The sequence below is a fragment of the Strongylocentrotus purpuratus genome, unplaced genomic scaffold, assembly GCF_000002235.5.
Source record: "Strongylocentrotus purpuratus isolate Spur 01 unplaced genomic scaffold, Spur_5.0 spur5_scaffold_19, whole genome shotgun sequence".
NCBI classification, from domain to species: Eukaryota; Metazoa; Echinodermata; class Echinoidea; order Camarodonta; family Strongylocentrotidae; genus Strongylocentrotus; species Strongylocentrotus purpuratus.
The window spans coordinates 9,723,339-10,000,838 of NW_022145604.1; the positions used below are offsets into that span (position 1 = coordinate 9,723,339).

General features: G+C 37.5%; 9 protein-coding genes across 21 annotated transcripts; 5 read left to right on the forward strand and 4 right to left on the reverse strand.

Moving 5' to 3' along the window:
• Window positions 1-39,652: 39,652 nt before the first annotated feature.
• On the forward strand, window positions 39,653-100,685 carry LOC586576 (RNA-binding motif, single-stranded-interacting protein 3). Of its 11 annotated transcripts, none has more exons than XM_011680256.2 (12): window positions 39,653-40,020; window positions 50,004-50,218; window positions 69,782-69,840; window positions 74,983-75,074; window positions 83,127-83,296; window positions 86,450-86,511; window positions 87,519-87,681; window positions 89,440-89,587; window positions 90,120-90,227; window positions 91,918-91,998; window positions 93,664-93,773; window positions 94,459-100,685. In XM_011680256.2, the coding sequence occupies exons 2-11, from the start codon at window positions 50,016-50,018 to the stop codon at window positions 93,730-93,732; spliced, it is 1,155 nt and encodes a 384-aa protein (XP_011678558.1). In that variant the 5' UTR covers window positions 39,653-40,020; window positions 50,004-50,015; the 3' UTR covers window positions 93,733-93,773; window positions 94,459-100,685. The 11 variants fall into 11 exon arrangements, with proteins under 11 accessions (XP_011678558.1, XP_030846124.1, XP_030846129.1 ...); XM_030990264.1 differs by lacking the exon at window positions 39,653-40,020 and adding an exon at window positions 40,281-41,724 and having other exon boundaries at window positions 91,921-91,998; XM_030990263.1 differs by lacking the exon at window positions 39,653-40,020 and adding an exon at window positions 40,284-41,724 and having other exon boundaries at window positions 90,123-90,227.
• Window positions 100,686-106,238: 5,553 nt separating this feature from the next.
• LOC586556 (coenzyme Q-binding protein COQ10 homolog B, mitochondrial) lies at window positions 106,239-113,379 on the reverse strand. Its single transcript, XM_003726279.3, has 5 exons — window positions 113,055-113,379; window positions 111,282-111,452; window positions 109,961-110,153; window positions 107,665-107,766; window positions 106,239-106,561 (listed from the first exon to the last, which is right to left on the reverse strand). The coding sequence occupies exons 1-5, from the start codon at window positions 113,147-113,149 to the stop codon at window positions 106,397-106,399; spliced, it is 726 nt and encodes a 241-aa protein (XP_003726327.2). The 5' UTR covers window positions 113,150-113,379; the 3' UTR covers window positions 106,239-106,396.
• A 7,139-nt stretch (window positions 113,380-120,518) lies between these two features.
• On the reverse strand, window positions 120,519-133,804 carry LOC586531 (3-oxoacyl-[acyl-carrier-protein] reductase FabG). The gene is made up of 9 exons (XM_030990276.1): window positions 133,643-133,804; window positions 130,719-130,858; window positions 129,165-129,257; window positions 128,368-128,509; window positions 127,619-127,659; window positions 126,701-126,770; window positions 126,348-126,384; window positions 122,385-122,448; window positions 120,519-120,727 (listed from the first exon to the last, which is right to left on the reverse strand). The coding sequence occupies exons 1-9, from the start codon at window positions 133,677-133,679 to the stop codon at window positions 120,578-120,580; spliced, it is 774 nt and encodes a 257-aa protein (XP_030846136.1). The 5' UTR covers window positions 133,680-133,804; the 3' UTR covers window positions 120,519-120,577.
• Window positions 133,805-133,843: 39 nt separating this feature from the next.
• Window positions 133,844-140,841, forward strand: LOC100891887 (3-oxoacyl-[acyl-carrier-protein] reductase FabG-like). The gene is made up of 9 exons (XM_030990274.1): window positions 133,844-134,040; window positions 134,602-134,741; window positions 135,382-135,474; window positions 135,813-135,954; window positions 136,472-136,512; window positions 137,177-137,246; window positions 138,003-138,039; window positions 139,126-139,189; window positions 139,851-140,841. The coding sequence occupies exons 1-9, from the start codon at window positions 133,959-133,961 to the stop codon at window positions 140,022-140,024; spliced, it is 843 nt and encodes a 280-aa protein (XP_030846134.1). The 5' UTR covers window positions 133,844-133,958; the 3' UTR covers window positions 140,025-140,841.
• A 2,225-nt stretch (window positions 140,842-143,066) lies between these two features.
• LOC586484 (3-oxoacyl-[acyl-carrier-protein] reductase FabG) lies at window positions 143,067-154,783 on the forward strand. The gene is made up of 9 exons (XM_030990275.1): window positions 143,067-143,163; window positions 145,642-145,781; window positions 146,703-146,795; window positions 147,658-147,799; window positions 148,682-148,722; window positions 149,084-149,153; window positions 151,572-151,608; window positions 152,745-152,808; window positions 153,396-154,783. Exons 1-9 carry the CDS (start codon window positions 143,127-143,129, stop codon window positions 153,558-153,560), a joined length of 789 nt encoding a protein of 262 aa, XP_030846135.1. The 5' UTR covers window positions 143,067-143,126; the 3' UTR covers window positions 153,561-154,783.
• Window positions 154,662-160,902, reverse strand: LOC586468 (esterase OVCA2). Its single transcript, XM_030990278.1, has 8 exons — window positions 160,737-160,902; window positions 160,088-160,110; window positions 159,763-159,833; window positions 158,697-158,888; window positions 158,302-158,367; window positions 157,774-157,914; window positions 157,297-157,356; window positions 154,662-155,637 (listed from the first exon to the last, which is right to left on the reverse strand). Exons 1-8 carry the CDS (start codon window positions 160,785-160,787, stop codon window positions 155,537-155,539), a joined length of 705 nt encoding a protein of 234 aa, XP_030846138.1. The 5' UTR covers window positions 160,788-160,902; the 3' UTR covers window positions 154,662-155,536.
• Window positions 160,903-160,963: 61 nt separating this feature from the next.
• Window positions 160,964-168,117, forward strand: LOC586451 (omega-amidase NIT2). 2 transcript variants are annotated; one of them, XM_030990272.1, is made up of 9 exons: window positions 160,964-161,154; window positions 162,249-162,370; window positions 163,072-163,192; window positions 164,102-164,190; window positions 164,378-164,471; window positions 165,404-165,478; window positions 165,991-166,069; window positions 166,650-166,748; window positions 167,297-168,117. In XM_030990272.1, the coding sequence occupies exons 1-9, from the start codon at window positions 161,136-161,138 to the stop codon at window positions 167,445-167,447; spliced, it is 849 nt and encodes a 282-aa protein (XP_030846132.1). In that variant the 5' UTR covers window positions 160,964-161,135; the 3' UTR covers window positions 167,448-168,117. The 2 variants fall into 2 exon arrangements, with proteins under 2 accessions (XP_030846132.1, XP_030846133.1); XM_030990273.1 differs by having other exon boundaries at window positions 162,252-162,370.
• An 18,590-nt stretch (window positions 168,118-186,707) lies between these two features.
• LOC763187 (leucine-rich repeat and immunoglobulin-like domain-containing nogo receptor-interacting protein 3) lies at window positions 186,708-203,604 on the reverse strand. The gene is made up of 2 exons (XM_001199084.4): window positions 203,372-203,604; window positions 186,708-190,072 (listed from the first exon to the last, which is right to left on the reverse strand). Exons 1-2 carry the CDS (start codon window positions 203,372-203,374, stop codon window positions 187,418-187,420), a joined length of 2,658 nt encoding a protein of 885 aa, XP_001199084.2. The 5' UTR covers window positions 203,375-203,604; the 3' UTR covers window positions 186,708-187,417.
• A 41,014-nt stretch (window positions 203,605-244,618) lies between these two features.
• On the forward strand, window positions 244,619-251,523 carry LOC115926025. Of its 2 annotated transcripts, none has more exons than XR_004064930.1 (2): window positions 244,619-250,965; window positions 251,448-251,523. XR_004064930.1 is itself a non-coding variant. In XM_030990279.1 (2 exons), exon 2 carries the CDS (start codon window positions 245,509-245,511, stop codon window positions 250,546-250,548), a length of 5,040 nt encoding a protein of 1,679 aa, XP_030846139.1. In that variant the 5' UTR covers window positions 244,619-244,904; window positions 245,387-245,508; the 3' UTR covers window positions 250,549-251,488. The 2 variants fall into 2 exon arrangements, 1 of the variants encoding a protein (XP_030846139.1); XM_030990279.1 differs by having other exon boundaries at window positions 244,619-244,904; window positions 245,387-251,488.
• The last annotated feature ends 25,977 nt before the right edge of the window (window positions 251,524-277,500 follow it).

Below are 277,500 nucleotides of genomic sequence, written 5' to 3' on the forward strand. Positions count from 1 at the left end.
TTTGGTGTTAATATGAATTAAGGTTATGGTGATAATTGAGCTGGTTGTAGAGGAAACTGTTGACAGATGATTTAGTTCAAGTTATAAACTAAAGTTCAGGGACATTTCTCAAACATGAAATTATTTTGTCAGTACGATATTTGAAAGGAAATATTGAAGTGTTATAACTATTGAAAAATAAATTTATTTTCAAAATGTCAAAGTTACCTTATTATGAAATGCAGTCAGAGAACGCGACCTTGACATGTTTTCTGTGTGAAAAAATGGTACTAGATTTCAAAATATCCTATAAACATTACGCGCAAGGACAATTCAATCTTTAAGAAAGTATGAATGCATGCTATTTTGATCTCGTTAAGTCCTTGTTTGCGGTGCTTAAATGCTTGGTAGTTGTTTGCTTTCTGGCTTACATTAATGTGCCTTGATCGCTCCCAAATTTTTTATTTTCTCAATTATGTGTGTGTTCATATCTCCAACCAAGCATTCCTTCGTTTGTTTGTTCGTTCGTGCATTCATTCGTGCATTCGTTGATTCAACTGTTTTCCCTAGCGTGAAGGTCAAGCACTCCAAATTACAATAATCCTATTTAGATTTCTGGTATTAAAAGGAACTCGGCAATTTTAAGAAAAGACGCCCCCCCCCCCCCTTCAGATTTCCTTGTTCGTATTTCCTTAATGACACCATTTTTAAATTCTTTGTTAATGGACTTTTGATGTGGAACTGAATGTAGAAAGGAAACGGTTGTGTTCAATGTTCCACATCCAGACTTTTAACAGATCAATTCTTTAAATTTGTATGCGGATTAAAACGAATCACATATTCCATGAATTGTCTTGTTATACACTATTGGAAAAAGAATAGTCGTGAGGTATACAGGCTTATATTTGGTAAAAAGATCCTTTTCTACATAATTCATTTGCCTATAGACCTACATTTTACTTTTTTAATTGACCTTAACATTGTATGTCTATCCCACGACTACTGAATTCTCTAATAGCAGTAGGTCTCATTACAGGGATTACCCAGTTCCCTTAAGCAATGGGGTAAAAAAAGTTTAAAATCAAAAGAAATGTTTGCTAGTATTCTTATCCTTCTTTTAATCAAATACAAGCGGATAAGCTGCCACCCAAAAATATCTGTTTCCTCCTTTGCACTATAATAAGTAATATACAGTCTTGTGTAAGCAATAAATAGGAAGAGACCTGTGATTGTTAAATGTTGACTGGGTTCAAAGTATCAAAATGTTTTGTCGAATAAATAATATGCAAGAGCTAAGAGGAATGTGAAATATGCCTTCCGCTAACTGAAGAACATAAGCCACAGATCAGTCTCTCTTCAGATCGATCAAAACATACTTCCATACCTCTCCCTTCACTTCAGTTTTGTATAGAGGCTTTTTAGAGCAGATAGCGATGGCTTCAATTGTATTGCTGTATTTTATTTATCCTCTCTTTTTTGTGTGATTGGGTCTTTCCAAAATCGGATCCACTGCTTCTTTTTTTCTCTCAGCTTGCCAAGTGATCCGAAAGGGAGCTATGCAAACTACAAAAGTCGATTTATGGCCCGCCGGGCAAGCACAATGCACAACTGGGCGGAGGGAGCGGGAGGAAGAGAAAGAGAGAGAGAGAGAGAGAGAAAGAGAGAAAGGGGGGAGGGGCAAAAAGGAGTGAAATATTTCCAGTCCCGGTAAATTCCTTCCATCCATGGCTTTGGCGTTGAGTCAAAATAGGAAAAGTCAGGATGAGGTATATATGTATTCATGAAGTGTATTGTAAAGGTGGAAGAGGCTCATGAATAGAGTATTGCAAGGAGTGTTTGTTGTATGTACACAAGGCTGTGAGTGTGTACATAGGTTTGGACTCCGGACAAAGTTGTGCTGAATGGGACAGTTGGTATACAGATAGGAGTCGGTGCGTTCAAGCTTGCCTATCTCTCTGTCTCTCTCTCCCCCTCTTTCTCTCTCTCTGTGCTCTGTTTGGATGGTCCTTTAAATGCACACATAGATAAGAGTCGTTGGAGCATTGGATTGGGGAGAAGTTTGGGTTAGATTGTGGTTATTTGATGAGCTCCGACCTCTATTCTCCCCTTTGAGGGTGTCTCTTTTCTCATGCTAATGCCAACTGCTGGGTAATGCCGCTAAGCATACCTAATAGGCTTCCTGGTGGACTTAGTGGCCTATATCTCCAGCCCCTGGTGGGACATTGTGATTAAAACACTTCTAACTCCTCACCCGCCCACTCCAGTCAGTTTGTTTGAGACCGGACCGTGGCGTAGCTAGCTAGAGAGGATTCTTACCAGCGACCGACCAACCGACCGACCGACAAACGCAGGCCCAGTGTTGGAGCAGCTGACCGTGAGTGTCATTGCAAACTAAAACAACAGGAGGAGGTGGTAGTACGTCGTCTAGCAGCCGCCACCGACACGTGAATTTTGATCTTTGCATCATATCAGCTCTCAGGTCTGTACCGGAGTGTATGCCTGCATTCGATCTGCCATTCAGTTACATTTCCTGGATTGAGAGATTAACTATTGTGGGTCATACCGGAGCCGTAGCAGCCAGCTAGCCAGGCAGGGTTATTAGAGTCTGTTGGATTTCTGACTCTTATTTCCTCCACCTCGTCGAGGAATATCACGGGCAATTACTCTGCAATTACCGCTACACCCTCGGATCGGACGCAGAGCGGGCTTAAATCGCAATTAGAAATGAACATATCGGTGTAATGAGCTTGCAAATATACCGGCAGAGCTAGCAATCGAGATCCCATTGCCAAGCAAGGAGTATTGACATTGAGTTGAGCTAGAGGTCTGCTCGGCCGCTTCAATATTGGACGACTCGCTGCCGAATGCGTGAGTGTGAAATTACAATAGCAGTCTCGGGCTCCAAGTGACACACGTGCTCACTATCGCCAGTGGATGACATAAGCAGAGATTATTAGTAATATACGGAGAGGTGCGGAAAAGCAACCGTGAAAAAGGATAGATAGGAAACCAACGCCGCTTAATTGAGGAGAGGATAAGAAAGATAAGACGAGCTGAAGGATTCGATACCACCAATTTTCATTAATGTTGCTAAATCCTGTGGATATTCTGAGGCAGAGTACGAGCGAGATTGCGTCTTCGGAGGATAGGTGCATGAACGTACTTCGACGCAAACAAAACAAGCTGATGCAGATGAACGCCGGTGAGATCCCTAGCCAGAGCGTTATCCGGGCCCACCTCGCTTTGAAGGGGTCGTATCCACAAGGCGGCAAACTGGCGATGAAGCAGTTCTACCAGTACAGCGTGAGTATTCAATACAGACCATCGATTAAGCCCTTCGCTCTCATCATTCATGATTCTTCCACTACCCCCATCCAATCCATCATAAATAAACTCTAACTCTAATACTAAACCCCTTTTCTATGATTTTATATTATTACTATTAAAGAAAACCTACTACTACTGTACAGCATGAATACATTGAATGGTTTAATCAAATGAATATATTTTTTGAACTCAATCACTGAATGTAAAACATCGTTGCAGTTGTATGATGTACACATAGTAAACCAAACATTGAGTGATTTTAAATGAATATATTGAATGATTTTCAACGAATACATAGAATGATTTCAAATGAATATAGTGTGTTTCTCAATCAACGAATATAACACATCATTTCAGTCATACGATGTACATATAGTAAACCAAACATTGAGAGATTTTAATATATTGAATGATTTTCAACAAATACATAGAATGATTTCAAATGAATATAGTGTGTTTCTCAATCATGGAATATAACAAATCATGGCAGTCATATGATGAACACATAATAAACCAAACATTGAGTGATTCTAAATGAATTTATTGAATGATTTTAAATGAATATAGTGTATTCCTCAATCACCATGGATAAAACATTAGTACAGTCGTATGACATCCGTGTAATAAACCATACATCGAGAAGTCTGACGCATAAACACAGGCGTGATAATCGCTGTCGAGGCAGGTGCTCCTTATGAAACCATCGCGTTACATTCCTCTTGTTTTCAATGTCATACAGCTAGCTTACAAGTTTCACTGGTCATGTAATCAAACGTGGGAGAAGTTGTGTATTCATATTTTTTCAGCAGGTCATGATAGTGCTAAAACAGTAATGCTATGAATGAAACATAATTGACAATGATCATTTAAACAGAGAAATGCTTGAGTAGTAATAACAATGCAAGTAGATTGCTTAAAGCTCATAATTAGGCTTAATTTGTAGAGTATTATTAAAGATAGTCATTACTTCATCATCTTCTGAAGATAGCCCATTCTTCTAATGGACTTTTTTTTTGGAGGGAGGGGAGATTAAATCTGTATTTATTGCTTTAGTTTTTCTTTGCTGCTTTTTGAAAGGCTTCTATTTTATTGTTTTGGGGAAATAAACCAAATCATATGATTTGAAAAACTGTAATGGTAGCAATAAAAAGCATAGTTATTGGAATTATAATGGAAACAAGTCTGTGTTTGTAATCATGCAAGTAGTAGGCTATTATACAAAATCAACCCCAACATATTATATTTATTCTACACAGCTAATAACGAATCAGATATATGGAAAATTCTCTCGCAATCAGTTTTCAATCTCTCCTTTCTCAAAATCGAGACATGAAGATATATGTGATTGATGGAGTAAGTACTCTCTTTAAAAAAAAGAATGAATTTTCACTCTATTTTCACTTTCTTGGGAGTGAAGTCCGTGCTCACTTGTTTAGGAGTGAAAATCAATTGATTTTAGAGTGCTCTCTAAGAAGAAAAGAGTGAATGTTCACTCTATTTTCACTACATTTTCACTCTCCAGAGGAGTGACGTCCGTGATCACTCGATTTTTTTTAGAGAGTAGTAAACAACACCACCCCCATCCCATCCATAAGCTTTCAAATCAAGTGAAAACTCACTTGACATTGCAACTCTCCATGTAAATTGAATTGAAATAGGAAACACATGAGATGGAGAATAACCCTGCTTATGAAAAGGAATCGAAATTGGCATAACTAGATATCTGTGACGTGCCAGGGCAGACAGCGTAAGATATCAGTATTGCCCTCGAGCGCTGGAGCTCAGTCCGTTTGTGTGTGTGTCGGGCGGGATGAATCCCCTACGGGTGAAAGACTGCGCCCCTCAACTGGAAGGTTAGACCCACCATCGCCACCCAGGCTATTGGGGGAGCAGCAGGGGGGCAGGATGGTGCGCATTCCACCCTTACTCAGGGTCAAGTTGAATAATATGAAGACTCCACTAGGGCCCAGGTGTAACCATAGAAACCACGGGTGGGGTGGGGGTCTCCCGGTTACCCATCAAAGGAAGAGCCCCATTGGTATTTTATTCGTTTTGGTTTGAGAGATCTTGTCAAAGACATTATCTTGGTGTGCATTGTAAAGTTTGACAGGACTGTCTCACAAAATTAGCTAATCAAGTATTCATTACCTTATGATATCTTATCTTATCATCTTCATTTTAAAATATGGATTATAATATATAGTCGATATTTACATGTGGACATCAATCAATCAATCAATCAATCAATAAATCCCAAATTCTACTCTAAAGTAAAGGGAATGTATTAATAGTTATATTCAATTTGGTTATTGCAGAATTCTAGTGGTAATCCAAATACAGTTGAAAATGAAAACCATTACAACTGACATTAATAAAAGAGCTTTAAATTACTCACAAAGATGTGCAAATTATTGTTCGGTTTTGCCTCAATTGATAAGTTAATAACAGAGATGCCAACCCTCCCGATTTTATCGGGAGGCTCCCGATAATTCACCCCAACTCCCGACCTTACGATCACCATCCTTATCCTCCCGATTTATTTAAAAAAAAAAAAAAAAAAAAATGATTTTTTTTTTTTTTTTTTTTTTTTTTTTTTTATTATGATTTTTTTTGGAGGGCGCTTATCAGTATATATATCTGTGAATTGAAAGAGAAATATCATCTGCTAACTTAAGCATGTAATAATTCCACTATGTTAAAAGACAAATTAAGAGTAGCGAAAGATTGTTTCAGCATATGGATCGCCGTAACCAATGCGTGGATATTGCCACAGAATCCAAATGGCGGAAAATCAGCAAAATAAGACCAGGAAATGGTCTCGGAAGTATAAGACCGAATACAGTATCAAGTACCTGTGTAATCGGAAGTCTGAAAGTAATTCATCATGCATTTTGTACAATTTTTATGTTATTTAAAAAAAAAGGGGGAATTATTTAACTAAATACACATGTAAAATGCTCCAAAATAAGGCTCAGATTGCACCAGAGAGCATCTAGAACCCCAGAGCTTCCAGGGCCCTAAGGCGGGCCCTGGACCCCGGCCGCATGTGTCGGGCGCTACGCGCTCGAGATGTGCGCTACGCGCACATTAATTGGTGTCGATTACAAATCCTCCCTATTTCTGATTTCCAAAAGTTGGCATCTCTGTAATAACCCAAGAAAATAAATAGATTGAATAGACTAGATAGAATCAATCCACTATGTAGCAATATCTCTTTAAGGAAAAACAGTAATGGTATTATTTCTAAATACAAAGGTACCTTCAAGATTTGAGACAATTGTTTGGCATCTTCATCCATAAGCCTACATAAGCCTACAGTCTGCAGATGTAGTGTGTATACCTCAAGTATTTCATTGATAAAGATGAATTGAAATATGCTTTTTCTGGGGCCTCTAGGGGTTTTCCCTTTTACATTTCATTTCATTACTTCTTGGATCCCAAATCTTACTTAGGTCGTGTTTTCGTGCCTCAATTACTCTGTTGATATGGTGAAAGCAATATTCCTTGTCACAATTATTTGCAATTCAGCATCATAATCTTGGCATTGTGACAACTCTGACTGAGAATCTGAAAGAAAACTAGAACAAAAAATATTTGTGGAAAGAAAAGAGTTTCCTTGTTATACGATGGCCAATTTGTAGCTTGTTACATCTCATTGGACAGTTTTGATTTCTTTCGAGAATTTGAAAGTGAAACTTGGAAAATTTAAGTTTTGTGTCTTCCCAATGGTACCCATTTCTGAGGTATCGTTGATAGGGAGACAGTTGAAGACAGTTTTCTTGGAGTAAAAGATGAGGATGCTTCGATCGATTTGAATTGAATCGAATTGAATTGAATTAAATTGGTTTGTTTAAAAGAACATGAGTTGCAGCCCAAGGCTTTCAAAATGTTTTACCAAATGTGGACTTATTAGAAAGATTTTAATGTGAAAAACACTAATGAAATTCTTTATTGCTGTGTCTTTGGACAAATGACTTGCTATATTGAATTAGGAGATTTTTATTCTCTATTTACTACAGGGAGAAAATATGAACATCATGTGATGGGTTTTTATCACCCTTTAAATTCTCTAAGTAAATGAATTACTTCTAAAAAGCAGTTTGGGGGCGATTACGGTCAACTAAAGAGTTCAAAATCTAGAGACCAAACTGTATAAATATTTACCTATACAAATAAACTGGCAAATTTGCATTCTTTCAGTCGATAATAAAACACTTTTATATGTAATAATTTGGTTCTATTCAGTTATAAAAGAGTACAATATCGAGGGTATCATGCATACAAAAGTCAAATATACTGGGAAACTTTTATTGCCTTATTTTCAAATACCCTCTATAAATTAAATGCTTTTAAAAAGTCCTATTTTATAGGTCAGTATTGAGGGTTGAAACTGTATTAAAATTTGCTTCTCCAATAATAAAATGGCAAAATGTTCATATCCATCTTTTAAACAAATGCCTTTTGTAAATTAGACACTTATTTATCCATTACTTTGATGATTAACATCAGCTAAACAACACATAAATATGTCAGAATATAAACTAATCATATGAAAAGCATGTATGAATAATATATAAACAACAGATAAATAAGCAAATTTACATTATTTTGATATTAAACTGTTCAGAACCAAACATTTCTAATTGTGATCTGTATTAAATCATATGATAACCATAGCACACATATGAATTAGAAACATATTGTTGGCACTTCAAGAATGCTGTTTTACAAGAACTATTTCTTTGGAGAAATGAGCTGTATTGGATATCTCTGATGTCCTGACAGTTTAGCGGCCCATCGTGACCTTGCCCATGACATCACGCAGTTACTGGCACCCTGGCCTCCATTTTGGAGGTCAAAGGTCATTTACAATGGCATGTGAACAAACATTCTCAAGCTCTCCTTCAATCATAAATGATAAAGACCAGATAAAAACCTCCATCCTTCATCTACCCGAATCAACAAATCCAGGCTAAAATTCAAGCCGTTTTGCACCGATTCGATTTGCTTCCATTATGTCCATCTTATCTCCTGTTTATTTATAGATGGGGCATATATTTTGCTCAACAATTCTATTCTTTTTAAATTTAGAAAAGATTCTTTGGTACTCAACACTTTATGGATGACCAGGGATAATGTTTTAATAATGACAATCTTGTGTAACACATGCATTATGTAATGATGGTGGGCATTAAGTTGGCTATTTTTAATAGCTTTGCCTTTTAATTAACTTGTGTAGCTCCAACCTGATTCCCACTCATGTTCCAACATTATTTTTAGAACAACTGATTCTAGGTAGATAAAATAAGAGTTTATGAATTTTGCTTAGAAAATCAAACTACCTGCTCGAAAGGTAGAACTCCTACTGAAATACACTCAAGAAACATACCAAACCAGCTTATCTAAGGTCTGTTTGCTAGACTATACCTCTTCTTCATAGTTTCCAAAGTATTCAATAAACCCCTGTATTCAGCCTACTTTGTTTAACTTTGGTTCAATAGCAGAGCTTAGCACACAGATTGTGGCATTTGTTTCATTCATTGAGGGCCCAGGGAGTTAAAGGGGGCTATTTGCACAGGGCTTTGTAGGTTGTGGGTTAACTTATTTGCTTCGGGATCTTCAAGTAATCTTAAAGGCCCCCAAAGAGATCCATTTCTTTTCTTTAAGTATGTCATCGTCTTCTTGGGGAGTACATGTGAGTGTAAGACACAAACTGTGATATCAATACATGTTTGTTAATTGTGCTTTGCTGCAAAGTGCAATTTAGCACATCCATAGTGCGTTTGCATGGTCAAACTTTGCATTTTAACAGGCTGGATCACTTCGTATTGAAAGGGAAGCATTGACTGCTTGTCATAGTTCTGCTACAATTACAGAAAAACTTGTAGTAAAGTTATACTAAATTATTGGTCTTCTAAGCGGATGTTTGGAACAGCAAATTAAGTATTTTAAAAAGAAGTCGTTGTCAATAATTTGATAAAAGAAATATCCATTGACACATTGATTTCTAAAGCAGATGAAGGGTTATACTAATAGTGAATAATGAATAATAAACATTTCTTGTATAGTGCATATCTCATTATGATATAATGCCCCTATGCCGTAGAAGTTTGGATATTATTACCCTAGCTTTAGCTCTGGCAGCCGTAATCAGTGCACAAGGAATGATCCTGCCAGGTACCCATTTAGCACATGGGTGGAGAATAGCAAATGTGGTTTAATGTCTTGCTAAAGACTTGAGTGCCAGGGTGGGATTCAAACCCTCAACCCTTGAATTGAGAATCAATTGAATGAACCACAATTAACACCTCCACATTTGTAAAATAATAATCCAAATAAGGTATTGTCATCGTTTTTGTAGTCGTAATTATCTTAATCCGGATTTCTAAACATTAAGAGTAGAGTATTGACCATTGAGTATTGTATAGAATTTGATGCCTTGTTGTTAAATACCTACCTACCTTAAATAATACCAGTGCCTCATCCTTTACCATTGACTAATTAGTTCCCTACTGAGCGACACACTCTAAACGAACTGCTCTCCCTCTCCACCGCTCGGCCTCAGCGGCGCTCTCTCCTCTGGCTGCCTGCGGCGGGGAATCAAGAGTGCATATCGCACAGTTTCACGCCGAATATTCATGAGAGCTCGCCCCGTGTGTTGCCAGATCGAGGGAGACAGAGATAACGAAAATAACCCGGACCATTACTCTTACGCAAATACCTCGCATTGTCCATTTCACATATTTTTGTTGTTTAACGTCTCGCATCCGTTTTTAGCTGAGGACTCCATCGCGGGTTCGAATTTATTCGCTGGCTTTGTTGCCGGGGGGGCTGGAGACTACTTACATTTAGTAGCTAAAAATAATGAATAAATGTAAGTTGTAATGTAAGATGATTCTTGGTTTTGTGATTAAATGCGGCTAGTTAAATGGATCATATGGGAAATGAGGGAGAGCAATGTTGGACAACTCTATTTTGATCTATGGTATCTATAATGGACTCTGTAATGAGTTAATTCTGATCATAAATTGGCTGAATTAGGCCACGATTGCCTGCAGGTACTTGACCGTCTTCGTGTGGTTCCATTGCTTATTTCTTGATAAAATTATAGGGTACTGTTTTCAAAACCATGGTCAATTTACTTGCCAGTTGTTTGTCCTTTTATTAAAAAAATAAAGGTTTCTGGGCAGGTTGATAAAAACAGTGCATTCAAATTTCCCATTTCATTAACTATATTAATAATAATAATAATAGTTTGTCCTTATATAGCGCATTTCAGGACCGCAGGCCCTCTCAATGCGCTTTACAGATATATATTATTTCCCCGTTTTGTTCCTCTTTAAAAAATGTCCCTGTTTTTATGTTGATGTTCATGTAAAGATGTAATTGCATTTTACTTCATATCCTGTACATTCAACATCAAGTATTGGATATCTATAGGATAATCATGATTGCTTATATCAGCAAAAACCCTGAGGAAAATGCTAAAAATGAGTAGTTCTCCAAAATTAGACCAGGGTAATAATACTAATTGTAGGTGCCTTAAGCATCTCCGGGGATGGCTACGGTACATGTGCAATATAAATGTAGCTATCATTATTATTATCTTTAACAAAAAGCCTAGGAAAATAATGCAAAATCAGTATACAGTAGTTTCCCGTATTAAATGGACTTTTAATGTTAGTTACCGGTATCTGTATTCTTAGCTTTTGTAACATTGAATGTTTAGATAATACTTGGAAAAAATACAAATGCTAAGGTTTTAAATTACCTTGTAAGTACTCACTAGTTCTTAAATGGGTATAGAAGTGTTTGTTTTACGTAGCATGATGCAAGTCATTGTTAAAAGTATTCTTTTTAATTCTATAGGCCTATTTTATAGATTCGTGACAAGAGCACAAGTAATTGTAATGTACGAGGCCTGTGAAGTATTTTGTTTATGAAAATGGGGGATTTGGGATTTAGAATCTTATGGCATTGATTTCGGTATAGTATTGATGTTGTTACTGCATGGTTGAATAAATAAAAACTGGCAGTGATTTTGGCTTCAATTCTGGCATTTTTCCATGCCATTCCTGAATAGGGAGTCAAACCATTGAGCCCCCTCCAAATCCCGTCAAGAATGCTATTATTGGGTCAGAAAGTTGCATTCCTGAAAAAAATGCACTTTTGGGTTGGTTCAAACAGGGAGATATCTCCCTGGTTCAAACAAACTTTACAGGTTGCTTCCATTCATTCTCTCTCTCTCTCTCTCTCTCTGTCTCTCTGTCTATCGATCTGCTTTTTCTTTCTCCTTCTTTCTCCTTCTCCAACTCTCTCTCTCTCTCTCTTTCTCTTTGTCTCTCTCTCTCTCTCTCTCTCTCTATCTCTATCTCTATCTCATCCAAGTAGCCAATCCATCTCTCTAAACTCGTACATTTCCCTTTTCTCCACTGCCCCCCCCCCCCCCCCACCCCACCCAAATCAATATTGATGATACTTTCAAAACTTAAAGTGCAAACTTTGGAACCTTTTGACGCTAATACATAACAGAAGGTTGTATAATCAACATATTTCTAGTTAATTTTAGCTGCTTTTCATCAACCCCTGGGAAAACTTATGAAAGTTTACCTTACATCCTAATGGTGCGACCTACATTTGGAATATGACAGGCGAAGGTTACTCCAATAATCACCCATTATGGTTGCGGACACAATTAATTACCTGCAATTTGGCAGAGAGAATACTACTCAATTACCAGGACAAAAAGGGAGAAGCTTTGTAAAAAAAAAAAAACCTGTATGCTTAAATTGAATAAAAAAGATGTGAATTTGTTTCTGCTCCGTAGTGGTCTCTCTCTCTTAGAGAAACTTGTTTTGCAGTTGCTTCTTTTCTTTCTTCCCCCACCCCCTTTCTTCAGGTGGGGTAGAGAACTTTGTTAATGTGTGGCAGATTGTTATCAAAGGTAGACAGCAAAGTCAATATGTTATTACTGTCTCTCTTGAAAAATGGCAGCCGCTCATTCTTGATATTGAGGAAGAACATCAGAAAAATATTGCTCCAACAAATATTTCATATTTTTCAAGAGTGCAGGGGGTACAGCTTTGTCAATGGTCAAGAATTTAGTAGTGGAAAACCAAAAGATATCAAAATTGAAATTCAATTCGCCCTAGCCCCATCCCCTTTCTTTAATGATGGATCGATTTACACTCTAAAGCATGAAAATATCTTTCTGTATTTACATCTAGGATGCAAGTTAAATGTTTTATTGATAAGAGGGTCAATTTGACCTATTACCATTTCATATCTTAGGAGCCAGAAGGACGTTAGCTAATAATTAATGCCCTTCTGGCTCTCGACAGAAGTCATCGTCCACTTATGCTGGTCAGTCTGGTCAAGCTTCATTAAATATGGATTTGACGTTCCCTTGGGGGCAATTTTTTTTGTGGAAAGAAAGGAAGAACTAGAAAGTAAGAAGAGAATATCATTTTAATTTTGCAATGGTCACTTCATTAATGATGCAGGATGGACAGATAAAGAGCGAGAAGAAGAAGATGACATGTTTCCGTCTTTCTGAGTGATTTATACCTGTAAGAGCTGTCAAATTGCAATGCATTATGCATACGCCTGTCACTGTTGTGCAGCTAGCGTAAGAGATGAAATTCCCAGAAATTGCCACTAAGAGAGTCGAAGACGGAGTCATGAAACTGTCAACAAATTCTTCAGCAGTTAAATACTTATAGTATTAGCAAGTTTTCAGTAGCAAAGAATAGATGATTTATAAGTGACTTTTTGTTTTGTTATTGCATCAAACATTTCATTTTTTCACCACATTTGTTTTTATAGATTTTGTTGTTGCATTATAAAATGTGATGTTATAGCTCCCTTTTTGCCACAAACGGACAATGTGTTGCCTCATTACATTACAAATGAGGTTGGCATTTTTCAAAGTCATATTTTGATACCGAGGTACCTGAATTATAGATGTGAAAGAACACTAAAACAAGATTGTATACATGTAATTCAACACATTTTCTATGGTCCATCAAGTATGTAAGTAATGCATGCAATTAGTTTTGGGGATCCCCTTTGGGATTTAAAAGCATTTTTTTTTAAAAGAAATTTGTAGCTATCTAGAATGGCCTAAAAATTCTGTGATGTTTTAAACTGACATTAAAGCACCTCTGAAGCGGACCAAAATTCATAACCAGAATGAGAGGGCCCCTATCTTTGGGGCACCTTAAAATGTTCACCCTTTTGTACAGTGAGATGGGGCACCTCTGAAATGCCCTTACTTTCAGTATGAAAGGGGTTTTCAAAGTTTTGAGTAATGGAAAAAAATTCATAGGTGATGACTTTCTGTCGGTTGGAACCTGAAAGAGGGAAGAAAAGTGGACATAATGGTAGGTGAAGAGGGGAAAGATGGATGCCCCATGTCATTTCTGCTGCAATTATTTGCTCGGCTGAGTATAGATGAGACCTAATGATGGACTACTCTGTCTCGCACACATCTATCTAAGTAGATGGGACTGACGATGAATGGCTTGGTCCCATGCATATAAATCATTGCTGTTTTGTAAATGGATACTATGTGTCTGTGTGATGGATCCTTGTTTTTTAATGGTGGCTGTGTCTCCTATAGTGTCTGTTTGGAGCCAGAAGGGTGTTAAACTCATATACTTTAACATAGACTTAATGCCTTTCTGGCTCTGCAGATGTTAAAATAGATTGAGAGCAAGGAACAGGGGTTCAAAGTTGAGGAAGGAATAAAATGTGAGATAAACAGGGACCAGCTACATAAAATAGAGAGAGGGGGGCATAGACGGGAGACACAGACAAAGAAATTGGTCTAGCAGATAGAGAGACGGGACTTAAAAGGATTAAATAAAGGGGAAATAAATCTACAGGGGGAAATAGAAGATGAATAGGGATTAATGAGATAAAAGAGGAATATATAGAGAGAGAGAAAAAAATACAAACTGACAATTGACCATGGTAAACATTAAGAAAGAAAGAAGTGAAATGTAATAGGAAACGGAAATAAAGTTATAAAAAACATGAACCAAAATTATTATCAAAATGTTTATATTTCGTCAGACATTTATACTTGGACAGAACTTACATTTACATTTGAGTATAGTTGAAGTAATTCCAAATAATGATATGTCAAAAATTTCATTTAAAGCGGCATGTAATGCTTTTCTTATTAAAGTTGAATTTTTTTTAATACATATAGGCTTATAATAACACTTTCAATCAGAGTGTTCCAAACTATATCTCCCCATCCAACCCCAGCAAAAAAAAGTGCAAAGACACAAGGAAAAACTTGATATAATTGATCGGAACGACCTTCAGTTGTGCAACCATGGACGCAAAATGTCAGGAAAGTTTGCGAACATGTCAGCTTCGATAACCAACTTGTCAAACGCAAAGGGTATCTGTATCCCTCCTAGTGTCGATTGAACAGTCTCAATGCCCAGTTTAGCCTTATAGTACAATCGTCAACGAACACAGCAGCAGCGAAGTCATGGAGTCAGGGAGCCGAAAACCAATCGCCCATTTTAATCTCAGCTCAGCCCATCTTGAAAAGAATGGAATTCCTAGCAGCATGAAAGCTCTATAGAATGGAAAAGCCGGCCTTTGATCCCCGGTAGTCCCACGCATTAACAAATATGTATGGGATCATGGCAGGAAGGCAAGCACCGTTAGTGTCTGTGGTGGTATTGTAACAGAATGGTGGAAGAAAAAAGTTATTCAGAGAAATGCTCTAGAGAGCTGGAGATATACTGTTGACTAAACTCTGCAAAGTTATGCCTTACCAGTACTTTAGGGAGACATTGCACTCATTGAGGTGTGTACATGTTAAGGAAATAGGTTTGAGAAGTTAATAGAGGCTATATGAAGAAATAGAAACGATTGATAGGGAAGCTTTGACGATTGTGCATTCTAGTATTTGTAGAGGATAATTGGTATATGGGGCAAGTTATAGACCCCAGCTTTGTTGATAGTTTTGGGCTTCAATCCTTCATCATTCTGGTGTCAGGTGGAAGATGAAAATTGTTGTTTACCGATGAGATACGAAAACAGGGGCATATGGTGTATGAAGTACGTACTTGCACTTGTCTCAAGCAGGTTGTTGTACTTTTATGAAAAATGGCTACAGATGGAAAGAGAGACAGAGAGAGAGACAGAGAGAGAGAGAGACAGAGAGAGAGAGAGAGAGAGAGGAGAAAGATAGAGAAGAGACAGAGAAACAGAGAGAATTAAATAAGTTTTGTTTATTTGTGTCACTTATAATTAGGTACCTTTTATTGTTCTGCAATAATAATATTATTTTCCATAAATCAACAGAAATGGTGGACATTGCTATGTAACATATGTTATGCCATACATACAGAGGATGATTACTAAATATACTTATACTCCAAGTATTGATCTATTAGGTAGTTTCGTTTAAGTAAAGAATAGGCATCAATTGAACAACAAAGCAAAGAAAAATGCCATATTGTTTACAACAAATTGCCTCCCCATAGTGCATTATGTCACAATAATGGATTGATTTGCACTTGTAATTGTGTTTCCACTCGTAAATTGTCTCTTCTATCGAGTACAACTTATCATGCATGTTGACGTATAGCGATAGTGTTAAAGGAAAGTAAAGTCAGCTTAGGAACGCTGGAGAGGAAGAGATAAAAATGTCCATTTATATTTCACGTCGGTAAAAATATTGTGCAATCACCTCTCCCTTTGTGTTTTATCATGCATAATTCATCCCATTTCGTGAGCGGACGATCCTAACAATAGGATTGTCGTTGGGTCGAATTGTTAACAGGATTAGGCCGGGGAAATATTTCATTTTATTTCAATTTCCAGGGCCGTGCGAGGTGAATGGAAAGAGAGAAGTAGAAATGAGTAGGCAGCGACGATGATAAATGGGTTTTTGACTCGGTGCAAGCACCCGGTATGACGAGGATACAATAGACCTATTACAAATACATCAGCATTTCTATCTCATGCAAAAATTTAATCACTTTGCAATGAATACAAGAGGGAAATATGTAAATGTATTCTTTTTATGCCATGGTGTAAGAACATATATATTTTGAAAAGGAATGATATTACTTTTCTTGCTCGATTTTGTAACACTTTATCCTGGATGTGTATTTTTAAAAGGGGGAATGTGATTTGTTTAATGGGTTTAAAAATTCATGGGACAGATTTTAATCTCCATCACTTTCTTTAGAAAGGGCATCCAAAAAAAAATCCTTGAATTTACAAGTAACTTAACTCACAATTTGATTTCCTTCCAATCAGCCACTTCTCTTTTCGTTTTAGAAAAAAGTTTGGAAGAAGTGATGACTTCTGTGGGCGATATGAATTGTGTAGTGAAATCACAATTGGTTGATTTCTTGAAAATCAGTCATTTTCTGTGTACAACAGCTTTACATAATTAAGCTCATCTGATATCTTGGGTTAATGAAAGCACACCTGTGGAAGCAATGCACATTGGATCAGCAATTAGCAGGTTATTTTTTTGTTACGGCTAGTGAAAACACACCTATAGAAGCATTTTACATCAACTCTGAATTGCATGGTGAAATTAATTGGATAATTCAGACTAGTGAAAACACACCTACTTAACCGAATGTACATTTCAAACTAACATTGACTGTTAGCTAGGAGGGATTTCCCCTTTCTAAGAAGTCTGTGGTCACTAGCTAGTTGAAGTAACAACCTCTAGGCATTACACTTCTAAGAATCCACACAATACCATTATGACATCATGGCAAGTGGAAATATACTTCACATGGACATTCGTAGAAAGACATCCCTTTTGCCCTACAGTGAAAAATCCAACATTTTCTGTACAGAAATATACTATTGCGGTTGCATTTCTGTTGGAAGAAAAACAATTGCAACAATTTTTTTTTGGAGACTGTCGATTCTCTCAGTGGTGTTATGATTAGGAAATGACCATGTTTTGGTTGCTCGCATGGTATATCCGCTTGTGAGTTTGGGATCGGCGTGTGGCGTATATAGGACGACCACGGTCTGTGAATATAACTGGCAAGGTTAGACAAGGGCAACGCACCAGGTCTTGTCTTGGGCACTTCCTTGAGTTGACTTCATCGGTGACAGCTATTATTATTGCCGATCCTAATCTTTGTCGCTTTGTCCTTTAGTTTTGTTGCTTTGAGAAGGAAGGTAAGCATCATTTGTTGCTTTCCTTTTCCTCTTATCCTTTTTCTCACTCTTTTCCTGTATTACATTAGTATGTTTTACATCTGTCTCTTTAGGTGCAGCAAAATTCCATGTTGAATTGTCGTTATTTTATCTGTGCCTTCCTTGATCTAGATACATGTGTTTGTACTATTGTAGGTTGTATATTTCTTTGTATATCTATGAGCGTGTTAATCCTTCTGTCTATTTCTTCTTTCTTCTTCTTCTTTGTATTTTACTTCTTCTCTTCCTCCTCCTCCTCCTCCTTCTTTTTCTTCTTCTTTTTCTTTTTCTTCTTCTTCTCCTCCTTCTCATTCTTAATTCTTCTCCTTTTCCCCTTCCTCTCCTCCTTCTTTTCCTTCTTCTTAAATCTTCTTCTTTTTCTTCATCTTCTTCTTCTTGTTCTTCTTCTTTTCCCCATTTTCCCTCTTTTCTTCATAAATGTTTAGGTCACTTCAGTCAATTTAAGCATTATAAAATTTGTAAATAATTTGTTCTAAAGATTTCATGTAAGGACCTGATCACAAAGAGATGTTTTGTTTATTATGTAGATAATCTAAACCAAGAGTGACCAAAATGAGCAATCTTGAAATGATCCGTTTCTGACTAATTCACAATTTACTATAAAATTTAAAAAAAACTTTAGTATCAAATGACATTAACATTACAAATTGGGTATTCAGCATAGCAACCATATCCCTATACAGTATTATCAACAAAGTGGATCATCTGTGCTCATAATAACGTAACCAGCGTATTCAGTGAACCTCACGCCAAATTTACCCCAAACTCTCCCGGTGTTGCATATACGATACAATTCCATCCTAAGTATCCGCGGCCGGAAATGTACACGCTGGCCCGTTCACCCAATCGTGTTGTTCGGGGGAACGCAGTCAATTTGCGTTCATTGCCAATTACCGTCAGCTGTCCGCCGAGCCGTGACCGACCAACGACCGACCGACCGCAGACCACCGAAAAGGTAAAAGCGACACTCTTATTGTTCGTGAATGGGCAATACTGGGGAGTTGAACCCCAGGGTTTGCATGTACTCTGTGGTTAAGTGGAATGTGCATTGACACGTAGCGAGCCGGAATCATAACATATGCACAGAGAGGTTATCACCTTTTTTATTTTTTCCACAGAAAGAGTCAGAATTGGATCGCATTCCTGATTTTATTTCAAGAGCACTTACTCGTTTGGATTAATGTGATTGTGTGAATAGTTTGTTGTTGTGGTAACTTCAGAAAACCTTGTACTGGTATGCGTATTTGGCATGTTTGAATACTGTCTTCATAGTATTACATTGAAACCAGTGACATTAATGGGGACATTAATACACTTTTTCTGTTTAATTGGCCCATTTACACACTATTCATCGTGATATTACAGGAAAACCTTTGTATGAAGACCACATTTATGAATATTTGTCAAGTCATCCTAGGTTTTGTAACCACTTTTCTCTTGAAGAAGAAGCATCAGGTTTGCGGCATTTGAAGATTTTTCTTTAGCTTGAGTTCTAGGCCATCATTTCAAGTGTTTTGATTTTCTTTTAGCTTTTCTTCTTTGTTAGTATTCATACTCCCCTGTCCACCTGAGTAGTTTGGATTAATCAATTAGATAGATGCCTTTACACCTAGGACTTTATTCTTTTGACTCGATATCTCTGGTTTATCCCTTTGGAGCCAGAAGGGTGTTAACTCATGATGATACTTCCCCACATCGTTAACGCCAGTCTGGCTTTCATAAAACGATATGCTCTGAAGACCCTCTAAGTCCCATTTAACTTAATGAACCACCACCCCTAAGCTCTCTTAATCTCTGTATCAGTCTTTATTTTGCATGCCTATTTCACTTCATTAGATTGATTTAAAAGGTACTCATGGATTTATCAGACCAAATTAAACTTTTATTTTTGCCTTAGAAAATGAAAGAAAAAGAGGGTGGAACCTGTATTCTTTTAAAGGGGAAGGGGCATAATTAAAAAAATGATTCTCTGACAATTAAAAAAGGGGTTCACATTATCAGATGCTTTTGAGCTCCTGAAATTTAAAAGGGGGCACAAGACCACCCTTAGGGTAGCATATTTGTTTCATGTACTCAAGCTATATATACCAGATTGGGCTTAATAGGGGCATGCATGGGCTGGTTGTGCCCCTCCCCCCAATCAGTCACTATAGAAACTTTGGAATTCAGTCTAGTTTTGTGACGGCCTCGCCTTGTCATATGCAGTCGATATTATTGATCGGCCATTAAAGGGAGAAGAATCTAAAACCGCACACCTTTGGTTCAAATTTTATGAGAAGCCTTTAGAAAGCTCAAAAAATTAAGTGACATCACGGAAAGCTTGTGAAGAGAAATGTTTTAGCCGCGAGCAATGCTGCAGTATCATAGCGGTGATTGTTGTATTATTGAGGTGATGTTCTTGAAGTCCTGAATAGGGAGATAACTTTTGTGTCATCCAGGCCTGCTTTAGGAGCGATGCACTAGATTTCATGCTCTGTGAATGGTCTTGATTTAGCTGTTTGGGATTTAATGGGTAATGTTATATTGGCAGTTTCTGATTTTTCTCTTAAGCTAGCTTCCCGAGTTGGAAAGATGGAGCATTTGAAATGTAGTACTTCAATAGAGGAGTCTTGTGTGGCACTCATGTCTGGTATATTGCCACTCACAGTGTTCCATTCTTATTACCCCCAACTTTAGCACAGCTGCCATTACACCACTCAAGAATTTTAAGGAATTAATTCCTGTCCGATACCTATTTACGTCTTCTATAGGTGGAGTGTGGCAAATGTAGATTAATGTCTTGCCAATTGACATTGGTTATGCGACAGGGATTTGAACCCTGTACCTTGTGGTTCACAGCCCAGAGACATATCCTCTAGACCACACCTTCCCTGTACTACTGTAAATGTTGGTGTGGCAGTTTGAGATATGCAATGTCCATTTTATCAATACTTTGTCATTGTGATTGTAGCGAGGAAAGTGGGTGTTATTGTTATTTTGAATATGAAAGGGAGTTTAAAGAGTTTTAAGAAATGGTCTTTCAGGCATCAATCCATAACAAAGTGGGTAGTGACAAACTCTGAGAAAAGGAGGGGCTAAATGTATATCATGCACTGATACAATCTTAGCTCTATTTTACAGCCTGAATTGTGCATCAGATGGAAGAAATCAGATTAATCCAGTCTTTATAAGTTGATGAATAGCGATTATGTGATTGCGGAGAGTGAAAGGGCTTTGGAGTGAATAGATAATTGGAGACATTTTAAACAGAAACTCTATTCATAGCTGCACACTCTAGCGGGCTTTAAATGGGGGTCCTTTGACAAACACTTCTTGCTTTGACCAAAGGGTCCAGAAACTAAATAGCCAGTGGCTCTTGGGGGGCTTTGAGGCTTGACCACTTGGTCTGAAAAGAAGAAAGAAAGGTTTGGCAGGAGTCGGACAATAGACCAGGACTCCTGAGATCCAGAATGCTTTTTTTGAATGGAGCTGGGACTATAAAAGGGACCAAAGTGAAAACACTAGACCAAGACCTGAATAGGGATTAGAGAGGTATAGCTTCCTCAACCAAATCAAAGACGAGATGAGGGCTGAAGAAGAAAAATGGGGGAATTAAAGGAAAATGAAGGACTGAGAATTATATATGAAGGGGACAGTTTGAGGGATAAAGAGAAAGAGACTCACATTCTCAAACATTTAAATTTTGTGTAACAATGATGAGAACATTTTCAATATTTCTGTAGACATGGCTCGCTATCTTTTATTCTTGACTTTTTCATTCACTTTGAGAGACCCCGTCTCTCTCTCTCTTCTCTCTCTTCTCTCTTTCCTTTCTTTCTCTCTCTCTCCATTCTCTCTCTCTCTCTCTTTTTCTCTCCCTCTCTCTCTCTCTCTTCCCCTTATCTTTCACACTCCCTAATTCTTGTTCTCTTTTTTTGTTCTCTTTTTTGTTGTTCTTTCTTTTATCTCTATCTCGTTATTTCTATGCTCCATCCCATTCTCTGTTGTTCCTTCTTTCTTCTCGCTCTTATTTCTCCCCTCCCCCCCCCCCCTCTCTCTCTCTCTCTCTCTCTCTCTCTCTCTCTCTCTTACCCTATTATCTATTTCTCTCTCCCTCTAATCTTTCATGCTTTTGTCAAGAGGAAAATAGAAGCTCCCTTCAAAATAGCTGACAAGTAACTAGCACGCTACCCCTACCTATAGTAGCTTTCAAATCTACATACCAGGCATACCAATCTATTGTTGTATTGTAACAGGAAGACTATTTAAATTGAATTCCTTATTATGCGCTCAGTCCTATTGAAGTTACACGTGACAATTGAGTGGTGCATTTACTGTGTGTTTGCAGTAACAAATTGACATGATTGTGTCCATGTACAATGACAACCAACAGTAAGAATATTTTCTGCCATATTTCCTTGTTGATCTATTTAGTATTCCTTTATTTGTTAAAACCTCTTGGATGGTTCTTTTGCAAGTCATCGACCAGATGCAAATTGTTTTGCTGAGTTACCTGAGCTTTTTTTGCATGCAAATAAAGATATATATTCACACTGTTAATACCTTCACACCCACCCCAGTTAAATTCTCCCCCCCCCCTCCCCATTTTTACTAAATGTTTATTCTTTTCTTTGAAATTGAAGCTAACTACCTTGACACAATGGTAGTATACACAGCCATACAAAGCCAACACAGGTGTGCCAAAACATGGGCCTCTGAAAAGACAAAAAAACAGTGGTTTTAAAAATAAGTCTAGGGCTTACAGAGCCGAAGAATGTTCGTTATTGACCTCACACCAACCTTCAAAACGAATCTGTTCACAGCTGAACTATACCTAATCCGCTTTGACTTTGTTTCGCAACAAGCTTTTATCCTCTGCGAAAATATTTCCCTCAGCTATTTAGTGCCTTGCTTTTTGAAAAGGATCCAGGCTACTTGTGGTAGCTTTCAACACCTGCTACTACTGATGTAAATTACACTCAACTATGTGAGGATTGATGTAAGTAACATGTACATGCCAGGGAGAGAGAGGGGGGCGTGGCAAGTGCCACACCCACCTTTTCAAAACACTTGTTAGTGATGTGTTACAAATGAATTCCATGTTGTAAATGTATGATTTTGACCGCTACTTTGGTGCTCCTTTGGTGCTCCTTTGGTGCTCCTTTGGTGCTCCTTTGTGATAAGTGATGATGATTGACAATCAATCGTTTGGTACAGTCTTTATTTCTTTAAAGCCCCTCTGCACTAGTTTTGCCAGGATGGATTAGACCTTTTTGCAAGGTCACTGACAGGTGGTTATCTCATCAAATCAGTTCTAATAAGAGAAAGGGGACCATGGGGGACCAATGGTCACCAATAAGGCATTGCTTGCTATATAGAGGGCGCAAGTAGCTTGTGCAGTGGGGCTTTAAAGATGTAAGGTTTTAAAGATGTAAGGTTAAGGTTAGGGTTAGGGGTCAAATAGAGTTGAGAATAGTTCAGGTTTAAAGTCAAAACAATTTTTAGTGTGAGGAATAGGTGAGGAGCAATCGTCAGAGGAACACATGTCAGGTGTGTCGTCGGAGAAGGGGGTTCAACTTGTACCCCATTTCTTCTGCAATCGGTGCTTTTGATCTAGCTCTACGCTTTCTTCACATTCTATATCATTAAGAAGAGATGGAATCAGATATCTGGGGATGAATTCTTTCAAGGGTTCATCAAGTTCATCATCAATTTCTCAAAACAGCTGCACGTATGACAGACTTTGTAATGGATTTATGGTATCATGTATACACTTGGGATAAGCGCAACATTTTTTTTGTTATTATCACCAAGATCACATGAACATAATTGCCAAGAGTTTGCCAAATGTATAGGGTCATGTGAAGTCCACATTTCTGCAGTTTCAAGGTTTATCGTAAGAATATTGCCAAACAATGAAAATTTGAAGAACAAATGAAGAACAAATTCTTATTTTTACTCTGTGTCGTACATATCATTGTACATATCATCAGCTCTTTGTTGAAAACTCAAATTTTACATGTGTTTCATTAAAATTATGGAAGAAAATTTTCCATCCTCCCTGATGTTATTCTTGGAAGCAAGTAGAATTCAGAAAAGCAGGAACAGTTCCACCGCTCCCATTTTATCGAGACCCAAGTTGAATTCAGAAAAGTAGGGTGGGGGTCCTCACCTCACCGGCGGCGACGGTGTAGCCCTGCCTTTTTTTTTTCTTCAAATCTCTCAGCTTCTTGTCTGTCCCCTTGTAATCCTTGAGATGTTGTTTCTCAACACTGTTTATCCTGACTTAGAACCCGAGCCTAATCCGTCTTTACACTTCACAAGCCCTCTCACTTTCACCCCCATCATGGGGTTGTCATGCCAAGTCTACATCCACGAACCCTTGTCGGTCGCAGGGTTGGCAAAGCGTCTGATCTGCGAGACTATGCAGACCCCACGGTCTACTCCACTCCACCAAAACAGTTCCTACACAGTCAGAGACTGACAGGGTTAGTCTTGGCTCAAGACTTAATGAAATAGAGATTAAGTGTCAAATTGGAGTCTGTGCCGGCAGACTAGCGTGTCATGCCAGCACTCCAAGGTGCTACCTCACCTTGACCTCTCATCATGCCTTGCTGGGGGTGAACTTGGGCTGTGTTACAACTGTGTTGTTTCAGCGTTCTCAGCTCGATTTTCTCTCTGTATTTCTATATTTGGGCGTGTTAGATGCTAATTCACAAACGTGGAGTACAGAGAGAGTCAAATATTGAAATAGTTTTATATCTTGTGGCTCCTCGAGCATCCCTCGGGATGGATGTGTGCGTGATAAAATTTGTAGCTGATTTCTGGTATTTTCTCGGGACTTCTAAAGTTGAGAGAGCCATGTATGAACTGAAAAGCTTTCTGCAATTCTGTGTCTATTTATTTCACTTTTTAGTTCTTTTTAACTATCTACATGTATATGTCTTTAACTTTTTTTCAGGTAATCTATATCTATATCAATGTATGAATGAATGAATGTATTCATACCATTTAAAAGTTATGCACAAAGAAAAATGTTTATACCAGGCTTTCAAACTTAATCTTAATTAAAATTAAGAGTGTTAACATATCCTAAGATAGCCACATATTACAATATACAGATAACGAGTGCGTTCAAACTGTAGGAAAGGTGACGTCGAAGAAGGCGTGATTGATATAGAAGCCTCTCAACACCTAAGCCAAGTTCATTGCTCGGAGGAGATAGAGCAGTAATGAACACTTGAACAGGTAGATTCCTCTCCTCGGCCAGACCAGGTCGGACGCGGACAGACGAGTTAACTGCCTCTTATAGAACATGTTCCTCTCGTCTCGTTGCATGGCTGCCTGACACATTCTCAGTCGCATTCATTTGTAATGTGAGAAGACGGAATGTACACTCACCATAGTCAAGTTCAGGCCGTCATGGGGGGGGGGTTTAAGGTTGAGGTCCGGTCTTAAGGTGACAAATAATTTGTGTGAGCTTTTTCATTATTTTTTATATGTCACTTTGGAAGAAAGTCATGAAATAATGAATATGAAGGTCCCATGAAAAGAATTGCTCTTCAAATGCATTCATATGCACTCAAATCATGAAATCAAATATTTTGAAGAGTTTGGACCAAACGCATATGCCACGTGTGTGCAGTCCATTATCATGTACGCATTCCTGATTGCAGCAAATGTGCTTTTTTATGAGTCAATTTCTTACAATTTGGTCATTCTGAAACCTCAAATTACACACACTAATTCCTAATCTATTACAAATTCCTTCCTTCCTTCCTTTGAGTTTCTTTCACAATCGTTTTGCGTGACCTGAACTCAACTTTATCTTTAAACAAAGGGTCATTGATTTGAAGTTGAAATTCATGTTTAAGAATTTTTGTAGTTATATAGGTCCGTCTTTTTATTCTTTACTGGTAATTGAATATCTGTTTTTATATCTACCAAGGCAAGGGATCAGCTCCTTCTACTCAGAATGGTTGGATTACGTTGTCCCAGAATAAAAGCTTCCTATTTAATAATATATCTTGCCTTCCAATTAAGTGCCTCTAACTAAAGCACTCACATTCCACTTTTTTTATTCTCCAGCTGCAAAATGCAAGCTTCCTTGGAAATTCTAATTTCCCCCCTAAGAAAATTAGTCCACGTAGCTGTACTGGCTTGAAATGTTATCCTTGAAATCGAAAAAAATAAACTATTGAAACGAGAACTCCTGTGTATTAACACGAAGGCCATATTAATCCTACCCATTGTACACATATATAAATATAAAATATCACAGCTTATAGCATACAAAGTTTGTACACTGCAAAGCATTGTTGGATAGTCAAAATAGCTAGAAGTAGGTGTCCCAACTTTGTTGGCTGAAAAAAAATATATAAAATGATAACTCTATCCAACAGAACTTGGATAAAATGCCCTTCGGTTGTACCCCAGGCAAAGGGGCATTTTACTAGATGAATACTTAGTAGTTTGTGTACTGAATTACCAGGAGTGCCAGTGCTAACATCTTTTTGCCAGGCACACTGAGGGTTTAATACCAGAAGCCCAAACTCTATAGGCTTGCTTGTTATCTCATTAAACTGATACCGTTTGAACAGATGATTGTGAGTTTATGGTCGGTTTATCAAAGGTGATGAGATGCTGTTATGTAATAATGGTATCTTCCTTCAGTGATATTTAGCTCCCTAATCTTTATACATTGTATATATATTTAGGAAGAGGAGTAGGGCCTATATGGTAGCTTGCTATTTAAAGTATTTACCATGTCTAAATAACAACTCAAATCTCCATATTCTACTTAGTCAGTTACTAAGTAAACCAACCCTGGATTTTAGATCTCTTTTAACAAAGGAGAACTTAGACCTTGGACTAACTTCCTTTTGTTAAACCTGATTTTGAACGAAAAGCCTTAGCCAATTGTTGGGTTTAAACCTTAGTAGAATATGGGCTGAAGTATTTAAGATATACAGAAACAGATAAAGCTCATTTAAAAGATGCAATTTGTGGATAATTTGAAGTCCTCCCTCAAAGTGCCTTTAGAAAAAAGTTTTCAGAATGTTAACGGAATAAATCCCTTAGCATGCATGTTTGATAGTATAAACATTCCTTTAGAATGTTAATATTTACTAGCTTATGGTAATCTTATGAAAATTCCCAGTCATAACAAAATTATGTCCTTCCATGGCCTTCCATTCATACATTTATTGTGTGTTTATTATTTACTGTTATGGAAAGTGAACTTTGTTGTGCTTTCTTATGCCCCACATTAAAGACCATTTTACTTTCCATCAAATTTGCAGAGCCTGTAGCCTTTGTATCAGACACCAACAAGTGAATTTGATAGTCTTTGTTTCTAAATTTTTCCTCAAATGTTTTTTTTAATGATGAAAGATTACATCGATTACAGGCAAGGAGAATTTATAATACTCATCAATTGAGACAAAGTTAGTATTTTGAAAACTTCTGTATCTATTGTTCAAAGTTAATCATTGTGGTTGTGCTGTATTGGAATGTACATGAATACTACTCAGTTTAAAATTACATCTGTATTAATTAAGTCCTATAAAACTGTTGATCTTTCTCATTATAAAGCATTGCTGGTGATAAAAGGGTTCAGATCAAAGCCTGTAAACTCATAAATCTTCCTCTACAGCCCAATAAAAGGCCATCAGAACATGAGTTGAGTCTGCATCTAGCTAGGTTCACCTGAGCGTCTGTATACTGTGACTTTAATATTCAAGGTTAAGTTGTAGTTAAGTTGTAATAAAGTTGTAGTTAGGGACCATATGGACTAAAAGCTAGGTTCACAGGAGTGTCTGTATACTGTGACTTTAATATTATCTTGTATTTAAGTTGTAGTTAAGTTTGCAGTTAAGTTGTAGTTATCTTGTAGTTAAGTTGTAGTTATCTTGTAGTTAAGTTGTAGTTAATTTGTAGTGAAGTTTTAGTTAAGTTGCAGTTAAGTTGCAGCTAAGTTGTAGTTAATTTCTAGTTATATTCTAGTAAAATTGTAGTTAAGTTGCAGCTAAGCTGTAGTTAAGTTGTAGCTAGGTTGTAGTTAAGTTGTAGTTGTGGACCTCATGGTTTTTTACACTTTAAGTCTACTCTAAGTTTTAAACCATGAGCAATCTTAGGATAGCCCCAAAACTATGAGCAGTGGGGTCTTATAGCTTAAAGTTATGTGCTGTGTGTGAACGCATATTACATTGAGGTTTTGCCAGCTGTTTGCACAGCTCGTAGTTTAAAACTTTGAACACTTGTTGTTGCAGTCTTGTGTAAACACTTGTCATTAATGTCATTGGGTTGTTGATTAAAACGTTGAGGTTCATTTACAGCTAAAAGCTATGATGATGCCATATGAACATAGCTTGTGTTTGCTCCCAGAGGGTTACCTGGAGGACACCATAGAGACATGAGGTTATATCATCCTACTGGCTTTTATGACTGGTGATAACATTCTCGGGTTATAAATTAGCCCTGGTGTATGGAATGCTACCTGATGGATTATATATTAACATGGTGATAACCAGTCTTTTCAAAGGACTAGAAAGAGACACTCATGGATTTATAGAACATGAAGCTTTGTTGATGCAGTTTATTTGCATTTTTTCGTTTGCGATAGCCCCATTCTCACTTGAGAAATGTCATGCGTATCACCTGATCAGAGCAAGAAGGGGCCAACTCTCAACATGATCCATTGCCCTTTTGGCTCCAAATAGATGATAATGATACATGGGGATTAATAAATGTTTTTTTATTGCCTATTCACAGGTAGGATATAGGTCTATCTGAATTTTCTTATCTCATCTTATATGCAAACACACAAATAATTGCATATATTCATTGAAATGAAACACCCCAAAAAGTTGAGATTTAGATATGAATAAAATATTTTTTATAGTATCTTAGATTTTGTATAAACCGGGAAATAACTTGAGATTGGAATTCATATTTATTTTATTGGTCTTTGTAAACGATGGTCACTGGAGCAGGTTTTGACTGTATACGCTTTGTAATTTTGATGATCTGTCTTCCATTTATATGAAAGCAATATGAAGAAAACAACAGGGCATTAATCTGCTGGGTCAGGAAAGACCTCAACTCTAATCCATCCGTATTCATCATCCGACCCACTGCCCCGGAGAGGGTGACCCGCTGTAGGAGCAGGAAAAAAAAGTAATTAGCTGTCATGGGATAATTACTGGGGCTTAAAACAAATTACATCCTGCCAAGGGTGATCTTGTGTCAAGCATCCATCCTCCTCCTTCTTCATCTTCCTCCTGTCTTCTCCCCATCTTCTCTTTCTTCCTCCCCCTCCCCACCTCCATCTTCAAAGCTCGTCTCGTCTCATCAAGCATGGATCCATATTTCATCTGTAATTGTGGCTAGCCCCATGCTCTGTCACTCCATCTATCTATCTCTTTCATCCTCCTGCTCTCTCTCTCTCTCTGTCTCTCCATCTCTCTTTCTCTGTCTCTCTCTCTTTCTCTGTCTCTGTGTGTCTCTTTCTCTCTCTGTCTCTCTCTCTCTCTCTCTGTCTCTCCATCTCTATCTCTTTCTCTCTCTATCTCTCTCTCTCCCTCTATCTATCTATCTTTCTCCCTCTCTCTCTCTCTCTCTCTTCTCTTCTCTCTCTCTCTCTCTCTCTCTCTCTCTCTCTCTCTCTCTCTCTCTCTCTCTCTCTCTCTATCCCCTCTCTCCCCTCTCCCCCTCTATCCCCTCTCTCCCCTCTCCCCCTCTCTCCCCTCTCCCCCTCTCCCTCCCGCATCTCCACCCCTCCCATTCCAATGCTGAGCTTATCTTGTCATCCTGCTCGCATCCATATTTCATCTCTTAGTATATTTATGGCTAGCTCCATCCCCAGCAAGTCCAAGCTATTTTTTCATATTACTGACCATGCACATCTAAGGTTATAGTACATATGATGATTACATTCATTTGCGAGCCCTAATCGAATTCAAATCAGACCAAAAAGCAAGTGCAATGATACTTGCCATGTCAAATTAACAAATTTACCAATTTACCAATTTACCAAATATTTAGGACTTGCTATGTTTCTAAAAATATGACTGATTTCTTGTCATAGGTCATTGTTTCATTCACCACTGCCCTGCTTCTTGCTAATGTGGCTATATATTTGGCTTCAAGGAATTAGCGATTAATAATTCAAAGATTGACTGAGTCATACCAGCGAGGGAGGGCGTCGGTGGGTGGACACGCATCGTCATTATTTGGTTTCCAGTCGTATGGGGTCTCCATCCCCCTCAGTGATTAACGATAAACGGCGTCCATCTCAATGGGATGGGGATTTAGTCTTCGAGAGCTCTTAGGTCAACTGCAGACTGGTGTGTTCAGATTGAAAATACCCAAAATAATGAGACATGTCCAACTCGTATACTATCCATCTAATAATTAGATGATAATTACAATGGCTTTTGAATATTACCATTTGTCGAATAGTGCATATGCATTGTTATATAACATCCCTATGCACCATGGTGTTTGGATATTCTTATACTAAGCCTAATTAGTGGTTAAGCACACACTGCTTTTAACTGAATTAATCCTGTCATGTATGCTCCTTCTACAAATGGGTAGAGAGAGGCAAATGAAGATTAAATGCCTTGTCTAATGACAGACACACTGGGCAATGTTAACATTTTTATCAAGAGTTAATTAAGTCAGATGAATCCCAATGCTCTGATACGGCTAAATGCACATCTTACGTTTTAGTGTGAGCTGTCTGCAAGGTGTTGCAAATCTTCCAGCCTTTTCTGGCAGTTTTAACCTTACTTTGGGCTGTCACATATCTTTGGGTTGTTAATGTTTGTATTGCAATTGCATGCTTTGAAAGTAAGACTAGCGTTGCCATGGAGACGGGATGTTCTCCACCTGGAATGATGGTGGTAGACAGACCAAGTTTGATACAGGACGTTGTATTGGTTTAATATAATGCGAATTTCATCCCATCCCGTAGCTATGTCTGGTAGACTGGAGACGGACGGGCGAGGCATCGCCATGGTGATAATGCGTTGGTCTGTGACAGACAGACTGGACGGTCATGGTTCAATGAACCTTGGAAGTGGAACCATGCTTCAAGTAGATCAGATATTGTAACCTCATAAAGCTGGCGAAGACCGGTGGAGCGAAACAGGGAAATGGGAGAATGGGAATTAGATGGGGGGTGTGGGATGCGGAGGAGGGGAGGATGGGGAGGAGGGAGGAGGGGGAGGATGGAGGTTAGGAAGGAGGGGGATATGGGAGGAAGGGATGGGGCGGGACAGTTCTTGATCGAGACGTCTAGAAAACAGAGATGCAATCTGTTCAGATTAGGGAAGAGCCAGAGGAGAGGTCATGGGGCAAATGGTGGAGATTAAAGGGTAATTCAGGATGAAAGGAAAAGGGGTAGAGATTAGAAAGGAGAAGGGATTAGAACAATGATGGGCAAAAATGGAGGAATGATATCAGAAAAGGATTACGAAGAATGGATTAGGGCTGGAATGTAAGGATCTTTGGGGCATCAGATATTCAGACATGAACAGTTACAAGAAATTCTGAAAATACTTACAGTTATGTGAATTTTTATTACATTGCATACCTTCTCTGTCAATACCATTCCATGTTAATGAAAGTGAGTCAAAGAATATATTGATGCGTCCCTTTAATATTTCTAATATTGCTAGAATTTGATCAGTGGAGCCTGCACTGCATAGCTGATTGACCTCTAGATCAGAAGTAATCTTTAATGAGGATTGTCAGTGAAGGGTGACCGGAGACAATTGACTGTCCAGAATGGTGTAAGCCATTGCCCTGTGGCATGCTAATGTGGTCTGAATTGTGCTCAGAATGTAAATTGTAACACTAAACAGGATTTGCTGTGAAGTCAAATTTTGACCTCTCGCTTTATCAAGGCATCGCGGAGCATAAATAATGTTTGTAGATAGAAAATGTATGTATTGTAGGCTTATATATATTTGATCATCATCAGCATAACCATTGTATACTTCTTCACAAGTGCGATTGGGACCCTTAGGGCCGCATAACGAGGGGGGAGCTTGGCAGACTACATGATACTTTAAAATTATGAAATTTGCCCTGAACATAAGTTTACTCTCCAATATCCCTTGGATGTATATGAATATCACAATGCTATTCATGCTTTTAACAAAATAAGAAATTAGATACCATTGTAAAATTGTTTGACAGATATCAAAATATATAGGCCTATTGAAAACCATGGATAGTGTCACTGGCTAATTAGTCAGGGCTACGTACCTCTCATACAGATATATTCAACTCTATCCAATGCATTGGAGTTGCCAATTTGAGTGCGGAGCATCACTTTGAGACAGGAGGAATAAATATATCAATATTTTCTGTTGAAAGCTTCTATTCCTCCCTGACTTGGCAGCACCAAAAGTTGCACCAGCAGTAAAAAATGAGAGTATAAATTGGTCTGTTTAAGAAAGACTAGCAGAGAAACGCTATGATAATAAGACCCCCTGTATCATAGCAGGGGGTTGAAATAATTCCATATTTAGATGCTTATAATCATTCTAAATCACAGGGAGAAAATTTTACTATGTTTATTCCATCTTTTTTATATTCTCTTTTTAACTCGCATACATTCCGACAAGCGGTCGACTCTCATGGGTACGCCTCTCAATTTGTTGCCGATTTGCATTCTCCGGAGACAGGGCAAAATGACTGACTTCATTACAGCGGTATGCGCAGCGCTGGAAATACTTGTCAGTGCTTTGTAAATTAAACACATATTTCAAAAAGCAGAACTGGACGTCGTTTCAGTCTAAGATTTTGATACTAATTATAGGGTTATTAATGATCCGTGGTTATTGGAGTTATTTTTAGATTTTAGACTTTAAGATTCTTTAATCAAGTCAAGCCTTAGCGGATGGATGAAGAGCCTATATTGATGTCTATTTGGTAATCTGATCATATTACCAAACTGGAAAGTCTGTCAATCACATCTTCAGTCATTGTTAACTTGTGTACCTCTTTTGCCATAAACATACAGTCAAATCAAATGAACATGTCAACAAAAAATGAAAATATAAAGTAACTGATATTATCAACAATTTATACCCAAAAATGTTTAACTTCGCAATTTTTGTGAAATTTTTGTGAAATGAAAATGAGAATTGTAAAGAAGAAAAAAAAAGAAGTAGAAACTAAAAAGGTAGAGGAGACCAGCTTATTTTCCACATGAAAGACTTCAAATATGTTTCTCCAAAAAATATGACAGTTATGTCTTACATATTTTATTTGATAGATAGAGCTCACTAAAAAACAAGATTCTTTTCAACTCAAAAGTTGTAAAGATGCATGTATGCACTTCATCAACCCAAAAGTTGTAAGGGTTTGCATTTCATTGCAGAAAAATTGTGTGAAATCACCTTAAAAAAAGACTCTTTGGTAAATTTTATTATGGTGACATTTGTACGCTATTGTGCTTTCAAAAAATGCTTATTGTGCATGTAAATAGAACACTTTAAAACCAGTGCCTGGTATTCTGACATCACAATCTCTCATACCTTCAATCAATTAAGTAAAGAAGAAAAAATACTGGGTACTGTCAAAAGTGTCTCAAAACAGGTAATCAACCATAAGTCATTTGATGAATGCTTACGTGCAATATGCATAATGGATGAAATGTACACTTGTAAATGGCTGTAGTTTGTTACTTGATAAATGCATTCTTGAAATATAGGTGATGGGTTTCTATAGATAAGTACACTTGTAAGTGACACATTGGCATTGCAAATATGCGAGGATGAGAAATTGAAATTCTTTATTCATCTGATTGATTGTTGATATTAGGATTTGCACAATTTGAAAAGAGGGAATTGTATTGTTAAAAAAATGTATTTAGATTTTGGGAAAAGAAGAGGAGATATTTTACTGTCACAACTGAATCTTTAATACTTTTATAATAGCAACAACAAAAAACACCAAGTAGTAGAAACTCATCTGTCCATTGCAATTCATTCTATTTTACTCAATCTTTTACAGGCTGTATATTGAATATCAGTAGTTTGAGAATATTAACAGTTTCAAATCTACCTTTCTAATTTTTTAATTTAAATGTATAGAATGTTTGTTTTTGTCCATTCCATTATGTCTCTCTGAAGTCTCAACTCTATAATGATTGCACCGGTTAAGTTTAAATTCGTCCAACTAAGAAATTTTTAGTACTCTCTATGAAAAAAATCCTGTATATCCTCTTTTGTCAAAGCACAGTTAGCTCACCGATTTATGCAAATCACTTTGGTGTTGACTCCCTGGTATGTAAAGTTCTTGAGCAAACTTTGAAGTTTCATGCACTTCAACCAAAGAAAAGAAGTGGAAGAAAAGTAGGGGAGTATTTATTTCTGGAATGCCTCTTTGGTCAACAAAAAATAGAAATCTTTCCAGCAAGTTGTTTGATAACGATATACCTCAAGGATAATTTATCATGCCATTTTCAAATGATTAAGATGTCATTTTTTTACAAAAAAATAGAAATGCGCTTTTTCGGAGAAGAAATCGATATTTGAAACAACTTTTTGGCTCTAGATAAATTCCATATTCTTCTACTCCTACTACTTATAGGCCACTATCCTGCTAAAATTTCAACCAACTGAACAATGATGAGTAGAATATGGGCCATTATCTTCAAAGGAAAATGCGAAAAAGGGGCTATTTATGGGGAGGGGGGCGGACGATATTCATGTGAAACATATAATTATAAAGATCAACACATTCACATTAAGTTCATACTTTTTTGCTAATTCTATTTACAACAAACTTTGTTAAATATCGCCTTGGTGACACCATAAACTATATCATGTGGGTGTAGATATCCAGCCTAATACTGTTTACCTCTTGTTATCTTCCACGTAGATATGTGTGTCAAGAGTTTAGGTAAGTTTGACGAAGATAAAAAAAAGAAAAAAGACATATATAAACAAGACCTGAAACGCATGAGCATATTCAGAGGTAGCGCATTATCTTTGCACATACATACAACGCATATATATGGGTTGCTCTTTAATGTGGTTCATATATCACACATGCTTTATACAAGTCGTATTGCATTGGAGCGTGTGTGTATAACTGCTTGTGGAAAATAGACGTGTCTCAAAGAATATATATATGATTATGCCAAGTATATCCTCACTTTAGCGTTGTCCCATATAGTTCTATATCCCACACTGAACAATATATTGACATATATAATAACACCCATTTACCAGTGTTCGTAATAATTTCAACAAACATACGTATATATGAATATGCAGATATATTTTAGATACTAGTGTACAAATTCATGCATATGGGTATGTTTATAGCTTTTGCCCAGGTTTTATGATCTATATAGTATTTACCAATGTTATTTCCATGTGAGGGCTGCAGTATATGGTGCTAGATAGTGAAATATATTAAAAGCATCTGCAATATATTAGCACATCATCATCCAATTATATGTTTAAGGATTTCTGTGGCTATGCATGACTTTAAATTATGATTATAGTTTTCAAAAGTTGGTGGTGTATACCAAGTTATCAAACTTTTATTTTTGGTGTTTATTTATTTATTTGTTTATTTTGAAATCATTGTGTATAGTTGTTGTTATCCCTAATGTATAACCCAGCCTCCATTTAAAGGTATAAACCCCCATTATATGCATGAAAACTTTTAAAAAATTGTCATTACTCAATCTTTTCTACTCGATTAATATTTTCAAACTCCAAAAATACTGGTACAATATATAGAAGATTAGTATTCTTAACACTTATGATTTCATGGTGTGTAATTTATATGCGTCATTAGATTCAATATCCAAGCAGAATTACATTGTGTGTTCATATATTGAATCGGATCTCAAATAGCCTCTCATTGTATGTGTAAATAATACTTTTTTCCTTGTCATAAGCACAACTAATGAATAGAGTAAACAAAGCACTTACATCGCTTTTAAAAGTGTTTATTTAATCAACATGTATACAATCATTCAGATTTGTTTTCTGTTATCTTTTGTTCTCCGAAGCAAAACAAAAATTAGTTTTTCTTTTATGTTGGTGTTGATCATTGCTTGTGGATGGAAGAGCTTATTCCTTATGTGTCTGCAAACGCTGGATGTTTCATCATCTTTTAAAGTCTTTGAAACGATAATTAACAATATGAGCTTCTGCCATAGTTTCTCTTAAACCACCATATGGTTGTGCCAATGGCACTGCAATATTACCCAATTTTGTGTCAACCATTCAAGTCTGCCATGCTACATTTTTCAAGGGGCCTTAATAAGTTACAAATTCATTTCTTTAAAAGCCTCAACTCTTTACTGTAACTCAACCTTTTGGGTGAAGTTTTTACCCTAATCCCTTATGATAAATGAATAGGAAATGACAAGTCAAATGATTACAAACTATCATTTTTATTGCATTTTTATTGCAGTACATAGGGAATAAATGAATGAATGAATGAATAAATGAATAAATAAATATATCAATATATCAATCATTCAATAACTGAATTTTGCAAAATAAAAATATACTTGCATTGCAATTTCTTAAGAACTAAATATATCAGTTTAATGTATGTGCTTGTAATGCTGTATGAAATGGTTGTTTAACTGAACAAGCTAGTAGCCCAAATGAAAAAGACTAAACTGCTGCAGCTGTTTATTTTTATTTCCAATATCATTTTCAAAATAATGAAGCTGGGACGTTATCTATCTTTGTAGTCTCTCCCTCCCTCCTCCTCAAAGTCATTCATCATCATGATCATCTTGTTTATCACCATCATCTTTCTCTCTCATCCTTCTGTTTGTCTGATGCCATCCTCCACCCTCCATCTCATCAAGAATTTACGCTAGAAGTTTATTGAGACCTATTCAACAGTTGCTCGACTATCATCCGGCATTTACTCCTGCAACATTTGCTTGAGGGCCTTATCTTTCACTTTATAAAGCAAGAGGGTTCTGGCTTGTTAAAGTCGCAATTGGATTTGAATGTTTTGAAGGTTTAGGACTGGGGTTAGCTTTAGTTTGAGACGTATTGAAGTTAGGAATTTGATTAGTAAATAGACCAAGGAGCGATCGCCAGAGCACGTGTTCATTGTGTTGTACAATTCTATCACATATATGTCCAAGATATTTACATCTCCTGTAGATCCTAACATTTACTGCAATCCTTTTAAAATATTTCTCAAACTGAAGATTTACAGCTAATCAGAATTATATTAGTTTGCTAAGCCTTATCTTGGGGTCAGTAGGAACAATTTGGACTTTGATAAAGAGATGAGAATACAATATATCTATTAAATATGCCTGAATTCTCTCAAAGGAGGGTGGCAAATTTGAAGTCTTATTCATGTATAAATAATGAAACACTTTGTACTAGTGCGAGATCACAATTCACAGTTAATATTGTATGACATATTGTGGTGTCTTTCATCTTATTTTAAACAGGCTTATATGTAATTTGAACATGCTGATATATAATTCTGTCATTGAAGTTGAGTCAGATATGCAGTCAGTCACAAAAGTAAAATTTGAGTATATACACTCCCTCTTCATACTACCCAAAATTATCATTTGGCTTAACCAAAGCATGTAGCTGTATGATTATTCAATAATCATATTATAGTCATTACTTTTTCTACTCTGAACATCGTAAAACACAATGTTGTTGTACAAAATGCTGTTTATTTATAGTGAAATGCATGTTTAATCGTCATTTCAAATGAAAACTCAATGAAGAATTTGGGTCCATTCTCATCTCAAAGTTGTATCGTATGAAAATTGTGTATCTGAATGGGGCTTCAAAACTAGTTTTGTTATATGACGTTTCTTTTAAACGATGTTGATATTCAGTGTGGACATCCCTTTTGCCAAGAGATTGTTCTTCATACATTTCTTTATACGAGTTCCCTATAGATATAGTGCAGTCTGAACAGGCCGATAGTTTATGGATCTGCCCTGGAATGCACATATTTTTATGGGAGGGGTTCAAAGTGTATCAAGTCGTAAATCAAGCAAGTATCATAAACCAGAAATATGGAACGACTTCTTTTTGAGTTGCAATCACTTAGATTTGGCCATCAATCGTGGAGGCATTAGCAGAAGATTGGATGATTGTGAAATCGGAGATTAACTTTGTCCACCCAATTTGTTGGAAAGCGAGAACAAGAAGGGCTTTAACTTATTCTTGACCTTGTTTTGTTCATTTTGAGGGGAACTCTCTATCCCACATTTTTGACAGCTTTCCTTTTTTCTTTTTTTCTTCTTCTTCAAAATCACTATTGAAATGAAGTTTTAAAAATGAACCCGAGGAGAATAAATTAACAAAAATGGTTCCATCTCTTAAGAGCCATAAGGGCGTTCACACATATACTTTAAGATTAAGTTAATGCCCTTCTAGCTCTGATTTGGTATGTGTAAGTTTACTTGTCTTTAGCCTCTGAAGTGCATTGATGAGTGAATGTTTATAAAGAAGATTTTATAAGTGCAGGGCAAATTTCAAATATTAAATAACACAGACCATCTTCCCTTATCAATTTCAAGTAATCTGGATGAACAACTAGGAATTAATCTTAAAGCCTATCTGCACTAGTTTGGCCATGAGGGATTAGACCACCCTGCATGGTCACTGACAGGTGGTTATCTCATCAAATCAGCTCTCAATTAACACAAGAAAAAGGGGACCATGGGGACCAATGATTGCCGCTTAGGAATTGTTTGCTATATAGAGGGCGCAAGTAGCTACAAGTAGTGCTGTGGGGCTTTAAGTGACCTAAGGTATAAGAGGTCAATAACTTCATACCAGTATTCATCATTGCTATAATATATAACGAAATTGCTCTATCTTGGGGGCAGTGTACTTAGCAAAGTTTGCAAGCATCCACCTCACCAATCATATTTCTTATTTATTGTGGTATGGTTTCTACATCATGATTTAACGTGACATTCCTGACTCCCATCTGTTTTCTATTCACTAATTGTTTGCTTCTTTTTTCTTTTCCTTTTTTTTTTGCGGGGCATTTAGATTAAGTAGAGTGGAAACAATATCCCTTACAAACAAGGGAGTGCCTGATAGAGCATACTAAACCATGTCAAAGGCCTTTTTATCTGTGTGAATAATATGATTATTATCCTTTATACTATATCCAAAATAGTTATCACACCTTGCATAAACTGCACTGCCCTTAGTTTCATTTTCATCTCCTGGCTTCGGCTCATAGGCCTGTTGTTATGTAGAAGGCTCTATTAATTTGTTGCCAACGTGTAGCGTCAAGTAATTTTGTTTTTGTTGCCCTATTTTTAAACAAATTATTTATGTTCAGGTGATAGATTTAGGCCTTTCTGTATCACTGCATCATATTTGTTCATTAACTTCTGTATTATTTTACACAACAGTTATAAGAATTAATCAGTTGCCCATATTATATTCTTACGAACTCTAATGTAAGTTAGCCAAATTGCCCAAGATTTTAGTGGTTTGGGTTAATTACAAGAGATTTAAAAGTTAATTTGATAGTTAAACATATATTCTTGATGGTTTAGCTAAAGTACCGGTATACTCCAGTTACAGAAAATAGATAGATGTCCAGATGGATTTGAAGTGGTTTTGATAATACCTCAAAAGTGATCATTTGGAGCTGTATTTCTAATGCTACAAGAAGTACCAGTAAAAAGTTGAAGAATTGTCACATGTCATACAGACTGGCTCATCTTCAACTGCCACTTGTTTGGGCATGTCCCTTTTTATGTGTGAGCAAAACAAAAGGTCATTTTTATTTGACCCCAGCTCCTCACCAACCCCAAACTACAATGTCACCCAACCCAGGCCATGTGACAAGCTAAAAAGTGCCCCTCCCATTTTTCTTTCTGGACATTATACACCCAACCAATGACAAGGGTCGGTGTGTGTCTGTGCACCACCATACCAATGTGTGTAAACACACTGGGCATGTGTGTGTGTAGTACCAGTATAGACATCGATCAGCTGTGCTTTGTGTGTGTGTCAAATGATTCAGTGGTAGTAGTGCTACAGCTGTGTGTGTAAAATCAGTGGAGTTTCCCAATACAAGCTTTGCTTCATTCATTCATTCATTGGTTGTCTCTTCTTCTCCCTGATAAACACTGCACAAGTTATTAGAAAGGGGCAGGGCCATTGAGCACAGCAGGCATCCAAGATTCTTCTCTATTGTGTAACATTTTCATTTTGTTTTGGGGGCATATTAGAAGTGCTACCCCAAGGAAGGAGTCTTCATTTTCTGTGATTAGTGCAAGCTTATGATATTCTGTCAATTGTGTGATTAGAGTACAGGTGACTTGAAGTGCTGTTGGTGGTATTGCGCAATTGCAAGAATCAGCTGATTTGCTAATTGAAGCGGATCCAGGCAAGGAAAATATTTGTGCAAGGCTTGCTTGTGAGAGGCTGGAATACCGAATAGCGCCATCGGTGGAATCGAGAGAGAGAAGTCAACCGGTGCTGAGATAATTACCAGGTGAAAGCTTATTACCCGGCGGAGTATCGTCGCTCCATCATTCTCCATCTCTCCTAGCTACTCCATCTCTCGGCAGGCATCACTGGCGGCACTGGTCGTTAGGGGGATGCTAATAAGCCGTCGGGGGTTCCGCAGTCTCTCACCAACCTCCCAAGCCTGACACGGTTTGTGGAGAAACCAGCCCCTCCTGAGGCTTTCGGCTCGGGCTTGAGAAATCCACCACTCTCCCCTCTCTCGGCTCAGCTCCGGCATCTGACATTTTACGCCGCTGACTGACTTGACTCGGCTTTCATCGTCCAAACAATTGGAACCTTCTTTTCCCCCTGTTCTCCCCCCAAACTATGAAAGCAGGACGCGACACGGAAAGGGAATAACCCCCTAGATAAACAGATTGATGCCACTTTCGTTTTTTCTCACTCTGTGACCAACACCCCACCCCCTCCCAAATACTCTCACTTTTTCTCAGAGTCAAAGTCAACCTGCTCCAATTGCCAGCTATCTATACCTCGGGCTTGTGTATCTCAACATTCCGAGTTCCCCCGTTTTTCTGGTACATTTCCAACATTCCAACGACAGACCTCTCCTGACCCCTCTCAGCAAATCACAGAGGATTGTATTTACAACCAATAAGCCACTCCGGCTAGTTTCACACACATTTTATCCCAGGCTCTCCCTCTCTCTCCCTCTCTCCTCTATCATCTCTCCCCAACCCCATCCACCCGCAAAGCCGGCTATAGGGAGTACGAGCAAAAGCGGCGTTGCTAGAAATCATCAATTACCCTCCTAAGTCTTCTTACTGCTGGGGGAACCACTGCCTATTTTTTTACCAACTGTATTCAACTTCAATAAACACAGGGTCGGGAGTATTGCGTCGCTTCTCACTCCGTGCCCAGGGCTAACATCTGTGATAGGAGCACCAGACGGACTCCTCCTCAAAGTTTGCCAACGATTCTCATCTTTTGGTTTGACGTTTCCTTCCATCAAGCCACCTGTGCGCTGAGCTGAGCTTTGACGCTTGTCAGCGTGGTTTGTCTCATCTGTACGTCCCCTTGTGCTATACGAACGGACGGACAGTTAGGCAATGCTAACGTTCTCGTCGGGGAAAGGATTCAGAACGGCTGGGGATTTGACAGCTCTGCCTGGGCTTTTTCTGCTGCAATCCCGTGGCCTTTAGGACTAAATCTACGGCTAGAATCAGTTACTCTTTTGCCGCTCTTAAAGGGAAGCGAGACCCATGAGAACTTACAACTTTTGAGTCACATACAATCACAGTGGAGGAAATTTTGTCATCCCTCTTATCTTGGTGTCTTTGTTTAATTGTAACACCTAGATGTTCATAACAAATATTTTGATGCTGGCATCATTTATCCTCCTTTGAACCTCTGGATCATTGTGTTCTCTGCTTTGTTTTGAAGACGAAAAAAAGCTGCAAGATCAAAGGTCATAGCTCGTGATAGTGCTTATTCTATTGGATACATGGATACAGGAATACTCTCCTCCAATTAGTACACTCTCCAGAGCATCTTGAGAAAGGGGTGTAACTCTTTTTGAAAATTGATATTAATATTTGGAGTGGAACCGAGCGAAACCAAGTCAGCGCCTCCGATCTTTTATTCTGTTTGGAAACTTGAGATGAAGACTCTTGCTCAATCTCCGTATATCATTCCTTCACAGCAGCAGCCAACAGCGGTTTGGGTTTATTCGGTAGGAGCCAAATCTATTTTAGTTCTCAAAGATCATGAAAATGTTGCTTGAAAAAAAGAAATCTGCTCCTTGGGTCATTCAGGCAGAGACGGTTGTTTCCATAGCAACTAAAGTTTATAGATACACATTGCATTGTATGTGTGAAATTGTCTACCTAAATATGTCGAGAGCTACTACTAAATTGTTTCACTACATGTCTTCCTGCTTTTTGATTGTGGAGCTGGAGTGGTTGCACTTTTGTTATTTTTTTAATCTTTATTCTTTATTCATGCATAGGTGTTGATAATGATCTGTGGATAGTAGTATGTGATGGAATTTTCTAAACCACTTCTGAATATAGGCCTATTTTAGCACTCGTAATATTACTGTCATCTTTATCAGATAATTTCTATAATCTGTATTTATTTGTCTTCTGGTTTACATTCTATTCTCGCTCTGTAAAGCATTTTGCAAGTATGTTATGCATATTAGCTTTATTAATGGACATAATTATAATCTGCAGTAATTTCTTCTAGGCATATTATTTCATGAGTAATCAGTGTGGTCTCATTATATCTTGTATTTCTCCAGCTTTCATTTTCAAATGATTCTTCTTCCCTTATGCTTCCTTGGGATGTTTAGAAATGTGGTTTATAATCTTCCAACAACCAGTGTGTCATTTCCTCATTTCTTTTATCTGTACTTCACTTCCCACTCCATGTGAGTCTGTTGACTTAATTAATCTTTTAGAGATCTGTACTGGTACATGGACAATTGACACTTTGATCTGTGATTAAATCCTGTGCAATTTCCTTGTGGCTTGTGTTCCCCAAAGTATGTAGTCTTTCTCTAATCTCATCACCTCTACCGGTATGTGCCCCGCCCCCCTTCTCGTCAGCTTACAAATACAATGTACATATTGTCTGTTTGGAGACAGAAGGTCGTTAACTTGATTACTGTTACACAAAGTTTAAGCCCTTCTGGCTTTAAACAGATGGTACATGCCTCCTTCCTTATTTCCCCTCCTTCCTACCTACCCCCCCCCCCTCCCCTCCTCTTTCTACCCACTCCCCCATTATGTCATTATCTGTCACATGATTTTGATTGGAAATGAATCAAACTAAATTTCTGGTCGAAACCATTCTTGTGGTCAATACCACAATACTTGTTTCTACTGGAAAGGGGGAGCATGGAAATCCTCATGAAATTACTTGAGATTTACCTTGAAATGGAATTCCATGAATTCCTTCAGAAATACCTAATATGCTTTTCACACTGGCAATATTTTCCTTAACCCCGTACTATAGGTGGGGTTAAGGGGGGGTCTTAACCCCACCTATAGTACGGGGTTAAGCCTATTCCACTTTCTGTTCACACTGGCTTTTACCAAAGTGGGCTAAAGTTGGCTAACCCCACCTATAGTACGGGGTTAACTAACCCTGCAAAATAGCAGGGCTAACTCCGCAATTGTGGTGCTAACTCCTGTTAACCCCGCAATTGCGGTGCTAAGCAAACGAATGAGAACAGAAACGAAAAATAGTCCGGTACTACGCAATGGAGCGTATCGCAGGAGGCCAGATGCGAAGTATGTCCTATCATAACATACACGATATCCGGGGTTAACTAAATGCAGTGAGAACAGCGGGAATTTTCTTATTCCGGAATAGGCGCTAGTACGGGACTAAAAACAGCGAGTGTGAAAAGCCAAAAAAATAGTCCGGGGTTAAGGATAGTACGGGGCTAAGCAAAGTACGGGGTTAAGCAAAACCAGTGTGAAAAGAGTATAAATCTCCCTTCAAATTTGAGGGATTTTTGTATGTAGTATTATCAAGGTCTGGTAACTGTCTGGTAACCGTCTTCTGCTCCACATTTCAGTTCAATGTACACATTTATGATCATGAAGTTTGAGCATGATTTGAGAGGCTAAATGGTGTCCTAGTCTAGAGCTCAAAAAATAGATCACTTGTAGTTTAGTATTTTTCGAAGGACTTCATGTTCTACAGTATATGAAAGAGTTTTGGTTTTGTCAGTTGTGGTATACTCAATACAAGGCTGTGCTTACACTTGAAACAGTGTAGTTTTAAAATGTCTCCAAACATACCTTTAAAATGTCTCCAAACATACCTTTAAAAAATCATAAGCATCTTACAATAGTAATGTTGAGAATCTGAATCAGTTTTTAAACCATACTATAGGCCTAAATCTGGTAATATTTTGAACATGTTTTGACAACTTATTCATGGGAAAGGCTGTGAAAAAATGTGTACATGTATGTCAAATTAAGTGATTTTTTAGGAACTCCTTCTTGCATCAAATTGCTCATTGATTTCTCAGTTTATCAGCCTATCGATCTATCAATCCATCCTTCCACCCCTCCCTCCTCCGTCCGCATTTGTGCCTGGTCTGCATATTTCATTCACAAAGCCACATGACCTTATAAGAATGTGTTACATGCTTCTTGAGCTGGGGAAGTTAACATTGGGGCATTCTTTTCACCCCCAATGTTTGTTTGTATTGTAAACATGCTATGTGTGTGGGAGGGGCTTTCAGCAGAGCGGCTAGTTCACACATAAATATCAGAGTTTGAAAACCAGTACCAAGCAGTAGTCTTTAAATAAAGACAGTGTTCAGGAACAGTTTTTGGTATTTCGTAAACCAAGTAGTGAATCTTGTGTTACTTCTTTAAGCAGCTAGATCACAAAGATTTACCCTACAATTTCATGTACACTACATCTATAGGCCAACAGGATAATTCATTTGAATACCTAGACAAATTTTCATGAAAAATTTCCTTATTGATTTTGACGATGAACTAACATCATTTCTGTAACATGTTATAGTGACAAAGTTCACCAAAAAGGAAATGTTGCGTATCCAAATGCCTATCTTAAACATGTCAAAGAGGGCACCTTTGCATCAATCTCTGCCTCCCATCTCATCCCGACTTACATACTAACCCAATATTCCACATGTCACATTTCCAAAGGGACAAAACCATTGTCGCTTTCCAACGAAACGCTCCCGGTCAAATTATTCCAGTTCACGACATACCCCAATTAGAATGGTTACCGTTTATAGATGCAGGCTCGACTTCTCTCCCCCTGTCACGTTTCGACCAAGTCGTGTCAAGTACTCTCCTTACGAGCAGGGGATGGCGGCCGACACCGCGGCCTTTTCTCTAGCGCTAATCGTGTTAGCAGAGTAAACGAGGGTGTAATCGACGGCCGGTGGACAGAGCCGTGGAACCCGATCAGGGGCTAATTTAATGTCAAGCCCCGTTGTAAGCCTGGGGGAGATTGGAATTATTTTCTTTTTCGGGAGGAGAAGGTGGGTTGGTGGAATGCTGGCTTTTATCTCGGTGGACAAGCGAGAATTGGAGGTTTGATGGGAATACCAACACGTGGTCTAATATGTGGGGCTAGGGTTGTGTACCTGGTACTACCTGTACAGAAGTAAAGGATGCAGTATTGCAAATTGAACCATCAAAAGTGAAACTGGTATTTAATGGAAACAAGCACCTTACCTTGCTATTCTTATTTTATTTCCAATATATTGGTCCTTCATGTGTCTAGAAAGAATTGATATTTGAAAATCTCAACTGTTACTGTTAGTGCTACATATACATAATGTAGTCTACCTTGAGCTTTGGTTTCTCTTGCATAAATATAAATATTTTTAAAGGGACAAGTCATACAATCATGATATCATGTGCATGGTCAGTGCTGTCATATATTCTATAACACTACTATGTAGTGTGCAAAACGTAGAGTGCAATGTAACCTTATGATACCAAATTTTCTGTTGTATAGCTGGTGGTTGTGATAATGGTGGTGGGAAGGAGACAGTCTGCACACACAAACTCGAATTTAACACCACTATTCCTAAAGCCTTGAGCAGAGCCTAGATCTGTCAGTTTCTGGCTGTGTCCAGGAGCAGCTATTACAGAGCCTACATGTAGTCTCATAGTGCAGACACTGTTACTTGAAGACTTACAAGGTTTGTGTCCGCAAACTAGGAAAGGGGGTGGGGTCGGGGTTGCAGGTGGTGCCAATGTATCAAAATCTAAAAGCTTCTGTAATCTTTCCTCAAATAAATGATATTAGGCAAACTTTTAGGAGGGATTTGAGAAAGAATAACAGTCACTGAAAAAAGTCTCCTCACCACCTCACCATACCTTGCCTAAAGCAAAGTCAAGAAAAATAAGAATGGGGGAGGGGTGAGATCAGCGAGGGAAAATATAAAATGGGGGAAAAATGAAATCCGATCAAGGCCAGCAAGCCCAAGTCCACATTCCATCCCTCGTGACCTCTGACCCTAGTCTGGGAGCGGTAAAACTTTTGGGAGGTAAGAAACTTGGACAATTGCCCCCCTACTGTGTGATTGGTCAGTTAAAGTTGTAATACCAGGGGGCAGAAGGTTGGGCGGTTTAAAGGGAAGGTATACTTTTTGTGAGAGTTATTGATTGGAGTGAAAATACCTTGTAATGTGCTTTTTTTAATTATTCTTTGCCACATTGTTTGATCTCTTTCTCTTTCCTCTTTATTTTCACATCGCATCTTCTTTCTTTGTAAAAGATGAGCAAGTTGAGTTTGATTACTTACAGTTATCGTTTGTGGACGGTGGAGTTTTTTAGTTTCATTTGTGTATTGACAGCAACCAAGTCTTAAATTTTCTACATGATGTACTTGTAGGTTGATTTTTTTTTGATAATTCAGTTTTCATTCCTTAAACAGGGTAGGATGGTCATTCTATAATAATATAAATTGACCCCCCCCCCTTCCACAATCTATACTTTCCTTCCTGCCTCCCACCTCCCTGCATCCCTTCCACTACTATCCCACATCTCCCCCCCCCCCCCCTCCCCCACCGGCCCCACCTGGCCCCGCCCGACCCATCTCCAGCTTGTCCTCTGTCAGATGATCATGTCAAGTACCATGCATGCTCGCCCAGCTAATGTCAGGTGCGGCCAACGAGCACAGCTGCTCGTTTGTGACCAGCTAGCTTAGAGTGCTTTTTCTTCACTCTATGGTGTTTCTAATCTATTTTGAGTGTAATAGCATAACTGTGGCCAGCAGGCCTGGCTGGCGTACAGACTGTAATAGGATTACATGTATATGGTGCTCAGGGCAGACTTAAAGGGATAGAGCAGCAGCTAAGTTGATATACTTGTGGGCATATCCAGTCAGATTTTGTTTTTTAATCAAGCTTGGAAGAAGGCACGAAAAAAGATTATTCTCTAACTAAATTACTTTGATTTGTAATCTTATTTCTAATCTTATTTCTGGGAATCAAATTATAGTCCTATTGTATATTCTGACACTGAAAGCTAAAATGATGTTTAGATCTGTATGAAATCAAAGAGCCTTCAAAAGGCCTTTTAACATGTGATTTAAAACCCTTCAAGCTCTTTGATAGCAGACATTATTTTATGGAGGCTATATTTTCTTTCTATAGTTATGTATACTCTTGTTTGGGTTGAAACTGATGGAACAGTTCATTTAAAGACCGATTATGTTATCAGTATGAAATAGAACTGTTGAAATGAAAATGTATCGTTTTTAACTTATCCCTTTAACTCTCAACAAGCACAAGTAGAATTATAAATGCAAATTACATAACCAGGCAAATGATTTAACTCATTTATATTCGTCAGCTTATGCTTAGGGAATACTAATCGGAGGTACAACAATGTAGAGACAGAAGACACATGACGAAGCCGTTGGCTGCCCACAAGGCACAAGTCGGCCATTACTGCCATCGACAATACATAGCTATTCCAGCTAACGAAGCGAATTTTTTTCTGATGAATTACCCACAGTCATTAAGAAGTAGGAACCAAGAACATAAACCTAATATATCTCAGCGGATGGCTTAATGAGTTTGAGGGATTCTTCGCCTATTTATCCCGTAATGGCGTTTTAGGGATCTAGTTTTATTGCCAATTTGGCAATCTGAATAGCATCGTGGGTGCTTGTGTAATTGCATGTTTGTCTATGCAGGGATAAAATATGCTCTTAGTATGAGTGGAGGAACAGATGTCCCGTCTGTATTGGGGTGCAAATTTGCATATTTATGCGTCAGCTTATTATATATTCATTGACTAAGCCATATAGTGGATGAAGCAGGTTGCGTTTAAAGGCTGTTCTTAATCCTAAGGCATGTTACTAGTAAAATTCTGTTTCTGATGAAAAAATATCAAATATTGATTATTTGACAAATAATTTAATATTAAATATATTCTAGTTATTCTAGTTATAATGAGACAAATGTAAAATATATTCACTGTATTTAGGTTTTTTTTTTTAAATACAGTCTAAAAGATAAATGCATAACTGCAGAGGATGATATAGAATAAGTACAAAAAAGTCCAAACTTCAGAAATGAAAGTCAAAATGGAAGAATTACAAGAGGTCGGACACTGCATGAGCACGATAATACAAATATTTTGCAATGCACTTGGAACTGACCGCAATTCTACCACGGACATGTCACTAATTTAGCAAGTTTCAACAAACTTGAACCAAGGAAGGTTTCTGTTTTAGGTTAACCACTGTCCCCAGTATGTGATCCCAAACAGTGAAGCGAAAATGAAAATACCAGAAGAATTTGGTACTACATTCCATCCCTGACCTCTCCCGTCACCTCATTGGTACAGGCCAAAGAACCATTACTCTCTATGAGAAAAAGTGTTCTTTGGACCATCCCATTTTCCAGAAAAGGGGTGTACTCTCTGGTTGATGATGTGAAAGAGAGAGGGTGAGGGGTGGGGGTACAGAGGCAGGGTTCTGTTTAAAACATTGATAAATATGTGTACCTGGCTTGAATATTATGTTTGAAGAAGGATGCAGACTTGTGATTCAATCTTTATATCTGAAGAAAAAGATGGTGTTATGAATATGAATCTTTAAAATGGGGAGGGGGTGGGGCACTTTCAGCCATCAGAAAACACAGAATAGTGCACACCGTATCATTCGCAGAAATGGGAGGTTTTAAACTCATCATTATACCTGTTTTAAACTTTTACAGTGTATTTATTTAAATTTATTGAAAGAAATATCTGATAAATGTTGGTTACGAAGCTACATGTATATTGGGATAAGGTATACATTTACATGCCCCTTATCATGGAATTTAGTGACATGAATGGTGGATACATTTACCTCATAGTATCAGAGTTTGTTAATCAAAATATTTTGTCTATAAACTGTATCAGTTCATTTTGGGGGATTTGACCTGGGTCTGTTTTATCAAAGGGCAGATTTTTAAGAGAAAATTTATATTGGCCCTTTGGGAACATGTTCAATACAATTTTTTTCAGTTTTCACAGTTTAAAAAAGAAACCTCTTCTTAATAGCTTTCCCCCCCCCCCCCCAATGTTTCAATGCCCCAGCTTTTGCATGAATACTTCTACTTCTAGGGAGAAACTGAAAGGAAGCCGCATTTTAATTTTGTTTTGCCCTCGGCTTGTTTGGAAAGTCTGAAAATAGCATCCAAAGCTTGTTTATAAAGGCTAATCCCTTCAAAAGCTTCCCCCTCTCTGTAATGATAAAGAGTCTCTTGCCCTTTGTCTAGGGGATTAAGAAGGGGGTGGAGGTCCCCCTTCTGAATCCATTGAAAGGGATTAGCGCCAGTATGTCTTCTCTTGGCTTCTGGGTTGACCTGTTATTGATGCTATAAGGACATAGAGATTTATCCTTCAAAGTTGATAGTTTTATGTATTTATTTAGACAGGAGAAGTAGAGCTGAGATATAGCATTAGTATGATGAAAATAGGAACATGTAGTTGTTATCAATGCAATTGTGTTGCATATGAGAATAAGGTATGAGATTGTGTATTAATGATCGTTTATGGATGAGCCTACCCCGATTGATTGATGCCAGTGATGATAATGAGAATGGTGGTGGTGATGGTGATGATGATGGTGATGGTTATGGTGGTGATGATGGTGATGGTGATGGTGGTGGTGATGATGGTGATGGTGATGGTGATGATGATGATGGTGGTGGCGTTGATGATGGTGATGATGAAAATGTTGGTGGTGGTGATGATGGTGGTGAACTGGTGATGGTCTGGACTATGCCTAACAAGTGTTTTGCAAATGTGTTTGTCATGTCAGTTATTCATTAATCACACCTAATTTTACAATGTATATATATATTATTGTCATTGTTGTTTTGTATGATTGAGAACCAGGGTGGGTACAGCCCATAAGATTGAGTCATGCACTTCTCTCATCTTGTGAAACCATGGTGAAACCAAACAATTACCAATCTTTCCATTTCTCTTCCTCCTCCTACAGACATACCCCACCATGAGAGGCATGCCCGGGCCCCACAGTTCAGGCAGTGGGGGGTCAGCGGGGTCGTCCACCCCCTCCTCACAGCTACCATCACCACATTCCCCTTCGTCACAGAGTAGCAATAGTGGCAACGAGCAGCTCAGCAAAACCAACCTCTACATCCGGGGCCTTCCAGCCAACACCACAGACCTAGACCTGGTCAACCTATGTAAACAGTGAGTATCTATCTATCGGGCGGGGCAGGGCGGGGCAGGGTGGGGCAAGATGGTAGTAGCAGTAGTAGTTGATTGTTTTGTTGCAGATTGAAAGTAGGAGCATTTCTCCGTCTTTTTGGATTTGACCTGCGTGTCAAACAGCTTGGCGAAGCTTTATGACTTAATGGATGAGACAACACTTTCTTTAAAGCCCCACTGCACTACTTGTAGCTACTTGCGCCCTCTATTTGGCAAACAATGCCTAAGTGGCAATCATTGGTCCCCCATTATCCCCTTTTTCTTATGTTAATTGAGAGCTGATTTGATGAGATAACCACCTGTCAGTGACCATGCAGGGAGGTCTAATCCCTCCTGGCCAAACTAGTGCAGATAGGCTTTAAAAAAAGGCAACCCTTGGCTTTATGAACATTCTCTGGATAGAAATATGAACCCCCCAAACTCTATAAAATGAGCATCTACATGCACATCTATCTCAGGGCAAAATAATGAGCATTCCTTCATGTAACTAGTCACTAGCATGATTTACAGCAGACAGACTTCCTATTGAACTGACATTATGAACAATTGATTTGCATATCATAAAGGGTTTCGGTAGTGTAAAACACTCCAAATGCTTCAAGTCTTTTTTTCCTCCTTAATCTGTTTTCCCTTTCTTTGCTTGAAGTGAAGAGCAAATGATGAATGTTTGCTCAGAAAAACAACAAACCTAAAGTAGAGGAAAATTTAAACTGCTGACTGGTTTTTCAGTGCATCTCTCATAGGGTGGTAATGAATAAATATTGCAGTTTATTCATAGACAACATACATGAGGCTGAGGGCAAATTTCCACAAATTGTGCTTCCCTTGAGGGGGGGGGGGGGCTGAATCCTGTAAAACCCATTATAATTATTCTGCAACTACATACAGAGGCGAACATTCTGACTAAAACCATTATATTGTATTCTTACTGAAACCATTGCCTTGCATCAGTGCTTCATGATGTTCTTGGCACAGTTTCGAACTGAGCCTGAAGGTTTATGAAATGAAAAAAAATTCGCTTTGAAGCCTCCGCGGTCCACTTCAGCATATGTAAAGTTTACTTCCATGTTGGCTATGTAAATAATGTTGTCAATCTCGTCAGCTTAGATCAAAGCCGTATGAAGAATGTATGTGTGTGCTCAGTGTCACTGTTAGGAATGTTGAAGAGAAAAATACTTTTTTGAAGAGAGAAAACACATTGTACATTTCTCTAAGTGGTAGACCTATATAAGTTGTTTCTTCTTGCGATACTATTTGCCCACATGCAGTTTCCATTCTTTTCACTATTGAATGGTGACAGTATAATATTTGATGTCATGCCAACTATGTAGTTATGAATACATTTTGTGAGTATCCAAATTAGCAAATGTTTCTGAAGTAGATTTTATCCAAATCAAAATAGCCACAACCAATGTGACAAAATATGTTATGAACATTTTTTTTAAAGATAGAAAAAAAAGATTACTTGAAGTATTAAATTGACTTTGCGCTCTAAACTTATCCAAATTTTTAGATTTGAAGGCCCACTGCACTACTTGTAGCTACTTGCGCCCTCTATATAACAAACAATGCCTAATCGGTGACCATTGGTCCCCCATGATCCTCTTTTTCTTATGTTAACTGAGAGCTGAGTTGATGAGATAACCACCTGTCCAGTGACCTTGCAGGGCGATCTAATCCCTCCTGTAAACTATGGCAGATAAGCTTTAAAAAAAGTACAAGCATTAGAATATTTATTTTTTTAATGTAATTAGTACAAATGAATGAAAGACTAGACAAGATGCAGGCCTAACCATAGTAACCAAGGAGATATCACCGTAATCTTAATTGGTATCTCTTTGGCCTAATATAACCAACCACAGCAAAGAGATAATGCCGCATAAATCTCGACAGTGACTCCAAACAGAAAGGAAGTACCACAAGCTAGTGGCCTGTATCATCTCACCCACAATCACTGCTCTTTCTCTCCCTCACCTCCCTATTCAAGACGGGACAACAGGGGGCGTTCCCCTATTGTCCGCCATTGGCATTGATATCGATCCCACCGCTGACATCATATAACAAAGGAAAGAATTTGGAGGGTGCTGTTAATACCTCCATTACACCCCTTTTGTGTGGCCACCCCAAGAGACTGTTCTGCCACCGCTGCCGATTACTCATTGTAGTACCAATGAAGGAGGGGGTGGGGGGCAGGGTATTCATGAGGTGCTCTTTCAGTACCCCTGGTATATGGGCCTATATTGTGTATTGTTGTAGAGGTAGCCCTTTCAAAATATTTCTTTTTACAATAGTTTGGAGGCCTATTTGACTTCATGGCTGTTTATTCTATTTCTATCCAACTTCTCATCACAATGATAAAAACCGGGCCTCAGTCAAAGGAGTCGATGTTCCATATCATACACTGACATTTACATCTTTAGGCCTACATATTACACTGGGTGTTTGTAAATAGTTCACTGGCTTTATAAAACATACTTTGTAAACAACATGTAAAGATAAACAGTTGTAATACAAGAATTCAGGTCAAATACATTCTAACATTTACCAACTTGTATGTTTATCAGCTCATAATATTTTCGAATGAAGAAGAATATGTAGGCTATTGTTTTCCAACATTACACAGATAAACTAAAAACAAGGAACTCCACTTGAATGCTATCTTGAAAAAAGAATGAAAGATAATTTGTGATTAAAAATCTTAATTGAAATTCGGTTCGGATAGATTGGATAGAGGAAATGAACTCAAATCATTTAAAAGGTTTGCATGCTTCAGCCGTTCGCCCTTCATGAAATATGGAAATGTTTTGGAGTGGCTGCTGGGGCTTGAGCAGTCTCATCAAACTTTCAGGAGTCCAATTTCGATGTCGGTATTCTTCTGCCAGCTATCGATCTCTCCGTCCTTCAGCTCTGACTTTATGCATTCTCTTGAGAAATGGACAATAATATCAAGGATATGATGAAGTCCCTGTGAAGAGGGAGGAAAGCAGCGTTTGTAATTATTACCGCTGCTCAAGCGTGAATCACATTCAGGAGATGGGGAGGGTTTGTGCTTTTTAGTGAACTATCATCATAATTGGATGAGGATAGGATATGTAAAAGATCTTTCCAAGCCCTTGGAGCTCTGTTATGAAAATGAGATTTCCTTGTTGCTGTTTTCATATATTTTATAGCTTATTTATGAGAACTGTTGTCAAGTATACTTGATCTCTTTAAAATCTTCCTGATATATAATTCCTTTTATAATAATAATAATATATATATAATAATAAACTGTTATATAATTTCCCTTCCCTTCCTGTCCCCCTTCCCTTTCCCTCTTCCATCTTCCGACTTCCTTCTCCCCACTCCCTCCCTCTTCCCTCTTCCCTCGTCCCCCTCCCTCATCCCCCTCCCTCGTCCCCCTCCCTCTTCCCCTTCCCTCTTCCCCTCCCCTCTCCCCCTCTCCCCCTCCCTCTTCCCCTTCCCTCTTCGCCTCCCCTCTCCCCCTCTCCCCCTCCCTCTTCCCCTTCCCTCTTCCCCTCCCCTCTCCCCCTCTCCCCCTCTCCTCTTTCCCCTCACCCCCTCCCCCACCCCGGGGAATAACTTAGTTACGAGGACAAAGAACAATGAAATATTCACGAGCATTTTGGGGACCCATCTGATAGCAAACGACTGATATGCTCTTACAAAAAAATATATACAGATGGTGTAACTGAAAATAAATCAATAAATCATTATATGCATTTTAAAGCCCTATAAGGACAAAGCTCGCAGGAGGGGGGGGGGGGGGAGGGGGTCGATGAGCTTGTCTTGACAGATATAGACCTGAGAATCTGTGACCCAGGGGTGTCTGTACTGTGGGTCAAACAGGGGTCACGTCAGACAAATATGAACTGATGGACAATTATAACTTTTGAAACTGGAGATATCGTATTTCAAGTCAGATATCAGCAACTATCGTATCAATTCAATGACGCATGTGATTTAAAACGATTCTAGTCTAGGTCTATATTCATCTATTGATTTTGATATCACATGTATTCACCAAGTGTCTGGGTAATTTTAATTTAGAATGGAATATTAAAGCAGGATTCCCCGCTCGCTATCAATCTCCCAGTATCCTTGTTTCATCAATGTGTTTTTAATCTGACGAAAGCTCAATACCCAAGACTGCTACTTTTCTCACCCCTGTAAAGCCAAGAAGAAGAAATAAAGTTGGAGGGATTAAATCTGACGTTTCTAGAACACCACCCACCTAGGGTAGTTAAGGAGAAGCATGAGTTCTAGTAGAGGCGATGAATAGTCTAATCTGTACGCTTTCTTGTGTTTTTTTCAGTCAGTGTGGAATAAAGCTACCATATATTGGAAATTTCCCCCTGAAAAGGGTTTGTGCTTGAAATGTCCTCATATTCGAAATGTCCTCATATTCGAAATAAATTAAGAAGAGAAATAGCTAATATTAATCTGGACCATCCTTTCATATTGAATGTGTGAGTAGTACCATGTACACATTTGTGTGTGCACTGCAAGTGACTTTCAGCAAAATTTCGTAAATTTAATTTCATTTTGTTCATTCAAAGACCCCAAAGTGCAGTGTGCACATAGATTCTTCTATACTTCGCAATCAACCTTTTCAAAAATAATTGTAACCTAATCTATCCATGAATACCCTATACCCTCCCATTTCCATTTTTGCTCCACAAAGTGGATGCTGTTTAAATGTTAATCAATATTTCTACATTACCAGAACCTCTGTTATCCCCAGCCCAATGCCTGACACAGTGTACCCCCCCCCTCCCCAAAGCTCATCTAGACTCTATTGCTGACCTCTTTCTGCAAAGCAATTTTATTACAAATTTAGGGGGAAAGTCCCAATTCAAGACAGATCCATCAAGGGTAACGATTGATGTCCTAATGAATTTCTTGTAATTGCCCAAGCTGGTAAAGAATGTCAAAGCACGCCTACAACTTTAAAAGGAGAGCTACATCTGTTAATTTAGTATTTTCTCTCTTTTACATCACAAGTAAGACCTCCATTTTGGGGTTTAATGGCTCAATATTTCTAAGAATCTTCAACAATAGATTCATCATTATCCTAAAGATATCTGAACACAATTATCCGACTCCAAAGAAGCCCTCATCAATAAGAAATACAATTTTTTAACTTGTCAACAACTTTTCGCTTCCAAACTTTCTTCCGGGCAATCGCCCATCGTTGGAAGCCCCCTCCGATTCCGTCATCAAATCCAATCTTACTAATTCACCTTGTTTGCTACCTCCCATCCCGGTGAATTTTTCAGGACGCGGCGGCGGCGCTGTCAGCGTCCATTCCTAACATCAATACTTAATCATTTGATTCCAGTCAGGTGGTATGAAAGAACCATCTATAATTCATTTCTCTTCCTTGCGCTCTTATCTCTTATTGAAAAACGATAAGTCTCTTGTCGTTTCGGCAGTACATCCTAGTCAAGTAATTCTAGAGGTTGCGTGAAACGCGTTAACTGGAGCGTAGAGACAAACGGCGGAGGAAAGGTTGAGCGACCAGCGATGATTATTTCATAACCTGTCTGAATTTGGTGAACAAGTTGCAAGATTCTTCTTTCTTTAACTTTTGTCTCTTAAGCTTTTAGGATTCTACTTTTAATTACCCGGTAAAAGAACTGGTTAAACCAACTAAGAGGAAATAGAGATACATGGTCAAACCTTGACTATTGCATCCTTCATTTAATGAAACGTTCTCATTAATAGAATTCATACAGAGCTTCATTCATATTGAAATGAAATATTTGGTGAATTGAATAGCAAAGATTTAACGAATACTTTAAAAATCATGTGTCACATCAATATTCTTGGAGAAATGTCTTTCCCAATAATTTACCTGAAATTATATTACAAATCTGATGTTTTGGCCTCGATTAAATGTCCATTAATAAATTTGTTATTAGATTGGAAATGAAATTGAGTAGCTCTAATACCTACGAGTCATAAAATTTGATTAATTGTTCAGGTCTTGGAAGGTAATATATCATTTCAGTGTAATATCCTCAATGCATTAATTCATAAAGATCAATCGTCCTGTAAACATCTACATGTGTGAGAAGATAAATTTAGTTTGAAATTACATTTCATTGAGTCATTCTCAAGTCATTGACCAACATGTATTATGAATTATAAGGCAGGTAATTCTTGATGTCATTTGATAGGAGACAATTAACATAGCGCTGTTGATTAATAGATTAATAAATTGGTTTCCCCCTTATTGTCGATCTTTGAATCTCTCTCTCTCACTCTCTTCATAGATCGGTATATATATTTTTCACTGTCTTATGTCAGTAGAAAAAAGCATTATGTTTGTATCGATCTGCCCCTTTTTATTTTTTATTTTGTTTATTAATGAATTATGCACCAACTTTCCCCTGTAATTTTTCATTCCATTGAGCTGAAATTTAAATTGCAAATCACCGCAACTCCCCGCAACTCCCCCCCCCCCCCTCCCCCCTCATTCAGGGGCTCTTTGATATTTAATATGGTGGTCAAATTGTCACGGTACCATCAAGTAGGGCAAGAGTGTCACCCTGGTCAGCCTCAGAGTGACCGCTTCATGAGGTCAACTGCTCGTTCTGTAATCCAGTCACACCGATGAAATTGACAAAAAACAGTCAGCGGTCGACAGAACAAAGACTTGCATTAAAATATATCCTGAACAGCCAGGATTGTCTAAATTTTAAGATGATTTGAGACAGTGTGACCGTGACATGGGTATGTTCACTAAATGACACCAAACCGACGCTAAGCCAACCAATTCTTGGCCTCATAGGCTAATTTTGTAAAGTTTGTTGTCGGTCTGGCATCGTCCTCTCAGATATGACTGGGGCATTACCAAGAAGGAGTAGAGCAGTTCTACATTGACTTTGTTAAAATTGATGGATTATTTTCCATAACATCATGAATATCATATGATACCTGTCGAAGGAGTGAAAACAGAAGGAAAAAACAACCTTTGAAGTAAATTTTAGCTGTGACCCTTCATTTCTATTCATGAAGACATCACATATTCAATCTTCAGCGAGAGCAGTCTCTTTCCCATGGTTTACTTAAAGGTAAAGACCAGTTTTGGAAACGCCCCCCTCTCAAAAAAAATGAAATGGAAGCTCTTATTACCAACCATGTGAAAGAATATGTTTTGACTAAGACGTGATCATACAAATTTCACCGAGAAATAGCCTACTAATTGATATATTTGGTAAATTATTATATCTATTTGTTCCTGATTGATATAACGCACGTGTCGTGCAAGTGTGGGGGTAGTCCCATATACATCTTTCTGTGTACAGTGTTTGTAGCTTTATCAAGACTGGGCCAAATTTCTTATCATTTTGATGATTCCAGAACCTTGCAGTACACACCAATACTTATATGCTAGATGATCAACCTTTTCTGATCGATTCCACAACGTTTCTTTCACAATGCAATCGCATGACCATGACTGGTCTTTATCTTTAATATTAAGATGATTATGTGTTTTGTTCAGCAGAGAGCGAGCCCAAGAGCTCTTCATTTATTTTGCAATACCCAAATGTTACCCTACCTTTCAAGAAAGTAGTTATCCATTGAAAGGAGCTAAAATTGAAGCAAATGATATAAACAAAAAGTGGCAAGTGTTTTGATTGCAATATATGCCAGAAGTGAGATTGAATTTCAATTACATCATAAATTGATCTGTGGGGGAAAATAATGTACTTGTAGCCGATAATCTTCTGAGCGAATCTCATTATTTGCGACAGCAACTCCTTAGGGCTTCTGCATTGTGATATTTAGGAAGGAGGGGGGGGGGGGTAATAAAAAAAAAAAGGGCTTATAAATGTAATTAGAATCATATTCTCTCTCTCTTGTTATGAATTTGTGTAAGTAAATCCTGCCTGTATTCCGTTACTCATTTTATTTTCTAATGAGATCAGGCTTACCTCTCTCCTTCCAAAACACATCCCGAATTTCGACCCACTTCAAGGTACGGGTATCAACATCAAAATAAATGAATATTGATCGAAGAGTCCCCATTTATTTATGGCAAAACGAGATGTGATGCTCAAGCTTTGGAATACATCTTTGCAAAGTAATTTGAATTTCTAATGCTTCATATAACACGTCGGGGAAAAAAAATAGGTTGCAAGGAGAAGTAGTCTTCCCTCAAGGCTTCGTCACTTAATTTGAAATTTAGATGACAACAATATCGGTTTCTGACATGTCGGAAATGGAGATGTGATAAGTAGCTACTTAACTGTTTCCATAAGTGAGAAAGATTAGTATACTAGTGTACTATGAGGCCCCCTTTCAAATTTCCTGTGTATTTTCTAGTATTCGGTTAATTTTCTTCTACGAAAATGGAAACATGCAAATCATTTAATCCACACGTTCTTACTCCTGCCTCTCAAACTATAGACCTGTCAGAGAAGATAGAGCATGTAAGCATAATATGAATACTTTGAAAGTAATTTAGAAGTGTAAAATGCTAAACCTGACATTTACAATCCTAAACTCAAGTCATCGGCTGTCTAAAGCTATTGTGAAAAGGATATCTTACTAACCACATTTTATTTAGGCCTACAGAAAAAAATACAGAATATTTGATAACATCGACCAACAACTAGATAACGTTATGTGCACTGTTCACAGAAATATGTACGGGACTACACAAAAATGTGGCATGTGCCATGTTGTCCACAACTGTTCAGCTGTTGCTCTTCACATTTCAAATATGTGGGCATTTGAAGATCCATCACTTTTTTTTTAATTTATGATACTCTTCCACCTTACCATAAAAGGAGTGGGGGAAAAAAATCACAAATTATATTTCACCTTTCCCAGAACTTGACCTTCTCTTTAAAGATACTATGTCCCTTTTGCAGCCAACATAAAATTCTGTAGAACTTTGCAGTCGATTTGACAAGTAATGGTTGTAATTTTCCCACTAAAAGCCATTTTCAAGCCCTTTTGTTTTGAGGGAAGTTCTAAATTAGTATTGTCTTCCAAATGCTGTTGGAATTTAACCTTTTCTTTTTTCTGGCCTGCAAATGGGACATAGTAGCTTTAAGTTGAAAAAAAAGTTGAGGGGAGAGAAAAAAATGACAGGGATAAATGTAATCAGCTGGTCCTCGTCAACCCTGGACTTGTCAAACCTTGTGGGATACTGACAGGGTAATGGCTCCCCCTCAGGCCCCCTTTAGGGGGGACCACCAACCCGCCCCTGTCGCCTCATGCACAGGTGCAAACCTTCTACCACAAGGCTCGCCTCCCCCCCCCCCCCCCCTCCCACTCTCTCTCCCTCTTTCTCTTACTCTTTCTCTATGTATCTCTCTGTATCTCTCTGTCTCTCTAGCTCTCTCTATTTATATATATCTCTTTTTTCTCTCTGTTTCTTCCTCACTCTCTCTTTCTCTATGTATCTCGCTCTCTCTCTCTTTCTCTCTCTATCTCTTATCTTCCACTTATCAGCTCTATATTCTCTTCTTCTTCATCTTTCGTCTCACTTCAAGATACGGTTTTGTCATTTGTCATCTTTGATATTCATGATTTTCCCCCACATCTTCTCCAGAACATAAACATTTATGAAGCAGATGGAATATACAAACTTTTGCGGTTGTTTTTCTCATCAGTTTCAATTACGTGTCTATACTTCATCCCTCTCTTTATACCATGATATTCTTTTAAGAATTGTCTTCTTTGCTCAGAAAGTAAGGGGGTGATTATGGCTCGGAAACCGGGGCCAGAGTTGATGTGATCTTTTTTCTTGCTGTTTCCTTATTTCCTTCTCTTTGGTTCAGTACTATCCTTCCTTTTCTTCTTTTTTTCCGTTTACTTGCTGTTTGATATTTCCTTGTTCCCTTCCTGCTGCCCGCCCCCTCCTTTCATTTCCTGGTCTGCGCTTTCAAACAATGGCCGACAAAAGTATCTCCAACAGCCAGATATTAAACCATCCCTCCTTTCCCCGGTCAAACAAAATGGATCAAGCATTTGTAACAATGAAGTTTCTGAAAAGCCGTTATTAATCGTCACTAGGGCACGTTTGGGTCTCTGTTATATATATAATTGTCCTTTTCGAACTTCATATTGTATTTGACTATTTTGCTGTTTAGAGTCGAAGGGGTGTGAATTCATACGTTTTAACAGTTTAACACAGAGTTAAATACTCCTGGCTCTGAGCAGAGAATATGAAACTCAATATTTGTGTTTCTCTTTTTAAGCTCATGCTGCAAAATTAGTTCAACCATATGATCTATCTGGTTCTATCTGGTTATTAGAAAATTATATTACTCCTTGTTCACATACAAATCGCAATATTGTATCCTTCCCCATTCATTCAGGTTATGTATCTATCGCTATTTCTCTGAGGGAGTATTCGATGTCTGATCATTATCACTACTTTCGCGAGGTGTCGTTCAAAATTGATATATATCTGAATAAAAATTGAGCGACGATACCTTACACTGCCTGCTTCCAGCTTCAAAGAGCCGCCTTATGGTAATGCAAGCAGCTCAGATAGAAACGTTCAATCAGATAAATCTGGTTAACATGCAGTGCACATCTTTCGCTCAAGTTTTGGTTAGGAAAACCTTTGAAATAAAACAAAATGGAGGTTCCGAGCTTTTTATCTTTTTATGTAGACATATTTTTTTTGAAGGGGCAGAGAATGATTAACAGCCAGTCCTATATGAAATGTTCATTGCAAATGATTGCTTGCTTCTGTTGGCTAGTGTATCTAAAGTTTGCCAAGCTCAGTCAAGTTAAATATTGATCTGGATCCAGTATTTAAAAGGATTTGGGTAAACAGACTATTCATGTGAAGTATGTGTTCTTCAGCCCTCCTTTGACACACACCTTTATACCCCTTCTGATAGTCCTATGTTGGAACGCAAGGAGGAGGTTTGATATGTGGTGGGTAGGGTGTAATGGTGGATCCAGGGGCATGAGTAGACCCTCCCCCTCCCTTCTTGAATACCCAAACTCGCAGCCCCCATTTTCCCGAGACCTGCTACTTCCTCTCCCCATCACATATTCCCCTCCTATCTCGAAAAGCCAAGAGATGGGTACCCACTTCCCATACAAATGTGAATAAAAATACAATACTTTTGTTTTTCAAATTGCTTGCTTGTGCTAAAGCTTTACAAATGCTATACTTTTGTCTTTCAGATGGCTTGTTTATACACATTTGCTTCCAAGTCTTTAATAGAATTTACCATTTACCTTGTTGATTTTAGTTTTCTGTGCTGTTTTCTTTCCAATGTATTCTGGGAGTGTTGAGCCTGTAAGCTTCTTGCATATAAATTGCTTTTTTCAAGTGAACAAATGGCCCCACTGGCTTTGCAGAAGGGAAGTTTGCATTGGAAGTTTAAAAATGTTGTGTGCCTGTCAAGAATTTCTTCCAATTCTGGAGTGCCTGTGAATTCACAGTGCATTCTTTCAAAACAATGCCAGGTTTACAGTGACCAAATATTGATAAAACGTAACCGTTTCCTTTGATGTAGTGTAACTACTTTTGAGAGAAATCTTATTGTTATAAGATTGGGGGGCAAGTTTGTATCTCAATCTCAAGTACATGTAAATCCATTGTGCATTCTTTAAAAACAAAACCAGACTTAAATTGAGCAAATATTGATGAAAAGTGACTGTTTCCCTTCCTTCTTTATGTAACTACTTTTAAGATAAATGATATTTATTTTTTCGGGCAAGTTTTGTGTTTGGAATGGTGTATATAACGAGGTTGTGCGTGATCACAATGTGAACCCCGTTCTACTTCTACTTATATGGGAGGTGAAATGGTATTTAAAGTCCTGTGGTCAATTTCATGGCCCAAGTACAAATATTTAATTGTCGGTTGCCGCAAACAGATGTAAAGGGTGAACCCTTACTCTATATATATATTCGAGAGGTTAGTTTGGCATCCAGGCTTAGGGTTTTATTAGCCTGTGCTCTGAATTGTACTGATTAGATTTATTATATGCCAATACAAACTTACTAACCTCATGTGCATATCTTGCTCAGTAGTAGTAGTAGTAGTATTAGAAGTAGCAGTTGCAGCAGAAGCAGCAGCAGCAGCAGACCCCAATTAAAGTCCAGATTCCCCCCAAAATTTTGAGGTTTTTCTATAGGGCACATGCTTATATACAGACTCTAAATAGTTTGATCCTATTCCTGACCCTTACAAAAAGTTAGCGTGCAGCCCTGGTTTAGGGTTAGGGTTAGGGTTGAATAGTGTTAGAGTTTGCTCCGAGGGTCACTTGAGGTTAGGAATTTGGTAGGCGTAGAAAATGTAGCAATCATTGCAGTAGCTTGTGTAGTACAGTACAACCATTTTAGTCTCTACAGTACGGCTACATGATGATGATGGTACGAAGATATAAACTTCTGTGACCTGACCTCAAACAAATAAGAATTAAGGGGGGGGAGGAAATGAAATTATATTTACTGCTAAGGACTTTGCTTTATGATATTTGCGCTGTCAACACTTGTTGAGTAAAGACCAATGACCGCAGATTTCAGGGTGTACAGAAGATTTCAAGTCAAAGTTGTAGTTGTAGGAATGGCTCAAAGAATTTTGATAACTGCGGTATACCTGGATGCCACCCAAGTTTATTTCATAGCCCCGGCAATGGATCAGCTGACTCGCAGTAAACATTGCAAAATTTGACAAACGAAAGAAAGAAATAGAGACGATGTACTTGAACAAAATTTAGGCCTACATGGCTTTTTAAACCATGTAGATCTATGTGGTAGAGCTTTATGCTCATAAAGTATGCTCATAAAAAGAATGACAGTCTAAAAAATCATATACTGAAGAAGAAAATAAACAATATTCACTTGTGGGAAATTGTATTACCCTCATTTTCATTTATTCATGATATTTCAGAATTGTTTAAATATTATTTTCTATGAATTCAAGTACATCTCAGTATCCATTCACACATTGTCTAATTATGATGCAATTTATGTTTTTGTTACGACAAGACCCAAATATTAGAACGGATTTTGCCTTTTGTACCATTCAGAAGGCTCTTTCACATTTTCTTCACTTTTAAATTTGCTTTTAATATATTTCATTGTTACATAGTGAGTGTGGACAGACCTTGTTGGAGTGGCAAAGGTGAAAGCTCAATTCAGTTTAGAATAGTTGAGATCCATTTATTTCATATTAAATGAAATAGTATGATGATTTATGCATCTGAGTGCACCTCTCTCAAATTTTCCCTCATATTTTTATCTTTCTCTGATTTTTTTATGATGCAAACAATACAGATCATAATCTATGCATGTGGTGGAATCTAGTATTACACGGTCGTAAAGCTTGGACAAGTTCACACTATGAGCCTGCAAACTTAATATAAAAACTATAAGCCATGGGTGGGTGGGGGGGGGGGCGGGGGCTTGCAGATGCAACGAAATATGTTTTCTTGCCTTGTAGTTTAACTTTAAAACCTTGAATACTCATTGTTTGGATTCTGTGTGAACCTTTGTGATTGTTTAGTGGGGCGTAGTTTGAATGTTTGTAATGGTCCTATGTGAACATGGTATCGAGAAGTTGAAAACTTTCAGGGCTGCCATCATTTTCCAAAACCCTCATGATATCATCTGAAAGCTAGAAGGACATTAAATCCTATCCTTTTCAACAGAGTTTGCGCCCTTTTGGCTCTCAGCGGATAGTATATGGACTAATAAAGCACAAGCTTTTAAAGTAATTCAGTTTGACAGGTAGTTTTAATGAGCTGAGACTTCAATTACATGAAGCCTATATTTTGGGATTAATTTCAAGCTATTTATATCTCGTGTTAAGCCTTGATGAATATTTGGATAGACGTAATAAATTGCTTTCCTAAATCATGATATTTCAGCTATATTTTTGGTATAATTTTGTTTAATGACATTGTTCTTTTAACATATGTATCCTGTTTCGAAGTCCAAAAGAAGCATTTTGATAAAAAGTGGATTTTCAAAAAATAATACTAAAACCAGAATTGTGTGATATTTCTCTGAAAATTAACTTATAAGTAAAGATTTTCCTGCACAATGTTCTGTGTGATTAGTGTGAACAATTCTACTTCTGCGTTGTTTGTAGGCCTATTCTTTCATCGAATATTTCATTTTGCATTCCCACCCAAAACCTGTCCTTTGCATCTATACAAGCCTATCTTTCCATTTCTGATGCATACCACATTCTCATTTCTGTATTTATAGTAATCATTGTTGTCTGTATTTTCAGCAACATTTCGGCAGACCCTCGATATCGATCTTGCTTCATCAAAAGTCTGAGAAAAAGACATCAATTCGTCATTGTTCACCTTTTTCAATTAAATTAATAATTACAAGAGTATTTTCTTTCCAATGTCATCTTTTATCCCCTCGAAATCGCTTTTGATTGAATACATCATAACGGACTTCACAAGCACGTTCACTTGTTGAGCTGCGCATCAATTACCCCGCTGACAGCATAAGCCCATCCCATACCGAATACCTGAATTTACGATGGAAAATAAATTACGAAATTGATACTGCCGTTTTGATCGGTCAAATTTGGAAAATAATCCATCAGTACTCGACTTCACTTACAAGAAGAATAGAAAGATTTTTCGGAGGATGGAAAGATAAAATAGCATTCCACGGATGAAATTTATTACCAGGGTTAACCGTGAACGGTTATCTTCCCTTTTTATCATTCAAAAGGGCTCCCTCTAACTTTCTATTAATAGCGTCCAACACAGATATTTCATGATGATGTGATAACCAATGTATAAATATAGCCATTGTTTGCTGTCGTTTCACGTCTAATTGGTTTGTTTCCCTTCATTGTAAATTGATCTTCTGGATAGATTGGATTCTGTTTTTATGTATTTGCCATTTTCTTTTTCCATTTGAAGCATTAATTCATCCGTTAGATGACACCATTAAAGGGTAGAGTGGTAATTGGGGGAGTGAATGATGTTTATTTAGTGATATTGATGTTTTTTATTTCCAGTTTTAAGGTATAATCATGATATGTGTGGGAGAAGGCAGCTCGTTGAGATGAGATAAGTTAGTGCGGAGTCCTCCGGTAAATTTTAATTTCAAGGTGTTTTTTTCTTCATCTTCAGTAAAATGTCTTTGAAAAGTGGTTTTCAATGTATAAATGCATAATCTTTCCTCTGAAAATGAAGCCTTGCATCTGGAAAGCACTTCTATCCTAACCAAAAGCATTAGATGTAGATTGTGGATGGCATCCCCAAATTGACCACACTACTCTACCAGTCATGCACATCTCTCTCTCCTTTTCCACACTAGTTGACCACTGCTTCCTATATCAAACCACAAATGAGAAATGATACCAGTCTTCTTTCACATCACATCACTCCAAGCCTCTCCCTCCAAATTTTTTCACCAGCACGTCTCTCGTTTCACATCAAATCAGCGCATCATCAATCATTCCGCGAAATTTTCCTTGCCGAAAAAATGAGGAGAAAGGGAGAAAATAAAGCGCAAGACGGGAGAAAGATGTGGTTTCTGACCTTCGTGAATCAAATTAAACCTAATGCCAGGCGACCTTTGCTCTCCTGTTAGATTCTCATTACCCAAAATGCCATTTAAAGTAGAATCGGAAATTTGATACATGGCGAAGAAGATGAGTAGGGAATTTGCTTTATATTCCATCCCTGGCCGAGAAAAAGCAGGGAGCAGGGAATTAGTCGTTGTTTTTTGTAAGTGCATCCGTAAACCAGAAGCTCCCAGAAGCAGACATGATCGAAGTTTCGGTTTTGGTAGAATGTCAAATGTATGAAATCATTCGTTCACAGCCAAATGGACGCTGACTATACTATGTGCATATCAGTCAATGCCTTTCTGGCTTCCTGAAACATGTATAATGTTCAAATCTTGCAAAATCATAAAGTGTTAAAATTATGCTCTTTCATGGTTAAAAGAAGTAGGTCTGTCTGTCGCGGTTGAGGGGGGGGGGTTCATGAATGTCTAACGTTCTGTGGGAGACTTACTTTCTGAGTGGATCTCGTTGGTGATCAGGTTTCTCAGTTTGCCACGTTTTCCTTTATTCCTTAGCTTAAAAGTAGATGGACCTACTTCTTCTTTTGCTGGTTTTTGAGAGAGGATTGTCTTCTAAGTGAGCATTGATATATGAGTGGAAGTGGAATAATGGTCACATCCAATTTCAAAATGGTAATGTGAGCTCAAGATATTTTTTTTAAAACTCAGTTGTTGGTTTGTATCAGTGAAAAATACATTGGCCTACTTGAACAGAGTTATTCACTGGGAAACTCAAAAGGGAATCTGGACAAATAAGGGGAAAAAATTCTTATATAAAATAAAACGGTAAGATATATACAATCACTGTGATAAAAACTCACTTTTTTAATTGAAAATTGAAGAAAAAGTATTCTCTGGCTCAAATGGTACTGCATTCTGTTCCCAACCTGATAGATCATCCCTTCCTTTATGGGTTTCAATTCCCTTGATAAATCATCTCTATCTTGACATCAAAGAGGACACTTGTTCTATTCCCCTCAAAGCTATAAGGAAAACATGTGTACAGTCTAGTATACCTTCCAAGATTAGCTTCCATAATAATAAAATAAACCTTTGAAAGCTTCAGGATCCCCCATTTTGGTCTACCCAAGACCCTCGTGTTTTCATAACCCCAAGACCTGGTTTAACCGATACCCAGAATGCATCAGCTGATGACACCATGAAGGGCTAGCCAGAAAACAGCTTGTGTCTCAAATCACAGTCTCATATTTTTGAGGAAAATCTACTCCAATATTTGAGAATGTCCCCTCCTCCCTCCCCCTATATTTGTTTGGGTTAAACTTTAGAAGTATATTGTCAGAGGTATTTTTGCCATGCATGGAACTATGCCTATGGTAGCTTATCCCAGTCTTGAAATACATATCTCAACATAAAACATAAAAGGCAATCATTTCCATTTATGAAATAATTTCCTAGATTGTGGGATATACTCCTTTATTTGATACAGGAGTAATAATAATAATGGGTTCTTGTATAGCGCTCATGTCAGTCAGATTTGACCCTCCTGGCGCTCCCGATCATTACCCTGGCTTTAGCATGGCTGCCATAATACGGCGCTCTAGCATTTCAAGGAATAAATTCCTATCAGGTATCCCACAATGTATAATGAAATTCACATTAGCATTCATTGAGAAAATGGGCTGAATTACTAATCTGCCTCTTGATAACCAGTACCTCAATTTTAAAAAAATGGAACACATTAATATTTCAGCTTGATCTCAGAAGGAGGGCCCTTGCAGACTGCTTGAAGCCCTGAAGAATATTACAAAGTAAAAAGCATGGACTAACAGACGACTGAGAGACAGTATCGCTGCACAGATGATTTTGAGATTAGTGGAAGAATTTTCTGGATGGATTTATGAGGACTTTTGTTTCTGGATCATGGAAATAGAACGCTGTTCTGGGTAGAGGGTGCCCCCTTGTATTTAGCAAAGCCCTCTTCCCATCTGTTCAAGATTTTGTGTGGTCTGCGATTTTTATACCCTGGATATATGAAAGTACAAAGTAATGACCAATTTGTTTGTTTGAAAACTCCCATATCTCCCAGCTCTCTCTCCCTCTCTCCCTCTCCCTCTTTCCCCTTCTCCCCCTCTCTCCCTGTTTCAATATACTTTACCTTCTCCTCTCCTTCTTTATGTTCTTTCTTTTTCATTCCACCCCTTTCTCTCTCTCTCTCTCTCTCTCTCTCTCTCTCTCCCCCTCTTACTTTCACCTTTTCTCTGTCATTTTGCCTTCTCTTTCCTCACTCCATCTCTCTCTTCCCATCTCTCTGTCTCTCATGCCCTCCTTCTTAGATTTGTCTAATCTCTATACCTCTCTTCCTGTACCGTCACACTCATCCTCGTATCATTTTTGACACTTTTCCTCATCATCTATGAGCAGTAGATATATTAATAATCATCCGTGTGGTCACAAGTGGTCAAGCCGGAGATATCTCCAGAAAAACAGAAAATAAAATTCATCTCCCTCTGGTGTTGTTGGCATGCCATGCATTTGGCGTCTCTCAAGGACTTCTTCAGAAGTAGTGGCACTATGGTCCTCCAGAAATTATGCGGGAGAGACAAGAAGAGTGGTAGATTAAACTTCAATATGCATCTTAACGCAAAACTAAAGACACGACACAGATCGAGAAATGACGCGACGGGGCAATATTGATAGGATAGTACATCGGCGGTGAATTTTTTTTTTGAATCATGGAAATTGGAAAACGGGAGGGAAAAAAAGAGAAAAAGCTGGTTAAAGTTGGTCAACAGGAAGTAATGACTGCGGCTTCGGAGGTGCCAAGTGCGGTGGTGCGTGATGGGATACTTGGCTTTTCAATTGCGACAAATTCATCTCGTCTGAGTGATATCTAGTCTTCAGGGAGGGGGGCGCTAGCTGTGGTCGATGGCCAAGAGGGAGGGAAACCGATAGATGGATTTGCTCCCTCCCCTCTCTTTTCGGGTGAAGTCCAAGCTTCTTCAAGCCACAGCCTAATTAACCTGCTGAATTCTGAATTGTTTAATTCCCATAGGCTTAATACAGGAGCCAACAGGATCCAGGAGTCAATAGATTAATAAACTCATTGCATTGTTACATGACACAAGCTCCTGTGACATACAATATCTCCACTGTTGGTTGCCCTACACTAGCCCAAATCATTTGCTTCAACCCTGGAACAAACACTAAACCTAAACCTCAACATAAATTATAATCCCAGATGCCTTGCCATCCTAACCATTACCCTATGAAAATAAAACTGGAACAATCATCACAAGTGCTTATATTTGACCACCCATTTCCTATGAGAAATGCCTGTACTAGTATGCTTATGAAGTTATGAGACAGAGACAATACAGTAGTAACAAGGATTAGGCCTCAATCCTGGAGATGAAAATGGTTAGAGTTCTGTTCACCCTCCTAAATCATCAATTTACTTAATTTTTGCGTTTAATTTGCTGTTCGTCATCCCAAAACACGCCATCCCAGTCATATTTCATTTAGTTTCACTGATTCGATTGACTAGCATAGCAGACAGCCTTATCCCTCACCATATGAAATTGAATCAAATTGTCAGCATAACTTTGCCTGGCAGGAGTTGATAGATGTTAGTTTAATCTTATTAGCCCAAAATTTAGTGACTATAAATGAATTTGTGTTGTGTAACATCCAAGGGGAAACCCCCCCCCCCCTGTAGATTATATAATCCATCTGTTAATTCAGTTAAAGAATTCCTTGAGAAATATGTACTTGACTTTTGTTATTAAAGGAATAAAATGTGTCATTTTCTTCCTTCATCAATCATTTTGTTTAATATGATACTCTTTGCATGAGAAATATTGTTGTTTATCGTGATAAAGGGACATTTTGATAAGATAGTCCAAGTAAGCGGATTATCAGTTGTAATCAAAATGTCAACATTTCTATCAAATTTCTCTGAAATGAAGTAACAAAGTTATTTTTTTTAAATATAATTACGATGTATTTTTTTCTTTCTTTTCTTTTCTTTTCTTTCTCTTTTCTCTACAGATATGGAAACATTGTATCCACTAAGGCAATACTTGATAAGGAAACAAAGCAATGTAAAGGTAAGTCATCGGTTGCTATGACAACCAAAGGGGATTTTTATCCCATCTTCTGTTTTTCTCTTGATTGCCAGCTTTATCCCTTTTGCCTTTCCCATATGTATGTGGATTATATTGGCAATAATTATAGCTGTGTGTTTTCATACTGTATTGCCTTGATGTTCAGTCTTTCACCACTTTCATCTTCTCAATGCTTTAATTTCCTCCATTTTGCCACTTTCATCTTTGCCTGAGGCTTGCCTGGTATGACACCATCCACCAGTGTGCCATTCAAGAGACAATTGACTTTACAATAGGAGAGTTTTGATCGAGTAGGCTCTATTCATTTTGCCCATGTTTTTCTCTTTTTAGTAGTTACAGTAGGTAGTATGAAAAAGTTGAATAATCAGTGAATACCGGTAAGGATTGATTAAAGATGTTTTGGGATATGTTATAATTCCACAAATAAAAAGTAGTTGGACATCTAATGAATTTCAGTTCTACTTCTTGGAATTTATCATTTCAATGATATGAAATTTTTTCAAATGGCATCCTCCTTTATGACCAAGAATTCCAACGTAAGGCCTTTAACTATTGCATGAATGGTATATGTGCAATTTGAAATGATTTCTTTTCATACATTTCAAGTTTTGTTGTCCCCCTACTTACCATCAAATCTGAATATTTGGGGTAGCCAGCCCTTAAGGGTTCCGTTGGGTCTGATTGAGACAGCAGAAAGGAAAAATTTACACTGTCAAGCTTTAAAGAGAAGGTTGAGTTCTGGTAAAGTTTTTAAAATATTTTGTGAGCTCTGTTAATCTGTTTCTCATACTTTGTATGTCAGTTTGGAAGAACATCATAGCAGAAAGGTATCCTATAAAGGGATTGCTCTTAAAAATGCTGCATTGTTTGAAATATGACAAGAAATAGCTGAAAAATGTGGACTGATCATATCACGTTTGTGTGTAGTCCCATTCACTCATTTCTGTGACTGTGTGTCCTGCATTTGGTTGTCAATGAGGTTGAGTCAATCATTATCTTATCATTTTGATGTTTCCAAAATTGGTACATTTATACCAATTCTCATTGGCCTATACTACGAAATTAACCTTTCAGAACTGTTTCCGGACAAATTCCTTCCCATTGCAATGGCATGACCAATAGTCTACTCTATCTTTAACAAATCCATGGGGTACGATTTAGACTGAAGCAAGGAAGATTTTGCCATTGACCTTTAAGATGACACTTGTAAATCACCAAGCTGTTTCTATTGATGGGGAAGATGGTGGAATTTTGACTGCCAATTATGAACAAGATATCCAGATGTTGGAGGGTATCCTTATAGTTTTGATTAAAGGGAATGATCAGCTACATTATTATTGTGGTTGTGTAATATGACAGTCAAAGATTTAAGTTTGTTTTGATTCTGAGTTTGTTAGAAGAAATGAATATTCCTCAAGCCATATTTGCAACCTGCTTGGCAAATATAGATTCTTAAATATTTAGTGATTTTACCTTCACTCAGAATTACAAATATTGTCATATTTCAATCATTTGGACCAAGAGTTGATTAAATCCTGACTTGATTTGGGTAGTATCACAACTTCTGTGTTAAAGTGTTATCCAAGCTCACAAGACATTATTCTCGTTATCAAAATGTAAAATATTCGATCTAACTTGTTTTTAATGTAATTTTACAGTTATTAGTAGTAAAATGTATTCTATTCCAGATAATGCAACTATATTAATACAGATCTCATATTAATATCTCAAAAAAACAAGGTGGCAGGTGGTTTACATGTAGTTCCACAAAAATGATGGAAACTCTCAAACTGCTCCAATTATTTTGAGACCGATATTTCAGGAATAATGATCCTATTATAATCAATGTAAAGTCTGAAACATTCCCCTTTTCAGAGAATTGTAGACAGGCATGCCTCTCAAAAGAAATACCATCATGACAGTATGTTTATGACATGGGATAGGGTTGACCTGCAGAAGGTCACATCTCAAGGGGTCAAGGGTTTTGAGGACGTTGACACTGCCAATGGTAAAAAGCCGTTAGATCACTTGCAAGTTTACGGATCCGCCTGGATCTGCCTGTCCCTGCCCTTCGTAGCTGGTTGGATCATTTTCCTGAAAATTGCCTCCAAAAAGCTAGCACCCTGTTTACAAGAAATTGAATTGTTAGTTTTAAATTGGATGAAAATTGGGAGCTGCAGAAGGGAAATTGATGTATCCCAGTCCCACCCCATTATGGTATTTGTTGTGCGGCTCTGGGGAACATAAAACCAAATAGTAATTCAATATGGTTAACTGAAATTGAATTTCCTTCCGTGTTCCGAGAATAAAAAACGAAAATGGAAAAACCTGCGTAAACTATCTTAACAATTTTGTTCAATATTTGATGTGATGAACGGTTGCCAGGGTGACTCATTTCTTCTTCCAGTGGTGTCTATATGATACCACACTCGATCATTATTCGTCCTCTATCAGTCTGTCTGTATGTCTGTCTCTGTTTCTCTCTCCACACCCCCTCCCTCTCTCTCTCTCTCTCTCTCTCTCCTCTCTTCTCTCTCTCTCTCTCTCTCTTCTCTCTGTCTCTCTTCTCTCTGTCTCTCTTCTCTCTGTCTCTCTCTCTCTCTACCTCTCTCTCTCTCTTCCTCCCTCTCTCTCTCTCTCTCTCTCCTCCCTCTCTCTCTCTCTCTCTACCTCTCTACCTCTACCTCTACCTCTACCTCTACCTCTTCCCCTCCCTGTCTCTTCTACATTAACATCACCCTCTTTTCCTTCTGTTTCTTTTTCATTCATTCTCCTTGTTTCTCACGTTCTCTCCTTCCAAACACTCATTCTATCCAAGTTGCACTTCTTCCTCTATTAGCCAAGAGACATTCTTAAGAGTACTTCTTCACACTTTCTTCTCCCATTATACCTTCCCCCTCTCCAAGAATAACCCCAATCATGTGATCGACAAACATCCTGAAAAAAAGTTTATGAGAACTATAATGAGGAACATTAACAGCTCAAACAAGCTGTTTTTATGAGTCCCTCTTTCTCAAATTTATTTCCAATTCTTAATGATACAAAGCAAAATGTAGCCAGCCTAAAAGAACATGATATTAAGTATAATCATGGGTGTATTAAGAAGAAAGTGCAGAGCAATAATAAAGTGGATGGAGGGAGCAGAGCGTCTTCATTTAGTTAATGGTGCGATACTGATAGATTCGACAGACTTGCGACGGAAGCGTAGAAGAAGAAGAAGACACTCATGAGGAGATGCCATGACATTTGCGAGAAAGAGCTTTCATTTTTTTTTCATCCACCGAATGTGAGACATTTAATGGAAGAGTGTGCTCCTAATCATGATACCTTTAAATTGATGTGAGTGGAAAGAAAGAGACAGAGAGAGAGAGAGAGGAAGGAGAGAGAGAGAGAGAGAGAGAGGGAGGGAGACAGACACACAGACAGACAGACAGTCAGACACACAGACACACAGACAGACAGAAGACAGAGAGGGGAGGGGGAGGCAGGAGAGAGAGAGGGTTTATATGGGGAAGATCTAGGTGTGAGATGAAAGACTATTTAAAGGCGAAATGCAATCTTCTGTTGAGAAACAAATGCATAAATAAATCCAATCATGCTGATTTTTCTCCACAAGAATGCTAAACATTAAACAAAAAATTGTATTAAAATATATATAAAAGTTATATTTCATAGCTTCAGCTATATATGGTGCTACATCATAGCTGCATACTTGGGGTTTTTATTGCATCTTTAAGTTTCATTTAACATTTTTAAAGACCTCACTGCAAGTTGAAACTTTGTGTTTCCATTAAATACTTTGAGTATACCACAAACCTTTCCGTCTCCAGCCTTCGGTTGCTCTAAAAAAGCAAGAAAAAATGCAAATTTGGATAAATCACCATGGACTATATTTTAGTGTAAAATGCTGCATTGCCCCCTGTGCCCTTCCTTCCTTTCATCATCTTATCATTTATAAATTAATTAGACGCTTTCATCTGAGAAGCGAACGACCTTTTTTCCAACACTTCTTCCGCCCGAGAATTCTCTATTATTAATCTCCTCATTACCCTACCTATGTGGCAACATCCAGAGCTGTGAAAATGTTCTCTTTTTTTTTCTCTCTCTGTATTCTCATCCGATGAGAGTCTGAAACCTGAAAGGTGTTAATTGCATGTTTAAATGTAGGACTTAACACCACTCTGGTTCTCATTGAGTTTGCCCCACATGGAAACTCATTTTCGGAAGATTAAATTTTGAATGAATGTTGCGGGTCGCTGGTGTCGTATTATGTGCAAAGGTGTGACGCTTGATGTACAATGCCCTTTAGGGATCATTGATTGTTACAACAATCTTGTATAAGAATCGTCAAATAATGTTTTGCCCTGCATGCTGTGATCCAAAGCCGATGTTAGACACGGATGAAGGCGAGACAATTTTTTTTGTCCTGTTTTTTCTTTTGTTTCCCAAACCCTCGTTCACAAACACACATACTTGAGCTAACTTCTCTCCATTTTATGCCAACATTTTATGCGCCTTTGACCAATACCTTCCCTTGAGATTTGTAAATAAAGCATGAGCTATTGAAAGGGTGAAGAAATGTGCCTATATATATTCTGTTGAGAACTGCAAAGATTTTTTTTTCTCGGGTAAAACTTTATAATCTATTTATTATTTCTATTTATTGTGTATCTTTGATTGTTGATAAGGGATGTTGAATTCCATCATGACCCTAGTCCATGCCCTAAACAAGTACCCATTGATAATCATTTTAATATTTCAATGTACATTTGTATATTTTTATATGTTTGTTTACATGTACATGTAGCGCTTAATTCTATTGAATGAGATTTGAATTTGGTATATCCTGTATTTTCAATCTATGACTGTATACAATCAAACATGTCTTTAGTGACCACTCAAGGAAAACAAACTCTTTGTAGACAGGTTCCTTTAGTGCATGTTTCAATGAGAAACCTTTTCAAGGGAAACAAAAAATGTGGTCTTTGTAGACCGGTGGTTACTAAAGCAGGTTTGACTTGCAACCAGAGTTATCTCACTTTCAAATGTATAAATACAAGAAGATCCCATGAACTTGTAACTTTTGTAACTTTTTTAAAATCTCCATCATCTCTCTCTATCCAGGTTATGGCTTCGTTGACTTTGATAACGCCCTCTCAGCCCAGAAAGCAACCAAGGACTTACAAGAAAAGAACATCCTGGCACAAATGGCAAAGGTAAGTTTATAACAATCATAGAACCGTGCCCCCCCCCCCCAAAAAAAAGGAAGAAGAAGAAATAAAGAATATAAAGAGAAAAATAGATGAGCCCCCTGTAGACGAAGAAGAATGAATTCTTTGAAAGAAACCACTGTGCCACTGCATGCATTCATCCTCTCCTTTCACTATGGTCTAGGGATTTTCAATCTTTCATCATTATGAGATCAAATACATGCCCTCATAATTGAAATCAGTACCAAAATTACATTTATGTTAGTTTTATTGCAGAAATTAGTTATTTTTGTCAGATTTACGCGATAAGAAAATAATGTTGTAATTTAAGGGATTGGTAATCAATTTTGAAAACATCAAATTGCAACTTAGCCTTCTATTCTTTTCTTGTATTCTTCCTGTTTAACTTAAAGACATACCCATTACCCATATATACTGCTTTAGAGGAGTTGCAGCTCCCTAACCAAGCCAAAGATTTGCATCTTGTACATACCGGTACTTGTATATTCGGTCATAGTTGCGATGTTGATACAAAGTGGGAAAACCATGCAGTCAGACTTCCAACCTTACAGACATATTTCAGTGCAGCAGTAGAAGTTTCTTGTTCAGCGCGGTATCAATTCCTATCAAAATATTGTTTACGCTAGCTGGCAGGTATTTTTGCAGGCCCTTGTTCCAATTCCAGTCTCCCTTTTTCGCGACAAGCAGGACAAAAAGTTAGAGAGTGAGAAGTACTTTCAACCGCTCAGACTTTGTAATAGTTCCATTTACTGACCACTGCCGCTATTTCCCATAGAGAAGAAAAGCCATAGGGTATCCTATGTATATTCAACTTAATGCACAGGGTGAAAGTTCAACAGGATTTACACTATTTAATCCTCTTTTGTTTAAAAGAGTTTTAGTTACTGGATATTGTTGGTCGCAAAGTTTGCTGGAACTTCTTATCCAGATCATCATGTAGATCGTTGCTTCATCGAGTCAACAGATTTTATGATTTGGGGGCATTTGATTTGTTCAATGTGAACTTTTTTTATTGCACAAGAACATACCGGGGATGCCTTATACATTATAGATTGTAGGTTTATATGTTGAATACTGATGAGGTGTAAGGTACTATCAAGATGTACTTAGCTCTGACACAAAATCAATTGGAAATGCTATTTGCATCAAAATTGAAGAGAAAATGTACAGAAAGTGAAGGATCTTTCCCTCTTTCCCATAAAAATTGTTAGATTGTGACTTCGGTACCTTTTATGTTTTTGCTACATGCACATAGAAGTGGAGAAAAATATAACATCTCATTCAACACACTGTTAAAGAGAAGGTTCATTGATTTAAAAAACTAACTTTAATGTCATCATTGCAAAGGTGACACTTTGATTGGCCAAGGTTATCAAAAGCCAGTGCTTGGAAACATTCGAAGTAATGATTATTAACAATTACAAAATGCTTAGATACAGCCCCGACATAGCACCTGAAAAGCTCCCCGGTCGCTGCTGAGATATGACGTCACATGTTGAACATGATGTGCACAAGCAGACGATGCCCCATGACATCTCACACAATTTCAGTGCCTGTTTTGTTATCTTTTCTTCAGTTATTTCTCTTACTTCAATACCTTCAGGCAAAATGTTTAATCTATTGCCTCACTCTTAACCCCGTGCATGGTATTATTTTGATGAAAAAATGCAAGGATTAAAAAAAAGGAATCCGTCGCTTGTAAACAAAATAAGACGCCATTGTATTTTCAGCTGCATAGACCGCGGCAGGTTCGGCGTTTCAAGAGGGAACAATAATGACGTCCAGCTATCATTCCGGAGGTTTTTTAATTTGAAAGTGTGGTTTCTTTGATCGTTCATTAACCCATATCCTGTGTATTTACAAACAAAAGAATTAAGTTATCAGAATGGGGGTCATATCCCTTTTTGAATGGTGTAAAATTCCATCACATTTATATACACTAAACTCATTATAATTTGAGAAATATAAGCATTGCAATTATGTTCATTCTTTATGGGATGTCGTCTGCTTGGGCAGGGTTGGTTCATATTGTGACGGCATGAAAACTTTTTTTTTTTCCGGCGAATCTCTCGCATATCCCAGATGCTATGGAGGTTGTTTTATTTGTATTTTTATAAACCACCCGATATGTAGTTGACCTAAAACTTGCATAATAGTCATCTAATAGCTTACCAGTTTCTAGTAATACTCTATATGCCGTATTTCTGATTTTCTATGAACCCGCACTTTAATCATCGTTAATCATCTCGTACAAGTCGACCAAAACTTTGAAAGTTCAAAGAGCACATTTGAGTCACTTGTCTCATCCTGGTGTCACTCATTCGTAATTTTAAGTATTTTCATATATTTTCAAGTTTCATGTCTTGGTGGAACTGTCATGTTACATTTATCTGGTCCTCTCCATATATGTGAGGTATCACTGAAATCTGATACCCCTACAGAGCATGGAGTGATCTAGTCCAGAATCTGGCCGATTTAATTTTGATCTCCACCACACCAACGCAATGCGACCTCCCCCTCCTTACTTGCTGCCAGCCGAAGATGGCGTGATCCTTAAATTAGGACGCCCGGCGAAAGCTGTGCCATAGGGCTGGTGAGCGTATGAGTTTGTTGATAAAGCCATCTTCGGTGGTTTGAATCAATTGTAGGAAATATAGAAAACCGGTCAGATTCTGGACTAGGAGTGATCTGAAATCCTCTCTTACATTATGAATTAACACCCTTCTGGCTCCAAACAGATATCTTCTATGAGAAGAATTGAACGGGGTAAGTTTCTTACTGGTAATAATAGGGGCATCTTCAGCAATATGAACGAAAGTTTTCTGTCTGAGGATTAGATATTCTTGTGGGGAAAAATACAGTAGGTAGTAATGATTAATCTGTTAATGTGCTTAAGATGTCTCATTGTTAACATTGGAGCAAGAATAAGTCATGGATAATTTAATGAGGAATAAAATAGTTTTGTAAAGGAAGTAATGATCATTCAATTTAGATGCTTCGGAAATGCAGAAGTCAGTTTTGTTCGATACTTGCAACTGGTTGTTATTTAGGGTATCGACTGGGAGGATAGAGCAAGTCATGCGTATTAATACTGGTCAACATAAGCTGCCATGTATAGCATGTGCATTGACAGGGAAGGATTCTATCCAATTATGTTCTTATTAAAGGGTTTGTTCATCAGGGTGGTTCATCAGGATTAGGTTTGGTGGGCAGGTTTCATTTGTTGCTTTGTTAATTATGAAGGTAATTCTCATGGAAGGTCTGTGGCCTATGGAGACAATTTCTTTTATTGGCTTCCAGTCTCTGTCTCTTTTCTGTCTGTCTCTTTTCTGTCTGTCTCTCTCTATCTCTCTCTGTCTCTCTCTGTCTCTCTCTGTCTCTCTCTGTCTCACTCTCCTCTGTCTGTCTCTGTTTTTTTCAATTACTCACGCTCTGTCTCTCTCTGTCTCACTCTCCTCTGTCTGTCTCTGTTTTTTTTCAATTGCTCACGCTCTCTCTCTCTCTCTGTCTCACTCTCCTCTGTCTGTCTCTGTCTCTCTTCCTCTCTCTCTTTCTCTCTCTCTCTCTCTCTCTCTCTCTCTCTTCCTATCACTTCTGCTGTCTGTTTCTCTATCTTTCACTTTCACTACCTTTTATATCTCTTTTATTCAGTCTGCTTCTCTGCCCCTCTTCCTCAGACTTTCTGTCTGTCTCGCTTTCTTGCTCTGCCCCCCCTCTCTCTCTCTCTCTCTCTCTCTCTCTCTCTCTCTTCTCTCTCTCTCTCTCTCTCTCTCTCTCTCTCTCTCTCTCTCTTTCTCTCTCTTTCTGTATCCATCTGTCTGTCTACCCCCCCCCCCATATCTCCCTCTTTACATCGTACAATTTTGTTTTCCTTCTTGTTTCACCTTTTGACGTTTCGATCATCCGGCGAGACTGTCAAACACATTCACTGCTTTCTGGACACACATTTCTATCTATCTCTGTGCTTTCAACATGTGAAGCTCCAAACTTGTAGCCCCATGACTCACCAAAGGAGTTATTGCAGATCGAGCCATCTCAAAACAAACTCAACACAACTGGCGAACACCTGTCGGACAATTCTTTTTGAAAATTATCAAAAGATGAGATTCTTCTGCCAGTATCTCCCCATGGATAAAAACGATCCCTGCTGGGCACCTAAGCATTGCTGGTCTTACAAAGACCCTCAAAGACAACCTGGCCTGCCCACCCGCTGGAAGCGGCACAGAAGATGCCTCGGGGTTGCCATGGTTACGCACGTAACAGAAAACTTCCTGCTTGGAAAGGAAGTGCGGCTCTCCACCAGGGGTCGCTGACTCAAAACTATTTGATTATCGTGAAATTCTTCCTCCTGGTATTGATTTCCTTCCCCTTTTATTTTGTGATGCGCTAAGAAAGATCTGTTCATTTTGGTCTTCTTTATGTCATCTGTTTGTTTAACGATACTCCAAAGTTGCCTCCGTCATCAGATCGGTGTTCCGGGATGGAAGTGGGTCGTTCACCTTCCTGTATCATCTGGAGAATACCCACCTGAGCAGGCACTTGTTGATATGGGCTGTACCTTTGTGATAGATTAATAGATTGAAATGGATAGTTTAGGTCAAATCAATAAGTCTATTGTCAAGTGATTCAGTATCACTCGATATTGGCCTAAATTGAAGCAATCACTCAAAACATATTTTGGTTTTCATGTTAGGGCTCCCATGTCGATATACTGCATTCAAAATATGAACTTCAAATATTACTTTTTAAAAAGATATAATGCGCAGAAGAAGTCTACTCGCAAGTTGTTGTTACTTCATTTAGATTTTTTCTTCAATTTAGACCAAAAACTTGCAACACACATGAGAACTATTTGAAGCTGATACTCTGATATTATAGTAGGCATATACTGGCATGGAACCCAAAACATTTGCTGTTGAATTGGACACCTTTAAATATAAAATCATAATTTCAGTTACCAGTAATCCCTTTAACTCTCAGGCTCCCATTGATCTCCTACCCTGTGTTTCTCTTATTCTCTCACCTTTGAACCCGAAGGGGGTATAAAGTGAGCCTGTCTTTCTCCAAGACGGGGCTGTCTTCACCGTAAATTAGCTCCGAGACCCCCAAGGCTCGGCACCAGGGGGGTTGTTGTCTTATCCAAACTTGGTAATTGAAGTTATTTTAAGCTTCATGTTCAATTGTAATTCCAGAATTCAATTGCTGCAAGGGTTGGTTGGTTGGTTGGAAAGAGAGAGAGAGAGAGAGGGAGAAAGGAGGATGATGATCAAGACTGCAGATGGTCTGAAAGATGCTTACTTTCATATAAAAATTAGGGAAACCCCTTCTTGCTCAAGATCAATCTTGTCTTGAATATTTTATTCATTGTAATGACAATTCATTGCAGTAACACTAACATTTTGTCGTAGGGAGACAGGATATTAGTCTCCTTAACCAGTCACTTTACCGCTCTCCGTGGAGCAGATACAAGTCAAGCCAATACACACACATCAACAAAAATCTATGAAATATAATTTTCGCCATTCATAAATATCTATATGGATTGGGCAATACACGTCTTACATTTTGAAAATTGAAATAAAGTTTTATCTCCCTCCTAAACTTAATAGGCCACAGTTAATCACTCGAAACAACTTTTAAAGAAAAGCTCATTGTCTTGTAGGAGGCCTAAAGGGAACAAACCAATTTGAACTTGAAAGAAGACAATTGACCCCTATGCTATGAACACAGAAACTAGTTTTCTTGCTCTCTCTCTCTCTCTCTCTCTCTCTCTCTCTCTCTCTCTCTCTCTGTCAAAGCTTCCCCCCTCGTTCCCAAACTTCTGAGAGGAAAGAAACTAAAGACACAAAGTAGGTCAGAGCATGAGCCTCGTGATAGGGGATTGTTCGGCAGGCATTAGAAAGGGAGTTGATCAATGGTCGTGCCACTGGCTACCTTAGGACGAAACCGGGACTTTTGCAACTGTTTCTTCGTTTTGTTTTTCCCCTGATAGTCCGACTTCAGACCCTTTAGGTATTTAAAATAGTGTCCTCCCATCTTGGAAGTTTGGAACTTTTGCTATGTTTGTGTATTTAAATTTTTCTCTCAATTAGTCATACATAAAAAGGCTATTATGCCCCTTCTCTCTCTCTCTCTCTCTCTCTCTCTCTCTCTCTGTTTCTTATGTCATAATTTGGCAATTCTAAAGGCTAGTTTTGACCAAAACACAAGAGTCCTGTAGTTGACTTTTCCATTACGACTGTTTCTCCAGAGAATCTTCTCTAAAAAATAGTTAGGCATGTTTTTCTTCCAGTGTTTGTACTAGATTTATAACGTTAACAGTTCAACTATTTGAATGTTTTGTAGACCCAACCAAAGGTAGTCTCCCATGAATCTACAATCCAATTTCATTGCAATAATAGTTTTGGAAAGAAAGTTGTCCCAGAATCATCCCAGCTTAGATGCAGATGTCGATGAGATGTCAGTGGTAGCATTGCTGAGTGACGAGGAGAGTATAAAATAACCCTCAGGCGGGCTTGAGATCAGACTACCTTGCGCACACATTTCTCACAGCCAGTGCCAGAAGAAACAAAGTTTGTGTTTTTAATGGAATCCAGAGCGGGTCATCTTTCTTGACCGAGATAATAAAAAGAAGAAAAAAAGAAATGTGGGCTAATGGATTTAGGCCTGATAGATTGGGAGCCTGATGAGGGTGGACACTTCGTTTTGACGACAACCCGATAGAGATGTCAGAGATAAAAGATGGCCAAGTTTGTTGCAAGATACGCCTGGGTTAGATTGCACAATTTGGCATCAAATTGCAAGATGGTTTCATATTCAGAAAGCCACATTTTATCAGACTTGATCCCGTTTTGTCCACTCCTTGAAATCCAAGTTCCATTGTATACTCTGTGTTGATTGAAAATGACACCTCCTTCTCAATACTGCTTCAGTATTCATTGTAGAAGTGTAAAATGGCTATATTGGTTATGACAATACAAAGTTTGTATAAAGTTGTGGAACAAAGATTTTACACTGGTCACGAGTGGCCATAGATGGCAGTAGACCTATATATGACATGGGGTCATAATTGGTCTTTGGAAGTCTGCTGCTGTTTATGACATCTGTGACTGGTACTATTTATTGATCATAATTTTTGCTAAATTGGGTGAAATTTGGTTCTAGTTTTGCCATGTTAAATCCTCATGATAGCATACTAGGCTCTGTTGCATAAAACTTACCATTGATGGTAACTTTGCCATCAATGGTAACTACCATGGTTACAGGGCTTAAAGGTACTATGTCCCATTTGCAGGCCAAAAAAATGAAAAATTTAAATTCCAACTGCATTTGAAAGATAATACTAATTTAGAACTTCCCTGAAAAAGGTGGGGCTTGAAAATGTCTTCAAGTGGGAAAATAATGACTATTAGTTGTCAAATCGACTTTAGGGCTATAGAGCCCAAAAGTAATAGTCTTGATTTTCAGACATTTGTACCGAATGGTCATACGTTTTATGCTGCGCAAAGATTCAATCAGTTTAATCTTGGCCAAGAAGTGGGTTATTGATGTAGACAAATGCTCATGTACCCTTTACAACTCTTTTCATGTATGTTACCAAACCAAAGAAAAAAAAAAGCCAGTCAGTCACTCAATAGTGTCTGATAGTGAAGTCTAGCAAGTAAACGGGTTTCCTTGCATAATTTGAATACGAGGACACTGCTAACATTTAAATTTCACAGATAGGACATACATGACATATTCATAATTCCTGCAAAGTTCTACAGCATTTGAGGTTGGCTGCAAAAGGGACATAGTACCTTTAACAGCCAATCACAATCAAGGTTTCCATGGTAGTTACCATTGATGGCAAAGTAACTATCAATGGTAAGTTTTTACCAACGGGCCCAGATGTTCATATGTACAAAATCAACCTTTCTTGAGAAGTTCATTTTCACAATGCATGCAATAATATGACTGTTTAATAAATATTCAACATGGTTTTTATTTGTCTCTCTTTTTTAATTTTTTCCTCTCTCTTTTTCTTTCGTTCTTCTGGAGCTACAGCAACAAGAGCAGGATCCAACCAATCTGTATATATCGAATCTGCCTCACAATATCGATGAGAAAGCTTTGGAGAGTATGCTATCACCCATCGGTCATGTAATCAGTACTAGGATATTGAGGGATACCACCACGCACGACAGCCGAGGCGTAGGCTTTGCAAGGTAAGCTACCACCACGCCCTTTTAGTCCCGCCCATTTTGTCCCTTTCGTATCTATAGTCATTGCCTGTCACCCCCAGTGATCAAATTTCATTGAGGCTCATTTTGTCAAAATTATTTAAAGATATTGAGGTATACCCATTACGTATAATAGCAGGGGTGTAGACATTGCAAGGTACCCGGTAAGTTCTTTTCTTTTCCTCCTTCTCTCCTTCCTTCCTTCCTTCCTTCTCTCTTACCTTCATTTGTTGCATTCTAGATTAATGCCCCTATAAGTATGCAAGCATGCAAACAGCGGCGGTAGCGGCTGAGGCCCTAGTGCCGTTTTCTCACTGTCCCCCTAAAACCTCTTACTATCCCTACCTCCCATAATCCTTCTCTCTCTTTCTTTCTGTCCTGCTTTCATTCTCTCCATATCTCTCTGCCTTGTCGTCTCTCTATCTGAAAGAATGTATCTTTGTCTCTATGTCCCTCTCTCCCTTTTTTTCTTTATCTCTTGCTCTCAATCTTTACTCATTTTACCCCATTTTCTCTTTCTTTTAAATCCCTTTCGAAAGGTCATCTCTATTTTGAGTCTGAATTTGATGAACATGTTTTGTTAATTTTGAATTTTTCTGTAAATGCTCAGTTCAAGAAGAGCTAGAGCACAACATAAATAATCATGAGAAGGTAAAAGGAAAGTAAACGGAAAGGAAATATATTCAGCAGAGCATTTCAGCGGGCAAAAACAGTTGATTGACCAAGCAAAAAGAGTCAAGAATGTCCATGCGCATCTTAAATGCTTGATGAATTCACCCCCAGCTTCTTCTATTGGAAGCTTTCAACTGTGATCAAGTTGGGGATGACTTTGCACGCTTTAATTCGTTGCATTTATCAGACTCTGCTCCAATTGATGTGTTTGTCCTGCTTTTTATACACACCCTTGACACCCCCAGTAGTGGTGGGTCTAGAAGGGGGTTTCAAGGGCTCAAACACCCCCCCCCCCCCCCCAAAAAAAAAAAAAAAAAAAAAATTATAAATATATATATACAAATAAAATACTAATAATAATAAGCACCCCCTCAAAATCATTATGATATAGGAATTCCAGTGAAGCTCATGTAGAAAATGAATGCAGGATTCACAACCCCTCAATATCCCCCCCCCCCTCCCTCACCAGAATGATTTGACTATGGCCATATAGACCCTCACCCCTTCTCTCGTCTCCCCTCTACCCTCTCTCTCAAATGGAACAGTTTAATTTAGAAGTCATGTCATGGTATGCAGACATGCTCTGAATGACAGAAACCGAATCGCGACAAGCTCTTGCCTTGGGTTACCAGAGACTTACAATATCGATGGGAGAAGATACCCACAGAAGAAAAAAGTGGAGAAATGGCTGGGCTGAGGACCTTAGGGATGGGGAGAGGGGGAGGAGAGGGAGAGAGAAAGGAGGGGAGGAAGAGAGAGTTAGGGTAAGAGAGAGGGGGCTGACAGATAAACACAGACCAACAGATAGAGGGAGAAAGACAGACAGACAGACAGAAGCGACAAGAAGGGGGAACAGTGAAAGAAAGAAATGTAGTAAGATAAGATGAGATGGAGAGAGAGAGATGAGATGGAGAGAGAGAGAGAGAGAGAGAGAGAGAGTGAGAGAGTGAGAGAGAGAAGGAGTGAGAGAGAGAGAGAGAGAGATAAGACAAGGAGAGAACAAAATTGATAAATGAAAGGGAGGCAGTCAAACTGAGAAAAATTGAATAATTATTGAGTGTTTTTTCATGAAAGCACATTAACTTTGAAAGGAGGAAGAACTTAGTAAAGAGTTGTAACAAAAATAGCTGCACATAGACACAAAGTGGGAAAGGAGGAAAAAACATAAAAAGGAAACAGAAATATCTGCAAAAATAAGTCGCTTCCAAATAAAAACACACCTAGTTGGAAACAAGGAAGAAATTGTACAAGTAAGCTTTAACCAGAAGTGGCACAGCTGAGGAGAAAAATGACAGTGATAGAGTAGGAATAGAGATCGAGGTAGAGAGGGAGAGGGAGAGGCATACCTGAAAGGCAAAAGAAGATTGCTCCGAAGAGGATACAAAGTCTACATTCCTCTGGTATTTACATTCATCATCACATTCCACAGCCCGGACCTTTTGATGTGCAAATATCGCTAACGATTGCCGCGCCACTCGCGTTACTCAGACAGGTTCATTAGCAGTGGCATCCCAAATGCAGCGCTACGCCCTTCGTGGGTAAACCAAAGTTTCTCTTTCTAAACCACCTGCCCCGGCCCTAGTTCGCATCGCCTCCCAGAAACATTTCATTTGTAAATTTGCAGCGCACATCTGACGTGAAGTTACACAGAGAAATCAATCTCGTTGAAATTCTCTCCGAGTTTATAACTAACTCGGTGACATCGTGGAGAAAGTCAGAGTCAGATTCTCGGCCGTCATTCGATAGCGGCGTAGATTAGCGTCAAATGGTTTTTATTGGGCGGCCGGGTCGGGTTCCAGCACTGGAAGGGGTTGCCAGTGGCCCGATGAAGTGAAATTCCAGAGAAAAATCATGCAGGAGATTTGTTGTTTTCTTTATTTATTCAAATCCTGTCCCATTTTGACACAATGATCATCTTACATATCCAGGGATTAAGTCTTAGGAGGAAAAGTGAGGGGATGAAGACATATCTGGAAGCTTTTGCTCAAATTTCTGACGTTCCAGGATGTTTTTCCACCACTTTTTTCATGGAATTTCTCGACCTGTACTTGTAGGCATGTAATGGATACTTTCTGTAAGCAAGATATTGATTAGTATGAGTGGTATCAATGTATTTTGTTTCATTTAGATTTATTAAATTGTGACCAATATCGTCACATTCATGAAAAATAATAGGCAAGGAGCTGGGATATTAACATTTAATACAAAGATAAAAAAAAGAATTATCTAAAATTATTAATAAACACAGAATAATGAAAAAATCAGATTGTTTAAACCACAAGTTGCAAAGTGATTTGAAATTTGTATCTTTAAAATTACCATATCCCATTTTGCAAAAATGAGTAACAATATATCATTGATGTCTATCTTAGTCATTTCAAATTCATTTCATTTGAAATATAAATACTATCCTTATGTGCAATTTATTTTTAAATGGTTCTCTTTCTTCCTTTTATTTTTTCCCAGGATGGAATCAAAAGAGAAGTGTGAAGAAGTCATCCGGCGATTTAACGGGGTCACATTAGATCGTAAGTATGACTGCTAAATCCTCACTCGTTGAATTTCACTTGCTTAACGATAAAGACCAGTTATGGTCATGCGATTGCATTGTGAAAGAAACGTTGTGGAATCGATCAGAAAAGGTTGATAATCTAGCAGATAAGTTGGTGTGTCCTGCAAGGTTCTGAAATCATCAAAATGATAATAAATTTGACCCAGTCTTGGTAAAGTTACAAGCACTGTACACAGAAAGATGTATATGGGACTGCGACACATGCGTTATATCTATCAGGTCCAAATAGATATAATAATTTACCAAATATATCAATTAGTAAGCGGTTTCTCGGCAAAATTTGTATGATCACGTATTAGTCAAAACATATTCTTTCACATGATTGGTAATAAGAGCTTCCATTTCATTTTTTGAGAGGGGGGGCATTTCGAAAACTGGTCTTTACCTTGAAACGTATGTGTGTGTGCTTGACTGAAAGGAGTCCATGGAGTACATTTCTTGAATCACATATTTCAAAGTTAGGAAGTTCTCTGGCAGTATCTTTGTTTCATGCACATTGCTGTCCATACGGTGTACAAATCGTTAAACATTGATAAATATAACACTCTTTATTTTTTGTTAAGCCTTTCATAACATACCTAAAAACACAAAAGTTTTATAAAAAAATGCATGTGTCCTTCTTCTTGGCAATTCATGGTAATTCCAAATTTGACTGCACAAAGATTCAGTATCAATTTGCAAATGGTAGACTCACATGTGCTCCTTGGTATTACTCTCTCATAAGTAATTTACAATTGCATATTGCTTACTTGCATTATTATGATTCTATATACCAGTAGTATATTTTTTAATCAAGTCAATACTTTTGTAAAAATATTGTTCAACTCAGCCCCTGGGCCGCAATGCATATTTGTTTTTTATTCCTGTATGATCATGTCAATGTGTGATTCTTTTCCATGATTCAAATCTTGATTTCAACTTTCATCTTTATAACAACTCTTTGTGTTCTCTTCTCCCATACAGCCAGCCAACAAGAACCTCTACTATGCAAATTCGCTGACGGTGGCGTCAAAAAGCGAAACCAGATTAACAAGCAGGGCCGCGGGCCGCAGTCGGCCACGAACTGGATGGGCCGGCCGACCGAAGCAGGCGCACTCACGTACGAGAGCCTATACGCTCGCAATGGGTGAGTCGACATGTTCACAACAACAGGATGAATATATATTTCTCCCTCCCCCCCCCCCCTCAAAAAAAAAAAAAAATGATAATAATGATTAGAGTTTGATGGAATTTCGGAATGTTAATCAATAGTCACGTTTGGGGATATTTTTTCTCTTTTTCTTTTTTTGGTAGATGAAATAAATAGATTTGAATGTGGCATAAAGGAGATATGTAAAGCCTATCTGCACTAGTTTGGCCAAGAGGGATAGGTTCTCCTTGCATGGTCACTGACAGGTGGTTATCTCATCAAATCAGCTCTCAATTCATTACCGGTAAAGAAAAGGGGATCATGGGGGACCAATGGTCACTGCTTAAGCATTGTTTGATATATAGAGGGTGCAAGTAGCTATAATTAGTGCAGTGGGGCTTTAAAGGTTGGAGGGTGGAAGATAAAATTCCATTTTGGAGAACTTCTTCTGAGCCAAATAAGCCCTTGATATTCTTTTTTGTGAATTTTGTACATAAATTGTACATCAAAATATGAACAACATATTGAGAGAAAGCATAGATACTGTTTTTTCTTCTCCAGACCTCAAAACCATGTCAATATATTAAATCAACATGAACCCTAGCTAGTGCAGCACAATATATTATTTCGATCCCAAGGGGTCATTGTCGAGACATAGCTTTTCAGAAAGTCATTTAGGTCAGGGAAGCGTTAGAGCATGTTACAGCACGGCCCAGAAGTCGCCTGATTTGCGGACCTCAGAGGGCGGTATATAAATGTTTAAACAGAGACACTATATCAGAGGAAATAGAGCTTGGCTTTGTTTATTATTCAGCATGAGAACGGAGGGATGGAATACGAATTCGATGAATACTTAGTCCAATATGCACTCAATCTACTGTGGTCTTTATACTATTGTTCTGAAATTCAAATGAGTTGTGGTTGGGGTTTTTTTCTTTGCACATAAGTGGAAATTTTAGTGTTCCATTTCCGTTGGCATCTTATAAAATTACAACTTGAGAAACTACATGTAGATGCCGTCTAGTTTATAAACTAACATTTCTCATAAGATGACATCTGTTGAGAGGATGAAGGTTGTCAAATTAAAGCATTTTCATAAAAGTTAACGCTCTTCAAGCTTTTAGCAGATGATATTAATTCAGAACTTGTGTTAGTTTCACATGTATGAAACTCACAGGTATTCAAAATTCCCTGTGGCGGTACAGTTAATGGCAACATGTCTATCAAATTCACAAACTTTTTAAAATGTCTGTTTTTATATTTTTGAACCCCCCCCCCCCCCCCAATCCTCAATCTTTTAAATGGAATTTTTGAATTTTTTTCTTTCTGCTTTTCAACTAAAGGTAGTTGTGGTATTCATAGAAAGAAGAATGCAACAGAATCAAATATACTTGATGCTGGATATGTAAAACCACACAGGGATGTTGGTGATTTAAATGCTAGAATTCAAAATTGAACTCTAAAATAATTTGTTCAATAGCTGAGAGCCAGAAGGATATTAACAAAGTATTTTGAGCTAACGTTGTACAGTCAAACCTGCTTTAGCAACCATCTGTATATAAAGACCACCTGTCTATAGAGATCACGTTTTTTGTTTCCCTTGGAAATGGTTTCTCCTTGAAACATGTAGCCTACTAAAAAAACCTGTACATAAAGACAACCTGCCTCTAAAGACCACTTTTCTTGTCTCCGTTGGGTGGTTGTACAATGACAATGTTCCTAAATGTTTCCTTCTTTTTGTCCTCCCCTCTGCAGGGTACCCATGATGCCTCACCAGCTGAGCGCAGCAGCGTACAATCTAGGGGGCGGTGTCACGTATGCAAGTCTACCGGCTGCCAGCACTCCACAATGGATACAGCAAACGTCACCTTACATTGTTCAGCCACAAATCACGTCTGCCCAGGTATGTTCACAGACTTTCATTCATAGACGGCCATTTTGGAAACAACATTTGAACAAGATTTTTAAGCCCAATACTCAATCAGACATTGGTCCACTTCTGAAACTGCACTATCATAAGATATAACAAATTGAATGTGTTAAGTCTTCTTGTTTCAGGTTCTCCATCGTTGTTGTCTTATCAGTAAACTACAGAATGAATCAAAAAACCACATTGACCATACGAGTGCATGTTGTTGCCAACTTTGATTCTATCGTTCAAGGGATAAAAAGGGGAAGGGGGAGAGGGAGGTCATCACTGACACACTTTTAAAGAGTTATGATTGATCAAAAAATCAATCGTAAGTCCTCTAATCAACTGGCAAGTCCTATGATCAATCGCAAGTTTGCAATCTCCTATCTCTTATATACATAGTTGCGATTGATATCGACTCTTTAAAAGACGAGATAAACCCCAGGTAAACTTTTGGACCTTAACTACAGTATGCTAGTTGCCAAATTTCTCAACCTTTTTTCGCTCTCTCTCTTTCACACAGCAGCAGTCTGTATACGGAGAACCCAGTATGGCCGGTATGGCTAGCGGTCATCCCATGGTCCCTACTGGTCTCTCGACACAACTCGGTCAACTACAACTAGCATCCTCAGTAAGTTCACCCTAGATTCTTAAATTTTCTTCTTTCACTTTTTCTTTGATGACATTGCTCTGTCCAAAATCGCTCCAGTAATACTTGTTCTGGGCCTCATTTAATGAAGGACATAGCATTATGTTTAGGGTTAGGGTTGCAATTGGGTTTTAATGTATGCGTAGGATTAGGGTGGCGTTTAGAGTTTGGGTGGGTATGATATAGTCTTTGGTCCATACGCAACCCAACTCAAATCAACTATAGCTAGTGGAGAGGGGAGGAGGGGTGAGAGTTTGATAAATTTTTTGAGCCAGGGTTGAAACTTGGTTAGTGAAGGTTACTGCAGCATTTGTCATTCAGATAGCTGTAGGGATATCCTACATGTACTTAAAAATTATGTACAATGCACATACTGTATCATGTTTGAGGAATGTGCTATGTTAAGTTCATCACTAACTTAAATCCAAGGTTGGGCTGTTTATCAGTTATCACATTCACAGTTAGCAATTTTCTCGTGCTTTCGCTGTAAATATTCATTACGGATGTTGTGGAGATCTAACAAATGGCATTGTCTGGGAATTACATGGTTTTGAAGTAGATGTAATTGCAGTATTTCTGGTCAAGTCTGATCATTTGCATCAAAAGGTTTCAAGCAATTTTCTTTATTTATTTTTATTGGTATGTTTACATTGGATATCTTTTATATTTTGTTTGGTTTTGCACAAAATTGTGCCGTGCTCTTTTGTGGTAAACTTTGGCATTTAAAAGTCTATATCTCTGAGGTGTTATGGCATTAATCTTACATCGCTGCGCCATAAACCATATAAAATGATAATGTAAACCATATACAGTTATTGATCTCATATGCCATATATTTCTGTGGCATTAAAGTACGGTACATTACTTGCCAGAGTATGTAATATATCTCTGTGATGCGAACCTTAACCCTTACTGTACTGGGCTATTTTGAGCACCCACTGACTGGGGGGGGGGGGGGGGGCCTGGGAGGCCCCCCCCCCCTATGATCTCGGCCGTCGATTGTCCGATGAACACGAAAATTTGCATGTTTGTAGATATTTACGTAAGGAACAAGATGGTATAATTATTTTTTCCGAATATGCAAATTTTTGTCGTTAGCCTAATTAATTATGCAAAATGCGCTAAATTTATGCATTTTACAGAAAACGTGTCAAACTCCACTTTTTGAATGTTGAAACTCATTATTCATATGAAACTACTTTTTTAACACAAAAAAGTTATTTTAATGTAATGTAATGTAATTAATAATGATAATTTATGCAAATTTTGATGCGATTTTCATTTTTTTTTTCTTTTTTTTTAATGACATGAGCATACTAATTGTTATGTAACGCCTTACAGGTATATCCGATTTCGACGAAAATGGTATCAAAATGTGCGTAAGACTTGAGGGAAAAAAGTCATGAAACGACAATTCAAAATTCCAAGCGGTTGCGGCGCAATCTCCGAAAATGTCGAGGGGGGGGGCCTCCCAGGCCCCCCCCCCCCCAGTACAGTAAGGGTTAAGTATCTTTATTATGTAATCATTGATTTTTATTCACCTCTTCCCAATATCAGCCGATAACAATAACGACACCACTTTTCTTTTCCCGGTTTTCAGACTTGTATTTCTTCACCATCTCTCTGTTTCAATACTCATTTTATTTTTATTTTTGTTTTTTAACCTCTACAGCAGTATATCCAACAAACCAACCCATACGCACACCTAGGACATGCATACCAGACTCAACTATTACATCCGGTAACAGTCGATGTATGTGTGTTTCCCTGTCGTGTGACTAACTCAATCAATCGTGCCCCCAAAACTTTTCATCTGTTTGAAGCCAAAAGGATGTTGACTCGTATAACACAGAGACAATGCCCTCCTGGCTCTGAAAAGATGATCTTATATTTCTGAGTATGAACAACAAAACTATTTTATTTTCTGGCATTTCCACTCCAAAAGAGTTATGTAGACCAAAATACATGATAAAAGCAGATTCATAGTATGAAATTTGGAAACATTTAAAGAATTTTCACTCGAAAGCTTCCTATATTTCATCACAATTGCAGTTTTGCTCTGTCAAATGATCAATCCTATGAAAAAAAATAATGCAATTTGCTGTTTATATGCTATGTTAGCTACCTGTTTCTGTGTACAAAAACAGAAATCCAGTTTTCATATTGCTTTGTAAGATAATGATCGCAACTTGTTGACTTTTGGCATTATGTGTGCCACAATGGGCATATTTGGGTTAGTCACATTCTTGTCTAGTCAAGTGCTTGTATTGTATTATTATGTATTTCTGTGCCGTTGTATTGTATTATTATATATTTCTGTACCATTGTATTGTATTATTATGTATCTCTGTGCCGATGTTCTTGTGTACCGGTCCCAAACTCATTGTCCATTGTCTATTTTATGAGCTTGCCTCAGGTTCGCATGTACCGGTAATGGTTTAGACATTGGGTTTCTTGTTGTCATTTTTTCTTCAGTGTTCTATTGTTGCCCGTTTGTTTCTGAGCCTCGCTTTTTTCTTTTCCTTGTTACCTCTTTCTCTTTCTGCCTCTCCCCCAATATTTCTCTCTCTCTCTCTCTTTCTCTCTCTCTTTCTCTCTTTCTCTCTCCCTCTATCATCCATTTTTATTATTTTCTTGGTAGCCTATATGTGCACTAATGTATCTATCTCTTTTCGTTTGTCTTCTCCCATTTTGCAAAACATGTTTGTTCCATCTCTCTGAGATATAGAATCTTTGTTTTTGTATAATTCATGTTACTGTTACGTAGCAATTACGGTATGAGAGCTAGCAGTATTACATTTGAAGAGTAATCAAACCCGATAAGAAATGCTAGGTCGACTCACATTTTGTGACAATTATGATAGTTAATAAGATTAATAATCCTGAAAGCCTGGGAAGTATTCTTGAGCATAAAAAGAATTTTGTATTTGCTTTGAGATTAGATAGGATAATTTAAACTATTGGTCCCATGTATTTTCATTCTGGGTTCAAATGTCACACTCAGACACATAAAATCAGAGATGTCAATTGATCATACCAGGCGTAAATCATGATGAGCAATGATATTGATGGCATATTTCTATCACTACAATCCAAGCCAATCTAAAATCCATCATTATCCTTCGTAACTCTCATATGTACATGTATATGTTGAATGTTAATACTCAATATTATAAACATGAATACCGACATTTCAACATAAAAAGAACATATGAGCATAAGGTACATTGAATTAAAGTAAAATATAAGATTGAAAAGAAGGAAAAGGATCATCTCTATAAAGCCCGTTTGATCTTATAGGTCTCAGCTCTCTGAAAGTAACTGTATTTAAGAATTTGGCTTTTTGCCTTCTCAATGGTATTCTTTTACATTTTCGTCAATTTGAATGTATTTTTTCTTTTTGTTGCCAATTTGACAGGACCAAGTAGAAGAGCAGCAAACGATGAGCGCCGCCCAGCAGTATTATGCCTCAGCCGGAGCCAAGTGATGAGTGTTACCCCACCCCCTTCAGCCTCAACACTGTCATTGGTAAGCTTGTATTTACACCCCCCCCCCCCCCCCCCCCCCCCTCTGCCCACTTGGGACCCGTTTCACAAAGCCTTTTTTCAATGACAAATGACAAAAATCAGTGATAAATCTGCTGATAACCAATCAGAAGCAAGGATTTCAGTAGCTTATAACAACAACTGTCATTTGTCACTGATGACAAGTTTTGTGAAACGGGTCCCAGGTTGGACTGTCTGAAACCTCCTCAGAAGAAGAAGGAAAACAAAAAATTATCAAAATGCCTATCTTTTTTATGGGATTTTCCAGTAATAGTAGTATAAATGATAGTTCTAAAAGAAACTTAGTTTTCAAATTTTTGTTCTGCAATGTAAATAAGCCTATACATAATTTGTTCACAAAAAAAATTGTTTAGGGTTCAACAATGGTAATGTATGTTTTCCAGCTGTAAATATATATATATATACAGTCAAACCTCCTTTAGTGACCACCTGTATAGAAAGACCACCTGTCTACAAATTCCACAATTTTTTGTTTCCCTTGAAAATGGTTTCTCATTGAAACATGTACTAAAGGAACCTGTACATAAAGACCACCTGCCTATAAAGACCAGTTTTCTTGTCTCCCTTGTGTGGTCTTTCTAGACAGGTTTCATCGTATTGCCTCTGTGCAGTAATAACATGTTCTTTCTCTCTATTCAATTTTACAGTGATTGGTAGATTATCCTAAAGTGAACCTATGTGTGGCAGATTAACAAGATTACCTCGTAGGGGAGAAATAGAAAAAGAAATAAAAACGACAAGCAGCCCGGCAAGTCCAACACCCTCATCTAGCAGCTCATCGTCATGGAAACGTGTAGATTTCAGCATCCCTCCCAGAAAATAAGTAGAGACGCCATGTGATGCGAGATGAAACATGAAAAAGCGGAGTCCAAGAAGCGTATTTTTGTACAATGTGTATTGATCACCATTTCTAGACTCCACAAGAAATGCACGGTTCTTGTATCAGTCCTGGAAAGAGACAGAGAATTCAATAGTCAACGGGTTACGTTCTTGATACGACAAAAACCGTGAGCACAAACAGAGAGAGCTCTTGTAACTTGAGAAATGCGCTTTCAAATTGTGATGACATTCAAAAGCATGTTAGGAGCAAGAAAGGAGCTATTTTAAAGGAAGATGTTCAAATCTTTTAAAAGCAATTTTGAAAATATTCTGTGTGCGTATGAGATGCTGTAAATAGAGTTCTGCGGTGAACGCGAGGAATTTTATTCCAGTTTTGAATGTTGTGTGGAACTCTTTCTTATCTTGCCCTAACCCGTTAGTCTGCGAAAGTCCTCCATTAGGTACTGGAACTCTTTTAATCATGCCAAAAGCATTTTTAACCAATTTAATATTTGATCATCTTTTAATGCTGAATGAATGCAACATTTTATCAATTTTAAATGAGATTGCAATTCATGAAATAATCAATTTCTTATTATTTCTGCAAGTGAAGATACAGAAAACAGTTGTGAAATGAACTTGAAATGTCAAAGCCATTGGACTGACTGAATTTTTAAAGTAGAAAAAAGTATAGTTCCTGTTTTTATTCATGCGTGAGAAGATGGCTGCTAAGGTTTTTAGAAATTTGCCGTCGTTTTATCCCTCGATTATGAACATTTTAGAGTAGGGTGCTAGATTTTGTGTAGGATGAGAATCTTGTTTTGAAACCATGCCCCATTTTAGTGTCTACCTATGTTTTGTACGTGTTTGGGGAGTTTATTCTGAGAGGCAATAAATATAACTATTATGGATTTCTGATGATTGTCAATGAATTTTAAACATCATGAAGAAACAAAAATACAAAAGAATGAAATGAATATTGAGGTTTATCTGAATGTATTTATAAACAATGAATTTTGAATATCTCATGACGATGATTGTAAGATGAGGTAGCAACTCGTGAGTTTAAAATAATCATCTCCTTTTCGTTGTTGCAAATGAAATGTTTGCATTTGTTTGAGATGAGTTATTCTTTGCTGTCACGATGCGACAGGAAGTCGATTTTGCATTGTAGTAAGATAATGCATACCAAAATATACCTCTTATGCGGAGAAGGGAGTATGCTCAAACTAAATGTGTTGAACGTTTTTTCAAGTTGAGCAGACGTTATACTAGCTATTGTTGTCGAGAAATCTTCAAGCTGCCGAAATTTATGTGAAATGTTGTAGCGTATGTAAGTTTCATTGTGTAGTTCGAGTAGGTATGTAGATAAGATCGATTGTGTTTGGATGAAAATTTGTAAATGTGAAGTACATGTATGTTTCTATTTTGGCATTCTTTTTTTTTCCTCGTAGATTTCATAAGAATTTTTGTTGTTGTTGTTGTATATATGGTAGATGTTTCCACGACGGGGGAATCCCGGTGAGATTTTTTGTACATGTGTTTCTGTACGGGGACAAATTTGAAATTGGAGGTGCGAGATTCAGGGTTTGATGACAGAAAGAGTATGATGGATACTCGATATAGAAGTCAATGATTTGATAATGGAGAATGAATTTGTGAAGAATATAGATGAAAGTCTAGATTATGCAAGATAGAACGTATGAGCATGTAACATGTTATATGTGTACTGCTCATTACATTGCAGCTTAATATATCTATGAATATTGACAAATGTATAGGCAGTGATTGAGATTCACTTGGCAGAAGGCGGATGAATTGTTTTTTGCTGCATTGTGTAGTAGCAATAAAAAGTGGGAGGTAAATTGGCAACATAGTTGCCAATTTGAAGAGAGCTGCAATGCTTTGGTAAGATGTGATTACGATGGGTAGCTCAGGGACTTAGTGAAGAGATATGAGAGAAGACGGCATTATACGCCGTGAAAACATGGAGATGTGTGAACGATAGCAAGGATTGGATATTGAAAGAAACGGAAATAAAAATAGAATGGCGATGACTTTAAATGATTATGTATGTATGTTGATGTGAAATTTGGTTGTACTTTCTGCGAGATTTAAGATCTTATTCGTTCCACAGACATCTTTACGTTGACCTTTTTTTTGGTTCATCTTTTGTCCTTATTTTTCTTCGGTATGACTTCTAAGCACTCATGAATTCCAGCACTTACATGTATGTTTGTTGTTTGTGTCTTTTTTTGTTTGTTTTTCTTTGGTTAATTTGTTATTTGAAAAAGAGGAAAAAGATAGATAGCACTCGTGTCTTTTCAAAGTTTTAAAAAATTACAAAATTTTCTTCAGGCTATGCCAGTTTCTATGTGCCTTCCAAAATAAAGTTCTATTTATTGAATAGCATAAGAAGAAGAAGAAGAAAAAAACACAATTGTTTGTAATCACAACTCGTATTACATTTGTGGAATCTTTATGTGTAGAGCACCTATGCAGAGAAAACATTCTTTTCATCGTTGAATGAGGTTCATGTTGCGTTGCCAAGACCTGTGATAATCTACCGTAAGCTTTGCATGCTTTGTTAAAGAGCGAGATGCAAGTTCGGTGAAATACTAACTGCTATTGGATATTTGTTACAGTGATGTTTTACAAGAAGAGTTTAACAAAATGACAGAGAGAGTTTATCTTTGGGATATGAGGTGTACATGTGGAGCAGGTTTAGACTTGTTGATCGTAAACGTTTACCTCGGTCTATAACCAGTGTAATTGGACTTGTGCGGGGATAAAGTATATCGAGGAGGAGAACGCTTCTAATCCATGTACCTTGCCATTATCCAAACATTTCTGTTTTTCATCGTAATAAGAAGCTCTTAAACATAGGTTTATATTATCATTACATTATTTACATTGATACCCGACAATTGTGAAACCAATTTATTATTCCGTCACCTAAGTAATATGAAAGTAATGCTTTCCCGCAGTTGGTGAACCAAAAGTTTACCTCAGTTTGACAATGCATAATTGAAGGGCTAAAATGGTTTTATAAACTGTGTTATCTTCCCCTCCTCCTCCCCCCCCCCCCCCCCCTCTCTCTATTCTTGGTAGATTAAAATACAAAGGCATAATAATAAAGTGAATTCAAGTATTTTATGTCAAACGAGATACTCTATTAAAAACCTTCCCTGTATCTTCACATGCATGTTTGCTTCATGTACCCAAGATTTAAAACAAAAGATGAGAGTTCATTAGTTTTTATTACCCCCATGTTGTAAAAAAGACCATGGACAATAATGCCCCCTTCCCATGCTTCTTGTTTATCTTTAATATACATTCATATTTAAGTCTTGTCTGTCGGAGAGGAAAGTAGTTGTTTTATTCTCGTGATAGTTGTCTGTTATCGTACGTGATGGTTATATTTTTCACTGAAGCTGACAAAATAAAAGAACTGTGTGTGTGAGCTCTTATATCTACAAGATTTTTTGTTAAATATGTGGAGACTCGATCTATTGGTGAATATAAAAAAATACTTGCAGACATATTTCCTCTTAGATTGTCTCTTTACAAGTACCTTAGAGAAACATTGTCTAGATATTTCAAGATATGAAACTGCAGTTGATGGAGCGTAGTATTTTGTACGTAAAAAATTATCCCACCTACTGACTTTCGGGACTTGTGATAAAAACTTGTGACTCGTTGATTAATTTTGTTATACCCTGCAAATTGGCAGTATGCTTTACTTTGTCGTTGTTTGTGTTTTTTTTCTTGTAAATGGAGATGTGATATATAATTTGTTTTATTTTTTTCCTGTCTTCCTTCGAAAATTGTGTTTGGGTAGGTCATGAAAGCACACGATGAAACTGTATTCATGAATTTTGTTTAGTTTTGTGTTGTGCCTGTGTGGTTTTCTTTGTCATTTTCTAATGGTAGATCTGTCGAGTAATGTAACAATAGCATGCTTAACTGCTGCTGTCGTAAAAGTTAAATCTCAACTTTGCATTGGAGATCGTTCTTCTAGTCGGCGTCTTGAGTTGTGGAATGAAATGTTCGTTATTCGTGAGAAAATCTCTCAGATTCTAAGGACCATGTTGTACATATGACAGTGAACGAAGTTTTTCCACGTGATCAAGTTCCGATTCGATTTAGCTCATATGTTGCGCTGAAACGAGTGTGATTTTTTTCCTTCTCTTTATGATGATTTTGAAGCATTTTGATTTGTCTGTGTACAGCTAATTTTTAATTTGTCTCATTTTTGTTCTTTCTCTCAGTTGTTTTCACGTGTCGTCGTAAGTTTGCTACGAGAAGACAGAATTTCTGACATTGTAGATTTGATCTAACACTATGAGTTGTATGTTAAGTGCTGCTGTATATATATAGCCTAGGCTTTAAGAATATTTCGTTTTTTTGTTTTGGTAGTTATCTAGAAGATTTGATTGTCATCTTATTTCTTTTGTCCTCTCTCCACATGTTCCGTTTCATGCTTTTTTTCTAAGAAAATATTGTAAGATTGATGGATTTTGTGGAGAACAAGTCAGATCCATTTTAGTGTTATTAGAGATAATGAGATACACGTAGGTACGCTTTAGACACAATTGTGAAGATAGATTTTAATGAATTTTATGATGAAATGGTAGCGAGGAGACATGCCTTTCAAGGGATGACGTCTGTAAATTATATAAGATTTTTTTATGAGTAGCAGATTAGATGTGTAGTCCTAGTGAGAATCCGAAATGTGTGATTTTTACTTCTTTGTTTTAAAAGCAAAAAAAATGATAAAAATGTTGAAAGGTTTTGAGAGAGAAATGCAGTCAAGTTGTACAGATGAGATGAAGGGGTCAATATTTGAGAGAAGATGTATGATTTCTTTTTTTTTTACCTGGACTGTTGTTTGTGCTTGCTTTTGCTACGATAGGTGACATTTTAGATTTGAATGTCAATGATGTGATCTGCCAGTGTTCAAGGATGGGTAGCATACGAGATTGAAGTCTCGTGTTTTGAAAGAACGTAGTTTTTCGTTACACTTTTCTTCCCGTTACACACTGGGAACTCATCGATTCTTCCCCCAACCAAAACTGAATATTTAAAAAAGAGCAAACAGCAAACAGTAAATTTTGGACGAATCTGTCTGAGGTATTGTACAATTGATTCATTGCAAATTGATGACTCCGAATCTGAATATATGAAACGATTCGTTATGAGGTTTCTGCTTATATGTACAGATACAGCAAGTAAAACTCTTCCCATACCGGTTTTGAACGACTTCTGTACAATTGTATATTGTGTACATTACAAGGGCTTCACAAAGAAATTTATTGTTGAAATCGATATTGCTCTATACTTCCATCTGAGTGAGAAAAAAAAAGTTGCTTCAGAAATTCTATGAAAAATGTTTTTTTTTTTATTTAAATGTGTATTGCATCTAAATTTGTTTCATTACCGTAAGGTGTGCGCACCTCAGTCAAATCAATATTGAATCAGCTGACAATATCAGAAGCATTTTTACTGCGAAAAGAACGAAAAAACATAAGAGAATTGATACGGGTTCATAAAGCACCATTGGCTGCTTACACTCAGAGAGTGCCAATGTGCATCAGGCGAGAAAATGTTATTTACAAAAATGAGAAAAGGAGGCTGACACTCGTAGGGTGCTCTGACCAAATGAATTCTCCTTAACCTGTTCAATTCCACAACCGAGAAATCTCATTAATATACATTGGCTTAAAAGCTGGTGGATGAAAAACAGTTAAGGTAGACTATGTAGTTTTAACAAGAGAGTATTAGACTTCATGGAGGTATGTTTATGTTGTAGATTGGTTTTGTAATTGTCGGTGATGAGGGGGAAGGTTTTCTTTTTTCTTACGTTTGCTTTTTTCAAGACTTTTAAGATATTTCTTCTGTGAATTAAAAAAAAGTAATAAAAATGAAGAAAAAAAAAAGTAGAGAAATTAATAAGTAAAAGAGAGAGTTTGTAGGGTGAAATAGACCATGGTTGAATGGAGATTTGTGTGCCATGGTCAAAGTCTGAATTAAAAATTGAATCACTAAGAATGGACATATTTCAGTTTTATTCTTGTTTTTGTTCTTGTGTACTGGTAATTTTGTGGACGAGATGGTGATAGTGGTGATGATATGTTAGAAGTGGTGGTGGGTTTGGTGGTTGTGGTTGTTGTGACGGTGGTGGCGATAGAAGTGATGATGATCGTGGTGGTTGTGGTGTAGAGGATGGTGATGGTGACAACGATTGTGACAACGATTGTGACAATGATGGTGGTGATGACAGTTGTGTTGTTGATTGCATTGATGTACAATTGTACACGTATGACCCAACTTTTTGAAAATATGTTTTGAACATTTTGGGGGGACAACTTGGTACCCAACTGTTCAGAAACAACTACAGCTATGCGATCCTTGAAAACATGCAACTTGCACATTTATTTCAATACTGGATTACAACAATTTAACAAGTCCTAAAAATTATATTCTTACGACCCCTTGCCATTTAGGGACACTCGGTGTGAGAAAAGTAAGTTTCCGGTATTTGAATATTTGCACTTTTTGCCCCAAAAGTGATGGTTTTCAAATTTTTACAAAATTTGCCCATATGCCCCTTTCAAAGCCAGATGGGGGTCATTATCAATCTCATGGCAGTTAGGGACATTCATCGGAAGGATATGAGGCTATTTTAATATTTGCACTTTTTTCACAAAAACGCTGAACTGACCCCTTGCCATTTTGGCCAAAAAGTGATGTTTTTTAATTGTTACAAATTTGCCCCTATGGACCTTTCGTAGCCAATTGGGGGTCATTATCCATTTCATGGCAAGTAGGGACATTTGTTTTGAGGATAATAGGCTATTCTAATGTTTTCACTTTTTTCACAAAAATGCTGAACTAACCCCTTTATGTAGGCCAAAAAGAGGTTTTTTTTTACGTTTTTCATATTATTGTCCTCTTGTTTCTTGTATTATTGTAATGCCGGTGGGAAGCATATTTCCACATTGTGGACAAAATAAATCAATATCAATATGTCAATATGGCATTTAGGGACATTCATTGTGAGAATATTAGGCTACCAGTAATTGAATATTTTCACTTTTTTTCACAAAAATGCTGAAGTAACCCCTTGCCATTATGGCGTAAAAAGTTCTAGTTTTCGAATTTTTATTTAATTTGCCCCTATGCCCCTTTTTGCCGAATGAGTTATGACCCATCTCACGGCAAGTAGGGACATTCATTTTTAGAAAAGTAGGCTTTTCTAATATTTCACTTTTTTTCACAAAAATGCTGCACCTTTGCCATTTTGGCCAAAAAGTTCTGTTTTGGGAATTTTTTATTTAATTTGCCGCTACGCCCCTTTCGTAGCCAGATGGGGGTCATTATCCATCTCATGGCATATATGACATTCATTGTGAGAAAAGTAGGCTATTTAAATATTTTCACTTTTTTTAAAAAACTGCTGAACTAACCCCTTACCATTTAGGCCAAAAAGTGGCGTTTCAATTTTTTTTACTAAATTTCCCCCTATGCCCCTTTTGTAACCGAACCGGACATGACCCATCTCATGGCATATAGGAACGTTCATTGTGAGGATACTAGGCTATTTGAATATTTTCACTATTTTTCCACAAAAATGCTCTACTTGCACCTTGCCACTTTGACAAAAAAGTGACTCTTTTTTCTTCTTTATTTTTACTTCAAAATCCAAATGAGTCAGCATTCATTTCATGGCATAAGGGACATTCATTTTGAGGATAATAGACTATTCTAATATTTTCACTTTTTTGCACAAAAATTCTGAAAAAAGCCCTTACCGTTTGGGCCAAAAGTGATGTTTTTCTAGTTTGTGTTTAATTTGACCCTATTGTAGCCAGATGGGGGTCACGACCCATCTTATAGCAAGTAGGGACACCCTATTTTTCCCCGGTGCATTTCTTCACAATATCTTAAGCATAAGGTCCTTGAATGTAAAGCAGCACACAACAGAATTCAAACAAAAATTAAAACACAAACAAATGTCATATTCATAAATACCACACATGATTTAATATCTGGGTAATATTAAAGAATATACTCCTATAATCTCTCTTATATACATAACATGTCCAATATAAGCAGCTAAAACAGGATGAAAACATTTCTAGCTCATGTCGTGCAAAATGATACAGCAACAGCAGCATTAAAAGAAAAACAAAATCTACAACAACTGTATAAAGTGAAATCAACCACTTGTAGAGATGCTGTTCATCTAATTGGCCACTATAGATAATGATAATGTGCTTGTAGAATAATAACTGGTCTTTTTTGGTACACATATTATATTTCTGATAGTTTTGGAAGCTTGTATAACATGTTTTTGGAATTCATGGGATAGATATCAGCAAATAAACGGAGCTCAAGGCCATGAAAAATCTGGCAGACTTTTGCTAGTCCAGAGTTATCATTGTTTAACACTAAACAGATATGAAAGTATGAATCAAATTGTCAACTTGTTAATTCATACCACATGATTTTCTTTCAAATAGAGTGAAGATAAAACTCAAATTTGTCCAAATGCAATACACAAAGAGACCTGATGGCTAATATAATGCATACTTTTTGAAGAATTTATGTTTGTTCATGACTCAATATCTTTCCATAGACTTGCCTGACATGGCAACGACTATTGTTTGCAAAGTGAATTCCATCTAAAGAGATTCCATTATGCATAACAAGTAAAGGAATTTGTTGATAACCAAGGGGTTGGAAGAAACACATGCATACAGTATAAATTGAATATACATCAGTAAACGGGTCCATTGCTCAAGTTTCCATTGAAATAGCAATGCACGATCCCTTACACAACCAAGTATAGCACTACAACAGCTGCAAAAGACTATAACACATCATTTCCCTTGTAGAGTTGAACAAGTTCAAGTCGACAAGACGCACTTATTTTCACATTGCGTAATAGTTTGCAGCTTCTAAATATTCATCAATAATTTCAAACGGCTGTTGCAAACAATAATTGCTTTCTGTTTTTTCATTTGTGAATCACACATTTGCATGGTGTTGCTAAGTTGGGAAAAGCTCAGAAAACGATTTGAGGTGTCAAACGCAAACATTTTCTAAGGCATGGAATGAAATTCTAAATTTATGCCTACTTTTTGTAACAAAAGTTTCTCTTGACAAAAGCTTGCCAGAGGATTGCCAGATAAGGCAACAACTAATTTATGCAAGGTAAATGAAATACTTAGTTACCAAGGATTAGGTATAGAAACATGCATAAATTAAGATAAATTATTAGTTACATGTCTGACGCAACATTTGTGTCATTTCGCCAACTAAAAATAGGTCGACAATATATGGGCTCTAAGATTTTTTCATTAATACTAGCTAGTATACCAGCGTTATACATGTAGAACGTTGTAGTTGTGGGTTCGAATCTCAGTATTTATTCAGTTCTATTTTTTGCCCTTAAAAAAAAGTGAGGAAAAGCAATAAATAATCAAAGTCTGATTGTCTGTGAGGTAGGCACAGGTAGTTATACTCTTTGCGAGCCGTAAAAAATGTGACCTTTACTGTGAATTCACTAATAATAAACAAATCTTGGAGCTCATATAGCGTCAACCCTACAAATACAGGGTGGCTACAGGTTGGCCTACATGCACGTTTTGTATTGTATACAGTATATGTATAGACCAGTTTATATTTAGCTTTGGTACAAATAACCCCCAAATAGCCACACATCTTTTAAAACATAGAGACGTCCCACTTTGAGCACTTAAGAGTAATCAATGCCAAAATCATGAGGTGCTTCACGAATACCTTTATTAAAGTAGTATATTGAAGCGATTTATGCCTAGTGTCTATTAAAATGGAGCCTTTAGACTTCACACACAATAAGAGAGTACAGAATGAAGGAGGATTCTCCCGACTGCATATAGCTGAAAATAAGCCAAAATAAGTAGCGCTCTATATTTACTAGCAAATTTTCCAGGATTTTGCAGTCACATGAACGTCCGGTCAAAACGAGCCACACAGTATTGGACTCGCACTTCACTGTCAATCGGACCAAGCATGAGAAAATGTAGTTTTGCCAAAGTCTATAATGATGTAAATCTATCAAGAATGTAGACCTTCGGTATATTCAAATATGCGACTCTGCTGTGTAGTACTGCAAATTCTTAAAAATTACTGACAATAGCGTACAATCATGGCTTGGGAAAAGAAGCCACTTGTGTTGTAGCATGCCATGTTTTTGGAGGAGATTTTCTCCAAGCGGTTGCGTTTTGCCAATACTGGTATATTACTTTAAACTAATAAATATGCTTACTGCTTGTGTTTTCTTTTAATTTGTCACTATCGAGCAAGATTAAAAATAGCAGATAATGAATTATTAGCTTAAAAGTAGAGCAGAATACGTGTTTTAGAATCACCGGAATTTGTGTGCAAAGTCGCTCAGGCATCGGATGTGCAGTGCATTATGGGAATATATATTGCTATATGCAGTAGAGAGAATTGAGGTTCACTAAAACATGAACAATTATCATATACCTAATACTTCCTGATAATAAAATTTATTGAAGGGTATCATGCATTTAAAAAAATACTATGAAAATATTCCATTAAAAATGTAATATTATGGAAATATTCCATTAAAAATGTACATAATATAACGGTGAGGCATGTTATTGTCACCAACTCTTTTAAGGAAGAAAAATAAAGAAGGTTGAGTTCTGGGAAGAGGTGAAAAATAATTTGTGAGCGTTATCATTCTTATTATGCAAGTGTGGAAGAACATCAGATAAGACATGTTCCCTGAAAAGCATGGCTCTTCAAATGCCTTCATATTCTAAATATGTCGTGTAACATTGTAAAAATCCAGGGTAGGATTTTTACACCCGTGTTCGTGTAGTCCCATATACATCTTTCTGTGTACAGTGTTTGTAACTTTAACAAGACTTGGCCAAATTTCTTATCATTTTGATGATTCCAGAACCTTGCAATACATGTACACACAAATTCTTATATGCTAGATGATCAACCTTTTCTGGTCAATTCCACACCGTTTCTTTCACAATGCAATCGCATGACCAGAACTCAACTTTAGCTTTAATATCGAGGTAAGTGACCATAATTGTATATCTTTTTGTCCAATACATTACGAACCATATCTAAAATTTTAGTATGTGTCAAAATGATTTTGAGGAACTTAAACTCTACAAGCTATGCTTTTTATTAAGTTCCTTTTTTCACATGTAATTTTGAAATTATCTAGTGTAAATGGAAAACAAACTTATGCTGTGTAGATGTCTTTTTTGTTCATGAATATCAATTTTGTTTTTAGTATAGCTCGAATCGGGCCAATCATCAAGTAATCCCAGAATACTTGGAAACTTCTAGCACACCAAAAGACCAAACATTAGGACATCTCCATCACAATGGCCCGAATTCACAAAGGAGGTTTGTCGACAAACCTTGGTTTTCGTACGTCATATGACGCGTTTTACGCGTGTTTTACAAACCTGGTTTGTAAAGAACAAAAGGAGGTTTGGCGAAACAAAAGGAGGTTTGAGCTCAAACCTTGGTCTGAGCTCAAACCTTGCTTTGTGAATTCGGGCCAAAGTGTTCTTATTTTTGTTTTAATGTAATTGTTGCCACATGTAAGGAGTTCCATATTCCTTGCAAAGAGATAGTGACAACAGCTGCTCATAATAAAACGGCCTAACTACACAATACATGACAAGATTACTAAAAAAACATCTAACTAAGTTTGGGTCTTCGTCAAGAGTGGGTATCGGGGAAGAGAGCAGACCGCGATACATTCGTCTGTGGGCCATACATCTTTTCTGCTCTCATCTCAAACGCCTTCACCATTTTCTTCACGACCTCATCAAAGAAGAGGTGGGATAGATGCGAATGGAGCACCGATCGGAACTCAAACGAGACCTGTGATAATGTACAAGAGGGAAATAAGAGCATAGGAAATTTACATTATAAACATGGTCTCGTTTCAAAAGTAGGTAATGTTTGCACTGCCCAGGACGCAGCCGAGGAAGCAGGTTTGAAACTGTGTCACGTCTTTTGGATGGTGAAGTTTAAAGGTCGGTCCCTAGACGTAAATAATCATATCTGATTGATACATGTCTGTAAAAACCCAATACACTGCCAACTATATTGCTATTAAATCATGTTTAGACATTGATCTATCAAACAATGTCTTATTCTTATTATATGAGCACAGGGCTTGTAGGGGAGGGTTGATTCAACTGGCATTAGCTTATGGGCAATGAGAAATAATGAAACTTGACAAATCATAAGCATTATAAGACCTTTATTATAAAAATAAAAGGGAATCCCTTAAAAGACAAGCCAATGACATACATATTGGAGAATTAACAAATTCATAGTCATTCAATCATACATATAGGAATTCATAAATCTGGCTTAAAAGAACATGGTATCAAAGGACATGCAAGACTATCACAGGTGATTCGCAGAAGGGACTTGCCCCCCCCCCCCCTCCCTCTCTTTCTTTTTTCAATGAGGATTATAAGCGTATCTTCATTATGAGGACGTTTGAATATAATTTCCAATTCAAGTGTAAAAAAAATAAGGGCAGGACGATGATAACAGTTTTCTAACTCCTTTCTGCCTTCAATCAATTTTCTTTTACATAATAATAACATTGGATCTTTCTATAGCGCACATATCCACCATGTAAGGTGCTCAAGGTGCTCCAATATTATAACAGCTCTGCTAGGCTACTGTATCAGCGCTCATAGCATTCAAGCAATTCCTTTCTACCGGTACAAATTTAAGACATGGATGGAGAGTGACAAATGTAGATTAATGTCTTGCCAAAGGACATTAGTGCCGCAACGGGACTTGAACCATGGACCCTGTGATCCTCAGTCCGACTATATAAACTATATAAACTAGAGTAGACCACAGCACCTCTACATATCACTCTTCATCTTTGATTTCTTCACCCCATCTCATTCTTATACAAATATATATATCCTCTCTTTGTCCTTTTGAGGGATACTTACCGAGAAGTCAACCATACACGTGTCTGGTTTTCCTTTCGGTCCTGGACCAAATCTCCACGTTGTTATCAGATGATTAAATAATCTTCCATCAGTACATACAGCCTTGATTGAGAGAAAATGCAAATATTTATATATTTATAAAACTGTATTTAAGCACGTCTCAAAATTAATCATCATCATCATCATCATCTATACGGGAGTGTAGGATATCCTGTAGGTTTCCCGGTCAGATCATTTGGTACATTAGTAAAAGTCTATATCAGTGCATGCGTGGATGTCAGACTATGCTATAACAAAGGGTTTGTCTAACCAAAAAGAATCCAAGCTGTGTTTAAATGAGTTGATGCTGGTAGCAGTTACTAGAGACTCTGGTAATGGTGGGTAGGATTTTATTGACAGAATAAAATCCTGCCCCATAGGCCATAAATGATAAAAAATAATAAAGACATTTATAATGTGTAACATATCCACCCAGAGGGTGCTCAAGGCACTTACAATGAACTACATATAAACTATACTAAGATACAAAATGACCTTGGACTTTTGCTGGTACATCGCACATTAAACATCAAAGTATACAAAGTGTCCTGCCTGTTATGTGTGCTAGCATATAATAAGGAGGAATCTGTCTTAATTCTAGCTGAAGAGCTCACGATGTATATTTTGATTAATTTCATTAATAATGATAATATTCAAGATTTGTAAGGCGCCAAATCTATTGAAACCAAATGCTCATGGCGCACATGTGCATTATAAATTTTGTTTTCAAAACCAGGAGTTAGATAGAAAATACCAAAATGGTAGAGAACAATTTATATGCCGAATCAAATAGATATGTCTCAAAGCCCCACTGCACTACGTATAGTTACTTGCGCCCTCTATATATAGCAAACAAGGCATAATCGGTGACCATTGGTCCCCCATGATCCACTTTTTCTGATGTTAATTGAGAGCTGATTTGATGAGATTACCGCCTGCTGGTGACCATGCAGGGAGGTCAAATCCCTCCTGGCCAAACTAGTGCAGATTAAACTTTTTAAACTAGATGGAATTTTGACTGCGCGCAGTCGAAAATGATGCCTCCGCCATAGAGCAATTTAAACAAGTTTGGAGTTTAAATCTCCAGTGGTTCTTGAGATATCATGATAACAATCTCAATGTATGGAATTTCATAAGTTGACCTCTGTGACCCTTGACCTTTGACCTACGTGCTCCAAAATCTAATCAGATTGTCTTCCTATGGTGAAACACACTATCATTAAGTTTGAAGTTTAAATCTCCAGTGGTTCTTGAGATATTATGATAACAATCTCAATGTATGGAATTTCATAAGTTGACCTCTGTGACCCTTGACCTTTGACCTACGTGCTCCAAAATCTAATCAGATCGTCCTCCTATGGTGATACATACTATCCTTAAGTTTGAAGTTTTTACATCTCCAGTGGTTCTTGAGATATCATGATAACAATCTCAATGTATGGAATTTCATAAGTTGACCTCTATGACCCTTGACCTTTGACCTACGTGCTCCAAAATGTAATCAGATTGTTTTCCTATAGTGATACACACTATCACTAAGTTTGAAGTTTAAATCTCCAGTGGTTCTTGAGATATCATGATAACAATCTCAATGTATGTAATTTCATAAGTTGACCTCTGTGACCCTTGACCTTTGACATACGTGCTCCAAAATCTAATCAGATCGTCTTCCTATGGTGATACATACTATCCTTAAGTTTGAAGTTTAAATCTCAAATGGTTCTTGAGATATCGCGCTAACAAACTCAATACAAGGAATTTCATAAGTTGATCTCTGTGACCTGTGACCTTTGACCTACGTACTCCAAAATCTAATCAGATCGTCTTCCTATGGTGATAAATACTATTCCCGAGTCTTAAGTTTAAATCTTAAATGGTTCTTGAGATATTGTGATAACGGTCAAACGGGACGGACGTACGGACGTACAGACGTACGGACGGACAACCCGAAAACATGATGCCTCCGGCACGACCGTCGGTGGCGGAGGCATAAAAAGCAGAAACACAAAGTTGCAAACCATCCAGAGACTCCTAATAAATTGCGTTACTGATTAGTTAATTATATTGTTACAAATCTTTATCCTCATGTTTTCTTATGTATAACTGATTTTCTTATAAAATTAAAGATATTGCGTATATATTCAATACTGAATGAACGCCATTAAACTATTACCTACAACAACAACAACTAGTGCAGAGTGGCTTTAAGATTTTCCAAAATAAGCTACTGATATCGCAGGGCAAACAGCATACGTACCCTGACTAGATGAGGTTTAGCGACAGTGACGGTTGACATGTATCTCTCTACCAAGGGCGGGAAGCCGATCTCTAGCTGTGCCCTGAAGTGGCCTGCCTTCCTGGCTACGATGGTAGACTTGGTGCACCAGGGGACAAAGTTCTTGTAGTCTTCGACATTTGCCACCACCTCATACATGTCTGACATAGAATATCTGTTTGGAGATATATAGGAGTGGTGAGAAAAACTGTTAGTGTTTGAGTAGCGAACTTCAGTTTTAAAACACATGCTCTGATAAAATTTGTTTCATGGTCAATTTAATACACTCAATTACTCATTTCTACCTTGAACCAAAAACTAAACGTAGGTACCTAATCCTAACCTACACGTTAATCTACAAAAGTTAAACAAATTCATTAGTTCACCTCCTTGTGCGATTGCATATAGTGAAAGAAACGTTGTGGAATCGATCAGAAAAGGTTGATCATCTAGCATATACCGGTAAGTATTGGTCAGTACTTCAAGGTTCTGGAATCATCAAAATGATAAGAAATTTGGCCCAGTCTTGGTTAAGTTACAAGCACTGACACAGAAATATGTATATGGGACTACACTAACATGTGGCATACAAATCTGTCATGATTTTTATGCTGTTAAAGATGAAGTTGAGTTCTGGTCATGCGATTGCATTGTGAAAGAAACGGTGTGAAATCGACCAGAAAAGGTTAATCATCTAGCATATAAGAATTTGTGTGTATTGCAAGGTTCTGGAATCATCAAAATGATAAGAAATTTGGCCAAGTCTTGGTAAAGTTACAAACACTGTACACAGAAAGATGTATATGGGACTACACGAACACGTGGCGTAAAAAACCTACCCCCGAGTTTTACGAGTTACATGACATATTTAAAATATAAAGGCATTTGAAGAGCCATGCTTTTCAGGGAATATGTCTTATCTGATGTTCTTCCACACTTGCATAATAAGAATGATAACGCTCACAAATTATTTTTCTCCTATTCCCAAAACTCAACATTCTCTTTAAGTGTCATATTTACAATATTAAGGCAATTGATGAGCCATGCTTTTCAGCCTTTTTTCAAGAAACATTTTTTATCTCATGTTCTTCCACACTTGCATAATAACAATAACGCTCACAAATTATTTGTCACCTCTTCCCAGAACTCAACCTTCTCTTTAAGAAGCCCTGTTCATATCCGTACATGTAGATACCACCTGTACTAAAGATTGTAGTAAAATATGTGGGGGTTTTTGCAGACAGGTGGCGGGCTGGCTGACGTGAACATGGCTACCCTATGTTCATAATGCAAAGATACTTACCCTATGATTTTTCTCTCTGAATATTCCTTCTTTTTACCTCCAAAGTTGAGTGGAGACTGAATGGAGATAAATGTTCTTGTTGGCACTTGCAAAGATGGTGTTCGACTAGGGCGATGAGAAGTTTGAATGTCCCACGCGGGGTTCCCAGCGAATGGACAGCAACATATATGCCTGAAAATTTGAAGGAAGAAAATCAAATTAGTAATTTACAAGTTTGAAGAGTGGAGTCTTGACTGTCACAGTCCTAGGTACAAGATAAATATTTTTCAATGTAACCTTGTTGTACTGATAAACTTATTCAGTCACAGATTTACTCACTTTCTGAATTGAAATATTCTATATTTTCAAATAAAAAGGGGCTAGACTAGATCTAGATCTAGACTTATATGGTGGTTTTGGAATCCACTCGTTCATCAACACGCACATGCTTGTGTGTACCGGTACTGTAGAGTCTATGGAGTGGGAAAAGGGAAAACGATGTAGACCTATGTGACAAAATGAAGCACTACTGGGCTGGGTGGAGTGAAAGGTGGTTTCCCCAATTCATTCAGGTTCAAGCACCACTCATTTTAACAGGATCACCTCTCAGCTCTCAGTTCCGTACAATGATGCCGATGATAATGCCAAGAAAGGTAATAGTTAGGGACTAGACCACATTCATACGTGTAGACCTAACTGCGTGATTTTGACTGAGACTGAGTGAAAGAACGAAACATGCAGTTTTCATCATCTTTAAATTAATATTAATATTGGATCATGTCAATATTCATACAAAATTGATTAAGAATATTGCCTAGAAATTCTTGACTTGCATATAGACTAGGCCTATGGTAACCTGAATGGGTGTGTGCAGACATGGGATTATCATTAAGAACAATGACAGTTGATGATCATCAGAACATGATCATCATGGCCACCTTTCTTTCTTGTGAAAAGAATGTTCTTGATCAAATTTTGGTAGGCCTAGATCTACACTTATGGTGGTGTGACCAAAGTTCGCGCGTGACCTAAGTTCGCTATCTCAAAAAATCAGTAAGATTACGAAAATCTGATATCACCAATGGAAAGAGGAACATAAAATTACCCAGAAGTGAAATTTTCTTTGGAATTGGGTACGAAATTGTGAAAATATTGACAAAAGATCGGCAAATTTTGCAATATTTTGCGTCCGTTCCGAAAAATGATCAACTTACCGATAAGGGTCTGAAAATCTTCAATTTGAGAGCAGATTTCCTCAAAATTGTAAGTAAAGAGTGGTACTAACTGATTGTATGATATCTTGCCTTGCAAATTATGATATTACCTTATTTTTATGGATCACACTTTTTGATAAATCAACTGTAAACCTTCATGCGTGAAGTTAGGTCTCGTTGTTTTTTATGACTTTTTTAGATGCAGCGCGCACGAACGATCGGACATCGAATTTTTAGATCGCGATATCTCCGAAATCCTTCGACGATAAAATTTTCTAGTTGAACTAATCTGTAGTTAAAAACTTCGCCGTCCCTTTGGTTATAATTGAAATCAATAAATTTGTGTAGAATATGAGAAATCGTAGTTCGAATATCACATTTTGTAATAGGCCTAAAGTTAGACTTCTATGTTCTAAAATGTCCGCGAACTTTGGTCACCTGCACCCCTTCATACATCATGACCATGATGACCCATCATACCGACACTCAAATGACAGCCGAATCTCCATTACTCTAATTATTGTGACTAGACTGCAATTTAAATAAATTTTACAGAAAACAAACCAAATTTGAGACAAACCTTGTTGACAATCTCTTCGTTTCTGCCATCCATATTCGGAGCGAAGTCTTCTGCGACTGTGATAATAATATTCTGGAAACAGTTCTTAATGCCATTTTCTGGTGCACTCTATAAGCGAAAATATCAATGATCTATGGTCGGTGGAAAGAATGTTTTGAAGCAAAATCAAATGCATCGACGATCAATCAGAGCAAATTTACTACATCTCAAAAAGTTACAGTGAAGCCATCCACTGCACTAGCTAGCTGTGGAGTGTAAGTGTAGCTACGCAATATCTATGAGCGAGTCGCGCCGGTACATGCAGGGCATGCATAATTCCGTAGCTGCCGGTGGGTCAGGGTCGCGTCGATCGCGACCGCTAGCGCTTGGCTCGATTGCCGATTAATGTCAAACTAATGATTTACATAAGTTTAATGATTTTAAAGTTTTTATAAGCAACAAGAAAAATATTAAGTATAAATTTAAATTATGTTTAAATAAAAATGCTTAAAATATTTTATATCATTAAATTAAAAACACAGAAATGACTAGGAATAAGTTTGGTTGTCATTATTCAAGCGTTAAATTGGTAAATGATGTAAGTGCACGCAAACTAGGTCACGTAAGAAAGGTCACACTTTTCACAAGGAGGTTTTTGAAAGGTCACCGGCTTGTGTTGTCATCGTAGCGCTTTGTTGCGTCACGTACTGTTCCAACATCGGGGAGGAATGATATAAGAGGCTTGCGCTTGAACGAATTTCAAAAAGATTCGAGTCTTTGAAGTTTGAGGCTACTGTAATATGACAAATATAAACCAAAGAGGCATCCTGCAGCTTTCTGTCATGAGCGCGTACAAGGTGCAGGAAAGGGTTGATCGATGATTTTTTTTTTTTTTTCCCTTGGGGGGGGGGGGGGGGGTGGGTATACAACCTCGGTCCGAGAAGTAACCTATATTCGAGCAGCTGTCATAATATTTAGCAAGTGAAATATTTTTTGTGATTTTCTTTGTTGTCGAAATAACATGATGCACTATGAAAAATAAAATTGCCCTGCAGATATAAAACATCATTTTTACCGCGGAAATTTTACCTCGATCTGACATATTCATTATGACAATTCCCTGAACATCTTAGTGTGTTTAACTCGTTTGTAAATCATTCCAAGTCAGAAGTGAACTTACCTTCACCCAGTTTATATTTTGAATAAAGTTTGTGTGTTCATTCTTATTTCTAAATTATTTGTTTTATATTATCAATTATTGAATGATAAATTGCCGCAGTCCCTATTCAGTATTGCTGGCTCATATAGAGTAAAAAATATGAGACTAGATAAAGAGAAAGTAAGAAGTCGAGTACATGTGCCTAAAGTAAGGAGTTGAGTGTACCCAAAGTAAGGACTATAAGCAGGGTAAATGCTCAATGTCAGAGGCACATGCTTTTGGAATGACCTACCCTTATTATGTGCGGGAGAAAGCGGCAGTGTCTTGCTTTCGTATAGAGTTCTAATATCACAAATGCTAATACATGTATAAAATAATCATGAACTTTGAACCGAGGTTCTTGCCTTTTTTATAAACATTATGTTATGTAATCTTTTTATATATATATATATATATATATTTAGAGTAAAATACCAAAACTTTGTATTTAATCACAGAACATATATTTTAGCCTGTATATAATGTAGAATAGCCTGTAGCTTAAGTATATGTATTCAATAGTTATTCATATTTATTCATTACATTCTCATTTGTGATACTTAGTTTTGTGTTAGTGGTACCAGACACGACAAGCATTTGATGCTATTTTCTGGTCCCATTTTCCCTTTCAATATGTTAAACATTTACATTTAATTGTTTTATTGATGTACTTTTTGTTTGGATAATAAACTTCAAACTTCAAACATTGGCTGAAATGAGTATTAAATAATGCTGTTCTTAAAGTGATTTTTTTTGTACTGGGCAAGTCTTGTTCTGGAACGTATTGATTTATTGTATCTGTAAACTGGCTGATTGCTTGATTACTATTGTTATTGTGTAAGAACTTTATAGCGAAATCAAGAAAGATGTTGAGGTGAAATATGAAAGGAGAAACACATAGCAAGTGTGATTAGCAAGAGTGATTAGATTAGCAAGTGTGATTAGCAAGAGTGATTAGATTAGCAAGTGTGCGCTTGTAAAAATGATGCACTGGCTGGATTGCTCCCCAGGGAGTGGAGAATGTGCATATTGTGTGCGGGTAAGCCTGAATCCGATGACCGGGGTAACAATATGATTGCAGGGCCCTCAGGGAGAACAGTATGAAAACTAATAATGGCTACCCTGGGTAAAGAAGACATGTTATTATTATTATTATAGCATGATGTTGACTTCACATGGTCAAATGTTTAAAAATATGTCTCTGTCATTTCCATCATTATCGAATATTTTCAAAGCTATATGATGACAGATAAACAATATTTCAATTGATCGGTGTTGTTTATTTGAGGGCCCTCTTCCACGCATCCTAAACTTAATTTTAATCTTTTGATCTTTTCAATTATTATACATGCAGTTTGGACTCGTGTAAATCTTATTTCAAAGAACAGGAGAATTACGCAAAAGAATAAGAATTATTCTACATAAACTATGCGGGTAAAATGTTCAAAGTTGCTGAGGTTTTCATCAGGGTAAAATCATTTTTAAAGGGAGTGAGAGGGGATTAAGAAAAAGGAGTGCAGTGATTGCCACCACGGGCACCATTAGCTAATCTTGAGCTCTGGTATGGGCAGGCGCAGATCCAAGATTTCCTAATGGGGGGAGGCCAAAATTTAAAATCAATTTGAAATTTAGTGTGCTGAAATGTGAAAATCGTGCCGGCCGATATTTCGCTAAGTCGTGAGAATGTGGCTAATAATTCTGGATTGTTTATCCTGCAGTAGATTGATTGATTGAACCACTAAAATAAAAACTTGCTGTAAATCAAATCGTCTTCTCTCATTCTCACATAGTGACCTGTGTTCATCAATCATCATGGTGTCGGGCCTTGTATTACCTTGATTTCCTTATCTTTTCCATGCTCATTAAGTACAGCATCTATACATTTCCTACCAAAATCGTTGGCACATTTATTTATAATCTTGAAATTCAGTGTAAGTTTTGTTGGAATCTATGAGAATTTATTTTCTATCATTTCCAGAAGCTTATCTTAAAAGAAAGAAAGAATACAATCTATGAACAAAATAGGATTTTCCGGTCTGCCCCCCCCCCCCTCAAAAAAAGAAGAAGATAAAGTTAAGAAAAGAAAGAAAAACACGAGTGAATCAACAAGCTACATCAGGATCAGGAATTATTGGATAAGGGAACGAGCGTCACAAAATTGAAAGAGTGAAATATGAAGTCTCTATTCAAAACACAAGTGAAATAAAGCAATATAAGCATAGGTAGGTCTCTGTCATCTGATGTGTCCTTAGTTTACATCATTCTTTACAAAACAATTGCCCCTTTTTTATACAAAATGCCCTTTCTAAAAGAAAAGCAAAAATGGTAAGGTGCCCCTCCTGAGCTAAAAGATTGCCCTTAGTTTCTTCATACAAATTTATAATTCATTAAGTTATAAATCATTGAGTCCATATCCCTTTCTTTCAAAGTCAAGATATCCCTTACAAACAAGGGGTTATTATGCTTAACTCTTTGTTTACAAAGCTGCAGCAGATACATGATTTTTCAGAGGGGGTGGGGGAGGCGAAGCCAACGTGTGAGCGAGTCCAGTGACGCTCTCGAGTATTAGCAATTATGAACCTTCAAGACAGCTGTGTGAGCGGTATAAGCACACATCCTCATCTTACTACTATTTAAGGGTTGTCTTGGGAACCACTTCTATATTTACGGATGGAGTCCAGGGGTCCGTTGTATAGGGCTCATGTGGGTGCAGGGGCAGTGCCTTTCCCGGGGGGTGGGGATCTTCAGTTCTTGAGTTTTTTTAAACAATTTAGAACCTTCAAAATGGCCGTCACGAACGATATAAATTGTAATCTTCTTGAAATTCACAAAGCAAGCCGCTGTCATTTTAGAAATATCTCTTCTCTCTAAAAGACGATTTCATAGATTTTTTGTTCCCCTTTTGTTTCGTACTGACATTCATCTCTTTTTCCTCTTTCCATCAATCTTTTTCTCTTTCGCCATTTTTCCTTCCTCAACAAAAAGAGAAGGAAGGGCGCGGGCGATCTGCCCCTCCCAATCTGCCATTAATATATACTTATGTATGCGGAACAGCTCGCGGTGGTGTTTCCATCCCATCCAATATGTTAACGAACCCCTTTTGTCATTTCTATTCTTTCTCTTTCGCTCTCTTTCCGACTTTTACCTTCTTTTCTTTCTTTTTCCCCTTTCTCTTCCGTCTCTCTCCCCCTCCCCCCTTTCTTAAGTGACAGCCAAAATGTGTGTGTGGGGGGGGGGGGGGGGGGGCGCAGCTGTTAAGGTCCCCACCTGAATCTGTCACTACAAAATATACCACTTCTGCTCCTCATAATATAGTGCCCCTTTTGAGGTGAAATGGCCATTTGTTTGTCAAAGTCAACCTTACTTTAGGCCCTTCCCCTTCATAATTGACCTCAAAGAGAACGCAATACTGATGAGCTACCATGGGTAAACAAGACATTTTATAATTATTACTACTAATAATTATTATCATTATTTAAAATCATTATGATTATTATCATCAGTATCATCTTCATCATCAACATCATCATCATCATTTTTGTCATATATTTTGCGGCCATTTCATATATTTCATATATTTTATCCCTGACATAAACCCATATACCCTTTAGCAATATTCTATCTACAATGCCTCTCTCGACCAAGGTGCATAGGTGTGTAGCTGTTAGGATATGCATGCAGTGGAAGCAGAACACTACTAATTAGTTATTACAGAAGGAAAAAACACCTGGATATTAAAAATATATATTAATTATATTAAATGTGTTGGTATTCGGGTGAATTCCTAACATTAAAAGATAAGTACATGAGCTCACCATTAACTTGATGAATGACTCCTCATTCGAACTGCAAGAATAGTAGCAAATGTGGGAATCCAACAGAATAACTCATCTGGAGCCCGGAGGCATGATGTCCATATAATTATAAGGAATTAAATATACGGTATACACACAAATTTCCTTCCATAAGTGTCAAAACGCTTAATGGAAATGAAGCGACCCCATCAGCGAGGCCCTGACGAAACGCATCAAAACAAAAATGTGTTTGAAAATTAAAACTCCTCCTCGGATAGCCCAAACGATGAATGTTTTTACAACGCGAGATGATATCCGATGGATTAAATCTATACGAGTCACAGTTGTATGTGACTAGCAGAAAAACCTTGCAAATGGAATGAATCTAGAAAAATGTGTCATGTGCTTTTTTCCAGACCGTCTCTTGATTGGCCAGGTGTTGCCATGATACAAAAACATCTACTAGGGTACGGTAGTGAAGGTATTTCAACAACAGGTGAGCTTGCCTGATTTATATTCTATTGAGTCACAATGTTGAATAGGCTGCATGACCAGCAGTGAAGAAAAGAAACGATTTCAAAAGGAATTGCTGGTCTCTTGATTATGAAAGGCAATTGATGGTTGTGTATAGCACAATCAGCTGACAATTGTAAACAAACTGATTTAATGAAAAGTGTTTTTAGAATTGACGATAAAATTTCGCTACACATGTATCCCATTATGACAGAAAAGGACCAAGTCCTCTCTATATACTGTATACTTGAATATACAAATTGTTTGAAAAATAAGATTTTTTTTCGAAGAAACTTAGTTTTATGCATACGCTTTTGCCCCGCCCCCCCCCCCCCACTCGGTGTTATTTAGGGCACGCATATGCATGTTCCCTCCTTTTGAAAACACCCCCCTAAGTTCGGTGTGTAAAGTCGATACGGGCCGGATTTTTGTGTACTACGAGCCATTTTTGGTAACACGCATGGTATCCCTCCATTCACGGAGTGGGGGGGGGGGGGGTGGGGCTTTTGCTTTAAACTTGCTCAACAAAGCAGTTTTGATAATCACCACATTGTACCCACCTAGAACCGGGTTGGCCAAACTGTATGCTGATAACTCTGCATATATCCTTGATAGGCTATTTTTCTGGGTAGGATGTATGTACAGATGCACATTTATCCAAGGGGGGGGGGGGGGAGGGGCATTTCACAAAGATCCTAAGTTGAACTCATCTTTAAGTTGGACTTAACAATTATGGAATTAAGTGGTTAGCAGCTTTATAAATAGATTCTAAAAGTTATTTGAAAAGGCATAAAATGTTGATTCAAATCAATCATATTTTCTATTATCAAGGAAATTTCATGTTCATGATGTGGAATTTATGAAAAGTCCAAAATAATTTTTGCTTTTGAATTTATTTTATTTTGAGGCTACAAATGGCTCTCCATAATTTGTAAGTCCAACTTAAAGTCAAGTCTGACTTAGGTTCTTTGTGAAACACCGCCAGGTACTGAAGTACTGATATGAATGACAAAAGAATAGGCGATCTTTCAAATATATTCCAAAATACTGTTTTATTTGATGTTGCCATCAATGTTGCGAAAACAAATTGATTACATAAAATATTATGACATCACAAATAAGACTAATGTTTAATTACATTGAATCACAATAAATTGTCTAACGGTTAGTAATTTGGGATATTTATCCAAACTGACAACAAAATGTTCAACAAATTACAAAATCATCTCTTTTAAAGGTATTACAAAGTTTTAGGACATTTTGAAAAATGGGTGGATAGTGAATCTTTACAATTTTGATATATTTGGATGCCCCTGTGGATGTATTAAAAGCACTAGAAATTTTAACCCTTAAAACACTTCTGCTTTCGAGAAAAATTGAATATTAAGATTTACCGGTGCTCCTGGTAAATTTTGATGAATTTTAAATAGCTCCTACGGCCGTACAATGGTAGCTGCGACCATGAAAATCTCAGAATATGTAGTTGTGGTATATAATTTCCGAATGGGAATAGCTTATCGGTTGATTTCAGTCAAGAAACATTGTTTTATAGCTTAATTCATATATTGACCTTGAGAGGGAGCTATACAACATAAAGTGGTTATTATTTACAATTTCATAACTTTAGAGTCGATTTCGACCGCGACAATGATCAGTGAATATTGTAGGATTGCATGTGCTTCCAATATGTTCATTTGAACCAAATTCACGACCCCATACCAAAAATTTGTATTACCTTTAACTCAGAACTCAAACATATATTTCAGCAAGTACATGTTATGACAGTTGATAAATGAGATTTGGAACATTATTTTTATAAAATATATAAAAGGTGAATTACATTTTCATAATTTGATTCCTTGTAGAATGAAAAACGAATTGCATTTACAAAAACAATAGCTTCAATCCAATTTCAATTTTGAACATGTACCTCAAAATATGATACCTACACCCATTTTGAATTTTGTATATTTTTACCGGTAAGTCAAAATATTCAAGACTTAAAAGAATCAATGAGTCAAATGGTGTTGAAAATCGAATTATCGTGCACATGCGACGTGTCTGCCGCCATCTATAGACAGGGTTTCTCCAGTGATGAAGGATGCTGCGTTGGATGCAAGGAACTTGATGGCAGGTGCCACCTCGTTCGTTTCTCCTGCTCTGCCCATTGGGTGAGTCTTACTTGCTCGCTGCAAAAACAAAAGACGGAGGAAAGTGTCACAAATCTTATGAATATTCATGAATATGTTAATGTGTGATCATATTCATGAATATGTTAATGTGCGATCATATTCATGAATATCTTAATGTGCGATCATACCCATTAATATGTTAATGATGATCATATTCATGAATATCTTAATGTGTAATCATATTCATGAATATGTTAATTTGTGATCGTATTCATGAATATGTTAATATGTGATCATATTCGTGAATATGTTAATGTGTGATCACATGCAGAGAATTTGGTGAACGGGAGTGAAATCAAGTACACTAAGCATGAAAAGAGATCACAGATTTTGTATTAAATTTCACATTTTTGAGTTGTTGTTTCAGGTGGTGTTTCACAAAGTCTAAGATTGACTTTAAGTTGGACTTAACTACGGCAGGCTGTTCATGCCACTGTTTTCTCTCATCGTTTTCTGGCATTGGTCTCTCAAGGGACGTACAAATCATGGTAAAAAAATCTACAGAATTTTAATTTTATGACAATTCATTATTGAAGGAAAAAAATATTATCTAAAGATCATAATGGTGAGAGCAAACTGTGGTAGTCCAACTTAAAGTCGATCTTAGTCTTTGTGAAACTCCCCCCTGGTCTGTTTGGTGAGAGGGGGAATAGATAATAGCTGGGAAGGGGCATATTTTGATGATGCAGGAGTTAATTGACCGCTAAGTGAACTTTCAGATACCAATTTGGAGGTCTATTGGCACTCGATTCACTCAAGGCACTAATTGGAAAGTCACCGTAAGTGAGCTTTCAGACAACAACCCCGCTCATGATGGTGGTCTCCTGCATTCTAAATTACCTCTCTAATTTATTGACAAATATTTACTATATATTTCTTATCTTATTTGTATGCTTCGTACATGTTTATTGTATGATATAATTGTACATGATTTTCTATTTAATTACTTTGGAAACATTTTATTCATTGTACCATATTTGTTATTGTTCAAATTTTTGTACTTTGAATTTGATATTGTATCTTTTTTAATGCAGAAATATAATCATTAAAACAAACAAACATGAAGAACAGAATATTTGTTGCTGATTGGTGAACTTTAACCCCATAGGCAATGGAAACAGGAGCGCTCCTCTACAGGTGTTAGAGAATTCAGTGGTCCACTGGTTGGTTAACCCATCAACAATGGTAACAGGGAGGCTCCTGTATTAAAGGTAAAGACCAGTTCTGCTCATGCGATTGCATTGTGAAAGAAACGTTGTGGAATCGATCAGAAAAGGTTGATCATCTAGCACATAAGTAACGGTGTGTACTACAAGGTTCTGGAATCATCAAAATGATAATAAATTTGGCCCAGTCTTGGTGAAGTTACACGCACTGTACACAGAAAGATGTATATGGGACTATATTATATCTACCAGGTCCAAATAGATGTAATAATTTACCAAATACATCAATTAGTAGGCGGTTTCTCGGCAAAATTTGTATCATCACGTATTAGTAGGAACATATTCTTTCGCATGATTGGTAATAAGAGCTTCCATTTCTTTTTTTGAGAGGGGGGGGGGGGGGGTGTTTCCAAAACTGATCTTTACCTTTAACCCATTGGCTATGGGAACGAGAGAATCAGTAGACAATTAACAGGTTATAAACTCACCTCACGAATTTGCTCGTCTGAATGGCCATACATGAACTGAATAGGGGTCATGATAGTACCAGGGCTGTAAAAGATGAATGAAATTACAATTACAAAACAAAGCAAAAACAAAAAGCATAACCATTGATTTAATATCATTGTCATGATAAGAAGAAGAATAATTCTGTTCTTATATGGCACACAAATCTGCCTGAAATAGGCACTCTTATGTATTAGAAATAATGAATTATGAAAAATAATGAATTATAAATCAATACAAGTGTAGAGCTATATTTTGAACATAATATTGTACTGTGGCATGTATGAAAGCATCCTTTCTTCCGATATGTCTATTTGCATTTTTCTATCATCTAACTCCATTTTGCTCTTTCCATCACATTCAATCACCGTCACCATTCCCTCTACATGCTCTCGTGCTATGTTCACTCTTCCCAACTTTTATTACTCCTTACAAGTTTATTCTTTCATGTTCATCCTTTGGTTTATTGTTTTTTTTACAGTATTGTAGTGTTCCATACACCCAGTTATTGTGGGGTTAACAAACTTTCAGAAATTGCAAGATATCAGCATTTCCTTCCTTCATTTATATCGGCACTTCCTTTTTGTCTTGTAAATTACGTGCATATTTTAAGTAACCTCGCACCTGCAATAGGACATTCGTGGTCTCCATGTTTGTTTTTTTTTAAGCGCCAATCACGGCGTTTCATAGTCTCGTGTTTTTGGCTAGCAGCGTGATTTTCGCCACTCTTCCGTATTGTAGTCATCAGAGATACACGTGTTCACGGGTTAGTCATTCGTCAGTGCATCACTTCGTACTTCCTTACTTCATACATAGCGTACGACTTTTGCGACTTTGTATTCTCGGCTTATTTAATCGTCCACGTTTGTATTTTCTTCTTCGCTGGATTGGCCACGAGTCTTTATTTGTTTAATTCGCCAAGTAGGCTATTCTCTCATTTTCTTCAGTTCACGCTTGGGCTAGCCAGAGGCAGCCATTTTGTTTCTGGACACATCTTGTTGTTGTATATATATTTCTGGTAGTTTCGCGTTTCGTCAAAGCCTCCGACAAGATTTAGTATTGCCTTGTTGAATTGAAAGAGTATTTTCGTCGACGAGACAACATAGTTAATTCGTCGAGAAGACAACTTCTAGTTTGGATCACTTCCAGTTTTCAAATTACAATACCACTTTCTTTTCTCACGTCTTTTTAGTTGAACCTGCACTTGGGTTCTACAGTATGATTGGTTAAGCTTTATTGAATATTCATAGAAGCTCATTGATATGCACGGAATTCTATGGATATTCATGTGCCTCCTTTTATTTACAAGCTCTGTTATTTGCATATTTATTAGTTACAGTTGTCATACAATGTACATGTAAATCCATGTAGATATATGCAAATAAACCCCCGAGGTTGCAAAAGCATGCATAATCCCAGGCAGTTCCTCGCATGGAAGCATGGAGTGAAGATGGAACGAAGCACATGTGTGCAAAGGGTATCTGCATTAGATTGATTTCTACATCATTTTCTTCGACACACTGCACGTTTTGGCATTTGTCAAACCGGATTCATGAACCAGAGACAAACTCTTCCCTTATCTTGCAAAAGAGACACTGTAAACGGCTTTCGTATTTCATGTTAAAAGTTTTTCTTCTTTATGTTGTTGTTGTTCGTGTATTTTGTATGTTGCAGCAGGGCTTCATTGTAAAGCAGTGTTTTAACTGAATGACCTACCCTGCTTTAATTGTAAAGAAGACATGAATAAACAAAATAAATACTAGCATTTCTGGTGACAGTTATATCAAACATACCCCTTTAAATCTTTATATGCCACACAAATAATCCTGCAGTGCCATATCGTGTGTATCATGGGATAGATTCAACAAAGACCTCAACATTATAATAATAATAATAATATTGGATATATATAGCGCACATATCCACCTTGCAGGGTGCTCAAAGTGCTCCAATATTACCCCGGCTCTGCTAGGCTACCGATTTCGATGCTCACAGCATTCAAGGAATTCCTTCCTACCGGTCCCCATTTACTTCACCTGGGTGGAGTGTAGCAAATGTAGATTAATGTCTTGCCAAAGGACATTTGTTTCTACTGCAAGATTAATCTATACCAATGTTAAAAGGGTTGTCATGGAGCTAATCACGACTGGAAATTGATAATCTTGCAAGGCGGATGTATAACATATTATAACTGTGTTAACTTATTATGGGCGTTCCCAACTCAAGCTACGCTTTTCGGGTTTTCGCCTCCTTCCGTATCTGAATTATTTACTGTATACTCTATGTTGAAATAATTGTTACGTACATGTATATAATTTATATATACATTGTGTTTCATATTGTACGGTTGAGAAGGAAATAAATACAAATACAATACAAAATAACACAAAGCAATCCTTTGTCAATTGATGCCTAGTGTTCTGTGCAAAATTGCATGTGTGGCAAACTATCGACTGTGCAGAGAGGCGAAGAAAGCAACTAAAGCGTCATTGAATGGCAACTGTGTGCAACAAAGGTCCGACCATGCATATTCGTTGAGGTCAGTGTTGTAAGATACAAAATAAGTGAAGCGTATTGCGCTTACATCTTTTTTTTTTCTTCTTAACATTAAAGGAAATCAAAACCTTCATACTAAGTTACTTTTATTGTAAAGTTTAAGATATTTGAAAAATGTCAGTGAAAATTTGAACAAAATCGGGCAAGGAATAAGGAAGTAAGAGCTTTTTAAAATTACTAGTCACTAGAGGGCGGTATTCAATTTGATGACATCATCTGTGGACAACTCTCCATGCCTTTTGTACATCAAATTTCATGTTTTTCCTTCTTTCTTGTGATTGAGATAATGTACTCCCCTGAAAGCAAGATATAGAATGCAAAATGATATTCTACTTCACATGTTATGAAGTCGGATCAAGAACACAAATAAATACGAAGAAAACAACAAAATTGTGAAATTTTATGTACAAAAGGCATGGAGAGTTGTTCACAGATGATGTCATCAAATTGAATACTGCCCTCTAGTGACTAGTCATTTCAAAAAGCTTTAACTTTCTTATTCCTTGCCCGATTTTGTTCAAATTTTCACTGATTTTATTCAAATCTTTTAAACTTTACAATAAAAGTAACTTAGTATGAAGGTTTTGGTTTCCTTTAATTACCTCGTATCTGAACGAGACTTTAGAATAATCTGAGTAAGATCAAGAGGAATGATGATTTGCTGGATGATTTCCTTTGAGAAAGGTTAATAGTTTTCAGACGATTGTTTTATATCTAACAGAAATGTGACTACTTACGAGACTCTTCAATTAAATCTTTTCCACCTACCAATGTTAAATTATGACTTCTCAAGAACAACACTTATTTATGCCTGGACCAATTTATGGAACAAATTGCCTCAAGAACTTGAAATATGCCCAACAGTGTCAATTTTCAAAAGAAAGCTTAAGAAATATCTTGTAAATGAATATGTATAACTAGGATTAATGCCCTTTCTGTTTTTGTTTTTTGTAATGAATTTGTCTGTTTTAATTCTATATGTTGATGTTTTGTGTCATTTTAATCTTTGTATTTCTATCTATCTATGTTTTTTTAATATATTTAAGAAACTTTTTATGTAAATGTTATTATCTTTGAGAATAACCTTGATAGGCCATTGACCTCTGTTTTTCCCACCACATTATGATTTCAATTGATCATGTTTCATTTTAATGCTTATTATTGTATATATGCATGTAAGTTGTACTTTTAACATGATCAGATGTGGAAATAAACTTGAACTCAAACATGTCATTTGCATTTGCAGTGAGGGGGAAAACCATAGAAGCTTTAGTGATCAAATGGACTAACAAGTCTGTCGACAGGTACTGAAGAAGAAGAAGAAAAAGAAGAAGAAGAAGAAGAAGTTTATTTTCCCCTCCCAGGCACAGGTAATGCCAAATACTTACTTTACTGCATTCACTCGAACTCCCTTGGAAGCCAATTCTAAGAAGAAAAAAGAAAAAGAGAAAACTTTATCCAACATAAAACGCCATCAGTTTTAGATCAAGCCTCATATAAGCAAGTGAGAGAAGAAGAAAGTAAGCAGATTCATTTCATGTTTTGATAATTATTTGAAACAAGAGAATCCGAGATTTTTTTCTTTCATTTTCTCCCTTTTAAATTTGTTGTTGTTGTTGGCTACCCAATGTAAAATTGCAGAAAATATGCCGCTATTTAGAGGGTATTTAATGTAGGAGGCTAAGGGTATTTGTCAGGGGCAAATAGGATACACAGGAGCAGGGAGCCAACAATTACTTACCTAAAGCAGCGCATCTAGTGAGCTGGTCAACGGCAGCCTTTGCCATGTTGTAAGGTAACATATTGGCCATCTGAAATTCAAACAAAATTATTTTAAGCTGCCACTTAGTATTCGTAATTTAACTACCCTTCATGCCTTCAAAGTTGCTCTAAAAAACGATCTCTTTCTAAACAATGCTATTTAATCATGTCAATGTAGCATAATAATTTGTGTTGTTTTAGTTTACTTTATTTTAGTTAAGAAAGTTATATTTTTGTGATAGTAATACATGTATGTACAGCGCCATGAGCATCAGAGCCTGGCGGATACCGGCGCTATATAAATATCCATATTATTATTATTATTATTATAAAAATCCTCAATAATGAAGTTTATCTCACCACATAACTAGAAAAGAAACGTATACTACGGGAAACTTAAAAATGACAGATAAAAGCCGACTTTGAATTATAACCATGTCAACGAGGTACAAATTCACATAATTGTGGGACATTGTCTTCGTACACTCATTTTTATTTACCTTCATGCTATATTTTGCAGGTCTTCTGGGTGCACCAGTAGGTCGGGAAGAGGGATCATTATGGTTACATCGATTAAGTTTGCTTTCCTCTTCCCTGGCAGCCAACTGATGCACTCAGAGGACCGAATAAATAATTACAACAAAAAAATTTGGTCCCCTTGAGTGATGTCACAATTCTTCGTAGCACTCGGGAGAGCTCTAGAAGTGTGAAGGTGGGGCTATATTTTACCAATTTAAACTACACGATAATTGTTACTTTGAATGTTTCCCAGCAGAGTGTTTTGATAATCTTGTTAGATCTAGTCATCCCTTATGCAATTACATCAATATTTAAAATCAAAGCACCTCTACTTTAATACTGGTACTTATAATTAAATGTATAATATCTTACTACATACCACTCTTATTCCACAAACACTGGAAACATTCACCACATTTCCTGAAAAGAAAAAAGTTGATCAGACAATAAAACTATCATTGATATAATAGTAATAAAGTAGTGAGCTGCATGAAAACAATCATTATTACCTCTGCTTCTATTATTCATTTATTTAACTAATAAATAACTTCAAAGTTCAAGTCGGTTTTGATGATTTACATGTAAGTAGAAAATGAGAGAAACAGATCAGTGAAAAAGCAGAAAGCAAGAAACTGTGTAAATAATCACTTGGCTTGAGAAAAAAAGCTTGCCTACTAAATTTCATGGTTGGTAGAAGCTTAAACCAGTTAGATCAGTGAAAATTTGAGCAAAATCAGATTGAAATTACAGAGTTCTTAATTTTTTTAGTTGCTATCAATCAAATATCGACTGCTTTTGACAATCAATCAAATATTGCTTCTATCGACTCAAACATTCATGCTTATGATAGTTGGCCTCCGCGTTTATCTTGATTCTTTGACTTTAATGATTACCTCCAACTTTTAAGTTTTCAGTTATATATATTTACATGCATTTTTATGTGTGTATATTTCAGCTATCACTCTTTATGTAATAATAATAATTATACTCAGTTTTTATATAGCGCTTATTACAATCACTAAGCGTTTCCAAACTAGGAGATTATTACTATTGTTGTTTGGTTTTGTATTTGATTTATCATTAAATGCAGAAACATCTGCAATTTTTTTTTAAATAGAATAGACAAACCTTTGGATGCTATCAAATGAGGAGTCGCTAGGTTGGTAAGTTGGATGACAGACCTTACATTGAGCCTCACATCCCGATCATAATTCTCCATTAAGTTTTCACTTGTCAGGGAACATGGACTCGCTCCTCCGGCATTATTGACCTTTATGAAATGGGTTCAAGAATGTAGCCAATGAGAAGCGTCAAAATGGATCACATGACCAACATTATGTTTTTATATATGCACCGTACCATCTGCATGGGGTGCATTTTGGTGATAACATCCGTGGATGAAGGTTGCAGGGAGACATCTAATGGCCTTGCTTAGTAAGATTGTCGACCCATTTAAAAACAACAAATTATACACAAGTTTTCATTTGTGTCGTTATGGCCATATGCATGCAGCGCTATCTGGGTATTCACAATGGCACAAAATACACTCGGCTACACATCATGAATTTTATTGCAAATAGTGAATACCCTCATGCGCTGCATCGACTATAACGCACTCATCACCAGGTATTTTTAAGTTTGAAAAAGGAACAGGGGTGGGGTAGAAATTCAAACAAAGGCCACTGGCAGTCTGGCACGTTGACTTGGTTTCAAACCCAGGACCCTACTCCTGGTTATGAGACCACTGCTCTACCACTTAGCCATCTCGCAACTGGGTCTTTGGTTAGGTTTGGAGTTAAGGTAAGAGCTAGATAGAGCGTTTGGTCCAGCATTGAAATGAAAAATTTAGTGAGAGTAGGATATTGACACAGAGATTGTGAGATTGATTTGCTCTACTGACTGTTGGAATATAAAACAAGACTCACCAAGACATCCAGTTTACCAAAGTGTGTGATAGTTGATTCCATGATCCTCTTCACATCGTCTTCCACACACATGTCTGCCTTGATTGTTAGAACCTGTCAAAATAGAAGAGTTATTTTGAGTTATGTTACAAGCTCTTATGAGTCGGACTGTAGTCACATAGTCTATGGTATGTTTGCTTAGCTCTACATCAAAACTGAGTCATTAGCTTGCAAATACCCTTAATTTTATTAAACAAATAATATATAAAACATAAATCGTGGTTCAAGACATGTATATGTATCACCTCCAAATTTATAATTCCCCTCGTGCATCTACATGTACATCGGCCTGCCATTTCGGTGAAGTATAATATCACTTGGGAAATTCTAAGTTTGACAGTTCATATATTTTGTTGTATCAAACACCGGAGCATATTCAAGATTTCTCTTCTAGGTTTCTCAATTCAGGGTCTCTTCATACTATACTCTTCAAGAAATTCAAGGTTTTCCCCTGGTGGGGTCACTCCCCCGTAGAGGGTGACACATATGACCGTTACCACAAACGCAAATAACCCCCTTTTGCGGTCAAATTCAAGGACATTTTGTGAAATTTAACCCCCTTTTTTACGTCAAAACAAAGACAAAATCGTACTTTGGAATACCCCTATTTTATAAGATTGTAAGGACACTTTCACAAATTTACCCCTATTTTACCATATTTCAAGGACAAGACTCGGCTCCGAGAATGTTTCTTCCCGGTTTTCTCTTTTCCTGACCCCTATTTATCAATTTCGAGGACACCTGTGCACCCCTTTTTTTCTATATTTTTGAGTAATATTTTGTCTGCGGACATTGCTTGAAATTGACCCCTTTTCCCACGATTTTGGTAACAGTCATGCGGTCCGGAAGTCACATTGAGTGACCCCACCGGGGGTTTTCCAAGTTGAAAAAACAAAAGTTTAAACGAAAATTATTTTCCCTTCCTCCTATTCATTTAAATGTATCTAATTAGGATGATTTTCATTCAGTGGCAGTCCATCGTTAATGAATGATGATGGCATGATAAAACTTATCAAAGTTTTTTAGCATGGCTCCACAGTCCAATACTATAGACTAGTTTACTAAGTTATATTCAAATTTTGGGATGTTTTTTCATGGGGACCTAGTGACAAGGCATTCCATTAACCTGTTATTTCCAAATGAACCTCAATACTTGGAATCCAGTCTGCATTATGTACGTGTTGCCATGACGGGCAAACATTGGGAAAGCTTTCAGGTTTTCAAGAACAACCTTTCTTTAAACAGTATTATGCTTAAAATTTGAATATGTTAGTAAACTGGTATTCTGCTGGCACATTCACCCATGCCTTCCCCCTTAAAACCCAAATAGAAAATCTTTTAAAGTACATAACGCAAAGAATGTGCCCCGCCCCTTTTACAGGCAACGACTTTTCACTTTCGCTTGTCACAACTTTTTAAATTAATATTGTGCCCCCTCATTTACAAAATCCTGAATCACTGCCCCCAATCCCCTGTGTAATATAATATACATGTAATATGCATAGTAATTTTCACCTTATCCTTTGCAAGGCCTTTAGCCAGGCAATCCTGTGCAGTCTTCTCTAGTCTCCCTTCATCACGACCCACTAAAGCAAGACCTGCTCCTTCTGCAGCAAAGTGGAGAGCTGTCTCAGCTCCAATTCCTGAACTCGCTCCTGTCATGAAAATATTAAAGAATATTACAGAATTAAATGATAGTGATGATGGTATTGGTGAAAATGGTACACATCATCTACACCATATTATATACCTCTCTTTAGAAATCTAGCCATCTGATTGGTTGAAATTGAAGTCGTGATTTTAGCCATTCCGTAAAGAATCCGGGAACCGGAAAAATGGTAAAATTTTGCTGCGATCCCTATTGGAGAACGTGTTAAAACTTCGTTTGTGCGAGCGCGGATACCATACATGTACAGTAATTTTCTTTCTGCGATTCCCAAATGATTGTAACATTTAGTCATCTTTCCACTGTCACTCTATTGCTGGTTAACATGTAAATTTCAACAGAATATAAAGAAACAACATCATCAACAACAAGGCAACTTTGCTGTCCCTGCCAAAGTGTTACCACCAGGGCTCAAATTAATTTTTTGTCCACGGGGGCTCTTCCCCCGAAAAAAGGGGCTCTTTTATTACTGACGGGGGCTCTTTTTTATACAAATATCCATTGAATTGGTACCTATGATACTCCTCAATTATTTGCTATTTCATCATTATCATTTCAATCAGCATTTTCCCTCTTACAAATTTACAAGCTACATAGCTGTTACTGGCCTGTGTATATAATATATACGCATACAACACTGATCTTTATGATGTCTTTAACGTGACATATCTTCTTCTCCCCTTGCAAACGAAAAAGAAAACATGGTCATTAAAAGGGATTTGTTTGAATAAGCACTGCTATTCACCCGAATCTTCTTTGTAAAAACAACTTTTACAAATCTCAGCCATGCTTACTGAGTTGAGACGTTCCATTCAATTTAAAATACCCATTACATAATACACTTCTCCTAATCTCAAAGTGATCTTACAGCACAGTGGCAGAATTGCATGGCTGAGATTTGTAAAAGTCGTTTTTACGAAGAAGATTCTGGTGAAAAGCATTGCTTATTCAAAAAAATCCTTGCATCAATTTGAATCACAATGATTATTTGTCGCATGGTCCTTTTATTAAATAACCTTGTTTTATGTTTTGTTTGCAGAGGGAGAAGAAGCTATGTCACATTAAGAAATCATCAAGATCAGTTGTATTATGCGTATATACATATGATACCAGAACAAATGTTGATTATCAGAATGTCATTTTGGAATACCTCTATACAAATACCACATTGTCTTTAGCCCGTATCAGTATTAGTATGATCCAATATAAAGCTATTATTCTTTATTTAATTCAGTATAATGCTTTTCCTCAAAAATAATTTTGCTATTTTTTTAGGGTTGAGACGCTAAGAAATGGTTTCAAATGTACATTACACGAACCCAGAACCATTGCAAAATGATGGTGGTTCTCTCTCTCTCTCTCTCTCTCTCTCTTTATTTTAATCATGCATTATCAACTACATATAAAGCAGCAACCAAAAACTTAGGGTTATCTGAGATAGGTGAAAGTAAGAGTTAAAAAGAAAGTCATGCTAAAACGGCGCTTCACTTCCCCCCGCCCCCTGAAAAAAATAAAATAGATTAGTAGTCCTCCTCTCCAGAATCCCCCACCCCCCCCCCCCCCCCCCCCCCCCCGCCGTAGATCTGCCCATGTTACCATATCATTCCACGACATTTTGGTCTTCCTCTTCTCCTCAAAAGGGACTTTTAGATTTGCGTGGACGTGGACGTGTTGCGTCCTTTTAAGTCACTGGCAATCACATCCTTTTAAGCACTGGCAGTGCCTTAAAAGGAGGTCACACTTTGCAGTCCACGTTCTCATCGTGCAAATCTAAAAGTCCCTAATATTGATTTACTGGTGGAGGTTCATTATTTGCTGACAACGAAAAACTTCTCCTGGCCATGACCATGTTTCTGCCCTTGCCCGATCGCCTCCAGCTCCAGCAGACATGGCGCGGCAGCGTGCACACGCACCGCTACTAACGGCGCAGTAGGCCTATAACCACTGCTGACGGCGGCACTGCACTGCTGATTGAAATTTGAAACTCAATATTGTGTTAAAGTTATAACAGAAAAGATTATCTTTATTTTATAATTCCACCGGGGCGATTTTTAATTTTGCAATCGCCCTCGTGAGCAACCTGACGGGGGCGATTTTGTAGCTCACGGGGGCGAATCACCCACCACCCCCGTGTATTTTGAGCGCTGGTTACCACTCTGTGTACGATCGAGGTCAGACCAATTTGTTTTGTGTGTGAATCATAATAGACTCTAGATCTAATTAAAAAAATTATCATACAAAAAGAATACGGTTAAATTTTTAAACTTAAAGGCCCGAATTCACAAAGCAAGGTTTGAGCTCAGACCAAGGTTTGACCTCAAACCTCCTTTTGTTTCGCCAAACCTCCTTTTGTTATTTACAAACCTGGTTTGTAAATTTCAAAGGGAGGTTTGGCGAAACAAAAGGAGGTTTGAGCTCAAACCTTGGTCTGAGCTCAAACCTTGCTTTGTGAATTCGGGCCGATGTGTATAACTTTGCTTAACTTTTTAAGATACAAGTATTCTTCATTTACATTTGCTGCAAAGGGATTATCTCAGGCCTCATCCAGAATTGAAATTTCGCTCTTGTCATCGACATCGAGTTGGAACACACACACACACCTGCCTGTAAGGAGCCTCCATACTGACCATATACTATAGGCCTTCGACATTAGATCTAGTCTTTATTTACACGCAAGTAACGCAGATAACCGCAGCTTACAAAGTGAATGAGCAGTGGCTTATTACACGAGAATGCATAGGCCATTGTTGAATAATTATGATCAAGAACTTACCAGTGATTAGAACCACTTTCCCAGTGAATTCTCCCATTTTTGGCTCAGTTTCGGAGGGCTAGGGTCAGAGTCACACTCACAGCACAGGACAAGATAAAATGTGTGACACGTTATGCTTATAAGAGATTGATTAGTTTCAAAGTTTGCGTAGCGTACTGTCGGACGCTACGCGTACGTTGTCAAAAAGTAACACATCTGTTATAGTACGATCTTTGATCGACCTAGCTTATACATTTCTAAATAGATCGAGACGATTTATATTTTGTCAATAGTGGAAAACTCTAACCAGGGACTTGGAAGACAACACACCACCAAGATGGCCACGACAAGGTACTGGTGTGGAACAAATGCCCTTTGCAATATGGGGGAGTTTGTTGATAGAGTGATTTTAATAACTGGTAAGTCATCAAACTGCTGTAAATGGTGTAATAATTAGTCAAAATGTTTCAATTCTAGCGGAATAACTGTTGTTAGCTAGGACTTGAAAAAACTGGCTCGCTCAAATCAGACTAGCGGTCGCTGTCCGTGGTGAGCTGATCGGGGTAATATCCAGGGACCGCTAGCTCCAACTTACGAGTGAATAGAGCTGGTGGGAGGCGCTGTATGTGCGTGTACGTTTAATTATGCATGGGCGTGGCTGGAGCTGACTGAAATGAAGCCACATTAAAAAAAAAGGGGGGGGGGCATTGTATTTGTAGGGGGTTATGTTACGCCCAGCTAAAATTTCACTCTTACTTAACCACCACTGCTATATTTAGATCTAAATGTGTTTTGTTTTGTGTTTTTATATGGTTTTGTTTTGTTATGTGTGAGTAGAATATAGCCCTTCCCATATGGTGGTGGTGATGAAAATTTCACGAAAACCCATGAAAATGAATTTGCAATATTTCGATGGGATTTCGAAAACATGAAAACTAATATGATTCCAGCTATTTTTTTATTTTTTATTTTTTGAATAGGAGCCAGTTCAGGAATTGGAGCTGAGACGGCTCTCCACTTTGCTGCAGAAGGAGCAGGTCTTGCTTTAGTGGGTCGTGATGAAGGGAGACTAGAGAAGACTGCACAGGATTGCCTGGCAAAAGGCCTAGCAAAGGATAAGGTATAATAGGATGTCTTTGTTTTATAACTTGCAATTATTGTCTGATCATTAAACCCCGTAACGATAATGGAGTTTTATGATTACTTCTGCTATGTACTACTACTTTAAGAAATAATAATAATGATAATGTTGATGGTGATAATAATGGTATTAATAATAATAATGATGATGATGATGATGATGATGATGATGATGATGATGATGATGATGATAATGATGGTGATATGATGATGATGATGATGATGATGATGGTGATATGATAATAATAATGATGATGGTGATGGTGATGTTGATGATGATGGTGATGATGATGATAATGATGATGGTGATATAATAATAATGATGATGGTGATGGTGATGTTGATGATGATGATGATAATGATGGGGATATGATGATGATGGTGATATGATAAAAGTAATAATGATGATGGTGATGATGATGATGATGATGATTATTATTGTGATGATTGTGATGAGAAGATAAATTAGAAGAAGTAGTTGAAGAAGAGAAAAGAAGATGAAAAAGAATAACAGTGATAATGGTAATGATAATACGAATGATGATTGTGATTATAACAACAAACAAACAAACAAACTACAAGTACCTGAAAACATTTAATTTCTTCATGTGTTTTGACAGGTACTTACAATCAAGGCAGACATGTGTGTAGAAGAAGGTGTGAAGAGGATCATGGAATCAACTATCACACACTTTGGTAGACTGGATGTCTTGGTGAGTTGTTCAACAGCAGTTTTAGGAATCTCTGGTTGGGTGGGTGGATGGAGCATACAAAAACAAAATTAATGGCATTTTCTATATTCTCTGTGCAGTCTCTCTCCTGACAAGCAAAAAATGAATGATGAAAGGATGAAAATCAAAAAAAGAAAATACACTTCAAGTGCCTTTTGGATATGAAATTGCTGCCAGAATTATTTGGGAGAATTCCCCTCCCCCCATATAGTATTAAAACTGATGAGGCTATACTCTGGGTAAACAAGACATATAATTATCATTATCATCCTGGATTATTATTAGATCTCAAATGTTTTTTCTTAAAATATCTTCAAAAGGTGAACAATGCTGGAATATCCTTATTTGATACCCTCACAAGTGAAGCACTACTGGAGAACTATGACCACACAACGAAGGTTAATGTAAGATCCATCATCCAACTGACGAACCTAGCGACACCTCATCTTATCGAATCTAAAGGTAGGTGGCTCCCTTCCTACAGGTAAATGGAAATTTAAAAATTTACCTGATAATAATGATTTTTCTGGATTTATGTAGAGCCATATCTACATCCTCAGTTTCTCTAACATTTTAGGAGAAATCTGTGCAATGTGTCTCAAATGACATTATAGGTTTTTTTCATTTCTTTCCTCTATGAATTAGAAATGTCTAGTTACTTGCATGACCATTAAAGACCTTATCTGATTAAAGTACAAGTTTATATCAATTGAAATCTGAATAAACGTAGAATATAAATATAAAGAACAATTATTTCCCTTTTCAGTTTTCCAAAAAAGCAAATTAAAACCTCATTTTCCACACCCCTCCACATTAAGGGTCAACAAGGGTCAAATTTGCTGCAGTTATCTTCAGCCTGTATAGCTGAAGCGATGAGCTGTGCTAAATTAAACCAAAGTCATATTATAAAAACATTTAAACATCTTTATCTTCCAGAAAACTTCCTAATTTAGTAATACTATCAACATTTCCTTTCCAGGTTCTGTCGTTAATGTATCAAGCATCTGCGGAAAGAGGGTGGTAAGTATTGACTAGATATAGATACAAATATTCCAGAATCATTTTATCTGTAGCCTGTATAATTGCTATAGCCCCCTCATTTCATTTCTGCAATTTTGCATCAGACAAGCAAGAAATGTGTGGGGAAGACGCCACATTTGTAGCTTGTTAATTGAATTCAAGTATTTGAACTATGGTCTATAACATATATATGACACTTCAACATTTGATATTTGTACAAACTTGCCGTGCTTGCATGACCATTAATTGAACCTGTAGCAGTTCAAGGGATTTTTCTTATTTTCTAAATTAATCAAGTTTCCCCTCCTCAAATTGGCCATAACCTATCCTATTTTCCATTGTTTATAAAAATATAAATGTTTACCAATAAGAAAGAAAATTCCCAAAGTTGACCTAAAGATTGCCAATTTGTACACCTAAAAAGTGATTTTATATTTTACACTACTTACCAATTTAGAGACCTCAACAGTTAGTTGCTGCTCGTACTTAAAAAAGGCACAACGTACTGCATTAGAAATAGACTAAACCTTATTTGGGGGGGATATCGCTCTTTCAGCTAATGTAGTATTTCTGGATAAGAAAAATAATGGAGAATCATCACTATACATTAAATGTACTGCAATTATATAAAAATGAAGAAAAAAAATTGTGGTTGAATTTGCAGGTGCGGAATTACTTGTCCTACAACATTACAAAGGCTGTCATTGACCAGTTTACAAGATGTACTGCTGTGGGTAGGTATTCTTTGCTATGTGACAATCATTATAAATTTTTTGCTTTATTTTTGCAATTTCTGTAATCAGACCTTCTAACAGTTCAATGAATGTGCCCATCCAAATGTGAAATTTCAAAACTTGATCTTAACTGGTGTTGGTAGAGTATAATATTTAAAAAAATAATAATAATAATGAAAGTTATTTGTATAGCGCATATCACTAACACAAAGAAAGTCCCTATGCGCTTAGAAAAGAGGGAAAAGGGCGGAAAAGAAATGAACATTTATGCCTCATACATTAAAATAATTAATTACAACAACAATAATGATACACAATTCCTATTTAGCTTACATGGGGTAATTTAGGGTAATTTAGGGTAATTTAGGTAATACAAATTTAAACATAAAAATATTACCTTAATTTGTTATATATTGTATTATATTTTATTGATGGTTTATATGAACATTATGAATAATAAAGAGTATCCACTTCCTTTTTTGGTGATTGTATAAGGATAACCTTTGATGTTTTCGTCAAATCGTTAGAGATTAGGGACCCATTTCACAAAACTTGACAGTTTTTGTTATAAGCTAGTAAAATCCTTGCTTCTGATTGTATATCAGCAGATTTGTCACTGATTTTTGTCATTTTTCATTGAAAAAAAGGCTTTTTGAAACAGCTACCTGATCTACTTTCACTGCTCGGTACTGTCAAAAATTTGATATTTTTATTATAAAGTGGGAGGATATTTTCTTTCTCTTTTTTTCTACTTAGATCTGGCTTCCAAAGGTGTTCGAGTCAATGCAGTAAAGTGAGTCATGCTATCAGCAATATTTCATGTTTGCAATATTTTTAGAATAGTTAATATCCAGTGTTGATTGGGGTGGGAGGAAGAGCAAGATGAGGGATAGAGGGTATATTGGGAGACGGAGAGGGTGTGGTGGATTGGGAGGAGATAGAGAAGAGATTTGATTGTGGGTTTAAAAAAAAAAATTTCCTTGATATTTTGAATTTCCTTCCATCTTTTCACAATCTTCTCTTTTTAGGGGGTTACATTTTGCAATTTTCTTTCACATTGGTTCATTTATTAAAGATTATTTTTTTCAAACTATGAAGAAGTGGAAAATGATATTAATTGTTGCCAATTTGAGAAGGGAAAGCAGATTAATTTAGAAAGTTCGAAAACTCTGAATGGCTATTGGTTAAAAAAAAACTATAAAGGAGTGGAAAATAATATTAATTGTTGCCATTTTAAGATGGGAAAGCAGATTAATTTAGGAAGTGAGAAAACCCTGAATGGCTATTGGTTTTAAAAAACTATAAAGGAGTGAAAAATTAGATCAATTGTTGCCAATTTGAGAAGGGAAAGCAGATTAATTTAGGAAGTGAAAAAACTCTGAACAGCTATGGGTTTAAAGGTATAGACCATTTTTGGAAACGCCCCCTCTCAAAAAATGAAATGGAAGCTCGTATTACCAATTATATGTGAAAGAATATGTGTTGACTATATATTACATGATCATACAAATTTTGCCGAGAAACCGCCTACTAATTGATATATTTGGTAAATCTATTTGGACCTGATAGATATAACGCATGTGTCGCACACGTGTGCGTAGTCCCATATATATCTTTCTGTGTACAGTGCTTGTAACTTTACCAAGACTGGGCAAGATTTCTTATCATTTTGATGATTCCAGACCCTTGCACTACACACCAATACTTATATGCTAGATGATCAACCTTTTCTGATCGATTCCACAATGTTTCTTTCACAATGCAATCGCATGACTATAACTAGTCTTTATCTTTAATATAACATATCTTTCAAAACATGCTTAAATTTATTGCAAATGCGATGACCTCTAATGTTTCCATTTTTCATCCTATATTGCAGCCCAGGGACCATAATGACCCCAATTTTTTCCAACCATGGACTTTCTGAAGAAGAACTTAGAGAGGTAACCAGGGGCCGTTTTTTTAAACCTCCATTATTCTAACTTCTGGGATATACCGTTATAGAATAATTAAGCCAGTTCGTAGAGTGACTATCTGAGCATGCAAGGTTTTAGATAAAGGCCAATTAATTATACCAAGAATGCAAAATCCTCCAAGACGAATGCTGGGTACGTGCTGCAAGTTTAAAAGATCTGTGGATATTTGGGGTCATTTGTATCATGTGCTAACCATGAACTGCAGTGCAAAAATACACAGGGGCGAATTAGCCCCCGAAATGCTAAAAAAGAGCCCCCGAAAGTCATAAAAGAGCCTACAAAAATTTGCATAGAATTCAATGCAAAACAAATTAAAGAGTGTAATTTTATGCAAACAAGCTTTAAAAGTAGCCCCCAGAATTTTTAAAGTATTTTTTTCGCTGATGAACTGGTCTATTAATATGCAGGACGGGAATTTTTATGGGGAAAAATCATGCTAACTTCTTTTGTTAAACCCAATGTTGAACAGAGCCTGTCAAGTTAAAATTTTCTGCTCGTGCTTGTGCTATATTTTGAGGCTCAGAATGAAATTTACAAAAAGGGACACAATTCTCAGAACACAGACTTTTGAAGCTCAAACAAATCAGGACTAATTTTTTTTCTATCTTTTTTCCCTTTTTCCATTCAGCAACTAGGCAAGGAGCATCCACTGGGTAGGGTAGGAGAACCGTCCGATGTGGCATCGGTCATCAAGTTTCTTGCGTCCAACGCAGCAACTTTTGTCACTGGAGAAACACTGTCAATAGATGGCGGCAGACAATGCTCCTGTGCTGAGGGTTACCCATTTACTTTCGGGGAGTAAAAATCGCCTAGCATAACGAGAAATTGCTCTAAAAACAATATTTTGTAACAATAAAAACCTTCAAATGTTTCGGACAATGAGATGTGATAATTTTGATTCCCAATTTTTATGGGAATGAAAGGGTTGGCTGTCAACAATGAATGCTATACATGTATTTTTAATTATGATGGACCAATTAAGTGCAAAGTGCAATATGATGTGGGATATGGGGAAAGTATTTTTTTCTTTTAGGTACCTTTTGGGTGTAAAATTTCAGGTGGGGGGGGGGGCACGTTTAATGTGCTGAAAAGATGGATGTTGAGTCCTGGTAAAGATTAACATATAATCTGTGAGCTACCCGTTCGTTTTATGTCAGTTCGGAAGATATGTATCTCCTGAAAAGAAGCTTCAAATGCCCTCAAATTATAAATATGATAAAGTATAGCTAGCTGAAAATTTTGAACCAAATTTTAGGCCACGTATACGTCTCCTGAGTGCAGAATATGTGTCTGTCAGTAAGATTGAGTTAATGGAAGGCTGAAATTTGTGTTTGTAGCCTAAGAAAGCTTACTATATAATTGTTATCCATCAATGTCTTTTCATATGATCATTCTAAAACCTCACGATGTCGATTCTTATATTCTACATAATCAACGTTCCCAATTTCTTTCAGACAGTTTTTTTTTTCACAATGTGATCACGTGACCTGTATTTAAATTTGTCTTGCCATGGGTGCAGACCAGCAATAAAAGGTACAACCTAGTGAATTTCCAATGCCAATGGGATGGCAAACGAGTTGTTTTCAACATTACCTTAGTGTTAGATCACATTATTGCAATATCTAAAATATAAAATGTGTGGTATATAGCTGTTGAATTTGTATTTACGGTATCCTGTTTTACAGGGGCACTGTAGTTACATATATTTAATGTCTATATACATGTATATATCTGCATGCCAGGCGCGGATCCAGGATTTCTTAGGGGTGGGGGCCCAAATTTGAAATCAATTTGAAATTTAGTGTGCTGAAATATGAAAATCATGCCGGCCAATATTTTGCTCAGTGGGGGGGGAGTGAGCACTAATTTTTTTTTTTTTTTTTGCTCCCCAAAATTGCGCCGCCCCCCCGGGTCCCCCCTGGATCCGCCACTGCTGCATGCATTTTAGATCATGTCAGTCACTAATGAATTCATACCTAAAGTTTTGACCAATCATAGTCATAGAATTATTGATATGTGTATCCAGGGGCCGCGGCGCCAGGGTATTTTGATAGGGGTGGCAAGCACTGTGGTGGATTAAGGGAAATATTAAGGGCCGGCTCATCTAGCCGCTATAAGTGGAGGGGGGGGGGGGGTACTTTGTGGGGGGTAAGAGGTACTTCTTTTTTTTTCCAAATTCGTGAGAATTTTGTTGCTGTACTGTGGTTTGTTCAGCATTATGTGTATATATATATATATATATATATATATAACAAGTGCCTGGACAGAATGCTCCCCAGGGAGTGGAGAATATGCATACATTGTTTTGTGGCAAGCCTGTATCCAACGACTATAATAAAATAAGATATTTGTATTTTTTAAACTGGAAATATTATAGATATATTGAAATAAATCATATATCAGTCAATAAAATTGAACATCAATATGAAATATATACATGTATACTTGTACTTCATTTTTAACAGTCTCCTATTTTATATTGTATGTTTTAGAGTCCTCCAGTTCTATCAGGGCACCTTAAAAACACCGGAGGGAAGCAAATTAAGAAGTGAATTACCAGTTTTTCAAGCAAGGTGCATCTTGTAAAACTTTTATAATCAAATCAGATTATTCTTCTGACCTAGTGCTGTATTATGACCGAGAGCTCTCGATACTCATTTTTGCTCAGGCGTGAGTGTTTTGCGCACACTGCTAAAGTTTGCATACAAAAATAATAACTCTTGTGTGCCAAGATTTCCTTTATGTAAAGCCAAATTGATATCAATGCAAGAAAGACAAATAGGGGGGGCAGGTAATTATGGAAATAAATTCAGAGATCTGAAGGAGGGAGGGAGAGGGGAAGCACAATGTCAAGAAGGAGTGTAATTAATTAGAGAAGAACTTCTGGAAAGAAATAGAGTACTGGAGAAGAGAGAGGGAGTAAAATATACAATAAGAGAGCCAGAGAGAGAGGGGGGGGGGGGACCAGAACTCATTGAAAGAAAAGGAGGGGAGGGGCAAGAGGTCGGGAGAGAGCTGGGGTTGAGCAGGAACCCCTGGAAAAAATAAATGGACTGGGAGAGGGAGCAAAAGATAGAGAGAGGAGGAAGAAGGAGTAGCAAGGAGTAAATATGTTCTGTGCTTAAATACATGCAAAGCTTTGGTATTTTACACTAAATAAAAGATGAAGAATGATATAACATAATATTTACAAAAAGGCAAGACATTAAACAAGGTATTGGGAGATGGAGAGAGAGAGAGAGGGAGGGGAGGGAATGAGAGACTCTGCTTAAAAGTTAAAAGGAGGGAGAGAGCATAGACGCCGGAAGTGGGGGGGGGGGGCAAAACGCTTTTTTGCCCCCCCCCCCCCCCAAAAAAAAAAAAGGAGTAAAGGAGTAAAGATGGTTTGTATTTTTAACCCAAAAGAACATAACAATAATAAAAACCTGAGTTAAATGACGTATAAAATTCCATTCAAAGAAAAGGGAAGTTAACAGGAATTAAATTTCCTAAACATTGCGCATGCTAGCTTTATTTATCAATGGAGGTTTTTATAATAGCGATACGCGCATATCGTGGAGAGAATAAGCGTGTCAGTTTTTTGTCGTTGCGATTTTTTGGGGATCTAAAAAAAAAAAAAAAAAAAAGTGTCCTAGCTCTTACCCATCCCAAACTGCTTCCGGCGCGCCTGCCTACCTTACCCTATTCAAATATACAAGTAATTTCTTTGAAAGCGTAAAGCAAAAACTGCTTAAAAGCTCATCAGCCCACGATTCTTCTTTTCTCTCCCCCCCCCCCCCTCTTATTATGTCACGCAGTCTAGTCTAGAGATTCTAAATTAATTCTAATCATTAGTAGCGTTCCATACCGTACGTACGTATAGAACGCCACTATAAATAATTTATAATCTCTAGACGATTGGATAATGGGGGAATTTGTCGGTAAAGTGGTCCTAATCACTGGTAAGATTTTATCAGTATACTTCTTCCGAGCTCATTAATTTATGGTGTTGTCAAATTGTCTGTGAATTTGAATAGTGCATGATATGTAGAGGTATTTGCTGCGAACATCCGGAACATATTTCTGTGCGCGGAGCCTTAACGGCATCGGCTGGACGAGTCACCCCGACAGTTGGGCGGAGACGGGTGTGAGTAGTCCGATGCCATGTTTGTGCGATTTCGCCCATGGACCGAGTATCTGTAGACCTATTGTTGATTAACATAAGCTGTATCTGTATCTGTATCTGTCAGCGACATACAATCACCAGCATCAAGTTTTTACGTACGTAGAGTTTGCGGATCTTATCTTATCTTATCAATACCGACACAGATTCATGAGACCCAGCTCCAACTCTGGTCTGACAGCTACAGGCAAAGTTTCGGCGCTAGTGAATGTAGTTCCCTATCCATTTTTTTAGCAGTTTAATATCCATTCTTAGCAAATGAATTTTAGCCCAATTTTTTACTATTTTAAATCATAATCATATATTGCAGTTTCCACCTGAATTTGGATCACATCCGACATCGGGAAACTTCCGTTTATAGTCTATATCGTTTAGGGCTTCGAGTTCGATGTCGTCGTCGTTGCTCAGTACCGTCTCTACACTGTAGTCCTGCACCTCAAACTGAAGCTATTAGCTATAAGTCCAAAATTATGCAGACTTCTCGTATGCGCGATACCATAAACTATACGAGAAGTCTGCATAATTTTGTACTGATAGCTTCAGTTTGAGGTGCAGTACTAAAGCGTAGAGACGGTACTGAGCGACGACATCGACATCAAAAGTTTCCTGATCTCAGATGTGATCCAAACTCAGGTGGAAAATGCAATATATGATTATGATTAAAATTAGTAAACAATTGGGCTAAAATTCTTTTACTAAGAATGGATATTCCTTTGCTAAGAATGGATATTAAACTGCGAAAAAAAATGGATACGGAACTACACTAGCCCCAAAGTTTCTTCCCAAGAACACTCCGGGGCTGGGATGAGCTCCCTACCAACTTCATTGAACTGCCCTCTGTGGAGAAGTTCAAGGGAGCCATCAGTGCCTAAATAGGAGGAACTGTTTTTACTCGCACAACTTGTATATACGCACTATGCACTAATCAATCTAGCCTGACCAGACGCCGTGCGTAGCACGGCGTCTGACCTCCTCCCATACCGCCAGTACAGTGAACGGCCAATTCTAGAATTTCTACATTTAAAAAAAAACATTTTAAATTAACGCAATTAATTATTTTGGAACTATACTCACATTTGGCTATGCCACGTTGCTGTGCGCATCCATTGTCATCTTTCTTGATATCTGATAGTGAGGTTTTACTGATTTAATGCAACAAATTAACCTAAAACTTGGTCCTTGGTGATCGCACTAAAATTCCAAAATAGTAGCTTCACGAAACATACGTATTGCGCATGCGCAACCGGAAGTGCAGTTTCTACGTACGCTGAATAATTTCTGCCTGAATCATGAATGAATCTGGGCGATTACGCTATAAATTTACATTGCACACAGTATAGACGTCGCGTCGTCTGCTACAGCAGTTGCTTCCGCGCGTGCTACTCGGGCGATCTCGTCACGTGACTTGACCTTCACAGAGTTGCGATTACCTTCCGGTTCATATACAGCGATTACATGAGATCGAGCCCCATAGGACTGCACACAACTTTGTTCGCTGTGTGAAGGACTTTACTGATAAAAAGGCAGGATTAGGTGAGTTTTTAACATTTTTATTTAAAAATAAATAGAGCTGCATGAAGCTCATGTAATACCGAACACCCAGAACACACTCCCAAGGTGATAAAGGTTATGATAGAATAGATATTCGTGTCGTCGGCAAATGTGTAGGGGGCTCAGCGGCTTTTTGGAGCAAGCGGGGTACATCCCCGAGCTTCGCTCGGGGATGTGTATATTTATAATCAATCATGACCACTATGAGAGACACCACACCACAATATCCTCATTTAGTTGCTGAAAAGGCTTTTGACGAGTACCAGCATAGACATAGATTATAACCATTAAGTTTAATTATACCATATTGAAATGCTCAATATGTTGTCATGTTCAGTGCCAGTGTCGGTGCTTTTGATCAGCAGAATAGGTTCTCTAGTGACTGGTGTTAAGTATTAACATACATTTATAATTAGAAATGCTCATCAAGAGACATGACATGCCACGACCACATGGGCATGACTTCGTGCTTCATTTATGTCATTAATTTGGGCTTTGGCTTGTTCTGCCATTAGCTCAAATTGAAATATATAATCTTCCATCCATCATGTCTGTGAAAGTGTTATATAGACCCTAGTCTAGTCTGGAGTGTCAGGGGTGTCAAATCTGACAGACATGAGCGCTATACAAGAACCCACTATTATTATTTATTAGCCATAGAGTTGAAAGTATGATCCTAGCATTTTTTTCTGATATTTTTTGGTAGGAGCGAGCTCAGGAATTGGAGCTGAGACGGCTGTCCACTTTGCTGCAGAAGGAGCAGGTCTTGCTTTAGTGGGTCGTGATGAAGGGAGACTAGAGAAGACTGCACAGGATTGCATGGCAAAAGGCCTAGCAAAGGATAAGGTTTGTGTGTGCATTATTCTAGCTGGTGACCTTAAAGCTTGATAGTAAAACTGGTCAGCATTTCATAAAATTGTCATAGGTTCAAGTTCACCGACAACCTGACAACCCACTGAAACATGTGTTAATTCTATGGGATGTCTCGAACTTGTACTTAAGTGTCGTTGTCGAGTGGTTTAAGGCGCTTGACTGGAGATGCGAAGGTTGAGGTTTCGGATCCCGACACAGCACTAATATCCTTTGGCAAGATATTAACCTGCACTTGCTACTCTCCACCCAGGTGTTAAACGGTACCCAGTAGGGTGCGACTGTCATTGTTGGTCAAACAGTTTTTGAGCGTCAAGTAATGCCCGGCTGGAATGCTTCCCAGGGAGTGGAGATTGTGCACACAGTTTTAGTGGGCAAGCACTCAATCTAATGACCGAGGTAATAGTATATTTGTAAAGCGCTTAGAGACATTGTATTAAGTGCTATATAAGAGCTAAATATTATTATTATGGTTACATGAAACGCTGACCTGGTTACAATTTCAATTCCAAAATTTTGTATAACAAATTTCAAGATCAAGTGATGTCTAGTGCCTACAAGAAAGGTGGATATCCTTAGGTTTGAATAGGTCATCTGTTTTCTTTTACCCTTGCAGTCTTTTAGTTATATTCTTGATTTTAAAGAAAATTTGACCCACCAATTACAGTTGCCTTTTTTGTAATTTGTTACAATTCGGGCAAACACACTTTCAAGGTATGATGTTATAAGTATTAGCTAGAAACAATCTGAATTATATCTACATCTACTTTCAACTCAGCCTTTGAGTAAAAAAACAGATCAAATGCTAATTACTGATAGTATAACTGTGGGCAGACGAGATCTTCTCATTTTAGCTAATGTAATAATGGAATCATCTCTTCTTTTTCATCGGGATAGGTTCTTACAATCAAGGCAGACATGTGTGTAGAAGAAGATGTGAAGAGGATTGTGGAGTCAACTATCACATACTTTGGTAGACTGGATGTCTTGGTGAGTTCTGATTACCTACCTGTCGTACCCTTTAAATAGTGTTTACAATGGTCATCTGGGGGGTGTTTCACAAAACTTGTCATCAGTGACAAATGACAGTTTGTGTTTTAAGCTACTGAAATCCTTGCTTCTGATTGGTTATCGGCAGTTTTGTCACTGATTTTTGTCATTCGTCATTGAAAAAAGGCTTTGTGAAACGGGCCCCTGCATAGCGTACTGAGAGAGATAGTTGTGACACATGCATAAGTACAAAGGTCAATTTGTGGGGCCACAATTAGTTCCCTCCCAGAGAGATGTTATGTGGGGAAAGAATTATTTGGAGCTCCATGAATTGAATCTTTGATCGCGTTTGTGTGCGTGTCACAACTATCTTTCCTAATACACGCTATCGTCATCTCTCTAATAACTGTAACCTGTGACTGACTGGAGATATAAGGAAGTTATATATTTTTGTTCTGTTGCTATCTAACATTGTGACATTTTTTTCATAAGCATTCTTTTACGAGTTTTATCCAATACTTCTATTTAGAGGTATGTAAATGTACATATTTCAGTTGATTTGTAGAGATGTGAGAGGAATGGGGCTTCATTTAGTGAATCCCCCCCCCCCCCCCCCCCCTGCGGTTATAACCAAATGTTTATGAAACCAATCTCTTCAATATGTAGTAACTGTAGTAATCTTTGCAGAGGTTTGTGTCTTACGTTTATTTTAATGAAGTTTTTTATCTTATTTATATTTTTATCTCAGTCTATCATTTTCGCTTTGTCCGTCTCCCACTTCGTCTTTCTCTGCCCGTCTTTCTCTTTCTCCTGCTCTCTCTTTTTCTTTTTCCCTTTGCCATTGCTCATCAATGTATTTTAGGTAAACAATGCAGGACAAGCCAAACTTGACCTCCTCAGAAGTGAAACTGTTATGGAGAACTTTGACGATTTGCTCAAGCTTAATGTAAGATCTGTTGTCCAACTCACCAACCTAGCAGTACCTCATCTTATTACTTCTAAAGGTAAGTTATTAATCTTGTTACTGTGATGCAGTGGTGTACATACAGGGGACAAGGGGGATGCGCCCCCCCCCCCCCCACCCCATCCAATTGAGTGGAGAAAAAGAAAGAAAAAATAGAGAAAGGGAAAGGATAAAAGGGAAAAAAGGATGAGAAAAGATGACTGAACCACTTCCCGCAACTTTCTTCTAATCAGTAGCCCTGTATTATCGTATTCATTTTACAAGTTATTCTGACACCCCCCTCCCCCTTTCCCCTCAATTCCAGTGCGGTGGCTGCTTGAGAATTTGTCATGTCAAATGTAATATCAAGTTAGCATTTTACCCCAACATGTCTCAAGTGACGATTAGTTTGAAAATAAAAAAGTTGGTTATCAAATTTCTAAGGTCAAATCTTGAGACATAAACCTCTTTCCAGGAAACTCTAGATAAGGAGAGGATTCCAAATTCCAATTAAACTCAGTTAGAGCATTCCAATTTTGGATATTGAACTAACTGACATGCTTAGCAAAATTGCCAATTCTCACAAACCTAAAAAACTTTTGTTCCAATCTCTGATCTCGGGTAGAAAAAGTACAGTTGTAAAATCCATCGATATGAAAAGTGGATTGTTCATATGAAACAACTATTTAGAAAGTGATAATTATGAATAGTAGGTATGCAATTTTTCAACCCCTATATTGGTGCCAGAAAGTTTGGAAACAGAGTGCCCTTTTTCACTCTTTCAAAATGTCTACTTTACACTTTCCTGAATTGGGTTAAATTTCAAGAAGAAAAAAATAATAATCATACATCAAATTTTAGGTCAGTTTATTGCATTGATTTGAGTAATTTCATTATGTAATTGGATAAGTTATGAAGCTAACTATCAACTATTGTCTTTCAGGCTCCGTGGTGAATGTATCCAGCCTAGCAGGAAAAAGAGTGGTAGGTAACTTGACACAAACAAATCTCAGTTCAAACACGGCAGGCATGTGAATCTGCCTTTAATAAGAAAGTGTTGTGGTACAATTATAACCCTTGTAAACGGAGCTGTGATCAACGAGGGCCTCTTTGCATACTTATTCTTGTGTGTGTTATGAATATGTGAAATGAACTATGCTTACATTATTTTATTTTTCTACTGCACTTGATTCCATAGGCTTTTTGACATGCCATAATTCTCCATAATTAATGGATACTTAAATAATAAACTATTTTAACTGTTCATATCATTATGTCATGTGCCAAATTTTGCCTGAACTATGATTTCTTTCTGAAAATAATTTTTTTTCCCCTTCAATTTCAGGCCCACATGTCATTTTCGTACAATATTTTAAGGGCTGCCACTGACCAATTCACAAGATGTTGTGCTGTTGGTAAGTATTCTCGTCATAGTTTAACTTTTTATTAATCCAAAGTGCTGACTGATATGCTCATACAGTTTATAATCTCAAAATAAGTCTACTACCCATTTGGTCCACTGATCATTTAGTCTAATTCCCGGTTTTTATAATGCCCATTTGGTATAATCATCATTTATAGTATTATATCCTGCATCAAAAATGTATTGGTTTGTGATTGGTTGTGAGCACGTCACATGACCAGAAATATTTCAACCATTTTAACGTGCTCTGAAAAAGTATTATTTGGGAGTGCTATTCAAGAATTGAAATTCCTTTTTGAATATTTTTTTTTAACTAATTTTTTTTCTTTTTCAAATCTTAATTCAATAAATTTGTCTTATTTTCAATTCTCTTTTGATGAAAATTGTGATTTTTAAATTCTAAATTGCGCCCCTCAGCAAATAGTACTATTGGGATCACCTCTAGCGCATAAAGGTAGTTTTAACCAGAACCTCTCAAGGCAGTGTATATTTGTATAATAATCATCAAATGATGATTAGACCTTACGGATAGTTGACGAAATGGGCATTAGACAAACTGGTCAGTAGACAAATTGGTTGTAGACCAAATTGCAATTCAGCTGCTCATACATTTATAGACATTCCATAGGTGCAGACCAATACAAACATTAGGTACCATGTTTCTATAATTTCTTTATTTGTAACCTGAAGTAAACAGGATGTTTCTTAAATGCATTTTGTTAATGATGCAAGGTGAAATGTACTGTGAAAAAAAATATTGTAAAAAATGCACAATTCACCATTCGGCTGCAATGCATCGTTAAAATTGTATTGTGCAATCCAAAAGCTTTGTATAGTAATACGATTTCTTGTCCGGCGTGAAAGTGCCTGGATGGACGAGATCAACAACAAAACAAAACAAGCTTTTTAGACTGCACTGCCTTTTCCTCAGTTTTATCTTATTCTTTTAATGCAACCTTTCTTAAAATTGTGATGATTGTTAAATGTTACCGGTATGTTGAATTGTAATTATTTTGTCTGTATTTATATTTAGGTACATATATAGCACCTTTAAATGTCCGAAGGCAAATTTTATGTATTTTTTACAAACCCCAAATTATCAATAACACACAAATCTGTTAGACATTCTGGCCCGGACATTTGGAATGATTTACCCGACAACATAAAGTCTTGTTCAACCATCTACTCCTTCAAAACTACACTTAAACGACAAATAATACAATCATATGCTCCCCTCTCTTTGAATAGACCAGTTCACGGTTAGCACATTACTGCAATGACCCCGAATATCCACAGATCTTTAAAACATGAAGAGGTCCCACTTTGTACATATTTAAATAATCACTCCTATAGCGATGGAGGTGCTACATCAATAGCCTTTGTTCCCCCTTTTCAAAGAATACTTCCACCTGTGTATCATGGAGTGCATAAATGAATAATGATTACATAACTTTCATGAGCACGTATACAGTATTTCGTCTCCGTGTATTTCAAAATTTGTTCTGCAATGACCTTTATCTGCTCATGCTCAGACTGCAACCGTGAACTGGCTTATTAGTATAACAAAACCGTGACTTATTTATTCTTTATCATGCAACTGCTCACTGCACCTGCACTTGCACCGCACCCTCTTGATCACTCAGTTTTTCGAAGAGAGTTATGTCGCCAATTCTTTTTACGAGGCCGCCATCCATCTCCAGCCTAACCGCTCACGATGGTGGTCTCCTGCGTTCCAAATTACCTCTCTAATTTATTGAAAATATTTAATATTTCTTATGTTATTGTATGCTTCGTACATGTTTATCGAATGATATAATTGTACATGATTTTTCATTCAATTACTTTTGTAAACATTGTATTCATTGTATTTGTTATTGTTCAAAATTTTGTACTTTGACTTTGAATTTGTATATTTTTGAACGCAGAAATAAAATCAATCAAACAAACAAACAAACAAACAATAAATTATCTTGAATCTTGAATCTTGAATCTTCTTATTTTTCTTATGTAGTAGTTTGATTGGTACTAGAAATTTGAAACAAACTAAAAGCCATTCATAAAATAACTTATAATAATATAAATACAAATGTGGCACTGGTTTATAAATTGTGTGGTGCATGAGCAGTAAAATAACATTCTGTTCACCAAACTATCATACAACACCTTGTGTGCTTATAAAGAGCTCTGGAAGTCATAACCGAAGGTATAGTTCCGGCAACCGTTATCAGCACAAGTACATGTACCTACATAGTAAACCTACCTAGGTGGAAAGTAGCAAATTTAGACTGATATCTTGCCAAAGGCCAAGAGTGCTTATGATGGTGAAATCATTATCATTGCAGTTGATGTGTGACCAAACTTTAAATCTTAATATTTTCTTGCATCCCGTTAATTTCATTAATTTCCCTAGATTTGGCTCCCAAAAGTGTCCGAGTTAATGCTGTGAAGTAAGTACCAGGGCCCGTATTTAATTCAATACTTGAGAACAAAATTTAAAGATAAAGACCAGTCATGGTCATGCGATTGCATTGTGAAAGAAACGTTGTGAAATCGATCAGAAAAGGTTGATCATCTAGCATAGATGTACTGCAAGGTTCTGGAATCATCAAAATGATAAGAAATTTGGCCCAGTCTTCATAAAGTTACAAGCACTGTACACAGAAAGATGTATATGGGAAAATTTTTATCATCATGTATTATTCAAAATGTATTCCTTCACGTGATTGGTAATAAGAGCTTCCATTTCATTTTTTGAAATTGGGGCGTTTCCAATACTGGTCTTTACCTTTAAACTTTTTACTTAGTATTTGGCTTAGATAAAATACTTAGCCAATTTTGGTATTCAATTCACACTTTTGGCTAAGTATTTTACCTTAAATCTAAGCCAACTCCATACCAGACTTAAGCCAATTATTTGGAGGCCTTGATTGGCAGGCATATGGTTTTCTTATGCAGTATTATAACCTGCGCACAATTATATCAGCGCGCATTTATTGCAATGCATCAATTGCGCATTACTTTTGATTGACTGTGTGACATCACAATGCTTATCAGCAAGTTTTTTACTTAGATTTTGTCTTGCGTAAGTACAAGTCTAAAATGCGATTTGAATACGAGATAGGTAAATTACTTAACTTAGCCACTTACTTATGCTAAGTATTGAATTGAATACCAGTCCAGATATTCATTTTAAAGCCCCACTGCAATACTGGTAGTTTGGCCAGGAGGGATAAGACCTCCCTGTATTGTCATTGACAGGTGGTCATCACATCAAATCAGCCCTCAATTAACATAAGAAAAAGGGGATCATGGGGGACCAATGGTCACGGATTAGACATTGTTTTCTATATAGAGGGAGCAAGTAGCTACAAGTAGTACAGTGGGGATTCAAAACAATTATTTTTGCAGTGTGAATAACATTAGAATAGGAAGTGAATGTGTAAGAGTGCTTTCTGTCTACCAATCTTTTAAATCTTGTAGACTTTGTAATATTTTTGACTGGTTGTGATCTTTCTTTCTTTCTAGTTTGTGCATTTCATTATTAAAAGCAAATTCTGAATTTATTCTTCCTTTCCTATCACAGCCCAGGAGCAATCAAGACGCCCCTTTTGACAGGATTTGGAATACCTGCAGAACAAATCGAAGAGGTGAGCTTCACCATCCTTAAAAGGAAAAATTCCACCCTGATATTAGATATTTGTATAATAACAGCATAAAAACAGTGGTTTGTGGTCCTTCCATTCAATTGCTTTTCAAGGGGGGGGGGGGGTGTAATCGTCGTGCCCCCTTAAATCCATGCTTGGGCGTCAGAACTACGACAGGATCTCGAGGTTTCGGCAGATTTGCCATTATGGGAGTTCGATTCCAAAACAAATGATCATGTATTCAGGTACTGACATTTAACTCCTTGGGGGGGGGGGAGTATGACAGTTGTAGCCCTTTAAATCTATGCTTAGCCGTCTGGGGTTTTATTCTCATATTCTTCACACTTTTCAGCTATGTTTTTACTTGAGAAAAGGGCATGAAAGTAAAACCCCTGTCTAAATCCATGCTTAGGTGTCATAACCAAGTGAGCCTGGAGTTTTAACCTCGCATTTCTCACATTGTTCAGCCATCTTTTTTACTTTAGAAGGGGGCATGACAGTTGTACCTTCTCTAAATCTATGCTTGGGTGTAAGAATCAATGCTTCACAGATTTATGAAGACATCTGGATGAATTTTATTCATTATGCAGGTATGCGCAAAGATGCATCCATTGGGCAGGATAGGACAACCAACAGATGTAGCGTCGGCCATCAAGTTTCTTGCATCCAACGCAGCGTCCTTTATCACTGGAGAAACACTGTCAATAGATGGTGGCAGACATGCTTACTGTGCACGAGAGTTGGGTACAATATGAAACCCAAACAATTTGTAGTATTACAGTTGATTGATATAACCTCCTTCAATAAAAGCTGGGAAAAAATAATCTTGAACCAACTACCGTATTTGCCGGCAATAAGGCCGCAGCTCCGCATAGGCCCACCCTCAACATTTTGTAGGGGAAAAAAAAACTAAAGGAAAAAAACCTAAACAGACCAAACTCGTAGAACAATATTTTTCCTACAAACCGATACCCAAATTACTTATTCTTATTTGTAAAAATTTACAGGAAGTTTACCTAAAAATGATCGTAATTAGCAAATCTTCATCGATTTTTAAGCTAGTACTGTATTGCAGGCAGATTTGGTATCCTACATGTACCCCTACCACGATGTGCGGTGTAATACAAAATTGCGACTTCGGCTAGATGTGCAGTTAAGTTAAGCGGCGGCTAGCTCCGTAACGGTTCCTTCTTTTACTTTTTAGCGATGCAATGGTACAACTCAGATCTAGATCTACCGGTAGATTTTGTTAGAAAAATAACTTTGTTATTTTGGTCTTTATGTCAACAATGTAACATAAAATTGTCGGTAAGATGTGTGAAGTTATTCTAGAAATGTCCTGTACCATTCTATAATCATTGTAGTCCCATACGTACGAATGGACGTGCTGTTTTGACCGCTGAATTTGTAGTTGTTGCGCATTGGCTGCACCCAGACTTTTTGTTGCTTTCTCTTCCGAAAATACTGCGGCCTTTACGCCGGCAAATACGGTACAATGTAGTCAATGTCTTCACATTTTTGTTTATACTCGGTTTACAAACGTTTCATTTGTGATATATTCTACACTTCAGCTTTTAGCCAAGATAGATTTTATCTCCAAATATCTTTCTACATTTGTATATGTATGTTTATATAATGGAACAAAATCATGATAATGAATTGTAAGCATCAATGTATGAAATCATTTGGTGATTGGGTAATTTTAATTAATAAAGATGGGTGGATGGTATATTCATGTTACGTAGTTTCTAAACCAAATTATGTTTGATTAGACATGAACAATGTCATGGATGAGGCTGGGATTTGTGAGGCTGACACACTTACTCTGAAATAAATCTATCATGAAATGCAGATAATGTGATGGAAATCATTTTAATAGTACAATATATATTTTTGAACTTTTGTATAAAAATTTGCCATGATGAAGTCAATCAAATTGAACATTATTTTTCAAATAAAATACAATATTTTTTACTCACTTCTGTTATTTCTACCATTGTGTTATTATGTGTGCAGACTGCTACAACAGTTCTCTTTTGTTGTGTAGCTGGGGACAACCAAATTACTATGACACTGGCAGTGCGATATAAAAAAAACCTATATTTTAAATCTAGGGCACAAGTGTGGAAGAAAAAAAGCAATTCTGTAGCACTCTGTTCTTGAATACACTATTCAAATTCATAGATGCTTCTAATTGAAGAGATTGCAAATTAACTACATTGCTTTCAGCTGCCAAAAGTTATGGTATTTCAACAGCGAGAAAACAGGTTGTGAACATTAGTTGTTGATATGTCAGGCAAACTACTAATACTGGGGCACTGGCAGTGCGATATATTGGGGCTGTCAATAGTTACCATTCACAAACATTTTGAGCAATCTTTCAAGCTACACATTAAAGATGCCCTCACGAAACAGATATAAGACAAAGAAAATTCCATGTTACACCTACAGACGCTGAAACGTGTTGACAGACCACTCAAGGCAGACCAGAAAATAAATTTAGTAATAGCCAGGCAGTGTTTATATACAGGATCCTCTTGAAAAGGTTTCAGTGAGAAACACTTTTCAAGTGGTCAGTAAAGCCACTTTCGACTTTGTGTACAGTCTTATATGCAGCCAACCGGGTACTAGTATTGCAGATGGATATAATAAATTAGTTTGGAGAGGTCCTCGATATTCACAGCAATTATAGAAAGCACATTTTGCTCTTCATAGAGTGTGTTCATCGTCGTCATGAATTTGTTTCTGACTCTTCTTTCTTTCTCTTGACCTGGGCCTCTAAGAAAGGGATGTACACTTTCTTCTCCGCTGATGTTGCTGGTACATAGTGACCTAAAATAAAGAAGAAACAAAAATGACTGAATACATCCACATCAAAATTGAACAGATAATGTAGAGTTTGGAATATATCTGTATGTAAAGTTGGTCTTCTATGGTATTTACATTGTAGTTCTAACAATTCGAGGAATGATAAATTCCAAACTTAAACTATTTGTAGCATTTTAGAAGATAGTCCAGTAGACGGTACCATATTATACCATGTACATGACCTGGAAAAGTACAAGTTTTTTTTTGTTGATTTGTGTTCTAGATGGGTATTGAAGTAAATTCAGCTTGGTTGCCAGCTTGGCAACCTTGAGCAACTTTTTTAAAAGCCATATTAGCATAATCATCTAATTAGCATATGTGCAATATGAAAACGTGGAAAATATGACTTTTCAAGGGTTTTCTATGATGAGGAAGTCATTTATGACACCAGTTTTTGATTCCAAGTAATGCCATTGTCTTAAATAGCACAATGAGCATAAAGAGCTAATAAGCAGGCGTACAATATATGGACTTCATTGTCATTGTTTATCTATACAACTTTTCAAGGGTTTTCTATGACAAGGAATTCATTTATGACACCAATTTTAATTTTAAAGTAATACAATTGTCTTAAATAGCATAATTAGCATAATATGTACAATATATGGACTTCATTGTCATTGTTTATCTATAAAGCCTAAAAATGGTGCAATGCAACATTGTAAATCACTTTTTAAAGACTAATCATTAATTCATGAGAAGATATTCCATATAGATGTAGTATAATTAGCCTAATTAGCATAATAATCTAATTAGCATATATGTGCAATATGTAATAATGTTGTTAATCTTAATCCAGGAAGCCTGAAAACATGGATAATATGACTTTTCCAAGAATTCTGCCACAAGCTTGAGCAACGTCAGGCTTGTACTCTCAATGGTTCTAGCTTTGGTAAACCTAGATAGATCATAGTTCGCACTGTTGTATTCAACATCCCTGGCCTACGTACGTAGAAAACCCATAAAAAGTCCTATTATCCATATTTTCAGGCTTCCTGGATTGAGATTAGCAACATTATTACATATTGCACATATGCTAATAAGATGATTATGCTAATATGGCTTTTAAAAAAGTTGCTCAAGGTTGCCAAGCTGGCAACCAAGCTGAATTTACTTCAATACCCATCTAGAACACAAATCAACAAAAAAACTTGTACTTATCAACTTTTCCAGGTCTGAAAAACTTCTACAGGACTAAGAGAGGAATATACATATTGGAGATAGAGAAAGATAAAGATTAAGCTAGAGAGCTAGTCAAATAGAGAGGAAGAGAAGGAGAGAGAGAGAAAAAAAAAACAACAAGATAATGGTGTATTTGTATTCCTGAATTACTATCATCCCAATAACTATCCTAACAAAGTCTATTTGGATGCAAAAGTAATAATTTAGGTTTTGATCAGCATGTGTGCCCCTGTAATATACCAACCTCCCCCAAGAACCACCAATGAGATCTAACATTTAAAAAAAAAAAATACATATACCTCTGTAGCATTTATTTTTACATTTGTCTCTGCAGAGTGCCCTTGTAATATACTGTTTTGTTAGAATTCCCCCTCTCCCCCCCCCCCCCCCTCCCACTCTTATGAATTTTCCATGAGACCAAACGTAATGCAAAATTTGTACCTCCTGTGTGATGTAGAACTACTGGCTCTGTGAAGTATTGTAACATTTCCTCACTGGACTCTGTGGAAGAAATAAATGGGGAAATCAGCCATTGTTATATTTTCTGAAGGAAAATGCAAAGATATAGTCTTTGTCGATAGGTTCAATGTTGGCAGAACAGAACTTTCGATTCCTACTTTAAAAAAGAGAAATTTAAATGTTTTAAAAAGCAATTAGTTTTTGCAACAAAAAAAAAACATTTAAAAAATAAGCTGAAAAAAACAAACAAGTATGAACTTTCATCCTTTACTCCAAAGAAAAACATTACAAAATAAAAATCTTAAAACATTGACCACTAATCCATCCAACCCCCCCCCCCCTAAGATTAGCAATTGATCCTAAGACTGGGATAATAATAATTACAATGTAAAGCGCTTAGAAACGTAGTATTAAATGCTTTACAAATGTGACCATTACTATTATTATTATCATACTTACCTTTTGGAATGACTTGGTCTGTGTCACCAAACACATGAAGTGTTGGAAAGGTGATTTTCTCTCTGAAGCAATTATCGTGTCCTGAACTCAGGCTCCTGAAGCCTGCCACTAAAATGGCAAAATTGAATTGGAATCTGGTATCTGTGGGGGGAGAAAAACAAAAAAAAGACAATAATTAGCATTCTTTCCACTCCTTTATCAAAACGAAATCTGAGTACCGGTAGTGCAAACGAAGGAAACTGAAGTTCTTACATATGACAAATAAATGTTATCTATCACAAGAAATTGGTAAAAAATGTATAATTATGTAGCTGAGTAATGAACAATGAATGACACGAAAAAAACTGGTAATTCAGTTCAAACTTTTCCCTTTTCTCTCTTTAAGAAAAAATGTTGTGCAAAAATAGCGTGCATGGGCCATGGCCCCCTCCCCCCCCCCCCCCTCCCAAGCTCCACTACTGAATATCGGATTCTTAACTCAGAACATGTCATACTATTACACCTCTTTATACTATGAGTTCTACTTACCACCTTGTTCCTTTAGACCACATATCAAGGCAAGCATGGCAGCTCCTTGACTGAATGCAAGGACACCTACGGGTACAAAGCAAAACAAACAAAAACAATAGCATGGTGCCGCGTACTTACAGGTACATGTTACTTGTTTAAAAAAACAAAAATAAACAAAACAAACGAAAAGCACTTTCGATCATTACTAACTTGAAATACAAAAAATTATCATCTGACATTAACATTCTGGGGGGGGGGGGGCACTAATCTTATTCGGTTGGTGAAATGCAAAAAGGCAACTGGATACAGTGAGGGGACGGAAGGAGCTCCTTTCTTCTTTTTCTTCATGTTTTTTTCCTTCTCCATCCTCCCCCCTGTCTTTTTTTCCTGCCTCAATATCGAAAAAATATTACCATCAAAAGGACCCTGTTCTTTCAGAGCTTCAGCGATAGTCTCCACGGACTCATTGTAGCCTGGGTTGACCTCTGTTTTCTCTGCTGCACGGAAACCGCCCTCAGAGTCAGAAAACCACCAGCCTCTCTCCTCATTGGTTGCGGCACTCTCATCACTTTTACTTTTGATTAGATTGGGTGCGTCCATGTAAACTGAAGAAAGTAAAAACAATTAATCCTATTGATAACAAATGTGTTTACAAAACATTAAATTTGTCAGGTTCAAGTAAAAGTATTGTGGTATTTTGGTAAATTTCCTAAAGTCAATGTACAAGCATTATATTTTTAATTACTGGTATTGAATTTATTTCATAAGGTTAATGTGCATTGTGCAAGCATAATATTTTCAAGTATTTAACTACTGCATGGCATTGATGTAAAGAATAGGCTTCATATGGAATATGTACATCTTTTATAAAGTGTATCAATGGAGGGGTTTATTTACTTGACTGGAGATGCGAACTTGAGAGTTTGAGCCCAGGCATGGCACTATTATGTCCTGTAGCAAAGGGTTTAACTTATTCTTGTCAAGTACATATGGTACTACTCAGACACGTACGCAGGGGGGGGGGGGGGGGGGGGGGGGGGGGGGGGGGGGGGGGGGGGTTGGGGTTAACCCCCCCCCCCCCCTTGAGTATTTTTATGTGTATGTTTTTTGGGAACCCCCCCCCCCCCCTTTGAGTGTTTTTTGTTTTTTGTTTTTATTACAAAAAAAAAAAAAAATCCTAATGGATTACCTAAAAAAGATGACCTTACCCCCCCCCCCCCCCCCCCCCCCCCCGATGGAACGGAATGTCGATCAGTCAAAATTTCAAATTTCGGGACCAAAAAAAAATAAAAAATGTCCTCTTACCCCACTCCTCCGCTTATTCATATTCAGCGGCTGGCTGAGTCGTTGCAAAATTTTTTGGACCCAAAAAAATAATAATATGTCCTCTTACCCCCCACCCCCCCCCCCCCATGCTTATTCAGCGGCTGGATGAAACGTTGAAAAAATCCTCTGTTCGCCACTGGTACTACTACTTACCAAACTCTGCATGTTTTTTTAGAGCCTTTCTCAAAGATCCAGTCTTCTCCCGGAAAGTTTTACCAGTCTGCCTGGTGGGGGAAAGAACAGAACCATAATCTGTCTTTTAACATTTTTAATTTAAAGGTAAATGTATCATTAAACTGTATTTCAAGTTACAACTACATTGCTACAACTTACAATTCACACTTTTAAAATACTTAGAAATATGCTTAACAACTAGTTCTCTAAATACAAGAATTGGGTCTACATTTGAAACTTTGAAATTTACACCCCCCCCCCCTCTCCCAAGTGATAAACAAAGATAAATATGGGGATTTCTTACCTGTAACCATGGATACACAGGATCTGGGTTTGGATAACAGAGAAAAATGCACAATTCAATAAACGGGGCATTAATCAGGATCTAGCCTATAGATCTAGGCCTACTGTCTAAAATCAACAAAATTTCATATTAAAGTTTTTTACACAAATAAAACAATAATATCAACATTTTTACAATAAAAGAATAAACAAAATTCATAGACAAAGAGAAAATTGAAATAGAGTTTAGTTTATAGCCTCATATTTTCATAGATCTAGATCTAGACCTCTAGTTTAAAATTAAATGTAAAAGTAAAATAAAACATTATCAGTGTCACTCATCACCATGTCCATGGGCCATTTTTATTCAATTAATTCAAAACGATGGAAACAGCTATGAGTTTATTATTATTTATTGATCTATTATTTTTTCTAATGCTATACATTCTCATGAAACCCCATTCTAGGACCGCGAACAGAGGCTGGTGGCTTACCCGTGGAGCGTTGGCTCACCCGTCCGCTAGGGCCTGCACCTGGCATGGCTAGGGCGGTGGCGCTGGCTGGTCCGACCCTTTTGTGTAATGTGTGAGCTTAGAGTTAGACTACACCAGATTCAACTAATGGGACACACGTTATAATATTTACATATTTTTAGTTACTTTTGATCTCACCTTCAATAAAACCGCTGATGCTTTGTCAGTCATTTTGTCAGTCGACGCCATTACAGATATAATGACAACTAAATATTAGCTGACAAATTGATTTTCAAGTTTCAAAGAAAGAGTGACCGTCTTGGGACCGGGTCTCCTGCTCGCACGCCAGAGTCCAGGGGGAGGGGCATCATATGTGAACGATGTTTTATTTTGAATACTGCACTAGCACTGCACGCTCAAAAAACTGCACGCCAAACATCAAAGAACTGCACTGTAGCTGCATATGAGCTGAGACTAGATCGACCTAGAAATACACTGTACATTTACAGCCAGGATCAGGAGGGACTTTAATTAAGCAGATTTGTAGTTAGTTGACATTACAATCGCCCGAAGTAAAGTTCTGAAATTTTATTGGATATGTCTTCTTCAAAATCAGGTAAACCTCTAGATCTAGGAGTAGGACTAGGCTAGATGATTACACACTGCTGAAATTGAAAACATTGAGATCGAACTGTGAATTTTGAATGTGATATTAATGAATGATTTTGTTGTTGTTGATGTACACTAGTCTAGATCTATATTGATAATAATCGGATGATTCATGATAGGGTAATAATTTATGTGTTTTCAGCACTGTGGCCTGTGGAGATCTAACTGTTAAAGGGGGTGTAGCATGGCATGGTTAACGCCATCTACGACTTCTTTTGGACAATTACTGCACGTAACAAATGGACTTGAGTAACGGTCAGCGCGCGCTAGCATTCACGAAACAGACCGAAGTTCTCCTCACGCTTCTTGCAGTTTCTCGTATGTTGCACGCACCTGAATACTGCGGTCGCATTGTCCGCAATCAAACCCGATTGGGCCCCGAGTCAGGCGACGGGAACGTAGTCTAGTCATGCTTCACCCCCTTTAATATTTTATAATAGTCATAGACGTTGGACCCCCTTTTCTTCTTCTAAGTTCTTCTTCGCTATAACTAAGTAGGCCTACAGCCTAGTACTACAGGACGGACAGCGCAGTTAAGCACTTTTATTTTCAATGAAGGGGAGCCCTATAATTTGAACAAAAGAACCTTGTACCCGTAAGGCCTAACTGCCTGAGACTTGATCTCGTCTTATTCGTCACATTCTAGAGAGTATTAGAATATGCAGAAAATGTCATCATTTTCACAAGAAAAGGCAGTGGTGTCATTTTGACAATGCAAAAACAAAGGTTCCTATGTCTATCCATTTATTCACTTAACTAAGTAAGAATAGTCTATCAAGGCTTGTGATTAAAATTACACAAATTAGAAATGTTCACCATTGAGTTTGTACTTGTTTTTTTTTATGAATAAATACTTATTGCTATAATAGAGACTGACATTTTGTTTTTGGTTGCATGTTTTGTTTTGTCAGAATCGTGTTAGCACAGACATGGGTGCTCTAGCCATATACCGAAGTTTTCCTCATTATTTCATCTGTCCGAGTATCTGTGTAAATCATTATTATCTCCCACTTTCTTTACACCTTGCACTTTTCTAACAAGCAGTATTGAAGCTGGCCCTTGTGCAGATGGCCGTATCTGCCAACAAGAGTGAGAACCTGAGTCGAGCTGTGAGGATGATCGGTGAGGCTGCCCAGGCCGGAGCTAAGATCGTTACCCTCCCTGTAAGTACTGACCAATCACGTTTTAAAACCCTTTCGATTTCACAGAGTTCTCTAATGCTCACTGCAACTAAGAGACAATTTTTTTAAATCAATGTTTTTTTTTTTCTTCATGGTTAATGGTTAATCTTGATAATGTGAGTGGCCCATACAAACAGTGATGCATTGTTTTTTCCAGGTTTAATTCATAGGCATTTAGTCAAGGATAAAGGGTTAAAGTTAAGTTGTAAATGAGGTTTAGTCAGGTTTAGGAGTAATTATGTTAGATTTAGGATTAGAGTTATGGTGAGGTATGTCCTGTTTGGTACTACATCACATTGCCAAAAAGTGGCCATATATGTTTATTTATCCACTTTCTAATATGGATAGTTTCATAATCAACTTATGGAACTATCCAATGTGTGAGTAGTAGATCTTGACATGAATCAAAATTGGTGTGAATTTCTTTCAGTAGACCAAAAGTGATTCTTGTGATATGGAATGGAATGTAGCCACTAAGAATTCCCCTGATATGACCATATTTAAACTAATTGTTGATTAAAATAAAAAGTAAACCCTGAACTAGCACATGGTATTGCTTGATGGCCTGCATGTCAATAACCACTGCAACTTCTTCAAGATGTTATTTTGCAATCGACCATACATGACAAACAGAAAAATGCTAACCTTACCGACCATTTTTTAATTGAAATCTTATATTTCAGGAATGTTTCAACTGTCCTTACGGCACCCAGTTCTTCCGGGAATATGCAGAGAACATCCCAGGCAACTCCAGTCAAACACTAGCTGCAGCTGCCAAAGAACACAAGATATTTGTGGTAGGAGGTATGTATCAAATCAACATATCTCTGTTTCATTGGTTCAGTATACATTCCATCTGTCTCATGTCCTGCAAGGACCAAAAGAATATAGGGCCCAAACTCTAAAGTACATACAGTAACATCTTTTTAAGGAGATACGTATCAAGGTATTTGGCATAAGATCAAGGTCTCATTGCATAAAACTTACCATTAATGGTAACTTTGCTATCAAAGGTAACTACATGGCAACATCACTCGACAGCCAATCAAGTCAAGGTTTCCATGGAAGTTCTTATTCTTCTTCTTCTTCAAGATAATCTGCCTCCTTCAATACTGAAGATTCTTGCAGATGCTGTATACTCGGCCTGGTTGGGGTATGCAGATGGACCATTACACCAGGGTTTCCCCCTACTCGTATACGAATCCTGCAATGGCTTCTTAACGTGCAAGTTACCATCGTAATTTTTATGCAACGGGTGCCCTGTTTCATTGGTTATTACCATTTATTTTAAAGGAACAATTGGATATAGGACCAAAGGCCCAAACGACTCATGAAACATATGCAGACATTTTGTGAGGAAGCACATAGACATGCGTACATGTACTGACCATCCATACTACAATGGAGTATAGGAAGGTGCATAATAGTATTGAAACTGATGATTATACTCTCATGCACTTATAATTACAATCTCACTATTAAAGCATTTACATTTATTTGTTACACATTTTCCCACTTTTTGAAAATTTAGATAAAGGGGGGGGGGGGGGATATCAAAAGATTGAAAATGGTACAGCACTTGCCCCCCCCCCCCAGACCCCCTTGCTATGCATATATATGCTTGTGTCTGTTGTTCTCCTTTTCTATTTACTTTCTGCTTCATATTTGTCATTCCTTAAAGATCTTCATAATTTTCTTACTTTTTCCTAACAGGTTCCATACCGGAGGAATCTGATGGTAAGGTCTACAACACGTGCACTGTCTTCGATCCAACAGGAACCTGCATTGCTAAACACAGAAAGGTAAGAGAGTCTAGTCCATTTGAATGTTCCACACATTTCATTAAAAATATCTAAAAATATCATGTTCCTTGATTCTTCCGTATAATGTATTTGGAGCCAAAAGGGCATCAACTCTGCGTTGAAGTATATATATTAACCCCCTTTTTAATTTATAGTAACTGTTTCTTTATTGTCTATTCCTCAACAGATCCATCTCTTTGACATCGATGTGCCAGGAGGTATTACGTTCAAAGAATCGGATGTTCTCAGTCCGGGATCAGACTTGACGACTTTCACTGCAGGTATAATGGAGTTTAGTGATTTCTTTTGTTGTGTTCACATTGCCAACAGATATGTATGTGGTATTTCCTGATTAGACTAGCCACCCAAATAGGAATGTTGTTGAAAGTTTTTCAATATCAGGGTGTGAAAGATTCCTGATTTATGAGGCATGAAAGCCAATCACTGTGTTAAAAAAATGAATCACCATTTTTCCCCCCTCAATATTCTGACATCTACAGATCGTATTGATATTTCCCTAACTTTCTTCATTTCTCCTTCTCTCTCTCTCACTCTCTCTCTCTCTCTCTCTCTCCCTTTCTCATTTCCTCCTTCTATCCCTCTGTCTTACTCTCTCCTCTTTCTATGCTCTCTTTGGATTTTCTTTATTGCATGTTACATGTATTTCATAGTAATTGCAATGATGTCTATAGATGGTATTGATATTTCCCTAACTTTCTTCCTATCTCCTCTCTCTCTCTCTCTCTCTCTCTCTCTCTCTCTCTTTCTTCCCCTTTCTCATTAATTAATCATTATCATTGTTTTAGCAATAACTCTCTCATTTAATCACATATTTGTTGAATATTATCTCTTTCTTTTATTCACACTTCTTGATGTTTTTTACTTCTTGTTTCTTTTCTTCATTTTCTATTTTCTTCTTATCTTTCACTTTGTTTCTTAAAGGCCCACTGCACTACTTGTAGCTACTTGCGCCCTCTATATAACAACCAAAGCCTAATCGGTGACCATTGGTCCCCCATGATCCTCTTTTTCTTATGTTAACTGAGAGCTGAGTTGATGAGATAACCACCTGTCCAGTGACCTTGCAGAGCACTCTAATCCCTCCTGTAAACTATGGCAGATAAGCTTGAACTTTGTTTTACCTAAAACATTTTTTAATGCTCTGAAATTGAACATGTCATGACAAAGTGCTTTCATCTTTTTATTGTTGCAGAAAATGTAAAAGTTGGTGTTGGAATCTGCTACGACATGAGATTTGCAGAGTTGGCTCAACTGTATTGCAAGAGAGGTAAAACGAAACAGCGCTGAAACTTATATTTTTAATGATGCAAAATCCTGCACAATAACAACAGCTCCGGGGTGAATTCGACCAGAAAGCATTGTATTATAGAGTTTGTCTTCAAACTAAGGCTCTCTCTTTATTGATTTTTTTAAATTACACTGCTGTTCATCTATATGTTTTATGTGTCACTGAATTTCTACTTAGAAATATTTTTACTTTTATGCAACATAACTTATATTGTCAAAACATTCTATTTGTTCAAATTGTAGTGCTTATATTCTACTGACAGAAATCAAAGAATCAAAGCTGGCATTTGGTTTGGAGTTAGGCTCAAGCTTAGTCCAAAGTCTGCAAAAGTGGAGTGAAAAAAAAAAAGTCAGTAGGCATAGTATGCTATCTTTAAAATTTCATGTAATGTGAACAATATTACTCTTACTCTGAATGAGTGGTAAAGATCCTACTCCTTATTTGACCTTTTCGGTAATAATTCTTTTACTTTTAACCTTTGACCTCTCTAGGCTGCCACCTACTGCTATATCCAGGAGCCTTCAATATGACAACGGGCCCCGCCCATTGGGAACTCCTCCAACGAGCAAGGTAAGACCATGTTCGCCCCCTTTCTATAGTAAATTTATCTGATTATACAACACATGCGCATGCTTCACAACAATGTTTCTTTTTCCACTGTCACTTTCCAGCATAGACCACTTGCCCTTCCTCGACCCTGGACCAACCACTACGTTTAACCCTAACTCTAAAACTTATTTAAAACCCAATTGCATCCCTCTCTTTGATAAAATAATACCTGCAGTAATTATTGCCAGCGCATTCACATGTAGTATGAAGGATCATCGATTAAATAATAATTACTGTGCTTATATAGCGCCTAACACTTAATTTGTGAGAAGTCTCTAAGCGCTCTACAATAATGCAGCATAATTACCCTGGCTTTAGCATTGCAGCTGTTACGCGCGCTGCGTTTCAAGGAATAAATTCCTACCAGGTACCCATTTACTTCCCCTGGGTGGAGTGTGGCAAATATAGATCAATGTCTTGCCAAAGGACATTAGTGCAGCGGCGGGACTCGAACCGCGGACCTTGTGATCGACAGTCCGGCGACGTATCCACTCGACCACAACACCTCATTAGTCCATCTCATTTCTTTGCTTTTACTCAGGGCCCTTGACAATGAACTCTACGTTGCTACCGCATCCCCCGCCAGAGACGAAGGTGCAGGCTACGTGGCCTGGGGACACAGCACAGCGGTCAACCCATGGTGAGTCTCGTAGAAAATCTGAGGGATTTCTCACACTGCCGACCGACGACCTATAGACCTTGTAGGAAGTGAAATAGATGAATTAAATATCAATGGAAAGCTTAGAAGCCATAGACTACTATGATATCAATTTATGCTATTTTAGTGTCTGTCAGAGGAGAAACGGCTCGTTTAAAACTTGAAATCTAAAGCTTTGAAAATCGGAAGTTAATTGTCGCCCTAAAAGCTGGCAATCGACTTGATGACATCATCTTATGTGAAGTACCCATATTCACAATGACTTTGCATTAATTCTCGCTATCGCCATGCCTCCATTTCAAATGCACCCTGGGATAGCTTGGTGACTTGGTTGCTTCCGGTTCATTTCGTGCTGCTGTACCGTGTCGTCCAGCAGAAAGTTGCTCCGGGAGCAAGATAAGTCTGAAATTACTGCACGATCACGACTCTGTTCACAACATTTTGACAAAAAACAATTACAAAATGATGGATTTCCCCTTTAATGCTCTTTTCTATCCAACAAATTCTTTCCACACTTTTCAACCTTCCAGGGGAGAACCGATAGGAAAGGCAGGAGCAGGGGAGGAGATCGTCTACGCAGATATCGACATTAACGCCGTTGAGAAGATGCGTACCCAGATACCCGTCATGCATCAGAAAAGACCAGATCTCTATGAAGTTAAGGATGTGAGCGAGAAGTAAATTGGCAACAAGTGTTCACAAATCTATCAAAATTTATTTCGGATATGATATCGGATACAATTTAAGCTCATTACAATGAGGTCATTGGGACGATGAAAATAACCTTGTTATACCAGGTATCTTGTTATGATACAGTGAAACCTGTCTATAAAGACCACCCAAGGGAGACAAGAAACGTGGTCTTTATAGTCAGGTATTTTTTATGTTCAGATTCCTATAGTACATGTTTCAATGAGAATACATTTTCAAGGGAAACATGAAATATGTGGTCTTTGTAGACAGGTGGTCTTTCTATACAGGTGGTCGCTAAAGTATGTTCGACTGTATCAGAGCACCTTATAATGAGTTTCCACTGTACCCGACATATGTCAGAAGACAAGACCAATATGAAATCAAGGACACGAGTGAGAAGTTAATCGGCAGTGCAATCATTGTGCATCAGTGAATACATGAAAGTCGTTTTTTGCGCACAGTTACCATTCATTTACTTGTAAAAAAATCTGTGGCGGCTTTTTTATGGCATATCTGAACAAGTCTTTAGTGTATTTTATTATTGAAACCATATTTTGTACCATATTTTATGGAGGTAGGGTGTGTCCCATGATTAAAAAATTACAATTTTGTTGAACTGTTGTACTATAGATATAATTGGGGTCAGTGCCCCCCCCCCCCCCCCCCAAAAAAAAGGAGGCTCTATTGAATTTAGAACATATTTCTTTTTTTCTCATAAAATGTAGCCTTTTACATCCTGTTATGCTGTTGTCTTTATTTTCTTTGATTTTCTTTGATTTTTGGTCAGTGTCTTTTTGTTAATGCTGTTAAGTTACGGTATTTTTTGAAAATTTTGTTACGATTATAAGTTGTTAAACAGATTACACTCAGTATTATATGTATATGTATGGGGTCGTGCTCCACTTGCTCTGGTGGCATTTGATCTGGCTTTAATTTCTCTAAAGAGGTAGGGTAGGTTTTAGTTTACCAGTTGATTTCAGGGTAAAATTTACGGTTAGGGTTATGTATGGTGTCTGGTCTGGGATTTGCTGTTTGGAGTTTAGTTACTGGTAGTGAAGGAAATTCCTCAATAGAGCAATTGTTGCAGGGGATTGCCCAATAATCCTAAAAGGGGTCAAATGGGCAGGGTAGGTTGTGTTGTGGGTATTTGTAGAGAGAGAGAGAGAGAGAGAGAGAGAGAGTGAAAAAGAAGAAAAAGTTTGGGAGGGTGAAGTTATCATTATCGTTTATTTCCTGTGAAGATGGTTATGGATTGCTATTTATAAGTTTATACTTTGTATTTGCTGAAATTTGGGTAATTACATGTACATGTATATACTCACAGAATGAAGTGATTGTATTGGGGGAAATAGTATCTCACAGCCAAATATCTTTTAAAATTTTGGCTTCATTTCTTATGATTGCCTTTGCAGTACTCTTTGAAGGTATCATGTTGCAAATTTTACATTACCCTGATAGAATGTGCTTGTAAGAGATCATGCCATTAATTTGCCTTATTTATCTCTTATTCGTCAAAATTTTGTTTATGGTTATCACAGGCATTAACATCGTATTTTACTTAGTGGTTTGTGGCAAAAACATATATCCCTTTTTTGTGTAGCTTAGAGGTTGAAAACAAACTATCTATAGTTTAAGGGACTCTTCTTAGTAAACTCTCAGCCTTTTTATTACATTAAAAGTAACCATATTTCATGACTAATTTTCTAAAGAATGTATCGTTCACATGCAGATCATGCAGTCAATCTCAATACTAGGAGTTACAGTACAATATTTTTGTCGAAGACTCTCTTTGTAGATAAGTATCAGTTGGCCTGTCCCAAAATTAAAAACAAAACTAGAAAATTTAATTCGTCATGGTGACGAATTAAGTGGTCTGTCTTCACTTCTTATGATAGATTTGAGAATGGGAGAAATTATATAGACATGTAAACGATGATGATCATGATCATGATGATCATGATGATCATGATAGTAATGGTGATGATCATGATAGTAATGGTGATGATGATCATGATGATGTTGATGAGGATGATTATCATCATTATAATGATGATGATCATGATCATGATCATGAGCGTGATTCTGACATCTTATCGGAAAAATGATTTAGAAAACATATCATCTCAGGTACAACATACTAAAATTTGGGAGAAAACTGTTGAATAACAACCGAGATACTGGTCAAAACACATTGTCATGCAGATTCATGTTTTGAAAAAAGTGACCTCCCATAGACATAACACGCAAATTAGCCAAATAATGCATTGCCGCCTTTAATTGAATATTTCACTATGATGACGTCATCCAAATGAATAATAAATGTCATATTTCTTGTAGAAAATTATCTCAGCTACAACATTTCAAAATTTGGGAGAAAATCGATCACCATTAAGCGAGATAATCTCAATTAAATAAAGACAAAAATGACGTCATCAACAAAATACTTTTTTTTTAGTTTAGATGCCAATATGATGACTTTGTTTCACTTTGTACGAGTCAAGGTGGTATGAAATCATATCTCCAACTCGTACTTTTTCGAACCATGATATAAAAATTGGGGGTCGATGGACTATTTGAAGAGCTATTACGATTTTTAAAATGGCATGTTTTTGATCAAATGTGCATTATATTGCCCATAGCAGAACGCGCGGATTTTGAACTTTGACGCGCGCTCATGGCCTTATAAAAGGTCAAGAATTACTGAAATTAATGTAAATTGTTAATTACGGTAAGAGGAATCCAAATCATGTAAACATTTTGAATTTGACCTTTTACGCGCGCACAACGCGCGCGGGGACACGTACAGACGGAAAATTTTGAAATGCTTAAAATGACCTGATTCGTACTCTCTTTTGACAGTTAAGTGATTTCGAGCAATTTAAAACTTTGACGCGCGCGTTTGTGCGCGTCATGACCTTTGTTTGACCTTTGATGACACGACCTGTTGACCCTTGACCTGAAGTATGTGTGATATGAATATGAATAAACTTTGAGTACGCATCATGAAGATATGATGGATAATGTGATTTCACAAAATGGCGCCTGGATGACGTCACGATAATTTGGTGACCTTGAAATTGTTCCTGTCACGTCTCATGACAATAACCAATGACTGTGCCAAAATTGAAAGAAATTAAGACAACTGATCGTGAGTTAAAATAGGAACAAAAAAAGGGGAGAAATAAAAATAAAGAATAAATAAATAAATAAGAAAGAAAATTCTGACGAAATCAATAGGTGATCTGTCTACGACAGACCACCTAATTAAGTTTTCTTTTGAGACCACTTTGACTGGTACCAACACTTGGTATTACGTGTAAACTTGATCCCCTTTCTTTTGAAATACATAAATATTGTTTCATATGAAATATTTTTGTGGCTGCCCCCATTTTTTAATCACTTGTGCAATTCAAATGACACCACTCCTCTGTATAAACACCAGTCGTGGATACATCTTATGAGGAACATTTTATTACTAATCTCAATGTTTTTACTTGTTCCATTTGACATTACTCGATTCTATCTTGAAAATTAATAATGTCCGAAACAAATAAATTATATTTTTGAAACTTGAAATCGCCTTTCTGTGTTCTGATTTGAAATTAAAAATTGTATATACTCAGGTACTTGTAGGATGAAATATAAAGATTATGTTTATGATTTTATGCTCTGAAGCAATACTTGTACAAGTATTCTCTGGTTTTGATTTTGATTTATTTCCACGCATGAATGGTGTACGTTCGTACTACTTTATTGTTTGACCCTGTATTCCTAAAACCAAAGATCTTCAATATTAATTGGTGAAGATCATGTGTGCGCATCAAACCTTTGTAGGACAATTACACGTAAAACAAAAACAGACCCTATATTATAAATCTGACATGGCCGTTCTCTCTATCCCCTATTCCAAGAACAAAAGATCTTCAATACATATATTAAGAGGTTAAACTCCCGAGTCCGTGTGCACATCGAATCTTTGCAGGAGCATTTCATTAAATTCAACCAGGCATTTCTCTGCCAACAATCATACGTAAAACAAAAATAGATGCTATATAAATATGGCATGGCCCTTCTAAAAACGGAGAGCTTGTAAACACAAATTGTTTGCCGTAATAAATTCTTTTTGTGGAGCAAACTTGTGATCTTTCTTCGTCGTTTGACCTTTTCTCGATGGCTTTTGGGAAACAACAAGGAAATTATATTCAGACCAACGATTTGTCACTTCTCATAGACCAGTTTACAAATATAGAATTGTGACAAATAATCAATTGTTTACAATTAATTACCCCCCCCCCCCCACGCTTATCTCTTGTCTGTAAACTCTCTTAAATTAATACCATTGAATACATATGTCAATATCTATTTGTTATCCTTGTTTTATTATTCCGTTTTGGGCTTTCAATAAACATAAATTTAAAAAAAATTGATAAGATCACTAAAACTCACGGCTTCTCCCGTTTACATTAATTTGATGTGAATGGAGACTTTGATTATTTTTCATGAGAAAGTTAACCCTGAATGAGTTAAAATGTCACTGTATAAAAAGTTTGTCTTTGTTTGCAAAGTCCAAAATCATTTCGTCTCGCATGCACTGCATCGACTTATTAAGTATACCTCATGATTATCTTTTCACAAGTTGAAGAATAAAAATTGCACACACGATTACCTCTGACCCCAAGACAATCACCCTGGCTATTAAAGTTTATTAGCCCTTTGGATGATATTTTGTGCAAGTTGTCCAGGGACAAGGGGATAGCTGTCCAGGTGATAGTCGCCCGATTCGTCAATACCGATCACTCTGATCAGATAAAGGAAAAATATATTTATTTCAAGTCCAAATCATTTTATCCCACACTATATCGACTTTATGACTCTAGTACCACATTACTTCTTCTCACACAAAATTTTAAAAAAGAATGCACAAGATTACCTCTGGATAATGACCCCCAAGACAATCGCCCTAGGTTTATTAGCTCTTTGGATGATTTTTCTTTGCAAGTTGTCCAGGGACAAGGGAAAAATTATCCAGGGGACAGTCGCCCGATTCGTCAATTCTTATCACTCTAATCAGATAAAGAATAAATACTTAATTCATGGTTTTTATGGCATCTTTAACCCCTGTTTTTAATTGGGGTATTTGCGCCCCTGGCTGCCTTCAAGTTTTATATTTCTTCTTAAAATAAACAATTAACGATTCATTAATTTCTATAGCCATAACCTAATTTAGAAAATAAAAAGAGATCAACAGACCGACTCAGGTCATTGGTCTTGTCCAAAATATTTCAGTTATTAAATTACATGTCATCTGACCGGCCTACACTTTAATCTTATCTATTTTACTTTTACATTTTTACTCAACGGCATAATTATATCATCCTTTAATTACCTATCTACCCTTTCTGTTTATCACAGTGACATAATTATGCCACCACGTTCCTGAAAAGATATTACGAAATATTACTACCAACTCCCTACGGTGTGCGGTGAGGAGCAATTGAAAAAACGATTTACATTGAAATCCACGTGCATAGACTACCGGCCTCTAATCCACAAATCGCCCTTTCAATTGACCATGAAGGATGGATTCTTTCTTCATAGTTTCATTTGTAATTGACGATGAAATTCACCAACATTGATGTGTCAAGAAAAAACCACTGGTCTCTCTCAAATATATTCTGTCTTTAATGGGAGGAGGCAGATGCAGTAAGCTCAGGTTCTTAGAGGTTTGGCCACAGGGGGAATGGGCACGTGCTCCACAGCCGAAATGCTGAAGAAAAAAAGGTGAAAGAGAGGTAAGAGGGGGGTAGAGACAGAGTAAGAGAGGAAAATAATGTTGACAAAAATTAAAAGACGACCCTTGCATATTATAATAATAATAAATACTTATAAAGCGCACTTATACAATGACTTGATCAATGCGCTTTACAAAATATAATACACAAATCTCTCTCCAGAATTTAACAACATAATAGCATTATATACAGTAGGCTTGCTTACAGAGGGGGGAGGGGGGGGGGGGTGGGGAGTCTCGAATCTCGATAATCTTTCTTTCTTGAGTGTGTGTAGCATTAGTGACTCTGAGTAAATAAAAGCTTTTTGACATGTTTTTGAAAGGTTTCTCCTAATCAATCGTCTTGTTCACATTATCATATACCTCGTAAAACTGATGCCCCCCCCCCCCCATTTCATGATGTCAGTGGCCCTTCTATGTCCAGACCCACTCTATACGCAAAAGTTTAGGCTATATTGCTATTATGTTGACGGAGAGTGTACAAATAAGCGAGGGCGTCCATTCTTGCATTTCTTTGATGCCCCCATGCACGGGCGAGCGGCGAGGGAGGGGGCCCTAGAAACCAGAAAATATTTAGCGGCGACTCAGCCGACCGGCCGAATAAGAGGGGGGGGGGGGAGGGGTGGTAGTGAGCACTCTTTTTTCGGGGGGGGGGAGGGCTCCCCCTGGATCCGCCACTGCCCCCATGTATGGTAGTAGTAGTATGTCACTGGTAGCAACATTTCTGTAAGCCTATCTATGCAAGCCGGACGGTGAAATATATATCTTCTGCGATATTATCTTCGTAGAACTATTTTTCTATTCTGTTCTGGTCTGTCCTGGTCTGTATTACTCCCCCTGATATACATTTATATCAGTCTTTCCCATAAGCGGTTATAATGGGGGGGGGGGGGTCTAACGCCCCTCCAATTTCCTCAGGTCTCCTAAACAATTCTTTGTCGCAATGGCATCAAGCGAGGCACATGTAGAAAATGATTAAGAACTTTAAGCCCAGCCCCAGCCCCCACCCCAATTTTTTTGTATTCATCTGGATCCGTGCTTGGCCTTTCATAATGGTCCAAAAAACAATTCACTGCCTATGTGTTCTTCAGTAATCGCTATCTAGTTCAGAAATATGCGTCGCTTCTTCGCCCCCTTCAATTCTTCTTCTCCGCACCTCGGAACTAATTCGTTAAATGCAATATCAGTTTTCTTCGAGGCGGAATAGCATCATTAAAGCTTCTCTCTCTCTCTCTCTCTCTCTCTCTCTCTCTCTCTCTCTCTCTCTCTCTCTCTCTCTCTCTCTCTCTCTCTCTCTCTCTCTCTCTCTCTCTCTTCTCTCTCTTCTCTCTCTTCTCTCTCTTCTCTCTTCTCTCTCTTCTCTCTCTTCTCTCTCTTCTCTTCCTCCTCTCTCTCTCTTAAAACATCTTCAAAAAATTTCTAAATTATTTTTTAAAAACTCACCCATTTCAGGAAACCTTTCCACATCCATGTTTACAGTAGGAAATAACCCATTTATTCTCCAATTGTGCCCGACAAGCCTACCAAAGTTTGAGGCCGGTCTGAATTTCATTTCCTTATACTGTATAATTATTGAACATGAATTATTACTGTAATTTATGCTTTTGTTTCTGCATTCTTTTTTTTCTCCACCTATTTGATCGTACTTATGCTATATTTTTACCAGTCTTCTGAGTGCATCAGTTGGTTGAGCGGAGGGACCTTTACGGTTACAGTGATTAGGTTTGCTCTCTTCTTCCCTGGCCGCATGATCTTTTGCACTCAGAATATTGCTACAAAAATTTGTATTTGCATAGTTTTTGTCATTCTAATTTTGTAATTACCATGATTATATTGTTTTATTGTTATATTTCATGAAAGTGCCGAATAAATAATACAATACAATACTAAATTGCGCGATGTGAATTTACAATTATATTTTATTAATTAACAATCATTATTTAAATAGATCATTGTTAGCAAATGTTTAACCTGTTTTAACACATTGGTGACAATTTTCAATAATATGTATTTTGGTTCAGTTACTTTTGAGAGCAAGTGAGAGAGAAAGAGAGAGAGAGAGAGAAAGAGAGAGAAAGAGAGAGAGAGAAGAGAGAGAAAGAGAGAGAGGGAGAGGGGGGGGGGGGGGGGGGGGGGGAGGGGGAGAAAAAGAGATAGGGGAGGTGCTTGGGGGTTTGACATGTGTTGCATTTTATTATGCAAATTCCTACGTAAAGTTTACGAGACTTGGTTTGAATTAACATAACATTATCCACTTAACGCTTTGATTACTTATTAAAAACAAAACCAAAAGCATTACCAAAAACAATGAAAAACAAAAACGGCAACACTGATTTTGTTGTATATATTTGGTACTTCTGATATCCTTTAAAACAATTCTACCACCCACAATGAATACCTCACAGATACATTTGCTACCATATCCCGAAATCCAGGCCACCATTAAACACACCCTATTTTTCAGAAAATCATAAGCCGCTCACACTGATTACGCCCTGTGTTACTATATTAAACACGAATTAACAACTCCATCAAATCCGAAGTAATTCCGAACGCGCCGTTTTCGGATTATGTCTTTCGATGCGATGGCTCCACGTTTTATGACGTCGTCGTAATAATTCGTGTCACAATACAGTAGCTAGGAAAATCTAGGAAATTCAATTATATGGTTGTCGAACAAATTTACTAAAATTTAAAGAAAGGAGAAAAGCGGGTCATATTTTGGGATGGTTGTACGTGAGGGAGTAACTTTATATGACTGGAATATAGTTGTGGTATGTTTGCATTTATGTTTTTTTTAGTAGGGTAAAAATTAGGATATTTGATCATGGTATTTCATATAAAAAGATTTGGAAAAAAGGTGGATTGATAAAAACATCGATGCGGGTACCACAAAATATTTATGTCCATATCTTTATATAACAACTTTTGAAATCAAAATTCTAATTTTCAGATCAAATGCCGAATTCTGTTTGTCTTACTATATCTGTCATATAAAATAACTAAAACCATTTTTAAAAATCATTAATTTGTGATATTTTTTACAACAGAAGACAGTTACAAAATGCAGTCATTTTATAACTTCAACTAATAAACCAATAGTGCATTCCCAAATTATGTCAAAATATTGAAAATCTTATTGATACACAGATATATACTACAATGGGAAAGATTTCAGAGCAACACATTTGCATAACTTACACTATTCATATTTTTATTACCATTCATTCCTTTGTTATTACTTGATGTATCATAACTATCTTAGATTAGACAGAGTGAATTGTGTCTGTATCGTATACTGATAATCCACAGGGGTGTGAGCATGGACTTAGTTAGATCCTTGCACAATGCAATGGATCATCTACCTAATAGTGAACAAATTATTGGTATCTAATTCCGTTTGGGCGGGCCTACGTTGTGGTCTATTATAGTTAATCTTTGAATCTATATAACGGTTTGTAGTGCTTGTACGTGCCATTAAAGTCGATGAAAACTGCTTTTAACATTGTTCAGCTTTTCAGCTGGAATTCAAAATGTTACATCTCCTCACTGTGTTTAAACGTAAAGACCAGTTTTTGGAAACGCCCTCCTCTCAAAAAATGAAATGGAAGCATGTGAAAGAATATGTTTGGACTAATACGTGATGATCCAAATTTTGCCGGGAAACCGCCTACAAATTGATATATTTGGTAAATGATTATATATATATTTTAGACTGTGGGGCAAGGGCCAGTTAACCATCTAAAAAAAAAGTTTCGTAGTCCCATCTTTGGCAGAGAAAACTAACTATACCAAATAATTGTGATGAAGTTGCTGATGAGAAAACACCTTTGTTCTCCAAATTCCGTACACCCGTTGATGAGATAATACGCTAATTAGTTTAATTGGATTTTAACAAGATTTCCTTGAAAAAGACTAGCGCCAACTATGGTAAATAGTCCATTTTGCTGATTCAAAGTTGCTATTTCTTGATTCTTTTTTTGCAAAATGTTTATTTCAGACCTCTATGAGACTGTTCAGGTGTGATTTTTCTCCGCAATTAATTTAATCCGCTAATTAGTTTGATTGGATTTTAACAAGATTTCCTTGAAAAAGACTAGCGCCAACTATGGTAAAAATAGCCATTTTGCTGATTCAAAAGGCATTCAAATTTGCTATTTCTTGATTATTTTTTGCAAAACATTTATTTCAGACCTCTATGAGACTGTTCGGGTGTGATTTTTCTGCGCAATTAATTTATATTTATGCTGTTGGTGAACTTGAAAACACTAATTGCAATTTTCCATGTTTTTTTTAATTTTTTTTTAATTTCAGCACGTCATCAAGACGAGTTTTGTTAAGCCCAAGTTATGTGATTTCTTGCATCTTGTTTATTAAAGTTACCATCTGTTTGTAGATTCATGTCACTCATTTAACTCTTCCCTTTTTTCTCTATTTCTCTCTCTCTCTCTCTATTATCTGTCTATCTCTCTCTCTCTCTCATCACACACGTTTTTTGTTCTCGTGTCTCCTCTTCCCCTGTTGTTTTCTCCTTACTCTTCCACTCTCCTTCATCATATTTTACCTTATTATATTCAACATGTCTTATTGAGTTTCATCAACTGTGCAAACTCCTTCCAATCAAATCATCAATATTGTTGCTTTTAGTTTATTTTCCACTTCCCCGAAAAATATATTGCTGTTCAAAACTTTGTTAATACTAATACTAGGTAGTACTAGCAACACTGCTCATGGTCTGCATAGCATCAGTTTAGAACAATACAAATTTCAAAGAGAAACCTAACAACAAATTCATACCAAAACTGCCAAATAAATTATATTCTTCTCTGTTTAATTTGATTTCATTCATTACGTAAAATGTATTACCGTACTACCATTTTGTCAATGACATTTATCTACAAGTAGCTTATTACCGGGTACTTTTTGTAATACCGGTACTTGCCACTGCCAGTGAAATCAGAACTATGGTACATGTATGTTGTAATTTACAAATGCAATTTAACTTGAACTGCAAAGATTGTTAACAGTTTTTACATAAATATTGATGAAATAGAAATAAATTATGAAACATTGATAAGATGTGTCTAGTCATTTGTTGTCTTTTTTTTTTTTGGTTCAAAGAAAATGTCCTAAAATATGTTGATAGAAAAATTGCCAAAAAGCTGTTACTGTTGAGGAATTCATAAATTTTACATATTTCGATTAGAACAAGTGTCCAAAGAGTGTGATGGAAAATTTGAAAAGACCCATACATTGGAACGTAATAAAGTTTTATATTTGACTATAAATCTTGGCAATGCTTCAACATGGCAAAATACATGTATGCATAATAAATAATAAATGTCCATATTATTATTATTATTATGAAACAAATGAGCATACAATGCAAGTACAATAGTACATTACTGTAAGTGATTACTTGTAATATTACTGTTAGCGAAATAACTCATTTTGCTTTCCTTGATACAATTCTTATCAATTAATCAATATAATTATCAGGTCTGGTATAAATAGGGAACTGTAGGACATCGTTTCCTTGACATTTGAAGGAAAATGTTTGCCTCTTGATGAAATAAAAATTGGAACAGTTTGTAACAATCAAACCTTGGGAGATTAATTTTGGCATCTAAAAAAAAACATTTTTCCAGCTCTGAAATTATATCTGTACATATATTTAGTATATTCTTATATTACAGGTGCACATAATGTATATGTAAAACACCCCAGTCGACCCATACATTTGTATATGTCTATTCATGAAAGGTTGGTTATTTTGTACATAATTTACAAAGGAACCATAGGGATATAAAAATCTTTTTTTTAATCCCCAAATTGAATAAGAAATATCAGAGAAAAAGTTTCACAATGATCTTGCCTTTGTTCATTTTAATTTAATCATATATATTTGTTGTTATCAATAGAACCAGTTAAAGATAAACTTGAGTTCTGGTAAAAATAGAAAATGAATTCTCACAAAATCTAACGAAACTTACACTGAATGATCAAGATTACAAATAAATGTCATGTGCCAAACAATTTTGGAAAAAAGGTATACTGGCTGAGTAATGAGCATAGAAAGATAAGGAAATCAGGGTAGTACTAGCCCCGACACCATGTGTGTTGTCCATATACATCTATCTGTGTAAGTGACTGTTACTTTACCAAGACTCTGCCAAATCTATGATGATTTTGATGACTCTAGAACCTTGCATTACACACCATTACTTACATGCTATATGATCAACTTTTCTGATCCATTCCACACCTTTTCTTTCACAATGCAATCACATTACCACTACTCAAGTTTATCTTTAATGTTGAAAAATCTGCTGATAAACAGCAAAAAATATTGCATACATTTAGTGCTCAATATGAACGCGTAAATTTTATGCTGATGGTCTCAAATAGGTCCAACAAATCAAAGCTGGCAGATAAGCGCCGAGATTGTAGACTCCTACACAGCTTTTTAGGTTGTGAAGGGATATCAGATGGATCTGGGGGGAAAAGAATATAAAACACTAGGTCAAAAACAAAGCTTATATCAAAAATTGGCGATAGCTTCGCTGTCATTTCAAAAATTTCAGATAGCTTTGGCGTCTTTTGAAAATTCTTTAAATGTTTCAAAAACAAAAATTCATATTAGTCTATAAGTCATTTCGAAAATTGGCAATAGCTTCGCCGTCTTTTCTATTTTAAAATTAAAATTGTTGATACTGATAGCTTGACACCCGCCATGTCTATCTTCATGTTAGAAAAAGTGCCCCTTGTCTAAATAGGCTTTGTATTTTGACCCCTAGTGTGCAACTATAATGGCTTCATGCAATGATTACAAAAAATGTAAACAACACACCACATCCCAGCATTAAAATATAAACCAGTTTAAAATGATGCTGTTTTGACCAGGACAATAAGTTAAACTAGGAAGGCATGTCTAAAGTTAAGTAAAGCCTGGCTCAATGCGTCCAACTTGTCCGACATTTTTTTTTTTTTCCATTAGGCCTATTATAATTTACAGCTAAGGAGGGTCTACATGTACGTACATGATTACATCAATATCATAACAAACAAAATTGATGTCAACTCACAGAGGCATTGTAAACGATTCAATCAACTGACAAACTTCATCATTCAAGCTCCATCATGCATGAATGAAGGGCCTAAATCTAGGCCTAGCCCATAGGCCTAGGCCTAGAGCCTAGAGCCTAGAGCCTAGAGGGTCTAGACTCTATTCTCTAATTGTTTTTTTTTTAATGAGGCTAGATCTAGATCAAAGTCAAAGGCAGGGCCTTATTTTTTGCTGGGTTATCATGGTTATTGCAAACAAAGAAATTGAAACTCACCTTCAAATTCAGTCTTGTTAGAATCTCGAGGTATTTTACGGAGAAAAGTGCAAAATTGCGACGGATTTCCTTGCCAATGTCGCCGGTATTGAACCGTATACATACAGCGACAGTACCAGTGCAGCGCAAATTACAACATTGTCATTTGCAATGCACCACTGGTACTGTCGCTGTATACGGTTCAATACGGGCGACATTGGCAAGGAAATCCGTCGCAATTTTGCTCTTTTCTCCGTCCGTATTTTCAAAATCTCAGCAGAAGCAAAAACTTTGGACCATTTTGTGTCTGTAAATTCTTTCAAAACGACATCATTCACAGTCGGGAAGTGAATAAAACACCTCTTTATCTCTGTATCGGTGACGAAACTTCATCGGTGTCATTCTCCATTATGGTTGTTAGATGTTTTTATGTAGCGAACGAGGACAATGACGTAGGGAAAATCCCGCCTCGTGATTGGTTGAATTGGACACACCTCCGATTTCCCGGGATATTACCCACGATTATTAGGAGGCAACATAATTATTATCTTTAATTAGTTTTCACGAAAAACCGTAAAGAAAATGAGGAGAACAAACGGTAAATATATTTGTAATAATTTTCTTTATATTTTCATACTGGTTTGGTCGACTGCCACTGATGGGACTACGAAACAACACAATACAATGACTTGCCCTACAGTCTATTTGGACCTGATAAATATCGCGCACGTGTCGCGTAATCCCATGAACCTCTTTCTGTGTACAGTGCTTGTAACTTTACCAAGACTGGGTCAAATTTCTTATAATTGTCATGATTCCAGAACCTTGCAATACACACCAATACTTATATTATGCTAGATGATCAACCTTTTCTGTTCGATTCCACAACGTTTCTTTCACAATGCAATCGCATGACCAGAACTGGTCTTTATCTAAGCCAGTATAATTTTTTTCCTTAAACTTCGTACAAGTATGGCGTCATAAAGTCAACCCCATGAATGCGCTACTTAACTGATATAAAAGTGCATTAGAGATTCAAGTGGAAATTCACAAACAATATTGCATCTACTTTCAATTATCATCTCTGTTAATTCACTGTCCTTTCGTCCTCCCCTCTCCTCCCCTCTCCTCCCCTCCCTCCCCTCCCTCCCCTCCCTCCCTTCCTTCCTCCCTCCCTCTCTCCCTCTCTCCCTCCCTCCCCCTCTCTCTCTCTCCCTCCCTCTCTCTCTCCCTCCCTCCCTCTCCCTCCCTCCCCCTCTCTCTCATCCCCCTCTCTCATCCCACCCTCCCCCCCTCTCTCTCTCTCTCTCTCTCTCTCTCTCTCTCTCTCTCTCATCTCTCCCTCTTCCCCTCTCTCACCCCCTCTCCCTCTCCCTCCCACCCCTTTCTCTCTCTCTCTCTCTCTCTCTGTACTTTTCTTCAAGGCTTTACTTATATCCTCTCTTTCTCTGCTCACGACTTTTTGTTCCTACTGCAATTCTTACCTTTATCCTCCCCCTCCCTAGCTTTCTCACCTCGCAGCTGGATCAGGTTTCTCGTGTAATAAACCGGTCTCAGAACAGGTTCAAGAAAGCTGTCGTATCGGAAGCCGAGGCGCCAGACATCCCTCTGTATAGACAGTCACATTTTTGTGTGTGCACGCTATTAAACCCCCTCACATGGTGGGATATAGTGAGTCGGCGAGATTCAACAACTTCAAAAATCAAGTTCCCGTTTTGCACTTCTATCGTTCCAAGCAGCTTTAAGAGAAACAACTAAAGAAGTGATACGATGTTTCTCTGTGGAGTCTGTTATACAGTTCCAATCAATATTAAGCGTGTTTCATAGAGTTCATAATCCTGGTAATTAGTGATAAAGCCTTAAAGTAGATATTCATTGATTTTAAAAACTAATTTTATTTTTATTATTGCAAAATTGAAACTTTGATTCGAAAAGGTTATCAAAATTCAATGCTTGGAAACATTCGAAGTAATGATTATTATAAATTACAAAACGCTTAAATACAGCCCCGGCATAGCACCTGAAGAGCTCTCCGAACGCTGCTGATATGTGTGAGATCACAGTATGGACATGACTTGCACAAGCAGACGAAGCCCTATGACATCTCACACATTTTCAGTGCCTGTGTTTTCATCTTCTCTTGAGTTCTTTCTCTTACTTCACTACCGTCAGGCTAAATGTATAATCTATTGCCTCACTCTAAACCCCGCGCATGGTTTTATTTTGATGACAAATGCAGCGATACAAAAATAAAAGAATTTGTCGCTTGTAAACAAAATAAGACGCCATTGTATATTCAGCTGCACACATCGGGGTATGTTCGGCGTTTCAAGAGGGAACAAATACCGTCCTTAATATAATTCCGGGGTTTTTTCAATTTGAAAGTCTGGTTTCTTTGATTGTTAATTAACCCCTAACCTGTGTATTTACAAGCAAAAGATTTTAGTTATCAGAATCGGGTCATATCCCCTTTTGAATGGTTTGACATGCCATTACATTTATATACACTAAACTCATTATAATTTGAGAAATAATAGCTTTGCAGTTATGTTCATTCTCTATGGGATGTCGTCTGCTTGGGCAGTGTTGGTCCATATAGTGACGTCATTAAAACATCGTTATTTTTCCGGCGAATCTCTCGTATATCCCAGCTGCTATGGAGGTGGTTGTATTTGTATTTTTATAAATCACCCGATATGTAGTTGACCTATAACTTGTACGATGGCCATCTGTTAGCTTACCAGTTTCTAGTGATACATTAGTTGACATATTTGTGATTTTCTTTGAATTTCACCTTTAAGCGCACTAGGCCTACATCATATTGTGCGAACACCGAACCCTCGCACAAGTTGGTTAGAAAGAGTCGGCGAGATTCAACTTCAAAATCATGTCACATCTGAACTCCAAAACACCTCCAAAAGAAACAATAATAGAAGAATTAGAAGAAATGACACTTTTCCATGTATAGATCTGCTACAAAACACCGGTTCCAATTCCATTCATAACGTGTTTCAAATAGCGCCTATTCCTTGGTAGTTATCAGAGAATGGTTATCCATTCAGTTACACAGCTTTTTACAACATGCTCGACAAGTCTCCGGGCTACTGAAATAAATAAAGTAGATCACATCGAGAGAACAGTACTATTGAGCTAGTGTTTGAATGAATATAAGGATCCATTCCCCGTAGCAAAAAAAAAAGATGGGACATGAAGAGTTTCCTGAACTTTTCCACAAAATGCAGCATGGTGGCCATGCGTGACATTCCATCGTTCCACAACTTATTAGAGGCAACCGGCACAGTCATGGTCGAGGGGAAAGGCAGAAGGATGGAAGAATTTGTTCTTCAACTTGCAATGATAAAGAAAAATTCGTAAATGCATTCACTGTGTGTGTATTTTAGAATAACCCACTCCCAAAGAAATGGAAATGCTTTATGAATAGCTTTCGTTTCCCCCCTTTGAGGAGAATACTGTCTTGTGTAATATATTATTATGGAATGCACTTTGGTGCATAACATGAATAACGATCATCTCATTCTCTTGATCAAATACCCAGTATTTCATCGTATTGTATTTCACAATAACTACTTTCTTAAGCATTCCCTCAATGAATAATTCAATTCACCTGGGCAGAGTTTCACGAAACCATCATAAGAAACAAGTTCACCAACAACCTATTGAAAGGCGTGTATAAATATTATTATGTGTTGCAATGGACCGTCGGTGAACTTGTACTTACGACGGTTTTGTGAAACGCTGCCCAGGAAGGTTTTGCGATTCAATAGTTGCTGCTATATCGGACCAAGGAGCTTTAAGAGATGGAGTCATATCTAGCTCATTCCCTTTGTACCATCTTCGAAGCCGCTAGGAGAAAATATGTCAGGCATGTGCAGATCTTTCTTGCAGATACGTAGACAAAAGGTTCCTGTCTAGCTGCGAACTAACGGGCCACTTTCAAAGGGAAATATGCATTTGTAATGATAATTACTTTTCGCTACCACTCGTCTGATAATACGAGCAGTACACAGTGCTTACAGGAGGCAAGCTAAAGGAAATCGAGGAAAATTTCCTGAAATATTAATCAAAATGTGTGGGCACTAATCAGACATCATAAAGAACTGTACATGAACATATTCTTTTTATTTTCGTGAGCCGGAAATAATCGGAAAATGTCAAATTGCAGGTTTTAGGATTGTAACATTTTACTATTTTGTTGTATAAGTTAAAACTGCTATCATTATACAATGTAAGCAAACTTCTTGACACGATTAGGCTTCTGTATTCACATTTTATCATCTGTTCGATTTTCCCTTGTTAGTTCAAATAAAAAGTGAAATTATATTAACGATATTTCTTTGTGAACAAAATCACTACTCAAGCTTTCCAATGATATTGACGGCTTGATCGAACCTCGGACATCAAAGGTAACAGCACACCTGTAAATTCTATTGTGCAACCTTAGAAAACGACAGCTGCTTGGTCGGACAAACCTTGGGAAAGCCTTGAAGCATATTAGGGCATGAAACTTCCTTTCCTAAAACTCAACTGATATGCTTTCGTTTTTATTCTGTCACTGAAAATGTGGTAGATCTATTGTTCAATTGACAATTGCCTTTGATCACCCAGGTGTATAGCTATTTATAAATATCGTTACGGGATTAGTGGGACCGGGTCTTTAACCTACCCTAGGAATTGTTGTCAAAACAGAGGAAATAAGCGGTCGAAATAATTTGCACTATCATCTTACGCATTGCAATGGATTACGACACTCTCCCCCAATCGAAACCAACCAATTAAGTAAAGCAATGACCTGGTGTCCAGATGTTACAAATATGTTTGTGGTAGGATATATCTCGATCTGGCAAACCTTACACATTTTCATTGCAAATGTCAATAGAAAAGAGGATGACGTTAATTCAAGCACGTGGGACTCGTTTGAGAAATTGTGAAAAATCCCTGTTAGTCGATGACGTGTAAAATTTCTTGAATATCAATAGGAGGTTAGAAGTGGAATATAAAGTACCGACGTGCTGACGTCATATTCGCTCGTTGTCCAGGTTACTGGTTCCAAACAACAGAGCCTGCGCATGAGGTTCACCGCGAAATCATTCAAGCAATGGGCTGCATGGAACAGGGCAAATTTAGGGTTTTTGCGCTAATGTAGCAAAATTGTTTGGAACCAGGCAGCAACCTTGTTAACTTGGCCAGTATGACGTCACACTTCGGTACTCTATATATTAGGTTGTTAATGAAATACAGCTGCTTGAAAAGGAACGGGTGTGCTTAAGTGTTTACCCGTTTGTATGTCATTCTGTTGTTGTTGTATATTTGCATCGTACATTTTTCCTTGAAGAAGACGATCGCACAAAGACTGTCGAAGGCACTTTTAGCACCTATTGCTTATGGAAGCCATGATTGAAATATATAACACGTTATTGTAACGTTCGTACATTACAGTAGATAATGCACAGGGCTATTGAAATTGGTCTTCATAGGTCGATTTGTTAGTCTTAGCGGTAATGTTTAAGAGTTTCTTCTTCATTTATAACATGGCTTGATATTTCAATCAATTTATTCTTCCTTTGTATATGCTCCATCACAAGAGTCATCCATGTTTCAGACTTTAATTTTATCATAATTCATAGGCACCTAAAACTTATAATTATTTATTCATTTATTGTTATCGTGACCGTCATCCTCATTACATCATCATCATCGTCATCATCATTACCATCATTACAACCGTCATCATCACCACCGACATCTTCATCATACACATCATCATTATCATGAATATCATCACCATAACCATCATCACCATCATCACCATTTTTTATTTGTATTGGTGAAAACAATTATGAGTATCCTCTGCGTAAGTATCTAAAACACAATGGTAAAGACTTTCGAAAAATCAACTCAACGGAAATTTCATAATTCCGGTATATATTATATATCCCAAATAAATATTTGTTTGAATATGTAATGCGTCACTGCAGTTTTCGTGCATTTTAACAGGTGATAGGCAATACTATTCGATAGCCCTGGGGTGATTTTTCGTATGTCTTTGCGAGCGTATTCAAATCTTGGAGCGATAACGCATATAAATGGGTAATGAAAAAAAAAATAAGACTATATTAATTCGGTTTGTTTGAAGAACAATTTATTATCCGATTCCAAATATGAAACCGGTGAGCTATTTATATATATTTACACAAGTGTACAAAAAGCCATTTACAGATACAGCACTCATCGCTGTGAAATATATTCATTATTTTACAAACAATAAAATTATGCATAGTTTGATTTTACCAGGTCTACACACCTAGTAGATTTAGGACAGCATAAAGCTTTACAAACAAACATTAAAGTACATTTATTTTTAATTTCTTAAAAGCACAAATAAATAAGTCGCATTTGAACACATTTGAAAACAGATGCCTGCGTTATAACACTGGCTTAAAAGCCTTTGTGTGTATTAGCATTTCTAAAGGTATGTCACCATTCAGTATAAAATCCCTCTTTGTTCCATCCTAAATAAAAATTTAGGTAATTAAAAACCAAACTTCTGAAATTGTCCTGTAAAGATTTCTGGTTAACATTTCATGAACTGGAATGTGATTTACAAAATAAGGAGAAGGCATGTTCAAATTACAAATTGCTTATTCATATGGAACTATTAGAATTTATGCAAAACATTGATACCATCACCATATTTTACTGCACTTAAGATGCTCTTGCATCTAGAAATCAAAGCTTTAGCCTCGAATCTCATGCACGAATCGCAATAGTCACTGACATTATAAATACTATGTGAAGTCCATTTACGACTTTTCAGTCGAGCCACAAGGTCAGCTTAAATCGATGTAAATTCTGCTATCAGCACTGTGCTTCCTAGGGTACTGATATTGGTCCTGTTTTGGTCCCGGCCATAAAGCCGAATAGTTCGGGTCATGCACCACCATGTCCGCGTTTTGATAAATATGTGTTTTCCTTCCCGCTGCCTTGTTCTTCAAAGCTGCTAAAGGTCCGGGTAGTTTTACTGTCGACTTCGACACCGCAGAGTTTTTCGACGCTGGTGATCGAGCCACCGTAGGGGGCGCCTCATCTTTGTGACCCTCGGCTTTGGATGACCCCTTTAGAGCATGAGGCGAACGAGGAACCTGGGGAGCTTTCGCACTTACGGCGGCCAGTCTTATCTGACGTATTCTGATACTGTCCGGATCGGCAGCACTGTTATCTGTTATCACGTACCTCGCACTATCGTAGCTACTAGCTGTACTGAGTGTGTCTTCGCTGTCACTAAAGTAGCTTGACGCGCCGCGACTTTCATCCACGCGCTCGTAGCTACGGTGACGTCGAGCATGGGATATCTGCGCAGGACGAGGTGGTTTCGACGACAGTCGCCGCCTTCCTGATAAGGTGAGAATTGCCTTGCGTCTTCCAGACAGGAGAACCCGAGGAAGCCATCTCCTGTACCACAAGAAGAAAATGATGGCTATCAATGACACTGTAAAGAGGAATGTCAGCAAGACGGCAGCGACAATGTCCCCAGAACCCATTGTATGGGAACACTGCGGAGTTCTGGAGTCTGGTGACCCATCGGACGGCTTGTCCACATCACCGCCGATAATGATCGTTGGGTTCAGCTGCGTGCTGGTGTGATTGAAGTATGGATATTGGTGTGGTTGACGGCCACCAGTGTGGTGAACCCCAGGCCAAGTTTGTCCATTTATGGTTGAGTCTGGAATAGTTGTGGAGACATACGGGTCTCCATTTGTTGGGATCTCTTGGGTATTGGTAGTAATATGCGGTGACATTGGATTGTGCGTCGAGGGTTTCCTGGGAGGATTTATCTTCGAGATTGTTGAGTTGGTGACCGGTGTTTGAGGAGGTAGTTGAGGAGCAGGTTGCACCACTAAACGGACAGCACCTTGCACCTGTCCTGCAGGATTACCCATGATACAGGAGTACTGACCTTGATCAGCCTGCGTGGCGTAAGCTATCAACATCATCCCATCGTCGGTTACCCTCATCCTTCGGTTCAGACGCTGAGCACCAGCCGTTCTCAACCGCAAACCGTTCGGCGCTACCCAGGTAACTTTCGGAGCAGGGAATCCCGAACTGGCACAAGCGAGGGTCACGTTCCCGCCATACTGCGTCGAGATCATTCGCGTAAATGGACGCAACACTGGAGCATGGCACTGAAGATCAGAAGTCTGGATGGCCGTTAAACGAGTACCACGCAACTGACGTGGCTCTATTGCGTTACATGTAGGAATTTCGTTGGGGTGGTACGGAGTTGGATGAGCAGGGGAGAGGAAATACTGACGTAATCGCTGGACCCGACAGTCGCATTGAATAGGGTTCCCAACCAGTAAAATTCGCTTCAGCATTGGCATGGACTGCATTGTCTGTGGTGCGAAGGTATCCAGTCGGTTCGAACGGAGATTGAGTGTGTTTAACATACGAAGGTTGGGCATGGGTGGAAATGCTGTTATCTGGTTGCCTTCAAGGTTTAAATTGATCAGTTTCGTCATGGATGCAAAATGTTGTGTAGTCAGTCTTCTCAATTGGTTATTCTGCAGTTGAAGACGTTCAACGTTGTATAACGGATGGAAGATATCAATGGCTAAATCTGATATTACATTAAATGAAATATCCAGTTCTGACAGTACACCGAGTCCTCTAAAAGCTCCTGGTTCTATGACTGATATCATGTTATTGTTCAAGATAATGTCCCTCACGCTTCCAAGACTTGAGAAGGAATTGTTTCTGATCGACTTGATATGCGTGTCAGTAATATCAAGGTCCGTGAGCCGCATCAGACCATGCATGCTAGGAATATTGGTAAACCTGTTTCCATCTAAGTCAAGCTCAATCAGGTTCGACAAACCATCAAGGAATGGCATATTGGGGTCCGTGGTCAGTTGATTTTCCTGCAGGTAAAGACGTCTCAGAGACAGCATTCGCGAAAAGAGACCCTGGGGCAGTATCGACAGTCGATTTCCGGCTATATTTAGTTCCATTATATTCGTCAGATCGCGAAACGTCCCAGCAGCCACAGCATTGATGGCATTACCCTGAAGATGTAGCGTTTGCACTGCTCGCAACCCACGAAACGTGTTCGCGGTCAACTGCGTAATGCGGTTGTTCGCCAAGTTCAGCGTCGAGACTCCTCCAAGGCCGTTGAAGGCATTGTCCTCTATGCTATATATGGCGTTGTTGGACATGTCTAGTTGCCTTAGCATTCTGGAACTGGCGAAACTCTGCCTGGGCACCATCTGCAGCGAGTTCTGTCCCAGCATGAAGACCACAGACCCAGGATAGTTTTGGGGTATGCATGTCAGTTGTCGACTCTCGCAGTCTGTCTTTCCAGTTTCTCTGGTGAAGACACAAGCTGCTGTGCAGGGTCTTTGTGCGTCGACTGTTCCCCATGTCATGACCAGGAAAATCGCGCCAAGAAGAACACCTCTGCTTCTATATGCCGCCATCTGGTGAGGGATCTGTTGCAGGAAGAAATAAACAAAGGGGAGATGTTAATATTGAGTATACCAGACGCTACAAAATTACGAGATTCTTGTAACCTCAGCTTCCGACCCTCTTTGCAAGACTGCGATCGAGATTCTGGCATTTTTCCGCCAGCTGAAAAATCTCCAATGAGTTATTTCCTATACTTGTCTTATCACGGCACTATGACTGTGGTAGTTCTGTGAGCAAGCCTGTATGTGAGTCAGTTTAGTAAATAGTCTAGGATGTTAGGTGGTATATGAGAAAGTCAAGTTTGAACACCCTTTGACTGATCAACGGAGTTATGCCTGTAAAAAAAAAGGTACATTATTTCATTATATGAATTTCTTAGAGAACAAACTGAAAGATTTTATTTTAGTCGTTGAAAACATTTGTTTAAAGATATAAAATATGAGTAGGATGCAATTAATACAACCCCTTTTCCTTTCTTTATGTGGTCAAACTACTAAAAGAACTGTTCTGAAATACCATTGCTCTCTCTCTCTCTCTAACTTCTGTTTCTCTTTCTACCCCGTATTTTCGCTATCTCTTTAACCTCATCTTTTTCCCTCAGTCATATTCTATTTAGAATGCCAGCTCTTCAATTTACCCTAACATAATTCTTGATTCTATCTTTTTCAAACTTCCAGGTAAAACAAACTGGTTTACATAGAAGCAGAGATTTACTTCAGGCTACTGTCATATTTTCCAAGCTGTTCGAAAGTTTTTTTTTCTAAAAATAATCCGATAGTGTATTTTTCGGACATTTTTACGACTCAAACATGTATCGAATTTCCCTAGAGAGATCTGGGACTGGCAAGATATGAGGTGAATTTCATGTTCTCTCGATTTTGCGATGAGTAGTTCGACTGTAAAGTCACGAACATGCAGTTGACATTAATCAAATCATGGATTTAATGAAACCCTATTTCACGTGTCACCGATGTGCAAAACAGTTTTTAGGTTAAACATGAATTGAATGAGAGTTTTCTTGCTCTGTATTTCTGATCCTATATCAGTCTAAAGAAACAAGAAAGAAACTCTTTAGAACTCCTCCTTTTCTCTCTTCTTTCTATATATCAATCATATCGAACCCTTTCCTTGATTTGTTATTTCTTCATGTACATTATCCTAATTTATATAAAAGTACATTTTTTTGGTTATAGTCTACTACTACTACTACTACAAAATGATTACAAGAAGTAAAAATGCCGTTTCCGGAAGTTTGGTTTTTACATCAACAAAGACATATTTGCTTCGAAATAACATGGCATCTTAGCAGAGTGGCAAAGATTTCATCATTTCCAACAAATCTTTACACATTTTAGTATAATACCAATTTACGCATATCATATGAAAACAAGTATATCCACGATTTTCCTCTTTCACATATCAATTCTTAGAGATCGAAGGGAGAATCTCTCCGAAAACTCTTTTAAATCGTGTTTAACTATTCGTATGCCAGTCGATAAGATTTTTAGGCGATTCAGGTTAAACATTTCCAGCAATGAAAGGGTATGGGCTAGTAATCGAATCACACTACTAGTTTTTTTTAAGGGGCTAACCAAGAACTGGCAATGATAATTTCGCGCGTTAATGAAAAAGACTTTGACCTTATCTATGCCTGAGTGAGAATCTCTTCAAACTAGTTCACTATCAAGCGTGGGTGACAATTTTCCAAAGAAAACAGATCATTCTTCATACTTAGTCCGGCAGGCATTTCCAATTTCAGCAAAATGTCGTTATCTACAAACATGGGTTTTCTATTAAATGAAAAACGTGTGGAGATCATTTAGAAAGCTGCAAATGACGCGAGACAGCACTCTACAAACGGAAAGCGTTCATTGAGCAAAGCAACTCTGAAACATAACGCAGAAGACAGGTGCTATCGTTTCCATGGCAACACAAATATGATTGGACGCCATGGGAAGGCGGGAAACTGAAAGTTTGAGTTGAACGGTTTTGATTAAGCCTCGGGGCCGTGATGATGATGATGATGGTCTGACATGCTAACCCAAATGCTCATTTCATCACCCAGAGTTGGAGCTAATCTATGAGATATCAGGAGGTCAGTTTTAAACGCGATTGACAGGCCTCCCTGTATGTGGGTATCTCTGAATAAGGTCGCACAGGTCATTTGTGTTGGTTTGATAGTTTTTCTCTGTTTTTTAACATTTTCTTTTTTTACACGAGAGTGTATGCTTGTAAGCAAGCAACCAGGGGACTGGCAGGGCTTACCAAAGGACACTACCGCATCGACACGGCTTCGAACCCGGGACCTCCAGGTTACAAGCCCACTGCTCTACCACAGAGCCATCGCGCTTCAAGAGTTCTTCTTTCTTTAAGCATACTGTTCTTTGCAACCGATATGGCGGAACTGCAGATTACCCCATACCATTGTATCACGGTTAGGGTTATGATTAGGGTTATGATTGGGATTAGGGATTAGGATCAGGGTTACGCAGCGGCGTAGTGCAAGTCCACCTATTAAGAAGGGGCAATGGAGAGATGGGGGGGGGGGCACCAGTATAACTTGGAAAACTAAATGCGAATTTACAAGGCTACTGTTATAGGGGTCGCGGAAGGGCATTTGAACAAATAGGATTTAAGGAAGTTGCCATAGATCAAACCAGATTAACTACTCATTCGAAATTATCTAAACACGTTTCCAAGCAAGTTCTCCTAATCGGTAGCCTTCAATTAATTATCATCGAGAGATGAACGTGACATTAATTGATTACGTAACAGAAGGATGTCCTATTTTACACCCGCGCAGCAAGATACGGAGGAAGACTGAAATTAGAACGTCTAAAGTAATAAACACCGACCCCCCGAAAACTTTCCCCGACCTTAACTGGAAGATAAATTCACTGATCTGCCTACTTCGTGCTACTTCGTTAATTGAGGCCTATTAAAGTTTGTATGGTAGACGGATAAGATTAGTGCATGACGGTACAATAAATACAACCAGGCAATACAATAATATATATATATATATATATATATATATATATATATATAGCTGCTACCGATTACAACATGGTCGACGACAGGGTTGAGGTGTGGACAAATGGGAAGTTATGAAATTTTCTCATTCTTTTTTATTCCTGTGTGGGATAAGATCATAGGCGCAGTGTCACATAATAAAGCATTGCTCTTTGAAGGCTCAATATTCCAAATACAACTGGAAGTCTTTTAAAACTCGTGACCAAATAAATTCCCACTGATGTGTGTAGTCCAATATTTTAATCTAATTTAGCTTTGGTCAATTATTATGCAATGACGCTGCAGTGAGAAACTAAGAAAGGGGTGTTCCTTATTCCTTACGAACTCCCTTGGAAGCAGCAAAGGGGATTTCCCCAGACATTTGCCCAACATCCGTTTTGAAATATCTCAGGAAACACATTATTTGAGCACCCAAACCCTTCTTTGCTCAAGTGTAAGACACAGAAGCAATGTTATACCATTGTGTTAGTCTTATGCATAGCGAACAGGTCACTCTACAAATTCTCTGAAACGGTAGTATTCTTATTTCGCGTAAATAACATACTACCTTCTTACATCAAACTGTACAAATCATAGCTGCCATCTTGTCCTATTGTTGTAAGAACACAAGACCTTTTTGCAACTCACTGTTGAACCGCCGTTTTTTTGTTTTTGTTTTTTTGTTTTAAGGGGTAAAGGACATACGACATTCTAGCAGCCAACCGTATAGATCACAGTAGCCACCCTATGCGCTTTACATAGTAAGAGTATGCGATCTTTTCGCAGTTCGCTATACAGTCTTATCCTTCTTACGCGTATAGATACGCCCTTCTTACAGCCCACTGTACAGATCCTTGTAACAGTCCTACGCCTCTTATACGAAAAGAACAAACGACCTTTTTGCAACTCACTGTCAAATCGTCGTATTCATATTCACGCGTCATGAACATAGATAGTATTTCGTTGTTGTTTTTTGCAGTTCACTGTACATAGGCCTATAATGTTAAACAATCGTACGCTTTTATAACTTATGAACATATGACCTTCTTGCAGCATCCTATCAAAATCATGTTAATTATGTTTTACCGGTTAATTGCAGGTACACGCTTGGGGGGATCTCGGATGATTAGTGTACCGCAACTGATACCACCGAACGAATTTAATGGATTAACGAACGACAGGTAGATCCAACAGGGGTAAAAGGATGTTACTCTATTACCCCTCGATCACCCCAGGGGTGCAGTTATACCCCCTTCCTCTAGTCTGGTTAAATTCGAAGACAAGAAGAAGGGGTTTTAAAGCTTTCTACAAGCAGAACGATATGTCAATGCGGCCTTTGAGAGATATGGGGACAAACATGAGAAGTTATTGTTGTCTATGAAGCTTTTTATGCTATGATATTCTTCTTAAACAGGCATAGGATAAGACACACTTTGAGAAAAGTCCGATATCTTTGAGTTCTAGCGCAGTAGAATATACATTTCATGTTGGATAGTTTTTGCGCTCTATAAATGTGTTATTATTATTATCATTAGTTCTCATTATACTGGAATTGAGGGGGAAATGCTTCGAGTGGCTACATAATTATCTTGCTATCAGATTATTTTGGGAAGATGGAATACTTACATTCATTCAAAATTAGAAATGGAGATAATTTAAAAAAAACGGTTAAAAATCTCAACTTAAGGGTACTAGGAGTCACGCACACACGTCACATTATTTGTTGTAAAGAAAAGAATATTAAAGAACAAGACGTGTTTTAAACGAGAACTTCCCTGTTCTGCTGGAAATAATTCATCGTAATATTACTCATTAGGAATGAATTGATATCCTTGAGAACACAAAGTGCTAATTTTCACAACCAATTCGACACTGGCCTTGCTTCCTAACCAGTATAATAGGAAGTCCTTTTAATTACTCGTTTTTTAATGACTGCTAATTGCCAAAAGGAATATAGGAAATACGGTGTTACTCGGTACTAACAACAACGAGATCGTCCAGGTACTCCGGGGAAGTAGGCAGGTGTGCTTTTCTCTTTTCTTTTTAAAGAGATCCGGTAACTTTGTCTCAGATTCTAAAACAAAATTCTGGATTTAGCTCATGATGCAATGACAATTATAAACCTTTAGGTCAGTCAGGAACCCCATGACTTTTACAAGCCGATCGCCTGTCTGATTTTCAAGATATTTATGATTGGAATTACAAATTTTGAAAACCGTTCGCCTGACGGTTTTCATAACACTACAGTCTATTGGGGAAAACGAGTATGGAAAAACCGGTCACTCAAAGAGTTTTACTTTTTTGAGGCACTTCTTGATCATTTTGAAGCGCATAACACATAGGGCCGTGTATATCAGATTTAACATTGGTAAACGATTCCTTTAAGGGGAGGGGGAAGGTAGGGGCTTCTTCAAACTATCCAACTATCTAAAGAAACATTTTATATTATGTACAGTATGTACAGTATAACAGTTAAAAGGAAAAATTGTAAAAAGTGCCTATTAAACATGAGGGCATTTATGTCTCTAACAAGCTTTGTCGATAGTTTTTTTCCCCGATGATTGGGTAATTTCTTTGATCTAATACTTTGTCAAAATATGATATTTTTTTGGACAAAGAGCCAACAACCTATTTTGCATTACCATTAATCTCACACTCTTATAAGCCAGTTCACGGTTGCAGTCTGAGCATGAGCAGATAAAGGTCATTGCAGAACAAATTGTGAAATACACGGAGATGGAATACTGGAAACGTGCTCATGAAAGTTATGTAATCATTATTCATTTATGCACAAGCAGAGCAGTCCATGATACACAGGTGGAAGTATTCTTTGAAAAGGGGAAACAAAGGCTAAGTATGTAGCATCTCCATCGCTGTAGGAGTGATTATTTCAAAATGTACAAAGTGGGACCTCTTCATGTTTTGAAGATATGTGGATATTCGGGGTCATTGCAGCCATGTGCTAACCGTGAACTGGTCTATTCAATTGATCCAGAATGATGAGTTATATTGACCCCAAATTGATAAAATGATATAAACTACAATAATTGATAAAAGATTTGTTTTCACCATTTTATCTTACGCTCCATTCCAAATGATCCTAACTGATAACTTTTATAAACCCCCAATTATTAATCAAACAAAATACAAAATTAATGTCTATAACAGATTAGTACTAATCCACCCTTAACCAAAACTTATCACTCATTTATCCTTAAAACAGCCGCAATGGCCTCTTCGGTATCCAGTTGTCTTACATAGTTCTAACTACTGTCTCCCATTGCAACTGGTCATGAACTTTTTTCCTTAAATTACAGTAAAGAAAAAGTTTATGATCCACTTCATATGTCTGCCAAATAAAAGGAGACATGAGGTCTTACTAACTAATCCCGGTAAAATCCGGCGATTGCCCTTGTAGGGGAAGAAGATTAAGATGCCCCCTCCTAAGTCTAAAGTCTAAAGGTTGTCTGTAGGAATCTCTACGAGCAGCAATAACGGGATTAGTGGTAAATATACACGTAGGTCAGTGACGGTCACGGGTAACCAATAAATAGTCGGAATAAATTCTCGCATGATTTTGTTTGGGAGCAAAAAATGATACAGTTCAGATGCACTCACATGGGATTTTAAAACCATATATTATATACCATAAGAAGTGGCAGTATTATGTTGTAACTTACAGTGTATTGGAATTCACCATTTTCGTTTTCCTACTTATATTAACCCCCTAAAATGAAATGTGGCCATGTTTCCGCACCTGTTTTTGCAATATCATATAATACGCTCTTACAAGGTACGTAAAATCACAAATGAGGTTACAATTAAAGTTTATTTACCCATACAATCTTTCGGAAATGCAATAATATTCGATGTGAATTTAAGATTGACGAACATGTCGTATTCGTGAACAAAGTTAACTGCCATTCCATAACCTATAGAACATTCTCATAACATTCGAGTTCCAAAATACCAGCTGCTTGTGGTGCATGTCCGCACTCGCGAAAGGGAAAACCCCATTCATCTATACGGACAAACGATAACTCACGAACTCATTGACGAGAGAAAGACGTTTGCGCCACTAAACAAAAAATTAACGCCTTTTCAAGACTGCTTCGGGCTCTTTCTAGTGATTAACATTTTTCAATTTGCCAATTGTTTGCATTCTGGAGTTTTCAAACATTATTACATGTTTAGCGTACTAACAACTTTACACTTGGTTTTGCAGGTTATGTATATTTTTGTCGACGATACATGTAAAAGAACGAGGCAGAGTGATTTTTTTTAACGTCATTATAAAACTAAACCATTTTGCAGCAACAATCATGGAGTGACTTTCAAACATTTTTTAATCAAAATCTCTCATACTCGTCTATTATTAACGTTCACATTTTATAGATAAATTAGATTTTTGGTTTTCATAACAAAGGAATATCACTGAAAATATAACGGGAAAACTGTAACCAATACATAAATAAACAAAAACGAATATGAGAGGAAATCAAATTCGGCAATGCTAATCGACATTCAAAGACTGGATATTTGGGATGAATTGATAATGGAATGAAACCTTTCATAAACTATACAACGCAATTATGACATCTATAACATCTACACAGGCTACTACATCGGATTTATAACCATAAAAAGACTTTAAAAGTACAACAACGTGACAACCGGCTGTTTTAAAAGTAATTTCGCGCTCCAGATTACACGTGTGCACGTCGAATTTGAAATGAGGAGGAAAGAAAGGGATAAAATAATAGAGGGGAATCTTTTAACGCGGGAGATGTCTGGCGCCATTTGCAGACGATATCTTAAAGTTTGACTTACGCAAGAATCCACTAGGTTTTAGCAATTAACCCATTTTCAGGATATTCTATTGGTATTCAAGGATAACATTTGTAGGCCTATAAGACTGAAAAGATCATCAATTGGCAGATAAATCTCTCCATTGGTTATTCACTGTTTCGTCAAGTTGTAAAAACACGTGATAACAGTTTGTAAACGTGTTGCATAAGTATATTTGTTTACTGTCAAGCCGGGTCATGAAAGAATCGTGAAATTGGAATAAGATGTGAAAAAGGGCATGCGAGTTGTAATGTATATCAACGGGATTCTAAGATACCCTAATTTTGTCTTTTCTGGATTAGTTAACTAAAAACAATAAAGGAACTCATACAAAAATCCCATTTGACAAAATATAGAAATGCTGTTTTATCAAGTCTTAGTAAGTTCATACTGAGGACATGTGATCTTGTTCCGTTTTTAATGAAATAGTCTTAGCTTTTTTCTTTATTTTACAAACAATGAACATGTATAAAAATGAATCTTGTTGGCGCGATAAAGTAACACGATGCATTTTTATTTAGAATAAAGATTAAAGGGAAAGTCCACCCCCAAAATAAGTTTGTTTCGATAGAGGCAGAATAATAAGAAAATCAGGTGAGTGAAAGTTTGAGCAAATTCTGAATGAAAATAAGAAAGTTATGAATTATTGAAGTTGTGATCAATCAAATACAAATTGGCAACTCTGTGACTTATTATACGAGCTCTCCTTCATTTGCTTTGTGCATAATATTCCATAAAATCATGTTTTCTTCGTTATTGATGACGGAATATATATTTGTTCCTTGCAGGGGGAGTATAGAAACATATTTGCAATTATTATATTTAGGGTGCATGTATGGTTGAAATTTTTCTTGAGGGAAAATGAAAATTTTAGATTTTTTTAGTACTGAGCAAATGGAAGTTGAGCTCGCATGATACGTCATAGAGTTGCCAATTTGTGTTTGATTGATCACAACTTCAATAATTCATAACTTTCTTATTTTCATTCAGAATTTGCTCAAACTTTCACTCACCTGATTTTCTTATTATTCTGCCTCTATCGAAACAAACTTATTTTTGGGGTGGACTTTCCCTTTAACATGTAGCGAGCAATACATTAATAGCAATGATTATTCATATTCCGTTTGACAAATGACCATAAGCGTGGGGTTCTGATGAGGGGATACAGATGGGAGAGGTTAACGATGACTGAAATAGAACGTGGATGATTACTGATCTAAATATTCTGTCCATCACCAGATTACAATTTGCAATTGTTAATCAAAACCACCCTGTTAAATCCAACTCGCTAAATCCTCCTCATCACTTTCGAGCACTGTTAAGTTACCATTCTAAAAATGTTTATGGTCATGACATACATGTATACAAATGTTGATTAATGACTAGCCAAAATACACAACGTTTGGCAAGGCAGAAAAATAGGGGGTGCATTTTGTAACTTGATATTGAATTAATTGAATTTAGGCAATAACTACAAATAGTGACAAATCGTGAGTTATAAATGGACATTTATCCGTATTTCTCGTTTCATGTCGATTTACATTGGAAATTAGCAAACCCTTCCCTCCCCCTTCTCTCCCCCCCCCCCTCTCTCTCTCTCTCTCTCTCTACTTCAATCTTCTCACAATGTCTGCCTCCGAAGAAGGTACTTTTGGAGGATCCTTAACAGTTGTTTCTCAAATCCGGAACACCAGTTCTGATCTTTCAGTTCTGTGTGACATGTTTAAGAGTTTGATACACTGTATCATGTATATGGGTCACTCCAGAACGGGTGTGGTCAAAACATGTAATAATCTCTCTATTTATAATTAAATGCCTCAAATATCTGTCAAAATCAAAACTGGAGTGATTCTCGGTTGCAGCTTATACACTCACACGATTCACGGATTAGGCAATATGGAATGGATCTATGGCAACATTAACAGCTTTGTTTTTTCTCCGACGATACATTTTTGTCAAGCCAATTAAATCCATACACCCAGAAATGTTGCCAATTAAACAATCTATTAATATCTGATATGTAAAAGAAAATGTACAACAATTGAAATAGAACAAGACAGTCCCATTAAAAAAACATATTGTAATAAACAAACCAAAATATATTACTTGAGTTTGAATTAAAGACTATTGCTTGCCCAAAGCCCCAAACATTATTTTCTGCATATTAATGATTTTTCTTCTTCGGCAATACGGTATCCCTGTCATAATCGACAGTATGACAGATACAAATAAGGCAAATTTAATATTTGTCTAAATAGATAACTCAAGACAAAGTTTAGAACTATAAACCGCTACGTGTTTAACATTCTCCCCTAAATCTTGCCCTGAACCCGTGACATTATGATTTAGTACAATGACGGGCTATAAAATCATTCCAAATAAAACTGTCGAATTACTCTTTTTTTATAAATATATATGTTTTGCTTGATAATTTCATACAATGATCTTATCTGCACCTATCAAATGTGAATATGGTCAATAAAGCTTAACATCTCAATTGTAGAGGCGTTCTTGCCATGAAACGCTGTTATTTGTAAGCTAGCGAAACTAATGGAAGGAAGGGGGAGGTCTTCTCGACACTTAAACACGATAAGAGCTCCTAAAAATAGACGTAAGGAAGATGGAGGATCCTATTATTTTGCACCATGACTCAGGCTCATGCCAACACCTCTGTCTTTAATTACAGTTTCTTCTCCTCCTGCTTATAAACATCCTCCGGACCGTATTAAGCGTATGGGGGCCCGCACTAACCGCCACGGCCAGGATGCGAACCCCCTCGTGATAAAGATTATTATTTAAATCAGGATTGGACACTCCAAGCCGGCCAGGCCTCAAAAGCGTGGGTTAATGTTATGTCGAAAGGGGCTCCATTTTCAACAAACAAAAAACGAATGGGGGAGGGAGCATGGACGTTGAGGATATTTCCAATAGAACTGTTATCAATTAGCATCAATAGTTTGAACTATGCGTCACATTTTGAAGTAAACATCGATACATTCACGTATTTAGTAGAATCTAAATAACCCTACATTTTGTAAAAACGCGAATGCCGGTTCCAATTTGCAAGTGCAATGCCTTCCTTAATGCTACTTCATGGCCTTCGTGTCCAAAGTAGTATACATGAACATATTCGCTGTTTATAAAAGATATAACAGATTAAATACATCTTGTGAAAACATGCATGCCGGTTCTAATTTGCCAAAGTACGATGCCTGGCTTGATTCCTGTCGTTTGAAAATCCGTCTTTTCTAATTTCCCGTCTTTCATAAATTGAGAGATCTATAAATCTCCTCCTTGCTCAAAGTTTTGTTTAGGTGTAACATTATCAGCATGCGGGAAAAGATTATAATTTTTTTTTTTGGTTTTGTCATAATTTTGACTCCTCTTCGACCTTGGGGATGATGTGAAGATCGTTAATCCCGGAAAAGAGTGCGTTGCGTTGTTCTTCCTCCGTGGGAGGCAGATGTAATCGAGAAGATTTGTTAAGACGCAAGACAACAGCTAAGTTTGCAAAGAAGACGGTAGAGAACGGGAGATACCATGAGAGAGAGAGAGAAAGAGAGAGAGAGAGAGAGAGAGAGAGAGAGGAGGGGAGGAGGAGGAGCAGAGAAGGGGTGACATACGAGAAACAGGCCAATGAAAGAGCAGATAAATGAATAGAGGGACGAAAACGAGGGAAAATATGTACAGTAATTTAATAAGAGTTACTAAGAGAGAGAGAGAGAGAGAGATTAAGAGAGAAAGAGAGAGAGAAGTGGGGCAGACATACTATTAGACAAATGAATAGAGGGGGAGAATCACAGAAGAAGGTGTACCTAATGAAATATAAGCGTGAATGGGAATGACACAATATGCTTTAACCTGGATAAGTATTTTATATCTACATAGGAATAGCTTTTAAACCTCAAGATGACAAAAAGAAGGAAATATCAGAGCAACAAAATGGCATAAAGCATCTAAAATTACAGCCGTACCGTACAATGTAAAAGACACTGCAATTCTGTTCGGCAGGGAGTTCATTGAGAGTTTGAAAAGTGAAAGAAAACGCTCTTTTCTTTCGGAAGTTTGCATTATCCCGCTGTAACAGCATCAAGCAACGAGAGCTTCTGTAGGGGTGTAGAAAAACTGGCGGATATTGGAGTATACAGAATTACTCTGGGTAGGTTAAGAGGAACATAAGACTGAGCTAATTTGATCTTAATGACTGGAGATGTTCACTATCAAAGAACAGGTGAAATAAACGGGTCTTCCCCATTGAACTGGGACACTGTGAAGCGACCTTTCCACGCCCATCTAACCTCTCTCTAATTCCTAACTCCCACTATCTCTTACATTCTTCCTTTAAGAAACCTCTTTTCATTTCTCCTCTTCCATACTTCTCTCGCTCTTTTTCTTTACCATTTCCCCTCCGCTCTCCTTGCTCTCACAAAAATTGAAGAAATATGAAAACGTTCAAGCCTACTTTTACATTCATTTTGCCTAATATACTGTAAATTAAAAAAAAACTGTTTCTAGGTATATGAGTGAAATAAATATATGATAATTCAGATGCAAACTATTCAATTGCTAAGCATTTCATAGATTTTGGTATAATATATTGTTGTATTCTCGTAATCAATAAAGAAATTGAGAAGGTAGATTTTGTATGCATGGTATATAGACATAACACCAAAATGAAATCACTGATTGTATGCTAAGTTTCATCTATGAATGTCATTTTTCATGTAATAATAATATTAATTTATAAAACGCATGATAAACTATAAAAATATATTTTTTTTAATCCCCATATGTGCTGTAAAAAGTATGCATGATGGTTTACGGTTGATGCCAGGTATTCTTTAGAACAGAGGATACAATCTCTAGGATAAAGATGGTTAAAAAGTCCGTTATCAGACTACCGAGCTCCAAAGGTAATGTTCAAATATTAGTCCTTACTAATTTAAAGCACGAAATACATAAAGTAAGTAGATTTCTAAAGTCGATGTTTCTAAAGTGTTTCATAAAAAGGGATTAAGATCCCTGAGATGACAATGGACACAAGACCCTGATTAGAGAATTAAAGTAAGAAATGAAAAAATATAAATATAGTTCTACGATCGACGTCATGTATTCCTTATTCCAAACCAACTGAGACAGGATAAATGGTTACCAAATGTTACCTGTACTAAACTGTTTACAGCAAGTGTGCAAGTGTCTAAAAAGCATATCTACTTCCATTTTGTTGAAATAATCTTCACATACACTTTACTAAATAATGACCTGGCATCCATGATTAAAGGATGGTAAATGCAAACAAAAGCTTTAATATGATTGAAAGAAGGCGGAAAGGTGCAATTCAAATTGTTAAAATAAAGCATCACTAAAATGATCTTAGCAAGTAAAAATGCGTATTCCATGGTATACCATAACACAGTGATTGTTAACAAATATTAAATTCAAATTTTGTAAATTTTGCTTACCATGAACCGCTTGGAGAATGTAAGTCCGAAATCAAATGAAATGAGGTAAAATGTCCAATTTAATAGTGTCAATAAGGCTGAGGTCTCCAGCTCACATAATAAACCTGTTACAACTCCATTGTGGTGAAGGGTCTAAATGAAGTATTTCCAACTAAGCTGTTGTCTTTAGTCAGTTTGCAACAAAAGTGAATCTAGGGCCGCGTATCGTTTGCCTTACTTCCAAAAAAAAAGATAATTTCTCTTGCCGGTAAACGCGGTAACATGTTGGTGAGGTAAGTACGCGAGAGACGAGCGATGCGAAGGGCCTAAGCCACGCCTCCAGCAGCTGTGATAGGCTGCTGCTCGTTGGCAGTTGACCAATCAACGGGTGAGTGGCTGTGCCGGTGAAAACTTTCCGCGGATTGAGTGAGTGCGCTATGCCGTGCGTGAGTGTAAGTGTGCGTGTGGGACAGTGGGAGTGAAAAGTGTGGGTAGGTTTACTGTGGGTTCATGGTTAGACTGCTTCGGTCATGTGCAACATACTACTCACGCATTATATACAGGAGAGTGAGAGTGAGAAAATGGGTTTATGATCTGAAGTAGATTGCGGCGAGTGACTAATTGATTGGAACCTTGCATGGCTTGAATCGAATTCATGTGGAATCGTTATTTTGGGTTGGGCATTGCAGACACGGAATGTTACAGATTGTTTTTGATACCGTCTTTCGGCACGTCTGGTCACCTCATCTTCCATGACCAAAATCCTAGAAGCTGACACTTGTGGCCACAATCTGACACTTGAATGTTTGGTATTTTCAGCAAGTGGTTTTCTTGAAGACTGTCGTCCATAACTGTTTCTCTCTCTCTCTCTTTCTTTCTCTCTCTCTCTCTCTCTCTCTCTCTGTCTCTATCTCTGTCCCTCTCTTTCTCTCGCTGCTTCACTCTTTTATCATCTGTCTCTACTCTTTTTATAAAAATTTTCTCTAAAGGGATTTGTTCTCCTCATTCTTTTTTCATTTGCATCACAAATAAAAATCGATGTAACATTTGGCCTCTCTTCCTTTCTCCCTCTTTCTCCCACAAACACTTTACATCCACTTTGGCACCCTTCTCTCTATTCCCGTCTCTCCTCCTTTACACTATCTATACCTCTCTCTCTTTCTCACACATATAAACATACAACCTCCACAAACATGCACTCATATATCCCTCTCTCTCTCTCTCTCTCTCGCTCCCCCCCCCTCTCTCTCTCTCTCTCTCTCTCTCTATCTATCCCTCTATCTCGCTGCTTCCATCTTCTGACAATCTGTCTTTCTTCTTATTTATTCTTTCCTAAGCGATTTATCTTTTCTCAATATTCTATTTAAATATCTTAAAAAGAAGCGGTTGGCGCTTCATTGTAGTTAGGCCGCATTGGATAGTTGATAATGATAGAGAGAAGGGCGGTTAGATTAATGAAAATATGAACCAAATGAGACCATTATGAGCGGTAGCGAATGTTTCGAATTATGTTTCAGACAAAAGAAAAGATAATTATAGACCACAAATAATGTGCTCTTCCTCTCTCATCGAACTTGGATAACATGGATCAACTGTTTTAATGTTAACATTATGTATGTTAGCCATTTACAAAGCTTCTGACGTTAATATAGTAAATTGGCATATTATGTCTGGACAGTATTCGTGTATTCGCGGATTTTAACGATCAAGGGATCAAGTAATAGTTGTGACGTAACAAAATTAGATGTGCATGAAAAAAAAATCAAAGATTCAAATTTAGTTTCCTTCTTGTATCAAATTTATATAAAACCAAAGTTCGGTGGTATTTCCGTATTAAAATCACAAGGCTTGTAATTGGGTCGCCATAACGATACATGATACATTACACAATAAAACACAACATAACGATGCATTATAACCTCACATATACACACACCCACAAGCACCCTCCATACATACATACATACACACATATATTTATTTTATGCTTTAATACATATACACATAAGCATACACTATATATCAGTACAAAGTATGTAAGAGAAAAAAGGAAATAAAATGTAACAATTTTGGGATATAAAGTAGAAACCCAAGGCCATGAAATTACAAAATCCGGCTAATGGTCTACAATAATATAGTTCTGAAACTCTTAGTTTAATGGTGAAATAAATAAATTAGTAGTTTTTCCCAAGAGACAGACATTTAGACCTATTAATAGTTTCATCAGATTTACAGATAATATAGGTTGTGTTGCTATGGCAACTGAAGTGACCATATGTGATAAATTATGATATTAATCAAACTAATTATGGACAAAATCTTAACAAATTTAAACGATAAGTTCTTCATTGATAATTTTAGGAAATTAAAACATCCAGAAGAATGGACGTAAACATTTGTAAGATTGCACTTTGGTAAATAACTGTTTATTTTAGTTTGTTTGTTTATTGTTCTTTGTATGTTTTTGTTATTGCTGCATTATACAACGAATTGAAAATGCGACTGCCGTTTTTCTGTCAAAATCAAGACAGACAGAGCCAGAGACATATATTAAAGACAGAGCAAGAAAGTGACTGAGAGAGGGGGAAGAGTAAGACAGAATATGAGAGAAAGATGAAGAGTGCACAATAAAGATAGAAGATGAGAGAAGAAGAAAAAAACATTAGACATAATTTGTGGGGTGAAATCTCGTTATTCCGTCTTCAGAAGAATATAGAAAGAGAGAAAGAGAGAAAGAGAGGAAGAGAAAGAGAAAGGGGGAAGGGAGAGAGAAAAAAACAACAACACATAAACAGAATAAAGTTTGTGGGTGTGGGAGGGGAGTAAACCCATGGGTCTTCAGTCTTCAATATACCGGAACTCGAGTACATAATGACCGATGCTGAGTGTATGTAGGTACCACACTCCTGTCAAAATCGATTTCATTCTGCTAGCCCCTGTGTTCTTTATCAAGTAGAGCCAGACGATTTCATTGAGTGACTAAAGAATCGCTTCCGATACCGACCCACTGGCTTGTCACAAAAGAGATCCCGGGGAAGAGCGGAAGACGTCTTGGCAGTTGAGACTTGCACGTCAATCGATCGACGTTCAGTGCATCGCTGGGTGAGAACACCGTCGAAATATAAATGGCTCTCATACAAGAGGTCTCCAGTTCGATCTTTTTTCGGGGTTTACATCCTTGGAAAAAAATTGTTTTTGCACACGTTTTCCCTTCTCGGTGCAGTTGTATCTGGTTAGCTAGCAATGCTAGCTGTCCTGAAGATATTCCAAAAGTGCTGATTATGCAGTAAAAATGATCAGCTGTCTGTTTAGAACCGTCCAAATTGTAACAAATTTACTTAAACATTGCTGAAATCACAAACATTACGAAACTAAATATTTCAAGAATTAAACAAAAACAGGAACGTGATATATAAGTGATATTCGAATATAAACTCGCTTTACCATTCAAAGGTTATTTGCCGGCTATTATTTTGCTACATAATGACGATTACGAGAAATCAAACCAATTTTGGCAATGTTGCATCAAATTGAATGACGTCAAAGATGACGTCATATCATAAAGGACAGTTCGTGCAATTGTCATGCGGTATATCAACATGATATTACTATGTTGGAATGAGTCGGATATTTGTTTCTTAAAAGATGACGAAAGGTTATTTGTAGAAAAAAAAGGTTTCCCGTCTTAAAATCTAAAGACAAAGTTGAGTTTGGGGATTGATTCGTGTCGATCTGAACTTGATAACAATTAGACCTCTGTACTGAAGAGACCAGGACCCTGTTTCATAAAACTTGTTACCAGTAGCAAATGATAAAGTTATATGACAAGTTGACTCACAGTCTCTCAGACTAGATGCCACGATTTCACTAGCTTATAACAGTTATTGTAACTTTTTATTAATATCAAGTTTTATGAAAACGGGTCCAGAATTTTAGGTCTGCGATTGATTGGAGGACTTGCAATCAATCTGATGGACCAATCGCAAATCTTTATTGGACATGGCCCCGCGATCACATTGTGAAGAGAAACTATTGGGAAAGGTGAATTATATACGGTCGTACATTTTGGAATCATTATTCATTCAAACTATAACAAATCAACTAAATCTTTGCTGGCAGTAATCGCACAAAGTGTAAAACACTGCACACAGGGGATATATGGTACTACAAACAAATGTTACATCATGATTTGGTACCAAGTGTTGATCTAGTTCTTCGGAGAATTATTTAGAATATCGGGGCATTCGGGAGAAAAAACAATTTTCATAAGATATTGCTATTATGATAAAAAGAGAAAAAAAAACTCTTAAATTAATTTTTATTTAAACAGCTTTTACCAAAAATCAATTTTCTCTTTAACCCACAATATAGGAATGTGCAGACACGAGTCAATGTACAGGGTGGAATGGAACTGGCAACCTTTGGATTAAGATGACTGTGTGTTGAATGTTAGATGACTGGGAAAGATATGAACAAATGCATAGGCGGATATTCCAGAAGGGGATCTCGATCAAATGCACTAAAGAATTATTTGAAAAACGAAATTAAAGGGTACCCGATACACAGCAAAAATAAAACAAATGAAACAAAGAAAATGTTAAAAAATAAATGAAAGCATTTAATAAAACGAAATAAAGGGCAACCTAAAGCAGAGAAAAGGAAAAGGTGATTATGACATTATCTGGTATTGATCAAGGACCCGCTAAATTGCACTTTTAATTATTCACCAGTCAGGGCGAAAACTTCGAGAGCGTTGTTATGGAGGAAGGGAGAGGGAAGCTTGATGGTATGCTAATGTACCAATTAAAATCAATCAATATTGAACGTCTCATTTAGGGGCATCCCCTTCCCTTTTAGCTCTGCAAGTGATTCATTAAGAATTAGATCTTTTAATCCTTCTGATTGGATAAAGTTCCTGATATGTTTGTCAGTATGTTATTGTACAAGGGAACTTAATTTCAACAACACTGTCTAATATAATTAAACTACATCAGTTCCCAATTAATGCCTTACTGTCGATTTCCTTATTGACTGTACGGAAGTAATTCGCAGATCAAATGCTCCATGTCCGATCAATTTATTCTTGTAATGAAGATTTCCGTCGTCAGACAAGCGAAATAAACGAAGTGAGCAATTTGTCAGTAAATCCAGTAATCTCGTGGCATTATTTGTCCTTTAGATCATTAATTTTCTGGTATTAGTGAGGTTTATTCTTCGCACGGGAAATGACTCTGAACGAAGAGTGAATTTTAATCCATACGTTCTTTGCAATTAGACGTATCATATGTAAATCATAATTATTGTTCTTCTTGATACATTGTCTTTATTTAAGGGGTAAGGCTCGGTATGGGTTTATGTATGTATTTCAGCGTGATAAAAAGAGGTGAACATTAACGGTTTTACTATTTGTTATACTTTATTATGATTTCATAATCATTTCATTATCTTTAGTATAATATTATGTAGATGAGTTATTTCACAAAAACTCACCTCCCTGATGATACAATACATAATAGGGCATTTAAGGAAATGAAGGTGTAGACTTATTTAAGATCGTCAATGAAGATCTTAATGCATTACAGAATTTTGGGGAACACATAGGTCATTTTTTCAGATAATTTTTGGATCTCTTTATATCAACTTTGTTCTTTTAGCCACTTAATGATGACGGAATATCGGATAAATCAACAATCACATTTCCCCATACGCTCTCACTATAAGGAGAAAAGTAGGAGAAAATCTTGTGAAAATAGGTTTAAACTCCAATTGGCTGCTACAATGCACGTTGTTTTCTAACATGAAAAGGTGAAAAGTGTAATTTGAATATAAATGAAGTTATCGCTATAAAACGAAAAGTGAACAAGATGAGGGGGATTTAATGTAACTGAGGTTATCCCTATAAATCTATGCTTTTCACACTTTATGTTTCATCAAAGGAAATGTACTCCCATAAGGGTGACTTTGGCCCTTTAGATGACGTCTCGACTACGGTATGACTAACGTATAGAAATAATAATAGTTCGTACTTATATCGCGCATTTCAGGACCGCACACCCTCTCAATGAGCTTTACAGATAAATATGATTACCCCGGTCATCGAATCCATGCTTACTCGCACACAATGTATGCACATTCTCCACTTCCTGGGGAGGATTCCAGCCAGTCGCCACTTAAAAAGCGCCACTTGCTAATCAAACCACATTAGCTTCCGCATTCTACCGGATACCCATTTAACACCTGGGTGGAGAGTGGCAAATGTAGATCAATGTCTTGCCAAAGGACATTAGTGCCGCGGCGGGACTTTAACCGCGGACCTTGTGATCCACAGTCCGGTGACATATTCACTCGACCACGACACCTCCACGTAAACCCAAAGTACCTAGAATCAAGTACCTATATAGAACATATATTTGCTTTTACACGGGCCAGGCTCGCCATCTCTTTTCCAACGCTCTCGAGTCCCTACGTCATCATTTTGATAACATTTGACGAGTCTTCGCGCCCCAGTTGAGAGCAAAGTGCCCCTCGGGCGCACCCTTGGGGTATGCTAGGCCCCCAAGGCTAGAATTGACGCTCTATCTCATATTGAGGCTAGCAAAAGGCAAAGTCATCCGGGGCCGGTAGCTAAGAAAAAAAAGTTCATTGCCCGAACGTCTAGGGGACTCACTTTTTCTGTCCTTTTTTTTCGACTGTCGATGATATATCTCTGATATTTTTTATTGAATTTATCAGCTGATTTTTCGAATTTCCAGGCACTAACAAGCAAGTTACATGGAATGGTACTACTACTTGTAGTAGTGATATATAAAACTGGCAGTAAAACATGTTTTTGATTTGGGCTCATTATGTTGTTTTAAATGAAAGGAAATTTCATTTCAAAACAAAACAAAATAAAAGTGATGATTATCGCATTTATGATAGAATGACAGAAATAAATTGTTCGATTGAATGAAAAAAAAACTAATCCGAACGACAAACGGCAAATCCGAATTGTGTTAAAATGTACAAAGATTGTGATGATTACAAAACTAAACAGCCATCTTATTATCATGATAATCATTGTTTGTGTACGTCCTATACTTGATTTCTTTTAAAAATATTATAGTTTCACTACAAATATATCAAAATATCAAAGTATACTAAAAAGGACACGTACCTATTACTTCTCACTTTATGTAATAATTAATACCCTCAACGTAAATCTTTCAGTAAACAAAACAATATAATTGTATCAAGAAAAGACAAATGTCATTCACTTGCATTTTAAGAAGGCATTTTGAGTTTAAATTTTTTAGATGTGATATACAACTATAACAGAATCAGACAAGCACACATTGTAAAAGTTGGTACATATTCACTACTTTCTCACATTTGCTCAATATCTCTGAAAATTAACAATGAAAATAATTTTTATAAAAAAGTGAAAAACTAATTTGATAAATGGGACTACATAAACAAGTGCGGCTTAATTTTTTGTCCACAGATTTAAGATATTTCTAGTTTATTTCGGTCTATGGTGGCATTTAAGAAGCAACAATTATTGCTACAGCCTACGAATAACAATAAAAGAACAAGAAGGCTCCTAAATGATTTTCACCTTTAACAGAGCTTGACCTTCTCAAAAGGTCCTTGTTCCTGAAACCCGTCCAGGGTCTGGCTTCTAACGTCGGTATGTCCTTGTAAAACGGTTACATGAAAAGTCATGTTGAATGACAAACTGCTTTCTCATGTACCCGATACATGTCTCATCAAGTTGCCCTTCAGATTTTGACAGAAAAAAAAATCTGTCCATTTTTGAGGTTGCGGTATTTTAGTCGTGCTAACAGTATGGAATTTATGTGAAGTGACTCCTCTTTATATTGTAGACATTCTATAAGTACATAATTAAAATTGGACATTTTTAAGAATTTCACTCTTTCACTACTGAATATTGATAATTTCCCTCTTTTTTTTTTTTTTTTTTTTTTTTTACCTTTCACGGATATTTTCAATTATATCAGACAAATGAATAGTTCATACTTTTACGAACATGTGAAAATGATATAGAGTACATCGAACTCTTCAAGTGCATGTATGTTAGTTCATTCAAAGTATAAAGTCATTGGATTGGGGTTAACTCGTGCAACTATTCATCAAAGAAAGTCCTTTCCTGAGATGCTGAGATACGAAAACAAACTAATTTCTTTGAATTTCAAAATGAGACAACATCATTATTCCTTAGTGAACAAGAATGATCTGAAAAGCCATGCCATGAAATCCAACATCCTCTAAACCCATTCGATACTTTAGAAAGAAGAAAAACAACGCATGTAGTCAAGGTATAGCTGATCTTTCCCTCGACTCTCAGTACAAGGGTTGAAGGAACCGAGACTGGCACCAACGTCACTTGGCCAGACGTAATCCACATTAGCTATAATCTACCCTGGTGTAAATGGGTACCTGGCAATTGCAGGGGTAATCATAATTGCAGGGCCCGCAGGAAGAGAAGTATGGATACTGATGTGGTTACCCTGGGTAAATAAGACACAATTATTAGATTACTAGTATTGTATTATCATGTACCACACCGGGTTTCATGTCAGGAAAGGGATAACTTGTCGGGAATTGCTCCTAGCTGAAGCTTGTGACACCTGCCTTCCTCTGCGAGACATATTATGTTACATGAGGTGTGAGACAAAAACATTACGCCATTTTGAACAGGTGGGAGCATGGTTAACAATATTTCCTTATTCTTCCTCTGCGAGATATATTATGTTACATGAGGTGCGAGACAAAAACATTACACCATTTTAAACAGGTGGGAGCATGGTTTAACAATATTCCCTTATTTCTCGATGTATCTGGCCGTGTTAGAATCAAGCCGGATGAGGTGAGGTGCGAGACAACTATCCTTACACCACTTTGAATAGATGGGAACATTGTTTAACAAAAATTCACTTATCTCTAAAAGTATCTTGCTGCGTAAAAATCGTCTGTTAGTTTAAGCAGGTGGCAAGGTATAATTATGTGAAAATTGAAAAAGATTGAGGATGATAACGATTTAAAGATAAAGACCAGTTCTGGTCATGCGATTGCATTGTGAAAGAAACGTTGTGGAATCGATCAGAAAAGGTTTATCATCTACAATATAAGTATTGGTGTGTACTGCAAGGTTCTGAAATCATCAAAATGATAAGAAATTTGGCCCAGTCTTCATAAAGTTACAAGCACTGTAGACAGAAAGATGTATATGGGACGACGCACATGTGCGCGACACGTGCGTATTATCTATTTGGTCCCAATAGATAAACTAATTTACCAAATATATCAATTAGTAGGTGGTTTCCCGGCAAAATTGTTATCATCATGTATTAGTCAAAACATATTCTTTCACATGATTGGTAATAAGAGCTTCCATTTCATTTATTGAGAGGGGGCGTTTCCAAAACTAGTCTTTACCTTTAAGTGAGCCCTGATAAGACAACAAAATTAGAGTTATCCGGAAATAGAAATGATTCGTGATCCTTACACATCTTCCTCTTTTCAAACCTTAACAAATTCCCTTGAATGTGACGATACAGTAGAAAATCATGATTTATAAGATCTACCCTTACGTGCCCCCTCCCCAACCCTCTCTCTCTCTCTCCCGCTCTCTAGTATTTTCAACTCCTGAACTTCCTCCCGCTCTTCCCTTACCCCCACCTGTGTATCATTCTTCAGGTTATCCCAGCAGTAATTCAACTTGGTATATTGGGGAAGCGAAAAACAAATGAGCTTAATTCAGAATCAGACGTGTTGATGAACGAATTAAATGAACACCAACACGTGTAATGATATGAGCAATCGCGTCTGGCAGATATCAGTGTTATTCCTTTTACCCTATTGTGTATGGTGAGTAATGGATACAGTACAACATAATTAAACTAGCACATATAAACACATACATTCACGTTGTTCAATTAATGTAAATTGTCTGCAAGATTCGAAATTCAAGCTTTGTTTCACTGTATTATGTTACCCTGAGTACCGCTAAACAAAATTTAAAAAGTGATTGATGGTATGTAAAAATTATTACATTTGCATTTCATAAAAAATACCAAACATATCAAACAGATCGGTGAATCAAATTTTTAAAAAATGACACTTAGATACACCACGATATGTTCAACTCTTAGAAGAATAGCGTAGGAACCTCTCTCGAACGTAGACAGTTTAACATGCGTTCAAATTAGTCAACCGATACATCCCACTCTGAAAACATAGTACACTTATAGACGAATATTGAAAATAAGAGATACATGTATATCGAATTCATATCATTTCTTCCTAAAAAGTGCAACGCTTCTTCAAATATAACTAATCCACTTTTCGAAACAGATAGTAAATAGAAAGAGGTCGTCTGTAATAGTAATTCGACCACTACGCCCAACCTTGAAAACTGAGTACAATTAAAAATCAGCAACGAAAATAAACAAAGATATTGAAGTCAAACTATTGCTTCCTGAAATAGTCAACGCTCTTTCATATGCAGCCAATCTGCTGATTAAAAGATGATAGTAAATATAAGAAAAGGTCGTCGCCCACCGTAATAAATGATTTCCTATAGCCCTACGGCTTAAGCTAAGGATAGGATACTCAATCCTATATACATAATATGGAACGGAATGACATATTCAAAGTTCGACAGCAAGTGATCTACTGTTGAAATACGGGCGAGTATTTTTGTTTTGAAGGAAATACCCTATATTAAGAGTGGCGATGCTCTTTGATATTGTACTATTTTCTCTAGTTACAGATCATGAACTCTCTGAGAAAGACATATTCTGTACTTATTCTGTTCTCTACTTCTGTACATGTACGTGAAAGGGTATTCACCTTGTGTGATAAATCGAACTTTTTTTTTAAAACCCGCCTAGTTGTTCATACATTTTACGCCAGTGGCTTTATGAAATCATTGATATTGGCTGATTTTTTTTGTTCTTCCTGTTTAATGCTATTCTCGAATTCGGATCTCTTCTTTCATTTGTCATTTTCTTTATGTAGAAAATTTAGGAAAACATTCAGAAAGAAATATTAAAAAGAGGAGTTAAGCGAATGAACATGCATCATAATTCTCAGAATAAACCTTTTTCCTGATGTTAAATGTATTTCTCTTATTATTTGTTTGTTCCTAGAAAAATAAAGGTATACCTAATAGAAAATTTGAAAAATAAAGATATTTCTTTGATTCCTAAAGTTCTCTTTAAAGCGATAACATTCAGTGATGAATTTTTTGCAAATTTAGAATAAAAATGGTGTGGCACCACTCTCCTGTTTCTCAAGTGATTAAAAGTAACTTCAGATTTAAGAAAATTCATTCTATTCAATTTAATGACAGCTGAGAAGTATAACTTTTAAAGTAGACCAACATAAAAGTCATTCAATTCTCTAACAGGTAAAAAAAAATATGTTCATAACAAATTAATAACGTTCTGATTCATGCTCGGCAATTATTTTTAATCCCTTGTGTATTAAATCTTTATTAGTACTTTCACTTCATTCAGGCAATGCCGTGATCCTTTGCAATCAAATGACAATCAATAATCGAATATGATGACTCTCTTTTTTAAAATAATAATAATCCCATATATCTCGCGATGAAAGATGGACGACCTCGTAAAAGGGTTACACCTACTGCCCCCATTAGTAATCGTTCGGGTAAACAAATAAACATTTTCCTAAAGCGGGAGGAGAAAAGGGGAAATTATGTGCAACCAGTCGAATCGGCTGCGTCAGAAACTTGTATCATATGATTTTGACGACGTTAGAGAGAATTTGGAGTGGAATCTTTTCATTTCAAGAGAACAGTCAGTGAACTTTGGGGGCATGAGTAAGGTTTTTTTTTCAAGGGTAGATGAATCAAATGAATATTTTCAAAAGGTTGATCGTGATTTGGTTTGAATGGATTTAGATAGTATTAAGGCCATGCGCTTATATTAAAACGAAATGATAATACATTTATATAGTTTATAGATAGATAGATTCTTTTATAGATCCATATTCAAAACATAGAAAATTGGCCTCCACTGACAGCACATAAACGAAATAGATGACCTCGTGAAAGGGTTACACCTATCTACTATACATGTATAAGTAGAAAGGTAATACAGAAACTCTCTGGTAGAGGAAATAGTCTGTAAACCTTTCTTATTTTATAAAATTAAATGGATACCAAATGACGCACTACATCTTATTTCATTCACATGAATATCTTTACTAAAAAGACTATGGCAACTAAATTGCAGTTTTCATTGGGTAATAATCAAATAACTTATAAGTTAAATTTATAAGGTCTATCACAATTCTCGTCTTAATCACAACTGAAGTAAATAGTACAGTATTTACTTTCTTTTCTTTCTTTACTTCTTTTTTCTTTCTTTCTTTCTTCTTTCTTTCTTTCTTTCTTTTCATTTGTTCTGTTTCACTTTGTTTGGTTTTATTATACAGACAAAGACCTGCTAATTACAGGTAAGTGTTCGAGTCTGGCACTTAGAAACACCTATATAACAGGCACAGACACTTTCTCTTTTAGAACAGTATTTCCTTTCTTTTCTTTCTTTCCTACTTCTTTCTTCTTTCTTTCTTTCTTTCCTCCTTCTTTCTTTCTTTCTTCTTTCAGTTCTTTCTTTGTTCTTTCTATCTTTTCATTTGTTCTATTTAACTCTGTTTTGTTTTATTTTACAGACAAAGACCAGCTGATGAGAGGTAAGTATTTGAATGTGGGACAGGCACAGACATTTTTTCTCTAATAGAACAGTATTTCCTTTCTTTTCGGTCTTTCTTCTTTCTCTCTTTCCTTTCATTTGTTCCGTTTTGCTTTTTGTTTGTTTTATTCTACATACAAATACCTGCTAATGAAAGGTAGGTTTTCGAGTCTCGCATCAAGAAACACCTGCATAACAGGTCCAATATTTCCTTTCTTTTCTTTCTTTCTTTCTTTCTTTCTTTCTTTCCTTCTTTCCTTCTTTCTTTCCTTCTTCTTTCAGTTCTTTCTTTCTTCTTTCTTCTTTGTTTTGTTTTATTTTTTTTTACAGACAAAGACTTGCTGATGAGAGGTGAGTATTTAAGTCTGGCACCACGAAACATCTACATAACAGGCACAGACACTTTTCCATTTATGCCCAGTTGGTTGGTTAGTGCAATTAGTCCCATATTTGAAATTATGTGTTAGAAAGTAACGGGGTCCTAGACTAGCGGATATGAATTTACTCTAGCGTTCGATGATCCCGCTATACACACTCCCTTTCATTAAGATTCATATCTCACATTTAGGAATCCATGGCCACCGCTAGACCAATTCGTTCACAAGGGGTGTCGCTGTCAAGATTTGGTACTTGAACTTTTCTTTAGCCCCTCCCTATAGTGGGGTGAAATTAATCTTCCATTCCCATTGTATTTGATTTTATCTAGCTTATTCCCTTCCCCCTTCTTTTTGGTAGATATATTTTAACCCTTCAAGTGGTGTTCTCTATCACCCCCCCCCCCCCCCCATTACGCCTATAATTTTCAAATTGTAGCAGAATGGTGCGCTATGCATGCTTAGGAAATTGTCCGTCTTTTATCGACTTCCCTTCTGAATTAGAAGTAAATATTAATCATTAACAAATCGATTTTTTTTTTCCAGATAGAATCAGTTTTCATTTATAGTTAAAATTGAGTATTTTTTCATCTTTTGTAATGTGCACATGTAGACACCTGTTTCATAGCCCCTCTCTTCCTTTAATGCTCCCCTATTTTCTCTTCCTCTTGTCCAATGTTGCTCCATACTGTTTTTCCATATCTGCTCGCGATGGAACTACCGAAGCCTAATTACCAGCCCTACTTCAGGATGTCCGTTCGTTTGTTAATTTCGGAAATTACCCCTTCCCAAGGGTTCCTAATTAAAGTCCTGGCCCTCCCTCACAGTGCCCGACGCCGGTCCAAAACAATCGACTCACGGACTACAACAAGAACGCATACATGGGACTGCACAATAACAATTCATTCATCAACTCCACCTCTCTTTCTCTCTCTCTCTCTCTCTCTCTCTCTTTTCTCTCTTTTTCTCCCTCTCTCTCCCACTTTCTTTCTCTCTCTCCCTATCTCTCTCTTTTTCTTTCCACTCTCCCTCCCTCTCTCCCACTCCCCCACTCCCCTCCTCTCTCTCTCTCTCTCTCTCTCTCCAGAGCAACTTTCCTGATGTTCAGCTTAAAATAGATGGAAATATCTAAATTGTGCTCGATTTATCTAGAAAAATCACGGCAATCTTAATCTTGATAAAGATTTGTACACTCATTTCCTCCTTTTTGTTCCCGTTAAGCTTATCGAAATCATACCGGAATATGTGATTAAAACAAATCACCTGAACGGAAAAATACTAATTCAATTGTTTGAAATGTATTGAAATGTATTGACATTCAAAGAAATTAATTTATATCGATGTTTTGCGTTATACAGCGAATTATGAAGGTGAATTTCAGATATACATGTATATTTCTAACGCACTTCAATTGACACTGTCTTGAATCAAAATGTGGTTTATACGCTAATAAAGAATTGTCTGTGTTTGAAATGTGTGTAACCCTGTCTCTTCTGTGTCCATGAATAGTAAATTGAAGAAACTTAGAACTAGAAAAATATGATCAAAATAGTAACAATTTTATTTTAAAAAATCAAAACAGAAAAAAGTCTCTAGTCAAATCTTACCACAAAGACCAGCACGACCAGAATTACTGCATAATGAAAACCAGAAGCCAAAAGACGTTTAACTGCATAGCCGTTTTTTCCTCTCTCTGAAAAACAAAGATTTTGAACACTCATGTAAGGAGCAGAAATTCGAAAGTAGATCAAACTTAGTTCCGACCTGCAAAGCGTTACAGGTCAACAACATCCATTTTGGATTTCCAAGTCAGGACCCATAATTAATTGGCCATGTCGGACTTGACATAAATCTTTTGTCATGGGATCAGTATTATCGCCTGAGGTGTTCAAATTGGCAACCCAAGTCCTGTCTGAATTGAAAACCATTTTCATAGAAAGTAATATGAGGAAGATGAAGTTCACAACTAATAGTTTGAAAATGAATTTAATTCAATTCTTATGATGGACTGTAATTTACATTTGTGATGAGTCCAACAAAAGATTTACATTTTCCTTCTCATTTTTTCAAAACATGTAGGGTCTATATAAAACAAAAGTGAGGAAGGCATTCTGTCAAAGTTTTGACAAAGTTTTGACACTTTTGTAATGTCTTCATATCTTCATTCGATGACTCTTATATCAAAGCAACATTATTGTTTGTCTTGACACAGAAAGTTGATAACTTGGTAGTTCGTCATGATAACTAATTATGTTCGCTATATAGAGTTCTAGCGCTTGCTCTAAGAGACACACGATTATTTTAAGTGAATACGTCATTCTGGAGGTCATCTTTGTTTTGTCAATTTTTACTCAAGACAAAAACATCTTGTGATGTTTCAGCGGTTTTGTCCAAGTTGACATGTTGGAGGAAACGTTTGTAAAGGCCATATTGCTATCTCACCACAGTCGGCCTCATTCACGAAGTGATAGATAAATGAAAATTCTGTAAAACGATACCCTTGAGTATAATGATTATGGGCTGTTTTATATTCGGTTTAGTTTTCTTTGTCATTTTTCATTGATAATGTCATTTACTTGGGAACTGCCCTTTCATCTTCCTTGTATTTCTTTGTTGTATGCTCTTTTTTCCTCTCTCCTCGTCGCCAAAAGATAACATTTTGGCGACACTTACGACGAGGTACCTGCAGGACACATCTTAGGAAGGTGAACCATAGACGTCGAAACTCTCACATGTAAATACCTTTTGGATGTTTCAGGAAACTGGTTCTAGATAAAAGTCTTCTTATTAATTATTAACAGTATATTTGTAAAGCGCTTAGAGGCACTTGTATTGAGCGCTATATACAAATGAAATATTATTATTATTATTCATATTTTCAATTAACCGTCAAGGTTAACCATGGTCTTTAGAATACGTTGTGTTTTCGAACAGAAAGAGAGGGAGAAAAATCAGCCGAATAATATTGATTCGCTAACAGTTATTTTGAAAGAGGGTTTGGGGAGGGCACACACCCGACGCCATTATAGAAAACTTGACTGCTCGCAACACTCCTCGCCATAGCGGATTGAGAGAGATAGTTGTGACACGCGCTCACGTACGCGATCAAAGGTATTTAGAGCTTCAAATAGTTCCCTCCGGGCGCGGATCCACGAGCCCAATTTTTTCGGCCCGGCTATGGCAAGCCCTTTGTGTAAAAACTAGATAAACTCTGTTTTTCTCAGATAAACTCAGTTTATCAACAGATAAACACAGTTTATCAGAAAAACTCAGTTTATCAGTTGATAAACTCAGTTTATCAAGAAAAACTCAGTTTATCAATGATAAACTCAGTTTATCAACAGATAAACAGAGTTTATCAGATAAACAGAGTTTATCAGTTGATAAACTCAGTTTATCAGAAAAACTCAGTTTATCAGTTGGTAAACTGAGTTTATCATTGATAAACACAGTTTTTCTGATAAACTGAGTTTATCTAGTTTTTACACAATGGGCTTGCCATAGCCGGGCCGGAAGAATTGGGCTCGTGGATCCGCGCCTGGTTCCCTCCCATAGAGATTGAATATGGGAGGGAACTATTTTGCTGCTATTTATGTCACCATAATGGATGAGTGACTCGCCAGGCAATCGCCAGCAAATAGAGGCAGGTGTAAGCTGGATGTATTTGTAAAATTTACTGGAAAAATTGGCAACTTGCCTCCATTTTGGACGCGACATCGGTTTCCCTCTTTCCCACCTCTATTAATCACCGTGTGGTGAAGTGTGATATGTTCTTGTCTAAAAACATTTGACACATCGGCTTAACGACATCGCATTTTGCTTGGCAGGGAGACATCAAAGCAAAAGAAAGAAATGGACATTGAACCCCTAGCAATGCTAAAAGTTGGACATTGAACCTCTTTTATGCTTTAGGCAAAGTTTCATTCTATCAAGAAAAATAAAAGCGAAAAATTTGAGTGGAGTATAGGTCGGGCGAAACCGATGTCATCCTGGCCGAGTTTTGTCATTCAGCGATGTCGGTGATCTGGGAAACAGGACAGGAACTTCCAGAAGAAGGCCAAAGTCATGGAGAGTTCATGTATCTGTGACATTCAGTCTGCACCAAAAAAAAATGAAATGATCTCCCTGGGTAGTCCCCAGACCATGATGTCAGCAAGATCAAGTGTATCAAAAACATTATTTTGCAGGCACAAACCCTTATCAGTCATAGTACGTAACAGAGGGTCTGAACCAAAAGAGAATAGGCCGACTGGACGGTCTAGTGCACCCCATGGTCCTTAGTGACAGAGCTGGCCTCAAGAATTGCCTCTTGGTAATTCTTTACCCCTAATTTTCATAACTCATCGGCAGATATATTTCAAAATTTAAGGACTCTTTACTTTGCGTGCTTTAAGAATGTAACTTCTGTCGGCAAATTTGAAAATCTAACCACCACTTTGAAAGAGTTTTGGTAAATTTGCAAATATTTGATCTACATCTTTCATCTTATCTTTATTCCTGCCTCTTATCTATCCCTAATTCTAAAGCAAAGACAGTATTAAAATGTCATGTTTTATTTTAAATGATCTGTAACATTCCATGATTAAGAGTGAATCATGACAGCCTCATTGTCGTGATTTCTCATAATTATTTGAAACTAAATATACAGATGGATATGATAGACGTACTTGCGAGAAATACCCTCTCCCTCTCAAGACCTCTCGATGGACAGTTTTCTTTGACATCTGAATGAGAGGAAGTTTGAGTGATATAAAGCGGAAATTTGGGAAATTGTTAACATTGAAATGTTGAAGCGGGAAAACATGCACCCATCTTGATCTTAGATGAGAGGAAATTCGGAGCGCCTTGATCGTCTGTCACGGAATCCATCGGAACAATGGCGGATCAGTTTACAGCTAAAATTTTTAAGATTAAAGAAAATGTTGTCTTTATGGTTTTGCCAGACGAGAAAAATTGGTTTATAAAGTGGTTTCATACGACATGAATTTGGCTCTGCTGTGTCACATCACTAGTGTTGTTAGTATTGCTTTGACATTATTACCGGCTACAACATTGGATTATAATAATCGTTTGTCATCAGACATCAAAGCAACAACAACAGCAGCAACATTTGGGGAACACAGAACATATTGTCCAATGTCCAATCTGAGGGACTTGATAAGGAGGATTAATGCCTTACCAAATGGCACTAGCGCATCGAGTTGGTATCGAACCAGGGACCTCCCGGTTACGAGACCACTGCTCTACCACTGAGCCATCGCGCCTCCTGAGATCAACGGCGCACTGTACAATATAATTGTTTTCCTTTATTTTACATCTTACATCAATAGTTTGTTTAAAGACCGTCAATACTACTGGGCCAGAGGGGATTAGACCAAATTGCGAGGTCACTGACAGGTGGCTATCTCATTAACTCAGCTCTCAACTAACATAAGAAAATGAGGATCATGGGGGACCAACAGGCACCGATTGGGGAAGTTTTCTATATAGAGGGAGCAAGTAGTTACAAGTAGGACAGTGGGGCTTTAAGATGGATAGTAACTTCTTAATTTACCTCACTTGCCCTTTTCCCTCGTAGATGCTAAAAAGTGAAGAAAGAAGTACAAGAGTGAGTGGACTTTCTCAAGTCACTTTGTTGAATCATATTCATGTCCTTGGTGTCCCATTATGGTGACACGGTGTGCCAACATGAAGTCCTTCTCAATCAACTTCTTTCAAGGAAAATCCTTTTTTCTCTAATTTTCAATAAAAGAAATCTACAATTAGTCAATTTATTCAAGAGCAGATCTTATCAACCATATTTGAATGATTATGATGATGACACACACGAAATGTCATGTTTTGACAACATTGAGAAATAAACAATTAGTTTGTTAATACATTCTGTATGACAAGTATGTGTCATCGCAATCCTTTGACAGACGGAGAGTTATGATGTTAAAAAGACAAGCCACACCGCCAAACCGACTCAACACCGACTACAAACCGACTGACTCTTGACTATTGGGGTAATGCAATTTTTTTATTCGGTCTGTTGTCGATCCGGTGCCGGTCTTGTTGGTGTAATCCGGGTATCACTTGCTCCGCCAAACCTACTCTACACCAGACTTCAAACAAACCGATTCTTAGCCATTTGAGGTAGTGTACATTTTTTTTCGGTCGGTTGTCAGTCTCATTGGTCTTATTTGGGTATCATACCTCAGTCACAATGCCGAGCCGATTCAAGATCGACTCCAAACTGACCAAATATTGGGCATTGCGGGTAATGTAATGGTTTGTTCGGTCTATTGACGGTCTGATGTCGATCTCGTTCATGTGCCTGAAGTACCAGTCACTCTGCCAACCGACTCGAAAACTACAAATTCTAGTCCATTCGCGGGTAATGTCCTCGTTTGTACGGCCCGTTGTCGTACTATATTGACGGTCTCGTTAGTGTGAAAGGGGGATAACATTATATGTTATACAACACCTACGTGGATCCTTGTCATTTGATTGGACGATTGTTGGTCACATGATATTCAATAGATGGTATATTGCACGGTCGTGCATTTTTGGTTATATGCGCCGTGCATTTTTGGTTATATGCGCCGTGCATTTTTGGTTATATGCAGACTGCGTATCTCTCTGCTGCATGTGCGCGCGCGTATCCCTGCGTGTATCTGACGCGAAGGCAATCTGCATGTAATTGAGAAGGCTTGACTCGAACTGTAATTTATCTTTATAAGGAGTAAAGCATAATTTGTTGATTAACGTTCTATTAGGTCTCCTTCGATGTTGTATAAAACAAATAATGAATGTTTTTCATTCGTTTAATAGTGCAAATATTTTCATTCGTTGAAAGATTAACGTTAATTCTATTCAACTCGGCTGACGCCTCGTTGAATAGAATGTTAATCTTTCAACTCATGAACATATTCGCACTATTGAACTCATAACCATTCATTATTTGTATACTAATGTATTGCGGGTAATGTAATGGTTTGTTCGGTCTATTAACGGTCTGATGTTGGTCTCGTTCGTGTGTCTGAAGTACCAGTCACTCTGCCAACCGACTCGAAAACTACCAATTCTAGTCCATTCGCGCGTAATGTCCTCGTTTGTACGGCTCGTTGTCGTACTATATTGACGGTCTCGTCAGTGTGAAAGGGGGATAACATTATATGCTAATGAACATTTTGTCATAAATTACAAATGACATTATCCCATTTCACTTGACGATGTAATTGAAAGGTCTGATGAACCCTTAAAGACATTGTCTGCGATCTCGTGCTCAACATTTTTTTTTCCAGTTGAAGAATAGACGGATTTGATGGGTGACAGATCTAATCTAGATCAAAAAGATTGTTAGCGTTTCTTTAACGGGGGATGATGTTAGTCACAGATTCTAAAATAAACAGCGGATAAGAAGTTTTGGTGACTTCCAAAGTTTCCTTTATCTATTCCAAATTAACTTTCTCATCTTGAATAACTGAATTTACTTGTTACATATTTTGTTTAACTATGATGTTTAATAATAATATACCAAGTGTAAAATTTGTATTAATCATTTACATAGATAGATATAAACTTTTCTTAATCACCTACAAACCTGCCAATTCTCTATCTACCTCTCTATCTCTCTTTCTATCTATTTATATTTTCATCTATCTTTCAAACCATCTTTCTATCTACCTCTTTATCTATCTATCTATCTTTCTATCTATCTTTTTATATATTTTGCTATCTACCTTTCTATCTATATATCTATCTTTCGTTCTATCTTTTTCCCCTCCCTCTCTCTCTCTCTGTCTATCTACAACAGACATTCAGACATTGTGCATTAATTTACCAAACTAACATAGTCTAATTTTGTGTATAATATTATAAATAAATCATTTAAGGAGTCAATGTTTTCGCGCACAATTCTTTTCTTCATATCTCGATATCGGATCAATACCTTAAGCAATTGCCTTTTCAGTATCTCAAAACATTGCTTAGAATATTAGGCACGGTGTGGAAAGACATAATCCACTTCTGAAGTGGTCATTCAACTCTCAAACTTTATTAAAAGCATGCACCCTATCAAAATATCTTAATCTCTTGCTGATTGTAATATCAATCTAATAATAGCAGAATATTCCTTTATAGGAATAAAGTAAAGGCTATGAAGGGTCATCGGCAAGCTATCTGCTGATGACGTCATGAAATACCACAATATTCCATCAGCAGACGGCATCCCTGAGGGTTTTTACGTCTTGAAGGAGGATGTGAAGGAATTGGAACTCGATGGGAAGCGCTCAGCAGTTCCGATCAAAGTAAAGAGTCGAGGAGAGACAGCTCGTATCTATCTGGAAAGAAACCACACTCACCAAGAAACGAAATTGTATCCTGTAAAAATAGATTTGGTCATTTAGTAGATGGTTTGCGACTGTGTGTGGAAAGTAAATGGTCGAAAATGATTGCTTGTAACTAGGTATAATGACTATAAACCACACTCACCAATAACTGACATTTTATCCTGTAGAAAATATAGTCGGTATTTGGTAAATGGTTTGCTAAAGCGTCTGAAAATTAAAGAGTCGAAGAGAGATACATGTAGCTAACGCCCTTGTATAATTCACACTGTGTTTTTATCCTTTACAAAATTGAGTTGGCCAGTGGACATACGGTATGACAAGGTGTTTGAAAAGTAAAGAGTGGAGAACATAATATGTGTTGTTCGCGGGTATAAACCACACTCTCCGACAACTAATGTTGTATCCTGTCAACAACAACAAAAGTCAGTAGGTTGCAGATGGTTTGCAAAGGCGTTTGTTAGTTAAATTTTTGAATAAAGGTAGGTTGTGTCCGGTCATGTGCCGCACTCACTATCGTGAAGTTAACAGGCCTCGAGTCAGTCGTTACAAGCGTGTAAAGAGTCGGGAAATACCAGATATAAATCACATTCACATAGAAGCTTTTCACTTATTTAACTCTATCTTCTACGAAGCAGGGTCGGTAAATTCTAAAGTTAAAACAAAATTTATTTATAGGAATAACCACAAAAGACCCATCTAGCAAAAATCAAATGGTTTTAACCTTCAGCATACATCTTCCCGACACAACCTCAAACACCGCTTACACCAGAACTTCCCTCTTGTATTCTCTTTCGATTTGCTTTTCCGGAGTCCATTGCATATTTCATCCCCTCTGACGTCATTTTCCTGCTTACAGATTGATGACACTTTGTCGACAGAATACTATCATCACCCCTCGATTCCAACCTATTTTTGTACCAGCAATACCTCTAAAACTATCTTTACTCCTGTAACAATTGGGATTCTTACACGGAAGCTTCCACTAATGCGGCTCGGTTTCAATCGTTCGGTATTACATAAATATATCCTCCTTTTCCATCTCTTTCAAGAAGGAGGTATAATTTATGATGTCCTGCAGAAATAATATCACTTGTTTGTCCTTAAGGCAAGAACTGCCGATAATCGCCCATCATCACCACCCTAATACCTGTTTTCTTGTTCATTGTTAAGAAAGATCTTTGTGGTTCCCAGAAAATTAAGAAGATATCAATTTTCCACTTCCAAACCCGTGAGCTATGGCGGAAGGTGAAGTTAATCACATTTTTCATCGATTGATCACAGTTTTGTGATCAATTTTTGTTTTTTGAGTGGTCAAGCGGATTTCTGTTTCCTCTCCATCTTCTCTTTTTTACCCCCTCACCCCCCCTCTCTCTCTCTCTCTCTCCCTCTCTCTCTCTCTATTTTTTCTAAATCTTACTCTCTTTCAATCTTACTATCACCCGACCCCTACATCTCTCTCCACAATTTTTCTGATATCCACGATCACGTGACTTCTCTCACATGTCACGTGGGCACCAGCTTAGGTCACATGCAATAGACATGTTTACTGAAGATATTCAGTTTTTATCCATACTTTTAAAGAAAGGTTTTTGTTGGTAACCTGAAGGCTTACCCGATATAGCAACAAAAAATGCATAATACAAATAATTTATGCAGACTGGATTCCAAGTATTGTAGTTCATTCATCAGGAAAGACTATCTATAAAATTGATATATGTTATTAAACCTGCCTATTGAAGACGACCCCGACAACTAAACACTCTTCATCGGTGATTTTAGAACAGCCTCTTATGTCTCCTAACACATAGGCCTTACAGAATTTAACAACAAGTAGAGATAAGATATTGTATAAATTGAAAAAGGAAGAACATGGAAATAAAAAATGCGTACAGGAAAGCAAAGGGGTAGACATTAGCGTTATACCATTTCGTGGCACCTAAAAATGCTTCTGAATCACAATAAAAATACAACTTTGAGCTTGAATCTAGAATGTGATTCGAACATGATAACTAACTTCACCATCAATGTCTGAATGTAGCCTTAGCTTAACAATGGGGCCCAAATTCATGAAATGTTTGGCCTCAAATATGATGTGATCTTAAAATATCTCGGCGAATGAATATCCCTGATTCACCGCACCTTCGTAATCAATGCATTAGCTACCAAAAGAGTTTTCACAGTTTGAACACGGACCTAGTAACGCCATCCCTGGTGTGAAGATAAGGGTAATGCTACTTCGTGATGAAACAAACTGTCTAAAAGTAGTCTTGATTATGTAGTAAATGGGAACTATTCTGTATTGTCAGGTTTTATAGAATTTTCAGTATGATACATTTTTAACAAAAAAGTGAGGAAAATGTCATAGTATGAGAAGCACTGGATCGCGGGGTTCGGAGTTTTGGGGAAAGGGGGCGCCAACGAAAAAAAAGCTCTTTTTGGGGAAAAAGGGGCTGACAAAGGATTAATCCAAAATCATAATTTTAAGAACCATTGGAATACACCCACACTGCTGACTAATTCTTTATCTTGAATCATCTTCGACATTAATTATTCATAGTCCTGCAAAAATGTAGGTATAACATAACCCCACCTAAACCTGAAAAAAAGGCAAATACCTTCCACCCAACAACAAACTAGAGGCACTAAGCGTTCCCGCTTGTATCCTGAGTAACCATGGTTACAGCCATTTATAGTTAACAATGACCAGGTATCATCTAATTAGGGCAGAGCCTAATTGAACTGGATGTGAATCTTCATTAATCTTTCCAAATCTCTCACTCTCTCTCCGTATTTCCTGCGCTCTTCCTCCCCTCGCTAAAATCACATTCGACCCTTTCCCCATCTCTCTCTCGTCCCATCTTTCCCCTTTCTCTCTCTCTCTCTCTCTCTCCCACTGTAATTTTCCAATTCTCTCTCGCTCTTTCTCTTCCACCCATCTCTCCCACTCTCATTCTCTCTCTCTCCCTCCCTTTCCCTTCCCCTCTCTAAATCCAACTTTGCACTGGGCGTTTCTTTTTTTACTTGTATCACAGATCAGAAATAACAGTAATGTTGTTTTACTCATACCTCAATTACATGTAATATATACACGTTATACTAAGGTCCTGTTATCACAAATTTCTTAATTCCACACATAAATTGTATATTGAATGATCCAGACTAAAATATATGCATTACATCTGTTAAAAAAAGGAGGAAATATAGCTAATATTCCCGACCGCATGAAGAGCACTTTAAGACAGGGTGCCACTGGTTGCGTTGTTTCCCAGGAGTCCGATATTACACAATAACATTTTGTTTATTTTGATTAAATCTCCCATCTAGCGGTTGATAAATGATTGAAATTCATTCATTAGTTTATACGTATTTCAAAAGTGGAACATGTTGCATGTACTACTACTACTAATGGCTATACATGTATCGTATATAGCGCTCATGGTTCTTCTTAGGACATTATTGCTATTGTCGTGGCAATAGCCGAGCCGCCAAAGTAACTGGCGCTCAAGCATATCAGATATTTACACATGGGTGGAGAGTGGCAAATATAGATTAATATCTTTTGTCAGAAATATGTCTGAGGGAGAGATACACCTTGTATTATCCAATATTAACATCATCTGCGATAGTTTCAAATGATTTTCCAAGCACAGAATTATTAATGACCAGATATTTCCCATTTTCAAATCTATCGAAAAGTATACATTTATACACAAGTGACATAGCCACACACATAATTCTCCCGCCGATCAAGTTCGTCTGCTATTTTTACCCTTCCGCATTGTCGCAGCGAAGAGCTGTGCCTAAGTCCGCAAAATACCGGTATCCTTCCGCGAAGGAAATGAACTCCAAATTCGGTGAGGATATCCCCGAATTTCCTCCCTTCAAAGCTTTCTTTTTTGTGTGGAAGATGGGTACACTAATGCACCCCGAATGACAGAGTAAGGTGCAAGACAGGTACAACTGAACGAGTAAGAATCGTAGGTGATGAGAGAACGATGCTGTAGATTTAGAGTCATGGACACAAGTTATGCATTTCTCAGAAATAATTCTATACAATGTTCGTTTTTAGGAAATATCCTTATCCGAATCTCGTATTCATTATCTTGAAGTTTATAATGTATGGCCATAACTATTTCTGTCTGTATGTACTCATCTCGTCATTTTTTAGTTAGCCTATACGTCTATCTGTCTGTGTTCATCTCTTTCACATTGATTTTCCATCTTTCTAAAGCCTTGTCCTCTCTTCTCTTCCATTCTGTAAGTCTGTCTTCCTTTCTATCATTGTAACTCTCCCCTCTCTCCCTTCATCTCTCTTATTCTCCTTTTCCCATTATTGTGCTATCCAGTTACATGAAACATGCATTTTAGTACTCCTTTCAGCGTTACAAATCACAATTAACTCTACATAAATTCTCTAACCTCGAGTCCTATTAATATGAATATCTTCTATATCATCTTGAAGACAATGAATTGTCATTACGACTCTCCCATCTCTCCCTTCTTCTGTCTTATATCCTTTTTACCACTATTATGCTATTGCTGTAAATCCTACCTTCAAATTTCTTAATATTCGTCTTCAGAGTTACAAATCACAATTCCTGCTAAATTCTCTGACCTCGAATATCGCAACAAATTGCATTTTTAAGTTGGGTTTCCTCAATGAAAATTTAATGATTTGAGTCACACCCCTAAACAATACCACAATATCCTTTCTGTAAGCATAAACTATAAAGCCTTTATACATTTTGTGTGACTCATTACCAGAAAATTAATCACTTATTCTACTTAAATAATTCCCGACGCTGGGTTAAGCACTCTATATAGTCGAATCGAACAAAAGGCGTTAGACTAGGTTTTCCCATCACAAACGTGTCATATTAGGTAGTAGTGAGATTAAAGAGAAGGTTAAGTTCTGGGGAGGGGTGAAAAATAATTTGTGAGTGTTTTTATTGTTATTATGCAAGTGTGGATGAACATCAGAGAAAAAATGTTCCTTGAAAAGCATGGCTCTTCAAATGCCTTCATATTCTAAATATTGACATGTAAAAGCTTAAAAATGAGGACCACATTTTTTATGCCACATATTTGTGTAGTCCCATTTACATCTTTCTGTGTACAGTGCTTGTTACTTTTACCAAGACTATGCCAAATTTCTTATCATTTTGATGATTCAAGAACCTTGCAGTACACACCAATACATATTTCCTACATGATCAACTTTTTCTGATCGATTCCACACCGTTTCTTTCACAATGCAATGGCATGACCCCGGGCATGACCAGAACCCCACTTTATCTTTAAATGAATTAGTAGAATCTGGCCTCTTTATTTTCATTTTTTTTTACAAGACCGTTATAATATCAGTCAATCTTGATTGTCGGGTTTTCATTATCAGTCATCATGAAGCCTGAGGAAGCTCAATCACCCAAATCTTTGCGAACTTTTCTTCCCGCTCTCTTTGACATCGGAATGAACTTTCCCTTTTCCGATTGGGAGAGGTTCTAGTATTCTCGGGGGCGTCGCATTAGGGTGGTGTGGTGGGGTGGGGCTGTAACAACCCCCTTTTTTGTGTTCGGTATATTTGGGCTTCGTGAGCAAAGAACAAAAAATAATCCCCCTTTTTCTTGTCGGGAGAAATTAATTTTCTGTCGGTAAATATGACCATCTCACGAAGGGGGTTTTCCACTATCGCCTTAGTAAAAGTATTCGGGTTCGGGTTCGGGTTTTCGTTAGGTTTAGGATTGGCATTAGGCTTAGGGTTACGATTATGGTTATGCTTAGGATGAGGGGTGGACCGGAGGATAAGGGTTAGGGTTAAGGACAGGGCTGGGCCTTTAATAGGGTCAGAGTTAAGGTTAGGGTTTGGGTACGGGTTAGGGGTAGGGGTATGGTTAGGGTCACTTGTGTGGAGGAATATTCTATAGTTGTTTTTGTCGGCAAATTTGGTCCGACACCCCAATACAAAAAAAATCCTAGTTATTCCACTGCGTATTCTCCTGGTTTTGAGGGGGACTTATGGATGTTTCCTAGGAAATTTGAGGTGCTGGAATGAAAGAAATCACCAACCTTGGGTTTTTGAAAATGTCGTCTATGGCGGAAATAAAGTTAAGTTGGTTTCCCCTCCGATTGGGATGATAAGAGGGGATGGAGGGGAGCCTGCGAATCGGTGTAGTATCACCTACTAAGGTCTGGTCACTTCTCTACAAATGTCCAGGTCCGTTTGCAGTAATGAGTTTCGTTAGTGCAAATACTGATGAGATTCCATATAGTAAGTAATCTAACTAAGATTCTAAACTCGTATAATCGACTTTTCACGCAGCATGTTTGACCACTAATTCTGTAAACCAACGATGAAGCTTATCAAAGCCTCTATAGATGCATATTCGTCTGCGCATCGGAACATATATCTGTTCATCTGTCTTCATTTGCCATACAAGTAAAGTCTTATGTATGCCCATCTTCTATGTCTGTATGCTTGTTCGTCTGTTTGTCTTTCTTACTTTCTCTCACCCTCATAAATGTATGTCTTGTTACGCTAAGGAATCCCTCCTTTCTGCCTATCCCAAATGCTCTTATAAATTGCCATTGTATTTGTTATCACTTTCTTGTTTTTTATAACTCCATTCTGTATTTGTATGTTTTAAATGTTTTTATGAAGAGTGTTGAATAAACTTTGAACTAAACTAAACTTTGAACTTAAGTTGTACTTCTCTCTGTGCCTGTCTATCTATTTCTTTGTCTCTCTTTCCAGACCCCAGTCATCTCGAGTTTCTTAACTGAGTTTTAACATACATGTAGTCGTTAGGCAATTCAGTTTCTACTGCATTGGGAGGTCTTCCAGAATCCGCCACAAAGCTCTCACAAATTTATTCTTAAAACCAGAACTTATACCACATTTCCATCCATAAACATAGCCATAACGAACTTAAAGAAAACTCACAAATAAAACCCCAAAAATATGCAAAACAAAGATTCAAAACAAACAACCAACCAACTAACCAAACAAGGAAAAACAAGTAGAAGAGTCGATTGGCTGTATTCAAAGCAGCGGTCATCACAGGTTCATCCCCAATTATACACAAGAAGGTCAAATCCAAAGGAATTATGGCCAATCTTCCAAGAGCCTTCGACAAGCTCAAACTACAGGTGTGCACCTTGCAGGTAATGCCAACGGGGCTTGTCCAGAAATCCTCATTACCTAGGCGTAATTGAGGGTAGTTAATCGAATATCAAAGTCGGAAACGGGGAAGGACAAAGACAAAAACAAGACTCAAAATCACGAGGGGGCCAATTAGCATCATGTTACTTCCTTATATATTGTAGATGAGGATAGTCGGGTGTCCCCTAATAACTATAACCAAAGTTGGGAGGTTTTATCGCCGTTTGGGATGAGACAGTACTTTTGAAGTCTTCGCCCACCACAAGAATTATCATGCTTTGTCTTTTCATTGTAAAAGGCCTGGATGACTCAGTCTCGACAAATAGTTTGACTGTGAGGAAAAAGCAACGCCACTTTGCGAAGCTATTCAAGAGGACAATGTTTTCCTTTCTTTCTCTATCTATCTAAAGTTTACCCCCTTTCTCTCTCTCTCTCTCTCTCTCTTTCTAGTTATTACGGGTTATGCACGAGATGTCATTTTCATTGCGCCAATCAAGGGCACTCAGGCATAAATTAATGTGCACAGCGTAGGCGCAGACGCACAATCTGGAAGCACTGACGCAACTCTTGACGTCTTGACGCAGGGGTGCGATGACCTAGCGCAACGTTACGCATTGGTTCGAAAATTAGTGCTGACGGGACCGACCGTTGCAAATGATTTAATGAACTAAAACTAATGTGTGCGTATGAAAATTTAGTTTGACTGCTCGCATGCACCAAGTCGTAGCTAACTTATGGGCTGCTAACTCTAACTGTATAATTGATCAAATCGTGTCGCCAGGGAATGTCTCCTCAGTGCAGTAAACACAACCAAGATCCTTCTATGCCATCCAAAACCGTTGCCTGGATGGTTTATGTTTTGTAAGAGGGTAGGAGTAGGTCCATGGTAGGAGCCAACATGCCCCTTCCCAGCGCGGTTCACAATCCCAGGTCTAATAGGCAACAATAACCCACATTTCCTCTCAATTTGTGTTTTTGAAATCAAATTTCTGGTCAGTGCATTTGTATACATTATCTTTACTATATAGCTAGTATTGTTGGCAAATCGGTTGTGCAGACGACGCTGTGTTTAAATTTGTGCATGTTAATTTTGGCGCCTTTATTGCGCAATTTGTATTGGGCGGGGTCTCCGTTTCCTTCAACTTACAAATGTTGTGACTGGCCGCTATTATGTTCTGGAGTCGGTTTGGACTTGGGCTCGTGTCCTAATGTGATTATAAAAAAGCTTAAAGTGGCTCCAGACTGATCTAAACAGAGTATCAACCAATTGTTTGGCTTAAACCTATTACGGAAACAACCTAGTGGAATCAAGATAAGAACATTTACATGGTAGGAGAATACTGATTATAATTGATGTATTGCTTGTAGTGCAAGAGTGCAATGATTATGATGAAGATGCTAATGCTACTGATACTACTACTACTACTACTACTACTACTACTACTACTACTACTACAACTACTACTACTACTACTTCTACTACTTCTACTACTACTACTACTACTACTACTACTACTACTACTACTTCTACTTCTACTTCTTGGCTACTATTTCTAATTCTAGGCTACTACTACTTCTAATTCTTTCTACTACTAGTAGTACTAATTAATGGTGAAAATGATGATAAAAATTTATTTAAAAAATATTCACTGTAACACGACAACAACAATCATGTCTTGTCTGCCCGTAGGTAGTCTCGTCAATATTGTCATCGAGGGCACTGCAAAAATATTACCCCGGCTAAGAAATCTAACTTTAACCCTATCATTTTGCATTGATGATTGCCAATATTTCATGATGAACACGACACTTAGTCTCGAGTTTTGATGATGACAATAGTATCTAGATTCTAGACTTTGCCACGTTTTCCATTGCTGCACACTAAATACAATTTCGTACACATTGGCGCAGACATACGAGTGGGTGGGCTCGACTCCCTTTCCCCTCTGATATATTTTTGTTGTGGGTGGGGGGCAGGCGGGGTGGGTAAGGATTTGATTTGTCAGATGTCGAGTCACGTTGTTAGCATCAACTCCATTCTATCCCCTTGAAAGCTCTTAAATCTTTTACAACTGGCTGCCCCAGGGTGGATGCCCCCCCCCCCCCCCCCGCGTCTGACAATTTCTTGCTACGCCAATGCATATCACCGACGGTAGCACTAGCTGTCAGCAGTTAATCAAGAACAAATCCGATCTCTACTCGCCGAACGTGTCACCAGTACACCAGTAATATAATCAGAGATGGAGAAAATCGTGCCGGAACGAAATTACCATTTCATATTCTGATGATTTCGTCATCGCTTTCTAATGCCCCTGTGCCAGGCCGGCCAATGAACGGGAAACTCTCCTGATTGCCCGCCGCCGCTTCCCATTACCCTAACCTAACAGCACCGTACACTCTCTCCGCGGCGTTCTAAAACATAAGGTCAAGCCCATTGCTGGAGCGAGCGACGAACAAGATTTGACTAAGAAGTTTTCTACATTTTCCCACTTTTTTTGTTCTTCTTCAAAAACAACTGATCGATTTTGGCATTTAGCCTTGCTTGGTGACGTAGTACCGCTTTTACGTCATAATTCTCTTTTGAATATCCTATTTTAAGTGCGAATTGTAATACGCCTTCCCCTGTCAAATAAAAAACAATACATGCCTTATTTTGTATTATGTATAGATGTTTTAAAAATGGAATGTGGGAAAAGTCCTACTGGAGTCCTGCTAAGCCCACGGTCTACTAGGCCTGACTGAAATGCCAACGTGGAAATAGTTTTTGCACGTTTTCCTGGGGTTTTTGCTATCCGTTTCTTTTACAGAAAACTCTTCAAGTCATTTATTATCAACCTGTCATTATTTTGTAATATCTTGTTTATCTCCATGCCACCTAAATTCTTTAGTGGAGCCAGGACTTTTTTTAAAAGAGGGGCTTTACAAAAAAAAATCAGCAACAAATGTGATCAGGATTTTTTGGTGCGTGTGTTACTCTTATCCTTCTTGGCTTTCAGAAGAGGTCGGTTGTGACCTCCCCCCCCCCCGCCCCTTCCCTAACAATTTTGACAGTGACCTGAATTATGGTATATCTCAATTAAATCCTTGACATATGGACTGTTTTTCTGTTTTGAAAGGGTTGTTGTATTTCATAATTTGAGTCTTCTTGTTTTCGTTGATACACAGACGAGACTCCCTGGTGACAAAACGCGGTCAAGTCTATATACGCAACGACCGTGGTTTCCATCCGAATTAAGAGACAGACATTGTTTCATTGACAATTAGGATAATTAGAGATGAAGATTTATGGCCGTGACCACTTGTTGGGTCTGTCTTAGATACCCAGAGGGGGAGGTGGAGGAGAAGAGAGGTCTAGGATAGCTCTCGAAATAGGAAATTAAGAGCAAGAATATCACAAATTCTAGGAAATGTTGATCCGTCATTTTGCGCTGTCGAATTTTGCTCCTGGCGTTATTTCGTCAAAAAATATAGCAAACACTTCAGTAACGATTAGATATTAAGTTATCCTAAGGTTACTGAAGATGAGTAGAGTAAGGTGTGGCGATGGGTTCAAGGTTTAAGTTATGAAATATATATGAGTTTAAAAGTTTAGACGTTGACTGCGGAGCAATTATTGTTGTAAGAGGATTGAAAGAGAGCGCAGGTATCATGCCTTGTTTTCCCCCTTTCTCTTGCAGTTCAATATCGGATGTCGAGCGGCGTAGTTGTGTGGCCTTTTCGAATTTACCAAAATACGTGATGTAATAATTTCAACGTTATAATAACTACTATAGATATTTGTTTAGTCAGAAGGTCTGGATAATGTTGATTTTGAAAGGATGTAATAAGCCCATAAACATGCTCATTACCGTTTCTTTCTCGACGCTATGAAAGGTCCATACTCTTAATTTTCACCCTCCACTTAATACATTTATAATGAACTCAATATTAATAGCATTATATGTCTAAAAATACCATAAACTGATATATAATTATATTGCTTTAAATGATCACATCAATAAAGCGCTTTGATATACATTGAATCTGTGACATCATTGAACGTTGCCATTTATAAAACTAAATGATTGAATCAGTGAAAAATTGACCATGAATACTTTGATGACGTCAAAAATGCCTGTGGGACATACAAAATGAACTCGTGAATCCTTCTCATAAAATATAGTCCCTCGATTTCATGAACACGTATACATGATTTTGTGATACGAACATGAAACACTATTAATCACCTAATTCGTAAAATTACGGGGATATATCCTAACTTAGTTTCAGGAGTGGAAAGTCGGGGTGGTTAGTGTAGTTAGAGCTATATCTAGAGGTAATGAGTAATCCACACAAACACAAGCTCTGCTTTTTAGTGGATTTCTCTTTTACTTTAAAATTCGACTTAAAATGATATGATATGCCTATATATTTTGTATCCTAAAATGCTTTGATTACGTATCGACATTTCATATTGTATAATTACAAATAAGTTTCATTTGTTATGTCTTGTTGCAAATGTCATTTGATATTAATTTCATTTTAATTTTGTTTTCATGTTTTGATCGATTCATTTTGAATTGAAACTTGAATTGAATTAAAGTAGATCTTGGAATATGGACCCGAGTCTTTTAATGGGAACTGCTAACAGAAAACTGTCTCATTATGTATGTTTGGAGTACCTTGCGGGCATAACATATTTAACATATCAGATATTGGCATTATCCTTTAAAGGCCCACTGCACTACTTGTAGCTACTTGCGCCCTCTATATAACAACCAATGCCTAATCGGTGACCATTGGTCCCCCATGATCCTCTTTTTCTTATGTTAACTGAGAGCTGAGTTGATGAGATAACCACCTGTCCAGTGACCTTGCAGAGCGCTCTAATCCCTCCTGTAAACTATGGCAGATAAGCTTTAAGGAAGGTGTCGTGGTTTAGTGGTTTATTCACCTGACACTCGATCCAAGGGTTGATGGTTCGAATCCAAGCCCGTCACTGACATCCTTTGGTAAGACTTTAATCCACATTTGCCACTCTCCATCCAGGTTTAAATGGGTACCTGGCGATTCCTGGTGTAATTATAATTGCAGGGCTTTTAGGAAGAACAGTATTGATGTTGGTATGGCTATTCTGATTAAATAAGACTCAATCATAAAGAATGATCAAATGGAAGGAAAATAAAAAATATGCATATAATCATCTGGAAAAATTATTTTTTCGGCCACCCCATTGTGACAATCTTAGGTCTCCCCTTTTTTTTTTACAGACATGTTACCATCCCCCATGTATTCTTACAATTTCGATAAATATTATGAAAAGTCAGACAACATACACATTACGTATGCCCCCTCCCCAACAGATAATCATATATAAAGATAATATTTTTCTAAATTTAGACATTTAAATCTATTTGATATTCAGATTAGAAGCGAGGAGTGTTTTTTAAAGGTTATTAGGAAAGAGAAAAATAAAAGTATAATTTGCTTGTCGGATCCGTGCGATCAAACTGGAGTAACTATTTCAAGCATCTAGAATAATAAGGTAACAAGTACATCCCACATCAGGTCAAGTTCACTATCGGGTTCAAACAGGCAATGGGGGACGCTGGGCCCCCTCCCCTTCTTCCCTCTCCCAGAGAAAGTTCATCTCAAGGTTACACACCAACGAGACGAGCAAAGTGTCATCCAAAAGACCCGTTTTCATTAGTCCGAGTTTTCCACATAGCCCGGCTAATTCTGATCCTTGGAAATTGGCCTGATCACAATTAGCTCGCGAATTCGCTTTGAATACGCAAGTAAGAATAGCTTGGTGGTTTGATAGTTAAATTTGATCTGAATGCTAAGTAAGCATGTGTATGGTTGCATGGGTAAGCAACCAGGGGACCGATGGCTTAATTTGTCGCGAGGGACTTGGTAATGAGGATAAATGCCTTTCCAAAGGGCATCAGTGTATCTACTTTGTTTCGGTTCTGGGTCCTCCCGGTTACGAGACCAAGACGCTACCACTGAGCCATCTCGCCTGGGAAATTAGCTCCGATCATTCCAACAGTTTTTTGAATAGTCTCATGTTTTGCTAGTTAGTTTGTTTATTCGCAAGTAAAGACGCTCATGTGCTTACCATTTAGCTTGAGCTAAATCCTCGTGCGAGCTAGGTTTGCTTGAGTAGGGCTAGCAGAGGCGATTCTCAAAGGTGATTGCTATTATAAATGAATTTGGGCGAGGGAGATGTAGAAAATAAATGCGAGAACCCTTCCCAAGCCCACCCCCCCCCCCCTCCTGAAAATATTCTTATAGTGGAAAGGGGTTACTCCCCACTCGGACATTTAGTTTCCTTGAGAAGCGGCAATCGGTCTAGTATTATCTCAAACTCTAACTCTTTCGGACTAATGTAAATATACCCAAAAGAGATACACACGGTCAATATTTAGGCAAAACATCGGCAGACGATGAGCACGACCTTGGAGGCTTCAGTTTCAGGGTGTCTCGATTTGGCGGGAAATTGAGGGAGATTTCGTGATAAATTTAGAAGGTGCGTATTTTAAGTGGCACAGACGCAGTCGGGGTGACATTTTTGGTGGGCGGGCCATGGGCTGGAAGTGACATGTCTGACAAAAAAGGAAAAGAAAAAGATGTAGAAGAGAGACTAGACGACAAAAAAGGTCTACCATGCTTGTTGGCACAACATAGACTGACGATTAGTTTGTGTTCAAGTTCAAATTCATATTCAGGGATCAGATTTAAAGAAAATTATCGTTATGCATGCCACACAACTATACATATCTAAATATGTATTTTTGGCGGAAAAAAAAGAGTTTGAAGATGTTTCCTCCCGATCGATTTCTATCAATTTATTTATTCCCTTTCATAATCACACTTCTCTCTTTATCTCGTTATCTTGTTATCTAGACTACACAGCATTCTATGTATTATTCTTTAGGAATTATTCACGTTACAATTTCAGACTCAATAGGTAACGCATGTACCGATATTACACTCGAGTCTGGTAATCACGGATCTACTTTACACATGTGCTTCCATATTTTAGTAACCCCGTAATGATACAAAATATACCGGTGTTCCATTTCAAAGGCAGAATTTCAGCATGAATTTATTTTACTGTTTACATGGGTGCGTGTATGTATTTTAAGATTTTAGGCCCCCTAATGGTATGAATGTTTCCCGCTCTAGTTCAGTATTTCAGGAGACAGTTTGATACATTACATCAGTGACACGGTAGTTCATGTATCTAAGGTACCAGACACATTTGACTTATTTGAGGCTGGAGGACACGAAACGTATAATATGAAGTAATATTGGCGGAGAAACAAAATAAACACAAAAAACTCATGCATTTTTCTTTTTTTCTTCAAGATTATATTTCTATATATAGCTATATTGGTTTATCGTGAATATGGTGGAGAGAAGTGGAAAAAAGAACAACAAATCATTCTGTTCACTACTTATTGTCATAATAACTAGATAAGATTAATAACATGAGGACAGTATAAGGATAACATAAAATAACGCAAAGTACTTCATTTTCTAAGAAAGCGCAGACATTATGTATAGTATGACTGTATGGCGTACCATTTGTTGTATGCGTTTTCTAATATGATGTGATATGATGGTTATCAGTCTATTGCTTCCACGACATTGTGGCACCTCCGACCTACATCTATCAATTTTAGCGCCAAATATTGACCTTAAAATTAAAACTAAGGGGTTAAAAATAGACACCAGTCAGTTAACTTGGCTGTTCCCATGGTAAAACCGCAAGTATTTAGGTGAAACTTGCAACAGGTTTTCATGGATTTATCTGAAATCCGCTTGTAAGAAATTGTGGGGAAAATAGTCGTGTCGAATATCGCCGGGTAGATTCGGTCTGTGGAAACGGGATTTCCAGGTAACAAGAAAACTGTTCAGAAGCTCACCACATTTAAGATTTTGGTTGATATTTTTCGAACGTTGTTAAGTTTTTGTTTTTTATGTAGAGTATTTAAAACTATGAGCAATATGATAAGGAGGATACGAAGTTTGAGAATAGGTCATCACCACTGGCAATTATTCAAGATGTGTGATGTCATACTACGAGACTGTTTACCAATTCCTGATTTTTTTTAATATTTCCTCCCTTTTAAGGAGCAGATAAGGATGATCACCGACATAATATTATATGATTTTATGTCGGATAACATTGTTCTATGTAATCAATTCGTTCGAGAAAGGTCATATTTTTAGTAACTTTGAGTAGATTTCAAAATGGATATTTTTCCATATGATATTATGGCATCCTGCATGTACAGCGCTTAGAGACTTCGGTGGAAAGCGCTTTATAAGAACCGTTGATACTATTAAGTATTATTATTATTATTATTATTATATGAAAGAGACCAAAGTGGGAGTTATTCATCGCATAGATGATTTTGACCTAACAGATACTTACCTTTCTTATCGATAGTCTGATATTTCTCAGAATTTCACTAATAATTTTCCTTCCACGTAGGCCTACTTTCTACGAATATTGTTTGTCACTTTAATGTTTATATAATGACTGTAAGTGTTACCCCGCTCCTCTTAAAATCAAAACGACCTGTCCTAGACAAAAACAGTGCACACTAGCCTTGCCAGCACCTGTAGGCCGATGCACCAAACCTGCACTTTATTAAAAGTTCACGTCTAGGGAAAACGACAACTATAGGGGGTTGAATTTCAGATTCAGAGTCGGTTTCAGAACTTGTAGCCTAAATAGTATGTAGGGCACGTTACATCTTAAAGGCCCTCTGCCAGTTTGTTTTAGTACTATCGTGTTCGTCTATTTGGTATAGCAACATTAGAAAGTTTAAGTAAAACAATAGTTTGGTCCAATCTTCGCTTAGTGATTCAACACTTAAGTATAAATTACCTCTGAAAGTTCGCACTTGTTTTACCAAACGCACCTACAAATGACATAGGATAAAACTCTTTTTCTCCATGTTTGCAATATTGCATTTGGAAAGAAAGACTGAACTCAATAGTTGTGATCGTCCGTTTTTATTACGTAAATGCTTATCACCATCCTGCCAAATTAATTTGCATTAACATTGCACAAAAACATCAATAGTGTAACTAAAATCGTGCTCACACCGTTTTTAATCTTCAGTTCATCTTTGTGATAGGATGCATAGCCCTTCGAAGATTACCAGAAGAAGAAGATCTGTTGGAAAATACTCCTCAATATCGTTCAATCGCAAAAAAAAGTCATGACGGTCTTAGAGGCCCTGTTTACAAGAAACTGCCCTTTTCTTTTGTTGCCCTAGCTAAAATTAACACCCCCATCGCCCCTGTCTAGGCACTGGATTAATTTGATTTGACAAACAAGATACCCTCCTAGCTTTTCTCTTTCAATACCATTTTAAATTGTGAATGGTGTGCAAATTCATATAATTTAAAAGAAAACTAACACGCGATAAAATTTGCCAACACTACTTATTTAATTTTTCACACTTGCGATGATTATCATCGTGCCATGGAAGTGACAGGCGTGCGAAAATGACTAATAAACAAAATGTAATAAAACAAAAAAAATGGGACAATCGGTCATAAATCCACCTGTCTGTCGACCATTAAAGACAAATTGTAATCTTTTGTGATTTCACTCTTACTCATACTATTATACTTCCAAAATATCGTTCGCTTTCATTGTTCTCATTTTCTAAATCAAGTAGATCTAGTTTTTGTTCCTCGACTTACTTTATTAAAATAAACACTTGTCTTGTTAGAATAGGAGTTTACCATATAGCAAACGGTTAAATATCCTTATAAAATACACCAGTTTACAGTTGTGTGCGCCATTTTAAACAAAGCCAATGACCTAGAGGTCATGTATTTATGCGTAAATTAAGATTGCGCCCATGCAAATTTTGATGATATCACTGTCTACGCGCTGCGTTGTGCGCGCAAATCATCATTTGCATGGGCGCAATCTTAATTTACGCATAAATACCACTGGTCAAAGATTATTGGCCCCGCTTCCGGGGCCAATGACCCGAGGTCAACTGTCTGCGCATGCGCACTGATACAACTGTAAACTGGTGTATTTAGGCATAAATACCACTGGTCCAAGGTTATTGGCCCCGCTTCCGGGGCCAATGACCCGAGGTCAACTGTCTGCGCATGCGCACTGATACAACTGTAAACTGGTGTATTAGGAGGCGGGACGACACGGCAGTGGTCTTGTTACCATAAGGAACCGGGTTCGAAACCAAGTCGATGCGCTAGTGCCCTTTGGTAAGGCATTAAACCGCATTACAAAGTCGTCGGTCCCCTGGCAAACAATGGCAAAAGTAAAATAACAGACATTTCTGCATCTTTACAAAATTTAGTTGAATGTCGATTTACTTTGCAGACTTCGCAGTCCCCCAAATTATCGGAAATGCGACATTTGCATTAATCAATACATCATTTCAAATACAAATATGATTGATGAAACTTGTGGTTTGGTTTGGCCTTCATTTAACAGTTGTTTTCCTCGAACAAGGTCATTCTAAAATAAGCGCTTTGGTACAAATTGTGCTGATTTTGTAAAATTAGAATAAATAAGCAGATGCACTTTGAAAGTGGATGAGTCGTATCAACTGGTAAAGCAACAAAGTGAATCCCCTTTCCGGTTATTGTCTGTCCGTCGTTGAGTGAAAATTGGAGCTCATTTCTGACAATATCGTGTTGATGGCTTCCCCCTCATTCAGGATACAATTAATGATGAGTAGTAAAGAGGGGGAGGGAGAAGGAGGGGGTAATATGGAGAGATATTGAAGGCTTAGCCTTAACAATGAGGGAGAGATGGGATTGGAAGGAGAACAAAAGTGGAGCGGAGTCAGAGAAAGCGAAAAAGAGAGGAATAGAAACATACAGGGAGGGAGAATGATATAGACATGGACGGATAGATAGATAGATATATAGAGACAGATAGAGCGGGAGAAAGAAAAACAAGGAGAGAGAGAGAGAGAAACAGATATATATAAAGAGCATAGAGGAGGAGTAAGATGTTGAAAAGTAAGATGGACTAAGAGAAAGAACGCTGGATCGAGGGAGAGAAGGTGGGAGAGAGGGGAGAAAGAAAAGGAGAGAAAGGCACCAGGAAGACAGAGAGAGATATATATATAGAGAGGGGGAGAGGAAGAAATAGAGAGATTGAGAAAAAATAAACAGATGCAGAGTGAGGGGGTTATGACAGGACTTGTCCATTTGTGTATTGTTGTTTTTTAATGTCCACATCATTTCTCTCTTTCTCCTTCGTTCTTTTTGTTTTAAATCTTCACTCACGCCATCGGCTCAAGTCTTTCTTCCATTTAACAGTGAAAACAATATTCTCTTCAGTCTAAATGTCTACTTTTACTCAAAGATCTCAGTCTAAACTTTTCTATTCATACCCCTCTATATACCCACTGAAATTAATTTCCAACGTTTTCACCGGGTCTAATTCCCGTATCTGTAATCGCTGTCTACAAGCAGACGACCCAGTTCTAAATAGGCGGACCTGGGATTTCGGTACAAATTATGGCGGGAAAACTCATATCAGCATTTCAAGCGTGCAGGCTAATGCCAGGTGTCGATTGGGTTATGATTAAGATTCCTAGTGATAATGTTATTCATCGTGATATCCTAAAACAGATGTAGTTCTATTGAAAGGTCGAGTTAGACCACTTGTTACAGATTTTCTTCCTACTAATCATGGGAGGCACTCGTGGTTTTCGAAGGTTCGTTATTCCGAAAGTTAGTAATTCTGAAAGACAAGTTTCCCATATACCAGGTGGTTCATTATTCGGGAAATGAATAAGGGTTCATTATTCTGAATATTTGTTGCGTTTTTCTGAAGGTTTGTTGATCCGAAGGTTCATATTTCCGAAAATGAAAAAGAATTCGTTATTCCGAAGACTCGTAACTCCGAAGGGCGATATAGTGTTCTATGTCATTTTAAAAATTATGAACCTTCTGAAATATGAAACTGATTTCGATTAAAAAAAAAAAAAAATCGAAATCACAAAATTCATTTCATATTCGGAGATGATCTCTATTTCATTTTCGTAAATACGAACCTTCGGAATAATGGACCTACGGAAAAATGACATGTAATCCTATAATCATAAGTTTCTACAAGTTCGGCAATATCAAACAGACATGGTATCGCTTCTCGGTCAAGGCTAGTAAAGGGCTGTTGATAGAGAGTAGGTCTATGTAGTCACGGATTTTTATCAATCCCTGTATGTTTACAGTTTTATGAAAGTCTACTGTATATTGAATGATTGCCAAGCTTAGTAGCCCTGTACACCATTCACCTTTCAATTTTTATTTTTATAAATTCAGTACGAGGCTTCAATTCGACTGCGTTATTAACTGCGCTAATAAACCATGTTAAGGCCATGATTCTATACGACGGTAACTCAACGCATTGTTTGCATGGTAAGTTTACATTTACTTTCTACGATGTCATTTTCAAGGTACGTCAAGGAGCGCACCAGACGCTGACGCAGTCATACGCCAGGTAAATGACGTTACAAATGATGTAATTTAGCTGTTATGAATAATTGTATTTCAAAAGTCAGAATGAGAATTGCATACATTAGTTGTTGCTAGGTAAGGCAGACATCTTGGTCAGTCCTACCTAACAACACGGAATGTATGGCAAAGAAAGCTGAAACAGCAATCCGTCCCTGTTTTGGTATGAAATTGTTGTTTTTCATATTATTAAGGAAATTCAATCGTTGCAAAGGTATTTATTTTGAGATCGTTTTTTCCCGTTACTTTTGTAAGCTCAAACAGTTAGAGTCGTATTTTCTTTGGATTTTTCTTTCTGAAGATACCGTAGCAATTTCTTTCACGGTGGTTTTAGTACGGCATGTTCAGTTGTCACTCACTTTCATTTCAACACGTTGACAGGAAGGAATTGTCAGCTCGTCATCATTTGCTCATTTTCAGCATGTTAATTTGTGTCCCGCCACAGAAGTAAGTTCTTTGGATTAATGATATAATTATGTAAATAATGTGTTGATGATGTGATTATGTAAAACAAGAAGGAAAAGGAAAGTTATAAACAAAAGTCAGAGTTCTTGGTAAATAATGTACACGTGAAAATAGGTTGAAGTTAGGAGCACAATTTTTGTGTAAAGGAATTTAAGGTAATGTGTCAGTGAGTGAGTTATTAGTGATTTAGTTAAAGATCTGAAGGTGATTTGTAAATTGGTTTTTGATAACAAGCAATATTGTCTGCTACACTCAAACACTTAGGCAATTTAGAGGATATGGGTTATTCATTAATCAGGCATTTGTAGATTCTTTTCTATGTATATAATTATAAGGAAAACATAAATAAGAACCAGGTCACAAAAGGAATTGTACATTTCAAACCATTTATTAAGAACATGTCAGACTCAGAGTATGAACAAGATAACTCAAAATATGTTATTTTTTGTGCATTATCTTTACAGATTGAATAAATACCTACACCAGTAGGAACTATACATTCTAACGGGCACATCTCGGCTTGTTCACTGATCCAAACATAATTCAATTTCTTACGAAACTCCGGGATTGGAATCAGACGGACAAGATGGCTGAAACTGCAGGCGAGCTGAAAGTTAAGAGGAGAACGGCAAAAGGGAAGCTCACAAGGGGTATGAACCAACTACAGGCCCTTTTGAACACTGAAAGATCCATCAAGGAGGTAGATGAGAGCTATCACGAATTCCGCAAACTGTATGAAAATGTGGAGGCAAAGCATGATGCCTATTCTGAGGTTCTCGATGACACCGCGTATGAAGCAGAGCAGGCGTGGATGGAGGAGTGCATGAATAGCTTCATGCAGATGAAGTTGAAGGTTGTGGACTATGTAGGCAATAGTACCGGCGTGGATGACACGGTTGACACCACAAGAGAGGTTGAAAGCCCAAGGTCAGAAGTGAGAAACACAACAACATGTCATGTACAGATAGAGAAACCAAAGTTGCCACGTTTCTCAGGAGACATCAGAGAGTACCAAACCTTCAAATCGGACTTTAAACATCTTATCGAGTCCAAATACTCGGAGAGGGACTGTATAACCATTCTGCGTACTAGTTTACAAGGCAAAGCACTTGAAGTGATTCAAGGCATAGGAACAGACTACAACGCAGCTTGGGAGCAACTAAATGTCATCTACGGTGATCAGAGAAATGTCGCAGATGCTGTCATCTACGACATCACAAAGTTCAAGAACTTGAAAGACGGCGATGATAAAGGGTTCATTGAACTAGCAGGGTTAGTGAGGAGGAGCTACAACACTCTGAAGGAAATCAACAAGGAGGAGGACATGAACAATTCTCACATGTTGTCATTGATAGAGCGAAAGCTTATGAATGAAGATCGTAAGATCTGGTTACGTCAACAGAAGTCACCAACTTTGAAGTGCTTAATGGAATGGTTGAGCCAGGAGTTGCAAACTCGTATCAGGGCAACTGCATCGATTCGAGAAGGAAGGTCAGATAGCAAGCCAAGGCAGGGTGCCTTCATACACCATCTGACACAGGAGGACAAAGGAAATGAAGGTCGCAAACCAGACTTTAAGTGTTGGCTCTGTAAATCCAATGATCATTGGGTCGATAAGTGTCAGAAGGTCGTTAAGATGAGCCAGCAGGAGAGGTACGAGTTGATGAAGGAAAACAGGGCTTGTTTTAGCTGTCTGAAACGGGCTGGCAAGGAACATCGGATGACTACATGCCGGAGAAGAAAGAAGTGTGATCGATGTTCTTCCTTTCACCATCCTTTGTTACATTCAACCATAAAGATCCAGGAATCTACTGTGGATGTTGCAAGCACCGGATCGAGTGAAACTCTTCTGCCAATTCTTACAGTCAAGGTTCGTGGTCCAAAGGGAGCGGTCATTGGCAACTGTTTACTGGACTCGGGTTCTCAGGTGACACTCATCAGGAAGGGAGTAGCAGAGAAGCTCAACCTGGAGGGTGATCCGGTTCAAATAGTGATCACAAAGGTCGGCGGAGATAGAGAGACTACTAATTCTAAGTGGTATCGGGTGAAGGTAGAGTCTTTGGACAATCATCGAGTTGTTAATGTGAAAGCTATTGGACTAGATGTGATCAACGACAACATCACAAGTGTTGAAGTTCGGGAGCTTGCAAGGATTTTCGATCTTGATAAGCTCAACAGAGGAGACGGGTCAGTTGATCTACTCATCGGTGCTGATTATGCAAGACTACATCTTGGTGACGTCAAGTCAAGAGAAAGAGGACATCTAGTGGCTACGCGAACTCCACTAGGTTGGGTGGTATTTGGCGGCAAGCCAGGACAGAGCAGTGGAAGTGTACTTAATGTACAGGTGGTTGGAAATCCTATTGACCTGCAGAATTTCTGGACGACGGAGTCCATGGGTGTGGCATGTCCAGCTATGGAGACAGATGAACAGAAGTTAATCACCAAGGCCTGTCAGAAGAAAGGACAGCAGTGGCTGGTACCGTACCCATGGTTGAAAGATCCTAGAGAACTTCCAGACAATAAGGTTCTAGTGGAGAAAATGCTCTGTGCTACTGAGAAAAGGCTGATGAAGGATGCAGAGCATGCAAAGGCCTATGACCATCAAATCAAGGAGATGGTTCAGATGGATTTTGCTAGGAAGCTAACGGCTGAGGAGATGGAGTCGTACAACGGTCCTGTGCATTACATCCCTCATCACGCCGTATTGAGACCAGAGAAAAAGAGCACACCGATACGAATTGTCTTCAACTCTTCATCAGTGTACCAAGGCAAGTGTCTCAATGATTTCTGGATGAAGGGGCCTGACCTGTTGAACAATTTGTTTGGAGTCATCATACGATTTCGGGAGAAGCCAGTAGCAGTCTGTGCGGACATCTCCAAAATGTATCATAGGGTGCTGATACCGGAATCTGATCAACACGTACACAGATTCTTGTGGAGAGACTTGCAAGTTGATAGAAAGCCTGATACCTATGTGATGCAAGTTGTTACCTTCGGTGACAAACCGGCTTCAGCAATGGCGCAGACAGCATTGAGGCTCACTGCAGAAGAGGGACGCACTCAGTCCCCAGAGGCTGCAGATGTGTTGAAGAGAGACTCATACATGGATGATATCTGCACATCTACAAATACGAGAGAGGAAGCTCAAGCCTTAACTGAGAGCATTGACAATATTCTCGCTAATGGTGGGTTTAAGGTGAAAGGCTGGACTTCAAGCACACAGCTAAAGGGAGCAGGAGGAGATGAAATGGAGAAAACTCTGATGGAGAGTCTAGCAGAGGAAAAGGTGCTAGGAGTCTTCTGGGACAGAAAAAGGGATGAGTTCTCTTACAGGGTGAAAGTTGAGAAGTTCTTGGATAAGGAGCTAACCAAGAGAATCATCCTAGGCCAGGTTTCTCGAATCTTTGATCCTATTGGCTACACAGCACCGTTTGTCATCCGAGCAAAGATAGGACTACAGAAGATGTGGGAAGCTGGCTATGACTGGGATGCAGTTCTTCCAGAGGAATGCCAGATAGAGTGGAAGAGATTCTTTCAAGAGATGGAAGAGCTCAAGGAAGTAACGTTTGAGAGATGTTTGACTCCGAAGGATGTAGTTGGGAAGCCGCTACTATGTATCTTCAGTGATGCATCAATGCACGCCTTCGGAGCATGTGCATACCTGAGGTGGGAGACGGAGGATAGAGATTACAAGACAAGATTTGTGGCAGCGAAATCACGAGTGGCACCACTCAAGCCACTGACGGTTCCGCGCCTTGAACTTCAGGCTGCAGTTCTTGCCAGCCGACTGTACAAGACGATAGTAGAGCAGCTGACGATGGAGATAGATGATGTCATCCTCTTTACAGACAGTATGATAGCCCTCTCATGGGTGAGGTCTAAGGCAAGGAACTTCAAGACGTTCATTGCTACTAGGGTAGGAGAGATCCAGAGCAACACAGACCCCAGCAAATGGCGACATATCTCAGGAGTAGACAACATAGCAGATGTGTTGTCAAGAGGACTGAAGGCAAGTGAACTGAAGGGGTCATGGCAACACGGTTCAGACTTCCTACAACAGTCAAGATCTGATTTGCCTGAGGAAGTGAAGGTTCTTACGAATCTACCTGACGTTGAGAAGGAGAGGCGTCATGAGAAGACGGTTCTAGCTGTGGGTTTAAGTTGTGACCTAATCGATTATGAGAGGTTCTCCAGCTGGAGGAAACTGGTCAGAGTCGCAACATTGGTGTTAAAGTTTGTGAAGAAACTCAAGGCTAGACGGGGAAAGCAGAAGAATGAGACCAGTAAAGGAATGACTCCCGCAGAACTAGAGGAGGGAGAAAGGTACATCATCAGAGACGTACAGAAAGGCATGGAATCACGAATCAAGAAGGGAGAACTGAAGTCCTTGAGTCCATTCATTGATGACTATAGAGTCATTCGAGTAGGAGGCAGGATAGATAAAGCGATGACATCATTCGAGCACAAGCATCCTGCTCTTCTTCCGTATGGACATCATGTTTCCAAGTTGATTACTCGTCATGTTCATGAGATGAGTCATAGTGGAGTAGCTGCAACCATGGCAAAGATAAGGCTAAAGTACTGGATTCTACGGGGCCATAAACTTATCAAAACGCTCAAGTACAGGTGTACTAAATGCAGAGCTTTTCTGCAAAAAACTGAGACCCAAGAAATGGCCCAGCTACCTAGGGAGAGATTAGCTCCGAATACACCACCGTTCCACTTCACATCGTGCGATTACTTCGGGCCACTCACCGTGCGAGTGGGACGCAACAAGACGTCGAAGCATTACGGAGTCATCTTTACTTGCTTGAACACAAGGGCCGTTCATCTCGAGCTGGCAGTAGATTGCAGTGCCATGGAGTTTATGCAGGTACTGCGGCGTTTTTTCGCTGTGAGAGGACAACCGGCCAGCATCCTAAGCGACAACGGCACTCAGTTTGTCGGTACTGAACGGGAGTTAAGGAAGATGACTGAGGGACTGTCCAACGAAGAACTTCGGGACTTTTGTGCTGAGAGAGGTACCGTATGGAGATTTACCACTCCAGGAGCACCACATCAGAACGGCTGTGCGGAGGCTTTAGTCAAAAGCTGCAAACATGCTTTGAAGAAGGCAATTGGGGAGCAAGTGTTGGCACCATTTGAGCTTTTAACTTGTCTGGCTGAGGTGGCGAATCTGGTCAACCAGAGACCAATTGGCAGGCTGTCGACCGATCCAGATGATGGCGGATACATCTCGCCGAATGACATGCTTCTGGGACGAGCATCAGGGAACGTAGCGCAAGGTCCATTCTTGGAAACGCGAAATCCGAGGCACAGAGTAGAACTGGTTCAGCGCATCGTAGATTCATTCTGGCAACGCTGGACGCGGGACGTATTGCCACTGTTAACTCCTAGAAGAAAATGGAATGTGCATCGACGTAATGTACGCGTTGATGATATCGTTATGTTCGCAGACGCGAACTCTGTGCGTAGCAAGTGGACAATTGCTCGCATAATCAAGGTGTTTCCGGGTGATGACGGTAAAGTACGGAACGTGAAAGTAAAGACTATGAACTCTGAGTACCGTCGCCCGATCACGAAGATTGCTGTAATCTATCCCGCAGAAGGTTACGAAGATTAGGTTACACGAGAACTTTAAGTTTGAAACATTGTAAACTTAAGAACAGATTAATCTTTGCATTTTTTTAGATGTAAGATTTTCTTCATTTATATCATGAGGACTAATTCCCTCATTGGGTGGGGAGGATGTTTTGGTATGAAATTGTTGTTTTTCATATTATTAAGGAAATTCAATCGTTGCAAAGGTATTTATTTTGAGATCGTTTTTTCCCGTTACTTTTGTAAGCTCAAACAGTTAGAGTCGTATTTTCTTTGGATTTTTCTTTCTGAAGATACCGTAGCAATTTCTTTCACGGTGGTTTTAGTACGGCATGTTCAGTTGTCACTCACTTTCATTTCAACACGTTGACAGGAAGGAATTGTCAGCTCGTCATCATTTGCTCATTTTCAGCATGTTAATTTGTGTCCCGCCACAGAAGTAAGTTCTTTGGATTAATGATATAATTATGTAAATAATGTGTTGATGATGTGATTATGTAAAACAAGAAGGAAAAGGAAAGTTATAAACAAAAGTCAGAGTTCTTGGTAAATAATGTACACGTGAAAATAGGTTGAAGTTAGGAGCACAATTTTTGTGTAAAGGAATTTAAGGTAATGTGTCAGTGAGTGAGTTATTAGTGATTTAGTTAAAGATCTGAAGGTGATTTGTAAATTGGTTTTTGATAACAAGCAATATTGTCTGCTACACTCAAACACTTAGGCAATTTAGAGGATATGGGTTATTCATTAATCAGGCATTTGTAGATTCTTTTCTATGTATATAATTATAAGGAAAACATAAATAAGAACCAGGTCACAAAAGGAATTGTACATTTCAAACCATTTATTAAGAACATGTCAGACTCAGAGTATGAACAAGATAACTCAAAATATGTTATTTTTTGTGCATTATCTTTACAGATTGAATAAATACCTACACCAGTAGGAACTATACATTCTAACGGGCACATCTCGGCTTGTTCACTGATCCAAACAGTCCCAACGTGATGAAAACTACCTAATCCGTACCAACAGGCAAAGATCGAACTGTGTGAGTCATTAGAAGATTACCACGAAGTCGGTGCCAGAATAAAAACTAGGTCTTTCTTGCGTTCGTCGTTTAAAGCGAGGTCGAATTACGAGAGAGATCATGGCTTTAGAATGGTCCGAATGATTAAGAATACACTAAATGGAATAATTTGACGATTGGGTGAGGGAAATGTAAAGAAATAAATGTAGAAAACTTGTGGGAAATCACATTATACAACATGGAAAAGAAGATGCACGCTCCAGACTACGAGTATTTTTTGTAGGACCACCAGCTTTATTTGCTCTGTTTTGCTCCTTTATGCCTGGATTACATTTGGCCTACGATTAGTCTACGGAGCCCGTATCTTGCCCGTATCCCCTTTTCCGTGCGGCCTCTGTGCGGAGGCAGGAGGCGGCCGTGAGATTTTCGTACGGATTCACGGGCTCCGCAGCCTTTACGATTTTGTTTCGCGAGAAGTTAACAAAAATTGAAAAAATCGTAAGCCCGTAGCCTGTATACATGTCGTAGGTGGCATTGCACAATCCCCGCACGGGCATCGCCCGGAGGCCTCGCACTGATTGTGCAGCAAACGTACGGTTTTTCGGTGAACATGGGGGCACGGCGGCTGTACGGTAACCGCGCCTTCTCCGCGCAACCTTTGCACGGAAGCTGCACGGGCTCCGTACGATTTCCGTGCGGAGGCTGTGGAGACTGCACGGCTACTGCATTCAAATTGCACGATTTCCGTACAATCTCCGAGCAGCCTCTGTACGGATTTGCCCCGGCCTGCCCCCGAGGGCCAATACAATAAATGGCACGATGCTCGTAGATAATGTAAACACAAACATCGTAGCCCGTAGCCTCCTACGATGTCTATGAAAAGTCGTAGACTAATTTATCGTACGGCGCCCGGGGCAAATGTAATCCAGGCATTACTCAACCAGTTTACAATTTCATCCAATTCAACTTGTCAGATATAATTCATCATTAGCTTTAAACACCAATGGAGCACTGACTCATTGATGGAGACTCTTGGATCTCATACGGGAGGTCCCGGGTTCGAACCTCGCTTGGTTCCTACATTCTCGGACAAGTTGCGTCATCCACCTTTGTCTCTCTCGACACAGGTGTATAAAATGGTACCTGGAAAATTTTGGCGAACAGTTCCAGGGCCCTCAGGAAGAGCAGTGTTACAACACTAACGAGGCTACCCTGGGTACGTACTAAGAGGAGGCGCGATAGCTCAGTTGGTAGAGCAGTGGTCTCGTAATCCGGCGACCCGGGTTCGAAACCAAGGCGATGCGCTAGTGCCCTTTGTTAAGGCATTAATCCTCATTACCAGGTCTCTCGGAGAGGACCTACTAACAAGCACGTATGCTTTCTTAGCAGTCAGGTAAAATAATACTTGACTGGAGATACGAAGGTCGTTGGTTTGAGCCCCAGGGACGGCTCTAATGTCCTTTGTCAAGATAGTACACTTGCCACTTTCCACCCATGTGTTATTGGGTACCCGTAGGATTGATCTCTTTCATCCTATGAGCATCAAAATAAAAAAGTCACCTGGAAAAGATTGCTCTTTTAAAAATGCACTTACATTAGAAATGTGACAGGAAATACCTTGGACAAATGACAAGAAATAGATAGGAACAAATTTTAATTCCCCAAGTGTGTTTAGTTGCAGTTATACGTTATGTGTTCTGTGTATGTCGCTTTCAGCAGTTAAATCAATTTCCTATACTTTGGATGATTCTAAAACCTCACCATAAACACAAATTCCTTCGTAACACTTAATAAACCTTTCTCAACCTTTCTCCAGTTTGTTTCCCAATGCAATCGCATGACAAGAACTCAACTTTATCTTTAAAGTTTGCCGAAGATTTAGCTAAGCCAGAGGAGTCAATCTCTTGGCTTTGGGTTATGATTCAGAAGACATTTAGCCAGGTTATCACTTCTTCAAGAAGAAAGAGAGGTTTTAAAGAGTCTGAAGGAGGAAGATTACAAATGGTTCCCATCACGAATTTTCCTGGGGCAAGGATTTAAAAGTTTCCTTTTGTAACAATAATATTGCTGACATTGTAACTATATTCATTGAGAATAGAACAAAACTTAGAAGACAGAGCAGATCTCAGTTGTTTATATATCGCGCTACATCAGTTCGAAACCAAGTTACCGTGTCAGGTCGGTTGTTGGTTAAAGATAAAGACCAGTTATGGTCAAGCGGTTGCATTGTGAAAGAAACGTTGTAGAATCGATCAGAAAAGGTTGATCATCTAGCATATAAGTATTGGTGTGTACTGCAAGGTTCTGGAATCATCAAAATGAAAAGAAATTTGGCCCAGTCTTGGTAAAGTAACAAGCACTGTACACAGGAAGATGTATGTGGGACCACGCGACACGTGCGCGATATCTATCAGGTCCAAATAGATATAATAATTTACCAAATATATCAATTATTAGGCGGTTTAGGCAAAATTTGTACTATCACGTATTAGTCAAAACATATTCTTTCACATGATTTGTAATAAGAGCTTTCATTTCAATTTTTGAGAGGGGGTGTTTCCAAAACTGGTCTTTACCTTTAATGTGGGCTGAACACATAATGCCATCATCCATTCAAAATCAGTGAAGTGATTCCCCTGCTTTGCAACATGTGTAATAAAATGAATAAATGAATACATTTATTTTCATGCAAAGTAGTATCAAACTTTGTTTTGTATATGTATGTGTTTCGTGTGTAGGCGTACATCTCGATATCTCATTTCAGAGTTGCAAATTCAATTAGGAAATACCGACTCTATTATTTCCAACTCATAATGCTCATCATCTTTTTCATTTTAACAATTTCAAACGAACAGTACATTTCAACTACAAAGGACCAAAGTACAATGAACTACAATCTGAATTATACCATTAATACATTTCGGTTCAAGCCTAATTTTATTTTAAAATATGATGTCTGATTCATTCAGATTCTGAGTAAAATGAATTAAAGTAAAAGTGTTAATGATTACGCACCTTATTCTAAAGATAGAATTAGTTAAGAATCGAGGAGATTTAAGAAGGTGATGTGCTTGCACTTTTATTACTGCTTTATCGAGAAGTAAGTAAGACATTACGAGAGACCGAATTTTTTGGTCACGTCGCAAACGTCATTACTCACCTACCGACTCTTAACGGCTTCGAAATTAAAGATAAAGTTGAGTTCTGCCACTTGAAAAACGGCACATTGGATTAAACAAATGATGACTAAATTCTTATTTCTTCCTTATCAATTAAAAAACAGCAAAGTGAAAAGGGTTTTCAGATTCGGCACGGTTTTGAAAGATAAATAAATAAAACATTTGCGCACATTGGATGAAGATGGATAAAATTAATACATTTCATTTATATGAACCACATTTAGAAAAGCAATGTGGACATTTTTTCTGCATTCTTTTCAGATATAGCAGGAATTTTTAACAAACAAATTGTAATTTGATTTTTGCCACGGTTATTCATTGGGCCCAGTCACAGAATTGTAACAAAATTTTAATGAAACCAAATATCTTACATATTTATTATGCTCGGTAAATCTTGAGGCTAAACAAACTGAGCAATATGTTTCAAACGAGGAGTTCATCCAGGTGGAACATAATCTTTAACATAATGCTCGTCATTAAATTCTTCCCCTCACGAGAACTCAATTTTCTCTTTAACAAATACTGATTTAAACGCTATGCGTGACGTTTTTATGGAATTGTAGGAGATTAAAACGCTGGCAAGCTACCAGGAAAGTTCATTTTTTGAGCCTCTCCTAATTAAGATTACTGGCCGGTGTGAATTATCAGTAGCCGAGCTAGGCATGACTAGGATTAGTTTCATACTTGAGGTTGAGAGTCATGACGTAAGAATTAAGATGTTCTTTTTTTCCTGTAAAACTGTACAAGTGTGCGAAAGTATAAGGACTCTTTTTGAATCATCGCACAAATGTGACGGATCAAAACTTAGTTGATGGATGGGGCAAAATGGAGGTGTAAAGAAAAGAATGAATGAAAAAAGAGAGAGGAAGAACGCAAGACAAAACATGGCAAGAAGAGAGGGAGCTTCGAAATCATATAGGATGATAAAAGATACACAAACGTTATGTGTTAGAGGAATTGGGTATCTTTGCTTCAGATTCAATCCAGGATTTAGCTCATGCTGCAATCATAATGATAAACCTTGAGGTCAGCCAGGAATCCCATGACTTTAACAAGCCAATCGCATGTTTGATTATCAAGATATTTATGATTGGAATTACCCAACGGTTTTTTACAACAATACAGTCTAGAGGGGAAATGAGTATGGCAAAACCGGTCACTCAAAGATTTTTACTTTTTTGAAGCACTTCATAATCATTTTGAAGCGCAATTTATTTAGGGCTCCGATATTACACCGTTTCACAGACACTGGTAACACGTAGGACCATGCATCTCATATTTGTTAACTGGAAACTGGAAACGTTGTTAAACAATGCCTCTAAGCGAAAAGCAGAGAAAGCCACATGATGGGAGAAATTACAGTTATTATTTGAAAAATAAAAGGGAATGGAAAGATATGAAATATAAAATGGCAGTATGTGATAGGAAGATTTGACTAAATCGAAAAGTTTAAGATGGGTAATTGAAAGAACAGATGGAATAATATATAAGGGCAAAGAACAATTGCTCTTGCCAATAGCAAATAATAAAATTGACAGCTGTAAATTGCCCAATAACCCCCCAAATATGACAGATTCTAACCGATGAATATAATTTAGTCAATCGTCTTTCCTGTAGAACTGTTATGTCGCGACAGACGCTTTGTCAAACACAAATCTCCATTTCCAAGCGGAAATCTAAAAAGGCCTTACTTCGAGTGTTCTTGCTGCGAAACAAGAGGAATTGGTGAAACAAATGGTGAAACAAATGGGTAAAATTGTTCAAACAATGATCCTGTGTGATGTGTTATGATTAAGTGATATCAAATAAATCATGTGGATCAAAATAAATTGGTCACTCATTGTACCCACTTAAGTAACAATCCATTATCGAATGAAGAAAAAACCAAAGGAAATGGCTAAACATCCCCTTTCCGACATCGATTCAGAAAGTACAGAATGATATGTGAAGGACTGAGGATCATCATTCTGAAATAAGGATTAGGATCCATGTTGATGGAGATTTCCCGCCGATTGCTTTTCAGCAACAAAAAAATAGGTCAAATGCGATTACTTTTTGGAGAAAGTTAAAAGTACATCAGAAGTCAAAACAATGTCAGAGGTCTTAAACTTCCTTACGAAGTGTTTTCTTTTTCTTGTACAGTGGAAAATCAACGATTGTTTCTTTTTTGGGGGGTCGTGAAAAAAATAGAATAGATGACACGCATCTCGTGTGCCCCTTCTGTATCTGCCATTGATGTATTTGTTTACTTGTTTGTTTATTTCTTTTAAATAATTCAACCCTCCTCATTATTGTTCTTGGTAATTTCACTTACATTTCCTTTCATAGCATTTATTTCTTGTTACTCTGCATGTTGGCTACACTTAAATACCAATGGATATATAGTTATTTAGTTATAAATAGGCATCCTGTGGAGATTATACGCAATATTTTGTAGATTTTATTATGAAAATTAAAAATGAAGTCACCTATCTCACTTTTTTTCAAAAGCCATAATGGTCAAATGAGAGTTTTTTTTCGGGATGGGGATGTCAATTCAATATATAATCAAGTAATTAATGTTGACTATATGCTGAAAATGGTCTAAAATCTGAATAGTCTAAAATCAGTTAGAAAAGGTCAAATTTTTGGCAAGTTCACAAGGAAGTCAATTAGAAGATATATCTCGTATTACCCTGCCTTACGCTAATCCATCGTTAAGCTCCTCGGTATGTGATCGCCCCTCTAATATGATTTTCTGATTTTGGGCATTTATGTCCATTTCTTTCAAGATACAACGTCCTTCTACTCGATAAAAAAAAAAGACTCTGCGCATCTCACTTACCCACTTATTCGTTGACTAGTCGAGGGGACATTTTCCTAACACGTCTGGATATTAAACAGTGCACTTTTATTTTGGCCATGACCAGCGCTTGTCATCAACAGTCGTAGTAATACGTCATCACCAGAGATTCGTGTACATGTTTCCTGTTGTATAGTTCGAAGGCTGGATAGAGTAATGGAAATTGTCACAAGAGTGTAGGAATACAAATTGTGATCTAATTCATCTTTAGGACATGGGCAACTTAAATTGAGATTTATTGTGTAAAATTAGGGGGGCTTACACGAAAGAAACAACGTATATCGGGAATCTAATCAGGATCCTTTGTCTTAAAGTTGAAGCAGCTTAACTAAATTATTCATACTCATTAAACTTGATGTAATTAATGTTTTTCGTAATTTAGGAATGAAAGGTGAACTGATTGAATCAGGGTCCTTGTTAAATTCTTTTAGACATAAGCTTTAAAGGTAAAGACCAGTTCTGGTCATGCGATTGCATTGTGAAAGAAACGTTGTGGAATCGATCAGAAAGGTTGATCATCTAGCATCTAGCATCTACAAGGTTCTGGAATCATCAAAATGATAAGAAATTTGGCCCATTCTTCGTAAAGTTACAAGCACTATACACAGAAAGATGTATATGGGACTACCCTATATCTCTCACAGACCATGAGAGAAACAAATTTACCAAATATATGAATTATTAGTAGGCGGTTTCCCGGCAAATTTTGTATCATCATGTATTAGTCAAAACATATTCTTTCACATGATTGGTAATGAGAGCTTCCATTTCATTTTTTTAAATTGGGGCGTTTCCAATACTGGTCTTTACCTTTAATATGTCACGTTACTAAGAAAAATAAGACTGGACAAATCAATGTTTCACGTACATTAAATATGACAAAACTTGGTAACTTAGGTGAAAAGAGCTGAATAAGAGTTTAAAGGGAAAATTTAAAGAAATGTAATAACATGATATAGATGATAACGGAAAGTTGTGAGCAGATACAAACAACTTCAAGAGAGTAGTTCCTTACCCCTGTTGAGAATTTCAAATTATGGATATTTTCAATAAAAGAAGTATGATCTGTTATCGTTAGCCTACAATTGTAAATATTTCCTCACCATGGAAACTTACAATGAACATCTAAAGGAGATCACGTATATTCTAGGGGCTTCTTTTGAATAGTATGTTATGAGCATTTCAAAAAAGACTTATTTAAAACTAAATCACTTTAATTTTCGCAAGAGAGTCCAGTTAATTACTTTAATCTGCTTTAAGACCTAGCTTGGTATTTTCGTCATTTTTTAAACAGGTTACTTGGGGATACCACGCAGATGTACATATAGTTCTTGGCAAGCGACCATGGTATAATTATCTCTATGGTCAGGAAAATTTGTAATTTTTTGAATTCTTTCCAAGTTTTCAAGGAGAGATGTTACCATGGCAATTACGAGGAGTGGTCGTCTAATCCGATGGACGAAATTCAATTATGACAAAGTGAGTAGGGGATTAGTTCAAGATGATATCAAAGGTTATTTAAGTGGAACTAGGAGTTTAATGCGTATGTATGTGGACTTTGGTGTATTTTTATCCCCTAACCTGGGGATTAGATTCCTGACCACATTCAAAAGTTGGCCCCCAGAAAGAAATAAATGTGTAGAGTTACATATTTAAGGATTTGAAGTGTATACGCGTCGACCAATAGATTTGACCCCCTCCCCTGGTCCCTCTTTCATGAGACGGACAGAGCCTCTGACATCAACTCAAAATATTCCCCCTTTACCTCAAATGTCTTCATCTAATCGCCTTAGACCATTATACGATTTCTATTTTTTTTTAAATCAAATCTATAATGATAGTCTTATCCATCCAGGCTTTAAATGATTAGTATGACTACTGCTCATTATGAGGGTCGGGCATTTATGATCCAACCTGTGATAACAACTGGGTCTAGAGGGATACATGTGGGTATCAAAACCGTATTCGTGCATATAAGCACCGAACAAAAGATCGAACCCAGATCGAACCCAGGACCTTTCGTATTAGAGTCAGGAGCATAACCGTGTGTCCCATTCTGAATCCAATGCAATAGTTGAAGCATGATTGTCAAGAGCCAAAACAAAATCGAAGGGAAGCAAGAGATAAAACATTGAAGGTAAAGACTTCTCATCAGTTATCACTACATATCTATCAACATCAATTTACTGTTAACCAATACCTTTTTGGTTCACAACTTTCAGACAGGTATTAAGGAAGCTTCGTTAAGGTGACATCCTTCACGAGTAACATTATAAAACATAGACTGTCTAATTCTGAATACCTCTCAACCAATAGGTAGATTCTCATTTAAAGAACAAGTTTAGCTGTGGCTGCAATTACACTGCGAATGAAATAGAACATTTATAATTCGATTCAATCGTGCAGAAAACCACATGATGAAAGGACACTGCTCATCGTGGTGTTATGGGACTAAACATGTATGACATCAACATTTTGTTCAAAATTTAGGGTATTAGAGGTCGTATTTCTTGTCAATGAGGGCATACTTTAAGATTATTTATTTTATTTGGCAGTGTTAACATGGTATTCTACCAAATGAGGGGTACACTGTAAATTAACCAGACTAAAGATTAGGGAGGGATGTAAGAGGGATCCTATAAGTAAATTATTCGCTACCTTTATTAAAACTAGGCAATGTTCATAAAACTTGTTATCAATAACGAGTTCCAATAACTGTAATAAGCTACTGAAATCGTGGCATTTGATTGGCTGAAAGCAAATTTGTCATAGAATTTAGCACAAGGTTTATGAAACAGGGCTATGAACCTTTTCTTCAATCATCATAATTTCTTGAGGTCTTATGTTACCATGGATAGAGATGCCGTCCAGACACCTTCATCAAAGTCTCGTGGTGTCGGAGGATGGAAAACATATTCTTTCACTTCCCATCAAAAGCAGAACTGATGAGAGTAGAATGATGAGGATGCGTTTAATATTCGAAGGCGGAATTGACGGATGCTGCCTACACCCTGGGATCCCTTTCCGTCATCACCCCTCCCTTTTACCCTTCAAAATCTGACGAAGCCTCCCAATGGCGTATCGGGGATTGAGAAATTTATGAGAGGGATGGGGTACTGGTATCATCATGGGGGAGGGGGGTACCGTTCTTACTTGGTGTGGATGCAATGTGAGTTAACTAGGGTAACGATTAGGGAAGAGGTTTAAGAGGGGCACCATCTTTCCACATTCTCCTCACTCTTTTTTTTTCTCTTTCTCTCCCTCTCTTTTTCTCTTTCTCTGTCTCTGTCTCTCTCTCACTGTCTCTCTGTCTGTCTGTCTCTCTCTCTCTCTTCCATTCTTTTTCCCCTTTTCGTCATTCGATGGGGAGGAGGGGGGCACATAACCCATGTCTTTTAGCTAAACTCCAAGTACGATGCATATTCCCCCTTTCTTTTCTCAAATATTCTACCTATCTTCTTTGTTATGTGCATTATCCATTCCGCTTTGTCCAAATTGCTACAGGTCTCTCCCACTATAACTCCATCCACCCCCTCTTTCTCTCTCTCTCTCTCTCTCTCTCCTCCTCCTCCTCTGCCCATCTCTTCTTTTGCATTCTTAATACTGTCACTCGACACGTTTTTCCAGTCCATCTTGGCATTAACCTTTTATAAAGGTTGATTTTTGAGGAAAAACAGGTTTTTAACAACATTCATGTGAAACCGAAAATTACAAGCAGACACAATGTCCTAATTACTAAAAATGGATGCATGTATCATCAGCATATTTTTTATATTTTAGTTTATGTCTGCATTGACTAGAGTCCGTCCATCGATGATGATAATCCTTTATGGATTTAACACTTACCAGCTCACCATGCATATGATGCCCATATATCAAATGGATAAGTGGGGGGGGGGGGGGCACGCGCAAAAAATAAAAGCTGGCATACCTTAAGGACTTCCGAGATATGTATTATCAAGGTGAAGAAGACGGGAAAGTTGAAGGTAAATTAGTCGACATCTGATAGTACCATCGATTTTGAAGTAAAACAAACTCAATAATATGTTCTCATTTCCCCAGTATAGCCTTATCAGCATTGATGATTCTTTTCATAGGACCATGTCTATCCAAGGGTACAAGGACCGGGCAAGAATCGAAGCCAGGCCCTACCTCATGATAGTCAGGAGCCTCCATGAATATACGCTCCTACCTCAGATTTCTTAATGTTTCATATGCATTATAATATGAACAACAAAAAATGACGGAGCTAGCAACATGGTCAACCGAAATTCCTCATCCATTCTTCACGATATCCGACAAGAAAAGCTCTTTCATTTTCCATCATCTTCTTTTTCTATGTATTCATAGCTAACTGGGAGACAGTTGCACAGTTTTCATTCGTTCAATGTCTTTGGGGCAATTTTGAATGCGTGTCCTTAATACAGGACTCTTCATGCACTAATTAAACCGCATGTCACCAGACCATTACCAAACCCAGGGCATTCCATGTCTGTCTGTTGTCACGTTACATATTAACCTTTGAATCAAGTTCATGATTAAAGTAGGCATCCATTAACATACTTATTCATGCAAAATATATAAATGTTCATCAATTTGCATTTGATAAAATGGCAACCTTTAGCCTGTATTTCGCTAGCTAATTCTCTGTACTCTTTGAAGAATGACGATCTATAGGCCTAGGTCAATCTCAATGATTTCTTCAGGGAGAAATGCAAAATATTAATTTTTGGCGTAATATCAAATGGCATTTATTAAATGGTATACACATGAAAAAGAAAAAATGGCCTACTTAATGATAGAAATAAATGGAATTGCATATATTGATGGAAAGACGTCCATGACAGTGTATTCAACAAAATCCATTCCAATTTCACTGTTTTGCTTGTCATTGCTTCATGAAATTTGTTGGGGCCTACCTTTAAAGACAGCTCCATCTTAAATATCATTTTTTCTTCAAGTTCAAACAGGATCAACCGAAGGTGCGAGGAAGTATACCTTTCAGGCTGCCGCCGCCTCCCTCCCGTTCACCCGAGACCGTCTGTTACCACCCCGGTTGGGGCCCGCTACTTTCCTCTCGTCCGTTTGGCTTCATTGACTGGGCTGCGACAAGTTGATACACGCCGTTCATAACTGAAAAATAAACACGGATTATTCACCTCTTGATGAAATCACACTTATCTATGATGAATTCAACAAGGTTAATTGTATATACCGAACATAATTATGACCAAACATACGACCAACGATGGCTATTAAGGTTTTCCTCTTCTTATCCTTCTCCTCCTTCTCTTCCTCCACCTTCTTCATGTTCTACTTCTTATTAACCTCCTCCTCATTTTTATTATTCCTCTTCTTCTTCTTCTTCTCTTTCAAAACGGATTATCTTTATTTATATATCATGATGTTTAGTAAAACCCACAATTTGATTGTACTTTATTTTAAACACAGAAAGTAGCAATGAACCAATGACATCAATCATATAATAGTCCTAGGGTATGATTATTACCTCATGAGATGTAGGCTCGATTTATACATTAATTAGCAATATCTACGATAAAATCGTATCAGTGTAAGAGCTGTAAATATGTAAATGTATAAAACTATAAATTAGCAAAGCATGTTTAATTGTGTTGTTTGTTTGATGATAATCGTTTTGTCTGACTTCTAAGAAGACAGGTATATGTTTGTTAGTTAATAACCAGGGAACTGACGGTTTTAAGTCCTCTCCGATGGAATTGGTATTGAGGATTAATGCATTATCGAAGGGCAGGAGCATTTTGAATTCGCTTCGAAACCGGGACCTACCGGTTACGAGACCACTGCTCTACCACTGAGCAGTGATGAATTGACTTGTTCTACTTAAAGATATGAAGTGGGTCGGTTCGTACCCCAGACGAGGTTGACAGAAATGGACTCCGGGGTAAATCATCACCCCCATGCTTTTGATAATGTGCCCCTCTTCCCGTGTTTAGATAAATTAATGTTGCCTTTCCACTGCTGATGGTTGTCCATTCACGCGAATAATTGCTGTTTTCATTATTTCTTGACTTTTACGACATTTTCAACCCTTTCCTTAAGAGCTTTTGCGGGAAGTTCCTGCTTAGGCTTTGGGTATCTCGTGTCGGCTATAATTATGAGCAGCACGTAGCTCGTATTATATGACTGTTGACCATTTTCCATTTCCCTTTTCAAGTCTGTAAATATTTTGCTGCTACTGTATACAAATCGTGTCAGGATGAATGATACATTATCGATGATTCCTTAATATAAATTGCTAGTGTCTGATTGATATATTTCATTTTTGTAAAAGCATAGGGCTATGACCATGCTAAACATTCTTCACAGGAATATAGTACTCAACGATTGTGATTCGGTTGTTGGACAGGTGTAGGTAACATAATAATTAAACAGTTAATGTAGGATATATTTATGAAAACATTAATTATTTGACAGAGTAATAGGAACCATTAGCGATGAATGAAAGAAAAATGGAAACAAAATAAGTGAAAGATGCGTAAAACGAACGACGCGCAGGTATGCTTTCCACATGGCAATCCCAGGCCTCAACGATTGTGATTCGGTTGTTGGACAGGTGTAGGTAAGATAGTAATTAAACAATTAATGTAGGATATATTTATGAAAACATTAATTATTTGACAGAGTAATCGGAACCATCAGCGATGAATGAATGAAAGAAAAATGAGGGGGGGGGGGATAAGTGAAAATGCGTAAAACGAACGACGCGCAGGTATGCTTTCCACATGGCAATCCCAGGCCTCAAGAAATCCAAGGAAGACGCATGCGTTTGCATCACCATCGCCATTCGTTCACACAATTTCATTAATCTGTATATAATTCAACAATATAGATGCCCCTACTTGCCATATCATGCTATTTATCCCTGCGTTAATGGAGAAACGAGTATGGGAAGCAAGGATATGATGACCATTCAAACTGTAATAAGAATCTTTTATTCTTGTGTTAATGGAGAGACGAGTATGGAAGCAATGACATGATGACCTTTCATACTATATGTAAGAATATATTACCCCTGTGTTAATTGGGAGATGAGTATTGTAAGTAAGAATATGATGACCATTTCTACTGTAATAATAATAATAATAATAATAATAAGAATAATAATAATGTATTACCCCTGTGTTAATGGAGAGACGAGTGTGGAAGCAAGAATATGATGACCATTCCTACTGTAATAAAAATAATATATTATTCCTGTCTAAATGGAGAGATGGGTATTGTAAGCAAGAATATGATGACCTTTCACACTGTATATAAGAATATATTACCCCTGTGTTAATGGAGAGACCAGCATGGGAAGCAAGAATATGATGACATTTCACACTGTATATAAGAATCTATAAGCCCTGTGACGGTAGAGAAACGAGCATAAGGGGTTTGGATCGCTTGCTTAGATCCTCTTCTGCCCTTATATCAATCATAAACACAATATTTATCGGATTTACACAATCATGTTTAGCGACTTTCTCGAGGAAACAAAACGCTCATCATCCCAGTGTTAGCTCAGCTTTCGAGGACATTTTCCCTACCATATTACGTTTACCTGACCTCATAGGAGAGAGGCAAGTGGAGATTAACGTCTTGCCAGAAGACCGTTGGGTCTCGGAAGGGTTTCGAACCTCGTGCCTTGTAGTTCGTGATCCCTAAATCTAGTCACTAGACCATGGCATCTCTACCGATTCACATGTAAAAAAAACTCCCTTTGTAAATGGTGAGACATGAAGAGCCTAGATGATGACCCATCCACCATTACCTCGTCTCATCTATCAACCCCCAATCATTAGGTACGACTCTTCAAGTAGAAATTAATAATGACCAATCATGTGCCCCTGTATTAATGGAGAGACGGGTATGGAAAGCTAAAATAAATGTGATGATGACCGTCGCCAATGCAACGGTGACCTTTTACACCGCGTATAGGACTACATGTATGTTATCCCTGTGTCAATGGAGAGACGGTATGGAAAGCTAGGATATAATGACCTTTACACTGCAATGGTCCCCTATTACATCTCATATACGATTATATCATTACTATGTCAATGGAGAGACGGGTATGGACAGCTAGAATATGATGACCTTTTACACTCGAGTGGTGACTTATTACACCTTATATAGGATAATATCATCCCTGTGTCAATGGAGAGACGTGTAGGGAAAACTAGAATATGATGACCTTTCACATTGGAGTGGTGACCTATTACACCGCGTATAGGATTATATCATCCCTATGTCAATGGAGAGACTGGTACGGAAAGCTAGCATATAATGACCTTAACACTGCAATGGTCCCCTATATACACCTTATATAGGATAATATCATCCCTGTGTCAATGGAGAGACGTGTAGGGAAAACTAGAATATGATGACCTTTTATTCTGCAACGGTTTTCTTTTACACCGCGTATCCTTGTGTGAATGAAGAGACGGACATTGAATCAAGAGAATGGTGATCTTTCAAAAACTGCATATAGAAATAATCTTTAATATATAATATGATTTGTTTCTAAAATATCATTTTCAACATTAAAGGGAAACAGTTTAATTAAGTCATCGAAGAAGTTGGGTATACTTTTGTCAAGGAAGGGGTTGCTTCCTTTTATCTGCTAATGCCACAAAGTTCACATCACAAATCCCTCAAAACTGTGAGGCATCAATCATGTGTAAAGTCGGCCACGTCACACTCTCCCTGCCTCGTCCATCGACCCAAATCAATACGTGTAGGTATGACCCTTGATGCAGGAATAATTGATAACGATCAATCACTAATTCATTTATACCGCCATTGCGTCAAGGAAAGCGCATCTGACCCATCCTCAGCGCTGTGTTGTCAGCAGGAAAAGATGATGTGTACAGCAACTGGTGAGAGCGGGTGTGATTCTTAATGGTTGGGTACATCACTGATGGCCTGATGGAAGAATATCCACAATGTTCGGGGACAAAGCAGGCAAAATATTACCACTGACTTGGAAAGGGTGGTTGACCGGTCGTTGTAGCGAGTAAGATTCTAAATCAGTATTTTAAAAAATTAGGTGATCAATCGTTAATTCATTTATACCATCATTACGTCAAAGGAAGCGCACTTGAGCCATTTCTTAAATTCCTGTCGACAAGACCAACATGATGAGTGCTGCAAGTGAAGATATTGGGTGATGTGATTCTTTATAATTGGATCGTGACTTAGGGCCAGTCGGAGAAATATCCAGAATTTGCGGGGATAAAGCAGTGCAGTCTTGTCAACAGTAGCAAGATGATGTATACAGACAGTATACAGCAAGTGTTGATAGCGGGTGTGATTTTTAATGATTGGGTACGTCACTGATGGCCTGTTGGAAGAATGTCCACATTTTTCGGGGACAAAGCAGAGAGAATTTTACTACTGTTTTGGAGAGGGTGTTTGACCTGTCGTTGAAGCGAGTAAGACGCTAAAGCAGTATTACAAAATGGGTGATCAATCGTTAATTCATTTATACCGTCATTACGTCAAAGGAAGCGCACTTGAGCCATTCTTAAATTCCTGTCGACAAGACCAACATGATGAGTGCTGCAAGTGAAGATATTGGTGATGTGATTCTTTATATCTGGATCGTGACTTAGGGCCAGTCGGAGAAATATCCAGATTTTCGGGGACAAAGCAGATCTCTATTAACGTTTCGGACCGGTCGTTAGGGTTCATTGAGAGTAAGACTCAAAATCAGTATTAAAAGATAGGTTATCAATCATTAATTCGTTTATACCGTCATTGCGTCGAAGGAAGTTCATTTAACCCTTCTTCGAGACAACCCTGTCAGCAAGACCAAGATGAAGTATACAACAAGTGGTGATATCTAGTGTTATTCTTGATGAAAATGTGACTCAGGACTCAGTATACAGAATTGTCATGGACAATAATCTTTGTGGACAAAAGATGTTAGAGGTCATCCTTGATTCGGTGAGGGCGTTTGACCGGTAATACAGTTGATGGAGCAAAAAAAAATTAAACGGATGTTAAAAGATAGATTAGCAGAATGAGATACAGAAAGAGATCAATGGATCTGATGGATAAAACATAAAATATATATACATACAAAGGGGTGGTAGAGAGAGGGGAGGTTAAAAAGAGATAGAGAGCGAGAGAGAGAGAGAGAGAGAGAGAGGGGAGGGAAGGGGCGGAGAAAGAAAAAGGAAGAAAGAAAGTGGAAGTGATTCGGGATAGAGGGACACGATAACTTTGCGGTTGGTTACAAAAGAACATCTATTCCTAATTATGAATATATCACAACCAGTTAGTTTCACAACTGCAAATTTTAGATCATATATTAGTCGTCTGTTAGTGCACATCACGGTAAACATGTCAATGGAAGGATTCTATGTAGTATAACATTGGGATAAAAAGTTGTGTAAGGACTAGGTTTTCCAAATCACAATGGGCAAGATCCTTGGACTTCACTATTTCCTCGCTATAGATTTTGTGAATTCTTACTGAGTTCTAAACAGGTTGTGATATGGTTCTAAACGAGGACACAATATTAATTTCGTTATCTGATATGATATGAAAACATATGAGGTGGCACCCATAGCGTGCAGTGTATGTCATCAGTGGTGTCTGAGGTGATGTAGGTTTCTATCTTTAAGAACTGACCATATCAAATTTCACTCTTCTTTCCGTTTCTCTCTGTCTACCTATCTATCAATCTATCTATCTATCTCATCCTCTCTGTCTCTCATTCTCTCTCGCGATATCTCAGTTGGTAGAGCAGAGGTCTCGTAATCCGGTGATCCAGGTTGGAAACAAAGTCGATGCGCTAGTGCCCTTCGGTATTAAAGGCATTAATCCTCATTACCAAGTCCCTCGGAGTGGACCTAAAGCCGTCTGTCCTTAAGTTGCTTACTAACAAGTAAATTAACCACCACTAAACTAAACTAAACTATATATCTACATTTTCGATATCTCTTTCACATACCCACGACGACACACGCCCGATGTCTCAGATCTATCTCGTTATATCTCTATTTATAATTATCTTTTATTCTCATTCTATCTACTCCCTCTCTCCCCCTCTCTCTCTCTCTCTCTCTCTCTCTCTTTCTATATATATATATATATCTCCCCTCTCTCTCTCTCTCTCTCTCTCTCTAACTCTCTCTATCCTCCCTCATATTTTCTCTTTCTGATTCTCCTCCCCTATCCATCTCTCTCTCTCTCTGTCTCTCTGATTACCCTCTCTCTTATACTCTCTCTCTTTCTCTTTCTTCCTCACCTGACAGGACAAGAATAGTTGATAAAAGGGGACCGAGAATTACTTGAGGAAATACGATTACATGGTCGGTTTGTGTCCTTAAGGAGATCAGTCATCTATCGTCGATGAGTCCCTTACTTGTTTTGGTCCCTTGTCCTCGTCGATGACTAATTTAGGACACGTTTTTAACCAGGTAAAATTGATTTCTTTCTCTCTGGAGAATCCTCTTCTCTCATGGGCCGGTGTGGCAGCAACTTCTGCCTGACCGCGGTTTTCGTCCGACGTCCGGACTAATCGGCACCCCAAATCCCCCTGTGTTGTCCGGACGGGCGAGACCAACGGTCAGGCAGGAGCGGCTGCCATACCGGCCCCATATTGGCTGAATTATTGACTCCCTCGAATAGGACTTAAGGCCTGATTTGTTTCTTTTTGTCAGTCATTTAAATCGAACATTCGGCCAAACATCAACATTAAACATGAACCATCAAACATAAACCATCAAACATAAACCATAACTCATAAAACCCTCTAAAGCTTTTATTGAATATGGTAAACTTCAGAAATATCACATTAATATATTCCTATATATTCCTATTTGAAAATGTACATGTAACATGATCATAACTGCTTTCGAAAAATTAAATCTAAGGCCATTATAAAAGCCTTTTGCGTCATCTATTGAAATGTGCGAACATGACAATGACGTATTACGTCATCCGAAAAGAATTTCTATGGAATATACAAAAGGTATTGCAATTTCCTTTGAGTTGATTTTTCGAAAACAGTTTTATGTAATTATACAAAGAACCTAATTAACTCTATAGCTAGGTTTCCGTTCTTACTACGTCATACGAACAAATACGAAGGAAAACTTTTTGATTGAACAAAGTGTGGAAATATGGGACGGCCACTTTCAGATTTCAACATTTAAAATTCGAGATTTAGACCATGATTATGAAAGTTTGTGAGATTTTTTTGTTATATTACGCCTCTCTTAAAATTCCTTAAAGCCAATACTCTTGCATCCTCTTCTGGATGTTGCTATATCAGGGGTGCAGATCCACCCTTATCTATCCACCCGCCTTACCCCTTCCCCACCTAAAGGCTCCCTGACCAACCGGTAATCCTTGCTGTCAAACTAGAGCACGCAATTTATTAATTTATGTAGGACACCGACTTCATTTTCATTTGTTTGTAAACCTTCCTTCATCACTAAATCGGCAGTCAATTGGTCAAGCAATGGAGAATATACATACACTAGATATTTCTGTTCTATTGTATAAGGGAGTTTACAGATATAATCTGCGCATGGGCAGATAAAGGTCATTTGTACCAAAAAGGTAAAAACCATCAGAGATGAATACTGGATATGCGCTCATGAAAGTTATCTAATATTATTCATTTATGCACCAACGGTACATTCTAAGATACGCAGGTGGAAGTATTCTTTTCAAGAGGTCAAACAAAAGGTATTCACGAAGCACATCTAGGTCTTTGGCAGTTATTATTCTAAGATGCTCAAAGTGGAACTTCTCCATGTGTAAAGGATCTGTGGATATTTGGGGTCATTAGATTTGCACAACGACAACGTGGATTGCTACGATCGACGTCCTTTTAATGCACTGCCTTGAATGGACGTCACACGTATCAGTCCACGCAAATCTAAAAGTCCCTATTATTAAGTACAAATTCGCCAACAAACCATTAAAGCACATGTTAATAGATTGGTTTACTAACATATTCAAATTTATGGATGTTTCTTTTCTGGGGAATTGGTGACGAGTTATTCCATTAACCTGATGAATGAACTACAATACTTGGAATCGAGTTTGCAAATACTGCTTGTTGCTATTTCGGGCAAGCTTCGTGAAATTTGTTTGGTGGTGAGGAACAACCTTTGTTTAAAAAGTATGCATATAATTTGAATATGTTAGTAAACCGGTCTATTAGTGACGAACTATTGCACTAATCAGTTTCAAGATGTTCTCCAAGAGTAAAAACTAATGTATGCGCTCATTATTGATGATATAAAAGTGCAAAAACCTGTAACAGGTGGAGGTAAGTATTCATTATTCGGTTCTTCTAGAAAAGTATGCATGAATTTGAATGCATAACGAATTTGGTCTATTCGCAGAGACGGCAGGCCTTCACATGTGCGCTCATCGTGTTCAGATAACAACTTTAAGGCCTATTGCAAAATCGAAAAGTTTAAATTGCAAATATATCTGCTGATATTAGCAAAACCAACTTGAAAATAGTTGTACACATTCATCGCGAATGGTTTAAATCACTTGGACTCGGTTATATGAAACACTGAAAATTTATTACCTGGCAGTTTTAGAGTCAATGGTTTATACAAAGACCCCTCAGACGTGACATGATCCTGGCAATCTGAAGCTAACTGCAAGTTTTCCCATCGCCAGAAGATTATTCTTAAAGATACAATTTTATTTTTGTAAATTTTATTTTTGTTTAATTGTATTTATTATTATTAGTTGTCGTCGTTGTCGTTGTTGTTGTTGTTGTGTAGTTTATGTTTTTTTTTTTTTTTTTTTGGGGGGGGGAAGGCTATCATATGTGGAAATAAGTAAATATTCACAATTGAATGACACACGCCCTTAAAACTAAAACAACAACAACAACAACAACAAGTGGACTGTTACCATTTGAACCACGCGGCGAGCGCCAAAATGGCAACTGACAAATTGGTAGCTAACTTCAGATTACCAGTTCGCGACTGACGAATGCGTCTGAATCACAGACATTGGAATAGTCACAGGTAAAAGCCCTTTGTAGATGTGTCATGATCTTATTATTGACAAGAATGTAATAGTATATTTCTTTTATTTTTATTAATATTCCCAGGTACCCGGTCTTGTCACACATCAAGTATTAACATAACGGAAGCAGTCCCTCCCTCAACGACCTTCACACACCTTTCCGCGTCATTATTCTTCACAAAATGATGGACAAATCTTGACAACATCCAAATTCGTTCCCATGGCAACTGTTTCATGATGAATACCTCAGTCTACATGTCTAATTTCAAAGATCCTTTCTTACCGGCTTTGAAGCCCCATCTTGGATGTCGAGTCGGTTAAACCCAATACCAAGTGTTTCTTTCAGGTGTTTCTATGTGCAGGTGTATGGTTGCCTTCATGGCTTTTTTTTTTTATAACTTTCTATAAGTAATTTTGTATCAAATGTATTTCCATGATCTTGATTTTCATTTATTTTTAAAATAAGTTCTCTTGCTGTTTTGATTCTTTTCATTTCCCTCGCTGTATCTACCTCTCCCTCTATCCTCTGCCTACTGCCCCTCTTTATTTTCTATTAATTTATTAATTTTCTTTCTTCATTTTCACTCTCTCTCTCTCTCTCTCTCTCTCCCTTTTCTCTATCCTTTTCCCTCTCTTTCACTCCCTCCCTACCCTTATATAACGCTTTTTCTCTTTTCTCTCTAACCTTCTCTCACCCCCCCCCTCTCTCTCTCTCTCTCTCTCTCTCATTCTCTCTCTCTCTCTCTCCCTCTCTCTCTCTCTCTCTCATTCTCTCTCTCTCTCTCTCTCTCTCACCACCTCTTACAGTACCCTGGGCAGATGAGTTCAAATTTCCAGGTTTCCTTCAAGACAAAATCTTCCTTAATCACTATGGATAAAGTGAGATCCGCAGAAAAATCCCTTTGGAATCCGGTTAGAAGCTTGAGGTCTGGAAGGTGCAAATCAAAATTTCTAAAGACCCGTAATGATTTTAAGTTTATTTGCCAATCTCTCAATTTGTTCGATTGAATAACAAATCAGTTGATGCCAGACGAATAAAATTATGATAGGGTGAATAACATTTATCATACAACAGATGATTACTAGCCTTAACAAAACGAGACCGTTTTATTTCCTCAGGGTAGCCTTATCAGTATTAATACTGCTCTTCTGAAGGGTTCTACTTACAAAAAAATATATTAACTCATAATTCTCGGGTTCACATTTTGATAAACCTGGGTAGAGAGGGACAAATGCGTGTAAGACACCTTGTCCAAGGACGTAAGCATCAAAAAAGTATTGAACCCAGGACCCTACGTATGAGAGTCAGAAGCCTTTCATCAACATACCATAGTAATCCCGCAACAACAGGGTAATCAAGGAACTCTCCCCAAAGCTTTAGCTATGTATTTATCACAACAAAAGTTATCTACAATCATGATCATCTATTTTCAAATACATTTATGTTATTTACAATAACAATAATTAATATAGCGCAGATTCTTTAAAAAATATACTCTTGTGCAAATAATATAAAGTATCATATTATCACCCCGACTGCGCCACCATGATGATGATAAGACACTCAAGCGTTCAATGAGTTCTTCTTAGCGGGTACCCATTTACTTCACCTGTGTGGAGAGCGGCAAAGGTAGAACAATGTCTTGCCATAGGACATTAGTGCGGCGGCGGGACTAGAACCGCGAATCTTGTGATCCAGAGTCATGTGGCGTATCCACTAGACCAAAATACCTTTACAATAAAAATATGCATTGAGTAGAACCGAGAACAAAATGGGAAAATGGGAGAATGCAGACATCTCCTCATCAACCCGACGTATTAAAAATCTAACAAAGATTGTTTTGGGTTTAATTGTGACAATCTTGTTACGAGACACTGGATGACTTTGCTACTTTATTCAGATTTAATCGGATAAGTCTAGCATTCGTTTTAAAAATACCATCATGATTTTGCTAATGTACTTCAGTAATCTTCAATTATTCTCGTACATCAAGATATGCGATAGTCATCAAAGTAGGTCAGATTGGTTCGGATTCGTTGCTATGAACTTACGGATACAAAACGTGGTCTCTCAGTCTCTTCCAATTATATTTGTTTTGACTATGCTATACCAACTACGTCACGTTGAAATATCACGCTGATTGATAATCGTTTCAAGATTAACATAGTCTCTCAGTCTTTTCCAAATGTTATTAGTTTTGACTATGCTATACCAACTACGTCACGACGGAATATCACGCTGATTGATAATCGTATAGAGATATCAAAAGCTTCAAATAATTCTGAATCGTGCGTTATGGAAGATTTAAGATGGATATGGTGTGTGATTGACCTTTTGATTCTCTATTTAGTGCTTTCCTTTATGAGATTATTCCAGAAAGAACTTGATCCGATATTTTTATTACAAATTTAATTATCAAAATTAGGTTACCCACCCATCCTAAATAATCAAGTTCAACTAAAGTTCATCCTGGAAATTTAATTCCTATGAATTCACATATCTGAATACTTTGAATATTACAAATTATAATAGTTAAAAGTTTGTTTATTTCTTCCTTATAGTCATGATCATGATGACGAGAGGCTTAGCATGAGTTTAGCTTTAAAGGGGGCACTGGGATCATTGGAGATTGGGGGAGGGCAGCGGTAAGACCAATTGAAATAAATGCGAATGAACATGGCTACTTATTATGAGAACGATGCGGAAGTTGTTGCTATTATTTGATTTGTTGTGTTTTACCTTCTCTTCCTTTCGTCTCTTTCATTTTCTCTCCTCCCTCCTTCTCTCTCTCCTCTCTCGCCTACCTCTCTCTTTCTTTCTATCTAAGTAATTCTCTTCTTTTCTTTTTATTGGTTTGAACAATTCAGGGATCATAGCGTTTTCTTTCAACAGAGTTCTTCAAAGATGATCTTGCCCCCCTCCCCTTGATGAATTGACTACAAATCTTGTAGCATTCAAAACATTTGTAATTAAAGTCATTTTTTAAGGAAAAAGCAATGGACATAGATGGTTGATTGTCTAATCTAGATCGACCTCTCCCTGTGTCCATGTCGTGCTCTAGACTTGAAAACCCAAACAATGTTTTCATGACGCAAATTCACAGCATCGCCTAAAGAATACACATGAAGTTGAGTGGTATGTAGCAGACATACTGATGCAATCAGCAGCGGCTTTTATATGGATTTGACAATGTAAAAAAAGACATATCGATTTGGAGACGTTTCTTCTGAAAAATAAGTCTAGCCAAATATGATTGGTCGAAAGATTGTTATGATATAATGACCTGAAGATGGCTTCCTCTCGGTAAAATATACGCTAATGATATTTCTCGATATTACACTGGTATCAACATTTGTACCATAATTATGAAATGGGGCTGGATTGCCTTTATAACGTAAACTATTTATAAAAAAACGCCAACAACGTCGCTCTGTCCTTATTGATGACACAGTTGGCACAAAAGTATTATAGAATAATACAACAAAAAACAAAAAACAATGGGGGCATTTTCGATTGTTTACAGAGATTTTCCTTCGCACTGAATTGATTTTATAGTAAGTACTTTATGATCTTTTGTTATCTTATTTTGCTTTTGATAGTTGTTTGCGGATAACATTTAAGTCTTCCTGATAAACAGAAATGGGGGTAAAACAATAGGAATCATGACGAAATTATAAGCTTTAAACGCAAAACAAATGCTTTAGTATATGACTCATCTATTTGAGAGATTATGAATTCCTAATTAGGTTTCAATAACCATTTTACATAATTCATACTCCTTTAAGAGCAAAAATACCGAGCCAATTTGATGGAAATTAAGTTTGGAAACACAATATTATTTCTAGACTTCATTCCATAATTCGCGGATTTACCAAATGTTTCATGTGTGTCTTTCTTTCCCAACATAAGCTTTGCGGTCATGAATACCGAAGAAACTTTTATTGGATAATTGCAGTGATTACTTCCATGAACTATCAATCAATTTCCGCCCTCAAAATAGTGACTTCCTCCCGCGGATTACTGCTAGATTTTTCTGAAATTGCTTTTAAAAATATCCCTTTTCATTTTTCTCTTTTTCAATGTTCAGTATTTTTTTTAAACTCACGATCTTACCTAAAGAAGATGTTAATAGCGTAGGTGTAGGTTTAAAAAGATTTAAGAAAAAAAAATCATGTTATAGTTGAGAGGGGGAGGGGGAGGGAGAGGGAGAGGGAGAGAGAGAGAGAGAGAGAAAGAGAGAGAGAGAGAAAGAGAGAGAGAGAAAAAGAGAGAGAGAGAGAGACAAAGAGACAGAGAGATAATGAAGCAATATGTTTGGATTGCATTCTTGCTCCAATCAAAATATTCAAACAAAAATAGTGATTCCTTACAGAAGTATCAAACTAATTTCGATTTCCAAAATTGAAACCTCATTCTCAATTTAGTCTTGACTAATTCTTCAATTATTCCTTCATCATGTGTTCATGCTCACTTCACTTTTAATTTGGTATGCATTTTAGCTTCGATCACTGAATATCATACAGTTATGATTCACTGGCCATACTTTACATTCGTGTTGCGTGAGGTCATAATTGACTGCCATTTATTTTGAAGAAAATTTAACTTAAATGGATTATTTAAATTTCCTCTAAGTTCCTTACAGAACATCACCACATCCTTTTTATTCTCATGAATGGTTTCCGTCTTTGTTCATGGACTAAACGCAATCTCACATGGTCTATAGTTTACATTTGAAATGAAAAAGCTGCACAACTAAAACCAGATGAAGAAAATTTATTTTACATGTACTTGATGATTCGGTTTGTATTTGAAATATTGAAGGGATACTAATTAGCGATAAAGAAGGAGAGAATATTTTCTACCCTAACCGTTTCTTCATATTTCTCTTCAACCAGCGCGTGTACTGAACGCGACATACAAGATGGCGGGACCGGTGGGGGTATGGGGAGGGGGCGGGGGCATGTGCCCTCATGATGGAATAACTTCAAAGGGTGGGGAGATAAGAAAACTAAAGGGAAATGGAAGGGCAACGTGAAAATAAGATGACCCTTTTCCATTGCTCCCCTCGACGACCTTGATTTCTCGCATCTATCTAGTAGCCCCCCCCCCCCAAAAAAAAAAAAATAATCACATCAGTGCCCCCTCTCAATGGCTTCACCACGCTACGCCATCGGCAGGGGAAAAAGAAAAAGAAGAAGATACAAAAAGAGGAGGAGGAGAAGAAGAAAACACATCATTCGCTGTTGAGTTTTATTTTCTTTCTTCGCACAGTATCGGTCAAGTTACTCCCAAGCGTTGCGGGAGAATGTCTGTTGTCGTGGTTACTTTTTATTTTGTCTTTCAAAATTATCTCGAATTTGTCCTCTCTCGAATCTCAGTTTTCACGATCTCATAGATAGTAACTACGAAAACATTATTAGAAGGAGTGTTCCAATTTCCTTTAATGTTTAGGATGATTTGATAAGCATCCTTGAATCAATTTCTGTACCGCTCTTGAACTTCCTTTGTTTTCCTGTTTTGGGTATTATCTTCTTTATAAAAACATGTGACGGGTTTCCAGCGGAGCGTGCTGAATATCTTTGGTCATGTGATGCCAGAGAAACCGATATTATGTTTAAAAGTGAATCGGGGTAATTGATGTTGTCTCACTTGTCTGCGCGTTGTTCTGCCTACATGCGCTGAAAATGATGTGATATTTCCTCACATAGTCCTTGAAATGATGTTATGAAGCCCAAAAGAAAATGAATAATATCAAAATACAATTTTTCTTAAGTAGGAAGGAGCAAAGCCCACCGAGAGATTCAATTTAAAACAAGTTAATTCAGAAATGAAATTTCTGAATTTCTTAATTGATTGAATGATTAGAGAGGAAAGATTGTCTC

Excerpts from the sequence above, each read along its gene's own strand:
- LOC586576 (XM_011680255.2), top strand. The coding sequence starts at position 41,653 with ATGAAGACTCTTGCTCAATCTCCGTATATCATTCCTTCACAGCAGCAG. Across the intron at positions 89,588-90,119 it reads CACAAATCACGTCTGCCCAG|CAGCAGTCTGTATACGGAGA; the intron begins GTATGTTCACAG and ends TCTTTCACACAG. Across the intron at positions 90,228-91,917 it reads AACTACAACTAGCATCCTCA|CAGTATATCCAACAAACCAA; the intron begins GTAAGTTCACCC and ends TAACCTCTACAG.
- LOC586556 (XM_003726279.3), bottom strand. The coding sequence starts at position 113,149 with ATGGCATTAAGAACTGTTTCCAGAATATTATTATCACAGTCGCAGAAG. Across the intron at positions 110,154-111,281 it reads TCAGAGAGAAAAATCATAGG|ATATTCTATGTCAGACATGT; the intron begins GTAAGTATCTTT and ends ATCTCCAAACAG. Across the intron at positions 107,767-109,960 it reads CTAAACCTCATCTAGTCAGG|GCTGTATGTACTGATGGAAG; the intron begins GTACGTATGCTG and ends CTCTCAATCAAG.
- LOC586531 (XM_030990276.1), bottom strand. The coding sequence starts at position 133,679 with ATGGGAGAATTCACTGGGAAAGTGGTTCTAATCACTG. Across the intron at positions 128,510-129,164 it reads TTGGTAAACTGGATGTCTTG|GTCAATAATGCCGGAGGAGC; the intron begins GTGAGTCTTGTT and ends CATTTCATAAAG. Across the intron at positions 120,728-122,384 it reads CAGACGAGCAAATTCGTGAG|CGAGCAAGTAAGACTCACCC; the intron begins GTGAGTTTATAA and ends TTGTTTTTGCAG.
- LOC100891887 (XM_030990274.1), top strand. The coding sequence starts at position 133,959 with ATGGCCACGACAAGGTACTGGTGTGGAACAAATGCCCTTTGCAATATG. Across the intron at positions 135,955-136,471 it reads TCATCTTATCGAATCTAAAG|GTTCTGTCGTTAATGTATCA; the intron begins GTAGGTGGCTCC and ends TTTCCTTTCCAG. Across the intron at positions 136,513-137,176 it reads GCATCTGCGGAAAGAGGGTG|GTGCGGAATTACTTGTCCTA; the intron begins GTAAGTATTGAC and ends TTGAATTTGCAG.
- LOC586484 (XM_030990275.1), top strand. The coding sequence starts at position 143,127 with ATGGGGGAATTTGTCGGTAAAGTGGTCCTAATCACTG. Across the intron at positions 147,800-148,681 it reads TCATCTTATTACTTCTAAAG|GCTCCGTGGTGAATGTATCC; the intron begins GTAAGTTATTAA and ends ATTGTCTTTCAG. Across the intron at positions 152,809-153,395 it reads CTGCAGAACAAATCGAAGAG|GTATGCGCAAAGATGCATCC; the intron begins GTGAGCTTCACC and ends TTCATTATGCAG.
- LOC586468 (XM_030990278.1), bottom strand. The coding sequence starts at position 160,787 with ATGGCGTCGACTGACAAAATGACTGACAAAGCATCAGCGGTTTTATTG. Across the intron at positions 159,834-160,087 it reads CTGTGTATCCATGGTTACAG|GCAGACTGGTAAAACTTTCC; the intron begins GTAAGAAATCCC and ends TTCCCCCACCAG. Across the intron at positions 158,889-159,762 it reads AAAAAAACATGCAGAGTTTG|TTTACATGGACGCACCCAAT; the intron begins GTAAGTAGTAGT and ends TACTTTCTTCAG.
- LOC586451 (XM_030990272.1), top strand. Across the intron at positions 162,371-163,071 it reads CTAAGATCGTTACCCTCCCT|GAATGTTTCAACTGTCCTTA; the intron begins GTAAGTACTGAC and ends CTTATATTTCAG. Across the intron at positions 164,472-165,403 it reads CTTGACGACTTTCACTGCAG|AAAATGTAAAAGTTGGTGTT; the intron begins GTATAATGGAGT and ends TTATTGTTGCAG.
- LOC115926025 (XM_030990279.1), top strand. The coding sequence starts at position 245,509 with ATGGCTGAAACTGCAGGCGAGCTGAAAGTTAAGAGGAGAACGGCAAAA.